Source organism: Cervus canadensis, chromosome 19, assembly GCF_019320065.1.
Source record: "Cervus canadensis isolate Bull #8, Minnesota chromosome 19, ASM1932006v1, whole genome shotgun sequence".
Taxonomy (NCBI): domain Eukaryota; kingdom Metazoa; phylum Chordata; class Mammalia; order Artiodactyla; family Cervidae; genus Cervus; species Cervus canadensis.
In genome coordinates, this window is record NC_057404.1 from 56,342,283 (window position 1) to 56,630,640 (window position 288,358).

Here is a 288,358-nt window from a genome sequence, read left to right on the forward strand (position 1 = left end):
CACCTTACTTATAGTTTCCTTTGTAGTGCAAAAGCTTTTTAAGTTTCATTAGATCCCATTTGTTTAGTTTTGCTTTTATTTCCAATATTCTGGGAGGTGGGTCATAGAGGATCTGCTGTGATTTATGTCGGAGAGTGTTTTGCCTATGTTCTCCTCTAGGAGTTTTATAGTTTCTGGTCTTACATTTAGATCTTTAATCCATTTTGAGTTTATTTTTGTGTATGGTGTTAGAAAGTGTTCTAGTTTCATTCTTTTACAAGTGGTTGACCAGTTTTCCCAGCACCACTTGTTTAAAGAGGTTGTCTTTTTTCATTGTATATCCTTGCCTCCTTTGTTCAAAGGTAAGTGGTTCCATAGGTTCGTGGATTTATCTTCTGGCTTTCTATTCTGTTCCAGTTGGTCTATATTTCTGCTTTTGTTGCCAGTACCACACTGTCTTGCATGACTGTGGGATTGTAGTAGAGTCTTGAAGTCAGGCAGGTTGATTCCTCCAGTTCCATCTTCTTTCTCAAGATTACTTTGGCTATTTCGAGGTTTTTTGTATTTCCATAACAAAATTGTTGAAATTCTTTTGGTTCTAGTTCTGTGAAAGAATACGTTGGTAGCTTGATAGGGTTTGCATTGAATCTATAGATTGCTTTGGGTAGAATAGCCATTTTTGACAATATTGATTCTTCCAATCCATGAACACAGTATTTTTCTCCATCTGTTTGTGTCCTCTTTGATTTCTTTCATCAGTGTTTTATAGTTTTCTATGTATAGGTCTTTTGTTTCTTTAGGTAGATATACTCCTAAGTATTTTATTTTTTTTGTTGCAATGGTGAATGGTATTGTTTCCTTAATTTCTCTTTCTGTTTTTTCATTGTTAGTATATAGGAATGCAAGGGATTTCTGTGTGTTAATTTTATATCCTGCAACTTTACTATATTCGTTGATTAGTTCTAGTAATTTTCTGGTAGAGTCTTTAGGGTTTTCTATATAGAGGATCATGTCATCTGCAAACAGTGAGAGTTTCACTTCTTCTTTTCCTATCTGGATTCCTTTTACTTCTTTTTCTGCTCTGATTGCTGTGGCCAAAACTTCCAACACTATGTTGAATAGTAGTGGTGAGAGTGGCACCCTTGTCTTGTTCCTGATTTCAGGGGAAATGCTTTCAATTTTTCACCATTGAGGGTGATGCTTGCTGTGGGTTTGTCATATATGGCTTTTATTATGTTGAGGTATGTTCCTTCTATTCCTGCTTTTTTGGAGAGTTTTAATCATAAATGAGTGTTGAATTTTGTCAAAGGCTTTCTCTGCATCTATTGAGATGATCATATGGTTTTTATCTTCAATTTGTTAATGTGGTGTATTACATTGATTGATTTGCGGATATTAAAGAATCCTTGCATTCCTGGGATAAAGCCCACTTGGTCATGGTGTATGATTTTTTTAATATGTTGTTGGATTCTGTTTGCTAGAATTTTGTTAAGGATTTTGCATCTATGTTCATCAGTGATATTGGCCTGTAGTTTTCTTTTTTTGTGGCATCTTTGTCTGGTTTTGGAATTAGGGTGATGGTGGCCTCATAGAATGAGTTTGGAAGTTTACCTTCTTCTGCAATTTCTGGAAGAGTTTGAGTAAGATAGGTGTTAGCTCTTCTCTAAATTTTTGGTAGAATTCAGCTGTGAAGCCATCTGGTCCTGAGCTTTTATTTGCTGGAAGATTTCTGATTAACAGTTTTCGATTTCCTTGCTGTGATGGTCTGTTAAGACTTCTATTTCTTCCTGGTTCAGTTTTGGAAAAGTTAACTTTTCTAAGAATTTGTCCATTTCATTCCAAGTTTGTCCAATATTTATTGGCATAGAGCTGCTGGTAGTAGTCTTTAGATCCTTTGTATTTCAGTGATTGTCTGTTGTTATCTCTCCATTTTCATTTCTAATTTTGTTAATTTGGTTCTTCTCTCTTTGTTTCTTAATGAGTCTTGCTAATGGTTTGTCAATTTTGTTTATTTTTTTCAAAAAACCAGCTTTTAGCTTTGTTGATTTTTGCTATGGTCTCTTTAGTTTCTTTTGCATTTATTTCTGCCCTAATTTTTAAGATTTATTTCCTTCTGCTAACCCTGGGGTTCTTCATTTCTTCCTTCTCTAATTGCTTTAGGTGTAGAGTTAGGTTATTTATTTGGTTTTTTTCTTGTTTCTTGATGTAAGCCTGTAATGCTATGAACCTTCCCCTTAGCACTGCTTTTACAGTGTCCCATAGGTTTTGGGTTGTTGTGTTTTCATTTTCATTCATTTCTATACATATTTTGATTTCTTTTTTGATTTCTTCTATGATTTGTTGGTTATTCAGAAGCGTGTTATTTAGCCTCCATATGTTTGAATTGTTAACAATTTTTTTCCTGTAATTGAGATCTAATCTTACTGAACTGTGGTCAGAAAAGATGACTGGAATGATTTCAGTTGTTTTGAATTTTCCAAGACCAGATTTATGGCCCAGGATGTGATCTATTCTGGAGAAGGTTCCGTGTGCACTTGAGAAAAAAGGTGAAGTTGATTGTTTTGGGGTGAAATGTCCTATAGATATCAATTAGGTCTAGCTGGTCCATTGTGTCATTTAAGGTTTGTGTTTCCTTGTTAATTTTCTGTTTAGTTGATCTATCCATAGTTGTGAGTGGGGTATTAAAGTCTCCCACTATTATTGTGTTACTATTAATTTCCTCTTTCATACTCCTTAGTGTGTTCCACAATTTAGTCCTAATCTACTTTCCTGATCCTTCTTCTGTTATTTCTACATCCTATATTGGCATCAATCTAAGTCACAGTAGGCCATTCACAGCTCTCAAAGACATAACATGGAGTCTCACTCTTGTGCCTCGACACAGGCAGTTCTGTCTAAAATATCCTTCTCTAGTCTTCCTCATCAGGCAAATATTTGATTCATCCTTCAAAGACAATCTTTTTCTTTTTTTTTAAAGCTCTTCTGTGAAGTCTTCAACTCTACCTCCATTTTTATAGCCAAACAACGTGCTCTCTCAGCTGTTTACAGAGAAGTAGTTCCCAGAACAAAAAGTACAAAACTGCTTTCTCTGACTTCTACTCACACACTCATGGAGGTTCAGATTTGCTAAGTCTGGAGTGGAGACAGGAATCCATTGTTTCAAAAACACACTACATCCCAAACCAAACAATGTGATTTCAGGGACAAACTAAACTCTGGGTTGCTAAGTGCTAAATATTATTCTTAAAGCATGACTCAGAATCATGCTAGAAACAGAAGCAGAGCATGTTGGGATCTATGCTTTCATGTATAAGCAAAATCAATCACTGATTTTAATAGGTTTTAGCAGGGTATGAGTCCATGGGAAATGAAATCCAGACTCTTATTTCAAACTGTTCAGAATACCAGAGAAAAGAGGGATTGAAAACAAAGTGAAGCAAAGCCATAAAACTATTAAATATTAAAAAAAAGAAAAAGGAAAGGACATGAAGCCACACAAAAGTGAGGAGATGAAGAAGCACAATGAAACTAGTTATAAGAAAATATGGTCCAAGGAGCCATCAAAGGCCTTGGCTCATTCAAATCCTATAATGGCATTACTGGCTCTAACAGGTCACTGAGCACAAAATTCTTGAGACTTTCCTCATTCACAAAAACATGCAACTCCTTTTGGAGATTGCAATTCAAAACAACTCGACAAAAAACCTACCTGCCTTCTCTCTTGGATACCATATACGTATTCACTAAGCAAGTACCCAGAGATGAAAAGTAGTTTTAGAGATAGAAGGGCTGTTAGGAGAGCATCCAGATCACACTTGTTAACCTCTTCCACAGCACACTGCACATGGAGAATTATGATTGGCACACTGAGGTACAAAGAAGGACTATCTACTAGGAGCTCAGTGTTTGGCAAGGAATTCACGTTGCTGCAGGCAACACTTGGGGGTCACAGAGATCAAGACCTCCCACATAACCTATTTTTCTGTAACTCACTTGAGAGTATACACTGGATAAACCAATGGATCATAGAAATGAGGAAAATAATCAAGTCTCAAAGGTGGCTTAACACCAGAGAAGTTCACAAAGTCACTTAGTGGGAGAGTGAGGACTGGGTTTTCACAGGCCTCATATGAACAGTAATTCTAATTATATGCCATTCAGAATTCACCAATTCTGAGCACTGATGGTGTCATTTTAAATGATATACCAATTCATTGAGGCCTCTGGCACTGGCAAGAGAATAGAAAATGACAAGACAACCATGTCTCTCACAAATATCTGTACCATTTTTATATCACATTCAAATGCTACTTGAAAAAATAAAAGAGAAATTCATTCATAATTCTCTAAATTAACTGAAAAGTTGCTAGATAAAATACTAATGACCCTTTCTAAACAGATGGCAGAGGCTGTCAGGAGAGCAGGAGTGTGAGTGTAGGGAAGGAGGAGAGAGTGGGCAGCTGGGTGCCCTGGGAGAGCCTATATACACAGGCCGTCTAGAGCTGTGCATCTGCCCAGAGCAGGGAGCTCCACTGGTAACCGTCCAGTCTAAGAGTCATGCTCAGGAAAAGCCATTCGCAAGGAAGGGTTCACAAGAAACAAGTGAATGGATAGCCATTCACAGAGTTAGGCAGGAAAGAAAACCGTCTAAGAAGAGCCAGGGGTTGAGGGGGTGGTGGGGTGAAGACTCTTGAGAATCTGTAGCTACTGGAAGGTTCAGAGATGGGTTTAGGATCAAAATTTACACGGTTTACCTGGTAAAGAATATCATAAGCTAAAAAACTTCATTTCTGGACCAGTTTAAACTGGACCCAGGTCTGAAATGTCTTCATACCTATGGCGGAAAGCAACACAAATCTTTCTTGGACGAATGAATTTTAACAGTTCAAAAGGTGTGGTTTATTGTAAATAGAAGTTCATGTTAAAAGAAACATAACAAGACACATGAGAAACTAAGTCACCATAAGCAAGTGTCACATAAATTATAAAAAACAGGAACTTGGATATTAAAAATGTACAAATACAAGGAATATATTAGAAAATAAATTAAGTATACTAATACATTTAAAGATGGGCTTCCCTGGTGGCTCAAGAAGTTTTAAGATGGGGGAGGGAGGTTAAAAATATGACTAATCAGCAAGAGATTTAGGCAGAATTAGAGGAGGTGATCTCCCAGAAATAAAAAATATGATAATTAAAAGTAAATATTCAATGTTAAACAGCAGATAGTTACAATGGAGGAGCCAATAAAATGGAAGATTTTTATGTAAGATGAGAAATTACATAGAATAAAGTAATCAAGATAAAAAGGTAAAAAAAATTTTTTTAGTTAATTGAAGATAGAAGGAAAATAAAGTCCAAAACATATAGTCAGAATTTCAGAACAAGGAAAATTTCAGAACCAAAAGAAAGTATTATAGCTATAATAAATATCAGACAAAGTATTCTTTAAGGAAAAAATATCACCACTAAAGAAGGCAACTCTATAAAAATAACAGGACATAATCAAAAGGAAACCACATTTGTAAACTTGCACTGTTTACTATCACAGCCTCAAAATAACTATAAAGAGAAAGTGACATGCCCATCAACATTGTGGGAAATTTCTAACTCATATCTCTTGGTCACTAATACTTAAAGTAGATAAGAAAGCCAATAAGATTGCAACCAGTAGATAAATAAGTCCTATAGATCTAATGCATACTATACTGAATTTAGACAACAATATTGTTTTATAAATACCAAACTTGCTAAGACACTAGATCTTAAATATTCCTATCACAAAAAAGAAGTAATAATATGTGACATGATAAAGGTGCTAATATCACTACAATGACCATCAAATTATATAAATGAATCAAATTAACATATTGTACACCTTTAACCTACACAATGTTATAAGTCAAATATATTTCAATAAAAAAAAAAGTGGAAAAAATTTTAAAAAAAGACCAATAAGTATGTAAATAATTTGAACAATAAAGTTAACAAATTTGATTTCATTAATGTATACAGAAGCCTGTGTTCACTAATTGGAAAATATACATTATTTTAAAATATACATAGAACATTTACAAAAACTAACTGTATGTCAAATTTTCTAAAGATATCATACAGAACACTTTTTTTTATCATAATATAACTACATTAAAAAATTATGGCAGGGGTTCTGATTTTTCTATCTATCTCAGCCATAAGAATTAGATGTCATTTCCAGCCTCTGGTAAATTTAGAAGGCTTGGCTCTGTCTTACAGAATGTGAGCAAAAGTGCTGCATGAGGACCTCCCTGCTGGTCCAGAGGCTAAGACCGCTTGCTCCCAATGCAGGGCGCCTGGATTCGATCCCTGGTCAAGGAGCTAGATACCACCTGTTGCAACTAAGAGTTTTCCCACATGCCACAACTAAGACCCAGCACAGCCAAATAAATAAGTGTGTGTGTGTGTGTGTGTATATATATACACACACATATATATATATATTTAAAAGCATTGCCTGTACTGTCAGGCCTGAACACACGAATATCCTGTGCAATTCCACAGCCCTGCTTCCTCTTCTTCAAAAACACATGGAGCTGCACGTTGAGACAGCTGGCAATGTAAAAGGGAAGAAGGTTACTCTCTGTGTCTTATAAGGAAACATTTTGGTTGCGCTTCAAATGAACAAGAAACAAACTTGTATTGTGTTAAGCCCTGCGAGATCTGGAATTATTTGCTGCTGCTGATAGCTTATTATGAGGACACAGAAATTAAAAATAAAGTAAGAGCTAAAAATAATTATCTCTGTTTGCAAACTTTTAAACACAATTCTGGTAATTCAAGAGTTGAAGAGGAGAGTATAATTTAAAAAATTAGATACTGGAATTAAAAATAAATAAATCCCCAAAAGTTGGAAGAGCAAAATAATATAGAAAGTAAGAAAATAGAAACAAACATATAACAGAGGAAAAACAAAATGAAATGCTGACCTTTGAAAAGACTAATCAAACTAACCAACCTCTAGAAAGGTTAATCCATGGCAAAAGAGGTAAGGTAAAAACTAACAATGTTATGAATGAAAAGGGGGAAAACTGTAGATAGATATGAGACACTGACTGTTTTATTTCCAGACTAACTTTTCAGGGGGTGTTTGTATAATAAACAGCAATGGAAAGTATAATATCTCCTTCTGGAGCAAAGAGCATTCGTATTTACTGAGCAGTGTAACAGATTCAGGCCCTCTAAGCTTAGGAATCCTCTTCCATAATGCATCCAGTGCATACTCAGGCATTCATCTGAGTGTCTGAGCCCATCCATATTGCCCCCAGAGGCTTGGAGACAGGAGAACAGATGTGAATATGAAGCTCATGCTGCTTGCTGTGCCCTAAGTAAAGTCTTTTAACTGATTCAGGAGTTCATGTCTTCTGCTAGCATTTATGAAACAGTGGTAAGCTAACTTATTAGCTTGAAAGTATGTTGCTATCCCAGAACTCACACAGTTCTTGACATTGACAAAAAGCTTTCAATATGTATGCGGAAGATCCAAGATGAGTTAAGATTTTCTTAAAGAAAAAAAAAAAAAAAACAAAAAACAAAGAAGATACTTCTTTCCCTGCCAGATATAGATTCATTATATTAGGTAGTTAGAATAGGAAAAAGAAGTCCAAAATGGAGGTGGCTGAAAGAAAGGAAATAGCCTGCAAAAATGGAACAAAAGAAAATCCAAGGACCAGAGTAAGAATCTCAGGTGAAACAAATAGCCCTCCTGGGCAGCCCAATTACACAGGGCAGGCTCAGGGGGAGGAACCAAAGCATATAAAAAGAGGAGCAAGACTGACCCCCTTCTGTTTTTGGGTCAGCCCACCCTCATGCCTTGCCAAATAAAACTGAGCTGTAACACTGGTCCGCGGTTTCAAATCTTTGCTGTGGTGAGACAGAACCGAGGAAATGACACACCCCCTTGACATGTCTGGTGCCATTACTCAGGTTTAACCTGGCTGAAACAACTTCAGCTCAGCCCCAGTGAGGCAGAGACCAAGGACAACAGAAGCGCAGCTTGGTGAAAGCTCACGCTGTGGAAGCTGAAGGCAAAGGAAACCCAGTGCAATGAAAGTGATGAGAAGCCCAGCGTGCTGGAAACCAGGACAGCAAAAACAAACTCGGCAGAAAGCTCTCACAGCTGTCTCAGATTCCAGAAGTCCTCCAGTTTACGTAGGAGGTCCCCACTCCTATGGCTGGAAGGACAAATGGCTAAAAATTTTAATTCCTTTACAATCTCTTGTTTCTTGTTTCCTCGAACCCCCTATGAATAGGCGAGCAGCAGTAGGTGCAACTGAGGGACTCTGGCAGGGACTAATCCCCAGTGTATGCTGAAGGCTCGACTATCTTCGGTGCCTTAGTAGCTTTTGCCCAAGTGGCTGAGGGTTCTTCCGTCCTTAATCTTCTTTCTGCCAAGGATCAGGCCACTGAAAACTGTGGGCACAGGTTATGCATTTAACAGTTTTTCTGATAGGTTATGAGGGGAGTTCCTTGGCATGTTCTTCCCACTGCTTTCTCCTCCCATCCTTCAGCTCCTCTCTCCATCTATGCCACTGTTTACAAAGTATTGGGCAGGTCATCATCTTTCCATTTCTGGAAGGTGTGCTTGAAACTGTTTACCTAAGACTGGGACTCAAACCCACGTGGCAGGGACTCTGTGCTGTGCTTAGTCATTCAGTCATGTCTGACCAGGACTTGAGCCTGGCCAAAACACACAGTGCCTGGTTTTAGGACCTAATGAAGTTCAGGTTTTTGATGTCTCATTGCATAAAAAGAATTCAGTGAGAGACACAGCAATAAGTAAGAGGTAGATTTGTTTGGATTCAGAGAGAAGCACACTCCACAGGGTGTGGCATGAAGTGTGGCCATAGTGAGTTTTCTATGGGCTGGGTAAAAGGAAAGATTTTCCCATTTGAATGCAGAGTTCCAAAGAAGAGCAAGGAGAGATAAGAAAGCCTTCCTCACTGATCAATGCAAAGAAACAGAGGAAAACAATAGAACTGGGAAAGATGAGAGATCTCCTCAAGAAAATCAGAGATATCAAGGGAATTTTTCATGCAAAATGGGCACAATAAAGGACAGAAATGCTATGAACCTAACAGAAGCAGAAGATATTAAGAAGACGTGGCAAGAATACACAGAAGAACTACACAAAAAAGATCTTCATGACTCAGATAATCACAATGGTGTGATCACTCATCTAGAGCCAGATATCCAGGAATGTGAAGTCAAGTGAGCCGTTGGAAGCATCACAACAAACAAAGCTAGTGAAGGTGATGGAATTCCAACTGAGCTGTTTCAAATTTTAAAAGATGATGCTGTGAAAGTGCTGCACTCAATATGCCAGCAAATTTGGAAAACTCAGCAGTGGCCACAGGACTGGAAAAGGTCAATCTTCACTCCAATCCCAAACAAGGCAATGCCAAAGAATGCTCAAACTACTGCAAAATTGCACTCATCTCACATGCTAGCAAAGTAATACTCAAAATTCTCCAAGCCAGGCTTCAACTGTAAGTGAACCATGAACTTCCAGATGTTCAAGTTGGATTTAGAAAAGGCAGAGGAACCAGAGATCAAATTGCCAACATCTGCTGGATCATCGAAAAAGCAAGAGTTCCAGAAAAACATCTACTTCTATTTTATTTACTATGTCAAAGCCTTTGACTTTGTGGATCACAACAAACCGTGGAAAATGCTGAAAGAGATGGGAATACTAGACCACCTGACCTGCTTCCTGAGAAATCTGTATGCGGGCCAAGAAGAAACAGTTATAACTGGACATGGAAAAACAGACTGGTTCCAAACTGGGAAAGGAGTACATCAAGGCTGTATATGGTCATCCTGCTTATTTAACTCATATGCAGAGTTCATCATGCAAAATGCCAGGCTGGATGAAGCACAAGCTGGAATCAAGATTGCTGGGAGAAATAGCAATAACCTCAGATATGCAGATGACACCACCCTTATGGCAGAAAGTGAAGAAGAACTGAAGAGTTTCTTGGTGAAAGTGAAAAGGTTGGCTTGAAACTCAACATTCAGAAAACTAACATCATGGCATCTGGTCCCATCACTTCACGGCAAATAGATTGGGAAGCAGTGGAAATAGTGACAGACTTTATTTTCTTGGGCTACAAAATCGCTGCAGATGGTGACTGCAGCCATGAAATTTAAAGACACTTGCTCCTTGGAAGAAAAGCTATGACCAACCCAGACAGCATATTTAAAAGCAGAGACATGACTTTGCCAACAAAGGTCCATCTAGTTAAAGCTTTGTTTTTTCAGTAGTCATGTGTGGATGGGAGAGTTGGACCATAAAGAAGGCTGAGTGCCAAAGAATTGATGCTTTTGAACTGTGGTGTTGGAGAAGACTCTTGAGAGTCCCTTGGACAACAAGGAGACCCAACCAGTTCATCCTAAAGGAGATCAGTCCTGAATATTCATTGGAAGGGTTGATGCTGAAGTTGAAACTCCAATACTTGGGCCACCTGATCTAAAGAACTGACTCATTTGAAAAGACCCTGATGCTGGGAAAGATTGAAGGTGGGAGGAGAGGGGACGACAGAGGATGAGATGGTTGGATGGCATCACCAACTCAATGGACATGAGTTTGAGTAAGTTCCAGGAGTTGGTGATGTAGAGGGACGCCTGGCGTGCTGAAGCCCATGGGGTCACAAAGTGTTGGACAGCACTGAGCAACTGAACTGAACTGAATTTCATATGCAAATGAGTAGGAGGATTATTCCAACAATTGGGGAACCACCCACTCTTTTGTCTTTTGATAGTGTCTTGGAACTGCCATTGCACTTTTGGATGTGTCATTTAGCTTGCAGATTGAGGATCAAGGTTTAGTTGAATTTGACTTGTTTGCCATCTTGGACCCATCTGATTTTAGTCTGTTTATGTTATGCCCTTGGGCTATTTCATTCTTTCAAATTTGTGCCTTGTCCCCTTCCCTCCTGTTTCATGCTCTTTCCCTGAGTCCCTTCCTGGACCACAGTGTTGCCTCTACAATCTTCTGGAGGGACAACCAGAAAATAGTTGGCTTTTGGATGGAAGATACTCTATAATATTCAATCCCTCTAGAGATTCAGACCTTCATCTTCCATGTTTCCTACAATATGTGCAAGAACAGCATCTCTCAGCAAGCCCGCTAGGGCAGATGACAGGTGGACAATCCCTGCTAGAAGTCCATCTGTTGATGGCATCCCTTCAAGAGCAGTTCGGCTTCCAGGGACAGTATTTGCCACTTTGGGAGTTATCCCTGCAGCCTTGTTGGGCCCAGACCCTTACCACCCTTCTTTAAAGTTATAAACATACCCTAGGATCAAATCTCCACTCCACTTTTATGGAACATCTGGTCTGTTGCCTCTTATCAATTTGTTCTTAAGCCACTTACTAACTCCTACAACCAGCACCCTGCCCCCTTGTAGGTAACATCATTCCATCCCACTTATTATTAAAATACTCCTAATGCCCCTAACAAGACCAGATAACCCACTACTTTGTCATTACTTCTGCTATTACCTAAAGTGGGACTATGACAATGAAATGTTTACCACTGGAAACACACTGAACTGCTCTTATGGAGGACTAGGGCAGGAAACCAGTGACTTACATTCCCTCAGAGCAGTAAGAGGATAAGGGTTACGGCTGCTTCGCCAGGTTCCCAGTCTCAGGGCACAGGCTTAGAATGCTTTACATCATGGTATCTATTCCCATCCATGGTGGACAAACCAGCAATGAGTTCACATTACAACCCCTTAATCCTACCCAGCACTAGCCACACTGGAGATCTTGGGGATGCACAACGCCAGCATGGGGTCCCAGGAGGTCAACCTGCCTTGACCTGCCTACGGATCTGGTCCTTGGGAGGTTGTCATGCCTCAGCCTGCTCAGAGATCCACCAGCTTGGGGCCCCAGGAGATTGACATGCCTCGACTTGCCCAGGGACCCAATTTTGGGGAGGTCAACGTGCCTTGACCTGCCTGGGGATTCGATCTCCAGGAAGCTATCACGGCTCAACCTGTCTGGGGATCTGCACCCTGACCTGGGGATGCCCGGCTCTCAGGTTGCAACAGTACTGGGTAGGATAAGCTTCAGAAAGACTCACCCCTAAGGCAGTCCACCCATGGAAATAGAAGGAAGCCTATTAGTTGTGGGACTATGGTCAGTCAGCAATAACTCAGGAGTCCAACAAGAATCCCATTGCCTTTCTGGAAAGTCTAAAAGAGGCCCTCCAAAAGTTTAAGAATCTGAACTTACGATGGACAGTTGATTTTAAAGGACAAATTCCTATCCCAGTGTGCATCAGACATCAGGATAAATTTACAACAGCTACAGCAGCAGGACCCTGCTGCCTGTTTAGATGAGATGGTCCAGACAGGCACCAATACCTTTAAAACAGAACAGGAGAGGGAGGCCAAAGCCCAGGAAAGGGAGAAAAGGAAACAGACAAGGCATGCCTAGATGCTGGCTGCCCTCCGGGGAAGCCCTATGGCAAACCCCGAGTCCTTGAAGGACTAGGCATGAGGCAAATGCCTAATCTGTAGAGAGGTGAGACCTTGGGCCAGTTCATTTCAGTTGCTCAGTCGTGTCCGACTCTTTGTGAACCCATGGACTGCAGCATTCCAGGCTTCCCTCTCCATCACCAACTCCCGGAGTTGACCCAAACTCATGTCCATTAAGTCAGTGATGCCATCCAACCATCTCATCCTCTGTCGTCCCCTTCTCCTCCTGCCTACAATCTTTCCTAGCATCAGGGTCTTTTCCAATGAGTCAGTTCTTCACATCAGGTGGCCAAAGTATTGGAGTTTCAGCTTCAGCATCAGTCCTTCCAATGAGTACTCAGGACTGATTTCCTTTAGGGTGGACTGGTTGGATCTCTTTGCAGTTCAAGGCACTCTCAAGAGTTTCCTCCAACGTCACAGTTCAAAAGCACCAATTCTTCAGCACTCAGCTTTCTTTATAGTCCAACTCTTTTAATTTCATGGCTGCAGTCACCATCTGCAGTGATTTTGGGGCCCGAGAAAATAGAGTCTGCCACTGTTTCCATTGTTTCTCCATCTATTTGCCATGAAGTGATGGGACCAGATGCCATGATCTTCATCTTTTGAATGTTGAGTTTTAAGACAGCTTTTTCACTCTCTTCTTTCACTTTCATCAAGAGGCTCTTTAGTTCCTCTTCACTTTCTGCCATAAGGGTGGTGTCATCTGCCTATCTGAGGTTATTGATATTTCTTCTGGCAATCTTGATTCCAGCTTGGGCTTCATCCAGTCTGGCATTTTGCGACTCAATTGGCCTACAAATTGGACTACAAATGCCTCAAAACCTGGAACCATATATTAACGATTTTTATAAATGCCTGTCACAGATACAACTAACGAAACACTCAATATGACCTGAGCGCACAGCATATACTTTCTACTATACCTTCAATGGGTGTTCAAGCATTTCATTTAGGAGCCTAGAGAGGATGTTGACAGAAGAGGGTCTGGGAGACTACTTTGAAACAAATGTTCACAGAGACTGCATTTTGCTTATGTATGTTTCTTTCATCTATTTATTAAAGTATATTTCTAAAGTGTCAACAATGTGTCAGATACTATTCTTGGTGCTGGGGATACAGCAGGGGACACAACAGAGAATACTTCATGCCTCATGGTGTTTATGTAAATATGGAAGACATTGATTAGTATTATGGAGAAAAATAAATCTGGGAAGATAGCGAATTCTAGGGGAAGGAGGTGGTGCATTTTTAAATAGGGTAGACAAGGGATACTCCCCTGGGAAAGTGGCATTGAATGAAGGCTCAGTGTTGATTCGCAGAAAGCCACTCAGATATCTGGAGCAAAGTGTTCCTCTCAGAGGGAACTACCTTGGATGTCTGAGAAAAGTAAAGAAGACTGGGAGTTTAGGGCAGCAAAAGTAAGAGAGAGCATAGGAGGTGTGATCAGTGAGTTAACAGATGACATGGTTATGAAAGACATTTTTATGTCATTTTTAGGACTGATTTTTACTCTAATATAGGAACCATTGGAGCATTTTGATCAGAGAAGTAAAATTTCATTTTAATTTTGGCTTAGATGGTAAAGAATCTGCCTGCAATATGAGAGACCCAAGTTCAAACCCTGGGTTCGAAAGATCCCCTGGAGAAGGGAATGGCTACCCACTCCAGTACTCTTGCCTAGAAAATTACATGGACAGAGAAGCCTGGTGGGCTACAGTCTGTGGGGTCGTAGAGTCAGACACGACTGAGCAATAAGTTCTAGCTTTCAAAAAGTTCTAGCTCCTTTTCAGGAACAGACATAAGTGAGATACATGTAGAAATGTTACTGAATAAGGTCCATCTCCCCAGTGGGCAACAAGCTAAACACTGAGACGCGGAGGTCTGCAACAGAGAAAGCATAGATTCACAAGGCAGCCAAGTGAGGAGACAGATTAGGAGGATGAGTTTCAGATCTGCCTATTTGAAGGCAAGGGTAGTAGAGTATTTATGAGAGAAGTAGGGTGGTCTTAGGTGTGGGGAAAGAAGATAACAGGTTGGGAAAAGGTGAGGTAATCAGTTTTGTGCAGATGTATATCAGTTAAAATGCTTCTGTATATTCAAACATGGAGGTGCTTAGTATGATCTGAGGTGGAGTTTCCTGGCCCTCTGACATCAAAACTCCATTCATTGGACACTTGAGTGGTCTCAGCTTTAAGGCTGGTGATCTAATTATTCTTAGTCAGCTCTCATCAGACATGTGCCAACTCCAAGTTTCTGGAATAAAACTGGGCTACATAAAGCTAGGAAGATATGCAGTTAAGAAGAAGAAAAAAAGAAAGACAGGAATAATTAAAGTGAGCTTAATCAGTGAAGGCAGTTTATAAGTAGGGGGTTTTTAATGAGCTGGTCCCCTATTTGTTGCTTTGCAAGATAACCTCAAGAACTCATGTCAGTCATCAGCTTCTGTAGGGGCACAGTTTCAGAAACAGAATATTGGCTTTGAGGTTACTGAAAAATCTGGGCAAGAGAAATGGATCAGAGTGGTAACAGTGGAGGTGTGAGAAGGGGTCAGTGTCTGATATTTTGAAGCCTTCAACATTCAGAATTTGCTGACCGGATTTGATAGGGAGCTTGGGAGGAAGAGGTCGTGGTTGTTGTTGTTCAGGCACTCAGTCGTGTCTGACTCTGCCCCCCCACGGACGGCAGCATGCAAGCCTTCCCTGTCCATCTCCATCTTTCAGAACTTGCTCACACTCATGTCCATTGACTCAGTGATGCCATCCAAACATCTCATCCTCTGTCATCCCCTTCTCCTCCCGCCTTCAGCCTTTCCCAGCATCAAAGTCTTTTCCAATGAGTCAGCTCTTTGCATCAGGTGGCAAAATTATTGGAGCTTCAGCTTCAGTATCAGTCCTTCTAATGAATATTCAGGATTGATTTCCTTTAGGATGGACTGGTTTGATCTCCTTCCAGTCCAAGGGACTCTCAAGAGTCTTCTCCAACACCACAGTTCAGAAACATCAATTCTTTGGCACTCAGCTTTCTTTATAGTCCAACTCTCAGATCCATACATGACTACTGGAAAAGCCAAAGCTTTAACTAGATGGACCTTTGTTGGCAAAGTCATGTCTCTGCTTTTAAATATGCTGTCCGGGTCGGTCATAGCTTTTCTTCCAAGGAGCAAGTGTCTTTAAATTTCATGGCTGCAGTCACCATCTGCAGCGATTTTGTAGCCCAAGAAAATAAAGTCTGTCTCTGTTTCCATTGTCTCCCCATCTATTTGCCATGAAGTGATGGGACCACATCTTTGTTTTTTGAAGGTTGAGTTTTAAGCCAGTGTTTTTATGCTCCTCTTTCACTTTCATCAAGAGGCTCTTTAGTTCCTTTTCACTTTCTGCCATAAGGGTGGTATCATCTGCATATCTTTTTCCCAGCAATCTTGGTTCCAGCTTGTGCTTCATCCAGCCCAGCATTTCACATGATGTACTCTGCATATAAGTTAAATAAGCAGGGTGACAATATACAGCCTTGGCGTACTCCTTTCCCTATTTGGAACCATTCTGTTGTTCCATGTCTGGTTCTCACTGCTTCTTCTTGACCTTCATACAGGTCTTGCAGGTGCAGAAAAGGTGGTCTGGTATTCCCATCTCTTGAAGTATTTTTCACAGTTTGTTGTGTCAAAGGCTTTAGCCTCGTAGATGAAGCAGAAATAGATGTGTTTCTGGAACTCTCTTGGTTTTTCTATGATCCAGCAAATGTTGGCAATTTGATCTCTGGTTCCTCTGCCTTTTCTAAATCCAGCTTGAACATGTGGAAGTTCTCGGTTCACGTACTGTTGAAGCCTGGCTTGGAGAATTTTGAGCATTACTTTGCTAGCATGTGAAATGACTGCAATTGTGTGGTAGTTTGAACATTCTTTGGCATTGGAGTGAAGACTGACCTTTCCCAGTCCTGTGGCCACTGCTGTGTTTTTCAAATTAGCTGGCATATTGAGTGTGGCACTTTAACAGCATCATCTTTTGATTTGAAACAGCTCAGTTGGAATTCCATCACCTCCACTAGCTTTGTTGGTAGTGATATTTCCGAAGACCCACTTGACTTGGCACTCCAGGATATCTGGCTCTAAGAGAGTGAGTATGCCATCATGGTTACTGGGTCATTAAGATCCTTTTTGTATAGTTCTTATGTGTATTCTTGCCACCTCTTCTTAATAATTCTGCTCCTGTTAAGTCCATAGCATTTCTGTCCTTTACTGTGCCCATCTTTGCATGAAATATTCCCTTGGTATCTCTAATTTTCTTGAAGAGATCTCTAGTTTTTCCTATTCTATTGTTTTCTTCTGTTTCTTTCCATTGATCACTGAGGAAGGCTTTCTTATCTCTCCTTGTTATTCTTTGGATCTCTGCATTCAGATAGATATCATTTTTTTCTCCTTTGCCTTTCACTTTTTTTTTTTTCTCAGCTATTTGTAAAGCCTCCTCAGACAACCATTTAAAATTTTTGCATTTCTTTTTCTTGTGAATGGTTTGGATCACTGCCTCCTATACAACCTTAGGAACCTCTGTCCATGGTTCTTCAGGCACTCCGTCTATCAGATCTAATCCCTTGAATCTATTTCTCACTTCCACTGTATAGTCGTAAGGGATTTGATTTAGGTCATACCTTAATGGTCTAGTGGTTTTCCCTACTTTCTTCAGTTTACGTCTGAATTTGGCAACAAGGAGTTCATGATCTGAGCCACAGTCAGCTCGTGGTCCTGTTTTTGCTGACTGTGTAGAGCTTCTCCATTTTTGGCTGTAAAGAATATAATCAATATGATTTCTGCATTGACCATCTGGTGATGTCCATGTGTAGACTTGTCTCTTGTACTGTTGTAAGAGGGTGTTCACTATGACACTGTGTTCTTTTGGCAAAATTTTGTTAACCTTTGCCTTGCTTCATTTTGAACAAGAAATGAGTGAGTATAAGCAAAAAAGAGAAGAGGTTCGAAGATGGGGCCCTGTATCATTTTAACATTAAAAACTTGGGTTATTGAATAGGAACCAGCAAAGAGGATCTAATGTAGTCATAAGGCTTTAAATATATAAGCACTGATATATTATATGTCATATTTATATGACAATAACTATCATATAAGCACTGACAGTTCTCAAATTCATATTTCTACCCCAGATTTTCCCCTGGGATGTCTAACAGACATCTCAAAGCTAACACTTTCAAATTTGAGCTTTTGATATTCTCCTCCAAATCCAATCCTCTCAGTCTTTCAAATCTCAGGGGATGGAAACTCTATTCTTCCCATTGCTTAGGTCCCCAAAGTTGGGAGTCATTTCTACCTCTCATATCTTATACCCAATTCACCTGCAAATTCAGTTGGTTCTACTTTCAAAATATATCCAGAAACAGATCATTTCTCACAACCTCTACTGCTCACCACCCTGGACCAAGTCACCACCATCTCTTGCCTAGATTATTGCAACAGCTTTCCTGAGAGGTCTTCCCTTGCTCCTCTATACACTATTCTCCATACAGCAATCAGAGTGGTCATATTAGAACTGCAGTCATAAGTTTGGATAAGACCCTCTAATAGCTTCCCATGCTAGAGGAAAACTAAAGTCCTTATGATGGCTGTTGAGGTTTACATTATCCCTGACCAATCTCCTAACTTCTCCCTCCCTTACTTTGTCCTAGTCACACTAGCCTCGGTACTTTTCTCAAATATACTAGACATGTTACCACCTCAGGGCCTATGTACTTGTTCCTTCTTGCTGGGATGTTCTTCTCCTAATATATTCTTCTGGCTTCCTCCTCCATCTCCTTCAGAGCTTTAGCCGAATGTTATCTTTTCAATGAGGTCTTCCTCAGTCATTCTACCTAGAATCACAATCCCTATTCCCAACAATGCTGTCTGCTTTCTCGACTTTATCATTTCCCTTATCTAACATATACAGTGCATTTCACTTGTTTATCTTGCTCCATGCCTATTTCTCCCTCTAGAAAGTAAGCTCCATGATGGTGAGGATTAAAAAATTTTTATTTCCTACTCAGTACCTAGTAACTAATATATGATAGTTGGTCAGTAAATAAACTGGTTTATTATGATAAACCATATAATTATGATAAACCATATAATTATGATAGCTGGTTGAGTGAATAAACTAGGAAGGAAGAGAGGAGGAAAACCAGGATTATAAGGTTTGCTGGAACGAGAAAAGAAAACTTTTCAAGAAGAAAAGGTAACACTGGTGCATTTTTTACTTGAGTCGCATGTGTTTATTTGAGATGTACTGAAGTCACGTTAGTATGACCTGCACACCATTTTGGCATCGAGAGTTCTGAATCAAAGTAAGGGAGCGAAGGTCCCCTGAGCAATGCCACTTCTTGACCCACCACCGCATATCACGGAATCAGGGGGTAAGAATGGAGAACAGATGGTTCAGCTGACGATGGTGAAAGGAACTAATACACACTACCTTCCTACTGTGTGCCAATCATTATGCTATGTTATACAACAAATATTTACCACATGCTTACCATATGCTAGCACTATTTTAAGTACTAGAGTTCCAAAGTGACTCAATTCTCTGATATGCCAGGAAATAAAACATTAGAACTTTGTTAGATCAAAGAGAATGAATATAATAATAGATGTATTGTACATATCAACACAACACAACATAAGCCCAGAAGAGCAAGTAACCCGAGAGCAAACATAAACTCTGCTTAGGAAGGTTAGAGGAGGTTTCAAGGAGGTAGCGATGTTTGTAGGAGACCATAGAAAAATCAGTAGAGACTCACCAAGTAAGGGAACTCACTGGGTAGAGGGAAAAACTATTGTTTGTAAAACTTTAAAGTTTCAAACAATGAACATCAGTAGAGGCCTAAGAGCCTACCGACCCCAAGCCCAGACAAGAGCCTACAAACCCCAAGCTTTAATACAGTCTTGTCGGTCATATAAAATTGGAAACAGGAGAGAACAAGAAGCCTGGGACTGGAGTTGATTACAACTTCTGTTGCTTGCTTGGAATAGACAGCAAAGAATGAAACAATACTTAAGTTGTATATCCTCTCAAAACATTTTGACTACAGCACCCCTCAACCTAATCAGATTTGTGCCTTGGGAGTCAAAAATCAGGTTATTATCTCCTCTATTTCATTGGGTAAGAGGGATGGGGTGGAGGTAGACTTCCATTCCCCTAACCTAAACATGACTTAAGAGCTTAATTAGATTATAAGAGGGAAAAGGAAGAAAAGAGGATTCTGGGTGATTTCTGGTTTGGTCTACTGTGTAGAGAGTGATGAGTATCTTGTCTGAGTTTGAGATTTAGGACAAGGAGATTATATAAGAGGAAGATAAGCCCAGTTTGGGGCATGTTAATTTTGAGATGTTTGTGTAGCACTAAAATGAGGTTTCTAGTTGCAACTTGGAATACAGTTAAGAAGGCCAGGAGATAGGTTAGGATCTGCCATCTAGGAGATCACTCATCTCAAAAGTAATTTCAATGAAGTGATGGGGCACAGCCTAAGACAAATGAAATTGGGAAGTTGGCAAGTCTGGACCTGTTCAGCACCTGGTCCCTGGAAAACTTACCCCAATGATGGCATGTTAGAAGGCCTTCTGATGGTACCACTTGGCCCAGATGCCAAACCTCCATGCACATACTTCTTTCCTCCTACCAGGATTTCTCCCCAATGGTCAACCATCCTAGACTTAACATTTATCATTAAGTGAACCACCCCAAATATCAAATTATCAGAGTTTTTATTGTTTACACATCACTAATTGTTTCACTCATCTCCAAACATGTTCAAGTTTTCTCTTTCAAAACACACAAGCACACACACAAACTGCTTTTCTATTAGCTACTGAACTCTCTCTCCTCTTTAGTTCACAGCCAGATCTTTTAAATAGCTTCCATTTGCAATTTACACTTCCCATCCACTCATTTTTGCCTTAAATCCTTTCTATTTGGGTTCTGTTATGACCACATTAAAAAGTGTCTCTAAATTCTGCCAATGACCTACTTCTTGCTAAATCCAGTGACCTTTTCTCATATGCCATCCTTTATAATCTCTGTGTAGAATTTGACAGTGCCTTAAATTTCTCTTTTCTCTTGAACTTTGCTCTCCTGGTTTTTTTTTTTCTCCCCAATTTCTTTAACTTTTTTTGATTCATCTTTTCATTTACTCACTCATTCAACAAATACTAGACACTGAGTTTTTTAACTCTTAAAATGTGTCATAATATGTGAGATAAAGTAGATGGGTTTGGATTCAAGCAAACTCATGGGAAACTAATAGATTAATTGAGGTTTGCATGGGAGCATAGAATAAGAATAAGAAGAGTTATTCATACAATTCAGATTTTGTTCAATGACATTAGGTTCTGATGTGCTGGTAAATCACTCCCACATAGGACATATATACATACTCATACTTATCAAGTTCACCAGACCCTTCACTGTTCTTTTCTATTCCCTCTTCTGATCTACACATGCTTTATTTATGTATATTAATCCCACAGCTCATTCATCTTCATATCTTTCTCAGTTAAGGAACTTTCCTTTCTACTTTTTCTATCTATGTGACCTTCAAAATGTGATTTAACCTCCCTGTGTCTAGTCTGCAAATAAGTACTAAGCTGCTATTTTTTAAGGTGACTTAACGTATTTTGATTGTCATCCTTCTACATGTTTATGCTAAAGTCAAACTTTTTGATGATGATAATAATAATAATGGCTAACATTTATCACACACTTAATATGAGCCAGGCATTGCGACAAGTACTATGTCATGCAACAGCCTTATGATGTTGATACTGTGATTATTCTTATTTTATAATCATGCTACTGAGACTCTAGCATGTGATACATGGCTGTGAAGTCTAGATTCTATCACTAAATTCCTTGATTATACATTCTTTTAAAAAACTTCATGTTTTCTTTAATTAACTCTTATTTAATTAGGTCACGTTAAATTTGTGTATAAAAGCAGAGATAAATTCTTGCAGGTGAGAAAACTGTCAAAGAAAATGCTTCTGTAGATGATAGGAAAAATATAGGTTGGCTACAACTGTGAAAGGAAAGACGACAAAGCTCTAGATAAATGCTGGGATTATACAAGCAAAGGAAAAAAAAGATTTGCCGGTTTTGTTTGGCAACTTCTTTCTTAATACTGCTGTATATGAAACTCTCTTTCTTTCCACGTTCCCAACCCAGCTACGTCAGCATCTGTCCTCGCCCAGCTTGGCCACTGAGCTCTGTTTGCCGTCCGGTTCTCCCCAGTGTACCTTACGGCTTCAGTTAAGAGCCTAGAAGGAAACAACAACAAAACTGCAGAGCAAGACAGGTAGAACACTTGAGCTTGCCTGTAAATGGAGTGTTTTGATAGAGTTGGATTTGATCCTTATTTTGGCAGTGACGTGTGTGGTACACTGGCCAGGAAAGGAAGGAGAGGTCTGCGTAGCAAATGGCACGTTTCCACTGTTTATGTTCAGCATTTTAATAACATTAGTATTTGCACAGCTGAAGGAAAGGAAAGCACCCTGAGGATAGACACCATGAGGAACTCTAGAAGTCTGCTAACCAGAAAAACATGAGTTGGGAAAGAGCCATAAATGTTAATAAGCAAAAAGTACCTCAGCCAAGATAAACCTAGTACTGGGATACTAAATTTCAAAAGGAATCAATAAAGAGCACATTGAAATGATTATTTTGACAATTCTTAACTCTACTTTTTTATTTTTATCATGAAGGTATCAATAAAGAGATATTCAGAGACAGGAAGTGGGAGATTTCTCCACAATATAGTGAAAACACAAAAGGCTTTAAGTGAGAAACAGCTTTTAATTTCATCTCTGTAATTTATAAGTATGATACATGTGGGACTTCACTTAATCTCTCAGAACCTCAGTTTCCTCATCTGGAAAACAAAAGAAATACCTAGTAAATATTAACTAAAAAAGAAGTTATAACAGTTCCTTTTACTATTAGTTGGTGCCCTTAGGCCTCTATTTGTCTTGCAATATCTCATTTTAGCTAGTAGGATAATCACCACAGCTTTGGTTATAACTATTCTGCCCTTGCTGTGGGCCAGTAGGGAGATCAATTATAAACTGGATCTTATTCATTATAGGGAAATAGAAACCATGGAAGGCATGGCAAGCCAATTAGCTATTAAGGAGAATGCACAGGGCTTTTGGGCTTCCCTGGTGGCTCAGCTGGTAAAGAATCCGCCTGCAATATGGGAGACTTGGGTTCAGCCCTTGGGTTGAGAAGATCCCCTGGAGAAGGGAAAGGCTATCCACTCCAGAATTCTGGCCTGGAGAATTCCCTGGACTGTATCGTCTATGGGGTCGCAAAGAGTCAGACATGACTGAGCAACTTGGGCTTCCCTGGTAGCTCAACTGGTACAAAATCCACCCGCAGTGCAGGAGACTCCAGTTCGATTCCTGGATGTGGAAGATCCGCTGGAGAAGGGACAGGCTACCCACTCCAGTATTCTTGGGCTTCCCTGGTGGCTCAGCTGGTGAAGAATCCGCCTGCAATGTGGGAGACCTGGGTTCAATCCCTGGGTTGTGAAGATCCCCTGGAGAAGGGAAAGGGAGAATTCCATGGACTGTATAGACCACTCCTATGCGGCATTCCACAATCAGTCTAACTCTGGGCCTGTGGAGTGCTCCCCTCTCCATCAGTGGAATGCTTCCCATGGTTGGCATCTGTACTTCAAGGAAAGGACTTTCTCCAAGTCTGTGAATACCTTTGACAACAACAATCATATGTGATGCCTCTTCTTAATCTGATAATATCTAACAGTCCTTAAATGGACTTGTGCAACACTTTGTACTTCTACTGTGGACATAATGTGACTGTTAACTTTGCTAATTGTTCTGTTTTTGCTGTTTGCCTCCTACATCTGTAACAATGTGACTGGATTTGTTTCCAGCTGCATGAAGGCTTTTAAGTTACAAATGGGTGCTCAAACTCCTGCCACTGTGGCAGCTTCCTCCAACTACTACTTGGGGCCCCTGGATCAGAGACCCTCAATATGAGGGTTAGGAGAATATGTTGCCTCACCAATTTAGGGATGACGTCCCTTTCCCTAGGCAACAAAATTCTCCTAAAAGAAAAGGAGGGAATGAGAGGGTAACAGATAGGAAGGCTAGGGGTCTCCAAATGGAGGAAATAGGCTACAAGTGTCAGACATTTTTCTCTCTCTCTCAAGCGGCAGGAGGAAACAAACTATAAGTGTCAGATTTTGGCTTCCCTGATAGCTCAGTTGGTAAAGAATCCGCCTGCAATGCAGGAGACCCCAGTTCGATTCCTGGGTCGGGAAGACCCCCTGGAGAAGGGAAAGGCTACCCACTCCAGTATTCTGGCCTGAGAACTCCATGGACTGTATAGACCATGGGGTTACGAACAGTCGGACATGACTGAGAGACTTTCACTTCACTTCACAGGGATTTTTGCAGAAACCAAAGACAGCCTCATCAGCTGTGAGTTTTTACACATTTTTTTATCCTTTCAAATAGATTCTTTCCTCCCACCCTGTCCGAGACCCTGAGGGCTGGTAAAGAACTGGTCACCCCGTTAGACAGGCCTTTCAGCACTAGCCTGGGGGCTACCCTGTTTGGGTTCTGTGTGCTTTAATCCAGAAATGAGCCTCAGTGATGGTAACGTGCTGCCTGCCCACCTAGCGGACAGTCAGGCCCCACATCCTGGGCCCCCTCCCCCTCCCCTGGATCCTGCCCTACTCTCCAACTGCCCACAGCCACCGACATAGACCGAGAACGGGACAAGGAGAAACACAGAATTAAAAAAAAAAAGAAAAAGTGCTCAGTCAGAGGAAGATCAATGTAGGCCTTGTTTACCACTCTAAAAGGGCTCATGTTTACCACTGGCTGAATAAGGTTGTCTTTCATGGGTCCTCATGGTGTAGATTTTTGCTGGGTGATATATAGGCAGTAAAATTCACTTTATTTTTAAAGATTAACTAAATCTTTTTTTATCTTTTGGCAAGTGCTAAAACAGTTGGAAATGCAACTGTGGCAGGCCCAGAAATGGAAAGAATTTGGTTACAGGGGTGTTGAAAAGCTCTGTCAAGAACTTCCTTAACTAGCCTCCTAAGGCACCAAATTTTACCATTAGAATCCCATTATTTTGCCTACAATAAAAGATTTTATCATTATCTTTAGCACCAATTAGATCAAAATACTTAGGCCTTGAGGGGACAATAAAGTACTATCCTGTTTAAGTTGGGATGCTGAGCATGGCCGGTGCAGTGCTGGGGTCCCAGGTTAGGAGAGACTCCTTCCCAGTGTACAGTATGCGCAGGTGCAGTGGGGGGGACCCAGGGAGGGAGACAGTCCTGGGTCCAGAGGCGAGGCCGTCGGGCCTGCAGACAAAGAAAGATGGCAATAAGACAAACTTGAGGGAAGTTTAATCTAGAGCCAGACCTCTGTGTAGATGAAACAGGATTATATTAACTGACTTGATTTAAAATTCAAATGCACTGGCTTTCAGAAAGGACCATCTAAAAATGTAGAATAATAACCATTAAAGGTCTTTTTAAAATTTAGCTGTTGTGTCATAAAGCAATCGGATAGTAGAACTATCTTAAAGCTACAATACTAGTGACTAATTCTTTCTTCTTTTCAGAACAAATAATAACTCAAAAACCAGAAGGCTATCAGAGATATGTATAAATGAGTTTAAAATAAAAGGTAAAACAATTTTAGGTGTCACTGAGAAATAAACAAAAACAAGTAAGTTATATTCTTCAAAGCTTTTAAAATCTTTTAAAATAAACTCTTTTCATTTTGGAACCCAAAATCAACATAGTAATTATTGTCTTTTAAGGACACCATTTCAACCTTTAAACTGTATATAACACAAAATTGGGAACATATAAAGGTGACCAAGTAGGAAAACCATCTTTCTAAATATATTTTATTTTTTTACTGAATAATGCAGTTGACTGTTCTAAGGTTTTAAATCCTTTCATATTGCAGGAATAAAATAGTAAAAGGAAAAATTAACTCTCAACTTTAATTAAGTATCAGGAATTTCTAAAATTGTTACATGCAAAATGCCCATGGTTCTATGTGGTAGATACTGTAACCTTCATTTTACAGATGAAAAAACTAACACCTTGAGAGACTTGACTAATGTCACACCACTGTAAATGCTAAAGCCAGGAATATACAAGCAGTTGTGAGATCTTGAGAGGAAATTTAAATTCAATGACTTGATTTACTGTTTCTCAGTGGTATTTAATTAATAACTTCAATGCAAACATTTACTTAGAAGCAATTACAATAGGTTAACTTAAACCTGCCATTTACTACCTTGAACTGTCGAGCCTATGATCAGCCACCTATTTCAGCCTCATACAAAATAAACCTCTCCCTTGAGTAGCCACCATCATCTTATAATCAAGTGACTGTTTGTTTATTACAATTCTATTTCCCCAAGTGTTTGACATAACAGGAAAAGAATTCCAAACTCATGCCAAACCTTAAATGCATTCTACAATTAATCTCCAAACCACTCATTTATTTATTCATTTAACGAATATTGAATGTCCACCAATATATTAGACACAATTCTTGCTGCTGAAGATTTAAAACCTAAGTCCTTATGAAGTTCATATTTTAATAGGGAAAAAAGATACCAGATAGAGACAGATTGATGGAAGGATGATAGGTAGATGGACTGATAGAGATAAAATAATGTGGATATGTCCTTGTGGCAAAAATGGAGAGTTGTCACCCAATAATCATTATCATCTTTGTCAGTAAGTTAAACTCTGAATTTAACTGGGTCCATGGCCACCCAGAATAAAATTCACATTTCCCAATCTCTCTTGAGCTGTGTATGGTTATGTGACTAAGTCCTGCCAAAGGGAGGTAAACAAAAGAGATCTGAGTCATATCAGGCTATGTTTGAAGGATATCATTCCTTTTTATTTTTCCCATTGACTGAAATAAGAGCATGCTGACCAGAGCTGAAGCAGTAATTTAGGCCCAAGGGTCTTCATTTTAGGGACAAGGGAGCAAGAAGTTAGAGGTGACTGAGCCCCTGATAATCATGTCAGTCACATTAACCTTAGATTTTTTTACCTCTGGGAAAAGTTCATGTGTGAGAAAAACAAATTTCCATCTTTTTGAAATTTCTGTTTTTAGGGTTTTCTGTCACATGCATTAGAATTTAATCTAAACTAATACAAAAATATTTTAAAGATAGAGCAGAGTAAGGGACTAGAGTGTGGCACTGTGTAGTATTTCAGACTGAGGGTGATTAAAAGGTGACTGAGGAAGGACCTTGAGGAATGAACAGTTGGGAAGAGTTCTGAATGCATGAGTAAGCCAAGTGTTAGCAGGATGAGAGTATTCCAGGGAGTGGGACATAGTAAAAGAAAAAGGATACAGCAGGAACATGCTTTTGTGTTCAAAGATCAGCAAGGTGGCCAAGATGGCCTACCTTCTCAACCTCTTATCCTGATTCCCAAACAGGAATACTTGACTCCAGACCTTGAAGAGATCAGGAAACTTTGCAGGCATTGTTCTCTACAGGGTCTCTTCAGGAAGACTCATGACTCAGCTATGAGTCTAAACTTTTACTCAGATAGATTCAAGGCTTAACCTTTAATGCCCATTACAAAAAGCTTCTCCACTTCACCCAAATATCACCCATTTTTCTGAAGTTAGCATAGGTTCTCACTCTTGCTTAAGGGATGGCATTATTTAAGGGGTAGCTCTGCCCCATATTGCTTTCTTTCTTCTTGAAACTCCTTAGACATTATTGTCAGTGCTTTCACTTTAATTGTTAATAATCCATCATTCTGTTCTAATTCAAGTATGTATTTTTTGCCACCTTGATTAAGATGAAATGTAATAGTTATATCTTCAAAAGTTTAAAAAATCTCTTTTGGCTACTAGCTCTTCAAACAGAAGGTGCTCCATAGAAACTTTCTGTATGTTCATTCAACCATCTCACAAGATAGAAACACAATGGAGAGAACCTAATCTTTCTTGGTTCCTCCCTTTCGCCAGGAAGATATGAGTAGCTGAAGTATTTGGTGCTATATATAGTCAGTTGATGTCAGCTGGATGCCAGTCTCTTCAGAAAGGCTCAGTCTCCAGTTTGAGTCAGAACTAGGGACCATGCCGTCCCAGGCTCAAGGATAAAAACCATCGGGCCCAAGTGCCATCCATAGTCCATCTCCAGTCTTTCCTCCACAAATTGGGATTCATCCTTCCTGAAAAGCAAGGTGAGTATATTGTTTCCTAAAATGTTGTATTAGTCAATTGTCCAAGGAAGTTCAGAGCTGTGACTCATTAATGGGCTTTTTTTGCTTTAAAGGACAGCTGTTGATGCCAATATTAAAATGCTGCCACCAAAGAGTTCTGATTTAATCTGGTGTCCTGTCTTCATTCTTACAGTTTGCTGGAACTGAAGGCCAGTAAGGAAGCAATGACAGGTTAAAATAAACTGTGAAAGTGAGAGAGGAAGGGGAAAGGAAGCCAGCTCTTTCATTGTTTCTCATTGCCCAATAATGATTGCACTAGTATATAGATAAGATGGCCTGAAACTCTGAGAATCAGCCTCTGTTCACTGTGACATTGCCTGTCAATGAACAGCATACTCTGTCACCAAACAAGGAATGGTATTAGAGCCTTCCAGTAGAAAGCAATAATAAAGAACAAAGATGCTCTCCTTCAAAAGGATGATTATAAAATATTCCAAATGAGTTCTTCACATTGCCTCAATAATGTTCCTTTATTTTTAACAGGGAACAAAAAAAAATCATGCTATCACATAATACCATGGTGAAGCAGAGGAAACAGCAAGCATCAGCCATCATGAAGGAAATCCATGGAAATGGTATCAATGACAATCCTTCATAGCATTAACACAGCTCAGCACTAATGTAGACCCTTCCTGATATTATTTAATATCCTATAGTTTACTTTCTTTAAATTCTTGCTATTCTGTCATAACAAACCTGGCGCTCTAGGGGGTGTGGAAAAGCCTATGGTAACTAATCCTTTTGTAGTCATCCTTTCTCATTTGAAAGCTATTTTCAGATGAACAACTGTTCTTAAGGAATGAAGCAATCTGACAGCTGATGTACATTCTGCTTGGCTTGCCTGTCACACATCACATTATAAGTTAATATCACCACTCTCAGATCATTTATTTTTTTCTTTTTCTGTTTTTTTTTTCAGACAGGTCTCATGAAATCTTGTGTTTGTTGTCCATCCCACCAGATATATATTGATTTCTTTTACCATAAATTACATAAATTATTCAAAATCTGTTCTACTATCCCTTTAGGGAAAAAAATGTTAAATTAGAATTCATATTAATTGTGAACTTCTTTAACACTGAAATAAGTCTTCATATTTAGTAACTGATTTACCAAAACATTTTGTGTGGAAATCTATTTATAATTTCTAGGAAAATATAGATTTCCTATAGTCTCAAAACATACAACTCAAAAAAATTTTTAATGTAAGATGCAAGATGAAATGTCACTCTCTTCTTTAAGTTCTAGCAAAAGTTCTAGAAACTAGTACTTTATATATTGCATTTTGATTGTTGTAAAGGAAATTCAAATTTGACTGTTATAAAAGAAATTGAGCAAAGGATAGTGTCAATTTTAAAAGCAAATAAGTAGAATATTTAGATTCCTTTAAGGGCTGATTTGAGCCATTCCAGAATGTATTTGTGGAGTTTTCAGGGCATCTTCTTACTTCCCTTCTATTGACAAGGAATGTGACCTTTTACCTGAACAATACTGAAACCTAGGGAAATGAGATCTGGTGAAGGCAGCTGGGACCAGGCATAAGGGTAGCATTTTCTTCTCTCTCTCTTTTTTTTAAACTTGTATTGGAGTATAGTTGATTTACAATGCTGTTGTTAGTTTCAGGTGTACAAAGCATAGCATTTTCATACTTCACCTTCCATAATGCGAGCTGAATAGAACCAATCAAAGATTCTGTTAGATGCTTCCCCCATAATGTAGTCTTATTTAAGGATTCTGTTATTAAGTTTTGTTTTCATTTTTTATTACAAAATCACCATACTGTATTCAACTTAGTCCTGTGCTTTGCTATCATTTTGAGTTAGCTTGAAATAAAGAGAAGATAATTCTGAATCAGACCACAGAACTAAATTTGTACCAATGTAAGGTTCCAAAATTCATGCCTTTCATTTTTTATGCTTATTTGTATCTCCTGCTTCATGTAGTTTACTTGAAATTGTTTTAACAGATTCTCTGATCAGTAAGGCAAAAATCAGATAATCATTTGAGTTTGTGACTAAACTTACTTACCTTCAAACTAGGCTTGAGATAAATCATCATTTTCTAATTATGTCATAATCATAAATCAATCCATCATTTTAATTTATTCCCAGTTTAAATCATGTGTTGAATTATACTCTATTACTGATATAGACCTATAAAGAGTATCTTTTTCTTTTTTTGTAACATAACTTTTAAAATGAAATATAAAGAAAAAATACAATTATATCTCAAGGGATAAAAAAATTCTCAAAACTACTATCTCACCACCAACAGGTCCTGGCCATGTAAAGTCTGCTAAAGCCTCCCTCCCAAATCACGGGTAGATTTCCAGTCCCTTAAGTAGAGTCACATGCTCTGCCTTAGTTTGGAGGTCAAGTACTACAGATAACACGGATAATTGCAGACTCTTTCTTAACTCATCTCAACTAAAATAGCTGTAGTACTTTAGGAAGTAACTTAAATAATCTCCCTCTTTTATTTCCTCTGTCATATTATATGGAACTTTACTATTTGTATATGTTATATTGTTTAGAGATGTGGAATTAGAGGGCTATCATTTTTCCTAAGGAGGTAGAAATGAGACATGGACTTCATAGAAAACTTTTTTGGGAACAATTCTCCAAATTTGCAAACATTTCATACCAGTAAAAACCTGGACAATGTATGATGAAGCACACAACAGTCTTGATCTTAATTCTAAGACTAAATAAGTAAAATTTAGACTGACTTGTCTTTTATAAAAATGATCAGAGAAATTCTTCTCCCAGTCCATGTTCTTCTTCCATTCCCTTCTCCCCTTGTGCATCAAGATTCTCGTGTGTGTTTTTTTTTTTCAGTATTATAATTCATTTATTTTTTATATTACTTTTCAAAAACATATAGCCAGGAGGAGAATGAAATGTGACAATGAGGTGGCTAAATGAGTTGCTTTCTAAACCTGAACTAGAAGTTCAGTCCAGTTCTTGTTGTGGGGAGAGAGACTATAGTTGGTGAGCCTTGAGATCCGTCAATAGAAAAATACAAGAATCAAAAGAAGAGTTTTTCATCACAGCACTCACTTAATCTGAAGGAGAAATAACCTCAAAGAATTACTGAAAAATCCTATCCATACAGACTAGGATACATTGAACTGGATTGCCTGAGTAAAAATGTAGATGGCTCCCTGCCTCTAACAAACCCCAAACTGTTCATTCATTATGGAGCTATAATGCTGCTAAGTCGCTTCAGTCGTGTCCGACTCTGTGTGACCCCATAGATGGCAGCCCACCAGGCTCCCCTGTCCCTGGGATTCTCCAGGCAAGAACACTGGAGTGGGGTTGCCATTTCCTTCTCCAATGCATGAAAGTGAAAGGTGAAAGTGAAGTCACTCAGTCGTGTCTGACTCTTAGCGACCCCATGGACTGCAGCCCACCAGGCTCCTCCGTCCATGGGATTTTCCAGGCAAGAGTACTGGAGTGGGGTGCCATTGCCTTCTCCAGGAGCCATAATGATTTGGTGCCAAATTATATACCAGAAGCAAATATACTACACTCTCAATAGTAACTAATAGAAAGTACCCCCTAGTACTAAGGCAGACCGTCCTCATCATCACATCATGACGATCATCATCATGGTCATCAGCGTCAGCATCAGAAGTGTTAGAGCTGATGGTAGTAACTGTTTAGTGTTAAGGCTGTGATACAAAACCTATAAGCATTAAACAGAAATATCAGAGCCATGCTGTTACCATCTAACAAGTGCTATTCTAAAAGACAAAAACACAGAAATATTTTGCCATTATTGGTGCATGAATTAGTTATGGAGGCAAGAAAAGATGGCTTATAACGGTGGGTAATGCCCACTAGTCCTGTGCTATTTACTCCTGAAGCTGTACCCATTCTCCAGTGGTGATCACGTTTCTCTCTCAGGAACTCATTTGAGACCCAGGAAGGGTAGGGGGTGGGATAAATGAATAGGAAGTAGTAAGTCGATAGAGAAAGAGAAGGGGGAATAAGAATGGAAGGGGGGGAGGCAACTCGAACAACTGGCATCTGTCAGAAATGGGGTGGAGGAAGGAATTTGAATTAAAATCACGTGAGAACTGGGACCATGCTGGCCCCTGATTTCAAGCACAAATACACTTAAGAAGAGCTTTCAGAAATAGAAAGACTACTGTTTCAGCCACCCTACAGTTTTCTCACCTGGGTTTTGTGAGGGCTTTTTTGGTATGTTTTTTGTTTTTTTCCCTCATGACTGGTGAACAGTAACAGTACACGGAAGAAGACTGAGCAGATTTTTTTTTTGTGATTTCAGGAAAAGAGGTTAGTCTGTGGTCTGAAAACAGGAAGCCAGGTTCTAAATGAAGTGCTGTTGTTCATATGGTACCAGGAGCCCTGGTTCCAGACCAGACATCTAATTCCTCACCTGAAATTGAAGAGGTTGGGTTTGTTGAGACATCTACTTCTAAAATTTCATGACTCTAATGTATTGAGCTGTGTGTATTTGAGTTTCCCCATCAATAGCAAAGGCAATGATAATATTGACACAAATTGCAGGGATGCTTTGAAAAGCATAATCATGATGTCTTAACTTTCAGATAAAAGATTATGTGAGGACCCCTTTTACTTTTCCTATACAAGCATATCTTAAACTGTAATTGATCAAGTTATCTGTATAAAAATGAGGACACAAGGAAGGCCTTAAATATCATAGATCAAATGTAAAAAGTCTGGGGGAGAAAAAGAACTTAACCTAATGCTTCAATGTACAAGTTTGAGAGTTTCCTTTGGTTTAAAATTTCACATTAGCATTCTTATAACCCTGAGAAAAATCATGCTTTACTTTGAAAATCAGTGTGCAGTAATATGTTGTAAAATTGTGGATATTTCTAAACCTGCCATAGATTTCTAAACCTCTAATAAGGCCCTCCAGAAAAGTAGCAGCAGAGAACCAGGCTAACTTCCAGTTTATACCAAAGTTGAAATGATAATGTTTAATTCTTGCCATAATTTCATCATCCTAATTTATTGTTTTTTTCACTCTAACATACTCCAGATGTACATCCTACAAACAGTTCTGGTTGAATTACTGGTTTGTGTAATTCAATTTGCATAGTTCAATACATTGGTAATCTCATTTTTTAAATGTTTATAGATTTACACAGTTTATAAGTGGCAATACTTTTAACAGTAAAGTTTTTTTTTTCACCATATTAGTATTCATTTTATTGTGTGTTTTAAAATGTATTCATTTCAAACTTTAAAATATGGTAAATACAGGGACATTTTAACTATTAGATAGAAGATGATAAAAAGAGACATTGAAGAAGATGATGGCTGCTATAAACTAGTTTCTTACTTAGTTTTAATCCTTGGAAAAACAAAAATCTCTGACATTTAGGTCATTCAGTATGAGTTTTAAAGTTGCAGAAAATAATCCTTGAGTTTTTCAGCTATGGAAATGGTTATTATGTTACTCTATGTATCTGTGCTTTCAGAACAGTAAAGTTTTGAAAACTTTATAGTTTAGAACTCAAATCAAGGCAAAGAAATATGAAGTAGGAAAATACAGAATCCCAGATGAGTTTCAAAATCAACTTTTTTCATGTAAAGAAAACTATTAGAAATTATAGTAAACTTTTAATCAAATGTAGACTTTTAAAGCACTATTCAAAATTAAAATAAATCTGGACTATTAACTTTTTTATATAACATGTGTATATGCATATTTCATTATGCAACGATGTATGTTTATGGATTATTATTCAATGCACATAGGTTAACTATAAGCAGGCCAAAGAGTCCTGTGCAAATGCAGAGATCTCTTGGCTTCAATCAGGCTTTTAAGTAAATTGATAGGACCACTCTCAAGTAAATCAGTTTCAATTATCTCCCCTTCTGTGGCTTTGCCCATTCTACCAGAATTGCAGCTGCTAGTGAATCATAGGGAAACAGTTTTAAAAGATTTTTGTCTTACTACAGTTATTTGAGTATCTTTATAAGCTGTGAATTGGACTCACTGATCTAACTAAATATATAACATTGGCAGGATCAAATTTTCAAAATAAAAACACAGAACTACCTGTGTATCCATAAATCCTTGCTGACTAAGTTTCAAACCTATGAAGTAAATGTGAAAAAAAAGAATGTTTCCTTTTGGAAGAATTTAGATCCAGGGTCTGCTCATAAGACTACATATTGAAGAAAGGTCTGAAAAAAGAAACTGATCACATTTTCAAAGACCACTGATACTCTCCCACCAAAATGCATTTTTTTCACTTGGTTTCCAGTACTTATAGTAATGTGGCTAAAGTGGAAGGAAAGCACACTCAAAAATCAAAATTTTGAACTTTTTAATGTAAGATTTTGAATCTTAATCTAACTAGAAAAATGCATCTGATAAAGAATATTAGTTACAATTATTTGATATCTCTAGTAGATTGAAAAATGTGGAGTTTTTTGTGGAAATTAATTTTCTTTTGGTCAAGACCCTAAAGGTGTATTTTAATATCTTTTATAATTGGATATTTATTTCAAAGTAACCACTGATTTCCTTAAAATAGTAGCAAGCTATAATGGTTTAAGTCCTATAAGATCTTTAAAGAATAAATGGAAAATTCTGGATCACTATGAATGACATCAACAGGAAAGTATGTCTAGCAATATTATTTTCAATAGATGATCTAATGCCACAAAGACAACCTTCTAATCCATCAGGCCAAGGATATGAACCCTGAATAAGTTATATCATTTATCAGGCATCCAGATAAAACACACTGTTAAGACTCTGCACAGAGGTTTGCAATAAAGAGCAGGGAACAGCTGAACTTGGATTCTATCTGCTCAGTTGAGAGAATTCTTCACTCTGAAAGTTTAAATAAATGAGTGTTCATACGTTAGATGTCCCAGCTCACAGATGGTCTGGAACGCAAGCTCTAGTTACATCATAAACTCAACTACTGGAAAGGAAGGGGAAAAAACCCTTGGAAAATTTGGTTTATGTCTTTTATTGTTTGTTTATGCAAAACATGTTGACTTAAAATGTTCCTATGTCTATTAGTATGCTAGTGAATATTTAACTGGTTTTTTAGGTGGGGAATGCCTCGGTTTGTAGAGTTTGCAAAATTCTCTTGCTTTGAACAAGTTTGAGCTACCATCAAGGAGAAACTGAATGTAGAGTTGGGAACAGATGTGTAGTAATACCATACTAAAATATTTCTACCATACAGATATAATAGATATACGAAAACATCAAGAGCATTGATAATAGCAAAAAGAAGTATTTAGAAAGTGATATTTCTGAGTATTTATTGCTTTTTTAAAATACAACTTATCTAATTATTAAGTTTATATAATTTAATTTTAATAGTGGCTATATTCACTGACGTTAACTACTAGCTCACAGAATTTCTGGAAATTTATTGACTGACTCTTGTGAGCCAGGACAAGCCTGCTTCAGACACCAGTAGACTTCTCATGAAGTTATCTCATCCCAGAGATCCACAGTACCTTCAGGTGGTCACTCAAAGTCAATGAACTCCTTGAGTGTTACTTATAGAGTAAGAGAGAAAATTTAGGTTTAAAGAAAGTAAAAGTAAGTATGAAGAATAAGAAAAGAGAGTTGAGAGTTGGGCAATTATGTGTGCCTTCTTCTCCTCTTTCCTTTTTGTCCCTTATTTCTCTCTTGTGGTATAAATTTACTGTAAAAATGGATTGTACCAGCTGATTATTGAGGGTAGGTAAGTTCCTCATGGCTCTTGCTATACATCTATTCCTGCAGCAGCTTGAGTGATGATTGTGTTTTGCTAAAAAGGAGTGAATGTTTCTTATGAGTCCAAACAAGTCTGGCCAGAGGTATAGTTTATACCTCTGCTCTTTTTTCCCTTTCTTCTTCGAGACTCCTACTGATGGGCTTCTTGGCTAAGCGTCTTTACTCTTTCTTGTGATTCCAATCTTAATAAACTTTTTGGACTTTTATCAGTGAGATAAAGATCTGAAGAGAATGACCATATCAGTTAGCATGCTTTTTTAGTTGAAAATAGCAGAAAATCAGAAACCAACTAGATTGAAAAATAAAGGGAATTTACTACCTAATATAACTGAAAAGTTCAGAGGTGATTCAATAAATCTTCATCTGGCAGCTCAAGTATGCTATTAAGGACCAGTTTCTTTCTCTGCCTCAGCTCTGATTTCCTTGGGGTAAGTTTCACCTCATGTCTGAATCTATCATTTTATCAAGTACATATCAACAGTTTGCGGGACAGTATGCATCCATGCTTATATGCAGCAGGAAAAGAAAGTATCTTTGGCACAGTGTACACAAAGAAATGTCCTGGTATTTTCTCTCATTGGCCTAGGTCGTCACACACCTGTTCCTGTATCAATCACAAAAGTAGTAATTCCTCTCAAACATACCTCAGAGGACTATTGTAACTCTAAGGGGCCAGAGGGATAGGATTCACTTCGGTCATGTGGTTATTTCAGAAACACTGGTGGAATCAGCTAATATTGGCGGTCATTACGAAGAGGAAAATGAGAGAAAAGTTTTCTCAAATCCTTGTCTTGGAGTCCCCAAATTACACTTATGCCATAGCTTGAAATTTAGAACTTTTAGAAAATAGTAATACGCTATTTCCTTTTTCTAGACTCTTTATTTTCATTTAACTGTTTATAATGGCTCAAACTGGTAACAGAAAAGAGGAGAAAGAGAAAAGCTGCATCCTTGTTTTGGTTTCCTTATGGAAAAACTTCATAGCATTAATTGTAAGGAGAAAGATTCCATTATAGTTAAGTCCCCTGCATATGAACTGTCAGGCTGCAAGCTCTCAAAGATGCCTGTATGCCGGCTCTTGTACTGTACTACGGTACTTTTCAAGGTACTGTATTGTTTTTTGGTAATTATAAATGTTTTTTGGTGAGAGTGTCCTTTATGTATTATTTGTGTGAAATTATTACAGTCTGGTGCTATATGGCTGATTGTGTTAGTTGGGTACCTATGCTAACTTTTTGGACTTTATGAATGCACTCTTTGAACAGAACTCTTTCACATATACAGGACATACTGTACTATATAAAGGCTGTCATCTTTGCATTTTCTAGTGGTTGCCCGGTTTGGGGCATTTTTTAGTTCCTGAAAATGTCCCAGTTGAAAGGTTTTTCAGGAAAAATCTAAATTTGTTTAAAAACATTACTTGTAATATATAATTGTTAAACAGAATGTGTATTCCTATAAGGTTAATTGACAAAAATCTATGGATTTCAATTTTCTGTAATTTTTTTTAATCTTTTCTGTCATGCATTGCTAACTGAATTCTTTCAAGAAGCATTTAAAGGCGATTTCCCCTCCACCCCCTAGTATTGTGAAGTAAAGTGAAAGTAGCTCTGTTCTGTCCAAACTCTTTGCCCCCATGGACTATACAGCCCATGGAATTCACTAGGCCAGAATACTGGAGTGGGTAGCCTTTCCCTTCTCCAGGAGTTCTTCTCAAACCAGGATCAAACCCATGTCTCCCGCATTGCAGGCAGATTCTTTACCAGCTGAGCCACAAGGGAAGCCCAAGAATAAGCCTATCCCTTCTCCAGGGGATCTTCCGGACCCAGGAATTGAACCAGGGTCTCCTGCATTGCAGGCAGAGAATCAACTGAGCTATTCAGTTCATTTCAGTTCAGTCTCTCAGTCGTGTCCGACTCTGCGACCCCATGAATCACAGCACACCAGGCCTCCCTGTCCATCACCAACTCCCGGAGTTTACTCAGACTCATGTCCATCGAGTCGGTGATGCCATCCAGCCATCTCATCCTCTGTCGTCCCCTTCTCCTCCTGCCCCCAATCCCTCCCAGCATCAGGGTCTTTTCAAATGAGTCAACTCTTCACATGAGGTGGCCAAAGTACTGGAATTTCAGCTTCAGCATCAGTCCTTCCAATGAACACCCAGGACTGATCTCCTTTAGGATGGACTGGTTGGATCTCCTTGCAGTCCAAGGGACTCTCAAGAGTCTTCTCCAACACCACAGTTCAAAAGCATCAATTTTTCAGCGCTCAGCTTTCTTCTTCATAGTCCAACTCTCACATCCATACATGACCACTGGAAAAACCATAGCCTTGACTACACAGACCTTTGTTGGTAAAGTAATGTCTCTGCTTTTTAATATGCTATATAGGTTGGTCATAAATTTCATGGCCGCAATCACCATCTGCAATGATTTTGGAGCTCAAAAAAATAAAGTCTGACACTGTTTCCCCATCTATTTCCCATGAAGTGATGGGACCAGATGCCATTAGGGAAGCCCTAATATTGTACCAAATTACTATAAGCAATACTGTGGCTTTTCTATCATTTGTGATCTAAAGGGAATTTATTTTGATTCTGGAATCAAAAAGCTGAAACAGTTCACTCCTGTCACACTTTCTAGAATACTGACGGATATAGACACACCGAAAAATAACCCAGTTCCTCCTTCCCTGTTGCAAGCACACAGTAACAGAAACTCCAAACACTTGCAAATAAAAAGAAGTGAATATTTCTTGTATAACTCAGCAGAGCTGGCAAACAAGCCCCAGGAAACTATAAAATAGTCTCATTCACTCTGCTGTTGGCCTTCATTCCTCTTCTATAAGCTACTTCTGCCATCCCCAGGGACTGTAAAGCACAGAATTTTTTTTTCCATCTTAGCAGACAATGCCATTCTGCATTCATTAGGAAGTGCTATGAGAAAATTTTAAATTGAACATGTTAATTAGAATAGACTTAATTTTTTGGAGCAGTTTACAGAAAAATTGAACAGAAATTATAGTACAGTGTTCCTATATATCCTTCTTCTTCCAATATATAGTCTCTTCTATTATTAACATCTTAGTGTATTATGCTAGCTATGATTGATCAATCGATATTTATATAGTATTATTAATTGAAGTCCATAGTGTATGTCAGGGTTCACACTGGGTTATATTGTTCAGTGGGTTTTCGTGAATGCACACTGTCATGTACCTGCCATTATAATATCACACAGAATAGTCTCACTGCCCTAGAAGTCCTTTGTGCTCAACATCTTCATCTGCACTCCTCCCCACAGGCAGTTGACAACCACTGACTGATTCTTTTCCTTTCTTACAAAGTTGTGTCTTTTTCCAGAATGTCATATAGTTGAAGTCACACAGTAAGCCATTACATACTGGCTTCTTTCACTTAGCAATATACATTTAAGGATCCTTCATGTCTTTTCATGGCTTGATAGCTCTTAATTAAACTTTTGATTTTGAGATAGAAGTTTACCTCCAGCTGTAAGAATGAATAGGCTTCCCAGGTGGCTCAGTGGTAAAGAATCTGCCTGCCAATGCAGGGGACAAGAGTTTGATTCCTGCATCAGGAAGATTCACTGGAGAAGGGAATGGCTACCCAATCCAGTATTCTTGCCTGGAGAATTCCATGGACACAGGAGCCTGACAGGCTATAGTCCATGAGGTGACAAAGAGTTGGATACAACTGAGCTGAGTGACTGAGTACAGAGGTGTGTAAGAATACAGAGCAAACCCAGTATGTTTTCCCAGTTTCCCCCAATATCAAAATCTTCAAAACTATGGTACAATATCACAATGAGAATATTGACATTCATGCAGTCCAGAGACTCCTATCAATCAGTAATCTACCTCCTATATATATATATATATTTTCATTTTAAGATGCTGTAAAATGCAATCATACAGTATGCAACCTTTGAGGATTAGCTTTTTTTCACTCAGTGTAGTTCCCTGGAGGTAGATCCAGCTGTATGTTTCAATTGTTTGTTTGCTTTTGTTGCTGAGTACCATGCTATGGATGGATCATAGTGTTTTTAACCATTTGTTGTTGTTTAGTAGCTAAGTTGTGTCCAATTCTCTTGAGACCCTATGGACTGTAGTCCACCAGGTTCCTCTGTCCATGGGATTTCCCAGCAAGAATACTGGAATGGGTTGCCATTTGCTTTTCCAGGGACTCTTTCCAACCCAGAGATTGAATCCACATCTCTTGCATTGTAGGAGGATTCTTTACTTGGGAAGCCCCTTTTAACCATCACTCATTAAAGTACATCTGATTCTTTTCTTATATTAAGAATAAAGCTGTGAACATTTGTGTATAGGTTTTTGTGTGAATATAAAACTTTCATTTCACTAGGATAAATGCTCAGTATTGCTGATATGCTCTATTTTCAATTTCACTTAGTTCAATGAATTTTTTATTTCCTTTGAGACTTCTTTGACCCACAGATTGTTTAGAAGTATTTTGTTGTTGTTTCCAAATATTTGGAGATTTTCTTGTAATCTTTCTGTTACTGATTTGTAGTGTGATTCCATTTTGATCAAAGATCATACTGGGTATAATTTTCACTCTTTTGAATTTGTCGAAGCTTATTTTATGGTGCAGGAAATGGTCTATCTTGGAGTATACTCTATGTGCACCTGGAAAGAATGTGTTTTGCTGTTCAGTAGAGTATTTTACAAACATTTACATCCTACTGGTTGATGGTGTCGTTGACTTCTTTTATGTCCTTGCTCATTTTCTGTTTGTTGAGAAAGGGATGTTGATGTCTCCAACTATAACTGTGGATTTATCTATTTCTCCTTTTAGTTTTATTAATTTTTGCTCCATTTCCAGCTCTGTTTTCTGATGAATACACATTTAGGAGTTTTAGGTCTTCTTGGTGGACCGACACTTTAATCATTATATAACATTCTCCCTCTCTGGTTATTTCCTTTGTTCTGAAGTCCACTTTATCTGATATTAATACAGCCACTTCTACTTCCCACTGATTAAGGTTTGTTTGATATCTTTTTCTATCCTGTTACTTTCAACTTGCCTATATTGCTCAAGGTACTTATTTTTGAAGTGGGTTTCTTCTAGACAATTAATATTTGGGTCATGTTTTTAAATCCAATCACTAGTCTCTATCCTCTAATTAGTATACTTTTAGCATTTATATTTAATGTAATTATTGATGTAGTAGACCTTAAGTCTATCATTTTAGTTTTTGCTTTCTGTTTGTTGTCTGTTTTTCATTTCTGTTTCCTTTTTCTTAGTTTCCTATGGGGTTTCTTGCCTATTTTTCAGAATTCAATTTTTATTTATCTCTAGTTTTTCAAGTATATATGTATAGTTTTTAGTAGTTGTTCTATTACATTATATATGTTTAATTTATCAAAGTCTACTGATGTTGTCATTTTATCAGTTTAAGTACAGAAAACCTACCTACCTTTATGTCTATTTACCTCTCCCTGTTTATAACTGCTACTATTTATAATATAACTGTTACCTATTTTCTACATACATTTATAATTATATCTGAGAGGTTTATAATTTTTGCTTCTATAAGCAAACATAACTTAGAAAACTCAAGAGGGAAAGGAAAACTTATTGTATTTATCCACATTTTTGCTTACTGTAATATTTTCCTGTTCTTGATGTTTAAAGGTTCCTTATTTTGTTTCCATCTTGTTTAAAGAACTTCATTTAGTTATTTGCTATGGTCCGAATATTTGTGTCCCCCCCAGAATTCATATATTGAAATCCTAATGCCCCTGATGGTATTGGGAGATGAGGCCTTTGGGAGGTGATTAGGCCATGAGAGTGGGGTCTTCATGAATGATATTAACATCTTTACAAAAGAAGCCCAAGAGAGCTACCATGTCTCTTCCACTGCATGAAAACAAAGTGAGAAGTAGGCAGTCTGCAACTCAGAAGAATGACTTCAACTGAACCAACTATGCCAGAACCCATATCTCACACTTACAGCCTCCAGATCTATAAGAAATATATTTCTGCTGTTTATAAGTCACCAGTCTTGGATGTTTTGTTATAATTAGCATGACTCATTCTTTTAGGGTAGGTCTTCAGGAAGAATAATCTCCTACTTTTCCTTCATCTGAAGATGTCTCAAATGCCCCTTTATTTCTAAAGAATGTCTTCGCTGGGCATCAGATTCTGGGTTGACGTTTCTTTTCTTTCAGCATTTTTGTGCCACTTCCTTCTGGTCTTCATGGTTTCTGATGAGAAATCTACTGTCATTCTCATTTTTTTCTCCCTATAGGTAAGTTGTCATTTTTCTCTGGCTGCTTTCAAGATTTTCCCTTTGTCTTTATTTTTTAGAAGTTTATCATATGTCTTGTTGTAGAGTTCTATAGGTTTATCTTTCATAGACAACTTTTTGCTTCCTGAATCTGTAGGTTTATGTCTCTTGCCAAATTTGGGAAGTTTTCAGCCATTATTTCTTTGTGTACTTTTCCAGCCCCACACACCTCCTCCCCTTCTGGGACTTCAGTGATACAAATGCTGTATCTTTTGTTGTAGTCACACTGATCCCTAAGGCTTTCTTTACCTTTTTTCTTATTTTTTTTCTCTTTTGTTCTTGTTGGGTAATTTCCATTACTCTGTCTCCCAGTTCACTGATTCTTGGCCTTTATCCCCTCCATTCTGCAACTGAATCCATCCACCAAACTTTTTATTTGGGGTATTTTTTTCAGTTCTGAAGTTTCCATTTGGGTCTTTATAACTTTTATTTCAGTCATGATTTTTTTCCCCTTTGCTAAAGTTTTCTAAAATTTTCCATTTGCTTCCAGAAACTTTGTAATTGCTCTTTGAAGTGTTTTTTATCATGGCCACTTTAAAATCTTTGTTATATAATTTTAATATCTCAGTCTTCTCATGCTGGCATTGGTCTTTTTTCCCATTTAGTTTGAGATCTTCTTGTTTCTATGACAAATGAGTTTTTTATTTGAGTCTGCACATTTTCATATTATATTTTAAGAATCTTGCTCTTATTTAAGCCTTCAATTTTATCTATATTTGTCTGACATTGCTTCAGGACAGGAAGGAGAGTGCCACCTCATTCATCACTGCCAGGCAGAAATAAGAAGTCACAGTTTCAGTTGGCTCATATTGAAACTTGACATCACTTAGTTACTACTAGGAGGTGGTGGGAGTTCAGAATCCCCACCTAGTCTCTACTGACTCTGCAGGGACTGAAGGTTGTTACTGGCTAACAGGGACGAAAGTCCCAGCTTCCTCCTTGGCCTCTCAGATACCACCCTTATATAAGGGTGCACTGGGGCACCTCGTTATAGCTTTGCCAGGGTAAAATCCTGGGCTCTACACTTGAAATTTGTTGGTATGGGTGAGGCTAGTTTTTTTCTGTGGCATTTGGCTAAAGTAGAGTAGCTATTGTCTAAAAGTTTCTTGTCTTTATAGGTTGCTCCTTTCTGGTCTTGACTAGTGAGAACAATCTTTTACTGTAGGTTTTTGGCTGCACCTGTTGCACGTTTCTCAGTTAAAAGCATTTTCAGCTCCAAGTCTGGGATATGTGGGGTCAAAAGAAACCCAAAGAATTAGTACCGTGTTGTTCCTTGGTCCTGAGGTCCCTAGCTGGTCTGCCTTCTTCCCTCCAACTTTTAGTCTTCTTATGTTTATTTTATACTAATGTCCAGGATTTTTAGTTTTACTTAGTAAACGTACAGGGAAAAGTATATCTAGTCTGTCTTCACAGAAACAGAAGTCTTGATGTCACAATTTTTATAATTAGCAGAGCTCCTCTTCAGTTAACATCAAAATATATAAGCAAAGTGATTTCTTCAAAGCAAAATGGGGAGAAAATTTATAAGCAATTTTATTATTTTATCCCTAAAGACCTCAAAAAGCCTAATTATTAGGGTTAATTTGTAACATCAGAAAATGTTGTCCCAATCTTCCAGAATATTTATTTTACGAATGGTCCAATTTTTTTTCCTCTGCATTTAACAGCAGTTCATAGTGGCAAAAGAACTCTGTGTGTTACCAAAAAAAGCATTTCTGATTAAAGGAGCAAATGGAGGAGTTTTCTTTCTTTGGAATTTCAGAAAAGTCCTTCAGTACTAGAAATAGAAAATAATAGTTGTTTACTGAACATCTCCTCTATTTAAGGCATGGAGGACACAAAGACAAAAACATAAAGAAAATGCAAATCACAGAATAAGTAAAATGGAATCAAGTAATATTGATTCCATGCTATGGGAATACAGAAAAGGCATAAATAATTATGCATAGAAATTTTAGAGAAGGAATTGACAGAAATGGCACATAAACTGGATTGAGAAGGATTATTCAATACTTACCACCTACCTACTTTATGTTAGGCTCCTTGATGCAAGATACAGAATTAATAGTATTCTGACAGAGAAATGGGTGGCATGAGTCAAGGCATAAGCATTCTTGTAATGGACACAGTTCAAACTGATACATAAAAATGCTGGGAGTCAAACAGAGCTTATGAACAGAACAATGAGTGGTATTGTTTGATATGTCACTAAATAAGGAAAGAATAAATTAATAGTGTCATTAAACTTCACTCACTCTTTTATGTGCCAGGTATGATACGAAACATTTTATTTAATCCTTACATAAAACCTATGCAGTGGGTATTATTATTATTAGTCCCACTTTAGTGATAAGAAAACTGAGGTTTACAAAAAAATAAGCAACATACCTACGATCATACAGTTAGAAAGTAGTAGAGCCAGAATTTAACCCAAGGTAGTCTGAGTAAAGAGCCTGTATTTTAGTTACTATACTAGCATATTGTTGTTGTTTAGTTACCAAGTTGTGTTGGTTCTTTTGTGACCCCATGGACTGTAGCCTGTCAGGCTCTTCTGTCCATGGGATTTCCCAGGCAGAAATACTGGAGTGGGTTGCCATTTCCTTCTCCAGGGGGTCTTTCCTACACAGGGATGGAACCAGTGTCTCCTGCATTGGCAGGCAGATTCTTTACTATTGATCCACCAGGGATGCCTATTCTAACATATAGCAGATAGTAAATTATGAAATTTAGCAGAGCATTTAAAAATGCTTATCTTAGGGTTTTTCACGCACATGAATATTGTTTTACAGATGTAGATGTCATGCACCTGGGCAAAAAAGTCAGCATCCCCAGAGACATCATGTTGGAAGAATTATCCCATCTCAGTAACCGTGGTGCCAGACTATTTAAGATGCGACAAAGAAGATCTGACAAATATACATTTGAAAATTTCCAGTATGAATCTAAAGCACAAATAAATGTAGGTATAACTTGATAATACAGTTATCTAAATAAATGGGAAGCATTTCTAAACTTATATGTATTATTAAATTCCCAAACAAGTATTTTACAAATTTTCTTTTCATTGATTCTGTTATACTGTTTTTCATAATAATGAATAATTTAGGTGGATAAATGATTATGCCTGATATGAGTATCTTTTTAGTTCAGTAGAGACAGTGCATGTTTGTAGATTTGGCACTGAAGAACTGGTCTGTTCTGCTAAGAGGAGGGAGAGGGAGTGGAGACTGGTGGAACTAAAAGTTTCCATATCTTATCACCACTGGTTAAATGTTTGGGATGGAAACAATTCCAAAGCACACAGTGCTCCATAAAGTAAGTATAAGCATTTTATTGGCTGAAAACATCCTGGCATTGAAACATGCCTGGGAACTAGACACAGTTGATCTCCTTTCAAAGTATTCATTCCATGTTGTATAGAGAAGTCTGGTACTCACTGACAACAAAATCAATGTGGATAAAACTCTTTGGACAAAAGTTTCCATCACCCAAAAGTTAAAACAAACAAACTTATTAAATTATATTTCACATGTTGCATGAACACCATATTCTTTTAAATTGTCATTCAGAAAGATTTTAGAGGAAAAAGTTCAGAATTGAAAAACGATTAGCTTTGGGAAAATATTTTAAAAATAAAATACTAGTATGAAGAATCAAAAAGGAATAGTGCACTATAGGAGATGGTGGAGACTACAACAATATAAGTTTTTTTTTTCTTTTTAAACTAAGGGTTTCTTTCTATAGCTATGAAAAGTTCACAAGTTTACTCATGAATTTAAACCTGAAACCTTTCCCACTGCCATCACTAGTAAGCTGTTTCGAATGGACAGCTAAATTCTTTATAGCAAACAGACTGGTCTTTTATCATAAAACACGCTACAGAACTAACATTTGCACTCACAAACACTAAAATTTTACTCACTCTTGAAATTTCTATTTCCCTTGTTATGATTCTGCTTAACAATAAATGGTTAGAGAACATCTTAAATAGTTTGTTTTTCACATTAATGTGCATCTTTAAACATCCATGAATTGAATCTAGCTATAATTATGAATTCAGTTAGACATCAAATTTTACTCAACCATAGTATTTACACTTAATGAAGGATGATTTTCACTTGAAGTCATGGATAAATTTCATGGTATCCTATGGTATCCTATAATTACGCTCAGTATCCTCTTATCAGAATATGTCTGCAGCTAACACAGTATGAACCTAAAATAACCTCTAGCTCATCTGATGGATAATGACAATAGAGAGGTAGCTCTGAAGAAGAATATGAAATATAGTGTCTTAATGGAAATTCTTTGAAAAGTCATCTACAAGTCTAGACATCTAAATAAATCCAGTTTTCATAACTAGTATTTATATCTCTAAGTATAATGCTTTAATTACAATTCTGAAGGAAGGTGTAAGATTTAAAATGTCCATTAGAATACAACATATTTTCTCAACACTAGTATTCCAAATTATTGACAATAATCTTATATACCTGTGGTCAAACATTCTGGTCATAGGTAAAATATATAAGAATATGCCTTAATACTTTTCCAGCACTCCTAGAAGATTGAGAACTAAATAGTCCCAAACAGCTGTACTGAAATATTTGAACATATACTGAATATACAGAAACAATTAAATGCTAATAAGTAGCATAAAATAATAACAATATATGGAATGAAGTCACATGTCACTGAGTTACACAATATACTCTGAGTCTGATGAAATTTGCTCTCTTCTTTAGAAATTAGGAAAGTAGTATTTAAGGAAGAACACATATTGATTTGGCTTAAGCAACACCATAATAAAGGAGATTGAAATCCAGCTCTCTGAATTCTAGAGTTCTTGACACTGACACTTGTCAAGGTATAATTAAAAGAAACTCTGGCCTGGGAACTGGAAGACCAACGTTCAGTCCTGGCAATCCCACAAACTGTGTAATCGGGAGTCAATTTAAAACTTTCTTTGCCTTTCTGGTCCTGTTTTCTCATTTATAAAATACAGGGTTGACACAAATGGTTTTGTAAGGTGCCTCTGGCTTTAAAGATCTGTGTTCACTGATCTTAAGTTTATAAATGACCTGCATAATAAATCACTGAGCTACATTATATGATGACACATTTGCTTTTATCAATTCTTTAGACTGCAACTTTAAGCAAGCATTGACAATATGACAGAAATTTAGAGGATATTAGGTTTGGGTCTATTTCCATTCATTTATTTATACTTTCGGCAGAAATTTATTGATTGCCTACTGTGTTCTAGAAACTATGCTTGGATTTCAAAGATAAATTAATACAGCCCTTGTCTAGTGATGGAGGGACAAAATAACACTGAAAAATAGAAAGCAATGATTTACTTAAAATCTAGTTCTTGAATCATCTTTACATGATTTATATCACATTACTGTTATTGACTACATTTTCTGAAATAATCTTTTACTGGTTCCCTTGAGCTTTATATAGTCAAAATAATGATTTAACTTACATTTATGCATTTCTTATAATTTCAGGGTATCATTAAATAAATATATAAACCAACTCTTTGGTAATCAATGCCATCTATTAAAATATTAAGTATAATTACAAAAAATAAGCACAGCTTTTGGCTTATTTTCTTGCTGAGAAACTAGTAAATTCAAGCCACACAAACCTTATGATACAAATAACAACAGAGAGTATGCATTTTTAAAATAAAATGAAGATACACTGCTTGCTACACATGCCAATTTTAAAGTCCTAGTTCATGAACTGATCAACTTCTTACACATACACATACAAAAAGGGATGAAGAAAATAAGCATACCAGAGAAATAAAAGAATGATTCATCATAATTAAAATTCCTTTCTATAAGTTACTACAAAAGGATATTATCCAAAACAATCCACGGACTTCGCTGGTGGCACAGTGGATAAGAACCTGCCTGCCAAGGCAGGAGACATAGGTCCAATCCCTGGTCTGGGGAGATTCCACATCCTGTGGAGCAGCTAAGCCTGCGAGCAGCAACCACTAAGCCTGTGTGCTGAGCTACTGGAGCCCCCAGCCCAGAGCCCGTGCTCTGCTGCAAGAGATGCCACCAACACGAGAAGCCACACACAGCAACAAACAGCAGCTGCCCCCCCCCAGCTCTGCCCCACCACTTGCCACCACTAGAGAAAGCCCACGCAGAAGCAATGAAGAGCAGTCAAAAAGAAAAAGAAAAGAATCTGCCTTCCAATGCAGGAGACTTGGGTTCAATCCCTGGTCAAGGAACTAAGAAAAAAAAAAAAATCCACAGTTTATAGTTAAAACTACATGTTTGCAGTAACTAAGCACTTTTAAAATTCCTTAGAGGCACTCCCTGATGGCCCAGTGGTTAAGACTTCACCTTCCAGTGCAAGGGGCATGGGTTCCATATCGGGGAGCTAAGACCCCACATGCTTCATGGTCAAAAAACCAGAACATAAACAACAGAAGCAATATTGTAACAAATTCAATAAAGACTTAAAAAAATCTTTAGAAGTCTCATATAATATTGGAAAAAGGGGAATTATACCATAAAAAGTAATTCTGAAATAAGACGTAACTAAATACACTGAGGTTCAAAAAACATATATATTTTGTTCAAAAATAACATTATAAACATTATTTAAGGCTATCATAACTAAAATAAGTCACTACCCAACTATTATAAGACTTTGCTTGTATACTTAACAACGACAAACAGAGGTACTGGGTGTCTCCTGATAATTAATGACTAGCTACAAAGAGTTTATTTTCCTGTCTATAAAGGAGGTTAGTATTAGAATTTTTAAATTAATGTAGGTAGAATGATTTATAAGTTTAGGTGAAACTCATTTCATGGACAGTAACTTAGAAAAAGTAATTTTAATGCATGATACAAGTAAACTTTCTATATTTATCTCAACTGGCTTTTATTTATAATTAAAGTTAGCAAGGATTTTTTTTTCTAAGAAGTGGTGAAGGTTCAGAAGTGAAAAAAGTTATTAATCAAGTCAATTAAATTGAACACTTAAGATAATGGCTAAATTCAAAACACTAAAAACTGATGTATTTGAGTATAGCACTATCTACCTTTAGAAATTGTTTCTTTTTGCCTATTGAATACAATGCAAACTCACATGGCCAGTAATCAAGACCCATACTCATCTAGCTGCCTCTCATGCCCTCCTTCCTGTCTCCACAAGTCAGCTTGCAACTACTAACATCGCCCTGCTCATGTCCACAGAAACTTTACCAGGATGCTGCCTAGAATAAGGTGAATGTAAAAGGCACCTGGAGAGTGTCTGTGGGTGGGTGAAGGCTGAAAATGGGATAAACTTTATTTTCTTCATAATTTTGTCAGGTGAGGCCTTAATTTATGATCTTTAGTTATTGTAAGCATTTGGATTTTAGTATGAAATAATCACATTTCTATAAAGCTAAATAATTATTAAATTGCAAAAGTGTACTTTACCTTTTCATCTTATAAATAAATACAGAAATAAAAAAATATTTTAAAATATGTTTGGCTTATGTCACACAGAAAAAGACTCAAAAATTGGTGTTTATTTGCTATGGCCTTCAGTAAATTTTTCTTTACAAAGTTAAAAGATGATTTGACCTTATGCAATTAAATAGATTGACTTCTTTTAAAAAATATGTATCTCTCATGTATAATTAAAATAATATTTTATTATAGAGGTAAATCTTAGCTATACTTCTGAGGATATAACCTATTACAATGTCTGTTCTTCTCTGTTAAAAACCAATTGACTGTTTTGAAAGGGCTATATTGCCATAAAATAAATCCTAATTTATAACAGTAAAGCAAATTCACCTAAAACTTTAGACAAATGCTCTTTTAAATATTCTATTTTCTAGAAACACCAAATTCTTCCTTCTATATAAGTTTATGCAGCTTAAAGTGAAAATATTTTTCTGTTATACATGACTAATGTCCAAATTTCAGACTAATCTTTAAAATAAGTCATATTAAAGAATATAATTAAATCCCAAGTATAAGCAAACTAATAATGTAACAATGACTAAGTTGTATGTTTGGCAAGTATGCTATATGATATTAAATCAGTAAAGACTTACAAATTAAATAGATTTATCTTATGGATATATTGTGAATAGTAAATTAGATAACTGATATGAAGCCCTGGACACAGTGCCTGGCACATAGTAAGGCTTAATTAATTATTATTAAGTAGATCACCACCATAAAACAGAATTTAGATTGATATCAGTAAAATTGCTCATTCAATTGCTCAACTGGATACCATATAAATTATTGAGACAGTATGTAATGATGAATTGGCATTATATTTAAATTGCAAGTATACAAATGGAGTTTTGCACATGTGATATGTCCTATTAGTGTATATTTTTGAGTTTTCAGTTGAGTTTACTTTTGGTCAAATACAGCACAATATTGCCATGCAGAATGAGAAACTGGACGGAAGCAACTTGGAAAGTGGTTCACAGCAAGCACCATTTACTCCTCCTAACACTCCGGATCCACGAAGTCCCCCAAATCCAGAAAACATTGCACCAGGTAACTAATCCCCTTACAAACAGAATAATAAAACTGCTGTGCACATAAATATATGACTCAAGTCACTTGGATTCTTTAGTAAATGGTGTCTGAATGATACAGCTTTTCACATTATGTACCTATTTTGTAGATAAGTTCAGGACAAATGTAAAGATTATACCTAGAGGAGTTTAGTAACACATTTACAGGAGTCTTATGTTCTTTCAGATGGCCCATAGCTTTTGTTGGCAATCGTCTATTATACTAAAAATTAAGTTTGTTTGTAATTATATTGAAATCCTATTTGTATAGAACTGTGTAGTTTATGAAATACTATTATATGTATTTATCTTCTTTAATTTAATAATAATTATGACACTTATTATAATCCTCACTTTACAAATTAAGAACTTGAGGTTGTGAATAGCTAGAAGCCAACACTGACTGATTAAGAATTAAATCCAGCTCTGATACCAAATTCACAGATGTATCATGTGAGTGACCCTGTGGAGACTGCTTTTGTTATTTTCTGCTCTTTTATAAGGCTTTAAATGCAATCCTCTAATACTGTATATCTGTTTATTATCTTTAAAAATAAGTAAAGTGAAAGTGAAGTTGCTCAGTCATGTCTGACTCTTTGCGACCCCATGGAATATACATACAATCCATGGAATTCTCCAGGCCAGAATCCTGGAGTGGGTAGCCTTTTCCTTCTCCAGGGGATCTTCCCAATTCAGGGATCGAACTGGGGTCTCCTGCATTGCAGGTGGATTCTTTACCAACTGAGCTATGAGGGAAGTCCAAAAAATAAGTAAATGTTTATTCAAACCAGTACATGCTATTTGAAGTATTGTTAGATTTTGAAATGTTAAATCAGAAAAATTATCTGCTCTACTTAGACAATATCTTTCCAAAATAATTTAAAGCAAGTACCTTTAAGTTTTTCCTCAAGAAAATTATAATAAAATTGCAATAAAATTCTCAAATAGCTTTCAAATAGCTTTTTTTTCTTTTTTTAATGACAGAAGAGCAGGCAACAGGTTCTGCACATACAACATTAAGCTCATGTGGCAAAAACAAAAAGAATCTGATGGATCTGGGTTCAACCTGTGATCTCCTCTTTTTTTTTTTGGTTAATATGACTTTTAATATGACTGTATACATGGACAACTGAAAATAGGAAAAAAAACTCCAAATTAATGGTTCAACATACTACAGCTGTTACTAAAGACAGTATGCTGGGATTTTAAGAAAATACTCCAGTAAATGAACCATCCTTAAATGAATTTAAATTCATCAAGCCCTCTTTTAATAAAAACACACTGTAATGGCAGAACTTTATCCTTTTTTTCAACACTCCATAATAAAAACAGGAGTTCCCTCAGTTTTCTCCCTCCTTTAGTATTTAGTTGCTAGTAGTCTCTCAAATGGTAAAATTAAGTGAATTTATATTATCAAATGAAAGTGAAAGTTTGTACAGCCAAGCTCAGAAGCAAAAGTGAAGAAGGACGAAGGGTAAAAGCTGATGGATGTCATGCAGAACAGGGACCTTCATGGCAGTGTCCTGGGTACCAAACACAGTCAACATTCCATCATTTTTTCATTGCTCTTAAATGAGCAAAATAAAATTATTCTTTTTATTTAAAGAAATAATAAATCTTTATCCTGTCCCCCCATAATTTGTGATCAGGTAAGGCAAAATAAGTCCCATCACCACTGCGGACAGCAGCAATAAAGCTGCTGGATCTTTCATCCATGCCCACTTTACTACTGTGCTGAGAATGAAAATAAATCTCTGAGTCTGTTTCTTCAATCTGTAAAATAAAGAAAATAAATCTCACTGCACATGGTTGTTGTGAAAATTAAATGTGAGAATGTGAGTATAGTCCTTAATATACAATAAAATAGTGAGTTAAAATTCATCCTTTCCTTACCCATCTTTATATACTTAATACATAATAGAGTATATGTATTTCCTTTAAGCTCCAACCACTATACTGCAACCTTCTGCTACCTAATGTGTGGAATGATAAGGTTTTTTAATAGGAAAGGGAAGACATATAGAAAAGTTTATGTTGATTCAATCTGGTACTTCCATTACTAAGTTAAAATTTTTATTACGAATCAATAACCATTGATTACTATGAATCAATGGTGTGATCACTTACCTAGAGCCAGGCATCCTGGAGTGTGAAGTCAAGTGGGCATTAGGAAGCATCACTATGATCAAAGCTACTAGAGGTGATGGAATTTCAGCTGACCTATTTCAAATTCTAAAAGATGAAGCAGTTAGGTGCTGCACTCAATATGCCAGCAAATTTGGAAAACTCAGCAGTGGCTACAGGGTTGGAAAAGGTCAGTTTTCGTTCCATTCCCAAAAAAAGGTAATGCCAAAGAATGTTCAAACTCCCGCACAATTGCACATTTTACATGCTAGCCAAGTAATGCTCAAATTATTCAAGCTCAGCTTCAACAGTACATAAACCAAGAACTTCCAGATGGTCAAGTTGGATTTAGAAAAGGCAGAGGAACCAGAGATCAAATTGCCAACATTTGCTGGATCATAGAAAAAACAAGAGAATTCTAGAAAAACATCTACTTCTGCTCCATTGACTACTCTAAAGCCTTTGACTGTGTGGATCACAACAAACTGTGTAAGATTCTCAAAGAGATGGTAATACCAGATCCCCTTACCTGCCTCCTGAGAAATCTGTATGATGGTCAAGAAGCAACAGTTAGAAATGGACACGGAACAACAGACTGGTTCCAAATTGGGAAGGGAGTACATCAAGGCTGTATACTGTCACTCTGCCTATTTAACTTCTAGGCAGAGTACATCATGCAAAATGCCAGGCTGGATGAAGCACAAGCCGGAATTAAGATTGCCGGGATAAATATCAATAACCTCTGATATGCAGATAACATAACCCTCATGGCAGAAAGCGAAGAGGAACTAAACAGCCTCCTGGTGAAGGTGAAAGAGAAGAGTGAAAAAGCTGGCTTAAAACTCAACATTAAAAATCTAAGATCATGGCATCCGGTCCCATCACTTCATGTCAAATAAAAGGGGAAACAGTGGAAACAGTTGGCTGAGTTTATTTTCTTGGGCTCCAAAATCATTGCAGATGGTGAAAATGACTGCAGCCATGGAATTAAAAGATGCTTACTCCTTGAAAGAAAAGTTATGACCAACCTAGACAGCATATTAAAAAACAGAGACATTACTTTGCTGACAAAGGTCCATCTAGTCAAGGCTATCGCTTTTTCAATAGTCATGTATGGATGTGAGAGTTGGACCATAAAGAAGGCTGGGCGCTGAAGAATTGATGCTTTTGAACTGTTTTGTTGAAGACTCTTGAGAGTCCCTTGGACTGCAAGGAGATCCAGCCGGTCCATCCTCAAGGAAATCAGTCCTGAATATTCCCTGGAAGGACTGATGCTGAAGCTGAATCTCCAATACCTTGGCCACCTGATGCAAAGGACTGACTCACTGCAAAAGACCCTGATGCTGGGAAAGACTGAAGGCAGGAGGAGAAGGGGATGACAGAGGATGAGATGGTTGGATGGCATCACCAACTTGATGGACATGATGAGCAAGCTCCAGGAGCTGGTGATGGACAGGGAAGCCTGGCGTGCTGCAGTCCGTGGGGTCACAAAGAGTCGGACATGACTAAGCAACTAAACTGATTATAAACTATGAAATTTCAAAAAGAATAAAAAAATTCTACCCTCAAGGAATTCATAGACAGGGACACAGGACAAATGTCCATGCTATATTTGTAGTCTCATTTTCTCTCTGCCATACAAACTTCAATATCATATGTATATTTCATTTACTATCAGGAACAATCTATGTGTATTTATGCATAAACACATACATATATACAAATATATATATATACACATATGTATATATATATATAGAGAGAGAGAGAGAGAGAAAGAGAGGAATTTTGGAAGTATAAATTCATATAGCTACTTAAAGTTTAAATATTCAATTATTAAATATTAGGGCATGCCTGTAATATAGACTAAGAAAAGGGAGAGTTTCAAGGTTATCAGATGGCTTGTAATGAAGCAAGAGTAAGGGTCCTTCCTTCTTGGTTGATGAGTTTAAAAGTACAACAAATTCAGAGTACAAACTATAGATTATTTGAATTTAGCAAAGGTTACTGTGAAAGCCCAGGCAAGAAATGCACAGGGCCTGAACCAGGTATGGAAATGAGAAGGAAAAAGAGAATTTGCTAGAACAGTTACTTACCAGTGTTCTGTTTGTAAATCACTTGTATTAAATGTGTAAGCCGTATCTGAGACGTCTTGTCTCTGGAGGGAAGAATTCATTATCAACATTTTAAGTAGGTGCCCATGGTGATTCAGAAACTGCAAAGTTGAGAAGCTTATTTAAGAAATCCTTAAGTATAGCTGGTAATACTTAGTGATTTGTTGTGGGAATGAAAGATTGTTTAGGACAGTGCTTCTGTCTTAGACATCTAAGAATAGTGATAACATTTGCTAAGATGATCAACATACAGAAAGAAGCAGAATATATCAGAAAACGGCTGCATGTAGGTCTAAACGGATTATAAAGGGTGTCAGGGGAGTAGTAATTTGGATGAATGTAATAGGTGGCTGAATAGAAGGGCATCAAGATAAAAAACAAACCTTGGAATCATCAATATGTTCAGCTCAGTTCAGTCGCTCAGTCATGTCTGACTCTGCAATCCCATGAATCGCAGCACGCCAGGCCTCCCTGTCCATCACCAACTCCCGGAGTTTACTCAAACCCATGTCCATTAAGTCAGTGATGTCATCCAACCATCTCATCCTCTGTCGTCCCCTTCTCCTCCTGCCCACAATCCCTCCCAGCATCAGGGTCTTTTCCAATGAGTCAGCTCTTTGCATGAGGTGGCCAAAGTATTGGAGTTTCAGCTTCAGCATCAGTCCTTCCAGTGAACACCCAGGACTGATCTCCCTTAGGATGGATTGGTTGGATCTCTTTGTATCACAATTAAAGCCAAATATATAAGTTAAACTTCCTAAGCAGAGTAAAGCAGCCTACTGAAGAGACTGCCAGTTGATACTGGAGACAGTCAGAAGAAAATTAAATTACTACAAACAAATAGCTGCCTATTGGTGGAATTATCAAGAGTTTTTGGAAAAGAGAAACTAATTTTTAGTGTATAGAAAGGACAGGCATGGTTTAACACAATAAAATAGAAAACATTTTAAAGAAGGAAAAGAGCACCACAGAAACCTAAAAGTAGGAGTGACTGCATAGTAGAGGTTTTGATATGGTAGAAGAGAGAATTATTTAAAAGATATAACTAGGCAGTAAGGTAGCATAGCTGTAAAGTAAACAGTTCTGCCTTTGAAGACCTGAAGAATGTCACTTAATGTATGTGAAAATGGTTTCACATTCATGCCAGGAATTGTGTGATTTTTAAATGATACTTAGAGAAGAATAAATTGCAGAGCTAAGACTGGAAGCAGAAAAGTCAGGCTAGAAATCCTCAGGAACGAAGTAAACAAAGGATAGACACATCAGGGAATAAGAAGGGCCTGACGAAGACAGTGCAGAGAAGCTACTTCACCATTTTGAAGCTTGAACATTCTATAGGCCACTCAGCAATTTCAGGCTTCCCTGATGGCTCAGAAGATAACGAATCCATCTGCAATGTGAGAGATCTGGGTTTGATCCCTGGGTTGGGAAGATTCCCCTGGAGAAGGGAATGGCTACCCACTCCAGTATTCTTGAGACTTCCCTGACAGTCTAGTGGTTAAGACTCTGCACTTCCAAAGCAGCAGGTGCTGGTTTGATCCCTGGTCAGGGACTATGATCCCACATGCAAGGACAAAAAAAAAATTTGGGCTTCCCAGGTGGCACTAGCGGTAAAAAAAAAAACAACTGCCTGCCAATGCAGAGACATAAGAGATGTGGGTTTGATCCCTGGTCATGAGATGCCCTGGAGAAAGCCATGGCAACCCACTCTAGTATTCTTGCCAAAAGAATTCCATGGACAGAGGAGTCTGGTGGGCTGAGGTACAAAGAGTCGGACACAACTTGAAGCAACTTAGCCTCATGTAAGCATGCAGCAATTTTAGATAGTTAACACCTGAACATTACCTATAAAGAATCAGCTCCCAGAGGAGGGAAATTCTGTCTTTATTGATATAAAGAACCTAGTTTCTAAATTAATGTAGTAACTGTGGTAATATAAGGCCTAGTATAAATTAATGTAAGGTGCACAAGTAAGTTAATAGTTTCACTGAACAAATATATACTGTGATAGTCAAGGAAGAAACTAACTGTATAACTTGGTAAAAGGAAATGCTAAATGCTTTCTTTTGAAAATTCCATAAATTTAAAAGGATTTAAAAATGTCTAACACTGTCAGACTACTCTTTTCTGAGAGATCATAAAAAGAATGCATTCTTCATAAATTTACCCCTGCATGAAAAATTAAACATGGTAAAATGCTAGGTGGAATTTAGTAACTCTCAGGTACTCTGTGTTTACTTATTCTTGCAATATTTTTCCAAAGGATATTCTGGACCACTGAAGGAAATTCCTCCTGAAAGATTCAACACCACAGCTGTCCCTAAGTATTACCAGTCGCCCTGGGAACAGGCCATTAGCAATGATCCGGAGCTTTTAGAGGCTTTATACCCTAAATTTTTCAAGCCTGAAGGAAAGGCAGAATTGCCTGACTACAGGAGCTTTAACAGGTAATTCAATTACCCTCAATGGCACTTCAGCATGCAATACAAAGGCTGTTATATCACGGTATGGAGAACTGAATCCTCTGGTAGGAAAAACAAAAAACAAAAAAACCTAAAAGCAATTTATAATATCTCTGCTTAGCCAAAAACTCATTTTTGCAGTATTACTAATATGGTACATTTTTAGTATAAAAATGAAGGCTATGATTCACAAACTATCACTGTTATAAGATCATCTCCAACATTTTAAAAAGCAATTTTAATATTGATTTCTAATGTGAAGGTTGATATTAGTTTATGTGTTGCTCCAAACAATCTTGTTAGTCACTACATAGATGACAAAGTATAAAAAATCATTTTAAGTCAGACCTGTGTTCAAAGAAGTTATATTATGGGAATTACAGAGATGTACAGTTATTTTTTAGTAGAATATTCCAAATCTTTCAGTGGAATCTTTTGCTTTTCTAACTGAATAAAACTTGAAACTATTTTCAGAGATCTTAAAAATCTTACAAATAGTCTCTCACTTTGAATGCTTAACATTTCTGTTAAAAAGTTTACTTTGTGTTCGAAGGCAATAAAAAGTTAAACAGACAGGATGCAGTCTCAAATGGTGCCAAAGAAAAGAAAATTCTGCTTTTCAAACAACAATCTTTCACTGGATAAGTGGTGGAGATGGGTGATGAAATGGACGGGAATGTTTTCATTTACAGAAGAAAATGACCCACAAATTGGGAGGGAAAAACAAAACATACTGAATGAAAAGGGGAAAGCGAATGCATTAAATATCAAACTCAAATATTGGATTTCAGTGGCAGAGGAACATTTCTTTCTCATTTAATTCAGAAAAAATAAATAAAAGAATAAAAGTGACTTTTGGAATTAATAAATATAAGATTAATTGACCAAATTCAGCCTAAATCTGACAATGTTCAACTCCAGCCTCTTGTATTCAATGGATAACAATATACTGTTATACTCCCTTGGATGTGTGGCTTGTGCAACTGCAGAGGGCCCCACAATTAAAAAGGCCATAGCTGATTTAAAGTTTCGCTTTAATGCTTGAAATTCCTAACAAGCTTTAAACAAAGAGTCCTGAGTTTTCATTTTGCACTGTGCCCTACAAAAGTGTTTAGGTCAGATCCCAGGCTCTAAGTTTTACCTTAAGTTCCTCTGTATTCGGGAAAATGTTCCCTTAAAGTAACTATCTTAGTCCATGATGTGTTCCCCCACACCCTGCTTATATTTCACTCTTTTCTTATTTGTGAGTTCACTGAAATTAAGACCTACTACAATCTTTCCATCTTTGAATTAATAGCATATAGCAGAGTGTCTAGATATAATCGGGCTTACCAGGTAGCACTAGTGGTGAAGAACCTGCCTGTCAATGCAGGAGACACAGGATATGCAGGTTTGATCCCTGGGTCAGGAAGATCCCCTGGAGGAGGAAATGACAACCCACTCTAGTATTCATGCCTGGAGAATCCCATGGACAGAGGAACCTGGTGGGCTATAGTCCACGGTGTCACAAAGAGTTGGACATGACTGAAGCAACTTAGCATACACACACGCAATTTTTTATATGAGTAAATGAATGAACCAACAAATGAACTAACTATATAGGTTTATAATGGTAAACTTCCAAAATGACAAAACATTGTTTTGGACATCTTGAACATCCAAGAATATGAAGTTTACTTATGCAGTGAGTCAAATTTGACTTTTAATGACTCTTCAATCCACTAAATCAAAGGACAAAATGTGGGACATTAAATCACTCACTTACATAACAGATGTGATTCCTCAATGTACTGCTCTACTTAGAAACGATCTCAGAAGGCCCAATGCTCCTTAAGAATTATGTCTAAGGGGTACAACATATGGTAGTATAGAAGAGCAGGCTTCAGTGAGTCTGAATATCTGGGTTTAAATTCTGATTCTATACTTTATTAGGTGGGTGACATCGGGTAAGTCATTTAACTATTTGTGTTTCAGTTTCATCTATTAAAAGGGGATAGAAAAATAATCAACTCAAATATTTGTTTTGAGAATTTAATGAGACAACCATGTAAAGCCTTGGTACTCCAAATGTGGTGAGACCAGCTGTGCTGGCATCACCTGGGAACCGGTTAGAAATGAAGAGTCTCAGGACACACACTAGACTGACTGAATCAGCATCCGTAGCTTAAAAAGACCACAAGGTGATTTCCACACTAACAGAGCAGGTACACAGCACTCTGATAAATACTAGCTGTCATTATTACTGTGCCTTCTGAAGTTTAGTGACCATGAAGCATCTGACTGATAACTTAAATTCTTAAAGTTCTTTTCCTGGCCAATCCCTCTCACCGCTAGAGTAATGGTTTTAGGCCCTGGACATGAAAGACTACACTGATATGATTGCTGAAATGCTGCATTAGACTGAGGTTACTGCATTACTCAGGAACCTGTTGTTATCCATATTTTCCACAGCGATTTGGGGAAATATTGTAAGAGGCCAGCCATCTTGAGAAAAGATGCAACAGAAAGTAAAACATACTGTTCTTCTTCAGAAAAACAAAAACAAAAAAACCTAGAAGACCAGAAAATTATGGGCTAGTAAGACATGAGAGCTTCCCTGGTGGCTCAAAGAATCTTCCTGCAATACAGGAGGTCCTTGTTCAGTCCCCAGCTCAGGAAGATCCCCTGCAGAACGGAATAGCTACACACTCCAGTATCCTTGCCTGAAGAATTCCATGGACAGAGGAGCCTGGCAGGCTACAGTTCATGGGATAGAAAACAGCAGACATGACTGAGTGACTGACACTTTCATTTATGGTAAAGAATTTGCCTGGAATGTGGAAGACCTGGGTTTGATCCCTAGGTTGGGAAGATCCCCCGGAGGAGGGCATGGCAACCCACTCCAGTATTCTTGCCTGGAGAATCCCCATGGACAGAGGAGCCTGGCATGCTGAAGTCCAAGGGGTTGCAACGAGTCGGATACGAGTGAGCGACTAAACACACACAGCAAGACATGAGATTCTATACCACTACTGCATTGGCCAAAACCTGCATTCTTTTCAGGTTTTTTTTGTAACATCTTATGGAAACCCTAAAGGAGCGAAATTTTTGGCCAATCCAATATATGACATAGTTACATGTGCTACAGCCATCATTGAGGTCGCCTATCTACCCTGCGGACACTGAAGATTTTATCTGGCTCTCAATCTTTTTCCCCAGGACTATCCCTGTCATCACCTTTTGGTGGCTTAAATGGTTCACTGAACTTTCAGCCCTCTTAAGCCTTTGTATTGCTTCAAAGGACCTCTCTCTCAATCCCATCTTCGTCACTATTGACTTTCCTTCAAGTATGCCATTACCAACATCTATGCTACTGCTGCGCTTAGTCACTTCGAGTCATGTCTGACTCTGTGACCTCATGCACTGCAGCCCACCAGGCTCCTCTGTCCATGGGATTCTCCAGGCAAGATCTTCCCAATCCAGGGAGCAAACCCGGGTCTCCCGCATTGCAGGCAGATTCTTTACCACTGAGCTACCAGGGAAGCCCACCAATATCTGCATCATCTTCAAAATCTAAATTTCAAGCATCTCACTACCACATTTTATCTTTAATTTTTTCATTTATTATTTCAATAATGCTTCAGCTCCACACATCAAAGCCATCTCATTTTTCAAAGTCCATCATTCATTTCCTCCTTACTTTACTAGACTCCTTCAGTTCAGTTCAGTTCAGTCGCTCAGTTGTGTCCGACTCTCTGTGACCCCATGAATCGCAGCACACCAGGCTTCCCTGTCCAACACCAACTCCCGGAGTTTACTCAAACTCACGCCCATCGAGTCGGTGATGCCATCTAGTCATCTCATCCTCTGTCGCCCCTTCTCCTCCTGCCCCCAATCCTTCCCAGTATCAGGGTCTTTTCCAGTGAGTCAACTCTTCGCATGAGGTGGCCAAAGTACTGGAGTTTCAGCTTCAACATCAATCCTTCCAATGAACACCCAGGACTGATCTCCTTTAGGATGGACTGGTTGGATCTCCTTGCAGTCCAAGGGACTCTCAAGAGTCTTCTCCAACACCACAGTTCAAAAGCATAAATTTTTTGGTGCTCAGCTTTCTTCACAGTCCAACTCTCACATCCATACATGAGCACTGGAAAAACCATAGCCTTGACCAGACGGACCTTTGTTGGCAAAGTAATGTCTCTGCTTTTTAATATGCTATCTAGCTTGAGTCTTTAGTCCCTTACTATTATCATCCAGAAATTAAGATATTCAAGAAAGATCACAGGTGATTGAGCTTCAAAGAAAATCAGATCTCTTCTAGGCTTTAAAATGATCTCCACAATACTGGAGAATTTATAGTCCTGCCAATTCCATTATCCAAATGTTCATGAGGATCGTCTAGGCAAAATACATTAAACAATTACGTATATTGAGCAAGATACAAAGATATATCAGAGAGAATTCCAGTCCTCTTGGAGTGCAGTCTCATAAATTAGGCAGACAGACTACTGAATATAATGAAAGATGGAAAGTGAGGTTACAGGGAGGTAAAAATAGAGTTCATGGAAACTTAGGGGAGAAACAGTTTATTTCTGGCTGTAGGAGATCAGGGAAAGCTTCAAGAATAAAATTAAATATCAAATACTTAAGTATAAATTACTTAAAGAACATACTTAAAACTTAAAGGGGATTTAGAAATGTTAGTAATGACAGTCAGAGCACTCCAGGCAGAGAAAAATGAGTGAGTAAATGCAATGACGTTGGAGAGCACAAGGAGAAGCTGCTGCTGCTAAGTCGCTTCAGTCGTGTGCGACTCTGTGTGACCCCATAGACGGCAGCCCACCAGGCTCCCCCGTCCCTGGGATCCTCCAGGCAAGAACACTGGAGTGTGTTGCCACTGCCTTCTCCAATGCATGACAGTGAAAAGTGAAAGTGAATTCGCTCAGTCATGTCCGACTCATAGTGACCCCATGGACTGCAGCCCACCAGGCTCCGCCATTCATGGGATTCTCCAGGCAAGAGTACTGGAGTGGGGTGCCACTGCCTTCTCCAACAAGGAAAGAGCAAGCAGTACATCAGTTTGACTGGAACAAAGACTACATGAAAGTGTAAAGGGTAAAGCTAGCAGGATTGACCTTTCCACTACGATGTCAAAGTAATTTTTTTACACACACACACACCCCCCCCAAACCTGTTCCTCCTTGCCTTCTACCAGCGAGCTACTGAAACTCTAAACCGAGGAATAATCCTTGATTTTTACATTTCCCTCACAATTTTCATCCAATTTGTCAGCATATCCTGTTGACCCTACCTGTAGAACACATCCTGAAACCACCAACTTCTTCAAGGAAAACACCTAAAATCCAAGTTGCCATCACTTCTCACCTGAATCAGTACCATATCTCCTTTTCTTTCATTCTTGTCCACCTATACATGTTTACACAGTTAACAGGTGCCAGAGTGATCTTTATTCAAATTTTCTCAGGTTATACCACTCCTGTTTTTATTGTTCAGTCCTGTTCAGTTGCTCTGTCGTGTCCAACTCTTTGTGACCCCATAGACTGCAGCACGCCAGGATTCCGTCTTTCACCATCTCTTGGAGCTTGCTCAAACTCATGTCCATTGAGTCGGTGATGCCATCCAACCATCTCATCCTCTGTCGTCCCCTTCTCTTCCCACCTTCAATCTTTCCCAGCATCACTGTCTTCTTCTAATGAGTTGGTTCTTCACATCAGGTGGCCAAAGTACTGGAGCTCGAGCTTCAGCATCAGTCCTTCCAACGAATATTCAGAACTGATTTCCTTGAGGATTGACTGATTTGATCTTCTTGCAGTCCAAGGGACTTTCAAGAGTCTTCTCCAACACCACAGTTCAAAAGCATCAATTCTTTAGCGCTCAGCCTTCTTTATGGTCCAACTCTGACATCCATACATGACTACTGGAAAAAACAAAGCTTCAATTAGATGGACCTTTGTTGGCAAAATAATGTCTCTGCTTTTAAATATGCTGTCTGGGTCGGTCATAGCTTTTCTTCCAAGGAGCAAGCATCTTTTAATTTCATGGCTGCAGTCACCATCCGTAGTGATTTTGTAGCCCAAGAAAATAAAGTCTGTCACTGTTTCCATTGTTTCTCCATCTATTTGCCATGAAGTGATGGGACCAGATGCCATTATCTTTGTTTTTTGAATGTTGAGTTTTAAGCCAGCATTTTTACTCTCCTCTTTCAGCAAGAAGCTCTTTAATTCCTCTTCACTTTCTGCCATAAGGGTGGTGTCATCTGCATATCTGAGGTTATTGATATTTCTCCCAGCAATCTTGATTTGGGGTGTGCTTCATCCAGTCCGGCATTTTACATGATGTACTCTGCACAGAAGTTACATAAGCAAGATGACAGTATACAGCCTTGACGTACTCCTTTCCCAATTTGGAACCAATCTGTTGTTCCATGTCTGGTTCTAACTTGTTTCTTGATCTGCATACAGGTTTTGCAGGAGCCAGGTAAGGTGGTCTGGTATTCCCATCTCTTGAAGAATCTTCCACAGTTTATTGTGTTCCATACAGTCAATGAAGCAGAATTAGAAGTTTTTTTCTGGAATTCTCTTAATTTTTCTATGATCCAGCAAGTGTTGGCAATTTGATCTCTGGTTCCTCTGTCTTTTCTAAATCCACCTTGAACATCTGGAAGTTCACGGTTCATGTACTGTTGAAGTCTGGCTTGGAGAATTTTGAGCATTACTTTACTAGCGTGTGAGATGAGTGCAATTGTGTGGTAGTTTGAACATTCTTTGGCATTGCCTTTGGGAATGGAATGAAAACTGACCTTTTTCAGTTTTCAATGGCTTCCCTTCACACTTAGAATGAAATTCATGTTCCTTATCGGACAAAATTCCACACAATCTACCCCTCTGTCCCCTCTCCCTTCTACCATCCCCCTCACTTACCTATCTAGCAACATAGGCTTTCTTTCATTTCTGAAAAGGTCAACATTATTTCTGCCTTAGATTCTTTGCATTAGCTACTCTATCTGAAATGCTGAAGGGCTTCTGTTATATTGTCCATGGCAAACTTCTGACCTTCAGATGGCAGTTTAAATGTCACCTTTCCAGAGAAGTCTTTTCTCCCTATCTAGTCATTCAGTTATGCTCTATTGTATCACCCTATTTTAAATTTCTCATAGTTCTTATTACTGAATGTTTGTCTGTATGTTTAGTGTTTTATTAAAAATTTTATTAAAAACTAAAAATTATTATTTTTATTGAATTATAGTCAACGTACATGTTTATTTTTTTATCTATCTCCTTTACTAGAAATATAAAACCTTACACTCTGTCTACGTTGCTCACTGCCATATTTCCAGCATTTAGAAATGTGTCTGGCCCTGGATTAATAATTAATAGCTAAGTCAAAGAAAGCTAAACTGTTATATGACATCTTGAATGCCAAGATAAAGAAGGTGGACCTTCTTCAGATGAGTAGAAGGATTTTGATGTTTTTGAGGCATAGCTAGAAAAATGCAAAGATATATTTCTTACCCTCAAAGAATTTATAATTCACAAATGACCCAAACCAAATCATATTCTGAAAAATAGAAGCTGACAATACCAAATGCCATATTATTAATAGATGCACTATAAGACTAACATAAAACAATCAGTTCTATAAGAATTTGGTTAAGAAAGGGAGTGAGGGCTTAGGGTAGTTAGGGGGAAGTTAAAATTTAAAGGTCACAGAATATATACAGGTGGAGAGGAGGCACAGAGGAAATACCTTTTTTTTTTTTCTCCCCCAGAGGAAATAAGCAAGTGTAACATTGTTAGCAAAGGCAGGAAGGCAAGAAATGTTTGTGATGACTCAGGGTCCAGGTAACAGACTAGTTCAGTCCAAAACTAAGAGTACATACAAAATGTCTTTACACAAATTCATTATCAAATATGTTTTATCATAAAGGCATCGTCCTTGAATGGAAACGCTTATTTCAAAGGTCAAAAACTGAATTCCTACTAAGAATATAACACAATAACATGCCCATAAGATCATGCATTATATTGTTTTCTATTTTCCGGCAAATAAATTTGAATATTAATTTATTCTTTTTCTTTTCACTCCTCACAGAGTTGCCACCCCATTTGGAGGTTTTGAAAAAGCATCAAAAATGGTTAAATTCAAGGTTCCAGATTTTGACCTGCTACTTCTAACAGATCCCAGGTTCATGGCCTTTGCCAATCCTCTTTCTGGCAGACGGTCCTTTAATAGGACTCCGAAGGGATGGATATCTGAGAATATTCCTATAGTTATAACAACTGAACCTACAGAGGATACCACCATACCAGAATCAGAAGACCTATAAAAGAAAGTTGTATGTGTGACAAAAACCTCTGAACATAAATGTTGCTGTATAACTATTTTACTTATTGGCAAAGCCACTAACACTCTTCATTAGTAGCAATAATTTAATAACAATTTAGCAATTTTCCTTTTATGGCATTTAACTTCAATCTCAGATCAAAATCTAATAAACAATTCAAAATCTTATTTAAAAAAAAACAAAAATTTTTAACTCACTTGTCTTTACTCATAATCTTGTTATCACTTGGTTAAACAATCCAGTCTCCACACTGGGAAAGTCCAGAAAAGTTACTGATAACAAAGGGTTTCATCTTTGTTGCCTTTAATATAAGCTATTCCTGAATAAAGTTTTTAGATGGATCTAGAATCAAAATATAGTGAAAAATATTTAGATTAATTCAGAGTTTTATTTAAGGGATGAAAGCTATAGAAGTTGATATACAAGCATTATTATGGAGAAAAGGGTTGGGTTCTTCTTTTCTGACAAGCTTCCATGATAAAATAACTTGTCTAGATGAAGTCTTTTCTATAGTCTTTCTTAAAATTTCAAATTTCTTAGAACTTTGAAACTGCTTTGTATTTTTCAACGTGCTTTGAATCATCAGATGACAGATGACAGTCTCCAGAGTTCAATTGGGTTATTATTGTTTTTTAGTATTAAGTCAAGGATGTGGGGAGAAAATGACTCAAAGAACGTCATACTATTGTAGTTTTCATGACCAAGGTATATTTGGAATTCAAGTTCTACAAACCCTAATGTTGTGTGTTGTTTAGGTTCAACTTTATGAATACATCTTTAGAAGAGTAATAACAAGATACCTGCTAATAGACATGTAAATAAGTGTATGTATATGAGGGAGAGAGAAAGTGTATAATTTGAATTGGCAGCTTTCTCTGCTGAATCTTTAAATTCTGCTCAAATCCTTAAGCTCTAGGGAGTATGTGCTATAAAACAAAAATAAGAAATGGAAGAAGACAAGAGCATTTGAAAGTAATACAGCACATTTCTTTCATAAATATATGAAAATATTGGTATAAAAGACTCAAATTAATATAAAGTTATAGGTATATTTTAAAATATGATTGAATATACAACACGGAGTTGGAAAGAAATAAATACCAATTCTTCCCATTTCAATTCAGTTAAAAGTTCTGCGGTAGATGCTTATACAAGAGAAGAAATGTCTCATACACAGAAAACTACCTACCAGATTTAAGTTCAGGAGACTGGAAGAAGGAAAGTGCACAAGAGAGTAATAAAAATGCCATGTAGCAACATCACATATTTATAAAAGAATCTGTATGTAATGCTGAAATTGGTGGTTGTTTTGATGATCATCAATCTTGAAAGCAGAGGAATTTTTAAAAAAAATATGCTTATGAAAAATGCAATCTCTAGAAAGGAACAATATCACTATATCTTATTTATATATATTATCATTGTAGGGAATTTGTTTTATTTAAAATATATCTTTAAGATATTTTAATTTATTTATGTTTTGGTGTTTACTCATTTATTTTTACTTAATTAATTTAATTTTTTTTTTTTTTTTTTTTTGCCATACCAAGTGGGCTTGTGGGATCTTAGCTCTCTGACCAGAGATTGAAACTGGGCCCTTGGCAGAGAAAGCACAGATTCCTAACCATTGGACTGCCAGGCAATTCCCCTGTTTACCTGTTTTAAAATAACAATGTTGGCATCTGTAATAAACTCTAGATATCAGAGAAAACTTCATGCTTTTTTTTGTTCAATCCTTTAAAAAAGAAAAAGTCATATTGTATTATGTATTTTGAAGAAATGGTTTAGTTCTTTATTAGCAATTCAAAATGCTACTATTTTTCATTACACTGAATTTTTATTATGTTATTGTAATTATCTCAAAATAGTTAAGCTCCCTGCTCAGTGTCACCACTCTGTCAACCATCAAAAGGGGATCAGCAATTAAATATGTTAGCTATAGAAGAGTATTCTCCATTTCATAAAGGAAAATTTTAAAAATTTTAAGTATTTTTTTTAATTGGTTAGAAAATAATGGAATAACCCTCTGCTCACTATTGTATTTCTTCCTTTCCTGGAAGTGTCTATTGATTCTAATTCAGCTGTCTGACACCTTTAGAAATGCCAAATTTCACACTCTGGTTGCTACACAATTAGAATTTGAAAGGAATTTTGAATGGGTTTTTCACTGACCTGAAATGCAGCTAAATCTTTCTAAGTCTGAAGAAATATGACAGCCTTTTCAGAACAGCCAAAGACTGTGGCATTTTTCTCCACCCACATTTGTACATATGGAAAATGAAACAGAAGATTAAAAAAAGTTAAAAGAAAAAGTAAATGAATAAAAATAACATTTGCTGATGAACTACTAAGTGCCAGGCACTATACTCCCTACTTAACATTGTAGTGAATATTTTGAAAAAAAGCCTAATAAAGGCTACTTAATGTGTATTTTTAAATACTATATTTATTTATTTTGGCTGTACTATACCACACAGCTTTGCAGGATCTTAGTTCCCCAAGTAGGGACTGAAGCCAACCCACTGCAGTGAAAGCACCATGTACTAACCACTGGACTGCTAGGGAATTTCCTGTATTTTTAACATCATTTTATTTTCGTGATTATCCTGTGAGAACTGTATTATAAATAATCTCCATTTTGTGTTAGAAAAGTGAGCCTCGGGGAACTAGAGTGACTAGCTTAATACTAGCTCCAAAGTGGAAGAACTTGGTGAGTCTGAATCTAAAACATATGCTCTAAGAACTCATAGTTCATAACTTCTCCTTCAGAAATAACTTCAACCTCAAAATTATTTTATTACTAGACAAAATAATAAAAAATCTCCATCATATTAATATTAACTTTGGGGAAATATACCTATAAATTGAGTAATTTTAGAGTCATCCATTAAAGTCATTCAGGCACTCATAATCATAAAAAGCTAAACTTTTTGGATTTTCAAACAAGCAATATGCATGGTTAATTATGAAATTTTTTTTTTTAGTTGTGCCCAACTCTTTTTGTAATTCCATGGACTGTACCATGTAATCTTTTTTTTCCCCTCTCCCCCATAAGGGAGAAAGAAGAGGACATAAACAGGATAGAAATACAAAACACTAATACCCATAAGGCTGAATGAAACCTAGTGTAATAACACACCAAACACATTCATTTAAATGAAAATATTTTCTACTTTTCAAACTTTAGAAGAATTTGTATTATACTGTTCAATAGACTTCTGGGTCATAAAATTATATCTATTTTATTTAGCCAATTTCTTGTTGATCAGCTGGTCAGCTGCTTTCTGGATAATACTAGAGCTACATTAACAACTAGACCAGTGGTTCATTCTTGGCTTTTAACTCGTCACTCCCTTCATTTCTCAAGGTGAATACTTTCCATTTCTTAACTCAATATTTGAAAGGACTTGATAATTTAAAGTAACTAATTATTGGTTATTACAAAATCAAGGCAAATATGGAAAATAATTTTTAGTCAAAATGATCATTACTGCATCCACTTAAAGTTTCACATTTTCTAAATAGGCTCCTTTATAAATGTTTTAGCAGCTTGGAAATGGAGAGAGCCAATTACTTTCACAAAGGCTGATGTGGAGCAAAATGTCCAGTCAGTGAGAATGAAAAGTACATCCTGAACTTTCCAAATCAGGGCACAGCTGGGCACACCAGCAGACTTATTAATTCTGGAATTTCCTCACTCTGCTGCTTATGCAAGATAAAACTTACATGACATCATTGCAGTTTCTCAGCCACAACTGCTTTTTATTAAGCTTAGCTAAGTATTGCTCTGAATGCCCCTTTTCTTATGAAAAATACTTTCGACCTCCACATGCTCTATTTTGTAGGAAGAAGGGCAGTTTACTTTCTATGAAAGGTGGAAGAATGCCAGGCTTTTGCCAAAAGAACAAGCAAGGGGAATCTATTTCAAACTAACTGATCAAAGCACTTCACAAACACACAAAAGGATTTTTAGAAAATTATAATGCTTTAAAAAGTTTAACTTTTCAGAGGTAAGAAAAAAGCAAAATTGTAAAATTGTATAAGAATTTCAATAGCTGAAGATGATGTATTATTAGATAAGTAAAAACGTGTGTCCCTATTTAAATTCCTTAAATGAAAGAACTAGAATTCAACTCAGGATACAAACCTCCCCTGACTTCTCAATATAATGTGATTTCAACAGGAAGATTTGGTGCATATGGGCAAAGAGCAGCTGGCGGGGGAGCTATTTCTAAGAGGTTATAGTTCGGATTCAAAATGAATGTGCTTATTATTCTGGATTGTGTAATATTTTGAAACACATTTCCACAACAACTTAGGCAGTATAGGAGATGGAGACAGTTCAGGAAACAGAACCGGAAAAAGTCAGAAAGAAAAAAGGTAAATTCTGCTGATTTGGTACAGAAGAATTGGTATAGAAGCTGCAGCACTAGTAAAATAAATCTAAAAGAACAGGGGGAAGAAAGGAATGCCAGAATGAAGTAGGCTGAAAAGAATTAATTGCATTATTCTGTGGTTTCTAGAGCTTTCTCCTCACTCCTTCTGAAGTATTTCGTTCTATGTATATCAATTGTCTAATATGAACTGTCACCTAAATAGATACTCTCATACATTTTCTTTATCATCACTTACTTATAAACTGCATATAAAAAAGCAGTTGCATTTAAATGTGCCAGCTATTTGCTGATTTATCACTAATTAATAATATAATCTCAAGCAATTTACTTTACTCTGGAATTTTCTCCAACTATTTCTGTTTCACAGGCCACTTCCGCCCAAGACCTTCCCTGACCGCCGAGAGCACACATACAACCCCTTACTGTGCTTTTGGTTTTCTGTATAACCCTTGTTACTTCCTAACATAATGTATCAGTCTGGGTCCTCTGAGAAGCAGAAGCCAAGATGCAGTTAAATCTGTAACAATTGTATTAGGAAAATGGGGAGACAGGTCAAAGAAAGGCTGGGAGAGATCCAAGGGACCTCAGGTGGAACTGTACGGATATGTTCTAGACTGCCTGACAGTCCAGGGAAAATTCAGCAAGGTTGTTGGAAAATCTGCGAGCCAACATCATCTGCAGGAGAGGTCGAGCGTTTCTCAGCAGCATGTCTGCCTTAGGGTCACTGTCATGGTTACTCACGGGCTGGGAGCAGACTGTGAAAGGCAGACTCAGCACTAATGCAGTGATGGAAGTCAGAGTAAGGAGAGCTGGGGCCCTCAGTCAGCTACGTTGTTTAAGACCCGCAAGTTGTAGCCGCCACACACAATATATTTACTCCTTTATTATTTATCTCACCCACTGGAATGAATGCTCTCTGAGGATAGAGACTGCCTTTTTTATTAGCTGCTGTATCCTCTATGCCTGATATATAGTGAAGAACAATAAAATTTTTTAAATAAATAAATTCATCTTAATTATGGGGATAATTAGCTATTATTAGTAACAAAAAATTATCAAGACCACACAGTAAGAAAGCAAAGACATTTAGAATGAAATTAGATTAGGTTACACTGGAACTGCTTTGGGATAAATATATTTGACCCTGATTTAGAAGTAAAATATGTTGGAGCAGTGAGTATATTAAACACACGTATAATCAGAAACACTAACATGGCCTGACTATTTTTTAGGATAAGCATTAATGCCAACTCTGCCCTCAGACTCAAAATTTCAGTTAGCGTAGACTTTTTAGGATCTTGCTAAAACAGTGCAATTTCTTGTGAGCATTCACATACTTTGTAGGTCACTTGAGAATTTAAAAAAATCAATATGATGGATATTTCTCTCGATCAGTATACCCTACCTCTTTTAGAAAATACATTATACAACCAGAAAGGAGTTCCCAAGGACAGATGGCTACATAATCCTTCATTTTTAAAAAAAAAACTAAAATGACTTTTCATTCATGCACCTGCTGGGAATATTTCAAATTATCAGGTATGTAGCCCCTGGATTCTAATGTTTTGGTGCAGTCATCTCTGTAGTACAATGAAAAAAAACATTCACCCCAAAGTCCTTTCTCTGGGGAGTTTCCACGTTGTTTAAAGAATTGAGGCATCTGAGAGTCATAAACAGGGAAAGGAGCTGATTCCTCCACGTGCTGATGCTAACATAATGGAAAACTTACCTAAATATAACCAACCTGAAATAACTGTTTCTTCTTTTCCAACTTATCTTGAAAAAGCAGGACTACTTTCCAAGCTTAACTTTAAACTCAGTACCTAATATTTATTTTACCTTTCTTCTACCTGGATGGAAAACTAGAGCTAATCTTGATTAGCCTACTTGCCTCAGGTTGCATGTCTCCTGGGCAAGGCTGTCTTCTGGGTCAGCTGAGCACTCTAGGCTCAGCTGCTATTTCTGAACATAAAGTCAAATGCAAACACGGACCACATTTATTCAAGAAACATTCTATACTTCTGATACATAGAAAGGATGTGGATATAATTTATGATTATTACAATAAGTTTCCCCCAAAACTCATCAAAATATATTAAAGAGACATTAAACTTAAAATACTATAGACAAGGTGCATGGCACCCCTAAAATCATTATGTTGAAATCCTACTCCCATATGATTAGTATTAGGAGGTGGAGACTTTAGGAGGTAATTAAATGATAAGCGTGTAGTGCTCATGAATGGGATTAGTATCTTATAAAAGAGATCCACAAAGCTCTCTTGCCCATTTTCCCCTGTGAGTACAGAGAGAAGATGGCCAAATACAAATCAGGAAGTAGATTCATACCAGACACCAATCTGTCAGCACCTTGCCCTTGGATGTCCCAGCTTCTAGAACTATGGGAAATAAATTTCTGTTGTCTATAACGCACTCAATCTATGTTATCGTAGCCTGAACAGACTAAGATGCATAGCAACACAGAAAAATTATCATGTTTTCAGATGCATTTACATATAATATTAATTATGGCTAATGATCATAATTATCAGAATGCATTAGACTATGCTGCTTATACAAATCCATACACTGATGTTTATTTAAGTGTCCTCTTATGAATCCAAAAGGATATTAATATTTTAGATATTAATATATAGATAATTAGAATAATCAAAACAGTTATTCTTTTACCAAATACAAGGCACTAGTACTGTTACTATCATAATACTAACTCTCTTTGGTTTATTTTTATTTATTTATTTTTTTTCTGAATTTGACCTTCTTCTCTCTTTGGTTTAAATAAACAATCATTTGCTTAGAACCACAGAACTTTAGAATTAGCCTCTATCTTGAAATATTTTATATCAATTCCCTCATTTAAGGAACAGAAACTTAGATCAGAGAAGAAACTGACATTGTCTCACATTGCATGCCTAAAATTAGAACCCAAGGGTTCTGCTTCTGATCTTTTAATAACACTACTCCCACTATCTTATTCCCTCTCCTATCTCAGTGGAGAACACAACCATCCAGACCATGGGCACAATCAACACACTTTCTGGTGACATAACATCCTGTACATGATTTCATATTTATCTGTATCTATATAAATATAGCCTTATATGATTTGTATACCTTATTTATTAGCCACAAATAAATAAAACTGTGAGTCAGGATTATGTCAGTAAAATGTAGAAACAGAGAGTAAAGTTTTTTTTGAAAAACAATGTTAAAAAATTTTACTTTAAACAGTAAAAAAAAAAGTTAATATGACAATATTGAAACAAAATGAATATTCTTCCTAACTGGAAGGGAATAAAATTCCATACTCTTTAGTATTAAAGGAAAGAGTAAATGTTGCTCCTTCCACTAAAAACCTCTTGGTCCATGTCTTTCAAGTTATAGTTGTGTCCTGTTAGGGGATTTAAAAATTAACTTAGATTAGAAGCTTTTCAAATGAAATAGAATAGAATAAAAGAGAATATCAGAGCATACCACTCTTAGAAACAGTATTATTTCAGGAAACTACTTTTTTTTTTTAAATATATATGTGTTCTTGTAAACTGGATCACAACGTAAAATACACTGCTTATTCTAGGTTGTGGTCTAAGATGTTTGAAAATTACTGCTCTACCTACTACTAAATACTGTTTAAAACTGAAATGTCAGCATTGTTATTGGTAACTGGAAATGTTTTTCTCCACCACATCAAAACTATTATAACTAATTTAATAGAGTTCTTCAGAATTAAAAGAATCTGAAACAGTAGCAGAGCAAAACTTGTAGAAAACAATTTAATCAGAAACTTTGATTTAAAAATTTACAAAAAGGCATTCCAGGGATATTACTTGCCAAAAGTTTGTTTTTTTCCTCCAGCACAATTTCAGTTTGAGGGCTTGTTTTACAGACAAGAGACTGAAAACTCAAGACCACTAACAGTTAAGGAAAAAAGAAATTAAATACTCTAAATTTAATTCATGCCTTTACCTATAATTCTTTGAATTATTTCTATCACTGAATATTTTCCAATAATTTTACTACTGTATTAAACAACAAACTTATTTTCTTTTGTGACATGATTTCAACGAGGAAGTTCAACTTGAAAACACTGGTGCCCTGAATATCTTTGCCATCTTTACAAAGCAAAGTGCTCTCCAGGGCAACTTCCTTTGGGTTCGTGGCTTCAGCCAATATGCAATGAGTGAAAGACATAGTGTTATTTCACTATTGTATTTCTTAAAGAACTACATCAAAAACAAGTCAGTCTCAAGATATAAAACAGTATGTGTGTGTGTGCATACGTGTGTGTGTGTGTGTACACATATACATCAGAGAGGCTTAGATTTGTTAGATTCCAAAGAGGTAGGAAATTAAGTTTGATAAATTCTGAACACCTTACTGTTTTTCATAAAGTCAGAACACTACTACAGATATCACAATTCAGAAAAAGATAAGCTTTACCTATGAAATGCTCTTGACTTCTTCCTTTTGTTTCCCTTCTGTTGTCTTTCAGAAAGGGACAAAGGTGTCAATTTTGTTTATCACCAGTGTTTGAATATGGAAGAAATTTGGTTGTACTTTAAGAAACAAAAGAGTGCTATCTCCTGTGAAATTTCAGAATATATCATATAAAATATTTTATACCAGGCAAATTCCAAGTGACTAGAAACTGAATTTTAGTCCTGCTTCTATCAGTGTCTAGCATGTCCCTCAGTTTAAGTGCTCTCATCTGTAAAATAAGGGATTTCAGCAAACTAACCTCTCAGATCCTTTCCATCTCTAAGATTCTAAGGAACTATACAAATATAACATGTTATAAAACTTGGTTTCAAAAAATTAAAGAGAAATTAAATTCATGCACAAAAATCCTAGCAATAGCTTTCGATCAAAACCTAGATGGTTTTGGCCTTTACTTCTGGATTTATTAGTATGGCACACATTGCCTTCCTCATTTTGACTTACTATATTTCCGGGCTGTAACCAGATGTCATACTTAACTGATAGTTCTTTTATTAAATCATTCAGTTTGTTTACTGAGTGCCTACTATATGGCAGACACTGTGCTAAGTACCTCACTTTCACTGTTTCTAAAATCAGGATATTAATCATATCTAAATATTAATACTTTACAATTGTTAGGAAAGTTATATAAAATACTTTGAATAAAGCACTTAGTTCCTGACATGCTTTGTAATTAGGTAACAACTGGGAAAAGACTTCATTTCACATCTTTAGAATGTCGAATCATGTGGTCCAATTTCTTCTTTTAAGGATCAAGAAAAGTTAAAAGAGGTAAACTAACCTCCCCACAGCACACATTTACTTGAGAGCAAGAGAGTTCCATAATTCTCTATCCATTCTTTCTATCATATATGTTGCTTTTGGACACAAGTAATTTCACTGTCTGTTTTTTTTTCATTCTTTCCCTCAGATTACAAAACACTGCTTAAAAAAAAATCAAGCAAATATATGCCCATAGCAGTGGCCTGCCTGTCAACAGCAATCCAGTAAGGGATTAGCTAGTACACACTGCTATGTACAGATGAGGAAACTAGGTTTTCGAGTAGTTACTAACTGCTCAAGGTCACACAATAAATAGTAAAGTCAGGATTTGAACCTAAGTCTGTCCAAATCTAAACGTCATGCTTTTTATGACATCATGTTGCCCTTAAACATGGTCTCTACTTAGCTTTCTAAATAATTTTAATGCTGCCACTAGTGGTTAATGTGGGCTATAGCTGGAACTGAATGTCAGGGATCCAACCTTCACCAACATTTTCCTCAACGATTTAGCTGAAGTTAAAGAATATGTCATTAATTTTGGTAGTATAAAAATGGAGGAAGAATACTAAATCTTAAGAAATATGGACTAAAACTTCAAAAACCAATAGGATGTTTTAAAGAAATGAAGGAAACAGATGATGAAGATGCCTATGTGCTGAAGTAATACAAGCATTTGTGTCCAAAAAAACTAGGGGCGTTAAAATTTGTGAAACGTGCCTTAATACCAATTCATAACAACAAAATAATGAAACAAAAAAGTTAGTATTTTGAACACAAACTTACATTGGCTAATGAAATGACATCATTACAAAATACCTTAAAACAATCTTACTTAAACTGCTGAACCAAGAGAGGAAATAATTTGCTCAAACCATTATCATGCTGAATTACATTCACCCATTCCAGTCCATTTTAGTTCACTGATGACTAATGTCAATGTTCATTCTTCCCATCTCCTGTTTGACCACTTCTAATTTACCTTGAATGGACGAATATAACTCAGATGACCGTTATATCTACTACTGTGGGCAAGAATCCCTTAGAAGAAATGGAGTAGCCATCACATTCAACATAAGAGTCTGAAATGCAGTACTTAGGTGCAATCTCAAAAATGACAGAATGATCTCTGTTGTATCCAAGGCAAACTATTCAGTATCATAGTAATCCAAGTCTATGCCAATCCAGTAATGCTGAAGAAGCTAAAGTTGAATGGTTCTATGAAGACTTACAAGACCGTCCAGAAATAACACCAAAAAAAGATGTCCTTTTCATTACAAGGGACTGAAATGCAAAACTAGGAAGTCAAGAGACATACCTGGAGTAACATGCAAGTTTGGCCTCAGAGAACAAAATGAAGCAGGGCAAAGGCTAACAGAGTTATCCCAAGAGAACACACTAGTCATAGCAAACACCCTCTTCCATCAACACAAGAGACAAATTTACACATGGACATCACCAGGTGGTCAATACCGAAAGCAGATTGATTATATTCTTTTTTTTTTTTTTTTTGGGCGCCCGCCGCCGCCGCCATGCTGCCCGGCCAGCGCGCGCACAGCGGGCGGGGGCGGGGCCAGATTGATTATATTCTTTGCAGCCAAAGCTGGAGAAGCTCTATATAGTAAGCAAAAACAAGACTGGGAGCTGACTGTGACTCAGAACATGAACTCCTTATTGCCAAATTCATACTTAAATTGAAGAAAGTAGGGAAAAGCACTAGACCATTCAGTTATGACCTAAATCAAATCCCTAACGATGATACAGTGGAAGGGACAAATAGATTCAAGGGATTAGATCGGATAGACAGAGTGCTTGATGAACTATGGACGGAGGTTTGTGACATTGTACAGGAGGCAGGGAGCAAGACCATCCACAAGAAAAAGAAATGCAAAATGGCAAAATGGTTGTCTGAGGAGGACTTACAAATAGCTGTGAAAAGAAGAGAAGCTAAAGGCAAAGGAGAAAAGGAAATATAGAACCATTTGAATGCAGAGTTCGAAGGAATAGCAAGGAGAGATAAGAAAGCCTTCCTCAGTGATCAGTGCAAAGAAATAGAGGAACAACAGAATGGGAAAGACTAGAGATCTCTTCAAGAAAATCAGAGATACCAAGGGAACATTTCATGCAAAGATGGGCTCAATAAAGGACAGAAATGGTATGGACCTAACAGAAGCAAAAGAGATTAAAATGAGGTGGCAAGAATACACAGAAGAACTATATAGAAAAGATCTTCATGACCCAGCTAACCATGATGATGTTATCACTCACCTAGAGCCAGACATCCTGGAATGCAGTCAAGTGGGCCTTAGGAAGCACCACTACGAACAAAGCTAGTGGAGGTGATGGAATTCCAGTTGAGCTATTTCAAATCCTAAAAGACGATGCTGTGAAAGTGCTGCACTCAATATGTCAGCAAATATGGAAAACTCAGCAGTGGCCACAGGACTGGAAAAGGTCAGTTTTCATTCCAATCCCAAAGGGCAATGCCAAAGAATGTTCAAACTACTGCACAATTGCACTCATCTCACACGCTAGTGAAGCAATGCTCAAAATTCTCCAAGCCAGACTTCAACCGTGTGTGAACCATTAACTTCCAGATGTTCAAGGTGGATTTAGAAAAGGCAGAGGAACCAGAGATCAAATTGACAACATCTGCTGGATTATAGAAAAAGCAAGAGAATCCCAGAAAAATATCTACTTCTGCTTTATTGAAAACATCGAAGCCTTTGAATGTGTAGATTACAACAAACTGTGGAAAATGCTTCAAGAGATGGGAATACCAGACTACCTTACCTGCCTCCTGAGAAATCTGTATGCAGGTCAAGAAGCAACAGTTAGAACTGGACATGGAAAAACAGACTGATTCCAAATTGGGAAAGGAGTACATGAAGGCTGTATATTGTCACCCTGCTTATTTAACGTCTATGGAGAGTACATCATGCAGAATTCCTGGGCTGGATGAAGCACAAGCTGGAATCAAGATTGCCGGGAGAAATATCAACAACTTCAGATGTGCAGATGATACCACCCTTACGGCAGAAAGTAAAGAGTAACTAAAAAGCCTCTTGATGAAAGTGAAAGAGGAAAGTAAAAAAGCTGGTTTAAATCTCAACATTCAAGAAACTAAGATCATGGCATCCGGTCCCATCACTTCATGGCAAACGGATGGAGAAGCAACGGAAACAGTGACAGACTTTATTTTCTAGGGCTCCAAAATCACTGCAGATGGTGAAAATGACTGCAGCCATGGAATTAAAAGACGCTTGCTCCTTGGAAGAAAAGCTATGACCAACCTAGACAGCATACTAAAAAGCAGAGACGTCATTTTTCCAGCAAAGCTCCATTTAGTCAAAGCTATGTATTTTCCAGTAATCATGTATGGATGTGAGAGTTGGACTATAAAGAAAGCTGAGTGCCAAAGAATTGATGCTTTTGAACTGTGGTGCTGGAGAAGACTCTTAAGAGTCCCCTGGACTGCGAGGAGATCAGACCATCAATCCTCAAGGAAATCAGTCCTGAATATTCATTGGAAGGACTGATGTTGAAGCCGAAACTCCAATACTTTGGCCACATGATGCAAAGAACTGACTCACTGGAAAAGACCCTGATGCTGGGAAAGATTGAAGGCAGGAGGAGAAGGAGATGACAGAGGATGAGATGGTTGGATGGCATCACCGACTCGATGGACATGAGATTGAGCAAGCTCCAGGAATTGGTGGTGGACAGGGAAGCCTGGTGTGCTGCAGTCCATGGGGTCGCAAAGAGTCGGACAAGACTGAGCAACTGAACTGAACTGAAAATCATGCTAATTGCAGAAATTTGTTTGGTGTTTTTTTTTTTTTTGGTCGCCATATTTTTTTCAAAAGTTGACAATGCAATTGCATCCTGAAGTCAGTTTCATGGATTATGATGCCTGTTAGTGCATTTTCCAGGGACATGTCGATAAGTCTATTGTCAGTGAACACAGATAACAGCCTTCTTAGATGAGGCCCAACGTAGAGGAAAAAGCATTTTAGATGATGACAGAAAAATGTTTTCCTGTTACTTATAACTTAAATATCACATTCACTTATAATTTCAGATCAAACAAACTTAAGCCATAAGCTCATGCTTATTTCTATTCTTTCACTCTCACTCTTTACATTCTACTCATATTCTACTTTCCCATAGTTCTGATTCTTTTTCTTATTTATGTTTGACCATTGTTTTATATTATATGTTAGAATTTATTTTATTTTTTAGAATTTACTTTAAATCTTTGTGGGATAAGGTGAAGTAGAATGAATTAATGAGCAGATTAGTTTAATATTTTACTAGGCCTTCAAAAATTTTTTGAGAAAACTTTTAGTTTGAAAACACAAAACATGTTTTCAAAGTTCAGTAGTGTCTTATGAAAAAGAGAACATAGATCTCTGTTGCTATAAAGGACAGAAATAAGATCTGTGTATAGAAATTACTAGAAGGTGAATTTCAACTCACTGTGATGGAAATTTCTCAGTCGTTAAAGAAGTCTTAAAAAGAGGAGGATGTCTCACAAAACATCAAGTTTTCTACCACTGTTACCATATTTGAACAGAAGTTGGACAACTACTGGCAGGGATAATCCTTTAGTGAGTAGGAGGCTGGACCAGAAGGAATCTAAAGCCTTGTGTATCTTTGAGACTGTAATAAAATACATATTATAGCAAGAAAAACAATATACAGGTTCTTATAGCAACACATTATTATTGATGACAGCAGTATTGGTAACTGTAATAATAACACTAACGGCCATAATAACATAGTATACGACTTTACAGTTGCTTTTATCTGGGGCATCATCAAAAGACATCGTATATAAGTATTATTTCTCATCCCGATTTTACAGATAAGAAAATTAGGATGTTTCAAAGTGAAATAACAAAGGTAATGAAATTGCTTAAGCTGACAATCAGTCAGCAAAATTAAGGAGGTTACTGGTTAAACAACTCAATGTGGTTAACTAGCTAATGTTGACTCTATTATAGCAGAGGCTTAGAAAGATTGGAATATAAGGCCAGTAATGTTTTGCCTAAGGAAGAGCTGGCTAAGATGCTACGGATACTGAATTTGATCTTCTGATGTTTAACAAAAGGTCATGCTGCAGAGCTTTAAGTTTAGTGAACATTCAGTTCCTGAATTACCTATTTTATAAGAGACTAGAGAACCCGTCTGTGGGGTTGCACAGAGTCGGACACGACTGAAGTGACTTTAGCAGCAGCAGCAGCAGAGAACCCTTAGGAACTTTTCTCTTTCCCCTCTCCTCCAAAGCTGCGTTATTCTTTCAGACCAGATACTGTAAATGACAAGGCACACTGCCACAAGCACTTCTGAGCTTACAGTTTTATAGCTTTGTACACAGAGGAAAAAAAGGATCTTTCCTGTAAGCTCTATTAATAATTTGAAAACTCCTGAGAAAGAATACTGATTAGCTCAAATCACCCATACACTAATCACCACAGCCAGAAAATGATGAAATGCTCAACATGGAGTTATGCCCATCCTGGGGTTAAGTGGTATGGATCGATTATTACTGATAAAAGTGGGAAAGGACAAAGCAATATATGTCCACAATACATATTTTCTTAATTGAAAAAAATTAAAATGCATATTAACCAGGTACTTCTAAATACAGTTTTGAAACAGCTTTTTAAAGACATGCACATATTAAAAAATTAGGTCTTCTAAACTTCTTAGTTTGATCAAGCAATTTTATATCATTTTTGGTACTATTCGTCCTTGTTTCTTTTTTCCTTCCTGATTGATTCTCTTTACTTCACAAACATTAGTTAAATTGGCCATATTATGATTCTAATTTTGGTTCTGATTGCGAGAAGCTACTTAGGAAGGAAGGGTATTTGTGGTGTACATCTGAATACTGACCTCAGACCAGCAGACTTCCAGAAGACACTCTGAGTGATGACAACTTCCTTCCAGGTATCTTCACTCTGTTCTCTCAGTAACTGCATATTTTAATTTTACAGAAAAAAAGAAGAAAAAGCCTTATTGTTAAGTTTTCATTCTGTGACATATTGCAGATCCAGATTCAGGTGTCAAATAACTCTTTATTGATGCCCTACTCTGTGCCACTGTATTAGCCTTTACAGAAAGAATAATGATGGAGAGAGGCTTTTCATGGGATCTGCTTTCTAGATAGTGAGAAAGACAATAAACAAATAAACTAAATAATCACAGGTTGTGAAAAGTGGTATGAGATGAATAAACAGAACACTGTGATAGAGATAGACAGGAAGTTCTAAGTCAAAGATGACTTCTAGGAAGACAAAGTTAAAACTAGAGTATAGAGGATGAAAAGGAGTCAGCCACCTGGAGACTCAAGGCAAGGCACTGTAGGTCAGGGTTTCTCAACTTTGGCACTAATGACATTTTGAAACATATAATTCTTTGTTGTGGGTGACTGTTTTGCCTGTTGTGGGGTGTTTAGCAGCAGAATTGGCCTCACCCCAATTGGACACCAGTAGCAGCACTCCCTTCCTACCCTGTGACAATCAGCAATGTATTGGCCTTTGCCAAATGTCCCTTGAGAGACAATATCACCCTCCATTAAGAACCAGGGTTCTAGGCATAGGGAATAAAGAGTGCAAAATCCTTGATAGCATGAGATGCTGTTAGGGAGGGAAGAACAGCTTCTTCAGGTATCTATTTGGATTTTATTTTATGTAGATAGTTAAGTCTTTGAACAATTTTAAGTAGGGGGGGTAACATGTAAACATTTAAAATAGGCTACTTTGGCTGCTGTGTGGGAAATATATATTTAAAACCATGAGGATAAAATCTGGTCTTAGGGCCAGGCATTATGGAACACCATCATCTAGAAAGTCTAAGAGAAAAGCAGGTTGAAAAGGAACAACCAAATAGGTTGGAGGAAAGCCATGTAAGAGGATGGTGTTACAAAAATTGGGATGTGAGTCAAAGAGGAAGTGGTTGATTATGACTAGATTTTTTGGTTGGCCTCATCATCACTGAAGGTTTCTCTGGAATTGCACTGGTTTCGCTCATCTTCTTGCCTTACTACAATTTCCCATACAAATCTGTATATAATTCCAAACTAAACATCCTGTTCAAGAACTTAAAAGGCTTCCTATTATAGCCCTGCATTGGCTTTGTTAATTCCTGTTTCTAAAACTTTGCTCTTGAATAGTCATATCTCCTCCGCAGTGCCTTCAAATATGCCTACCCATGAACCTTCCAAGTTGAAGCTCATATCTGATCTCCCATACAATACAAGCTTTCCCCAACAATTCTGGTCCACACAGATGTCTCTATTCTCTAAAAAATTAACAGAACTAGTTTTTAAGCCCATCCATTGAACACATTTGTTACCTATCTATGCCAGGCACTGTGGTATGCTCTGGAAATACACAGTGGAAAAAATATAGTCCCTGTTCTCTAGAAGTTTACTAAGACGATAACACTTGTCAACATTTCTTTCATGCAATTAGGAAAAAAGTAATTAGTCTCACATCCAATCATGAGACAGCCATTTAGCTACAACTTCTCTATACTGTATAGATAAAGTTTCACTTTATCCTACCTAGCTCATTCATGGTTTGCCATGTCTTTAGCTGTTGTTTACCTCCTGGAACTACCGGATGACTGATTCTCAGGATAGAATACTGCTACTTCCACCACTTATTAGTGAGTAGGGTGAATAGAACCACAAAATGGTACATCTCCCGAAGTCTGCTTTACAATCATTCCAGAATAATAAGGAGGCATGTAAGTGTGGTGGTGCTGATGATGTAAACTTTGGCTTGGCCTCATTCAAACAACATAAGATGGTCTTTGGCATTCCAAATCTTTCCTTTCATGATCTCAAGTCAGTGAGAAGTGCAGAGATTTTTCCTCATTAATTTAGGTCTGCCCAGTAAAATAACTATTGAATTAAACATATACACACTGAGAACAAACAGTAATTCTCAGAGGCAGTACATTTAAAACTTATATTGTGACATTTCTAACCACAAAGTTTTTTGGGAGCAACTCCTGTCCTAAAATACAGCGCACTGTCAATTTTCCTTTTTTTCATCTGTTTGCTTCAGACTTCCCATTTGACTCTAACTTGTGACCTCGCATACCATGTAAAACTCAGTACTTAAATATGCCAAGTAGCAGCAGAAAGTTTGAAGTTACATGATTAAAAAGCTGTACAGTCATGGTTTTGTCAAATTCTTGAGCATGGTAAACTGAAGGGCATTCTTCTATAATCTTGAAAGGAGGCAGGGAGATAGTATGAGTCTTTATTATCCATAGTTCAAATTATTTTTCATGAGTGCTCTGTCAGTTACATTTGCAAAGAAATAACTATAGTACAACATAATTGTTATAAATAAATCCAAAAAAGGTGAAGGAAGGGCAAATCTGTCTCAGGAAGTTATGAAAGTTTCCATGGATGAAATAAGTATTCAACTGAGACCTAAAAGATCTTGAGAGAACCTAGCAGAAACACAGATGAGCAAGGAATTCTATATAGCTAGTGTGGAGTAAATGGGCAAGAGTAATAGATGAGACTAAGTCTGGGGCCAGGTCCTGAAGGAGATGGGGAGCTCCTGAAAAAATCTTGGTAATATTGTAATCATATTTTCATGTTAGAAAAATTATTAACAGACATGGATGTTGGACTGGAGTGGGAAATAACTAGAGCCTACTGCAGTGGTCCAAGGGAGATGAGTTAGGAGAGATGATGATTAGTCGATAGATTAAGACAGTGAGAATGGAAATTAAAAAGGGTGCAGGGGTTGCGAGATCCTGAAGTAGATGAATTAATCAAATTTGATATCAGTACAGAGAAAATGAAGGAAATGTAATATAGGGGTACACATGGATTCTTGATTTGGGCAACTGGGTGCTATTATCTAAAACAGGGAATGAAAGCAGTGTAGGTTCTAGATGGGTGGGAAGAGATATGGCACTAGGAGTAGGGAACAGAAAATATGTCCAATTGGGAGACATTTGGGACATAAGTTTTTATCTGTTTGCTTCAGACTTCCCGTCAAGTCAATTTGGGACGTAAGTACCTATGACTGCCTGCAATGCAGGAGCTGTAAGAGACGAGAGACGAGGGTTCGATTCCTGGGTCAGGAAGATCCCCTGGAGAAGGGAATGACAATCCACTCCAGTATTCCTGCCTGGAGAATCCCATGGACAGAAGGGCAGATAGAGGTGCTACAGTTCATACGGTTGCAAAGAGTCGGACACTACTGAAGTGACTCAGTACATGACAACCAAAAATGCTGTTGCTTAAAAGGGTCTAAGCTGAAGATATCCATTTGGGAGTCCTTGGTGCCCAGGATACCTAGTAGCTAAGTCCATCGTGGGGAAAAGACTGTTCAAGGAGACAGAAGAAGTAACAACACAAGAAAATGGAGAGTTTGGGAACACAGAGGGCACAGTTAAGAATAAAAATATTTAAAGTGCCTCAGAGAGGTAGTCGCAAAACCAGGAGAGAGTAGCACTAGGGAAAGCAAGGGGAGAATTAATGGTGCTATTTTTAAAATGTAGTTGTTTTTCTCATTCTCCAAGTTTTAAATTTCCTGAAGGCAAGAACCGTATCTTAAATTTCACTGTATTTTCTTCAGTGCCCAATTCAGTGAAGGGAACAATAAATGCTCAACAAATTCTCCTTGATTCAGTCACAGGTACTACTTGCCTATACCAATCTAAAATGTTTCCTCCTGTTTCTTCAAACATTTAGAGTTACCTACCTGTTTAAGAGTTTAGTTAAATCAATTTTTAGAATCTGTATGTTGAACCTGCAACAGCTTTGAAATGAGTTCCAAAACCTTACTACTTACTGAGAGGGATCTTTTATAAAGATGACAGTAGTAGTAGTCCTTTTACTACTATTCCTAAGAAACAAGTTATTACAAAACGACGTTTCGCCCATTTCCCAAACTTTAGCTTGCAACTTAAAACCTGTTGAAAGCACAGTAAGGAGGCAGCCACATTTTTTAAATGGTTAATTTTTCTCACAATTAACCATTAACCGGGTCAACATGTTTATTAAGCCTATCATTTTATTAAATAGTCACGAAACAACCAGTTGGGGAATATACATTCAAGCCAATGGGAATCATTTAACTGCAAACAGACTGTAAGGATTCACAGAAAGCTAAAGAGAACTGCGAATTCGTCTAGGGTTTCGAGGCCAACCGATACAGGTCATTTTCTCTGAGGTAACCACAACTAACTTAAAGCCCAGTCTTTGGTGGATTCGTGTTTCTGAGCTTAGAAAACGAATAAATAAATGACCAAGAGTATCAGAATAACCACTTACACCTGAAGAACTATTCCTTTCTTCCCTCGACACCACAAAAACCAACCTGCTGCCTCCTTTCTCGAACAACAGTTAACCCCAGCGCTCCGCTCCCGCCTTAAGAAAAATGGTCAAGTCCCTGCTCTCGCGGGATCTCGCGGCTCAGAGTAAGTCAGCTGGATCGCCAGCCCCATCGAACCCGCGCGGGAACACAGATCCGCAGGTCCGGGAAGCCGGGAAATCGCATGTGGGGGCGGAGCCAGCTCCTGGAGCCTGGAGGCGGGGTCAGCTTAGAGGAGGCGGGGCGGGGGTGAGGCGGGGATTTGGGCGGGGCTCCCAGGACCTGTTGATCGCAGGTGTCACTGGCCTGACTGGCCTTGGGGTGTTGAGGCGTGTGCGCATGCTCCCTGCGCTGGGTCGGGCTCTGGGCGGCGGAGACCAGTCGCCTCTGCTCCAGTTCCCGGTGAGCCTCGGTTTCGGTGGAAGCGGTTGGTGTGTCAGCCGGGTGTCAGCTTGACGCGGAGCTGGGCCAGCGGGAGATTGCCCTGCGGAGGTAGAAGGCCGGTATTTCTCTACCTGGACCGCGCGCTTCTCTCGCTAAAGGGTAAGTCTCCGAAACTAGTCCCTGGCTGGAGAGCCAAAGACCTGCGACCTCCGCGGGCCTGACTGGAAGACCCTCATTCCAGTCCCAGACTCGGTGTCTCCCCTCGCTGCCCCACGACCTCCTCCCCCACCCGCTTCGGGGCAGACTCCGGAGGTCACGCAGCCCTCCCGCCGCCCTCCCGCCGCCTCCGGGATCTGGCGGAGATGCCTTCGGCCAGGCTGGAGGCGAACGCGGAGGGAGGAGGTCCTGTACTTACTGGGCTGTGGTTGTTCGTTGCTGCTGTGTTTGAAGGTTGGCCAGAGGCGGAACCTGGGATCCTGCTGGGTCGCTTAGTGCTTTGGAATTATGAATATTATGCTTACCTGGCGCCTTCCCCTCTCTTTCCAAGCCACTGACTGCCTCTCGAGCAGCAGCTTTTTAAAGGGGTTTTGTTGCTCTGTTTGGAGAAGAGATGATTCATGAGACTCTTCGGACTGTTGATTTCTGAGTGGTAGTAGTAATAATTTAGTAATTTAGTAGTAGTAATTTATGAAGTTAATGTTTAGCTTCTAAATGGCGAGTTAGGGGACATTTCTGGTCTGGTGTGTGCCCAGTCGTGTCGACTCTTTGCGACCCCGTGGACTGTAGTCCACCAGGCTCCTCTGTCCATGAGATTTTCCAGGCAAGAATACTGGAGTGGGTTACCATTTCTTTCACCAACGGGACGTTTACCAACTTTTAAATATCTTTGGAGAACAGGAAGTACTTGCACAGGTGTAGCAGAGAGGGTTTCTAAAGCCTGCAATCTGAGCGTGCTCTGAGGTTTTGTTATTCCCCTCCAAGGTTTTCTCCATCAGTGCGAAGCCTCATTAATGCTTGCAAATGTACTGCAAGGCGTTGTTAGATAAGAGTTTGCCAAATGTTTCCTTATCTGGAAGAAAATATGTATTTTTTTCCAGTGAGTTTTCAAGGCTATTTCTGAGGGATGTTTAAATTTAGGAGGTTCTTTGTGATTAGGGTCTGATTCACTTTTAGTAATGTTCTTTAAAGAAAAGCGTTCGTAATTCTCAGCATTTAAAAGACGGAAAAATTCCTAACAAAATTCAGATTGAAATGAACTTTTGGCTAAGTTAATATTAAATACTTCTCGTTAGTGTAATGTTCTATTCTTTTTGGTTCCATGATGATGATCGAGGCAAAGAGAAATAAAAACAAAAGAAACATTGCAAAATAATGTATGATTTATCTGCCGTTGTCATAATTTCAAATAGACAAGCACACTGTAGGAAGGAGTTAGTTATGCTCTGAAAAAAAAGGTTTTTGTTTTTATTTTAAATTTTATTAGTTTTTAAAATGAACTCACTGTACAGTTTGTTTAGGTTCACAATTACTAGTGATAAAACATGAAAGTGATTTATTCTACTCAACTCACTAGTTATGTGTGTTTTTTCCTACAGTGTGAAAAATAAGCAACCAAGAACAGATCTTTCATTTTCCCTATTAACTAAAACAATGTTTTTATAAATGTAGGTAGATTTGTATAGTTCTTGTAACTTGACATTAATAGTCATTTATTAATATTTTCTTTAGAAGATACAAAAAAGTGGTTTTTTTCAAAGACAGCTATTTTAATGGTGTACAGGCACCATTTTTCACCTAGTTTATTCTTTTTCTTAAAAAATCAAAAAGCTTATGATTTTAGTAAAGGCTGTGATTCAAGATCTTTTCCATTCTTTAGTGTCAAATGTTTATTTTAAACTATACAGTACCAGGATATTTTGGGAATAATGATTTAGAAGTTTTTTTTAGCCAGACAAAGATTTCAAAAATGAAAATTCTGTTTTAAGGTAATGTACACATTCAGTAGTCAAATCACAAGTTATTTTCCTGCTGGAACTGTTATTTTGCATTATAGTATATGCACACAGTAGGAACAAGAAATGTTCTACTAGCGATAAAAACTTTCAAAAGTTATTTAAACTTTAAATAATTATATAATATCCTAATCTTGGCAAGTTATTTTTTTAAATACTAGGAATACTACATGTATAGGATATTTAGGCAAAAGTATTTCTTCTTTGCTTTTCCAAGTTAATCCATATCCTCTATCAGCAGTTCTTTTATTAACTGAGGACTCATGATTAAAACTGTGGTCTATGATTAGAACTGAATTTTAATGTAACTGGTTTTCGTGGGAATCTTACACATTTTTTTCATCCTTTTTTAGTTGTAATCCCATGAATTATATTTTATGTTTTTACAAACATTATCCTAAGGGGTCCATAGGCTGCCATCAAAGGTGTTCCGTGACATACCCCAACGTGCTACAAGCCATTGCATATGGTTGAAGAACTTTTATTTTACTTGAGTTACTTCAGAAAAGTTGCTAGTTATTGTTTATGGCTGCATGGTTGTCATGTTATTTATGAATTAAAATTGTCATTAAGGAAGTTTTGAATTTTTCTGAGTTGTACATAGATTGAATTCTTCTAAATTAAATCTCTGTTACATTATTTCAGAATTGCTTTCACTTTATTTCTGATGCATTGCCTTCCAACATTGTAACTCATTTCTCTTTCTCTAGCTCAGTTAGTAAATGAATGTTTAAAATAATACTGTGGTGAATCCACTTGTGAAGCATTCCCAAACTTTTTTTTGTAATTAGAAGTTTTCATATTTTAAGTTTTCTTAAAGTAGGATAGCTCTATAAAAGTGCTTATTTTCTAAGAATGACTTATTAATAGATTTTTAAATTTGGAAGTTAATAATTCATTGTACAGTTTATCCGGTGCCACTAATCTGGATTAAGTCTTTAGTCAAGATTGATACGTCAGTTTAAAGAAATGGAGGAATAACAAAATGGGGTGTAAACTATCAATACAGCTTTTACTTTTTCTTCAAATGTGTTTTTTATATTGTTACAAATCATTTTATATCAAAGATTGTGTTTTTGCTGGTATTATAATTAGCTTGCATTTTTACTGAGTGCCTGCCATGTTTTGGGCATTTATTAGTTTAGACATGGTTTGTGATTCTTACAATAATTCTATGAACTTTTTAATATAGATTATAATTATAGATAATGGAATTCATTTGCTTTTAATGATTGAGTAGTTGAGTAATATGCTGTGTTCGTGGAAGTTTTTCAGAGGTAGAATAATTGGAAATCATGAGGTCAGTATCAGAACATGAATTCCATCCTTGGCAAGAACCCATCAGGGCATTCTTTGTTAACCAGGTACTTTGTGCTTTATCTTCTTCTAAACTTCTCACCCTGCACAGTAAAATCTTGGCCCTCCCTGTTTTTAGATGCAGTCTGTTTGAACCCTAGAAGATGTTTCCTCTTAAAAGGTACTGCTGTATAGGCCTGAAATAATCTTACCTCCTTGTCTGTATACTACTGACACTAACCTAGCTGCTAAGTGGTGGGAAATTGTCCTATACCTTTAATGCCTAGGTCTCCTTGTTGATTTCATAGGGTTTGTTAATAGAGGTTTCATTTTATTTCCTGAGCTTCATTCAGTAAGTATTTAATGACTGCCTACCATGTACTTTGTATTGTTCTAGTTGCTTGGAATTGAGTTTATATTCTTAGAGGATTGGGAGGAGAAACAATGATAAACAGTGGTAAAAACAATAAGTCAATTGTATGCTATCTCAGTTGGTGAAGAAAGCCAAGGGGAAGAGAGAAAGTAGAGCAGGACAGGGGGAGTTGGGAATATGGAGTGGGTTGCAACTTTGAGTATAAGCCTCATATAGAAGGTGATTTTTGAGCACAGCAATCATGAAGTGAGCCAGGGAGAAGTCACGTGGGTATCAAGAGGAAGTGTATTCCAGGCAGAGGAATAGAGTGTCAAGGCTTTAGAGCAGGAGTTTGCGTGTTTTGTTCAGGAGTAACGAGGAGGCCCATAAAGTTGAAAACGGAGAACGTAAAGGGAAAGTAGTTAGAAAGAAGATGGGCCGGTGTTACATAATAAGAAATGTATATTTGGTCTCTGCCTGTTTCCTGGCACACAGCTCCAAAAATTGGAATCTACAAGGTGATAAATGTGTGTTGAGATGGCTATGGTTGAGATAAACGTGTGTTGGTGACTGGGTGCTAGCCGCACGGTGAGAACTGATTGCCACGAAACCAACCATGTGATTAGAGGACTGACATTTTCAGCCCTCCACCTCCTCTCCTCACCATACACATATACACACACTTCCAGAGAGGGGAGAGGTGGAGGTTGAGCTCCTCACCAGTGGCCAAATATTTAATCAAGCATGCCTACACAATGAAGCCTCCATTAAAAAATCCTAACTGAAGTGGTTTGGAGACCTTTTGGGTTGGTGAACATGTAGAGGTGTTGGGAGGACGGTGCTCTTGAGAGGGTGTGGAAGCTCCCTGCCCCGTCCCACATTCTTTGCCCTGTGCAGCTCTTCCATCAGACTGTTCGTGAGTTGTATCCTTTTATAATGAACTTGAAATCCACTCAAGTAAGCTGTTTTCCAGAGCCATGCCAGCAAATTAATTAAATCCTTGGCAGAGGTTGGAGGGAACCCCTAACTTACTGGTGGTTGATCAGAAATACAAATGATTACTTGGGACTGGTGGTTGGTGTCTGAAATGGGAAGTCAGTCTAGTGGGACTGAGCCGTTGGCTTGTGGAATCTGACACTAACTCCAGTAGTGTCAAATCGAGTTAAATTGTAGTGTCTTTTGAGAATTAGAGAATTGCTTATTGTGTAAAAACCCACACATCTGGGCTCAGAAGTGGTGTGAGTTTAGAAAAAAGTGTTTTTACTTTTAGCAGGTGGTATGAGCTTTGCAGGCCATTGTAAAGACTTTTGGTTTTTAATCTGAATGTAATAAGGAGCCATTAAAAATTTTTGATCAGAGGGATGGCTTTATCATTTAATTTTAGAAGTTTTATGTCTAATCTTGGAAATAGACTGTAACAGCTAATCGTAGAAGCAAGGAGACAATTAGGACGTTATCTGGCAATCCTGGAAAAATCTGATGATGGTGAAGTCCAGAATAGTAGAAGTGGAGGTGGTAAGAATTGGGCACATTCTGTCTGAGATATTCAAGAAAGAGGCGTCAAAGATGATACCAAGATTATTTCTTCTGAGTGACTAAAATGATGAAGTTACCATCAACTAAGATGGGAAAGAAGATAGAGGTAAAGCAGGAGTTCAGTTTGGGACTTTGTCAAGGCAAAGGAATGTTAGGTGATACCTGCCTTGGCATACTTTTCTTGTGAAGATCATGTCTTAAAGCAGATTGCCATAAGCCATTGTCTTTCATGTTCATACTCTGTATTCTGGATACACATGCACTCTTGTTTTTCTCTAATTAGTTACCACTGGAAACGAGTGATTAGTAATAGCCAGAATAAAGAAAGCACAGTTCTTTATTGGACATAAAGAAGTTAAGCAAAAAGATACAAAACATTGAAAGTTATTTAAAATTTGCTTTTTGGGGTAGTGATAGTATAGTTTGTCTTTATTACTTTAATTTTATTTTGTGTTTAATAAATTTTCTAGTATCGTCTTCTCCAGTTCCTCCATTTGTAGAGTGACAGTGGTTTTCTATATCAAAAGACATCTCTTCTTCTATTATCTTTCTTACTATAATCCTTCAACTTTATAAAAAGGAGCCCTATAATGAATGAGTTTTTTTCTTCTTTCTTTGCTTTAACTTGCTATCTACCTACATATGGGAAGATCCCTTGGAGGAGGGGATGGCAACCCACTCCAGTCAGTATTCTTGCCTGGAGAATCTGCATGGATGGAGAAGTCTGGTGGTCTGCAGTCCATAGGGTTGCAGAGTTGGACATGACTGAAGTGACTTAGCATGCACACTTAGCTATGTATAGGTATATGTCTCTATATACTTATAGATAGCTTGCTATCTAACTATCTAAAATAAAGTTTTAAATAGTTTTACTAGTAAGGTGGACGGTTGTAACATATCACTGAAGAGTCTTCAGTGTGTCCCTTAGTTAGCTATATTGCTTATTAGTGAAAAGATGTTAAAATGAAATTTCACTTTAGAGTTTGATGGCTAGGCCAGGGTACTATTAAGAATGTATTTCAGTAGCTTTATTAACAGTGATTCTCTCCTTCTATGAGGTTGTGTGTTTAATTTTCTGTTTGCAATATTTATGTATATTTTAGATATCTATGTATAAAAAGATACTATTTTATAATCAAGAAAAAAAATATACTTAAAAGAACAAAGGAGTCTCTAAGGCTTTATCAGCTATTATGTTAGTTTCCTAGGGCTGCTATCACAAAGAACCACAAACCAGACAGCTTAAAGCAATAGAATTGTTCTCTCACGGTTCTGGAGGCTAGAAGTCCAAAATCAAGGTGTTAGGAGGATTGGTTCCTTTCTAGGGCTCTGTACAGAATCCTTCCTTGCCACTTTCTAGCTTCTGTTGGTAGCTGTCAATTCTTGGTGTTCTTTTCCTTGTAGCTGTATCATTCTAAGGTCTGCTTGTCATCTTCACATGATATTCCATCTGTCTCTTCTTCTAATGACTTCTGCTAGTCTTTTTGATTAGACCCCATCCTAATGATCTTATCATAATCTAATCTCATCTGTAAAACCCCTATTTCCAAATGAGATCATCTTCGCAGGTACTAGAGGCTAGGACTTCAAAATACCTGGGGGGGGGGGGCAGGGGGGCGGGCAGAGCACAGTTCAACCATAACAGCTGTGAAGTGAAATTGCCGAGTCATCTCCAACTATAGCCTGCCAGGCTCCTCTGTCCATGGGATTTTCCAGGCAAGAGTACTAGAGTGGGTTGCCATTGCCTTCTCCAGAGGATCTTCCCAACCCAGGGATCGAACCTGGGTCTCCCGCATTGTAGGAAGATGCTTTACCGTCTGAGCCACAAGGGAAGCCCTGTAACAGCTATAATGAGTCCAATTTCAGTGACGATTTACTGAGACTAATCTTGTAGCCTAATCAAATCATTGGTGGTTAGAATTTACAATTGCATTAAAAAGAATACAAACTTAGAAAAAGATCTAACTGTGGAGCTAAAAGACCTGTTGCTGTTTAGTCACTAAGTCATGTCTGACTCTTTGCGACCCCATGGACTGTAGCATGCCAGGCCTCGCTGTCCATCACTAACTCCCAGAGTTTACTCAAACTCATGTCCACTGAGTCAGTGGTGCCATCCAACCATCTCATCCTCTGTTGTCCCCTTCTTCTCCTGCCTTCAATCTTTCCCAGCATTAGGGTCTTTTCAGATGAGTCGGCTCTTCCCATGAGGTGGCCAAAGTATTGGAGTTTCCACTTCAACAACAGTCCTTCCAATGAATGTTCAGGACTGATCTCCTTTAGGATGGACTGGTTGGATCTCCTTGCAGTCCAGGGGAATCTCAAGAGTCTTCTCCAACACCACATCTCAAAAACATCAATTCTTTGGCGCTCAGCTTTCTTTATAGTCCAACTCTCACATCCATACATGACTACTGGAAAAACCATAGTCTTGACTAGATGGACCTTTGTTGGCAAATTAATGTCTCTGCTTTTTAATATGCTGTCTAGGTTGGTTATAACTTTCCCTCGAAGGAGCATGAATCTTTTACTTTCATGGCTGCAGTCACCATCTACAGTGATTTTGAAGCCCAAAAAAATAAAGTCTGCCACTGTTTCCACAGTTTCTCCATCTATTTGCCATGAAGTGATTGGACCAGATGCCACGATCTTAGTTTTCTGAATGTTGAGCTTTAAGCCAACTTTTTCAATCTCCTCTATCACTTTCATCAAGAGGCTCTTTAGTTCTTCTTCACTTTCTGCCATAAGGGTGGTGTTATCTGCATATCTGAGGTTATTGATATTTCTCCCGGCAATCTTGATTCCAGCTTGTGCTTCATCTACCTTTTCTCATGATGTATTCTCTATATAAGTTAAATAAGCTGTATATTGTAAAACAATATACAGCCTTGACGTACTCCTTTCCTGATTTGGAACCAGTCTGTTGTTCCATGTCCAGTTCTAACTGTTGCTTCCTGACCTGCATACAGATTTCTCAACAGGCAGGTCAGGTGGTCTTGTATTCCCATCTCTTAAAGAATCTTCCACAGTTTGCTGTGATCCACACAGTCAAAGGCTTTGGCATAGTCAATAAAGCAGAAGTAGATGTTTTTCTGGAACTCTCTTGCTTTTTCAATGATCCATCTAATGTTGGCAATTTGATCTCTGGTTTCTCTGCCTTTTCTAAAACCAGCTTGAACATCTGGAAGTTCACGGTTCACGTATTGCTGAAGCCTGGCTTGGAGAATTTTGAGTATTACTTTGCTAGTGTGTGAGATGAGTGCAGTTGTGCAGTAGTTTGAGCATTCTTCGGCATTGCCTTTCTTTGGGATTGGAATGAAAACTGACCTTTTCCAGTCCTGTGATCACTGCTGAGTTTTCCAAATTTGCTGGCATATTGAAGGCAGCACTTTCACATCATCATCTTTCAGGATTTGAAATAGCTCAGCTGGAATTCCATCACCTCTACGAGCTTTGTTCGTAGTGATGCTTCCTAAGGCCCACTTGACTTCACATTCCAGGATGTCTGGCTCTAGGTGAGTGATCACACCATCGTGATTATCTGGGTCATGAAGATCTTTTTTGTACAGTTCTGTGTATTGTTGCCACCTCATTTTAATCTCTTCTGCTTCTGTTAGGTCCATACCATTCCTGTCCTTTATTGTGCCCATCTTTGCATGAAATGTTCCCTTGGTATCTAATTTTCTTGAAGAGATCTCTAGTCTTTCTAATTCTGTTGTTTTCCTCTATTTCTTTGCACTGATCACTGAGGAAGGCTTTCTCATCTCCCCTTGCTGTTCTTTGGAATGCTGCATTCAAATGAGTATATCTTTCCATTTCTCCTTTGCTTTTTGCTTCCCTTCTTTTCACAGCTGTTTCTAAGGCCTCCTCAGACAGCCATTTTGCTCTTTTGCATTTCTTTTTCTTAGGGATGGTCTTGATCCCTGTCTTCTGCACAGTGTCACAAACCTCCGTTTATAGTTCATCAGGCACTCTGTCTATCAGATCTAGTCCTTTAAATCTATTTCTCATTTCCACTATATAATCGTTAGGGATTTGATTTAGGGCATACCTGAAAGGTCTAGTGGTTTTCCCTACTCTTTCAATTTAAGTCTGCATTTGGCAATAAGGAGTTCATGATCTCAGCCACAGTCACTTTCCTGCCTTGTTTTTGCTGGCTGTATAGAACTTTTCCATCTTCGGCTGCAACGAATATAATCAGTGTGATTTTGGTGTTGACCATCTGGTGGTGTCCATGTGTAGATTTGTCTCTTTGTTGTTGGAAGAGGGTGTTTGCTATGACCAATGCATTCTCTTGGCAGAACTCTATTAACCTTTGTCCTGCTTCATTCTGTATTCCAGGCCAAATTTGCCTATTACTCCAGGTGTTTTCTTGACTTCCTGCTTTTGCATTCCAGTTCCCTATCATGAAAAGGACATCTTTTTTGGGTGTTAATTCTAGAAGGTCTTGTAGGTCTTCATAGAACTATTCAACTTCAGCTTCTTCAGCATTACTGGTTGGGGCATAGACTTGGATTACTGTAATATTGAATGGTTTGCGTTAGAAAGGAACAGAGATCATTCTGTCGATTTTGAGATTGCATCCAAGTACTGCATTTCGAACTCCTTTGTTGACTGTGATGGCTACTGCATTTCTTCTTAGGGATTCTTGCCCACAGTAGTAGATATAATGGTCATCTGAGTTAAATTCACCCATTCTAGTCCCTTTTAGTTCGCTGATTCCTAAAATTTAACGTTCACTCTTGCCATCTCCTGTTTGATCACTAGACAATTATAAGACACTGATTAAAGAAACTGAAGACAACACAAACAGATGGAAAGATATACTGTGTTCATGGATTGGAATAATTAATATTATGAAAATGATCCTACTTCCCAAGACAGTCTTCAGATTCAGTGCAAGCTGTATCAAAATACCAGTGGCATTTTTCACAGGACTAAGGCCAAATAATTCTACAATTTGTATGGAAAAAAGACACTGAGTAGCTGAAACAATTTTGAGAAAGAAGAGTAAAGCTCGGCACGTCATGTGCCGTTTACTTCAAACTATATTACACAGCTACAGTCACCAAAAGAATATAATATGGCAGGAAAACAGATATATAGATCAGTGGAACAGAATAGAGAGCTCATAAGTGAACCCACAGTTGATCTATAACAAAGGAAGCAAGAATACAAAGGAAACTGTCAACAGAAGGAAAAGGCTCCCTGCTGAATGGGAGAAGGTATTTGTTAGTAATGTATCTGATAAAGGGTTAATACCCAAAATATACAAGGAACTCATACAACACAATATCAGAAGGAACACAAGCTGATTAAAAGTTGGGCAGAGGATCTGCATAGACATTTTTTCAAAGAAGATAGATTGCCAACAGGCACGTGAAAAGATGCTCAGCATCACTAATCATCAAGGAAATGCAAGTCAGAAACACAATGAAATATCACCTCATACCTGTCAGAATGGCTGTCATTTAAAAAAAACGACAGGGGCTTCCTTGGTAGTCTAGCGACTAAGATTCCGCACTCCCAATTCAGGGGGCCTAGTTTTGATCCTTGTCAAGGAATGAGATCCCATGTGCGTCCAATAAAGATCCTGCATGTCTCAATGAAGAGCCACAACTAAGACCCAGCTCAGCCAAAACAAAGACAACAGGTAACAAGTGTTGGCCAGGATGTGGAGAAAAGGGAACTGTTGTGCACCATTGGTGGAGATATAAATTGGTCAGCCACTGTGGAGAGTAATATGGAAACTTCTCAAGAAATTAAAAGTAGGACTGCCAAAGAAAAAAATAGAAAAGAGCTGTCATATGATCCAGTAATTGCACTCCTGAGTATTTATCAGAAGAAAGCAAAAACACTATTTTGAAAAGATGTGTGCACCCCTGTGTTTATTGCAGCATTATTTACCATAGCCAAGATATGGAAGCAACCCAGGTGCCCATCAGTAGGTGAATGGATAAAGAAGAGGTGCTACATGTATTTATATACATACAGTGGAATATTTTTCACCCATAAAAAATGAAGTTTGCCAATTGTGACAACTTACACTGACCTTAAAGAGTATTGCATTAACTGAAATAAATCACATATAAAAAACCAAATACTGTGTGATTTCATTTATATGTGAAATCTAGAAAACAAAACAATTATACATAGCAAAATAGAGACAGGATTGTGAATATAGAGAGTAAACAAGTGGTTGCCCAAGGACGGAGGTTGCTGAGAAGGAAGTGTGTGAGGGAGCTTAAGAGGTATAATCTTCCATTTGCAAAATAAACCAGTCATGGGTATGAAATGTACAGTGTGGGAAATATAGTCAATAACTATGTAATATTTTTATAAGGTGACATATTGTAACTTTTTTTTTTCTTGAAATGTGTAGAAGTGCCAAATTACTATATTGTATAACAGGAGCTAACATAATGTTATAGGTCAGTTATACTTCAAAAACAAGCAAACATACAAATAAACTCATAGAAAAAGGGCAGATTGTGGTTACCAGAAGTGGGGGCTTGGGGAAGTGGGTAAACTAGATGCAGGTTGTCAAAAGGTACAGGTTATGCCTCCTAGTTATAAGATAAATAAGAACTAGGAATGTAATATACAACGTGATGATTATAATTAACACTGCTATTTGTTATATGAAAGTTCTTAGAGTCAATCCTAAGAATTCTCATCACAAGGAAAATATTTTTTCCTACTTCTTCAATTCTGTATCTATATTTGATGATGGATGTTTCACTGAACTTATTGTGATCATCACTTCATTGTGTATTAAGTCAAATCTTTGTGCTATACACCTTAAACTTATACAGTGCTTATGTCTCAAGAAAACTGGAAGGAGGAAAATCTGAATACCCTTTAGCTATCACTTTCTAGCCCTGTCTTCTCTTGTTCTCCATAGCCCTCACATCTCCAGTGTAAGCAACCACTTATCTACTATATGTCTCTAGAGGTCTCTCTTTTGGACATTTTGGATGAATGAAATCTTACAGTGTGTGGTCTTCTTTGACTTTCACTTATCAACATGTTTTTGGTGTTTATGTTGTAACATGTTTAAGTACTTCATTTCTTTTTATGGCTAAATAATATATTCTGTTGTGTGTGTACACACATATTCATAAACACACATACACCATATTTTATTTATTCTTCAGTCAAATATATGGGTGGTTTTTTCACCTTTCAGCTGCTGTAAATATTGCTGTGTTAGCTCTTTTCTGCACAACTTCCCCAATATTTATTGAAAGAATAAGTAGAGAATTACATTTGAATTCCTAGAATAAATCTTATTAATTTTCCAGTGGCATATTGTTCTTTTGACACACTGGTAGATTGTCGGGGTAGAGGATGGAACATGCAGGGGCCTTGAAGGTGTCTGCACTTGTTGTTGAGTTGCTAGGTGATATCTGCTTCTTTGCGACCTCATGAACTGCAACATGCCAGGCTTCCCTGCCCTTCACTATCTCTTGGAGTTTGCTCAAACTCATGTCTGTTGAGTCAGTGATGCCATCCAACCATCTCATCCTCTGTCAACCCTTCTCCTCTTGTTCTCAATCTTTCCCAGCGTCTGGGTGTTTTCAAGTGAGTTGGTTCTTTGCATCAGGTGACCAAAGTATTGGAGCTTCGGCTTCAGCATCAGTCCTTCCAGTGAACACCCAGGACTGATTTCCTTTCGGATTGACTGTTTGATCTCTTTGCAGTGCAGGGGACTCTGAAGAGTCTTCTCCAGCACCACAGTTCAAAAGCATCAGTTCTTTGGCACTCAGCCCTCTTTATGGTCCAACTCTCACATTCATGCATGACTACTGAAAAAACCGTAGGTTTGACTATATGGACCTTCGTCAGCAAAGTGGTGCTTTTTAATATGCTGTCTAGTTTGTCATAGCTTTCCTTCCAAGGAGTAAGTGTCTTTTAATTTCGTGACTGCAGTCACCATCCGCAGTGATTTTGGAGCCCAAGAAAATAAAGTCTGTCACTGTTTCCATTGTTTCCCCATCTATTTGCTATGAAATGGTGGGACCCGATGCCGTGATCTTAACATTTTTGAATGTTGAATGTCAAGCCAGCTTTTTCACTGTCCTCTTTCACCCTCCTCAAGAGATTGTTTAGTTCCTCTTCACTTTTCTGTCATTACAGTGCTATCATCTGCATATCTGAGGTTGTTAATATCTTTCCTGACAATCTTGATTCCAGCTTGTGAATCATCCAGCCCAGCATTTTGCATGATGTACTCTATAGATAGGTTAAATAAGCAGGGTGACAATATACAGCCTTGACATAATCCTTTTCCAATTTTGAACCAGTCCATTGTTCCATGTCCAATTCTAACTGTTGCTGCTTGTGACTGTGGCTCAGATCATGAGCTCCTTATTGCAAAATTCAGGCTTAAATCGAAGAAAATAGGGAAAACCACTAGCCCTTTCAGGTATGACCTAAATGAAATCCCTTATGATTATACAGTGAAGGTGATGAAGAGATTCCAGGGATTAGATCTGGTAGGCAGAGTGCCTGAAGAACTATGGAGGGTGTTCATAACATTGTACAGGAGGTGGTGACCAAAACCATCCCCAAGAAAAAGAAATACAGGATGGCAAAGTGTTTGTCTGAGGTAGCTTTACAAATAGCTAAGAAAAGGCAAAGGAGAACGATACACCCAGCTGAATGCAGAGTTCCAGGGAATAGCAAGGAGAGATAAGAAAGCCTTCCTCAGTGATCAGTGCAAAGAAATAGAGGAAAACAACAGAATGGGAAAGACTAGAGATCTCTTCAAGAAAAGAGATACCAAGGGAACATTTCATGCAAAGATGGGCTCAATAAAGGAATAGCAAGGATGTAACCGAAATATAAGAGATTAAAATGAGGTGGCAAGAATACACAGAACTGTACAAAAAAGGTCTTAATGACCCAGATAGTCATGATGGTGTGATCACTCACACTCACATAGAGTCAGACATCATGGAGGGTGAAGTCAAGTGGGCCTTAGGAAACATTACTATGAACAAAGCTGGTGGAAGTGATGGAATTCCAGCTGAGCTATTTCAAATCCCAAAAGATGATGCTGTGAAAGTGCTGCAATCAATATGCCAGCAAATTTTGGAAAACTCAGCAGTGGCCACAGGACTGCTGCTGCTGCTGCTGCTAAGTCACTTCAGTTATGTCCGACTCTGTGCGACCCTGTAGACGGCAGCCCACCAGGCTCCCCCGTCCCTGGGATTTTCCAGGTAAGAACACTTCAGTGGGTTGCCATTTCCTCTCCAATGCATGAAAGTGAAAAGTGAAAGTGAAGTTGCTCAGTCGTGTCCGACTCTTCGAGACCCCATGGACTGCTCCTCCGTCCATGGGATTTTCCAGACAAGAGTACTAGAGCGGGGTGCCATCGCCTTCTCCGAGAAAAGATCAATTTTCATTCCAATCCCAAAGAAAGGCAATGCCAAAGAATGTTCAGATTACTGGACAATTGCGCTCATTTCACATGCTAGCAAGGTAGTGCTCAAAATCCTTCAAGCTAGGTTTCAACAGTACATCAATGAAGAACTTCCAGATAGATGTACAAGCTGGATTTAGAAAAGGCACAGGAACCAGAGATCAAATTGCCAACATTTGTTGGATCGTAGAAAAAACAAGGGACTTCCTGGAAAAACATCTACTTCTGCTTCATTGACTGCACTTGTTACCACTGGCTGTACTCTGATGCTTACCTGATGTTTTAATCTCATTTGCCCTCCAAATGGCACTGGGGTGGTAACAGAACTTTCCTGTTTCATTGCATTGTGTGGGGTGGGAATTCTCTGCCTACAGCAGTGTGAAGAATGGAAAAGGTCACAACTAGAAACATCTTTCCAGTCTGTAACATGCTATTTCCCGCCCAGTCTATAAGCCAGTTATTGTACTTAATGTTTTTCCCTGTTTCTACTTAGACTATTTGTTGCTTTTTATAATCTCCACAGAGTTGCATTGGAGGAAGAAAACCAGAAGGACCTATTAGTTTGACATTTTGCCCAAGAACAGCAGCTAAATATTTTTAAAATTATCTGTTCGTGTCTGTGTCCATCACAGAACCGAACTCATTATGGTAGGGATTGTTTCATAAATCTTACAACCGTTCAGGGTAAGTCAGACCTGGTGCCTAGTTATATGGTTGTTGAGAGAATATCATTTCAAAGGTTTCTTCCATTAAAAATACAAATTTACTACTGATACAGTGCTCCCTTCCTATTGTAAAATCATGAGTGCATTTATTAAAAATTTCTACGAAAATTTTCAGGATCATTTAGATCACTTTAGAAGAAATTACAATCCACAGAGTTAAAAAGAAGAAAACAGCTAACATAATGTAGTGTTTTATAACTCTTGAAACTTTTAACCTATCTTAAGCAGGGCAATTATTATTGTTGTTCCCATTTTATAGATGAAGCTATGAATCAGATGACAAGAATTTATCTAAGACCAAACATCTAAGACATGATCAGTAATATGTGGGTCTGGAAACAAGTCTCTTGACCTGAATTCTGTGAAGACTACTGCTTTTCTTCCTTATTCCTCAGTGCTTTGCCATCATATGGGGCATTTGATCAATGGCATTGATCAGACCGGTGATATTCTGTCCTCTCATGTTTTTGTGCTGTGAAGTGAAACTCAGTGACGTTCACCCAGAGTTCAGATTGAAAGAAGTCCTTACACAGGACTTTTGAGGCCCACCATGCTCTCTCTTTCCCAGGGATCCTCTCTTTTTATCTACTCCTCTTTGTTCTGACTTCTTCTGCCACACTGGGCTTCTTACAATCTTCTGGTATGCCAGGCATGCTGTTCAGTCTGCTAGGAAAGTCTTTTCCAAGATAGCATCTTCACCTCCTTCAAATCTTTGTGTAAAGGTAACCTTCTCAATTACACTTTCTGTGACTGTCCTGTTTAAAAGTTCAAACCATCTCCCATTATATACACTTCTCATCCCCTTTGCTTACATTGTTTCTGTGTTAGCACTCGGGACACAGTTCTTCTAGTACACTCTACAATTTATTATTCACTGAATTATGGTCTATCTTTTCTCATCATAGTGTCAGTTCTAGTGCTTGGCACAGAACCTGTCTCAGTCTAATGTTTGTTGAATGAATGAATGCAGAAGTAAATTCAGTTGATTAAACTTTGTTAGTAATACTTGATTGTTTTTAATTAAGAAATTGAACATTTTGAAATCCTTTTAGCCAGGAGCATGTGTTCATGAACAGTGTGGAAATTTAATTCCCTAAGATTTATCAATTTAATGTTTCCCCTGAGTTTTAATGCATGTCAATTTACATAAAATCTATTGACATTCTTAGAGAAATATGATTCTGTGTAGGGTAAGTGACCATATAGAGTCTCTGTAGATTAATTTGTTTTAATAAATAAAATATATAGTAGTATTGACAGTAAAGTTAGTATTATTCAAAAGACTACCTGAAATCTAAGTTAATTCTAATAGTCTTTATGAAACCATCATGCAACCATTGAAATCTTGAAGTAGATAATGATTAATATCACCTTGATATTTTTTGAAAATTTAAATGATGAACTATGTTTTCATTTTCTTAATTTGAAAAGAACTTTTTTCTGATCCTTTTATAATTGTACATTTTTACTTATGTATTCAATATTTGTGATCATAAAGTAAAAAAGGAATTTTCTTGATTAGCCTTTTATTTAAACATTTCTTTTCTTTTCTTGTAGATATGCTTTGAGGTCACATTGGTATGAAATATGGAGTCACCTTTAATAACTTCACCTGGAAAAGAGTCTTCTTTCTTATTAAAAAAACATAAGGAAAACAGATGACCAAAGGAATCATACCAAATGCTAACTCTATAACTTTTTGTATCATCTGTTTTTAAAACCATCAAGGCAAATGACTTGTGCTTTAAAGAATATGATTTCCTCATCGATGTTATTTTTAACAGTTTTTTAAAAATCTTTTAATCTTTTTCATCTTAAATTGTACTCTTACAAAATTTAGCACAAAGATTTTTAAATCTCTAAGGCCTTGTTTAAAGTAGCTTTCATGTTTAGTTTTCAGAGCCTTAGTGCATTTGTGTCCTATTTTTACTCTGCAAAGTCCTCAAAACTACAGCATCAGGAAAGATATGGACTTGGAAACTTACATGATTGTAATAGACTGGAGCAGATTTAAGTGGACCATTCAAGACCCCGTCCATTTTATCATCAGAAGTGTCACATAAGTACACACATCTTAGCTTTAATGCAAGCAAAGTTGCTTGAAAATGGCATGGGTAAAATTCTTACGGAAACCTGGTGGCAATCTCGGAAAAGCTTATCAGCCTGGGAGTATGCTGTCCCTGGCCCCTACCAAAGGCTTGTTGAATGAACCAGGACAAAACAACTGCTTTCTGAACAGTGCTGTGCAGGTGAGACGGTCATTTCCTGTCAAATTTTAAAAAGTGCCTTTCAGGAAATTCTTTACTTAATGCTGCTTTAACTTGTGAATGAAGAATAAAGTTACTATTATTGACTGGAATGACTTTTTAATATCATTTTTAATAGTAGTAGATATTTTGACTGGGCATTTTGGTTTTTATAATAAATGGAAATTTTTTTCAACAAAATGATACATTATTAGGATATAAAAACATCTGTAGCTTAAATGTCCACTTGGTGAAGTCAGAATGCTTCTAAAATACATAAAATTTCTTTTTTTTTTTTTTTTAGATTAGTTACTGTATCCTGCCCCACCCTTATTTTGGTTAAGAAATTCAGTAGAATCCTCTTGGTGGTTTCGTCTGCAAATAGCATTTAAAAAAAAACAAGCTGCTTGGATGAAAATAAGAATGAATGAGTTTTTAATCCTCATTTCTCAAACTCCCTTCACCTCCCACTGTGGCCTTAAATCACCTTTTTAGAATTGTAATTTGGACACCACTGTTTTAGTTAAATTTACAGTTAATTCCTTTTGCTTCAGTCTTTGTTGAGATTCTTTTAATTAGCAAATATGTATTAATCCAGTTTTCTGCCTTAGACAGATATCCTTTCTTATATATGATAGTTTTCAACGTTTTCAGATTTCATAGGGGCCTTTATTCTTCTGACCATTGGAAAGGTAAGGAAGATTCAGAATATTGGAATGTTATTCTACTGACCCTAGAATGTACCTTAAAAGATTTTATTGAAAATAAGTAGCTTTTCACATATTTTTCTTTCTGTTGCTTTATTTCCCCCTCCAGAGGCTTCCCTGGTGGCTCAGTCAGTAAAGACTCCACCTGTGGTGCAGGAGACTGCTTAGAATGCAGGACACTTGGGTTCAGTCCCCAGGTGGGGAAGATCCCCTGGAGAAGGAAATGGCAACCCACTCCAGTATTCTTGCCTGGCAAATCCCATCGACAGAGGAGCCTGGTGGGCTACAATGCATGGGGTCTCAAGAGCTGGACATAACTTAGCAACTAAACCACCATCAACCCCTGAAACTTGAGAGCAGAAAGTGAAGTACTGCTTAAAGAGCTCATTTGATGAATGAGAGCATCGTGCCTGGGTCAGGTGCTCGGACAGCTGACTCAGGCTTGTGTTTGCAGTTGCTCAGTACTTCTTAAAACTGGAAATAAACTGTGAAATATGTTTTGTAAGAAATTACTAAAAGTGGACATTATTAAAATACTTTAGACATGAAGTCAGAAAAATGAATTTATATGCCATTTCCCCTTAGTTTTTATTCTTACATTATTTTGAAGTAAGAAATAGTATAAAAGGTTTATATTTATGTTATTAAATACATATGCATATATGTATTAATCTTTTCAAAATACATTAATTTTAGATACCATGTTAAAGTGCAACATGCAAATAATGCAAAAGAAAAATGCTTATATTATAAAATTATATTGTTAAAAACTAGTTCAACAACTAGCTTAGACTGTAACTTTTTAAAACAGGTGGTACGATATAGTCAACATTTGCAAATGAATTAGAATAAAGGTTAACTATAGTGAAGATAATTTTTGGTATGGATTTGTGAAATCGTTTTTAAACTTTTTATATTAAGTGATATTCAGAGAAGTCACATAAAATATTTTTTCTATAGTTTGGATCCAGTATGACTTAAACATTTTGCTAATCCTATAAAACATTCCAGTTACATTTGAAAGACTTAGTTTGTTAGCCTTCTAAGCAGATTATAGAGATACTCTCTTTTGGCTGAATATTTTAAGCTTTTATTTGATGAGGAAGTGGTACAGTTAAGTAGATCTGACACATTGGTATGGTTTTAAGATCTCGAAGGTAAAAGCAAAGTTGAAATATTTAATTCAATATTTTAATTTTCAAAGTTGAAAAGTTAATATTTATTGTGTTCTTACTGTGTTTTTGTACAATATAATCTAATTCTTACAATGACCCTAAAAGGTAGGTACTACTTTTATCCTCCTTATGGTGATAAGAATGCTGAGCTTCAGAAAATATTTTGCTCAAGGCAGTCTAAGAGCTGTTAAAAGTAAAGCCAGGATTGGAATCCAGGAGCTCTCCCATCAGAGGTTGTATCATTAACCACGGTGCTGTGTTCTTTCCACTGCTGGGCCGTCATGGCCGGTCATCTTGACAAATGAATGAATTTCAGTGTAGTTCATTTTATGGTATGATAGAATATGGTGTGCAAGAAAGTTATTAAACATTTTCAAGTGTTTTGCAAAACACTGTGTTATTTGTGATATATAAATGCATCCTGTTAATTATGCTTTAAAAAACAACTATCAAAGAGAAATTCTGAAATTCTGGCTTTTAGTGAGTAATTAAAAATATTGGAAACGTCTAAAATTACTTGCTTTTAGTTGGAGAGAAAATTTTCTTTTTAGTTGGAAGAAATGCGAGATGGTGAATAGATTTTCTTACTTTTATTATTTGAAGAAATAACTGAAAGGTATAGAGAAACTTGAAGATCTTAATTGTTGTAATATTTACAGGAACAAATAGCAGCTTGAATTCAGTGCATGCCAGTTGTGTACTAGATACTACTTTAGACACTTCACATTCTACAGACACATTTCATTCTTACAAGAAGTCTGTGAGTTATCCTCATTGTATGGATTTCAGATTTTTCTAGAATGATTTTAAGTATTGCACTGATTTATTTAAACAACACAGTCCTTTTAATTGTTTTTGTTTTTTAGTAGTAAATGGTGATTAGATAATTGCAGCAAATATATTTAGGTTATTCTTTAACTACTACTTCATATTCTGCTGTACCCCCATTACTATACATATGTTCCCTTTCTCATTCTTTATACAGTGACCACACAGGCCTCTGCCCCTTTTCCTTGCCACTACACACTGATCCTTATTTGGTAGACCCTGACTTTTAAGTGCAATTATACTTCCTTCCTAAATTTCAGTTCATTCCAAGTTATTATAATCACTTCCTCTTTCAAGTCTCTGCCAAGTCCTCCATTCAGTATCTGCGTGTTTCCTATTCATATAAATTCCCTAACAGAGGAGTTATTTTTTTTCTTGTTCTATGCCTCTCATAGTTTTTACTTGTGAATCAACAGAAATAGCTTCTAAATCTATCTTTTATATATGAACTACATATACATAGCAGTTTTATACTTATTATTTTTAGTGGTTGTATATATCTGATTATGTACAAGGGATTAAAAGATGTTATTAGCCTCCTGCAGTTTAAAAAATATATTTAAATCTGTCTTTAATTCACAGTGAGAAAAATGTAACTATGTTTCATTCTTCACATCTTACTGTTTTTTAGGTTTTATGGCAATTAGATATATTCCGAAGAAGCTTGCGGGTTCTGACTGGACATGTTTGTCAGGGAGATGCCTGCATATTTTGTGCTTTGAAGGTAACTTTTAATAGTTCTAAAAAAGCACTGTTGTTCCTCAAAAACTTTATTTGATAGTTTGGTTTGTTTGACATATTTGGTTAGTTTATTTGTAATTAAATTTATTGTCAGTGACTTAAGAGTTTTGAAGATGAATTCTTAAAGGATGACTTATTCAGGTTTATGTTTCCATTTTCCTGTAAGAACAGTTTAATAGTCTAAACAGTGTAGCACTGTTAGAAACATTATATTTTTCATTATTTTGAAATAATCCTTTATTTATTTTAACAAATGTTTTTTGAGTTACTACTGAATTCTGGGTGCTGCTATGGTTACTAAGAATACAGCAGTGAATTGAACTAATAAAAAACACTGTTCTCATGTAGCTTCTATTCTTATGGGGGAGAAGAAAATAAGTAAACAAAATATAAAGTATGTTAGGTAATAATAATTGCAAAGGAGGAAGTATAAATCAGGGAAGGGAATGGTGAATGTTGAGTAGCAAGGAAAGCCTCACTGAGAAAGTGACATTTAAATCACAACTTGGAAGAGGGATGGAGTGGTCTAGAGCATTCCAGGCAGGCAGGGGACACAGCCAGTGCAAAGACCCTGAGGTGGGTGCTCAAGGACACCGGAGCCCTGGCAGAAGCTTCATGAGCAAGGGGACAGTGATGGGAGATGAGCTCAGAGGTAAGGTGAGTGCCCGTGGCTTCAGACATGTCTGCAGATTCTTTTGCACTCTTTTATCAAAGGGTGGAGTCTAATTTCTTGAAATGCATTGCCCTTAATGATTCATTTCCATCAAATAGAATGTGGCAGAAAAGGGATTAGGTTAGATTAGAAACATCAATAAAGCTTTCACCTGGCTCTTTCTGTCGGGGTACTCGTTCTTGGACTTGAGTCACTATGCTGATTACAGCTACAGCAAAGATCTCGGCCAGCAGGCACCACCAGCCACCAGCATCAGCTTCTAGAGGACTATCAGATGACCAGTGATCCCAGCATTCAGACTATTACAGATGACTGCACGTGCAGCAGAGTTGAACTGTACTCACCCAAATCGCAGATTTGTGACCAAAATAAATGTTTTTAGTAACTAAGATTTGGGGTGGTTTTGTTAATGGAGCAATAAATAACTAGAACAAGAATCTGGATTGTGAAGGGTCCTTCTAGGCCTTTGTGAGGACCCTGATTTTTTCCTCTTGAGTGATTTGGGGAGTTGTGGGTATTGTTTTGAGTAGAGCTGTGATATAACCTGTGTTAACTAAGTATAATATTTGCACTAGATCTCTCTGACCTCTTGGATGAGAGTAAATAGAATGGGGATGAAAGTGGAAACAGGGAGTCCAGTATATATTAGCAACTCATTAATGTCGTTGAAATCTTTGCCCAAGAATTTAAGATTTGGTTATTGTTTTCAGAAGTAAATATATCAGCCCTTACATTCTTGAATATTCTTATTACACACAAATATACATAATAGAGGAAAATGAAAGGTCATTTTCACACTTTGATTTACATTCCTAAAAAGACTGTTTGAGTAAGTCACCAAAGGAGGCAGTTGTATATTCCCTTTTTTAAATGGCAAAATAAGGTTGATTAAGAATTAATTTAAATCAAATTACAGTTTTGCATTTTATTTCCTCAGCAGTAATTTTTTTTATAGTTTATTTATTTTTAATTGAAGGATAATTGCTTTGCAATATTGTTGATTTCTGCCATACATCAATATGAATCAGTCATAGGTCTACATATGTCCCCTCCCTCTTAAACCTCCTTCCGACTTCCCACCCCATCCCACCCCTCTGGGTTGTCAGAGAGGCCTGATTTGAGTTCCCAGTCATATGGGAAACTCCCACTAGCTGTCTGTTTTACATATGATTGTGCATATGTCTCCATGCTGCTCTCCATTCGTCAGACTCTCTCCTCTAACCCCCGCACCCCCCAGGCCCACTGACACCGGTGGAGACGCAGACATGAAGAACAGTCTTCTACAATCAACTTTGAATGTTTTATCCAACTGTAGCCTTACACATCACCTGCCTCTTCCGCCTGCTTGCCTCCCCCACCTCAAAACACGTGCTTGTGTGCACGCCTGCATACACGCGTGTGCATACACACACATACAGTGCTGTCCTCCTCGAAGTTTCTCAGAGCTGCCTTTGATCTCTGGGTGTCTTCATTATTATTCGTTTTGTCTGGAATGATTTCCTTCCAGATGTCCCTGAGGCTGACACCCTTACTCCCTTTACGCCTCTCCGTCACGTGTTTTTTCTGCCAGTGAGACGTTCCCTGACGACCCTAGGTAGTAGGTCACCTCCCTCCCTCCCTTCTCCCCCTGGCGTCCCTGTCCCTGTTGCACTACCCTGTCTTTCTCTCTTGTTTTTTATTTCTCTGTTTTTTCTCTGTTGTACTTACTACCTCTTGACATATAATTACTTACTTGCTCTCTCCTCATTATTACAACTAGAATATGCATTCCGCAAGGCAGGGTTTGTTTTCTGATGTAGAACAACGCCACATATACCAGGAAATCAAAAAACAGATATTGAATGAACATCAGTCTTGTGCAGGATTAATACCTTAAACATTACCTGAAAAAGTTGACTACCCCAGATAAGAAATGATTTGTGAAAATATGTTTCATTTTTCAGCATCTGTACTTGTAGCTAAAATTTTTTTTAATATATTAAACATTACCTGGAAAAGTTGACTACCGGTAAGAAATGACTTGTGAGATTATGTTTCATTTTTTAGCATCTGTAATTGTAGCTAAAAATTTTTTTTAATACCTTAAACATTACCTGGAAAAGTTGACTACCCAAATAAGAAGTGACTTGTGAAAATATGTTTCACTTTTTAGCATCTGTAATTGTAGCTAAAAAGTTTAGTTCTAGATATCTGATACCGTTTAGCATCTTTCTTATTTTAGTAGTTTCTTATTTGTAAATTAAATTTTCTTATGTTGGTGGAATAGATTCTTATTTTCTAGCCTACTATATGTTGATCTTAAAAGCAATTTTTATTTTTTTGAGATGATATACCCCTTGAACTCCCAGGAGAAGGAAATGGCAACCCACTCCAGTATTCTTGCCTGGAAAATCCCATGGACTGAGGATCCTGATAGGCTACAGTCCATGGGGTCGCAAACAGTCAGACACGACTGAGCAACTTCACTTCACCCCTTGAACTAATTGATGCAGAACATAATATGACCCATGCTTATTTGTTGGTTTACCACTGCAAACCTTCTTTTTCTCCTCACTTCCCTTCACCTAAGATGATTGTTGTAAAACTAGAACTTATTAAAAGTTTTGCATGCTTGAATGCAATAAAGAAAATAGAAGACCAGATTAACACCTATGTCACATATTCTTGAATAATAGTCCCACTGCTAGTGAAGTTCCTGCTGTTTTATTTGATTATATGCTTATTTTTGTATAACATAATTTTAATTCCTACAGTATACTTTAACATTTAAGGCAGAATATCTCAAAAACTCTTTGTAAACAACATAGACTACACTCAGCTAGGGGACAGTTTGAAATGGGCCACATCTCAGTCAGAATCTCTGAGAATAGGACTTGAGAACTTTTTATGTTTAATTCTTATGCACTAACCCTTGATTAAGAGGCTGGGGCAACCATTTCTACATAATTCTTTGCGCGGGATTTTAGAGCAAAAGACTGTATTAGCTTCTGAGTGTAGAGTTTCGAATTTATTGTAATGAGATTACCCAAGTGTTTTTTAGTTGTTGGTGTTAAACTTACTGGTTCATATATTTGTTGATTACCAGACAATATTTGCACAATTTCAACACAGTCGAGAAAAAGCACTTCCCTCGGATAACATAAGGCATGCTCTTGCAGAAAGCTTCAAAGATGAGCAGCGATTTCAACTTGGCCTTATGGATGATGCGGCAGAGTGCTTTGTAAGTATATCTGTTAATCCTTAGGTCAGGATAGTAGTTTGCATCCCTTAAATGATGTGCCTTTTGAGACAAATGAAGCATATATTTATAGCAGTGGAAAAGCATCAGAACGTAGATCCTTGTCTTAACCTACCTTTCAAAGTTTTCCAAGCTCCACATGTGTTTTGGGTACTTTTGCTTTTGCTTGCTTGTGCTGCTCTAATTTTTGAGAGCTAGGATACTAAAATACTTTAACATTTATTTATTGGAGCAAAAAGGCTTACTATGTATAAATCATATCACTTAAGTCATTGTTCTGTTCCCGCAGGGATTGCACACACAACACGCTCTCCCAGTAGCATTTGTCACTTCATGCAGTGATTCTCTCTGGAAAAGAAGAGGATCTTGACGTGCAGCTGTCAGGGGCAGCAGTTCTCTTAGCCAGCTTACTCCAGGTTGAGAATCACTGACTGAGGTTGATGTTTTGAGACTCTGTTACCACCATACTGATAAATAGAGCATTCCTTTGCTGAAGGACATAGGTTGTATACTTTTTGAAATGTGCATGTTGATGATTGATTGTTTCAGTAACATAGATGTCACCTTTACTTAAGATGTGTGTGTGCTCAATTGATCAGTCGTGGTCTGATTCTGCGATACTGTGGCCTGTAGCCCGCCAGGCTCCTTTCCCCGTGAGATTCTCCAGGCAAGAATACTGGAGTGGGTTGCCATTTCTTCAGGGAATCCTCCCGACCCAGGGATTGAATCCATGTTTCCTGCATCTCCCTCACTGGCAGACGGATTCTTTACCACTGAGCCACCAGGGGATCCCTGGCTACTAGTGTCCTTTTTACCCCTATCCTTCAAGTTTGTTCTTAACAGCCATCATGTTAATAGAATTTTTTTTCAGATAAATGCTTGCACATCAAATATTTATGTGATTAAAGTCCGACTCTCTTCTGACATTTAAGGCTTTTTACATTTATACTCCAGCTTATCTCTGTTTTCTTTCTGAATTTTCCCTTAGTGAGATAGTTTCATTCTGTTCCTCAAACATGTCTTTTAAGTTCCTGTTTTATAGACTTTGCTCAAGTTCTTGAAATATTCAAAACTTTCCTAATCTGTTATTTGTTACAGTTCAGCCTGTCAGGCCTGCTAGATAATGTATCATCAAAGCACCCCAGTACATTCTCCAAATTTCCAAGGAATTTATTACTCTCTATAGAATTCATTTGTCATTTATGTTTTTAAATGAACAGCTTGAATCTTTTCTCAGACAGGTGGAAAGCTCCTTGACTAGTGCCCTTGCCATGTTGACTAAAGTGGGACAAAAATAGCACACACAGTCATGAAATATGCTTTTCATACTTCTCATGTTTATAATTGTCCTTTGTTTAAAATATAGATAGATTTTGCATAATACTGATTTCACTTAAATGAAATATACTAATCCGTGATATGATAATTCACAGGATATTTAGAAATGTAGACTTAATTAAATGAATTGTTATAACTGTCCTGAGGCAAAGGAAGGGATATTAACTAATTAAAAGAATTCATTGGTTAAGCTTTGGTGAAAAGAATAATTTGTTAAAGAAATTAATAACTCTTATTGATCTGTTTTACAAATCCAACCTTTTATTTGAAGTTTGCTGAAGAGTAGATTCCTTGCCATTAGAGTGTTAGTTCAGGTATTGTAAACCTTTATCATTGATGTTTTAATTTAAGTTGTATAGACTATCCAAATGATGCGAGCAGAGTATTTTGTTTTTTAATTAATTGCTTTTTCTCAATGGGAAAACATTGAGAACATAGGAAGTCTAGTTTTCTGATATTAAATTCTAGATGTCAGCCACCATTAATTGATTTTTTTAAAATCTTTTATTAAAATTATGTTACATTATAATGTTTCTTTTATGAATTTTTTAAAGCTGACACTACAAAAGAATAATTGAGCAGCATTTGAAGGCTTGGATAAAGAGGAAAACTGAAAAACTGACAACATATATGACACTCAATTTAACATTTTTTTTTTTTCTTTTTCAATTTAACATTTTGGAAAATCTTTAGATTTTTAAATTTGTAAAGCTAAAAAGAGTTGTATTTTGAAGTGTCCTATGCAAGACTTGCAATTCATTTGTCTTTTAATTTTTCAATTAGGAAAATATATTGGAGAGGATTCATTTTCACATAGTGCCAAGCAGAGATGCAGACATGTGTACCTCTAAATCTTGTATCACTCACCAGAAGTTTGCTATGACTCTGTATGAACAGGTGAGAGGGCTTCACTGTTTTAGCAGAGGATATGTTTATGTTTTATGACTGATAAATTAGACATGTGTTTTTACCTGCAGTGTGTGTGTCGTAGCTGTGGAGCATCATCAGATCCTCTACCCTTTACAGAATTTGTACGGTACATTTCTACAACAGCCCTGTGGTAAGAGCTTATTAAAGCATATTTACCAGAGATGTTAGTAGTAATGTGTGTGATCACATTGAGCCTCTCCTTTATGAAACTATAGCATATATGAATATCTACTCTGTGAGATGGACAAATGTGCTACCATCACAGGTACTAAGTGATGTCTATCTTAGTTTTGGTTGTTTCTGATTTACCAAATATAGATGTCACTCAGTAATGACAAATGTACAAAATATTAGTCAAAATGTTTATTTATCTATTTATATTTATAGCAAGGTTTTGGAACTATGGAAGAGAGCTAAGTTGAATGGTAAATGGAACTGTACGTGATTTCTTCATTTTTGCTAAGGTGTTAACCTTTGCAGTGACCATGTCCCTGCGTGGTGGTGGAAGCTAGGGTAAGCAGATGAGGAAGAAAAAAATAAAAATAACCCTCTGTTAGATTTATTGGATTAAAGCTTCAACATTCACCTGAAATAACAATTTGCCAGGCTTGTCTGTCCCCTTGCCCCCTTCCTGATCTTGAACTAGCTTAGGGATCCAAAGGTGATGCCTAGGCTTTACATAATAAGAATTGTTTGAACACTGCAACAGGTATTTGAGAGTATAAGTATTTGATGTATGAAAGCATTGAATAAGATAATAAATGTTTGCAGATACTTTAATACTTTAATACAAAAGATAAAACATGGAACAGTCATTATCAATCAGTATACATCAGTATAGCAGTTAGCTGCTAAATGCTACCAGTGTTTTTATCTCTGTACAAAGTGAGTGTTAGGTGCTCATCAATTTCATGCTGTTATTAAACTTCCTTGATATTTTGGATATAGCACATTATTTCTTAAAGATCATCCAATGTAGTAAGTTGGTAATTTGTATATATACAGAGTTGGGAAACATTGGTTTAAAGGAACAGTCTTTAAACTTTAGTTAGTTGTAGTCAATTTCATTCATCTGATATGAAAAGTAGAATGGTGTTTGAATAAGGATAGACCACAAATTAAAAACTGTAAAACTTTAGGTCTGTTTTGAAAGTGGAAAATTACAGTGCTCTGAGACAGTATCTTAGGTAAAAAGGAGTTCCATCCGTTTCTTCCTGGTCCACAACATGAATTGCAAAAGCCCAGACTTTGAATCCTAATTATCTTTCTTCTTATTGGTTATAAGTATTGAATACAATTGTTCAGTTGCAAGAGCCCAGACTTTGAATTCTAATTATCTTTCTTTTTATTTGTAATAAATATTGAATACAGTTGTTCAGTGCTGTTATGTTCTAGGCTTTACATAAATTGTTGCTTTTAATCTTAACAAAAACTTTTGTTGTTCAAGAATAGGCTTACTAAGATTAATCTGGTAAATGGATGAATTAAGATTGAAACCCAGGTCTAGGTTAATTTCAAATTCAAAATATGTCTGGTTAAACACCACCCTGATGCTGTCAATTTTGTAAAAAAAAAAACATTACATGCACCTTGAATGAGCCTGTCAGATTTAGTGATTTCTGGTCTGCTTATGAAGTGCTTTAGAGGAACTGGTACATTAAGTTGTTATTGAATATTGCCTATTATTGTAACTATTGAACTGTAAAATAAATCCAGCTCTGGGAAGGTTAAATTACTATAAAGTAAAACCAGAGCACCAAGAATAGAAACTAGTAGGAGTATTGAGCTTGCATTATGTATCTTTTCGGAAATACTAAGTAGCTGTCTCAGTTCATTTCTGTTCAGTCGCTCAGTCGTGTCCAACTCTTTGCATCCTCATGGACCACAGCTCGCCAGGCCTCCCTGTTCATTGGACAACTCCCGGAGTTTACTCAAACTCATGTCCATTGAGTCGGTGATGCTATGATGCTATCCAGCCATCTCATCCTCTGTCATCCCTTTCTCCTCCTGCCTTCAATCCTTCCCAGCATCAGGGTCTTTTCAAATGAGTCAGTTCGTCGCATCAGGTGGCCAAAGTATTGGAGTTTCTTGGAAGGAGCAGCAGTCCTTCCAATGAACATCCAGGACTGATCTCCTTTAGGATGAACTGGTTGGATCTCCTTGCAGTCCAAGGGACTCTCAAGAGTCTTCTCCAGCTCCACAGTTCAAAGGCTCAGTTCTTTGGTGCTCAGCTTTCTTTAAGTCCAACTCTCACATCCATCCATGACTACTGGAAAAACCATAGCTTTGACTAGATGGACCTTTGTTGGCAAAGTAATGTTTCTGCTTTTTAATATGCTGAAAATTCCAAGAAGCAAGCATCTTTTAAGTTCATGGCTGCAGTCACCATCTACAGTGATTTTTGGAGCCCCCCAAAATAAAGTCTCTCACTGTTTCCACTATTTCCCCATCTATTTCCCATAAAGTGATAGGACCAGATGCCATGATCTTAGTTTTCTGAATGTTGACTTTTAATCCAACTTTTTCACTCTCCTCTTTCACGTTCATCAAGAGGCTCTTTAATTCTTCGCTTTCTGCCATAAGGGTGGTGTCATTTGCATATCTGAGGTTATTGATATTTCTCCCTGCAATCTTGATTCCAGCTTGTGCTTTATCCAGCCCAGCGTTTCTCATGATGCATATAAGTTAAATAAGTAGTTGTCTAATGATACTTAATATCCTGTTATGTGAAAATTAAACTGTAGGAGAGGTTGGATAGAAATTGACACAGATAACCCTCCCTAGATTCTTTAAGAAATGGTTAGCATTCGTAATAGGAACAAAAAGCACAAACCTGGCTTAAGTAGCTTTGGTTGTGATTTCTGCTTTAATCATCAAAGGGCCTTCTCTTAGGTGAAAATAATTTTGTGTCTGGAAACTTTAAGCTAGAGAGGGAGACTTTCCTAAAGTTTGTTGTTCTTGTTAGGCAAAAGATGAAACTCAAGTCTCTCTTTGTTAGGTAATAATGTAAAAGAAACAGTTAACTTAAAATTACCTTGAGATGGAGCATCTTATATCAATTCATACAGTTCCAAACAATGGTGTGTGATTTCATGTTATTTTATCCTGTTTTTGACCTAATTTCTTTCATCATATACTGCCAAATTTCATTATGTTTCATGTCATGGAAATTTACTTTATGGTTAACTTTTCTAACAAAATTATGTTTTAAGGTAGAAAAAATGATCATACCTATATTAATAACTTAATATTTTTGATGCAAAAATATTAGATCTTTTTTAAGTTCATAGGCCAGATTTGGGACCGTTTGTTTCTTTCGTAGCAATGAAGTTGAGAGAATGATGGAAAGGCATGAGCGCTTTAAGCCTGAAATGTTCGCAGAATTGCTGCAAGCAGCAAATACAACTGATGACTACAGGAAATGTCCTGTAAGTATAATTCAGAAAATGTTGGTGTGCGTCTATGTTTGTAAATTTGAGAATAGAAATTGCCATGCAAATATTAATTAAATATGGAATTAATTCTAAGAATTACTTTTTTTAGTGTTCTTGAGGTAATTTATACCGTGGAGCTCTTTACTTCAACATTATTTCTTTAAAAGCATGTTACTTTGTGAAGGATTTAAGGTGGCATACGTTGATTACTTTTAAGCTCTGAAGCCTGTCATTTGACTAAACTGAAAATTTCATTTTTGTTTTTCTTTAAACATTACAAATGGTATTATTCTTTTCTCAGGTGATATTGTTAGTGACTTTAAGGTCATTATTTCTGCTTTTCTTAAGGTTGAATTCTTATTTTAACAGATTTACAATAGTACCAAAGAAAAGTTCTGTGATTTAAAATAAATTTGTTTAATCAATAATTAAGACCAATAGTTTGTTAGAAGTCTTTTAATATGCTGAATAAATTTGATACATACTTTGCATAATACAAGCTAGGTAAGGCATTACCTTTGATATATTTGTTTTGATAATTTCAAGAGTTTGTCTTTTTTGTTTTTCCTTAAGAGTAACTGTGGCCAGAAAATAAAAATTCGGCGTGTTTTAATGAACTGCCCAGAGATTGTTACAATTGGTTTAGTCTGGGACTCTGAGCATTCTGACTTGACTGAAGATATTGTTCGGAATCTGGCAACCCAGCTTTATCTTCCTGGGGTATAATAATTCTTTTCATTCTCTTCCTTTTTGTTTTTAAATTCCTCTGAAACATCTTCATATATTACACTGTATGTTGTTTTTCAGAACTAAATTTTCTTTCTAAAGGAAATAATTTGCAGATGTAACTCTGATAAAGTTACATCAAATCAGGCTAACTGGAATGCCTTTCTTGCTTTCTGTTATAAACTAATCCATCATATACTCTATCCTTTTTATCACTCTAGAATAATGATATGATACTGTATGCATCTGTGTATATGCTTGTTTGGGAGTATATGATAATGATTATAAATTATAAATATCAAGCTTGAGAAAATGTTAAGGTTTAAAATTTATCTGTAGTGCTCGCTTCGGCAGCACATATACTAAGGTTGGAACGATACAGAGAAGATTAGCATGGCCCCTGCGCAAGGATGACACGCAAATTCGTGAAGCGTTCCATATTTTTAAAAAAAAAAATAAAAAAATAAAATTTATCTGTAGATGTACAGAACAGACTTTTGGACTCTGTGGGAGAAGGCGAGGGTGGGATGTTCTGAGACAACAGCATCGAAACATGTATATTATCTATGGTGAAATAGATCACCAGCCCAGGTTGGATGCATGAGACAAGTGCTTGGGCCTGGTGCACTGGGAAGACCCAGAGGGATCCGGTGGAAAGGGAGGTGGGAGGGGGGATCGGGATGGGGAATACATGTAAATCCATGGCTGATTCATGTCAATGTATGACAAAAGCCAATATTGTAAAGCAATTAGCCTCCAACTAATAAAAATAAATGAAAAAAAAATATTTAGAAAACACAGACAGATGAAATGAGGAAAAATTAAACTACTTATAATACCAAAAAAAAAAATTTATCCGTAGCTCTGATTTTTTAATGTGCATATTACTATCTTATTTTAAATTGATTTATATTACAGTTAAACTTTTGGTTATCTTTTAGGTAGTATGGTTAATATATATTAAAATATGCGATTCAACCATTAATTATCAGGAAATGTGTGATTTATCTCATTTTGTTTTATGTATGTAAAGTCTCTGTTCTGTATTCAAGATGCTGTGCTACTGAACTAAGTTGTAATAATTACATTTTGTTAGACATCATGTTTCTTATAGACTAATCAAAAATAATAATTCTGTTAACAGTGCGATGTGGTGTCTTTAGTACTAATAAAATAGCAGTTTGGGACAGTATGCATGAGAAATGTTTGTCATAGAGAATCAAATGCATGATTCATCAGATGATTGTTCCTCGTCTTTGAAAAGATAACTATTAAATATACATTATTTTTAAACAGCTTTTTTATAGAGTTACTGATGAAAATGCCAAAAATAGTGAACTTCACCTTGTTGGCATGATTTGCTACACCAGCCGACATTACTGTGCCTTTGCTTTTCATACCAAGAGTTCCAAATGGGTATTTTTTGATGATGCAAATGTGAAAGAGGTAAGTGACACTTGACTAACTGGAATAATTACTGTGGTTTTTACTTTTGAGGGGTAAATGATATAATAATGATAAAATTATATAAAAATAATAATTATATGCAAATACTTACATAAATTAGTAATAAGTGGACTTAATTATAATAGCATCTTTAAAGACCTTCAGTATTAAAAATTAGAAAGCCAAATCAGTTCAGTTCAGTCACTCAGTCATGTCCGACTCTTTGCGACCCCATGAACCGCAGCACGCCAGGCCCGCCTGTCCATCACCAAATCCCAGAGTCCACCCAAACCCATGTTTATCGAGTCAGTGATGCCATCCAGCCATGTCATCTTCTGTCATCCCCTTCTCCTCCTGCCCTCAATCTTGCCCAGCATCAGGGTCTTTTCCAGTGAGTCAGCTCTTCACATCAGGTGGCCAAAGGATTGGAGTTTCAGCTTCAACATCAGTTTCCAATGAACACCCAGGACTGATCTCCTTTAGGATGGACTGGTTGGATCTCCTTGCAGTCCAAGGGACTCTCAAGAGTCTTCTCCAATACCATGGTTCAAAAGCATCAGTTCTTCAGTGCTCAGCTTTCTTTATAGTCCAGCTCACATCGTACATGACCACTGGAAAAACCATAGCCTTGGTTAGACGGACCTTTGTTGGCAAAATAGTGTCTCAGCTTTTTAATATGATATCTAGGTTGGTCATAACTTTCCTTCCAAGGAGTAAGCGTCTTTTAATTTCATGGCTGCAATCACCATCTGCAGTGATTTTGGAGCCCCCAAAAATAATGTCTGACACTGCTTCCACTGTTTCCCATCTATTTGCCATGAAGTGATGGGAAGATGCCATGATCTTAGTTTTCTGAATGTTGAGCTTTAAGCCAACTTTTTCAATCTCCTCTATCACTTTCATCAAGAGGCTCTTTAGTTCTTCTTCACTTTCTGCCTTAAGGGTGGTGTCATCTGCATATCTGAGGTTATTGATATTTCTCCCGGCAATCTTGATTCCAGCTTGTGTTTCTTCCAGCCCAGTGTTTCTCATGAAGTACTCTGCATATAAGTTAAATAAGCAGGGTGGCAATATACAGCGTTGACGTACTCCTTTTCCTATTTGAAACCAGTTGTTCCATGTCCAGTTCTAACTGTTGCTTCCTGACCTGCATACAGGTCTCACTAGGCATAAAAGAAGTACAAATTCAATTCACAATGAGACTGCATTACTCACCTATTAGAATGCCTAAAGTTAAAAAGACTGTTCACACCAAAAGCTGACCAGGATGTAGAACAGCTGGATCTCTCACGAGGCTGTTGGAAGTGCAAAATTGGATAATCACTTGAGAAAACAGTTATAAATTCAAATGTATACTTAGCATACAACCTAGCACTTCCACTCCTGTAAAAGCATGTATCCATACGTTATTTATAATTCAGTGTTCTTAGTAGTTCTATTTATAGTAACTAAAACTAGAAACAACTCAAATAGATAAAGATAACTCATCGGGTAAATAAAGAAGTTGTGGAATGGAACATGATAATCAGCAATAAAAGGAATGAGCTATTGATACAGACAACTATTGAGTGTGGAAAAATCTCAAAAGCATTTTGCTAAATGAGAGATGTACAAGCTGGATTTAGAAAAGACAGAGGAACCGGAGATGAAATTGCCAACATCTGTTGGATCATAGAAAAAAGCAAGGGAATTCCCCCCAAAAAATCTACTTCTGCTTCACTGACTATGCTAAAGCCTTTGACTGTATGGATCACAACAAAGAGTGGAAAATTCTTAATGAGATGGAAATACCAGACCAGCTTACCTGCCTCCTGAGGAACCTGTGTGCAGGACAAGAAGCAAGAGTTAGAACCAGATATGGAGCAATGGACTGGTTCAAAATTGGGAAAGGAGTACATAAGGCTATCAGTTGTCACCTTGCTTATTTAACGTATATGCAGAGTACATCATATGACATGCCAGGCTGGATGACTCACAAGCTAGAATCACGATTGCCAGGAGAAATACCAACAACCTCAGATATGCAGATGATAACCACTCTTAATGGTAGAAAGCAAAGAGGAACTCAGTAGCCTCTTGCTAAGGGTGATAGAGGAGAGTGAAAAAGCTGGCTTAAAACTCAGCATTCAAAAAACTAACATCATGGCGTCCAGTCTCATCACTTCATGGCAAATAGAAGGGGAAAAAGTGGAAACAGTGACAGACTCTACTTATTTAATACTTTGATATGGCAGTTTATTAAGAAGTTCCGTTTGTCAGTTTGCAGCAGCATTTTGGCACTCCTGTTTTGCATCCTTATAGTTTAAATTGTCAAAATTTGAAGAAAGAACTGGGTATATGGTCACTCTGAGTTTTAGGTTTGTTTTGTTTTCAAATTAGTCTAGTTTTTCAAGTATCTCCGAATCCCAAGTAAAGAGAGTAAACAGCTAAATGTGTGTAATATGAACAGGCGCCTCAGGAATTTTTTAAAGGTCCTTTTCTTCTCTAAGCTAATATTCTAGAAAGCTTTTTTGTTTCATTGGTTTTATTTTTGAATGAATGTTAGAGAGGTGTAATTTACAAACATTAAAATGCACCCGTTGTAAGTTTACAGGGGATAGTAACAGCTGCGTACATGCCTGTGTAACCTCCACGTCCATTGTATGGAGCATTTTCATGACTCCAGAAAATCCTGCCCTGTCCCTTTGCCGTTGTCACCTTTCCACCCTGCTGCTGCTGCTGCTGAGTCGCTTCAGTCGTGTCCAACTCTGTGTGACCCCATAGACGGCAGCTCCCCAGGCTCCCGCTCCTGGGATTCTCCAGGCAAGAACACTGGAGTGGGCTGCCACTTCCTCCTCCAGTGCATCAAAGTGAAGTCGCTCAGTTGTGTCCGACTCTTCACGACCCCATGGACTGCAGCCTACCAGGCTCCTCCGTCCATGGGGTTTTCCAGGCAAGAGGACTGGAGTGGGGTGCCATTGCCTTCTCCGCTTTCCACCCTAGGCCCCAGGAAATCACTGATCTCACCATAGATGAGTTTTGCTCACTTTACAGGTTTTTTATGTGTGGTATCTTATAATATGTATTCTCTGTGTTTGGCCTCCTTTGCTAAGCATATACATATCTTTTAACATACAGTCATATATTATAATGTGTATTGTGTTGTGTGTGTCAGTGCCTTATTTTCATTGTTGTGTTCCATTTTATGACCGTATAACAGTTTATCCATTCACTTGAGTTATGAACAGTCTTAGTGTGAAAGTCCTGTTTTCCCTTAATCTTAGATAACATCCAGAAGTTGGATTTCTGGGTTGTATGGTGTGTGTTAATCTTTACAAGGGACTGGCAACAAATTGATCTCCAAAGTGATTGTACAGTTTACATCCCTGCCAGCCATGTACTGGAGTTCCAGTTGCTCCACATTCCCAGGAGCACTCCGTGTTGGTGGTCATCTTAGCCCTTATAGCGAATGTATGATGTTATCTCAGTGTGGTTTTAATTTGCATTTCTCTTATGATTAATAATGTCTTAAGTATTCTTTCATGTGCTTATTGGCCATTTTTTATGTCTTTTTGGTTAAGTGTTCAGATGTGTTGTACATTTTTCAAATTGGATTATCTTATTAATGAGTTGTAGTCATTAGTCATTCTTTATTCTGGTCACCAGTTCTTTATTGGATATATGTGGCTTTTTTCCCCTTTTTTCATTTTCTTAATGGTGTCTTTCAAAGAGCAGAAGTTACTAATTCATTTTGATGAAGCCAGTTTTATAATTTTTTTCTTCTCTGACTTGTTTGATGTCCTATCTAAGAAATCTTTACCTCCCCCAAGGTTGTTAAGATTTTATCTTTCGTTTTCTTCTATAGGGCTTCCCTGGAGGCTCAGACAGTAAAGAATCTGCCTGCAATGCAGGAGACTGGGTTCAATCCCTGGGTCGGGAACATCCCCTGGAGAAGGAAATGGCAACCCACTCCAGTATTCTTGCTTAAGAAATCCCATGGATAGAGGAGCCTGGCAGGCTATAGCCCATGGGGTTGCAAGGAGTCGGACACCACTGAGCGACTAACACTTTCACAGCACTTTCTTCTTTATAGTTTTTTCATGACTCATTCAGAGTTCATTTTTATGCTTTTAGTGAAATGATGTCAAAGTTCATTTTTTCGTATGGCCATCCACTTGTTCCAGCACCATTTGTTTAATAGACTATTATATTTCTCCATTAAACTGCTTGAAGTCTGTCAAAAGTCAGTCAACCATGTATATGTAAAGCCTTTCAAAATTTGATATTCTAGATCTTGATACAGAAAGTGTATAATCTTGCTCATCAATTTTTTAGATAATCTTTAAAAGATTTTTATGTTGACAAGTTTCTAAATAAAATTAATTGTATAATCTGATGAATAGTTGAACTGCTAGTATCTGGGTGTCTTTAGAATTTTTTTAATGTACAAAATAATTCAGTCTCTGCCTTTTCATGTAACGCATTGATTGCAAAGTTCTGTTTCTATTCATTGTGATTTTTTAAGGTTGGAAGTAGATGGAAAGATGTGGTCTCCAAGTGTATCCGATGCCATTTCCAGCCATTGCTTTTGTTTTATGCGAACCCAGATGGCACAGCAGTTTCCACTGAAGATGCACTCAGGCAGGTCATCAACTGGTCACATCATAAATCTATTGCAGAAAATATAGGTAATTCTTCTTTAAAAGTTCTTTTTAGTGTTTTTCATTGTCAGAATCACACTAGGAATACTAATATACTGAATATGAAATGAATGTTGTGGATAATCTCAAAATTTAGTTTCAGTGGAGTCCAGGAAAATTCTATACTTTGAGTTAGTCTTTATAAAGAAGCTTTCCTCATCTGTGGCCTCAGAAGCACCTTCAGCAGCCACCCACCACCCTGCTCACACAAGCCCAGGAGGGGTTACTTGGCTGGTACCTCTTACTAGTGATGAGTACTGAGATTTCAAGTAAGTTAGTACACCAGAAGAGTCCAGAGGAGCTAGGCCACCTTTGAATGTATTAACAGCGCATGTAGAAATCCTTAGAAGATGTCAGTCCTCTAAGTTTTTTAATAATTTTCTCGTTAGTATTAAAAGTGTCTGAAAAGATAATCCAAATCTCTCTTCTTCTGGTAGAGAGGATGAAGGGAATGAAACATTTTTGTTGGTCTTTTTAAGGATGTGAAAAGCCCTCGATTTCTAAGTCAGAAAATTCAAAAGAAAACGGATTTGGTGATCAGACAAAACAGAGAGAAAATCAGAAATTTCAAGCAGATAGCATTTCATCATTTAATCGGAGCCACATTCAAACAAGTGGCGGTAGAGGACCAGGTATGTGTTTTTTTTTGGGGGGGGGGGGGTTGTTCTGTGCGACATGTGGGATCTTCATTCCCCAACCAGGGATTGAACCATTGGACTGCCAGAGAATTCCCAGGTATATACTTAAATTTTCATTTTTACATTGTCCTTGAGTAGTTAAGCTTCCCTGCTTTTCACTTACTGTATGTAATTCTTTTTAAAGACCAGAAAGAGAATCCTTAACTAGCTTTTCTTGGCCATGAAGAGAAAATAGCAAGTAGAAACAAAATTTTGTCTTCTGACTTAAGCATTTGTCTGAGACCTGTAGTTTTATTTGAACTTTGATTCGACTGGTGGTTGAGTTTTTCCGTGTGCTTAAGGCTGTACCTGATAGGCTGGAGGCAATCTGGACTGTCACCAAAGAAAGCTATGATATGGATATGGCCTTTCCTTCAAGGAGTTAGTTATTAACTTGGAGAGGAAAAACATTTAGTTAATAGTTTGGCTCATATGCCAAAATTAAATTTAGCATTAGTGAATGCAACAGGAGTTTGAAGTTACTATTGTTGTAGTTTATTTTTAACCTCTTGTTTATTCAACTCTCTCTTGTCATTATCAACCTACAACTTTAATTTTCACAAATGAAGATCTGTGGTTAGTATCCAACATGAGATATCAAAGTATGGTGTATAATTATGGTTTAGAAATATATATAACTAATTGAGTGACTTTTGAGGATGATTTTATAAAGGGCTTTAGAATATATTAATGAAATAATGTCTAACCATAAAGTAACCCATTTAAGCAAGAGTGATAAGATTCAGAATTAACAATTATCATTAACAAAAAACTAAATGCTTTTTAAAGTTCTTAATGGAACTATACCTTTTTCCATGGAACTATACCTTTTCCCATTTTATATATTCATCTGTATTTTGTTAATATATCGCATCGCATCTTAAATTTTAAATATAGTGCAGTTTGTACTTTTATTGAATAGCATGAAAAATGATCGTGTTGTTATAAGAATTTTTTTTTTTTTTTAGTTAAGTCAAGTCACAGTGATCAAAGGGAAAAAATAAAAGACATTTCCAGAGAATGTGCTCTAAAAGCCATTGAACAGAAAAACTTACTTTCCTCAGAAAGGAAAGATTTGGAAAGGGGACAGAGAAAAGATTTGGGTAGACATAGAGGTAAGTTAAGAACTTGTAGCATTCATTGGAAAAAGGCAGCCACAATCTTACTTTAAAGCTAACTTTTATAAATTAATACAATTTAATATAATTTTTTTAGATATGTTATATATCTTAGTATGATTTCTATAATATGCCTGTTACATCTATAGATGTAAAATTTTCCTAGTTCTTATTCAATTATAGCCTGGAAAATTTGTATTTTTTTATAGTTTCACCTTTTAACTATAAATTCAATTCACCTTTATGGTACATTCAAATACAAGGAAGGTTATACAATTAAATAAAAAGAAATTTTTTTCCTGCAACCCTTGACCTTTGCTCTGTTCCACTGTTAACAGTTTCCATGATCATATCTTACTTTTATGGTTTTATACCCTTTTCTTTATGGATGTATCATGATTTAACTGATACTTCTAGGCTTTAAAACGTGATTTAATATTCTTGCTGCAGTGAAATCCTTTCACAGTTACCTTTGTGTACTTTTTGCATGTAGCCATAGCATAAAATTTTTTCAGAATGATTACTGGGTTAGAGTATGTTTATTTTCAGTTTTGATCGGTGTGGCTCTGTTGCCCTCCTAAAATACTTGACAGTCTGCACTCCCACCAATGGTGATTAAATATCTGTTTCCAACAATAATTGGTTTAGTAAACTTTTAATTTTACCAATATAATAGGTGGGGAAATATGTTTAGTTTTATGCTTTTTATTATGAATGAGACAGAATACTTTTTTAAAAACTTCTCTAATTACCTTGTGATCTGCTTTGCAGATGATTTTTTAAAATCATTATATAACCATTTATGTTATAAATGTATCACATCAAGCATAAATAGAGATTTCAAAAGCAATTTTTAATCTCAAAGCACTATGTGATTTAAATAACTATGATTATTACTGTTTAACTTTTCTTCCCAAAGAAGGTGTTTGGCTTGTGATTAAAAAGTGACTCTGAAGAGCTTTTGTATCATTGTTTACTTATTTATTTTTAAAGATTTGGTTGATGAAGACCCTCCACATTTCAAGACTGGATCACCTCCTACCCTAAATGGCTTTAGACAGTATGGGAATCCACATGTATATCATAGTCAAGGAAAAGGACCATGTAAGCATGACCGAACTGCCCATCAGAGTCGAACTTCTGCACAAACCTTAAGTTCAAGTAAACCCCAGATTCTTGCTTCGGGAGAGAAGATAACTGGCAAAGTTAAGAGTGACGGTGGTACTGGGTATGATACAGACAGTAGCCAGGATTCTCGTGATAAAGGAAGCAGCTCTAACGGCAGCAACAAAAGCCGAAACCGAGGCTGGAAACCTATGAGAGAAACATTAAATGTTGATAGTATTTTTAGTGAAAGTGAAAAAAGGCAGCAGAGTCCAAGGCATAAATCAAATATCAGTAGCAAGTCTAAATGTAGCAAAGATCAGAGTTTTAACAATTGGCCAAAAGAGAATCCAAAGCAAAAGTGTTTAATGACTATATATGAAGATGAAATGAAGCAGGAAGCGGGAAGCAGGAGTTCCCTCGAATTTAATGGAAAAGTAGCAGAGAAAAATAAAGCCCTCAGAGAAACTAAAGTTCATGGTGACAACTGGCAGATGCAAAGGACAGAGTCTGGATATGAAAGCAGTGATCATATCAGTAATGGCTCTGCTAATTTGGACTCGCCTATTATTGATGGAAATGGTACAGTGGTGGATATCAGTGGTGATAAAGAAACCACATCTATCAGGTAATACACAAATTATATAAATGATTTTCCCCCATCCATTCTCTCTTTTTAGTTACTTGAAGGAACTTTCAAAGATTGGGGTCAGTTAAATGAAAAGCAAAGGGCTTGAGCTCAGAGTAACCTGAGATATTGCAGGTTATTTGATATTTTGAGTTTCTCTTTTTAATAGTTATTTTCTAAATCCCAAGATAACAACTGTTTATTTTGAAGACATTTAGAAAGTAAAATGCATTATCATTTTGCCACTAAAAGCTATTGATATATACTACAAGTTTTAAACCATAGATTTAAATTGGTATAATCTGTCATTAAGCTCACTGCTTAATTCTTCAATCTATTTAATGCTCATTATCCCATCTCTAACATCTGTAACTCAAGAGCTGGAGTTATTTTCTTCTGTCATAACCCAGTTCCATGAAGGAGATATTTTTCCTTTAGCAAATATTAAAGAATACAGCCAAGTAACTAAGTTTGTGTTCCATTAATTCTTAATTCTGAAAATATTTATTATATTACTGTTAGCAGTCTACTTCCTCATCTCTGTGTAACCTCTAAAATATGTCCACAGCTTAGGTCAGTTAACCCACTGTGTTTTCCCTTAATTAGTCTAAAACATCTTAATTTGATATTAGCTGGTGTTTTATCACATTGATTATTGAAAAGCCAGATTTGCAAAAAATGACCACCCGTATTTTACTAAAATAATCATTATGATGAAGACTTAGGGAAGTTTTTTTATTTGGCAGGGTAATTTCATAATACTTCTTAAGGTATTAGAAAGATCAGGACTTTGTAACCAGATAGGCTTAGATTTAAGTTATTGAGCAAATTAATTTGACTTTCACAGCCTTAATCTGTGACATGAGGATAGTAACTGTTGTAAAATGAGGATATTAACTAGTTTTAAGTATTGTTGTGAGATGTAATTAATCCCCTAGAGCAGCAAATGGTGTATAATAATTGTTTAACAGATGTTGTTTTCCTTTATTTTTCTTAGGGTAAAGTAAATAATAATCCATGATAGCTGATATGTTTGCTGTGTTTTATTTTATTTTCTAGTGATCAGATTAAGACAAGCAACCTAAACACAGAACGTGTGAACTATACCTCCCAACAGAGCAAAAATCACTTAGAAGGTAAAATTTTTATTTAAATATATTGTAATAGTAGCAGTAAAAATTAAATCATGATATTAAGAGTAAAGTAGCTGAAGACAGTCCTTCTACTGATGAATTGATGAGTAATGAGGATGGAAGTTGGGAGAGTTTATGCTTGAAGTCTTAAAGGATGCAGATAGCTGCTTCAGGAAGTAGGAAAAAGGGCAAGTGTGTCAGCCAGGCTAGGCTAGATTCTGGGCTGTGCAGTGGTAACAACCTGAAAATCTCAGTGTCTTAACACAAGATCGTTTCTTGCTCACAACACATGTCCAGTTGAGGTCAGCATGATGTCTCTTCCTAGTGATCACTCCGGGCCTGAGACGCATGGTACCCGCAGCTCCACCAGTGTTTCTCTAATTGTTACAGTACTGTGGGAAAGGACAGTGAAGGGGACACAACGTGGAGAATCAGTCACATGTAGGGTCTTAAAACTTTCAACCCAGAAACGATCCAGGTGCTTCCGCCCACATCTCACTGGCTGAGCAACTCTTCACAGTCAGGCTACTATCACAGAGCGTGGGAAAGGGTGGTTTACCAGTGCATTCAGTCTGTATGAACAGTCCTGATGTCTGCCACATGCACTAAGGGTAGACAGAAAACCTGATAAACACCCTGTTGGAAAAGTTCAATTTGGAAGCAGTAAATGTGTAATGGTGTGACATTATTATAGGTAATTTGTTAGCAACATACAGCAGCTCAGAAGCAAAGAAAATTAGACGTTTGAATGTGTGTAGAATTTGAGATTGTTACTGAGAGGTTATATCTGAAGAATTTGGGAAATGGGGTTCAAGGAAAATGGATGAGCAAGGGGATTATAGAGGTTGCAGTCAAAGACATTGTCTTCAAATTTTAGGATTCAGAGGATTAGAAGGGATATAATTTTTAACAATGAAAAACAGCCATGATGAACACATTTTAAAGTTTGTTTTTAGTCTTTATCTTCCTTAAGGCTTTTATGGAGATTATTTTTCAGGTTGCAGATGTTAAATATGATTAAATGTTTTAAGTATTTTGTTTTCTTCAGATGGTATAATATCAGAAGGAAGCACTTATATTAAGGAAATAACCTTCCTTTCCCATATAAAATGTCTCGCCTGTTTTAAAAATCTGATAAAAGTCTGGTAACCAAGTATTACAGGAAACAGTAAGGGGTTGGCCAAAAAATCAACAGCCAAAGTCAGTAAAAACTGAACAATAATTGCAAGTTCAGTGCTCTGTACAAAATGATGCTTGCTTCCTGACATTAATAAAAACACAAGGTCATAGAAATTTTGATGGTTCGGAGTGCTTTGCTATAAGAACTCTGTAGTGGATTTCCCCATTTAATATGAAAGAGTAAATATGTAGCCCACTTAAAAATATTCTTTTTAATTGTAAAATACATAACAAACTTTGTCATTCTAATCATTTTTAAGTAAAGATTGCATGATAATAACTACATTCACATTGTTTTGCCACGGTCACTGGCATCTATCTCCATAGTTCTTTCACCTTCTCAAATTGAACTCTATCCCATTAAACAACTCCCCATTTCCTCCTCCCTCCAGCCCCTGGCAACTGCTGTTCTACTTTCTGGCTCTTCGAATTTGACTACTGTAGATACCTCATATAAGTGGAATTATACAATATTTGTCTTTTTACAACTGGCTTATTTAGTTCGTTAATGGGCTTCCCTCATAGCTCAGTTGGTGAAGAATCTGCCTACAATGCAGGAGACCCCGGTTCAATTCCCTGGTTGGGAAGATCCCCTGGAGAAGGGATAGGCCACCCACTCCAGTATTCTTGGGCTTACCTTGTAGCTCAGCTGGTAAAGAATCCGCTTGCAATGCAGGAGACCTGGGTTCGATCCCTGGGTTGGGAAGATCCCCTTGGAGAAGGGAACAGCTACCCACTCCAGCATTCTGCCCTGGAGAATTCCAGGGACTACACAGTCCATAGGGTTGCAAAGAGTCAGACACGACCGAGCGACTTTCACTTTCACTATTTCGTTTAGCACAGTGTCTTCAGAGTTCCTCCGTGTATCAGAATTCCACTTCTTTTTTAGGCTGAATAACATTACATTATATGATGTAACACATTTTGTTTGTCCACATTTGGGTTAGTTCTGCCTTTTGGCTATTGTATGAAATGCTCCTATTTATATAGATACCTGAAATCCCTGCTTTCAGTTCTTTTAAATATATACCCAGAAGTGCAATTTGTGGATCCTTTGGCAATTTTATGTTTAGTTTTTTGAGGAACCACTACACTATTTTTCATAGCAGCTGCAGCATTTTACATTTCCACCAGCAGTGCACAAAGGTTCCAGCTTCTCCACCTCCTCACCAGTACTTGTTATTTTCTACTTTTTTTTTTAATAATTGCCATCTTAGTGGGTATGAGGTGGTATCTTTATGTGGTTTTATGTAACCCACCTTTTATTTAACTACATTAATTGCATTACATTACAAATATTATTTAATAAACTTCAAAACCTGTAAGAGTTCTTTAAGCTAGTTTTTGCTTGTGTGCATGCATGCTAAGCCACTTCAGTCATGTCTGACTCTTTGTGACCCCATGGACTGTAGCCCACCAGGCTCCTCTGTCCATGGGATTCTCCAGGCAAGAATACGTGAGTGGGTTGCCATGCCCTCCTCCAGGGGATCTTCCAGACCCAGGGATTAAACCCTCATTTCTTAAGTCTCCTGCATTGGTAGGCATTTTTTTTTTTTAAACCACTAGCACCATCTGGGAAGCCCAGTCTTTGCTTCAGTTCAGTTCAGTTCAGTCGCTCAGTCGTGTCCGACTCTTTGCAACCCCATGAATCGCAGCACACCAGGCCTCCCTGTCCATCACCAACTCCCGGAGTTTACTCAAACCCATGTCCATCGAGTCGGTGATGCCATCCATCATCTCATCCTCTATCGTCCGCTTCTCCTCCTGCCCCCAATCCCTCCCAGCATCAGGGTCTTTTCCAATGAGTCAGCTCTTCGCATGAGGTGGCCAGAGTGTCTTTGCTTGGGGAACCTTTATTACAGTGCATACCTTACGGCACCCATATGTGTGTTCCCCTCCCCTAGTCTCTGATTGAGAGCATGTTAAAGTGGGTATAGCAGTTTATCTCCTAAGCTAAAAGGTTGCCCTGTGTGGATTTTTTTTCCCAGTAAAGCACAATTTAATTTTTTTGTGGCATGGTATCATTTTCTTGGATTTCTCCTATTTCTTATTTATAAAATTGGGCTCACGTACATTATTGACCTGAAGAATCACTTTCTATCCATGGATAAAAGACTTTCACAAAGTTAAAGGACCTTAGAAAAAAAATTTTTATTTCTATATTCTGTTTGACATTTAAGTCAGCTAGCTTTTAATATAAGTCTGTATAAGTTTATGTACTGGTAGAGAACTTAAAATCTAAAGTAATGCCATTGTAGTTATTTCACTGATAATTTTTCACTGATAGAGATACTATATAGCCTATTATATTTATGGGTTCTGTTGCAAATAGAAAAAATACTTACATTGCCTAAAGCTATTATTAGGAAACATTGTTGAAATTCCACAATGCCATTTAGATTATTTTAGCTCCTCTATTAAAAATGGGTCACTAATGGGGATAATTTCAAATGACTTAAATTACATTTAAAACAGAAGAAATGACATGTTCAAAAGAACATGGTCAGGAGAAGATATCACATATTGGACGAATACAGGTAATTTGTTATATACAAGGCTGGATCGCATCCATGGAAATTCTGAGATGATGGATAGAGGCTAGAGAGAAGCCAAATTGTGATGAAACTTTTATGCTATTTTTAAATCGTAAGAAGTGGAAAGGCACCAAAGGACAAGGAGAGTAGTGTACTCCAATTTGCATTTTAGAAAATACTTTTTAGTGGCTGTGTAGAGGGTGAATTTAGTGCAGTGGGAGAAAAATTAGATACAGAGTTTAATAGCTTAGGGGAGAAAAGATGAGGGCATAAACTAAGGCTGTATCTATGTCAAGAAAGAAGATTTCAGAGATTATAAGAATATGTGGACAGTGGAGTCAGGTTCTAGGACAGATGTACACAGTGCAGGAAAAGTAGGAAGTTAGGAGTAGCCGTATTTGGGTCTTACGTAAGTGGATTCACCGTTTACCATTTGGAGGAACACAGGAAGAAGAGACAAATTTGGGGGGTGAGAGTGCTCAGTCGCTCAGTTGTGTCTGACTCTTTGTGACTGCATGGACTGATGCTCACCAGGCTTCTTAATCCGTGGGATTTTTCCGGCAAGAATACTGGAGTGGGTTGCCATTTCCTCCTCCAGGGATCTTCATATCTCCTTCATTGGCAGGCAGATTCTTTACCAGTGGGCCACCTGGGAAGCCCTAATATTTTGGCATCGAGTGGGGATGTCAGATTTAGTTTTGGATTTGTTTGGTTTGTCATTTTAGGTAAATAGATTTATTAGATAGTTACAGATGTCTGGAATGCAGGAAACATTATGTATCGGTAACCATCAACATATATGAGAATTGAACGCCAGAGACGTGAACAACATCACCCAGGAAAACATGAGATTTCAGGGCAGAAGGTAGATGAAGGAACATGGGGTCTGTTGACTAGAGGAGATGAGCTAAGGTAGAGCAAAGGGGCCACTTTGGAAAAGAATGAGTAGCAACTGGAAGATATGAGAAAGTGCAGCAGAGGAAATTATCACATGGGAACTCGGAAAATGGGGAGCTTCAAGAAGAAAAACGGTCACAGGCAGAGCAGAATGAGGATTTAAAACTGCTGGTTTGATTTAGCAGCTAATAAGGCATTAGTGACCTAGTGAAAGCAGTGTTAGAGGCACGTTAGAATAGAACCAAGAATGTGGTAGAACTGAAGTGTTTAGAAGTAAGGGGCCATGATGTTTGTAACTTATTCTCAAATGGTTCAGAAAAAGAAAGGTAAAATGATAATAATAGGTGAATCTGGGTAAAGGATATACAGGTAGGTTCTTTGTAGTAGTTTTAGTCTTTCAGCTTTTCTGAACTGTTTGAAGTTATCTTCCAACTAAAAGTTTTTCAGAAAAGATTACAGTAAAATAAAAAGCAAATAAAAAAAGCAGTAAATGAATGCATGTGTCTGTCAAAGTCCTTGCTGTGAATAGTAAAGAAATGAAGTGAACTGAAAGTCTCTCAGTCGTGTCCAACTGTTTGCAACCCCATGGACTATACAGTCCGTGGAATTCTCCAGGACACAATACTGGAGTGGATTTGTTCCCTGCTCCAGGAGATCTTCCCAACCCAGGGATCGAACCCAGGTCTCCCGCATTGCAGGTGGATTCTTTACCAGCTGAGCCACCAGGGAAACGAAAGGAGAAAAATGAAACCAAGAGTTTGGTTGTGCATTTATGTTACAGAAGGTAAGGGACTGATGTTGTACAGAGGAGGAGAAAGGTGTGAAAATTAAGAGTAGGACAGAACAGTAATTAATGGAATAAGATCTCTGGAAGTAGAGTGAAAGTGAAACAAAGAAGGCTTTGAATTAAAGGAGTGGTAGTTTTTCTGTAATGGGAGAGATAAAGATGTGTATGGGTACCATTCAGTATGTATTATGTTAGATGAATCCGTTGAAGTTCATACCTAATGGACTCTTTTCTCTGTGGAGTAAGATTGTCTACTGAAATAAATGTATGTTAAGATATTTACAGATTGTAAGTAACTAATCACAAAGGAATTATGCCTTTCAAAAACTTTTGCCATTTACTTTGGAATATGTAATACTTAACCTCAGTTAATCATAGAAGTCAGGGTTGGTGCAAGCTGAGAGTCTTGATCTTGCAAAGGACAAGTAAGAGTGAAAGGAGTTAATCAGTGGTCAAAAAAAATCTGTTAATCTCCTTCATTCTTATTATAAAAAAATCTGTACCTCCATTATGCTAAGTGAAATACACTATCCTTAATGTTATTAAATCCTAAAATTAGTAAATGAAAAATATTTTAATCAAAAAATATATTTGTATACATGTTTGATTTTTTTCTCTAAGATTTTTTTGCAAACTTCAAGAGTATATTCATTTAAAATAAATACATTAGAAAGTACATCTAAAGAATATACTTTAGAGGTACTTTTAACAGTTGATTTTTGTCTTTGTGCATACTAAGTTTATTTTCTCTAGGAGCTTCACCGACCATTGAGAGGTAGTTTCTGTGGCCCAGCATCATCAAATATTTACATATTTTTAAAAACCATAAACTTTCAGTGTTGAAATTTAATTTGTAGCAAAATAGCATTATTTGCTCTTTCTTGAAAGTAAAATACCAGTGAGAAAAGAAGACTCGTTGCTTTTTATTTCATATCGTCCTCAAATTTGGTATCTGATAGAGTAGATTATTACATACTAAAGTATCTGTTCCTTTTGGCATGTAGTAAATTTAGCCAGAAATATTTATACAGTTAAAGTTTTGTGATTTTTTTTTCCCTAGAGTATTCAAATTTTAACTATCTTTTTATTGTAAATCAGGTCATTGATTAGGTTATTGCTCTTGGATTTCTAGGCCTTGTAGTTGCAGTATTATTTTTTTAGTCTGAAATCTTCATATCCAACAAGAGTGAGGATTATAGTGTCTAGAATAGCAGTTTGGTTTTCTTGTTATGTAAGTCTGTTTTAAACCTAGGTTACCTTTTCAAATAAAGTACATATATTTTGATTTCTTGACTGTTTGGCTTTAGGTTTGTTTGTATACAGTACCAAAATTAGCATTATTAATTAAAGCTCCTTGTGTTGATGTTGAAGTAGCTTCTTTGCCAAGTGTTAAAACCCAACTCTTAGATTTGCAAAGAACCTGGAGCCAAAATTCTCAGTAAAGACACATGGATGTCTGTGTCAGCAGAAGAGAAAAATAACACATCTATTTTTAAGTTAGTTGGAATTCTGAAGTCAGACCACTTGGTTGAATGCCTGCCAGTGATATTAAGATTTCAAGCATATTTATAAAACCTCTGCTGCCTCCTGCTGCCCATTGTGTGGATACTTTGAGAATCAAGTATTTAATTCTTCTTGTATTTGTGAATATTAAACTTTAAGTTACAGATAAGTTAAGAAGTAAATAAACATTCTGTAGTTAAAATCACAGTGGATGGAAAATTATAGCTTCAACTTAGAAATTTCTGACTTTAAAAAATGAAAAATAGTTAAGATTCTTTCTGATACTACTATTTTTTTTTTCTTAGTCAAAGTAGCTGTCAGAGAGATGCTTAGATTGCTAAGTTATGCAAGTCTTCCAAATGTTGTTACATTTCTGTATATACCTTTTTAAAGAACACATTTTTAAATATTACCACAGATATTAGCAGAAAGTCTTAATTATTGGAAAACTACAAAACTCATGGTGGTAAATACAGGTTTTCCAAAACTCTTGCTTTCATCCAAAAGCTTGAATTTTATCATTGGCAGTAAATACTGCCACTTGTTTTCCTGAAATGACAGGTTCATTTCTTTCATTTTCAAGAAAATGTATGTCAGATACTCAATTCTGAATAACTGAAGTTGGTCCATTGTCTTTTCAAGTAAAAATGTTTTTCAACTGTAAAGATTAAGTGAAATAACCACCATCAACTTCTTAAAACTTGAGTAAGCAGTCAATAAATGGTAGCTAGTTCATGGTGGAATGACATTTTACCTGTTACCGTAATACCCTCTCACCCATTTTAATTCAGTGGATGCTCCTAATACTCCTGTGAAGCAGGTAAAGTAGACAGCAGTATCTCATTATGTAAAGGCAGACACCTAGAATGTAAGGTGACATGCGTTTTAAAGTTGGTTTTAGTATAAAGTAACCATCCAATAAACAAACTTCAACTTAAGTTGTGTGCCTGCGCTAAGTCGCTTCAGTCGTGTCTGACTCTTTGTGACCCCATGGCCTGGAGCCCTCCAGGCTCCTCTGTCCATGGGGTTCCCCAGGCAAGAACACTGGGGTGGGTTGCCTTGCCCTCCTCCAGGGGGTCTTCCCCACTCAGGGATCGAATCCTAGTTCTCTTACATCTCCTGCATTGGCAGGCAACTCAAGGCATCTATTTTCAAAGGTAGGATCTTCCCACCCTTTCATCAGTAAAGAGTAAACGGGAAATACAGTTCCACATGACCCATCAAGAATAACACATTTTGAGTATTGCTGACATTCTCATGTGTAATAAATTGAGGAAAGAACCATTAATTTCATATAAAGGCTTCAGAAAAGGTATTATTTGAGCAAAGGCTTGAAGAACTAGTTTTTGTCTGTTAATTTGGAAGAGAATTACCTGTTTATAGAAAACCTTACGTAAATTATGGAAAAGTATTGATTCCTGGGTCAAGAAGATCCGCTGGAGAAGGGATAGGCTACCCACTCCAGTATTCATGGCCTTCCCTGGTGGCTCAGCTGGTAAAGAATCCACCTGCAATGTGGGAGAGCTGGGTTCGATCCCTGGGTGGGGAAGATCCCCTAGAGAAGGGAAGGGCTACCCACTCCAGTATTCTGCCCTGGAGAATCCCATGGACTCTATACTCCATGGGGTTGCAAAGAGTTGGACACGACTGAGCGGCTTTCACTTCACTTATAGATGGAGTAAATTCTGAAAGATCACTTACATGATTTTGTTTTTCTCATTTTCCTCCTCAGGCTTTAAAAGAGAACTCAAGAACTTAGATGTAGCCTATAAAGCTCATGAGTTCCACCCAGAATCACATCTACAAATAAAAAATCCTTTGATAAAAAGGTAATCATACCTGTTTGGAAATACTAGAATCTTCTAAATGCATGTATAATAGGAATTCTTTATCAGAAAGGCATTCTTAGCTACCTGATAGGCATACATACTTACCCGAAAGCTGTGGGTCTAGAGTGTTATGATGCATATTTTATTGGGGATCATTAAAAGGATGTAGACCTTATGATAGGGGAGCATACAAAGTTCCTTGTACAATATATGATTGTTTGTTTTAATCCTCACAGCATTCTTTTGAGGTAGATGGTATTTTACAAAAGAGAAAATTTGGGATTTAGATTAAGTAATTTGCCCCAAGCCAATGGAGCCAAGATTTGAGTAGAGTTCTGATCTACTTGGCAGAGCCTCAACTCTTTTCATCTTTGTACAGTAACTGAATTTCATGCAATTCACAGGAGAAAATAATCACATGAATATAAATAATTTGTAATGTGATACTATTTCTGTTCATCTTGGATATTATTAAGTAAAAGTAGTCTGATTAAGTTATTTTTAATTAGTATCCTAGCCATATATCATAAATAAAAGTACTTTTATTGCTATAAACATTGTAATGTTGGTTGGGAAGTGTTTTAGAGTATTGAATTATTTGCTAATAACAGTTTCCTTAAGTCTATGCTATTATTTATAACAATAAATGTAATTTCAGTGTTTGTAAGTTGAAACTTTTTTTGGGGGGTCATACTACACAGTTTCTGGGATCTTAGTTCCCCGACCAGGGATTGAACCCCGGGCCCAGGCATGAAAGCACCAAGTCCTAATCACTGGACCACCAGGGATTTCCTGGAAATTTGCTTTTTTAAAAGAATTATACTTCTAATTATTACAAATCTGATATTGGTAATGATGTTTCTGGTAAACATTTACATATTCTAGCATAGTTTTGGATTCAGAGTGTGTAAATTGCTAATGGTTGCAGGTATCTTTCCACTTCTGTTATACCAATAACATAAACACTATACTGGGAAGTTAAACAGTGGGACCAGTGTTTTTCTTTTCCCTCCAGTTTTGCATATTTGCGTACAGTGTTTTAGCTTTGTTTTTCTTTTTCAGGTCACATATACATGAAACCAATGGAAAGACATTCCCTTCATCCAATCCAGAAATACTCAAGGACCATACAGTTAGAGAGCATACCCAGCAGTTAGATGAACAGAAGCTTGAAAAATCAAGTGAACCCAAGTTTTCTGAGTGGCTTAATATAGAAAAGTCTGAGAGAACAGGTTTGCTTTCTCACACTGATGATAACTCTGGTTCTGGAAAGAGAGTGAACAGTAATGAAACAGTCTCACCATCTTCATCGTGGTCTTCACACATGAGAACTGTGGGGTCAAAGCCAGAAACTGCTCCCCTCATCCAGCAGCAAAATATGATGGAACGATGTTACTCTGAGAACTCTCTACCCAGGGAACATCTGGTTCAGTCAACCTGTAGGTCTGATGGCTGTCAGATGCCCAAACTTACTTGCCAGAATGCACCACCCCCTCTGCCACCCAAGAAATATGCTATGACCAGTGTGCCACAGTCAGAGAAAAATAGTTCTTCTCCTGATGTCAAACTAACAGAGACATTTAAAACTAACTCTTCTAGTCTTCTGAAGCACAGTCTAACTACAGCTTCAGAGCCAGGCATAGACATGAGTCCGTATGTGAACGATGAAAGATTTAAGGAAACATTTCAAGCAAAAGAGTATGTTGGCAACGCATCAAAGACCCCATCCAACTCTTCAACTAAAGATTTTCAGGCAGACTCAGGTGCAGCTGTTGGTGCTTTCTGCCAGCCAGAAACAGACTCTAGTTCTTCATGTCCAAATGAGACAGTTTCATTAACTACCTATTTTTCGGTTGATAACTGCATGACTGATACATATAGATTGAAATACCATCAGAGGCCCAAGCTTTGCTTTCCAGAGAGCAGTGGCTTTTGTAATGATAACTGACTGTCTCAGAATGAAAGAGAGCTAGGACCTGTGTTACATAGTAGTTTTGGTTCAAACTGCCCTTCTGAGCAAAAATATAAAGCTGGTATTTGCTGTAATAGATCAATGGTGACTCCAGTGGGCTTTCAATTCTCAGAGACCATTTAAGAATCAACTGACCAAACCTAGTGCTATATGAAATTAAAACCATGGCATCATTAGTCATTCATCACTTTAACTTTCTATGCATATCTTTTATCTTGTGAAAATCAGTTTATTGGGTATTTTGGAAATTCCCTTTGAATAGCCTTGGCATGCCTCAAAAAATAGAAAATCACGGTGTATCCAGAAAGTCATTTTTCACATGCTGCGGTTGAGTAAAAATGTAATTTGACCCTTTATTTTTTGACTGGTAGACCCATAAGTATTAAACTAAGGAGTACTCATATGTAGATTGGTAACCTGTGCTAACTGAAAGATAGCAGATGGTAGGTAGTTTGCCAAGTCCAAGTAGTAGTTGCTTTGTGAGGAAGCACTTTCTAATGGGTAGCCAAAAGGCGGCTTCACCCATTTGCTTTTGACTTCTGTGATAGTCTACTATATATGATTCCTTAAGTGTCTTAAAAAAACAAAATCAACCCATGAAATTGATAGCATTTCAGGAAAAAAGCCTTAATGATAAAGCAGTTTTTAATTAAATTCTCAAGGTCAGAAGAGACTTAATTTTGCTCCTAGAATTTTTACCTTCAGAATATCCTTTGTTGTATTTATAAACATTACTTCAGTCATGTAAGCTAAAAATTAAAATACTTCACTGTAGTATATTTATTTGTTACATTTTTTTCTAGTTTTATATGAAAGGTTTTTATTTTGGTTTGGTTTACTTTGGGCTGCTAATAACCAGTGTTAGGAATTAACCTAAAGCCTTTTTTTAAGAATATCACTGTGACTGCCTAAATTTTCCCTGCTATAATAGTGTCTATTTGTAGGTTGTCAGCCCATTTTAATGATATTCATAGTCTTGAATTTGAAAACCTTTCTGGGTTTCCAGATTAAATATTTGCCTTTCATATAGGTTTAATTTTAATGAAATGCATTAAATTGAGCATCCTTCCATTTTTTCTTCTCTAAACAAATAATTTTACCCCACCTACTTTCACAGAGGCTTTCTTTAAAAAAAAAAAAGTTTTCCATTTTTATCATTACAAGTGGAAATAAGTACTTTAATTGCCTTATTTCATAGTTGTCATTTAATTTTATACTAAGCTGGTAAACTAATTGTGGTTTAGAATAGTTTTATATTGTCCATGCTAGAGAACTGAGAATATGGGTAAATTTTATATGTAAAACATAATTCTGTAAATTAATAAATTCAATATTTTGACCAGTTCCATAAATTGTTAAAGTATTCCAAAATGTTAATGATTAAAACTGAATAATTCTAGGTAAGTAGAAAATAATTGCTTGTACAAGTCTAAGCTCACCCAGTTATCAGATCTTGATCAAATTCTGTCTTCCATCTAGAGAAGTTTCTAACTGTAACAGGTGGTTATTATTTTATATTCTCTTGATGTAGAAATACTTGAATATCAACTAAGTAAAATTTTATCTTTTAAGAAAGCTTTTTTTAACATAGCTTTTAGTATGGAAGGTTTGTAAATATTGTGAAGTTTTGTAAAATTGTACTTGTAATGTCAGTGTATTTAATTACTGCTTTTGTAATATTGTAAAATACTAGAAAAATGAGCTTCAAGTATTTTTAATAATTTTAAAAAACTTCATGTAGTTTGTTTTTATGTCCAGTTGAAAATGTATTATTTGAAACATTTAAACTGATTTCTGATACTTAACAACAATCTCATAGGTTTGTATGAAGTTTAACTCGCAATCCAGTTGCAGACATCACACAGAAATGTCTGATTTTGGGGCTTTTTAAAGTACTGCTGTCCAGTTAAAACCTCCTGAATTATGTTGTAGTACTACAAACTAGAAACCAACCATTTGTTTTTGTTGACACAACATTCCAAATATAGACACAGTATGTATTTACTAATCATTCATATGTGAAATTTTTATTTCTAGGGTGACTATTTTTATACATGTTTTCTTCTGGTTAGAACTTTCAAAATAATACAACCAACAGCTGTAATGTTCAGAATACTTTGGAGTATTTTCATGTGAAGTCAGTTTCTTCTGGTTCATAATTTTGGAGGGGGTGAACTGATTTTTAATATGGTTGGACTTTTCTTGTATTCATGACCTGTTGATTCCTCTCTCATCCCTGTGAATTATGTATTTTATGGGAAACGTAGGTCAATTTAAAGTTCAGGGGTGAACTTGGAATATCACTGATCAAAAAAATTTATCCCAGGAGACTTAAGAGTTCAACTCCAGCGAGGTCTAAAGGAGAGAGTTCCCACAGGAGCTGATAGAGAGTAAATATAATAATAGCCTAGGCCTTGTGTACTACCCTAAGATCTAACAGCCACTCAGTTCTGCCTGGGTAGTGTGAAAACAGCCAGAACATAACACTTATGTAACAATATGCTAATGAATAGCATTGTCTCTGCTCCAGTAAAACTTCAGCAGCATTGAAACATGGATTTCACATCATTTTCATGTCATGAAATAGTCTGTTTTTTTCTCAATCATTTTAAGATGTAAAAATCATTCTTAGCTCACAGGTGGAGGCAAATGGGCCAGATTTGGGTAGTTTGGTGACCCTTTCCCTAGAGCATAACATCTACATTAAATGCCCTCACTAAATAATTGTGTAGCCTCTGAGTGTATTCCCATGCCATTTAGGGGCTAGGTATATGGAGCACTTTACATCCTAAGAATTTCAGGTTAGTAGACTTTACTTCACCACCGTTGCTCATTAGCCAATTGATTTCAGATGGTTAAAACAATCATTTCACTTAATGAAACTGTGAAATTTACAAAGGAATTGATCAGACTAAAATCACTTTGATGTTATTCTTTTGATGTCTTTATTGTAGCAAGTTTGCCAAATTGTTCCTGGTGTCCCATTTACCCAGTTTATTTTTTTATTATTATTATTTTTTTTCCCATTTACCCAGTTTAAAAGCCTACAAGTACACTATATTATCTGAGATGGCAGAGTGGTAGGCGTGATTTCATCTGTAGGACACTGAAATATTCAAGAGTTGTGGTAGTAGGCTGATTTTAGGCTCAGAAAGGTGGTATGGATTATAAATCTTTGTGTGTAACCTAACACACAAGTAATTAGTTAAAATGAAAGCAAATCACACCTAATTTATCTGTGTAATAAACATTTACTGGACAATATTATTAGCAAGCAGCACAGAAACTATTCATACAGTCTGTCTGGTAACCTCAATGAAATCCCAGTTCTGTGTTTGTCTAGATGCTTCAAGCGTAAAATGTTCTCTTCAGGCAGATTTATTAGGTTCTTTGAAGGCATAACTGTTAATCTAATAGTCGGCATTAGGCTAGAGTCCTCCAAAATCAATCCCAGATTTCACACTAACCTAAACGCCATTCTAAAAAGTAGAGGATGGAGAGTTTACCAGACCCACACCCTGTTTCTAAGGGAACTGAAAAATATTTAGGCAATTCCAATATATAAAATATCACCAATTTCAAGGACGAGAGCCCATTTCTAATATGTTATACATACAATAGGAATAGCTTCTGAAGGGCTGCTTTGGGAATGTGACCTTTTTGATGAAATACTAGTTGATCACTCTTAGAAATAAAATTAACATATTTAGATAAATAATGTAAGTTCCATGAAGGTAAGGATTTTTGTTTTGTTCAGTGCTGTACCTGGCCCACAGTAAGTGCTCAAATATTTGCTCACTGAGTAAATACTGGTGACTTTGCTGAAGTATTCAAAGTTACAGACATTATAATAAGTATGTTTCGGCCACAAGCATTCTTAATACAAACCTAATGAAAATTAGGTTTGAAACACATAGTTGTGTTTCACTGAGTTCAAGAGCTTAAAAAAGTGAGGGAAAGCATCCAGGTAAAGATGACAGGCCCTCTAGCCTTCCACCACTGGATACTATATACTTTCTCTCAAATTGTACCAACCTAGCAACCATAACAGAGGGCCACTTAAAAACTAAACTGGCATTTGCAGCAAATACATTGTGGGCTTGGACTTTCTCATATAGCTTTTACTCCGGTTGTTCCCCACGTTCTTCCCTTACTTTTGAATAATTTGTTTTTAAATATTTCACATTATTTTACTGTATTATTTGCATCATACTAAACTCTGGCCAACTCTTAAAGAGAAAAATATTAAGGTATTTATTAATGAGTATAATAAATCCCATGTAAAATACTTTTTTTAGATTCAGCCCCCTGTAAAGCCATCAGACAATCTGAAAAAAACTTTTAAAACATGAATAAAGTCAAGTTTTACGAACTTAGCTCTGAATGGGTGAGATCATTACCCGTTTAATACAGTTTCTCCCACCCCATCCCCCCACAAATAACAAGAGAATGTGTAAAATGAAAGGAGGGTCCCTTCGAGTTTGAAATCCTTCTGGTGCCCAGCCCCATCGTCTTTGTTGAAGAAGTCTGTAGTCATCTTCAGGAATCCACTCCAGTAGACAGAATTCTTTAGGTATCAGGCAAACCATTCTGGAAAAACAAACATGTCAACAATGTTTCCTTTTTCTCCCCCCTTTAAATACCTTATGTAAACTTGTGAAAATCTTTTTTTTGCATATAAAATAATGCTTTATTTTTATTGGAGTATAGTTAACATAAATTATATTAGTTCCATGTTACAACACAGTAATTTCACGTTAATATACACTACAAATTGATCACCACAATAAGTCTAGCAACCATCTGTCATCAAACAGCATCTGAAATATTATTGACAGTATTCCTAAAATTGTACATTATAACCTATGACTTATTTATTTTAAACTGGAATTTTGTACCTGAATCTTTTTGCCTTTGTCATTTTCCCTGAACCCTATCATACAATGATCACTGCTGTCTCTTGTGGCCACCACCATTTTGCTCTCCGCATCTATGAGTCTATTCCTGTTCAATTTGTTCATTTGTTTTGTTAAGACGTCACATGTAAGTGCTGTTGTTGTTTAGTCGCTAATTTGTGTCCCAATCTTTTGTGACTCCATGGACTACGTAGCCTGCCAGGCTCCTCTGTCCAAGGGATTTCCCAGCCAAGAATACTGGAGTGGGTTGCCATTTCCTTCTCCAGGGAACTTCTGAAAATCTTGATCATCTTAGTCATTTGCCTGTTCCTAAATGATTTACATATTGATAAGAGCAAAAATTACCCTCAAACTACCGCACAATTGCACTCATCTCACACACTAGCAAAGTAATGCTCAAAATTCTCCAAGCCAGGCTTCAGCAATACGTGAACCGTGAACTTCAGATGTTCAAGCTAGTTTCAGAAAAGGCAGAGGAACCAGAGGTCAAATTGCCAACATCCTCTGGATCACTGAAAAGGCAAGAGAGTTCCAGAAACACATCTATTTCTGCTTTATTGACTATGCCAAAACCTTTGACTGTGTGGATCCCGATAGACTGTGGAAAATTCTGAAGGAGATGGGAATACCAGACCACCTGACCTGCCTCTTGAGAAATCTGTATGCAGGTCAGGAAGCAACAGTTAGAATTGGACATGGAACAACAGACTGGTTCCAAATAGGAAAAGGAGTATGTCAAGGCTGTATATTGTCACCCTGCTTATTTAACTTATATGCAAAGTACATCATGAGACATGCTGGGCTGGATGAAGCACAAGCTGGAATCAAGACTGCCGGAGAAATATCAATAAACTCAGATATGCAGATGATACCACCCTTATGGCAGAAAGGGAAGAAGACCTAAAGAGCCTCTTGATGAAAGTGAAAGAGGAGAGTGAAAAAACTGGCTTAAAACTCAACATTCAGAAAACTAAGATCATGGCACCCAGCCCATCACTTCATGGCAAATAGATGGAAATTGACAGACTTTTATTTCTGGGGGCTCCAAAATCAAGGCAGATGGTGTTTGCAGCCATGAAATTAAAACACACTTGCTCCTTGGAAGGGAAGTTATAACCAACCTAGACAGCATATTAAAAAGCAGAGACATTACTTTGCCAACAAAGGTGCATCTAGTCAAAGCTATGGTTTTTCCAGTAGTCATGTATGGATGTGAGAGTTGGCCTATAAAGAAGGCTGAGTGCCGAAGAATTGATGCTTTTGAACTGTGGTGTTGCAGAAGACTCTTGAGAGTCCCTTGGACTGCAGGGAGATCCAACCAGTCCATCCTAAAGGAGATCAGTCCTGAATATTCATTGGAAGGACTGATGCTGAAGCTGAAACTCCAATACTTTGGCCACCTGATGCAAAGAACTGACTCACTGGAAAAGACTGATGCTGGGAAAGATTGAAGGTGGGAGGAGAAGGGGGTGACAGAGGATGAGATAGTTGGATGGCATCACTGACTCAATGGACATGAGTTTGATTAAACTCTGGTAGTTGGTGATGGACAGCAAGGCCTGGCAGGCTGCAGTCCATGGGGTTGCAAAGAGCTAGACACCACTGAACTGAACTGATTTCTTTCATTTTCTACCCAGAGCTGAAAATTTAGATTTAAAAAAAATCACTATATTTGAAGTAACACCAAAAATCAGGAGGAAAGATTTTCCTTTACAAGGGACTCAACGGAGGGTTTTATAGAAATACTCATCTCCCATTTGTCCCATTGAACCCTCTGCCACACCATTCAAGAAATACAAGAATCACAATGAGGCTTCAGGTACAGTGAGTTTATGCCCAGATCTTGGCCAACACTGGGGACTAGGGGTGAGAAAAGAAGACAATTACCTTTGACAAATTCAGTAACAAGATTGAGAAGAGTAACTTAAAGTGAGTCAACAATTAGCTCCAAAGTCCAGGAGAGCTGTTTAATAACTAAATGAGCTGCACTGCTTTCCTCCTTCAGCCCAGGGCTTGTCTTCTGAATTTGTCCCGTATCATCTCAGTCCTGTGTCCCTCTTGTTCTGCTCCACCATCTCCCTTCTCTAAGTTCCCTTCCTTTACCGTCTGCCAAAACTGTCTTTTCAGAGTGAGTGGCAATGAAAATGGAGAGCATGGATTTTCTAAGGAATTTTGTGACTTACCAATTGTTGTTTTGGAGTGCGTGGATGTGTATTAAGTCAAAAACAGTCCCAAGCTTCTGGGAGGAGGATTGGATAAAGTTAATGTTTTTTGAAATGGCAACACTTAATGGATAAGAAGTTAGGAACTGAGTTTTGGACCTATTTTAGATACCCTGTTCATGGTCAAATTGTTGTGTAGTGACAACAGCTTTGGGCCTCCTAGGTGGCTCAGGGTAAAGAATTCGCCTGCCAAGGAGAAGATGCGGGTTCCATCCCTAGGTGGGGAAGATCCTCTGGAGAAGGAAATGGCAACCCACTCCAGTATTCTTGTCTGGAGAATCCCACTGACAGGGGAGCCTGACGGGCTACAGTCCATGGGGTTGCAAAAGAGTCGGACACGACTTAGCGACTAAATAACAATAAACTTTAGCTGAGTGCCTACCGCTGCAAGGCAATATGCAAAAATATCGCTTTGAGATAAGTTAGCGATTTATCTAAAACACCACGCCCCTATAACCAGGTTTACTATTGGTTCCTATAAATGAAACTAGCTACAAAGCTCCAAAAAGTCAAATAACTTAAACAGTTTCTTCATGGTAGTGCAGGAAGTCAAACCCAGCCGGTTCCATTTCAAAACATCACAAAAAAGTTATGAAGCCAAGTTGCCTCCACACCTCTGAACACCGTCAACTGAGGTGCCAAGGAAGCCATTTTCACTCTAGCTTCATTCCAACTCCCCCATTTACCGGACCCTGCCACTAAACAGACCGTGGATAGACCATATTCTTCGGAACACAATTTCCTTTCCTCTTCCCACCCACCTTCCCAAACTGGTGAGAAAGTTCCTAAGTCCCTTACCCCTTTACATTCAGATCACTCACCATGGCAAAAAATACACGAAGAAAAACAATATCACGTCGAAGAGGATGAAGAGCCAGAGATCCAACCAGTAGGAGTGTTTGGGAGACAGGGCGGCCCCGGACTGAGACCGCACTTCGTGGTTTTGCTGCTGCCTCTCGGCTTCACCGAAGCCTCGCCGCTGCCGGGGGCCGTCCCGACCACCTTCTGAGGCCGCGTCCACCTCCATTTCGCACCAGTAGCCGCGCCAGAATCCGAGCAGCTGAAATCCCTCAGCTCCCGCACTTCCGCGTTCAGCTTGCGAAAAAGTGGACAAAGCCCAACCCCACGCACATGCGCATTTCCCCGCCAGGGTAAAGGACCTCGGCCCGTCCCTCCCAGTGCGCAGGCGCCGTCCGCTGCTTTCGTGACAGCGGGCAGGGATCGCAGCTTCCGTCCGGAAGCGGAAGCAGAGAAGGCCCCCGCCCTGCAGCGCCCAGGAGGGAAGCCGGTTTTTCAGGTTTCGCTAGGAGAAATAACTCGGTGGCTGGACCTGAAATTACTCACGTCCCGTTCCCGACAGGTGATGGATTCCACCTTGGAACAGCCATGGTCACCTCTCCTTATCCCTGTATTGCTTTTGCGTCCTTATGCCAAGGGTTTAAAAGGGCCTCCTCTAATGGGGTTTAGTACTGTTCCTAGCATGTTACAGGGCTTCCCTTGTGGCTCAGACGGTGAAGCGTCTGTTTACACTGCGGGAGACCCGGGTTCGATTCCTGGGTCGTGAAGATCCTCTGGCGAAGGAAATGGCACCCCACTGCAGTACTCTTGCCTGGAAAATCCCATGGACTTCACTTCCTAGCATGTTGCTGCTGCTGCTGCTAAGTCGTTTCAGTCGTGTCCGACTCTGTGCGACCCCATAGACGGCAGCCCACCAGGCTCTGCAGTCCCCGGATTCTCCAGGCAAGAACACGGAGTGGGTTGCCATTTCCGTCTCCAATGCGTGAAAGTGAAGTCGCTCAGTCGTGTCCGACTCTTAGCGACGCCATGGACTGCAGCCCACCAGGCTCCTCCGTCCATGGGATTTTCTAGGCAAGAGTACTGGAGTGGGGTGCCATTGCCTTCTCCGTCCTAGCATGTTACGCTTACTTAATTCTTGAAACAACTATAATGAGGTTGACATTATAAGTATGAACGTGAGTTTCTAAGGGGGCCAGTGAGCAAAATGAGAATTCTGTATGTATTTCAAAGGAGTGAATTTAAAAATAATCCAAGGGTTTGGGAGTGTAGTTTCCCCATGACATTACAATGTTACCAGAAAGAAAACGGTTTAGCATTATAGACAAGGAAAAATTCTCTTCTACGCTCTTTGGGTCTCCAGCTGGACTTGAGAATTAAACTGACATAAGACAGGTTAACAAGAGAAAAGCATAGAAGTTTTTGTTTTCTCTTTCTTCTTTCAACGTGAACATGGAAACTTTCAGAAAAGAATGACAACCTGAGGAAGTGACCAGGGCAGAAAGCTTATGAAAGAAAAAGACTTTTATAAAAGTCTTTTAGAAAAAAGACTTCTGCTAGGAGAAATGTGGAGAAATGACTAGGAAGATAAGGGTTAGTTTAACAAGGTTTGTTTTTATGGGGATTTCTTGGTCCAATTTTCCATCTCTGGTGATAAAAAATGTTCTTCCTGGTATAGGGAGGGCATCTTTTACATGGGAATTTTATCTCTTTCTGGAAGAAAAAGGAAGGTCAGAGTGCCCTTCTTTTGTCAGCTTTTTCTCCGTTGCCTTTAACTCAAAATACTCAGTATGCCAGAGTGACATATTTTGGGGTGACATACTCTGAACTCCTTCATTCCCCTGTCTGAAATGTCCCTAGAAGTAAAATCTGAGTTGGAAACTGTGGAGAGAAGAATTGGGTTAGCAACTGAGTGGCAAGAGACCTGCAGAGGGTGAGAAGAACATAGATGAGAATGAGAATGAATAAACAGAAAATAACAAATCTAAGCCCATTTCCCCATATTCCATGAAATCAGTCTCCCTTCCCTAGGAGTAGTTCAGTCCAATAGAATGGCTGAGCCTCATTTTTATCTGATGGAGTGTGTTTATCTTGTCTTCAAAAAGTGTAGGAAGTAAGTGTTACTTGCTCCGTCCTGTCCGACTCTTTGCGGTTTCCTGCCAGTCTCTGTCCATAGGGATTCTCCAGGCAAGAATACTGGAGTGAGTTGCCATTCCCTTCTCCACGGGCAAAAGGTATAGATTAGATACTCTTTGCCCCAAGTGATTTACATAGAAGCAGCATTCCTGATGGCATGAGCTTCTCCTCCTTGGGCTGTCAGTATGTCCAGGGCAAGGCAGTTTTCGAGTCCAACAGAGGCTGTTAACTTTTGATTGAAAGTCTTCCAACATTTGCATAGTAATATTGAACTCCTGTTACTATGGAAAATTGAGAACTGCCTTTTTCAACTCATAAGTTCCAAAGGCTAGGAAAAGGGATCTTAGTACTGAAAAGAACTTAGAATTGTGATAAACAAGCCAGTTTTCTATGAGATCTGGTCTGAAGTGTTTATGTGACACTACTTTTATGAAAGTAGTGCTTTCATAAAAAGTAGTAGTGCTTTTATGAAAGTAGGGCTTCCCTTGTGGCTCAGCTGGTAAAGAATATGCCTGCAATGGGGGAGACCTGGGTTCGATCCCTGGGTTGGGAAGATCCCCTGAAGAAGGGAAAGGCTACCCACTCTAGTATTCTAGCCTGGAGAATTCTATGGACTGTATAGTCCATGGAGTCACAAAGAGTCAGACCTGACTAAGCGACTTTCACTTTTACTTTTATGAACAAAGAAACCAGAGTTTATAATTGGGCTGGAATTTTAAGGTGACAGAGGGTATCAGGAATTCAAGTCCACATTTTTTTGCCCATCCATATAGGAACTGTTTATACACCTTATCTCAGAAGGGCAGCATTGTTCCTGGATGAGGTCGGAATGGAACTTGTGACATATTAGGTTGGGGTTTAGTGTATCTTGTCACCTGTCATGTTGACACCTGTACATCTCCATCTTGGATATCCCTGTCAGTCTGTAGGAGCAGGCCAGGTTTTGAAATATCTGATATAGAAGGCCTACAGTTAGGCCATCGTAGCTGTAAAGCTTGGTTTTGTTACTTGGCCAGCTTAGTCTGCACTTTTGGTCTGCCTGTATGTAATCGTTGATGGCTAATGATGTAAGCAACTGGGCTACCCTGGGTTCCATAAGGGTGGCTTAGCAGTAAGCCAGAACAGCTGGTGACTTGGCCAGTGCCCCTGCAGGAGTCCGTGCTGACCATTTATGACCTTCACGAGAGGCTGGAAGATGCATCTTGGAGTCAAACCACACGGTTTGGTTGCAGTATTGCCTTAGACCTGGGGAAGTGAAGCCCTATGCCTGTTTTCAGTGCATAAGGAAAAATTCCCTTCTAACGTCTTTACCTGAGCAAAGGACAGGCCTTGATCTTCTATAGAGGTAAAGAGTGACGTTGTTTTCTTGGTCATGGATGCTTACCTGTTATGCATCCATTTTCCTGAGTTGTCCCCAGCTGTTTGGATTGGCAAGAACAAAAATTAGTTCAGGTTCTTTTGCGTAATCTAGATGGAGACATAACCAGCGAACAGATTGATGACCTAATGTCACCAGGCTTTGGAAAACTGATATAAAGAGTTACCTGGTTTGTGCTTGACCTGTTGAGAAAGTGGGGTTATTGAGAGTGAAGACAAAGTTTGAAGGAGAGTCCATGGTGGAAGGGAAAAATAGATTGAAATCAGCGATCTCCAGTCAGCTTTATAATCAATGGCTAAAGAACGGGAAGTCTTTGTTAAAAAGAAGATTTCCCCACCCCCCACCCCGGGAGCAGGGAGACCAAATAGGGGGAGAGAGTAGATAGAAGGAAGTTTCTTCATCTTCTGTGATCTTGAGAAAAGCTATTTCATGATTTTGTCTGCTTCTGGGACCTGGGAATTGGCCCTGAAAATGCTTAGTTTAAGGTCACCTTAGGGATGGTCTTCCAGTCGTCCTGGGAGTGCTGCCAGTTTGGGTCAGAGCTGGCAGAGCTCGTCTGAATCCAGGAGGATGGCAGTGCAAATGGTCAGCAGTTTGTAAGGACTGACCGAGCTTGATAACAATGCGTACTTTCTTCTAAAAAGCTTACTCTACGTTCAGTCTTCTGGTCAAAGGGGATAGCAAGGCTTGCCACTCAGTGGATTCCACACCCTTTTTTACCTGTTGATAATCTCCAAGTATGCTGGTTAGTTCCTGTAGAGCAAGTCATGGTATCAGATTTCTTACCTAAGTTCCTAGAGTGTTTACTGAATCAGAAATGGAAGATTTAGAGATGCCATTAGGCAGAGGGCAACCAAGTGCTGTTTCAAAAAGGTTAATTCACAACCTCGGTTTGGAGCATGCTGTATTTTTATAAGGGCCAGAGGTAGTGCCTCTGGCCATTAAGTCCAGTTTCTTGATAAACTTTTCCTGAAGTCCTTCTGATGTCTACATTTTTGTATTCTGTTTGCCCCGAGGATTGGGGATGGTGCAGGGATTAGAGTTTTAATGAGTACCCCAAAGTTTTTACAAGCTTTGATTTGTAATTTGTTTGTGATGTGTTTCTACTGTAATATGAGTTCCTTGGTCTGACTCAGTCCATAAAGGAATACCGAAACGAGAAATAATCCAGGTGCTAATTTCTTCACCACTGTGTCGGTGTTGGCTTGTCTATTTGGGTAGCATTTAGTTCGTCTGTTACCATGTACATGCTAAACCACTGGGAATAGCCTAAAGCTGGAAGGAAAACCATGGAGGCCATCCGGTGTCCTGCAGGGGGCAGGGTGGTACAGGAGAGCATTTCTTTCCCTGTAGTTTGGCGTCAAGGCTGCATGTCACTAACTGGACACTGGTCCCTCCAGGGCTGCCGCTGTTGCTGAGAAGTCCTGGGACCTCTAACATATGCCAGCAGAAGGTCTGCCAGTCTCCCAGGTTTCTGCCTGTGGTATCCAGTCAAATGAGAATGGTAAGAGTATCTCCTTGTCTTTTTCCCTTTTTGAATTTTGATTAGCAAGAGAAAACATTTCTGTGAACCATTTTGGGGATTATAGTGACTCTGGAGTCTTCTATTAAGAGTACTCTTGTTTTCTATTTCTAACGTCTGTAGAAAAAGAAAAGCTTAAAACACAATCTCTCTACACCCCAGCACCCTCAGAGGGTACATTTTCCCCTTTCTGAGGGACAGTACACCATCAAATGACAGGATCAACTGATTCTCAGTGGGACCCCAGATCTAACAATTAAACTTACAGTAGAGAATCAGAAACTGGATTTCTTAATTGACACTGGTGCAACTTTACTATCCATTCAGAGGGTTTGTCTCTGCCTGTCACCCCTGATTCTATCCAAGCTGTCGAATTCTCTGGGTAATCTGTTTCATTGCCCACATCTCAGGCAATGAGATGACTTCATGCCCACCTCAGCATCTTTAAGACTTTCATTTCTTTTATTTCTTTTCCATCATTACTACTTTACAAAGCTGTCATTGTTTTCTTTGAGAGTTGTACAGTCATCAAAACTAATTGCTGTTTGTTGCAACTTCTTTATCTTCATCTTGGCCTTTTAGCTGCTCCCACTATTAATGTGGCTCCACCCCACTCAGCAAGCCTGGTATCCAGCAAACACCCTTTGCTTCGGCCAGATTGCTTTCATCTTATTCCTCATGGAGACCTTTTTCCTCTTGGCCTTTGGCCTTTGATGCATGTTGCTTTCATTAAACTGAAATGTTTCCCCACCTACCCTAATCCTCCACCTCCTTTTTCACTTCAGATATCAACTTTAAAAAGCTTTTCTCATTACAGTTCATGTCGTCTCTCCATTCTCAGTATTTTTAACACACCAGTGACAAAAAGTTAACATTTAACTCATCTCCAACTGCTTTATACGCCATGCTTTCTTCAGTGAAGTAATTGTCCCATGGTGTTTTGACTTTCTTCTGTGTCAGTTACCCTCTACATTCTGTAACAGCCACCTGTTGATGAGGCTATCTGTTGATCATTTCTCAAAATTTCTCTACCTCAGCTCAAAAAACATGAAAATTTTCTTTACATATTGTTTGGTGCCTTGGCTAGCTTTGTAGCACAATTTTATGTAAATTATCTCCCCCACCAGAGTATTAAGTATTCTTTAGGAGGGAGGCTGTACTTTTACCATCTTTGCAGCCTCCGTAGTCCTTCAGACAGTACCTTGAATGTGGAAGAAATTAAATGTTTATATTTTGTCTTCTGCAACCACTGATAGAATCTTGGTCAAAAAATGTAATTGAATTCTCTCTTTTGTAACATAATAGTATAATGATACCACTGAGAGCTACCACTCCTGGTTTACTGCTCTCAGTGGGGGTACTTTCTTAGGTTTTTCTCAAGTACCAGTAATGGATCCGTACTAACCCATTCCCTCATTTTGAAGTTCATGTCTTTTGTTTCAGTGAATACTTTGTAAATGCCTACTTTGTGTCAGGTACTGTCTGAGAAGCCAGAGGAGATACAGATGCAATAGTCATCCAGTTCATTAAAAGTACTGATTTGAGGACATCTCAGAGGTATGGGATATTCAGACATTCTTGTCCCAGAGCCTTGGGGTTCTGCATCATGTTGGGGTGTTAGGAAGGATAAGCAGGACTGACTGAATAAGCTGCTTACCCACTTCCCTCAACCTACTCGCACATACACAGACTTCAACACTCAGTTTTATTTTATTTTTTGTGTTTATTTATATTTTGGGATTTCATAAAAGATTTGATTTCAAAATAAAGATGGCATTTTGCTGCATTTTGAAGTTTAAAAGCAACTTCAATATGGCCAAGCTTCATTGGTAGGCATAGATGACAAAGATGTTGAAACCCACAGACTTGAAGTCTCATTATGCTAGCCTATAGAGCAATCAACCTGTTTTTGTTTTATTGAAAGATACTGAAGGGACGGTTAGGAAGGTGCAGGTTGAAAGGTTAGTCAATACATGACATGTCTTCTCTCATAAAAGTTATATAATCTTCCAAGAGTAGATGTGACAGTATTGACATAGGTGTGAACTAGAATAACAGTGTTAAACACATAGAGGTCAAGATGATAACTGCTATATATTAACCTGAATTACACTTATTTTATAAGTGTGAGAAATGTCAACATGTTAACAGCAGTTAACTCTGGGAGAGGGAATGACAGATCATTTTATTTATTGTGGCTTTTCCGCAAAGTTGGGGAGTTGGGAAGAACATTTTTTGAAATAAGTTAGGAAACAAAACAAGAAATCGTCTAGGTCAGAATGATTACTTAACTATTTCTAACATCTGATCGCAAGCACTTGGCGCACAAGTGTCAGGCGATGATAATGGTTTATAACAGTGTTTTGCGAACTGTTTCATGGAGCTCCATGTCTACTCAGGGAAGACGGAGGAGCCAACATGAAATGGAGGGGACAGATGTAAGGAACGAGGCTTCAGGCCTCTACTAGGGAAACTCGTCTTTTATGTTCATATCTATAAACATGTTCTGTTAGAAAACAGATTTATTGTTCTCCTGTCTGGTGAGAGGTCTGACAAAACATCACTTTGGGAGAGCCGTGTTCAAAATGGTGGAGTAGGCAGCTCCATGCCCCTGTCCCTTCACAGAAACAATGAAAAATAAGCAGAAACTATTTGAAGCAAGTTTGTCAGAACTCTTAGAAATAGTCAAAGATTTCCAGAAACTAAGCAAATTAAGTCAAAATGTGTGAGAAGACTTGAGCATAACTGAAGAGATAGATCTAACATAACTTGAAAATTTCAGTACTCTTCTTTCAGTAATGAGCAAAACTGATCTAGAGAGAAGATCAGTAAGAAAACAGAGGCCTTGGCGATAAAATCAAATACCATATGATGTCACTTACATGTGAAATCTGAAAGAAAAAACAACACAAAGAATGTAACAAAGAAACAGGCTCTCAGATGTGGAGAACACATTAGTGGTTACCAACCGGGAGAGGAAAGTGGGGAGGGGCGAGTTAGGGGTAGGAGAATAAGAGGTACAATCTGCTATGTATAAAATAAGTAAGCTGCAAGGATACATTGCACAACACAGGGAATACAGACAACATTTTATAAATGGAGTATAACCTTTAAAAGTGTGAGTCACTGTGTTGTACATCTGAAGCTTATATAGTACATCACCTATGCCTCAATTAAAAAAAAAGAAAATAGAGGACTTGAAGGACACTATAAACCGATGAGACATAATAGAAATGTGTACAGTACTCCACACAAGAGCTGCAGGGTATATTACATCAGTTGTTAACCCAGGCAGATTAAAATAAAGAGTATCGACTTTAGAAACTGGGAAGAATGAAGTTCACAGTGTTCAGCATTGCTACCTCATGAAATAACCCTCCATGGATTCTTGATCAGAATGAATGAAGAAGCTGTTGCTCATTTCATAACACTCATTCAGTTGCATTACTCTGCATTTCCTAAACTGGCAGCATCAAGCCCTCATAGAATGCACTGGTTCTGTGCACACCCCAGAGACTCTAAATGTAACTCCGGGGCTGTTTTAGACTGTAATGAGTCTAAAGGGTCCAGGGATCCAAGCCCAGGGCTCTTACTCTGCCTGTTATCTTATAAAGCTTAACTGAAACAACTCATGTCCTCACTTCATTCGGGTCATTGTTCAAATGTCACCTACTCAGGTTACTTTCCTGGTCAGCCTATTTAAAATTGTATCCATATCCCCACACCTTTTTAAAATCATACTGACCCCTCATCCTTCTTTCTGGCCTTGTTTCCTCCTTAGCATTTACACCATCTAATGTACTTTATATTTTACCTTTTTCTCTTATATGTTATTTGTATCTTCCTCCATGGGAACAGGGATTCTTTTGTCTGTTTTGTTCACTGTTCTAACACCTAGATCAACACTTGCATCTAATAAACATTCAATAAGTATTTGTTGAATAGTGTTTTGAAAGAGAACTTACCGATAAACCATATTAAATAAAACTGAGTCTAGACTCTAGAATGTATTGACTCTCGAACCAGAGTGCTCGGGTTCAAATTCTGGTTCAGCCACTTACTAGTTTCTGACCTTTGGCTAAGATATAATTTTTCTTTGCCTCATCTACCTAATGCGTAAAATGAAAATAATTTTACTAGTTCTTATAGTATAGAGGAGTTGTTGTGAGGATTAACATGAGTCGATTTTTAAAAAAAACTTTCTGTTTTGTATTGGGGTATACAGCCGATTACCAAACCACACTGGGACGGTTTCAGGTGAAGAGTGAAGGGACTCCGCCATACATACACACGTGTCCATTTCGCCCACACCGCCCTCCCGTCCAGGCTGCCGCGTAACAGTGAGCAGAGTTCCCCGCGTCTATAGCAGGACCTTGTTGGTTACCCATAATATAGCAGCGTGGACATGTCAGTCCCAGCCAAAGCCCCTAACGATCCCTTCCCTCCATCCTTCCCCTTCCCTGTCGCCCGGCAACCATGGGTTCATTCTCTTAAGTCTGTGAGTCTCTTTCTCTTTTGTAAGTGAGTTCATTTGTATCATTTCTCTTTCGATTCCACATATAAACGATGGCATAGGATATTTCTCCTTCTCTGTCTGACTTTACTCAGTATGACACAGCATGAGTTGATTTTTGTGAAGCGTTTTGAAAAATGTCTGGCACATTGTAAACCCTGTGTTACCTAGTAGTGATAGTTGCATTGAAGTACATTTGAGTGAGTGCTATGTTTTACTGATAAAACATTCACTTACTTAAATTTGCAATTTTCTCTTTGAGTTTAGAGCCAATTTGTATTTTGAAAATTTTGTAGACCTTGGGGAAGTAGCCTTTACATGTACAGTTACAGTTGAAAATAAGGATGAAAAGAATGTCAACTGTAAATCAGGCCTCGTTAGAGTGCAGGAAAGGACGTATAAACAGAGAACTTAGCAAAAATAAACCAGTGGAAAATATAATTCAAGGTATTACATGTTTCTGTGAGAGCCTACACTACTTCTTTGTATTGCTTATCACTGTCATTTTTATTTGTTTAATGTCAGTCTTCAACCTGTAGATGGTACATTTCTGAGCTGGATTCACACCTCCTTGGGAACCAAATAGATCTGTCTTGTTTATATCTAAAACTCATATGTGCCACATGGTAGGTGCTTAATTCATATTTAAGAAATATGTTCTCTTGGCCAACCACGATCTGAGGAGGCTATAGTAAACAAGTTGTAGTTTTACTCACCATAAGCAAGAATTCATTATTTCCATCTCTAAGAACCTGTTACTTCACCTTCTTTTCTTCTATGTTTTTTGCTAGAACTCACTGTGATTCCTTTTACCTCATGTCCTCTGCTTTCTGTCTTTCCTCTATGCCTTTCTACTTCGGCGCATTGTCTGAGAGGAGGAAATTTTCCTCTACCCATTTTGGTTCTGGCTGGACTGAGAATTAAATTGACATGGGATAGGTTAGTAAGAGAAAGTCAAGCAAATTAAATAACTTGCGTACATAGAAGAGGGCTTCCCTGGTGGCTCAGATGGTAAAGAATCTGCCTGCGATGCAGGAGGCCCAGGTTCGATCCCTGGGTCTGAAAGATCCCCTGGAGAAGGGAATGGCTACCCAGTCCAGTATTCTTGCCTGGAGAATTCCATGGACTGAGGAGCTTAGTGGGCTACAGTCCATGGGGTCGCAAAGAGTCGGACATAACTGAGTGATTGACACTTTCACTTTTTCATACCTAGGAAAATGGAGTAACTTGCCAAAAATGGCCAGAACCTTCAGCTTAAATACCATCTTCAGCAAGAGATAAAAGAGGATGTTGGAACTTAAAAGGGGGAGTAAGGCAGTTCTCAAGATGAAAAAGCAAATGTTTGATAAACAAATGTTTGCTGGCCACGCAGAGAAAATGAGACATTGAGTGGCCCCTGATCTCTAGGCCCCACGGAATTTCCCCCTTCATACCTAGCCCATATTCTTTGCAGATATTCCTGGTGATACCTCTATTTTGGGAATAAGCCCTTTATTTAAATATTTTAGGCAGCCAAGAGGAAAGTAGAAAGAAAGACTTTCTACATCTTCTGTTTCTTAAAAATTATCGACCTAAATTAATCATTATGCCAAAGAGATATATTTTGGGGGTGGCAAACTTCGTTCCCCTCCACCATCCATTGTTACTAGCTGGTGACTTTCGTGTGTAAGTCAGATGTTGCGTGTATTTAAGTCAGTTTAACTAGTTAGAATTACTGGTCTTAGACAAAGTTCTCATAGACTGTTCTCAGGTGTATAGATTGACTGCTCTTGGAGCAAGTGGCCTAACCTCGTACGACCTAGGTAGGGTTGATCTAGTTCAGAATAAGGTTATCTGTGTACAGAAACAGCTCAGGCTGTTTCCTTCAATAGAGAGTCTGTGTGTAAGGACTCGGGATACTGGGTGGGAAAGGCTGGCTTGCTAAGGCTGAGACTGTTCGGCATGTTCCATTTAGTCACTCCTTTGCAGTTCCTAATGTTTACTGAGTGTTAAAGGGATATAGTGGGGGTAGGGGTGTAGATATAAGACTCTATCTTCACCCCCATGGAGGTCACAGACTAAAGGAGACAGACAAGCAAACTGAATACAGAAAAACGGTATATTAGTGAGCATGTCATGCTGAGGGAGCGCAGAATGAACACTCAATGGCGACTGGAAGTGTGGAACGAGACCCATCCTCACTCAGGTTTTTCTGTCCCCAGGATGTGTTAAAGAGAAGAAGTTCAGTGCCACATTTATATCCTTTGATGTCCTTGTTATCTTGAGGTCTTGTTTAAAAAAATTACCCAAAACAAAACAAGAAATGGCATTAAGTAAAGACTTCTCTCCCTAAAGGACTCTTGTCTCTGAGTGAAAAGAGAGTATTGTTTGGCGCTCAGATATCTTCTCCAGTCAGTGCAGTGAGTATGTCTGAATTGTTTGAAAAGAACCAGTTCCCCCTCCTGTCGTCTGAGGGGTGTGGCCCTAATGCTGGGCGGAGACCCTGGGAGAACTCCCTCACCCCCCTTTAGACGTCTGCCTCTCCTCCCCCTGCACGGGGTCCTAAGCACTAATCCCTGGATAATATTTGAGTTCCCTCTTTTCTTCCTGGTAATCTGGAAGGGAGGACTTCGGGAACCCTTTCATCTGGTGGGATTCTCAGTGGGGATGCTTATGGATGAGAGACGCCCCCTGGAACACTGTGACTATTGATTTGTTCCAGGGCTCCTCACTTTCTTCATCTTCTATCACTGCGTTGCTTACTCTTTTTTTCCAGTTAATTGTTCAGTAATGCCTGTTCCAGCCAGTAGCCTGAACGTGGGTCATTGGGTCTGAATATCACCCTGTGTATTAGCACAGACTGAATGAAAGCATAACCCTACCCCTAAGTGACCATCCAGTTTTGAAGATGATAATATTCTGGGTATTCTGATTCAGACCCAGAAGTAACCTGAGAATTTGAATCAGTTTGATGGCATTGTTAATGATCAGTGCTGTTCATCATTGAATACTTGCTACTAGTACTTTTTAAAAATTTTAAAAATCATTTCTAGTTGAGCAGATGAAAGCAGCCTTAGGGAATTGTTCAGGAAGACAGAAAAGGGGTCTTCATATTACTTGTGATTATTTTGGAAGTTGAAACTGAGGAAAGCACTTAATAATTATTACAAACTACACAGTATAGTATGTCAGATTTTTCTGGAACACCCTGTAGGTGCTGAAATGTGAAGACTTTATATTGGAAATCTTTGAAAGAATTCATGTCATTGGCCACCAGAGGGCAGTCTTGTGCTGTAGTTTAGAGGAAGCAAGGAGCAGAAGGTAAAGAAACAGTTCAGAGTACAGTTTACCCTTGAACAACACAGGTTTGACCTACGTGGATTTACTTACACATGGAATTCTTTTTCAATAAATACATACTATGTATGATCGGTTGGTTGAGTTCGTGGAGCAGTGCATATGCAGGGCCGACTGTAAAGTAATACTTGGATTTTCAGCTAGGAGGTGGGTGGCGCCTCTGACCCCTGCTGTTGTTCAGGGGGTCAGCTGTACTTGGAAGAGTTCATCCATCATCACCCTTCCCTGTTGATCCCCTCAAAACCCCCTCCCACTTCTGTTCTGCCCCAGACAACTATCTCACCCACCAGGGGTGTCTTGCTGCCAGTCTCTAATTAATGACAGAAAAATATCTCACTTATTCATACTCCACTCCTAGCGACAGGACTGACCACATAATTTGCAGGTCTCACTATAAAATGAAAATGGAGATCTCGTCGTTCAAACTTCATTGAGGATCTTGAGACTCTCGCAGCAGAGCATTCAGTGAAGCACCCAGCCTTCCTGGGCCTGCACAGGTCACATAGCCATGAAGCCAGCCAGGCCTAAGATGTCTTCCTCTCACCACCTCACCCTCTGTCCTTGCAACACGTCCCTGTGATGCATGCCAGGGGGGCTATTTAGGGTAGAGTCCCTGACTGTTTTTCAGAAACAGCATCTCAGGACTGTGTCTTAGCACTGGAGGTCTAGTTAGCTCATTGTAAAGATGATTGAACTAAATTCCGACGAGATGAAACGACTGGCCCCAAGTCCCCATCTAGTAGTTGCAGCTTGAACCAGAACTGAGAGCTCTCATCTGCCAGCCGGGGGCCATCTACAACACAAGTCTCGTGATGGCCATGTTAAGAAAAGAATTCTCTTGTCTCCCCCAGCCAGACTTTGCTCTGTTTTCGCTGCAAGAGAAGGGCACAGGGGCATATTATTTGGTAAACATTTATTGTGTACCAGTTATGTGCTGAGTACTCTGCTAGATGTTTTCTGTATAATACCGCAGTTGATTCCACATCAGAAAATCATTGCTACTTTCCCTGTTTTTCAAGTGAGAAAAATTAAGGCTCAGTCAGTAAAAATTAGTCAGTAATGGGAAAGATAAGAGTGTGGGTAAGTATATGTGATTCTAAAACCCATTCCCTTTCTGCCACATCATTCCTGAGTTCTAGGAAGGCTGAGTCAGCCTCTATTTCCTGAACATTGGTCTCATTTTTTATAATCTCTAGATGACCTTGGGGACTTTTTTTTTTTTGTAAAAGGTCTTAGTTTATTCTTTCATGAAAAATCTGCACAAGCGTCACAGATACAGTCACTGCAGAATCTTTACTCCTTTTTGCCAGCACCACCATTGGCCTTTGCAGTCCCCCTGACTTTCTTCATTCTGTTCTTGCGTTCCTTTCGCTGTTTTCTTGAGGTCTTTTTCTTCTCATACAGGCCATGTCTTGCAAGCCTGTGTTTGGGCTCATTCTTCTTCGTGTAATCCAAGGAATCGTAAATCATGCCGAAGCCAGTTGTCTTGCTGCCACCAAAATGGGTTCTGAATCCAAATACAAAGATGACATCTGGTGTGGTCTTGTACATTTTGGCCAGTTTTTCCTGGATTTCTGTTTTAGGTACTGTTGCCTTTCGAGGGTGAAGAACATCAATGACCATTTGTTTCCGCTGAAGCAGTCGGTTGGTCATGAACGTCCTAGTCCAGACAGTTACTGTGTGGTTCATGATGGTGGCTGATCTTCAGGCAGCCGGGGAGGAAAACGACCTTGGGGACTCTTACAAGGTAATCTGTGTTCTTCAGATTTACAGGCCTGCTCCTGCCTTAAGGCCTTTGTTCTAGAGTATTTCCTCCACTTGAAACATTCTTCCCCCAGATAGTCCATGAAAAGGAACACATGGCAGATAGGTAATAAGGGGATCTGATCACCGAGGGTTTATAGGTCATTTTAGGACATTGGCTTTTTCTGTAAAAGAAATGGGAGACATTGCAGTATTTTGTGCAGAGGAGTGACCTCATCTGATTTTGATTTTTAAAGGATCATTCTGACTGCTGTGTTGAAAAAGGCTTTTTAGGGATTATTATAGTAATCAGGGGAAAGATTAGTGGTGACCAGGGTGATAGCAATGGAAGTGATGGGAAGTGATCGGCTTCTGGATTTATATATGTATGTGTTAAACATTTTAACCTTTTGTTATGGAAAGTGTCAAATACATTCAGAAGTAGGGAGATAAGTTTAATGAATTGCCCTGTTCCTGCTAGGTACCCAGTGGACCTGTCAGATGTCAGCATGCCAGGTAGGTAATAGGAGATTGTTTTAAACAGCTGCAACAATTGTCAGCTGTGACCAACCTCATTTCTTCTATACTACTCCCCACTACCTCCCCAATCGATTGAGGAGGAAGCGGTTTGAAGGGAACCCTGAGTGCCATATTCCATGTGTAAATTTTCAGCTTTTACCACCCAGCTGCTCCTGTAATAACTGCTCCCGTATTCTGCAGTTTACCCTGCGGCTCTTGCTTGCTCATAGCTTCTCGTACTCATGGGTTTTACTTAACGTCTGCCCTCTTTGTCCTCTTGAAACCTTTTTCCTTCTACCAGTCATTGTGTATTTCTGAAATTCATTCTAGGTTCACTTTGTTGTTCGTTCTGCACAGAGTTCGTCAACTGGCCAGACTGGGTTAGAGAGGCCGCTGTTGGGTCAGACACCCGCTCTCGGTCCTTTCAGTTGGCATGATATCAAGGTCAGTTTCCCAGAGAGAGGTTATGACAATGGCAGTCACTTAGCAAACGACACGCTCCTCTCCAGTACTAATAAATAGTGGAGATTTAGTGCTAAGAAAGGATATAAATTATTAAAAAAAAAAAGTGAGCCTGCAATAAGGCTAGAAATAGATAGGTGCCTAACCACTTAATTGCCATTATTTTACAGTCTGACCTGACTCCTTTGGAGTGCTATTCTTGGGTGCCATGAAGGAATTAAGGGTTTTTTTTTTCTTTAAGATATATTTCTTTGTAATAGGCTGAGTAATAGCATAGATGATAATGTACTGAGTCAAGACCTACATTTAATTCCTGTGTTACTTATGGACTCTCTGCAACATTAGACAAATGAATAAACTTCTCCATAGCACAGATTTTCCACTGTCAGATGAGATTAATACCTGCCCTTTTCCTCCTTCACATATGTAGACAAGATCCGAGAGGTGGAAGCACTTTGAACCTTTATTTCTAGAAAGTGTGTGAAAAATCTAAGTAATTACTGTTTTCAATGTGAAGATTTTAATAAAGTTATAAAATGAACAGTGGATTTAAGTTCTTGTTTTTGTGAAAGATTATATTTAATCTGTTCATCTTCAACATGTACACAAACATTTTTCTTTCTACATTGTAATGTATCTGCCACGTTTATATACAACTTAGAACAGTACCTGGAACTTGGTAAGAACTATATACATGTTAGCTATTACCTTCATCAGTGTGAAAAATGGTCAAAACAAAAGTCCATTGAGCCAAATGCTAAAAAAATTTACCACCTCTGCGCCCTGTATACACACCAACCTAAAATGCAATTGGTTGAAATACATAAAATAGTATATTATGTGAGTATATGAGTAAAAGAAAACTTTGGGGGGCCCAGAAGAACTGTCACTGTATGTGTTTATGAATAAAAGAGGAGGGATGACACTTGAATATGACACTTTTGGTGCCTGATAGTCCACTTGTTCTCAGACTGGTTAGTGTACCTGCTGCATCAGAATCACTTGGAAGTTCTCTAAAATCCCTGGTTCTGTTTTCTGATTCTGATCTAATAGGATAATGGTAGAGATTAAGCATGCAAACAGTTAAGTTTCTCAGATGATCCTGAGACTTACACAGGTCTGGGAATCACTGCAATGTAGAAAAATAAAATGCACTTCTTTACCTTAGCACGTCATTTATTTCCTGTCGTTTTATTCAGAGTGGTATGTATGTATGGAGAAATAAACAAATCCACGGCCAGAGAAGAAGATGGAGGATCTCTATTAAAATCAGAATCGTGATTATCTCTGGCTTAAATATTTATTTTACATTTGTTTTTCTTAGTTCTAAAGTTTCTGGTTAAGTACGTATTATTTTTATAATAAATGTTACTAAGGGAAATACTTACAACCAGTACAAGATTATAAAGACCCCCATGCAATATATGTCTTTAATTTACCAAATGTGGGGAAAAACCCAAAGTAGTCTATATATGTCACATAGCCTTTTTTCTTTTTAAAAGAGAGACTACTTTTGAAGCAATGTGGAACAATATTTATTCATATGTTTTTAAAAATGTCACATTCTTTTAGAACACCAGTAAATGTACATCTTAGAAAGTGGAAAACAAGTTAAATCCTAATTAGCTTTTACGTGTTTTTCTTTGGTGAGACTGGAAATATAAGCCATTGACCAATGCTTATAAATGATCTAATCAATCAGCAACTTTATACCAGATGAGGAGAGGAAAGCATTTCTGGTTCAATATAGATTTTCCATCTAATCTGTGTTCTGGGCAGTGCTCCAGGAACAGTGCTCATTCCTTTTTGAAAATCCTCTTGGCTTCCACACCTTCATATGTGTAAGTCTGAAAGGTGTTCACAAACATAGAAGAATTTGCCGTTAAGATTAAAGGCTCAATTAAGAAAAATATTAGTAGTATTTAGCTTCAAAATGTATTTTTTTTCTTGTACTTGATAGCCACATTTTATACAGAAAAAGGAGACATTCATTTAAAAATGTGTTGGTTTGTAGTCACATTTTCAGTTAAAATAGGCTCAATGTGTTGATGTATGTAAGTTCTCTTCAAATAGGCATCAGAAAATACCTATACTTTAAAGCTCAGTAAGATTTATGAGAAAAGTAATAGTCTGTTTATTGATGATTTGACTCAGCAACCCCCCAGATAAAAATCATTGCTATGTAATTATTTTTGTCTTTGGAAAATAACTCACCTGGACCATTTCGCCACCTATAATTTCTCGGACAGTATTTAGTTCATTTCCGTTGTCCAACCGTTTAAATTTTCCGACAAGTTTATCTCCCTCCAGGGTCCAAGCCCCCTGTGTAAGATTTCAAAATAATAATAATAAAAAAAATTTTTTAAGGGTCTTACATGTGTCAGGGTCTGCTCTGAGGCCTATAGATCTACTTCTTCAAACTTCACTGTAACCCTATGAAGTAAATATGTTTATCTCCATTGCACAGATGAGAAAACTGAAATGCAGTAATTAAAGTCACAAAGCCAAGCTTGCACCTGGGTTACCGGGGTGCTAGAGTACACGCGGTAACCATCTCGCTCCGTAGTTTCCAAATGCTGAATTGTAAGGCAGATAATCGGGACTTCTCTACTAAGTCTTTCACATTAAAAAGAGTGTTCTAAGTTTAGTCATGGTTCATATTAGTTTCACAGAGACGTTAACAAGCTTGTGATTATTTTAATTTATGTAATTGTAGTAACAGTTGAAACACAACCATAATTGATAAAATATTTGACAGATTAATTGTCATTGCAAACATGTTTAATTTAACCAGAAAAAGTTCTAAGTGGAAACAAGTTTTTTTAAAAATCAGTTGAAAAATGTGACCCCGTTTTATATCTTAAATAGTAAAAAGTGAATTCCCAGTGACCTACATTGTAACATTGGACCTTTCTGTTTGGTCATACATTCATTCACTAATTTATTCATTTATTTTATCATTTCAATTACATGTCTATCGTCTTTAAGTTAGATAGCCCTAGAAGCTTTTATTGCTGTCAGATATGTTGAAAACACTGAAATTTTCTTTATGAATAGGTGTATACTCAGTCATTCAAAGGATATTTTTCTAATATCTTATTATCTAGATATTATCTAATATCTATATCTTGTTGTTTAATCCAGGTTCTTTATAGATACCTATGAAAATCAAAACATTATTTTTAAATACTCTGCTAACTTGTATGATGTTTAATATGGATAAACTCCATTGACTGCTTCAGTAAATGAAGGAGACCTACATTCATTAAGCCATCCAGTGGAAGAAAACTAAGATTATTTTTGTAGTATGCAGAAAAATCAGGAATGCTTTGCTTATAAAAAATTTCTTACACTGAGTTCAGTTCCATCTGCGAGGCTGTAATTAAAAGTGACACCAAGCTCAAAAATAATTTCGATGCTTCGAAAAGTGCTTGATTCTTTGACTGTGAATTTATTTCCTTCTTGTGTGATTATCAGTTTCAAATTATCATGAGCTGCAAGCTTCCTTTTCACCACATTAATACCTGCAAAGGGAAGGAGGTTGGAGGAGATAAAGTCAGAATGCCATGGAAAGTGCTACTTTTCCAATTTCTGTTGTAACTAGTTAATTAACCAGTTAATATTTTGTGGGTGAAGAGAAATACTTGATCATATTGCCTTTGCACAGGAGCATTCAGATTGCTTCTGTAGAAAAAGTTCAAGCTCCATCATATCAAACTATTTTTCTAAAACTTAAAAAAATTAAATGAAGCATAGAATTGTAGAATCTTAGAACTGACTAATTATTTAAAAAATTATAAATATTTTTGTTTCAATGTTAAGTAAGTCAAATTCCGGGATATCAAATGAAGGATTAAGAAAGTACATTTATATATTTATAAGGATATACTACTTTAATTCCACATGTCTGGTACACTTTCTTTTTTAATGTCCCTTTACTTTCCATGGCTTTAAAATTTTGAATTTCATAATTCTCTTTGCTTATTGTGGTATTTCTATCATAGAAGTGAGAAAATTCCCAAATATTACAGTCAAATTCATTGCTATAAGAATCTACAAATTCCATAAATTTGAACTTGGAATCCCTAAACTACAGGATATAATTGATGCAGATTCTTATTTTTAGGGAATGACAAATCTTTTTGCTCATAGTGTTCAGTGTATGGGCTGCCAGAGTATTGATGTAGATATTAAAATCTTAAATTAAAACTTCTGGAGAAACTACATGCCGTCATGAGATTATTCCAAAACTGCTGTAAGTCAGAGGAAGAGAATTAAGTCTCATTTGTTTTCATTGCTCTATTATATGGCCTTTGCTTTTCCATCCCCTAGAATTTAATATTTTAAAGTATAAAAGTTTGGAGAAGGAAATGGCAACCCACTCCAGTATTCTTGCCTGGAGAATCCCATGGACAGAGGAACCTGGCAAGATACATTCCATGGGGTTACAACAGTCAGACATGACTTAGCAACGAAACAACCACCACAATAAACTAGTAACATAAAAGAAAAAAAAAGTATAAAAGTTATCATTATGCTCTGCCATATTTTACTTTCTAAACAAACAAAAAACTATCAATTTTCAGTCACCACTTAACATAAATGAAACATATCTGAATGTTTTTTGTGTTTTAGAGAATAGTGCCCAAGAATTTTTTCTTCCACTGGTGAGAGTGTATTCTTTCTAATGTAAGAAGTGAGAATGTGGTTTTCCCTACTCTGAACCAGCACCCATTCTTGATCCTCACCAGCACGACAGGTGCCATTGCCTAAGCCTTGAGGTTTAGAAGGAGTTAAAGATGTCTGTGAAAAACAAAAGAACAAGCCGTGAAAGTATTAAGCACTTACCCATTTTTTCCATGAACTTTTCATAGTTCTCATTTCGGTCTACCTTCCAAGTACCATCAAACGCCATGGTCTCCAATTAATTCAGCCTCTGAGCAATCAGAGATTCAGGTCTGTCCTTAGGAGAGAATTTATTCTATTTCTTATCTTAGAGCCAGCTTCATATTGTGATGTGGAAGTTTAAAGTTCAAGAGGTCACTTGACTTCATTAGTGCCAAACCTTCTAGTTTCTATAAATTTCTTAGCTCCCCTTCTGAAATTCAACTGCAATAAACATGATAAGCATACATATTCTATCTTAAACTATGACTTATGGGTACAGTTATTTCAAGAGTTAGAATGCATACTATATGAAGATAGTTTTTCTGCTTACAAGTTCAAAGTGCACACTTTGTCAGATGTAGCATAATTTAATAGGTTCTGGAAAATGAGTCTATTAATGACCTATCCCTTTTTTATAATAGCAATTACCTTGTAACTAATGTAAGACTTCATGATCAAATACAGCTGAAAAGTTGATGTTAATAGGATATTGAGACTGGAATTTTATTTATTTTTCTAATACGTCCTTTTGCATTGTGTTTTTGGGTTTCCAGGACTTTGGGTAAATATCCTGGCGCCTGGTACAGTGCATGACACAACAATAGGGACCCATTATATTTTTGTTTTGGTCTTAAATGATGGTAGGCCACTGAGAAAAATTTCAAGAGGTAGAAACGTGGATGGATGTCATGAAAATTTCCATAAATCAAAGAATTTTTAGACATCTGCCACGTGCAGAAAAAACAAAAGCCAGATGTCAGCTGTGCCATTAACTAAAACCATTCCTGTATTTACTCTCCCAATACTCAAACCACTTTGATAGTTGGTTAAGAAAATCCTTGTTTTTCTACTCTCTATTAGTAAGTCACCTAAAGTGTGTTTATTTAGGTAGTTTTTGACACATACTAGTGATTAACCTGGGACCAGATAGGACTTGGATTTGCCTATTAAGATCAGCGTAATGCTTTAGCTCCCTTTGGAAATACAACTTGCCTCTCTGTGATCTCACAGCAACTGAAATAAAACTGCCTGACTCCGGAAAGTGGGGAGGGAAAAACTAGGATGGCTTCTTACCATTGTTCATCTAACAGTGCCCTTTATCTCATGGCTACCTTGAGCTTCCCAGGAAGAGCAGAGTAAGATTAGATGAGGGCAAATAGCACTTGGACTCATGCAGACCTGCTAACAAATGGCCATGTTAAACTTTCATCTTCCATTTATCAATAGCAGTAATCTAATTTAAAATCAGTTAGGAATCCCTGTTATCTCTATAGCGTGGAGTCATTGCCATTTTAAAAAATGATTAGATGGAATTTTTAACATTACCCGTTTCCCTGCAGCTTCCAAACTCTGTATCCCCCGTTTCTTACCGCTTACCTGGACCCCATCTGGAAAAGGTTGTGCAGAACCAGTGACCAGTTTCCCTTATGCACCTCTCATACTGATGATGCCGTTGGGCCAGTCAGCTGAGGGCCGACTCAGTCCTTTATTTTCTTCTTTGATAATACTAGAAGATTTAGGGTCCTGCTTCTGCAGCTTGGGAAAGTGGGTGGGTTAGGTGTGCTTGGGGTGGGGGGTGGCGGGCGGTACTGATGCTATAGAGGTTGATGCTATCTGGACTCCACAGTCCACATCAGCCACTGAGTTGTGCGAAAGTAGTGGACATCAGCAGAAGCTCCTGTTCATCCCTGTCCCATTCCTCCAGGAGAAGGTACAAACCACACTCCTTAACGTGGTTTCTGAAGCCCCTTCTTATGTCTTGGGTCTCCTGTCATTCCTTACTGTGGACTCTGAGGTTTAATGCATCGAGCTTCTTGCACTCCTCAGTCTTGTGAACGTGCCCGCTTTCTGTTGCTTCAGGTCGTACCTTGGTTGCTGGGTGCTCCAGGAAACATTTCCTGAACCACAAAGATTGGGTCAGGTGGGTCCACTTCTTTCAAGTGCAGTGACCTTCTAAGAGTCTCAGCATAGCTCGTAAGAGACAAAAGCAGTTGATGCCTGACCATCATTTGTATCATCATGAAGTACAGAGAGCGATATCATGATGAGGGACAATATGATGCTTCAAGCTCATTTACAAGGAATGGCTTTCTAGAGATCACAGAAACCCTTTTACCCTGTTGTAAAGCCGAAGGGAAAGTTCTTCTGTTTTTTAAAATATATATCACTTATGGGAAACAGCATTTTCAGAATTTCTGAACCCTGCTTTTCAGTGCCAAGTTATTTAACTTTTTCATGTCAGAGAAAGGTAGTGGTCTCTCTGAGGGCCCTGTAAGAGAAGGATTTGGGGGACAGATGTAAGGAGCAACAGAAAAGTCTTAAGGCTGCTGTCCAGTTCCTAGCAGTGAATGGGAAATGAGGGAGAATTCTGAAGTTTGCCTACAGAGTTTACTTCATTCTGTTTTAACCATAAGCCTCTAAATTTTAGAAATACTAAGACCTTTTAAATTATGTTTTAGGATTTTGTGCATGAGATTGCTGGCTGATTTTATTCCAAAAAAGGCTATAGAGTTACAGCAGCGTACAGGGAAATATCTACCAAATAATGGTGAGTGCAGCCTGCTAGTTGTCATTAATAACAAGGCAGCCAGTTTTTAAATTTTAATTGGAGGCTAATTACTTTAAATATTGTGGTGGTTTTTTGCCATACATTGACACGAATCAGCCATGGGTATACATGTGTCCCCATCCTGAACCCCGTCCCACCTCCCTCCCCATCCCATGGCTGATTCATGTCAATATATGGCAGGGTCCTCCCACTGCACCCGCCCTGAGCACCCTGCCTCATGCATCGAACCTGGACTGGCAGTCTGTTTCACATATGGTAATATACATGTTTCAGTGCTATTTGCTCAAATCATCCGACCTTCGCCTTCTGCCAGAGAGTCCAAAAGTCTGTTCTTTACATCTGTGTCTCTTTTGCTATCTCACATACAGGATTATCATTACCATCTTTCTAAATTCCATATATATATGCATTAGTATACTGCATTGGTCTTTATCTTTCTGGTTTACTTCACTCTGTATAATGGGCTCCAGTTTCATCCATCTCATTAGGACTGATTCAAATGAATTCTTTTTAATGGCTGAGTAATATTCCATTGTGTATATGTACCACAGCTTTCTTATCCATTCATCTGCTGATGGGCATCAAGGTTGCTTCCATGTCCTGGCTATTATAAACAGTTCTGCGATGAACATTGGGGTGCACGTGTCTCTTTCAATCCTGGTTTCCTTGGTGTGTATGCCCAGGAGTGGGATTGCTGGGTCATATGGCAGTTCTATTTCCAGTTTTTTTAAGAAATCTCCACACTGTTCTCCATAGCGGCTGTACTAGTTTGCATTCCCACCAACAGCGTAAGAGGGTTCCCTTTTCTCCACACCCTCTCAGCATTTATTGTTTGTAGACTTTTGGATAGCAGCCATTCCAACTGGCGTGAGACGGTACCTCATTGTGGTTTTGATTTGCATTTCTCTGGTAATGAGTGATGTTGAGCATCTTTTCATGTGTTTGTTAGTAAGGCAGCCATTTTATAGGATCCACATGTGTTGGTTGAATGATGTTGCGAGAAGGATTTATGACTGCGTCTTCTGCCTTATATGATTATTTTTGATATTTATGTATCTGGCTGTGCCGGGTCTCGGTTGTGGCATGCTGGATCATTGGTTGTGGCACTCGGGGTCTTTAGATGTGGCGTGTGGGGTCTAGTTCGCTGACCAGGGATCAAACCCAGGCCCCCTGCATTGGGAGCATGAAGTCTTAACCCCTGGACCACCAGGGAAGTCTCTGCCTTATCTTCTTTAATCTGGGTCTGTTCACCCAAATAATGAGTCTCCCTCCAGAAGTTTGAATGAGAAGTTGTCATTTCCTGTGCCCCTTATACCACAGTCAGAGGAAGATGGGTTTGCATTATCTCAGCTCCCCATTCCCACATCCATTATGTGTCTGCCATTTTTTTTTCTTTTTTAGTTCTACCAGTTTATTGCTACCAACCCATCTCCCTCTACTCTCGTGCATGTGTACTCAATCATGTAACCCCATGGACTACAGCCTGTCAGGCTCCTCTGTCCATGGACTTTTCCAGGCAAGAATGCTGGGGTGGGTTGCCATTTCCTTCTCCTTTAAGGAAATCTTTTCCTTTGAGACCATTTCCATTTGGCTGTCAGCTTCTAACCGACTTGATCATCATTATCTACCATCTAACCCATCTTATCATCATCTACCGTCTGTCCCCATTTATCACTGTTATCTACCATCTATCACAGAGAATCATGGCACCGGGCTCACCATCATCTCATTGTCCTGCTGTGTCTTGCCATCGTCCTGGGTGAGCTCAGAGTCCATGTGGATAAGATGCTTGTCGCTCTGGCCTCATGGTGCACTAATCTCCTAATCTCTAGTAACCTTTAGCTTTCCTACACTTTATCCTACATCCAGGGCTGCAGCCTGTGATTTGTCACGACTGGAGATTTTCCCTCTGTGAAATTAGCATGCCGCTCTGTGTTCACAGATTTTCATCTGCTTGGCTCCTTCATTTTCTTCACACATCAGTTCTTAGCTTGACGAGAACTTCAGTTATTTCCTCTATTTTCCCCAGTTTGGAGCCGCCTCCTGGTTTCTTTACATCCTCTATCCAGTCGATACATGTTGCCAATAAAATACTTCCTTTGCTGTCCCAAGTGCTATTTCACATGCATGGTTTCTAGTTTCAGCTGAATCATACCCTGCCTGGCAAGACTTTTGTATACCCCAAAATAAAGAATAAAATGGCAAGCAATAATTCACTCAATTTATGTGTTCTCATTTTCAGTATTACCTGTTACTACTTTATTTACTTCTATAAATTCTTCACCCACCTATTCACTCAACATATATTGGAATTCTCATTATGACCTAGGCACTGGGCTAAATAAGAATCATGAACACATAGAGTTTCAGTCAAGAGAAAGCAAGGCTTGAATAGTTTGGTACCTGCAAAGATTTATTTTCCTATATGTATGTCTTCATTTTATATTTATTTGGCTGAGGTGGTATCTTTTCTCCTTCACATTATGATAATCCAGTTTCTCTCATCTTAAGAAATGAAAAGAACTCTCTGTGGATTCTGTTGGCATTTCTATAACCTGCTCAGTCTTGTTCCTTCCCCCTTATAGGCAGTCTTCTTGGAAAAGTGATCTGTACTGTCTCCACATCCTTACCTTCTATTAGAGCCTCAGTCTGCTACAGTGGAGCTTTCATATCCACCCCTCCACTGAAACTACTCATTAAGTTGGCTTATGAATTATTTTGCTGCCAAATCCAATACACTTGCCTTGGCCCTTATTTTATGTCATTACAGCATTCTAGACCATGGCCTCCTCCGTTTTTGAGGTTTCTCCTTTTCTTCTCTTGACTTTATTCTCTCTTCATGTTCCTCTTCTCTAAGTGTCCTTTTCAGGCTCTTTCATGGGCAACTCTACCTCAACCAACATTTTACGTTTCGAAGTTGCATCTTAGGATCTCTTTGTTTTTGCCATTCCCATGTCTTCAGTTTCCATCTGTGTGACTGAAATTTTAAGATACAGCCCAGATCTCTCTCCTACCAGGTATGTATTCCTTACCAAGTTGCTGTATTTGCAAGTTCATTTGGCACCTCAAACCCCACATGCTGGAAAGGACTTTACCATTCCACTCAGCCTTGTTCTCTCTTGCAGATCCTGTATCAGTGAACGGTGCCATCATCCTTGGAATCATTCTAAAGTCTTTCCTCTCCTCTCTCCTTGGCTTTCCATTTTATCAACAGATCAGTACAGTTTTAGCTCCTTAACATCACTTAAATATGTTTTCCCTTCCTTTTTATTCCCAGATAATTACCATTTTCCACCTAGATAACTGCAATACTCTCCTAAATGATTTTCCCCTCTCTGGTCTTCCAGAATCTAATTTGTACAGAGAATATCTTTATAAAATGCAAATTTGACTGCATCTTGTCCTTCCCTGTTAACATTGAGTGATACCCTATTGCTGTCAGCATAAAGTTCCAAATCCCTTACCTCTCCTGCACCCCCTTTTACTCTTCCTTCTCATGGTGCTGTCATCCATCACATCTCTATTTGCATATCTTCTTTCCTCTGCTTGGAAATCCCACCCCTTACACCATGCTTTTCGTGCCTAACATCCACTCAGCCTTTGGGAATTGGCTTAGTGGTGTCACCTCTCCAATAGGCCTGGCTTTTCTACATCCTTCCTCTTTGCATGGGCTAACTTTTCTTCATATCAGTATTATCATAACTCTTTTACTTTACACTTATTGTATTGATTGTAATAGTCTGTTAACCTGTTTGTTTCTTCTACTCTTCTACTTTCCCATTTGACATCACCAGTATCTTCATTACCTCCACCATAGTTTGGCTCCAGGTAAATAACCGGGAGGGAAAACAGCCCAACCCATCAACAGAAAATTGGATTGAAGATTTACTGAGCTTGGTCCCGCCCATCAGAACAAGACCCAGTTTCCCCCTCAGTCAGTCTCTCTCATCAGGAAGCTTCCATAAGCTTCTTATTCTTCTCCATCAGAGAGCAGACAGACTGAAAACCACAGTCACAGAAAACTAACCAATCTAATCACATGGACCACTGCCTTGTCTAACTCAATAAAACTAGGAGCCATGCCCTGTAGGGCCACCCAAGACGGACGGGTCATGGTGGAGAGTTCTGACAAAACGTGGTTCACTGGAGAAGGGAATGACAAACCACTTCAGTATTCTTGCCTTGAGAACCCCATGAACAGTATGAGAAGGCAAAATGATAGGACAATGAAAGAGGAACTCCTCAGGTCGGTAGGTGCCCAATATGCTACTGGAGATCAGTAGAGAAATAGCTCCAGAAAGAGTGAAGAAATGGAGCTAAAGCAACAGCAATACCCAGTTGTGGACTTGACTGGTGATGGGAGTAAAGTCTGATGCTGTAAAGAGCAATATTGCATAGGAACCTGGAATGTTAGGTCCATGAATCAAGGCAAATTGGAAGTGGTCAAACAGGAGATGGCAAGAGTGAACGTTGACATTTTAGGAATTTGTGAACTAAAATAGATTGGAATGGGTGAATTTAACTCAGATGACCTTTATATCCACTACGGTGTGCAAGAATCCTTTAGAAGAAACAGAGAAGCCATCATAGTCAACCAAAGAGTCCGAAATGCAGTACTTGGATGCAATCTCAAACACGACAGAATGGTCTCTGTTTGTTTCCAAGGCAAACCATTCAATATCACAGTAATCCAAGTCTGTGCCCCAACCAGTAATGCTGAAAAGCTGAAGTTGAACAGTTCTGTGAAGACCTACCAGACCTTCTAGAACTAATACCCAAAAAAGATGTCCTTTTCATTATAGGGGACTGGAATGCAAAAGTAGGAAGTCAAGAAACACCTGGAGTAGCAGGAAAATTTGGCCTTGGAGTATGGAATGAAGCAGGACAAAGGCTAGTAGAGTTCTGCCAAGAGAATGCACTGGTCATAGCAAACAGCCTCTTCCAACAACACAAGAGAAGACTCTACCCATGGACACCACCAGATGGTAGACACCGAAATCAGATTGATTATATTTTTTGCAGCCAAAGATGGAGAAGCTCTATACAGTCAGCAAAAACAACACTGGGAGCTGATTGTGGCTCAGATAAGTTCAGTTAGTTCAATTGCTCAGTTGTTTGCAACTCTTTGCGACCCCATGAATCGCACGCAGCACGCTAGGCCTCCCTGTCCATCACCAACTCCCAGAGTTTAAACAAACTCATGTCCATTGAGTCAGTGATGCCATCTAACCATCTCATCCCCTGTCGTCCCCTTCTCATCCTGCCTTCAATCTTTCCCAGTATCAGGGTATTTTCAAATATGTCAGCTCTTTGCATCAGATGGCCAAAGTATTGGAGTTTTTTCTTCAACATCAGACCTTCCAGTGAATACTCAGGATTTATCTCCTTTAGGATGGACTGGTTGGATTTCCTTGCAGTCCAAGGGACTCTCAAGAGTCTTCTCCAACACCACAGTTCAAAAGCATCAGTTCTTCTGTATTCAGCTTTCTGTATTAGTCCAACTCTCACATCCATACATGACCATTGGAAAAACCGTAGCCTTGATTAGGTGGACCTTTGTTGGCAAAGTAATGTCTCTGCTTTTTAATATGCTGTCTAGGTTGGTCAAAACTTTCCTTCCCAGGAGTAAGCGTATTTTCATTTCATGGCTGCAGTCACCATCTGCAGTGATTTTGGAGCCCCCAAAATAAAGTCAGCCACTGTTTTCACCGTTTCCCCATCTATTTCCCATGAAGTGATGGGACCAAATGCCGTGATCTCAGTTTTCTGAATGTTGAGCTTTAAGCCAACTTTTTCACTCTCCTCTTTCACTTTCATCAAGAGGCTCTTTAGTTCTTCTTCACTTTCTGCCATAAGGGTGGTATCATCTGCATATCTGAGGTTATTGATATTTCTCCTGGCAATCTTGATTCCAGCTTGTGCTTCTTCCAGCCCAGAATTTCTCATGATGTACTCTGCATAGAAGTTAAATAAGCAGGGTGACAATATACAGCCTTGACATACTCCTTTCCCAATTTGGAACCAGTCTGTTGTTCCATGTCCAGTTCTAACTGTTGCTTCTTGATCTGCATACAGATTTCTTAGGAGGCAGGTCAGGTGGTCTGGTATTCCCATCTCTTTCAGAATTTTCCATAGTTTATTGTGATCCACACAGTCAAAGGCTTTGGCATAGTCAATAAAGTAGAAATAGATGTTTTTCTGGAACATTCCTGCTTGTTTGATGATCCAGCAATTGTTGGCCATTTGATCTCTGGTTCCTCTGCCTTTTCTAAAACCAGCTTGAACATCTGGAATTTCACAGTTCACATATTGCTGAAGCTTGGCTTGGAGAATTTTGAGCATTACTTTACTAGCATGTGAGATGAGTGCAATTTTGCAGTAGTTTGAGCATTCTTTGGCATTGCCTTTCTTTGGGATTGGAATGAAAACTGACCTTTTCCGTTCCTGTGATCACTGCTGAGTTTTCCAAATTTGCTGGCATATTGAAGGCAGCACTTTGACAGCATCATCTTTCAGGATTTGAAATAGCTCAACTGGAATTCCATCACCTCCACTAGCTTTGTTCATAGTGATGCTTTCTAAGGCCCACTTTACTTCACATTCCAGGATGTCTGGCTCTAGGTGAGTGATAACACCATTGTGATTATCTTTTTCATGAAGATCTTTTTTGTACAGTTCTTCTGTGTATTCTTGCCACCTCTTCTTAATATCTTCTGCTTCTGTTGGGTCCCTACCATTTCTGTCCTTTATTGTGCCCATCTTTGCATAAAATGTTCCCTTGGTATTTCTGATTTACTTGAAGAGATCTCTAGTCTTTCCCTTTCTGTTGTTTTCCTCTATTTCTTTGCATTGATCACTGAGGAAGGCTTTCTCTCCTTGCTGTTGTTTGGAACTCTGCATTCAAATGGGTATATCTTTCCTTTTCTCCTTTGATTTTTGCTTCCCTTCTTTTCACAACTATTAGTAAGGCCTCCTCAGACAGCCATTTTGCTTTTTTGCATTTCTTTTTCTTGGGGGTGGTCTTGATTCCTGTCTCCTGTACAATGTCACGAACCTCTGTCCATAGTTCATCAGGAACCCTGTCTATCAGATCTAGTCCCTTAAATCTATTTCTCACTTCCACTGTATAGTCATAAGGGATTTGATTTAGATCATACCTGAATGGTCTAGTGGTTTTCTCCACTTTCTTCAATTTCAGTCTGAATTTGGCAATAATGAGTTCATGATCTGAACCATAGTCAGCTCCTCGTCTTGTTTTTTCTGACCGTATAGAGCTTCTCCATCTTTGGCTGCAAAGAATATAATCAATCTGATTTCGGTGTCTACCATCTGGTGGTGTCCATGGGTAGAGTCTTCTCTTGTGTTGTTGGAAGAGGCTGTTTGCTATGACCAGTGCATTCTCTTGGCAGAACTCTACTAGCCTTTGCCCTGCTTCATTCCATACTCCAAGGCTAAATTTTCCTGCTACTCCAGGTATTTCTTGACTTCCTACCTTTGCATTCCAGTCCCCTATAATGAAAAGGACATCTTTTTTGGGTATTAGTTCTAGAAGGTCTTGTAGGTCTTCATAAAACTGTTCAGCTTCTTCAGCATTACTGGTCGGGGCATAGGCTTGGATCACTGTGATATTGAATGGTTTGCCTTGGAAACTAACAGAGATCATTCTGTCATGTTTGAGATTGCATCCAAGTACTGCATTTCGGACTCTTGTTGACTATGATGGCTACTCCATTTCTTCTAAGGGATTCCCACAGTAGTATATATAATGGTCATCTGAGTTAAATTCACCCATTCCAGTCCATCTTAGTTGACTGATTCGTAGAATGTCAATGTTCACTCTTGTCATCTCCTGTTTGACCACTTCCAATTTGCCTTGATTCATGGACCTAACATTCCAGGTTCCTATGCAGTATTGCTCTTTACAGCATTGAGCCTTGCTTCTATCACCAGTCCCATCCACAACTGGGTGTTGTTTTTGCTTTGGCTCCATCACTTCACTCTTTCTGGAGCTATTTCTCCACTGATCTCCAGTAGCATATTGGGCACCTACCAACCTGGGGAACTTATATGCAGAGTACATCATGAGAAATGCTGGGCTGGAAGAAGCACAAGCTGGAATCAAGATTGCCAGGAGAAATATCAATAACCTCAGATACGCAGATGACACCACCCTTATGGAAGAAAGTGAAGAGGAACTAAAGAGCCTCTTGATGAAAGTGAAAAAGGAGAGTGAAAAAGTTGGCTTAAAGCTCAACATTCAGAAAACTAAGATCATGGCATCTCGTCCCATCACTTCATGGCATATAGATGGGGAAACAGTGGCTGACTTTATTTTTTTGGACTGCAAAATCACTGCAGATGGTGATTGCAGACATGAAATTAAAAGACACTTACTCCTTGGGAGGAAAGTTACGTCCAACCTAGACAGCTTATTAAAAAGCAGAGACATTACTTTGCCAACAAATGTCCATCTCGTCAAGGCTAGGGTTTTTACAGTGGTCATGTATGGTTGTGAGAGTTGGACTGTAAAGAAAGCTGAGCGCAGAAGAATTGATGCTTTTGAACTGCGGTGTTGGAGAAGACTCTTGAGAGTCCCTTGGACTGCAAGGAAATCCAACCATTCCATCCTAAAGGAGATCAGTCCTGGGTGTTCATTGGAAGGTGTGATGTTGAAGCTGAAACTCCAATACTTTGGCCATCTGAGGCGAAGAGCTGACTCACTTGAAAAGACCCTGATGCTGGAAAAGTTTGAGGACAGGAGGAGAAGGGGACGACAGAGGATGAGATGGTTGGATGGCATCACTGACTCAATGGCCATGAGTTTGGGTAAACTCCGGGAGTTGGTGATGGACAGGGAGGCCTGGCGTGCTGTGGTCCATGGGGTCGCAGAGAGTCAGTCACAACATTGACTGTACTGAACTGAACTGAACAGGTTGTTTGATCATGAGAAGTGCGCGGGTGCTTTTTTTTCTTATACCTTTTGTTGATGACTAGTTGATTTACAGTATTGTGTTAGTGTCAGGTATTCAGGTGTATAGCATAGTGATGTCAGTTTTTTTCCTATTATAGCCATTATAGGTTATTATAAGGTTTTTTTTCATTTATTTTTATTAGTTGGAGGCTAATTACTTTACAATATTGTAGTGGCTTTTGTCATACATTGACATGAATCAGCCATGGATTTACATGTGTTCCCCATCCCGATCCCCCCTCCCACCTCCCTCTCTACCCAATCCCTCTGGGTCTTCCCAGTGCACCAGGCCGGAGCACTTGTCTCATGCATCCAACCTGGGCTGGTTCTGAATAGAATTCCCTACGATAGATAGTAAATCCTTGTTTTTTATGTATGTATAGTGTTAATTGCTCAGTTGTGTTTAACTGTTTGTGATTCCATGGACTGTAGCACACACGCCAGGCTCCTCTGCTCATGGAATTCTCCAGGGAAGGATATTGGAGTGGATAGCCGTTCCGTTCTCCAGCGGATCTTCTTGACCCAGGGCGGGAACCCAGGTCTCCTGCATTTCAGGCAGACTCTTTACCATCCGAGCCAGCATGGAAGCTGTGTATACACCATACATGTATACTTTATGTGTAGTAGTTTATTAATTCCATCCTCCTGATTTGTCCCTCCTACACTCCGCTGTCCGCTTTGGTGACCATACATTTGTGTTCTGTGTCTGAGTCTCTTTCTGTTTTGTATATAGACTCATTTGTATTATTTGTTAGATTCCACCTGTATCTGATACCATACAATATTTATCTTTCTCTCTCTGACTTACTTCATTAAGTATAATTTTTCTGCCCAATTTTTGAATGGATTGTTTGTTTTCTCCATATTGAGTTGCATGAGCTGTTTGTGTATGTTAGATATTAACCCCTTGTCAGTCACATAATTTACATATATTCTTCCATTGCCCAGATTATTTTTTGTTTTGTTTATAGTTTCCTTTGCTGTGCAAAAGCTTTAAATTTGAGGAAGGCCTCTATCTGTGAACTTCCCATTTAGAACTGCTTTTGTTTACATCCTATAAATTTTGTAAGGTTGTGTTTTCATTTGTCTCAAGATATTTTCTGATCTGTTTTATCTTTGACTCTTAGCTTTTTTAGTAGCATGTTATTTAGTCTGCATGTGTTCATTCTTTTCCTTTTTTTTTGTCCCTGTGGTTGATTTCTCATTTCATGCTGTCGTGATCAAAAAAGATGCTTGAAATAATTTCTGTTCCTTTACATTTGTTGAGGCTTGTTTTGTGACCGACTGTGTGCTCTGTCCTAGAGAACAATCCATATGCACTTGAAAGAATCTATTATTTTTGTTCTTGGTGCTTTTTTTTTTTTGGATGTAGAATCCTCTAGGTATCAGTTAAGTCTTAACTGATCTATCGTGTCATTTAGGACCTCTGTTATATTGATTTTTCGTCTGGATGATCTGTCCATTGATGTCAGTGAGGTGTTAAAGTCTCCTACTATTATTGTCCATTTCTCACTTTTTGTCTGTTAGTATTTGTTTTACATATTTAGGTTCTCTTACATAGGGAACATATATGTTAATAAGCACAATATTCTTTTCTTGTGTTGATTCCTTTGTCATTCTGTAATAGCTTCTTTGTCTTTCTTTACGGTCTTTGTCGTAAAGGCTGTTTTGTCTTTATGAGTGTTGCTATGCTTTCTTGTCCAGTCCTTCTCACTGTCCGTTTATGTGCGTGCCTTTCACCCTGAAGTGAGTCTCTTGTAGGCAGTATGTTGTAGGTTCTTGTTTTTTTAATCCAGTCTGCCTCACTGTGTCTTTTGATCAGAACATTTTGTTCATTGATAGTTCAAGTAATTATTGACAGGCATGTACTTATTGCCATTTTAATCATAGTTTTTCTTTCTCCTTTTTATTTTTCCTTTTGTGCTTTGATGATTTTCTTTTGTAAAATGCTTAAATTTCTTTCTTTTTGTTTTTTGTGAATCTGTTTATGTTTTCGATTTGTGGTTACCATGAAGTTCCAGTATGTTGACCTGTAATCATATCTACTTTCTTTAAGACATGTAAGTTTAAACGTGTTCTAAAAGATCAACATTTTTATACTCCCTTCACCACATTTTGTGACTTTAAGGTCCTGGTTTACATCTTCATGCTTATCCTGTTACTGTTAATTGCAGTTATCATCATTTTTATATATTTTTGATTTTTTTCTATATAATGGCTTGTTTAAGTGATCTTCATTTCTTTTATGTATTTGTCTTTACTATTGTGATTTTCCCTCTCCTATAGATTTCTTGCTTTTCTTACATTTAGAGAACAGTCTTCAGTGTTTCTTTTAAAATAGATTTAGCATTGGTGAACTCTTTTAGTTTTTGCTTGTCTGAGAAATTCTTTATCTCTCATTCTATTCTAAATGATAATCTTGCCCAGTAGAATGTTCTAGATTGCAGATTTTGCCCTTTCAGGACTTTGTATATCTTGCCACTCCTTTGTGTCTGCACAGTTTCTGCATATAAATCAACTGATAGTTTTATGGGGATGCCCTTGTAACTGACTCTTTGTTTGGCTCTTGCTGCCGTTAGTGTTTTAGCTATGATATATCTTGGCCTGAGTCTGTTTGGGTTCATCTTTTTAGGGACCCTCTGCTTCCTGGACTTGGCTATCTGTTTCCTTCTTTAGGTTTGGGAATTTCTTAATTTCTTCAAATACATTTTCAATCCTCTTTTCTCTTCTTCTGTAACATCTATTATATGTAGATTGACACAGTTTATATTGTCCTATAGATCTTATATGTTGATTTCATTTGTCTTCCTGTCTGATGTTCTGATTGAGTGATTTCCATTATTTTGCCTTCCAGATTACTTATTCATTCTTCTATGTAATTTAGTCTGATGTTCACTGTCTCTGGATTGGTTTTTATCTTAGCAATTAAGCTGTCAATTTTGATTGGTTTATTTTTATAGTTTTTAGTTCCTTTTTACAGTAATCTGTGTACCTATCAACAATCTTTTTAAATTCAGTTAGTGTTTTTATTACCTCCTTTTTTATCTTGTTGCCTAGTACACTGATAAACTCTTCCATTTGTTCTCTCAGGGGATTTCTCTGGGTTTTTCAGTTGGAGTAGTTCCTCTGTGTTTTCATTTTACTTGAGTTTCTCTGTCTCTATGAACTTAGGAAAAACAGTTCTCTGCTGTGGTTTTGAAACATTGTTTTTATGTGGGAGAGTCTCTGTGTAGATAGATGTCTGATATTTTTGGTATGAGGGCTGATTTTGGTATGGATGCCAGCCACGCCTTTCCTCAGGATATACCGGCTGTTAACCTGTTGATAGGGAGTGTGGATATTGTAGTGTCTAGAGCCTGTGTTAGATGTGAAGCGAGGCTTCCTCTCTGCCCTGTCAGGGCCAGGGTCTGCTCCCCAGGTGTCGGAGTAAAAGCGGCGAAGTTTGGGGCTGATCATTTCTGTTGCCCTTGAGTGATCAGGCTCCGTGTCCTGCCTCAGAGGAGGTGATTGCTGAAGCGGTGAGGCCTGGGCAGTCACAGAGGACCTGCGCACCGCCTCTGGAGGTGTCTGCAGTCTGCTCAGAAGTGGCCCGAGGTCACGTCTCTTTCTCTCTGTGTTTGTCCCAGATCTGGTTAGTGCATGGTATTGAGGAGAGTAGGGCTGGGACTGGGGTGGTTCGTAGCTGCAGGAGCTGATGTAACCATTCTGTCTAAGATCTGGGCTGCTCCTGTGGCAGTTTTCTCCCAGGACGTCTCTACCCCAGCTCTAGTGCTAAACTGTGTGGAGTGGCGGAGCCAGGGAGCTCCCCGTGAGAGCGGAACTTCTGCCTACTTCTGAGCATGCTCACAGGGGCCGTCATCACCCCATTCAGACAATACCTCAGACCCTCCAGCTGTCTCTCTGCAGCTAGATGAGTTTCCCGGGGCTCTCTGCCTGAGATTCAGCACTTCGCTGCCAAGTGCTTTTGTGGCGGTGTTCCTGCGGATACTGACGATGGCCACTGAGGCCCACCTGCCGCCAGGTGTGTGCACTGACATGGCTTCCTTGGCTCCACCTGGACCATTCCCCAGGCGCCCCCGTCTGTCTCTGCATGGCTAGACCAAGTCTTTGCCCAGGTCTCAGGGGATCTCATGCCAGGCTGTAGTGTGGAGGGAGCAGGGCTAGGATGTTTGCCCCTTTGGATTGGGAAGTGTATCAGGGTGGCAGCTGCCAGAGCAAGGCTCTCTGTGCCCTGATTGTTAGCAAGCCAGCACATGAGCACCTCCTACAAGTAGAATCCAGGCTTCTCCAGCCCTGTCTGTCTCGGGGCATTTCTTAGTAGGTACGGGAGCTCGTCTCCTCTGTGTAGGACTTTAGGACTGGGGTGCTCAGATTGTGGCTCCACCTGCTCTCTCCCTAGTTGGGGGGTCCACCCATGTGGACCATGTGGATCTCTACCTAACAGATCCCCCCAAGAGACACAGGTCTCAACCCAATGCCTTTTATCCCCTGTCCTACCTGATTATGTGATCTTTATTCAAACTCTGGTGGTACAAGAGTACCTTTGTCAGCTTCCAGTTAGTTTTCCATGAAAATTTTTTCACATGTAGAAATGATGCTTTTGTTGGGGGAAGTGAGCTCCACGTCCTCCTACTCTGCCATCTTGATTTCCACCATACCCCACTCCTTTCTATTCTGACACTATAATAAGGTCATGGGCTTACCCTGTGTCGTTGGCTTCTGCCTACTTTGCAGTCTGAGTAAAGAGTGCCCATTTGCACATTTCCAAAAGAAAGTTAGTTGCAGATAATTGACTCCAAAGCTATCTAGTTGGTAAAATGCTGCAAGGAACTTTGACTCCTTGATGAAATGAAGCAAATTTTCATTTCAGAAGGAAAGAATAATGTTGTCAAAGAACTACTTTTTGGGCTTGGCAGAAGTAGTATTGCAGAAATAAAGGACATCTTACCAGTTTTAGGAAAAACATCAGTTGGCTTTGCTATATCTTTTATATATAGTTTTACCTCCTGCCACAGAGAATCACACACGGAGACTACCATGACTGTATGTACTCATTGTAGATAGTTTTGAATATGTAGCTAAGCAAAAAGAAAAGTAAAAATTGCTCAAAAGGATCATCTCCCAAGGTAATCAGTGCTAGCATTTCTGTGTGTGTGTTCCTATATAAATATAAATGCACACACACCATTCATTTATATAAAGTACACATTTTACACAGAGAGATGAGATCATACTATATATACTATTTTGTAAGTACTTCAAAAATTGACAACTATTTAAAATTTTCTCATTTCATGAGATGTTCTATATCATTAAGAAATTTTTAAAAATTATATTGAGCAGTCATTACAGATAACTTAGAAAATATAAAAAAGCATGAAGAAAAATTTAATTAAATACTCATAATCCCACCAACTGAACATAATTGCTGTGATGTTTACATATGGTTCTTCCAGTTTAAGTTTATGTGTATGTGTATATTTTCATATATTCCTGTGTATATTTATGTGTGTATTTGTATATACATCTTGTATGTATACAAATACATGTGTGTATATGCGTATATTCATATAGGTTTGCGTGTGTACTGTAGATACCCACATGCATATCTTCATATTTGATCATATTTATATTTTAGAAAGCTTCATTTGGCACCAAATATAGGAAAGATTTGAGGGACACATCTGGAAGAGAAGGCTAATTAAATATTCTTGTGATCTTGCTGAGAAATGAGGACTGAAAGTAAGATGATGAAAATGAGGTTGGAGGAAAGATAACCACAGATATGTGGGAAAGCCCTGGTGGTGTCAGAGTAGAATAGCAGACAAGACAGCAATTGGCAGCTGTGCCAGACGGGTCTGTATCTCCCAAGGGCATCAGGGCACAGTATTCTCCTTTCAGTTAGCTCATCTGTGTGGGAGACCAACCTTTGAAATACAGATAAAGTCCCTCAACAGTATCAGTCAATCAGACATTGAAATTTGCCCCCAATGAATGTCTCTATGCTTTTCAACAGGAATTTTCTTCTTGAATCATCTCCCTGTTAAGATAACAGGTTAACTGAAATAGAATCACTCTGTTTAAGAACTTAAATTGCTTTTTATTTTCTTTTTTTAAATTCATTCATTCTTCTATAACCATAAGTTGTATAAGTCAATTTATGAAGTTTAATTAAAATGCAAATTCGTTTTTGTCTTGATCTTTCACTGGGAGTTTTTTATTTTCCTGTGCCTGCATAAAAATCTAGGCAGTCTCATGATTTTTCTGACCCTTCAAGTAATAAAATGTTCTGTCAGGGCCTCCAAGTTGCACAACTGTAGGGGACACCATTTGCATTGTCATCTTTGTAAATGAGTCTCCCCAGCTCGAATAGATAATACTGGGAATGGTGCCACTGGAGTTTTGCAACATGGCCTTGAGTCCTAAGGTCACTTTAATATCAAAATCATAGTTTTAATTTAGTATATAGATATGTTTCATCTAATATGTTGAAGAATACGTTACTCTTCATTCAGTTAGGACTTTTCCTCCCCACCCCGCCTTCATCCCAGGGCCTGGCAGGAGACACACGAGCGCTCTTCAGGAGAGAGTATACTGTGAACCTCACTGCTCAGTCCTTGGGGCTGTACAGTTGGGGAGGGGGCTGGAGGCGGCCCTCTGATCGGCATGGCCCGCAGCCTAAGTCCCCACTCGTGGCAGGGCCTGCTCTTCAGCCGGTTCCTCCCAGGGCCCCTTGGCCTCTGCCCTGCGGCAGTTACCACAAAACCGCTTACTCCTAGGTTGGCTTCCACCCTCTCAGACTCTCCTGTTGGAGACCTTTTTAAATGACCCCAGGCGGATATTTATACCACTGGTTTTCATCTAGTCCCGAGGATTCCCATACTTCTGACCCACTGCCAGAGGAGAGTGCGGTACCTTCTGAGTCACCCCCGCATGTCTGCTCTCCTAGCTTGCTTTAGCAGGGGCAGGTGAGGGCCAGACGTTTTACCTTGTGCTCGGCAGTCAGGACTGGGGCTGCAGCGAAGCTGCTGAGGCAGTCGCCTTGAGTGCAAGATTAGAGTGGGTGCCAAAAAACTCAGCAATTAAGATAAATGGTATTTTAATGAAATATTTTAAAAATAAATATTAATGCAAAAAAACATGATGAGCAAGGTATCAAAACTATGAATAAAGACAGCATTAGAGCACAAGATGCTCATTGAGCGCTGTGACTGTTGAGGTGCATCGCAAACAGCCCTCATCATTGTTCTCCCAAAATGCATCTTCTTTCCAGTGAAGTAATCCTCAAAAAATTCTCTCAATTGGCACTCTCTATTATATTTATGTTGAAATTTAGGCTCTGTGTTCTAACAGCTCACTTTGAAATGTTTGTTTTTTCGTATTGTTGCATCAGTCAAAATTTCCAGTTTAAATTATATCCATCTAGCTATTCATTTAATGGGGTTGTGTATGAAAGAGGATAAAGACACTCTTCAAATGCTAATGCTTAATTCCTTTTAAGAGATGATTAAAGGGCTTCACTGGTGGCTCAGATGGTAAAGCATCTGCCTACAATTTGGGAGACCTGGGTTCGATCCTGGGTCAGGAAGATCCTCTGGAGAAGGAAATGGCAACCCACTCCAATACTCTTGCCTGGAAAATTCTGTGGATGGAGGAACCTGGTTGGCTACAGTCCATGGGGTCCCAAAGAGTCTGACACGACTGAGCAGTTTCACTTTCACTTTTCAAACTATGACTGTTAGATGGAAATGTTTACAGTTACAGAGGAGATACTAATCGGTCTGCCTCACAAGTAGGCCTTGAGATTGATGTGTAAAATTAAAAGCAGCCACAGTCCATTCCACTTTCCTGTCCCTTGAAACATTGTCATGTTACCAGGTCCTCTGTTCTGCTCACCTGTGTAGTCAGCCCACTAAGCTGTTCTGAAACAGCTCGTTCCACAGTGTCTGATCAGCTTGTCAGTGTAAAAAGAGGTCTTCAGAAGTGGAATGATAAGTCTGTTCCTGTTTGGAGTAAAATTCATTTCAGTTCAGTCGCTCACTCCTGTCCGACTCTGCGACCCCATGGACTGCAGCACACCAGGCCTCCCTGTCCATGACCAGCTCCCGGAGCTTGTTCAAACTCCGGTCCGAGTCAGTGACGTCATCCAACCATTACGTCTTCTGTCATCCCCTCCTCCTCCTGCCTTCAGTCTTGCCCAGCATCAGGGTCTTTTCCAATGAGTCAGCTCTCCATATCAGGTGGCCAAAGTATTGGAGTTTCAGCTTCAACATCAGTCCTTCCAATGAGCACCCAGGACTGATCTCCTTTAGGATGGACTGGTTGGATCTCCTTGCAGTTCAAGGGGCTCTCAAGAATCTTCTCCAACACTGTAGTTCAAAAGCATCAATTCTTTGGCACTCAACTTTCTTCATAGTCCAACTCTCACATCCATACATGACTACTGGAAAAACAATAGCTTTGACTAGACGGACCTTTGTCAGCAAAGTAATGTCTTTTTAATATGCTGTCTAGGTTGGTCATAACTTTTCTTTAAAGGAGCAAGGGTCTTTTAATTTCATGGCTGCAGTCACCATCTGCAGTGATTTTGGAGCCCAGGAAAATAAGTCTGTCACTGTTTCTATTGTTTCCCCATCTATGTCCCATGAGGTGATGAGACCAGATGCCATGATCTTAGTTTTCTGAATGTTGAGCTTTAAGCCAACTTTTTCACTCTCCTCTTTCACTTTCATCAAGAGGCTTTTTCGTTCCTCTTCACTTTCTGCCGTAAGGGTGGTGTCATCTGCATATCTGAGGTTATTGATATTTCTCCCGGAAATCTTGTTTCCAGCTTGTGCTTCATCCAGCCCAGCATTTCTCATGATGTATTCTGCATATAAGTTAAATAAGCAGGGTGACAATATACAGCCTTGACGTACTCCTTTCCCAATTTGGAACCAGTCTGTTGTTCCATGTCCAGTTCTAACTGTTGCTTCCTGACCTGCATACAGATTTCTCAGGAGGCAGAGAAGGTGGTCTGGTATTCCCATCTCTTTGTCAGAGAAAAATTAAGGGCCCTCAAGGTAGCTGGTTGTCAGTTTCTTTGTAAAGAGTGTTTTTATTACCCTTCAGCTGCCTTAGAGGTAGTTGTTAGCTAAGGATGAAGTCAGACTTTGTCTGAAGGAGCACAGATAATGTATATCAGTATAAGCATTAAGTTTTTTTAAGTTTATTTCCAAGCTGATGTATTTATTAAAGGGGTAATTTAATCTGTAAACATTTGCTATGTAAAGCTAACTTCCTCCAGAGCAGTTGGCGCCAGTAATTTTGAGTGGTCAAAGATAATTCTCTGAAATCAATTCAGGCACCTTCTGCCTGTTTATGTAACCAGGTACAAATTAGTGAGTTTCTTTCTTAAGTCCAGATGCAGTGTGTTGTTCTGTAAAGTATTGGGTTGTCAGCTCTGGTTGAATGACCCAGCTTCATCAGCACAGCCTGTAGTGCATTTGGCTTAATAAACTAAATAAACTGGAACATGCTGGCCGCAGCAAGGAGGATTTTATAGAACCATCCCTGCTTGGGAGAGCATAATTGGGATTTGAATTAATTATAATCCAGAAAGTTGTCTTAGCCCAAGGCATATGACCTCTGAGACCCCAGATGCCAAAATCATAACTGTGTAAAAATTATCCACATAATAACAGAACAAACACATAAGTTGAATTGAATTTCATGCCATGATGTTTTCCTAAAATACGCTGTCAAAAGAGTTCTTGCATACCAGTTCCTGCTGATATATAAATGACCATATTTAAATCTAATTACAGTAACCCTCCTGCAGTGAAAGGCTAAGTTATTCAGAAACTGATTTAGGGCTCAGTGACACCAGGGTGTCTGTAACCATGTTGCTGCAAGTGAGCAGAAGGTCTGTGAACATGAACACACATTACAAAGTCCACATTTCCAACAAAACATTTTGCAGAGAATAGAATAGAAATTCAAGAAACACATACACATTTACTGAATATTTTTATTAATATTAGCATTGATATGAAAGAATACATTTCACACATATAATACAAAGCATTACCAAATAAATTCCATTTTAGCCCTTCTAGTTAAGTAAAACTCATGCTTAGTCCCTGCAGGTGGGGTATGCTGGAAGTGCCAGAGGATCAAGGCCACCAGGAACTTTTAAATCAGTGACTTTAAGAAACTTTATGTGTATACACATATGTAGATATTTGTATGAAGCTCTTACTACAGAAGTGATACATACTTACTGTTGCAAATCACAAATATAGATTAAAAGGAGACAATAACCTTCGATAATCCCCCCATTTAGGGATTATCACCAACTATTTCAGGTTGGTACCCTGCAAACCAGACCTGAAGACAGAAGGAAGTGCCTGGAGGTTCTGTGGGAGTGCTCGTGGGAGAAACCTGTCCGTGAGTGAGGCTGCAGGACCAGGCTGGGGAAGTGAAACAGCCCTGTAGGGTTGTTCCTCAGCTAGATGGAGGGGTTGGGTCTTGGTTCCGCTCGTGGACAAGTAATAGGATGCAGCCTGCCCCTGGAGAGAGGATGCAGCCTCAGGCCCAGGCCAGGCTCAGGGGGCCCCTCACCGTACCCTGATGCTGTCAACACTGGACGGTCTGCCGGCCTGGAGACCCGTGCTTCTGTGCTGTGGTTCTGTGTGTGGGTAGTATCGGGGCAGAGAAATACTAAACAGTTTTCCAGTGGGTCATCTGGGTACCAAACATATTCCTTCCTGCTCCTGTTGTGTAAGAGCAAGCCTTCCTTCTGATACTCTGTGTCGGTTACTTCTGCAGGATGGTAACTTCTTACCTTGTCTGTTGGTCTCTTGGGAAATAGAATTTCTAATGTGAAATATTAGAGTATTAGTTTAATGCTTCACTGTTCTGTAATAGTTAAATAAATCCCCAGTATACCCCAAGAAAGAAGTCTGTTTTTACAAGAAGTTAATTTGGCCAGTGTGAAAATGGGAAAATAAACTTCATAGAAAATGGTTCTTATGATTTAGGCAATCATAAATCACAAATGAATGATTAACTGGCTTAAATATCACTGATGATTATGACTCTGTTGTATATCAAGCTTGTTCAGGGCAAGTAAGAGCGCACTTGAAGGATTATGCTGAAATAAGCAGATTGCAGCAAATGCCCTTTGGTTACCTTTGCAATCAAAAGCTCATTCACCTCGGCCTTTTTTTCCCCTTCACATAAGAGATTAAAACAAAAAGTTGAGTATGGATTTCTGTTTAACTGGGGTGTGCAGCTTTCCAGGTGGTGCAGTGGTAGAGAAGCTGCCCGCCAGTGCAGGAGACACGGGTTCTGTCCCTGGGTTGAGAAAATCCCCTGGAGGAGGAAATTGCAACCCACTCTAGTATTCTTGCCTGGAAAGTTCCATGGACAGAGGAGCCTGGCGGGCTACAGTCCATAGGGTTGCAAAGAGTCAGACATGACAAGTACGCATGCAGAGAGGTAATATGGAGGAAGAGGAAAGAGGTTTGGATGGAGAAAGAGGAATAGACAGCCTACATTGAGATCATCCGTGAGAAAAACTCCCAGCTCAGCTGCTTTTGATCTCTAGCCACCTCTGCGATTGTAGAAGCTCATGACTCCTCTCTCCGGACAGAGTAACTAGGATGCGTGTTTGTAGGCCAGAAATGACACCGGTGAGATGTACGCTGCAGTCGCCATTGGTCTGTGGACCACCGCTCATGCAGAAAGGCCAGAGGTGGCCTCTCAGGTACCGGAGCTTAGCCAATGGGGTCCCTTCCCCTGGGACAGCACAGCAGGGACTTTGAAGTCAGACCTGAGTTCATTTTCTAGCCATGCCACTTACAAGGTATGTGACTTTGAGTAGATAACCCTTCTCTGGTTTTCATGTCTGAAAACGGGGGAGACAAATATCTACTAAATGAGACTGTTGTGAAGATAAAATGATTTAATTATGGAAAGGGCCTGCCACATTGTTTCTGCTCAATAAACATTCACCTCCTTCCCTCCACCTTTCTGTGACTCCGCGGATTGCCCTCTGGTAGCTCTTTTCTATAGACACGGCCTCTTTTGTGTGAAATCCCAGGACTCAGGCTTCACAGCTCTTCTTTTTTTTTTTTTCCATTATTCTGAATTCTCTTTTTTTTCCCCATTTATTTTTATTAGTTGGAGGCTAATTACTTTACAATATTGTAGTGGTTTTTGCCATACATTGACATGATTCAGCCATGGATTTACATGTATTCCCCATCCCAATCCCTCCTCCTGCCTCCCTCCCCATTCCATCCCTCTGGGTCTTCCCAGTGCACCAGCCCCAAGCACTTGTCTCATGCATCCAACCTGGGCTGGTGATCTGTTTCACCCTTGATAATATACATGTTTCGATGCTGTTCTCTCAGATCATTCCACCCTTGCCTTCTCCAATAGAGTCCAAAAGTCTGTTCTATACATCTGTGTCTCTTTTTCTGTCTTGCATACAGGGTTATCGTTACCATCTTTCTAAATTCCGTATATATGCGTTAGTATACTGTATTGGTCTTTATCTTTCTGGCTTACTTCACTCTGCATAATGGGCTCCAGTTTCATCCATCTCATTAGAACTGATTCAAATGAATTCCTTTTAATGGCTGAGTAATATTCCATGGTGTATATGTACCACAGCTTTCTTACCCATTCGTCTGCTGATGGGCATCTAGGTTGCTTCCATGTCCTGGCTATTATAAACAGTGCTGCGATGATCATTGGGGTGCAGCTCTTCTAAGGAGCCAGAAAGATACTTCACTTGCTCAGTGCACCAGGCTGGTCCGGGGGGCCTTGAGCCTTGCCAGGGTAGAGCCCTGTATCCCCGTGAAGCTGGGATCGCCCCGTCCTCACCCGGAGCTTGCCCTGGGTTTTTAAGAGGCTCCAAACTAGCACAGTAGAAGAGGCCTAAGGCTGAGCTGGGGACCAGCCATCCCTTGGATTTCTGCTTCGGATGAAAGCACCGCTAGCTTCACCTCCTCTTCTCAATCTCCTTTGAAATGCTTTCTCTCTGATGAACTTGGAACAGACTGCGTGCTCAGGGATGGTTTTTGCCTGAGTCTTCTGCCAGGGCCTTTTTCAAAGCTGGGCTGATCCTTGGTTCTGATAATGCAAAGTGATTGTCAGACCTCTGGGGCAGCAGCTGGCAGGAAACTTTGCCCTTCCAAATTACTCCTGGTTGTTGATCCACGTCATCAGGACATACGTAGATGATGAATCAGGAAGAGCACCTTTGCCCTCTTCTCCCAGATCTAGAAACAGTATGGAGAATTACCAGGAAGCGGTATCTGTGCCATATGAAATGTCAGCCCTCCCTTTCCCCTCTCAGCCACATCCAATTTTTCTTTGTTCCAACTTTGAGAGGACTAAATCTCATCATCCTGACCCTTTGCAGTCAAGTGTTCTCCAAGGATATGATCCATGGGGAGGAGGGGGAGGGCTGATAATGGAGCCAATCTTTCAAAGTCCTATTTAAGCAATTGTAGATCATCAGGATGGAGAAGGCAATGGCAGCGCAGTCCAGTACTCTCGCCTGGAAAATCCCACGGACAGAGGAGCCTGGTAGGCTGCAGTCCATGGGGTCGCTAAGAGTCAGACACAACTGAGCGACTTCATGTTCACTTTTCACTTTCATGCATTGGAGAAGGAAATGGCAACTCACTCCAGTGTTCTTGCCTGGAGAATCCCAGGGATGGGGGAGCCTGGTGGGCTGCCGTCTATGGGGTCGCACAGAGTCGGACACGACTGATGCAACTTAGCAGCAGCAGCAGATCATCAGGAGGAGAGGAAATTCTGGAGACCATCGTGACCATCCTGCTTCTGCCCTGCTGAAACTCAATCCAAACTGTCAGTGTTGTGACCTCTCTTCTGTACATAGATGGAATGTGCTTTTGTTGAGATGAAAGATCCACATAATTAGAGGGCAAAAAGAGTTTTCAGTGAGTTTGCTGTTTCAAATTTCTCTTGAATGAAAATGTAACTTTAATCATTGCTTAAGTGGTTCTTTGTGGAAGTATTATATTTCTCTTTAATCTTAGGATCGTTAGCAGAAGAAAAGAGCAGTGTCTTAGCTTGGTGGTCTTCAGACTTCATCAGAATAAAACGGAAGGCTCATGAAAACTCAGAGTGCTCAGCCCGACCCTTAGTACATCAGGCACTGGGCTCAGAATTTGCAGTTTCAGCAAGTGATGCCAGTCTGCTGGCCAGGAGCACACTTTGCAGGTGACTGGTGTATAGAGCAGCCTGACCATCTGGAACCTTAGAGAGTGGCGCTATTTTGTAATGCAAACTATGCCAGGTTTGATATAGACTCAGATGGCAGCTTTGCAAGTTGTAAGAGTTGAAACAACTGAGTCTCGGAAACTCAGTTTCGTCTTCTGAAAATCAGGAATGAAAACAATGCCTGCATCTCAGAACTGCTCTAAAAATGAGATGAGGTCATGCATGTGGAAGACCTTGGTATATGGCAAAACACAGTCTAAGTCTCCTTCATCCTAGGTTTACTTTCGTTTTTCTTTAATTTATTTGTGGCTGTACTGGGCCTTCATGGTGTGTTTTGCCTAGGCGTTCTCTCTGCGGGGCACGGCCTTCTTGTGCTAGCTTCTCTTGTTGCAGAGCGCTGGCTCTAGAGCACTGGCTCAGTATTGTGGTGCAGGGGCTTAGTTGCCCCATGGCATGTGAGATCTTCCCACATCAGGGATCGAATGTGTGTGCCCTGCATCGGCAGTTGGGTTCTTAACCACTGGATCACCAGGGAAGTCCCCTAGATGTATAGTCAACTTTTATATTAAGAATAGAATCTTTTAACATCTGGGATAGAAGTCTGTCATCGTTATCTTCATCATAATGAAAATAACAATAATAGAAGCTTCAGTTCAGTTCAGTTCAGTCGCTCAGTCGTGTCCAACTCTTTGCGACCCCATGAATCGCAGCACGCCAGGCCTCCCTGTCCATCACCAAGTCCCGGAGTTTACTCAAACTCATGTCCACTGAGTCGGTGATGCCATCCAGCCATTTCATTCTCTGTCGTCTCCTTCTCCTCTTGCCCCTAATCCCTCCCAGCATCAGGGTCTTTTCCAGTGAGTCAACTCTTCACATGAGGTGGCCAAAGTATTGGAGTTTCAGCTTCAGCATCAGTCCTTCCAATGAACACCCAGAACTGATCTCCTTGAGGATGGACTGGTTGGATCTCCTTGCAGTCCAAGGGACTCTCAAGAGTCTTCTGCAACACCACAGTTCAAAAGCATCAATTCTTCTGCGCTCAGCTTTCTTTATAGTCCAACTCTCACATCCATACATGACCACTGGAAAAACCATAGCCTTGACTAAATGGACCTTTGTTGGTAATGTCTCTGCTTTTTAATACGCTGTCTAGATTGGTCATAACTTTCCTTCCAAGGAGTAAGCGTCTTAATTTCATGTCTGCAATCACCATCTGCAGTGATTTTGGAGCCCCCAAAAATAAAGTCTGATACTGTTTCCACCGTTTCCCCATCTATTTCCCATGAGGTGATGGGACCAGATGCCATGATCTTAGTTTTCTGAATGTTGAGCTTTAAGCCAACTTTTTCACTCTCCTCTTTCACTTTCATCAAGAGGCTCTTTAGTTCTTCTTCACTTTCTGCCATAAGGTTGGTGTCATCTGCATATCTGAGGTTATTGATATTTCTCCCGGCAATCTTGATTCCAGTTTCTGCTTCCTCCAGCTCAGCGTTTCTCATGATGTACTCTGCATATAAGTTAAATAAGCAGGGTGACAATATACAGCCTTGACATACTCCTTTTCCTATTTGGAACCAGTCTGTTGTTCCATGTCCAGTTCTAACTGTTGCTTCCTGACCTGCATACAGGCTTCTCAAGAGGCAGGTCAGGTGGTATGGTATGCCCATCTCTTTAAGAATTTTCCATAGTTTATTGTGATCCACACAGTCAAAGGCTTTGGCATAGTCAATAAAGCAGAAATAGATGTTTTTCTGGAACTCTCTTGCTTTTTCAGTGATCCAACGGATGTTGGCAATTTGATCTCTAGTTCCTCTGCCTTCTCTAAAACCAGTTTGAACATCTGGAAGTTCATGGTTCACGTATTGCTGAAGCCTGGCTTAGAGAATTTTGAGCATTACTTTACTAGCATCTGAGATGAATGCAATTGTGCGGTAGTTTGAGCATTCTTTGGCATTGCCTTTCTTTGGGATTGGAATGAAAACTGACCTTTTCCAGTCCTGTGGCCACTGCTTAGTTTTCCAGATTTGCTGGCATATTGAGTGCAGCACTTTGACAGCATCATCTTTCAGGATTTGAAATAGCTCAGCTGGAATCCCATCCCCTCCACAACAGAAGTTTGCTGATCTCCTATTCACTGTGTTTTCTGTGCAGGGGACTTAACGCATTCTCCAGAAACTCCATGAAGCCTGCTTGACCATGTACACGCCTCACCTAGTGAAGATGTTCCTGAGGCCTCGGGCCGCAGCAGCCTCCTTGGGTTTGCGAGGCCCGTGTGTATGCCACTTTGAATTAAAAATGTGGTACGCTCATACTGTGGAATGTTATTTAGAGCTGAAAATAAATGGACTAGAAAGTTAAGAGACATAGAAAAAGCTTAGATGCATGTTGCTAAGTGGAAGAAGCCAGTTTGAAAAGGCTACATAATGTATGGTTCCAACCATGTGATATTCTGGAAAAGGCAAAACTGTGGAGACTGTAAAAAAGTCAGCGGTTGCCAGGGCTGAGGGAGAGGAGAGGAATGAATAGGTAGCGCACACAGGGTTTTTAGGGCAGTGGAGCACATGTGATATTATAGTGATACAATCAGGGAGTGCATGTGAGGTCTCCGTACTTTGCTGTCAGTTTTGCTGTGAACCTCAAAGACTATTCTTTTAAGAATAGTCTGTGAATGGGAAAAACAAAAAGTGATTGTCAGGTGTTGGGGGTGATGACAAGGTAAAAGAGGATTTTTAGGGTGGTGAAGTTACTGTTTGATACTGTAGTTACAGATCCCTGTTATACATTTGTCTAAACCCATAGAGCGTACCACACCAGGAGTGAACCCTGCGGCTTCCCTGGCGGCTCAGACGGTAAAAATCTGCCTGCAATGAAGGAGACCCAGGTTCAACCCCGGGTCAGGAAGATCCGCTGGAGAAGGGAATGGCAGCCCACTCCAATATTCTTGCCTGGAGAATTCCATGGACAGAGGAGCCTGAAAGGCTACAGTCCGTGGGGCTACAAAGAGTCGGACACGACTGAGTGACTGACGCTTTCACTTTCAAGGGTGAACCCGAATGTGAACTTTGGACTTCAGGTGGCCATGACGTGTCAGTGTTGACCCATCAACTGTAAAAAAAATATCACTAAGCAATGTTGATGGTGGGGGACTGTGCCTGTGGAGGCGTGTGGTACCTGGGAGCTCTGAACTCTGTTTTCAGTTTTGTTGTGAACCCAAAGCTCTATTTCCTTTGTGTGTGTGTGTCTGTGTGTGTATGTATGTTTTCTTGATGTATAGTTGCTGTATAATATTATATAAATTACAGATGTATAATATAGGTGTATGTATAGACGATTCACAGTTTTCAAAGGTTTTGTTCCATTTGTAGTTATTATAAAGTAATATATTCCCTGTGTTGCACAAAAATTATTACTGCGGTTTACGTCAGAGTGTTCTGCTCGTGTTTCCCTCTGCTAGCCTCACAGCGTCCAGCCTTACGTTTAGTTCTCTGGCTTCTTTCATCCCTTAGAGCTCATGCCCCGTACTCCGCCGCCCTCCAGCTGCCTCTGTCCCCCTTCCTGCTGATGACCACTGGTTTCTTCTTATTATCTGTAGGTGTCTTTTTTGTTAGATTCACTAGTTTGTTCTATTTTTTAGATTGTACATAAAAGTGATAGCAGATAGTATGTTTTTCTCTGTCTGACTTATTTCACTCAGCGTAATGCCCTTCAAGTCCATCCATGTGGCTGCAAATGGCAAAACTTCATTGTTTTTTTTTATAGCTGAGTAATACTCCATTGTGTGTGTGTGTGTGTGTGTGTGTGTGTGTGCGCGCACGCACATGCTCAGTTGTGTCCATCGCTTTGTGACCCCATGGCCTGTAGCCTGCCAGGTTCCTCTGTCCATGGAATTTTCTAGGCAGGAATACTGGAGTGGGTTGCCATTTCCTTCTTCAGGGGATCTTCCTGATCCTGGGATTGAACCCACGTCTCTTGTGTCTCCTCCACTGGCAGGCAGGTTCTTTACCAAATGAACCACCAGGGCCCCATATTCCATTATATCTATCTATGTGAGTGTGTGTGTGTGTGTGTGTATAAAATATATAATATATATACCACCTTTATCGATTGGTCTGTTTGTAGACATTTAGGTTGCTTCCATATCTTGGTAATTATAAATAATGCTACTGTGAACTGTGAATGCTACCATTGCAGTGTGTGTATCTTTTTTAATTACTTTTTTTCTTGGATAAATACCCAGGAGTGGAATTGCTGGGTCATATGGTGGTTCTCTTTTTAGCTTTTTGAGAAACCACCATACTGTTTTCCACACTGACTGCACCAGTTGACAGTCTTACCAACAGTTCACAAGGGTTCTCTTTTCTCTGTATCCTTGCAGGCATGTTATTTCTGTTCTTTTTGAAGTTAAGCCATTCTGACGGGTTCGTGAAGTGATATCTCCTTGAGGGTTTGATTTACATTTCCCTCATAATTAGTGATGTTGAGCATCTTTTCATATGCCTTTTGGCCATCTGCATTTCATCTTTCATAAAAATGTCTGTTTAGGTCTTCTGCCCATTTTTTAATTGGATTGTTTGCCTTTTTTTTTTTTTTGATGTTGAGTTGTATGAGCTGTTTATATATGTTAGATATTGATCCCTTATTGATCATATCATTTGCAAATGCTTTTTCCCATTCAGTAGGTTGTCTTTATTTTCTCAATGCTTTCCTTTGTTGTGCCAAAACTTTGAAATTTAATTAAATCCCATTTGTTCATTTTTGCTTTGATTTCCTTTACTCTGGGAGACAGATCTGAAAAAATCACTGCTGCGATTTATGTCCAAGACTATTCTGCTTATGTTTTCCTCTGGTAGTTTTATAGTATCCAGTCTTACATTTAGTTGTTTAATTCATTTTGAGTTTACTTTTGTATAGGGTATTAGAGAATGTTCTGACTTGATTATTCTACATGTAGCTGTCTAGTGTTCCCGGCACCACTTACTAAAGAGACAGTCTTTTCTCCATTGTATATTCTTGCCTCATTTGTTGTAGATTAATTGGCCATAGGTGTGTGGGTTTATTTCTGGGCTCTCTATTCTGTTCCATTGATCTATGTGTCTTTTTTGTGCCTGAGCCAATCTGGGTGTTTTGTTTTTTCCCCCAACTTTTAAAAATTGGAATATAGCTGATTTACAATGCTGTGTTAGTTTCAGGTGTCAGCAAAGTGATTCAGCCCCACACACATACGTCTATTTATTTCAGATTCTTTTCTCTTACAGGTTATTACAAGCGTTGAGTATAGTTCCCTGTGCTAAACAGCAGGTCTTTGCTGGTTACTTATTTTAAATACAGTAGGCTGTATGTGTTAATCCCATATAGGTGTTAACTCTTCTCTAAGTGTACAGTAGAATTCACCTGTGAAGCCATCTAGTCCTGGACTTCTGTTTACAGAGAGTTTCTAGAGTTTCTAAATTACAGATTCAATTTCAGTGTCGATAATTGGTCTCTCAGGGAGGCCTGGCATGCTGCAGTCCATGGGGTCGCAAAGAGTTGGACACACCTGAGCGACTGAACTGAACTGAATTGGTATCTTCATATTTTTTTTTCTTCCTGGTTCCTTAGGAGAGTGTAGCTAAGAATTTTTTTTTTTTTAGAAAAGAATACTCCCTTTTTTCTAGGTTGTCAATTTTATTGGTATATATTTGCTCGTCTACCTTGTGATCCTTTGTATTTTTGTGGTGTCAGTTTAACTTCTCCTGTTTCCTTTCTGATTTCATTGATCTGGGCCCTCTCTCTTTTTTTCCTGAGGAGTCATTTTCTTTTTTGATATCTTTTTAAAGAACCAGGATTTGGTGTCAGTCATCTTTTCTGTTGTTTTTTCTTTAGTTCTTGTTTCACTTATTTCTGTTTTAATCTTTATGATTTCTTTCCTTCTACCAACTTTGGGGTTTGCTTGTTCTTTTTTCTCTATTTTACGTTGTTCATTTGATATTTTTTGTGTTTCCTGACTTAAGCGTTTATCACTAAACGTCCCTCTTGGAACTACTTTGCTGCATCCACAGGTTTTGGATTGCTGAGTTTTCATTCTCACTTGTCTGCAGGTGTTTTTTAACTTGCTTTCTTCAGCGATCCATCAGCTTAGTGACATTGCTTAGCCTCCATGTGTTTGTGTGGGTTTTTTTTTTTTCTTTTTTTTTCCTTATAGTTGATTTCTAGTCTCATAGTGTTGCGAACAGAAAAAAAAAAATGCTTGATATGATTTCAGTTTTCCTTGGTGTTACTGAGGCTTATTTTATAGCCCAGCTTGTGATCTGTCCTGGGGAATTTCCATGTGCACTTGAAGAGTGTATATTCAGTTGCTTTCAGGTGGCATGCTCTCTATAAATCAGTTCATTGGGTTAAGTTCACTGGGTGTCTTTTAAGTTCATAATGTGTGTTTTCAGGTCTGTGTTTCCATATTGCTTTCCTGTCTGGATGATCTGTCCATTGATATAAATAGAGTATTGATGTCCCCTATTATTACCGTGTTACTGTCCATTTCTCCTTTATGTCCATTAATATTTTCTTTATTTATTTAGGTGCTCCTCTCTTGAGTGCACCTGAATTTACAATTGTATCTTCTTGGACTGATTCCTTGATCATTATGTAGAGTGCTTCTTTGTTATCTTGTAACAGTCTTTATTTTGAAGTATATTTTGTTTTATGTAAGTATTGCTACTCTGGTTTTCTGTTGGTTTCTGTTTGCATGTAAATACCTTTTTCTGTTCCCTCACTTCCAGACTGTGTATATCTCTAGATCTGAAGGGAGTCTTTTATAGGCAACATGTATATGGGTCTTGTTTTTGTGTCTGTTTAGGCAGTATGTGGCTTTTAGTTAGAGCATTTGGTTCATTTACATTTAAAGTGATTATCAGGGGGCACTCTTTCTGTCCCCTTCTGATGTCTGTGTCAGAAGCTTTCTCTATCCCTTTTATACTTTAATAAACTGTATTGCACAAAAGCTCTGAGCGATCAAGCCTCGTCTCTGGCCCCGGATTGAATTCTTCTCCAATGGCCAAGAATCCCGACATCTTTTCGTGGATTCAGCAACAACCTTTCATCTTGGGGGCTCGTCCGGGATCCTTCAGGACAAGATAAGGATGCTTGGAGCTCTAGTTCTTTGTTCTCCTAGCGAACACGTTTTCTGCTGTACTTTACTAACTCTACGGTGTGCTTGCGTGAATGAATGAGACGCCTGCGTGAAGCAAGTGAGGAGCCCTGCTCTGCGGTTCCACGGTAACCTCATACGGCTTATGGCAGAAACCTTTTGGGGGTTTATACCGACCTGCCAATGCCAAGAGGCACCCAACGTCTCCTTCGGGAACCGACCAGAGATAGGCAAAGCATGTGGACCGAACTCTTCTTTCTCGGACAAACTTTTCGGTCTCTTTGACCATTTCATAACTCCTTGGAAATTAGAAGTTGATACTAATTAACTTATTAATTAGTTAATCTGTTGCATCATAGACTTGCAAGGGACTTCTGATCTATGCTGTTACTGTGTGCCGTTACTTAGATCCCAAACTTGGATTGGTAGTCAGGAAGCACCTAGCCTTGCTAGGAATCGAAAGTTCAGAAGCTAGATGGAGCTCTAGCTCCAAGAGCATCTCTGAGGTTAAAGGTTACTCAGATTGGAACTGCAATGGTTTTTTTCCTTTGGTAACACTGGCTCTTAGTGGACCAGAGGAGGCTCTTATACTGGTGTGGTGACGCTTGGAAGGAACATCTCAGTTTAAAGTTCGTGCAGGTCTTACTGTGGTCAGGAATATACTCCGGGTCATGCACAGGCACTCAGGTGATGAATGTTTCCCCATTTAGCCTGGGAGGCATTCTGGAAGGTTACTCTGGTTGCACCCCGGGTGGCATCAGAGGCAAGCAAGGTTTTAAAGGTGAAGAGCTGGACGTCAGTCAGGGATGCCATCAGGTCCACCCTGGTGCATCCCCACCCTGTCTCGGTGGTAGAACCAGGAGGCGCCTGCATCGGTAAGGGACAGGCTAAGTCTGACCAGGGAAGAAAAGCTTCATGGAAAAGTCTGTCTATAGCCCCATCTAGAGCAGGCGGGGACGCCTCTGGTAGAAAGTTGGCGCTGGGCGCTTTTTTTCTCTCTTACAGATGGGTGCTAACAATTCTAGCCTCACTCCTTTGAACTGTATCCTAAAAAACTGGGATAGATTTGATCCCCAGGGCTTAAAGAAGACACATCTGGTCTTCCTATGTGATACTGCATGGCCACGGTATCTACTGGAGGATGGCAAACGGTGGCCGGTTGGAGGGTCTCTTAAGTATAATACTGTTTTACAATTAGACCGGTTTTATAGGAAACAAGGGAAATGGGTAGAAGTAGCATATGTGTTGCCCTTTTTCTCTCTGTGAAATATGCCAGACTTGTGTCCTAAGGGTATAGATTTGGGTGTGAAACCTTCAGCTCCCTCCTGTCCTCCTACTTTGCTAGATGAGATGGAGGACAGGAGACAAAGAGAAAAAGGAAAGCAGGTCTGTCCAATCTCTCCCTGGGATCACACACGCCAAGCAGCCAGAGGCTGAGGAACAGCTACACAAGCTGTTGTCTCTTCATGAAGCACCCATGGGGAGAAATAATCAGTCTATGAGAGTTAATAAGCCTTTTTCTTACCAAGAAATACAAAGAATCAAGGAGGATCTGGGAGACTAGTTAGAGGACCCGGAAAAATACATTAGAGCCTTTAAGGGTGTTACTCTGCTTTATGACCTTGCTTGGAAGGACATGATGTATGTCCTGGGACGAATGCTAACCCCTGACTCAAAAACTCGAGTGTTGGGGAAAGCGGTTGTCTATGGAGATGAATGGCTTGGTAATGAATCAGTAGAGAAGAGGGAGGACGAGATAGCCGTCCTCCCCACTGGGAATCAGGCGGTCCCGACTATAGAACCAGCCTGGGACTATAACACGGTAAAGGAAGATGGGATCAGAGTCATTTTGTCAGATGTATTCTTATAGGACTCAGGCAGGCACGTTCTAAGCCTTTAAACTATGGCAAATTGGCAAACATAGAACAGGAGGAGAAGGAAGCTCCTGGTAAATTCCTAGATAGACTGAGAGAAGCCCTTCACAGATTCACTGAGATTGATCCCGAAAGTGAAGAGGGAAAAGTGATCTTAAAGGATAGATTTCTCACTCAGTCAGCTCCAGATGTCTGCCATAAAGTGATATCAATATGTATGTTATTATTGCCGTTTTGTTAATTGTTTTAGAGTTGTTTTCATAGGTATTTTTTTCCCCTTTTATTCCCTTTTGTGATTTGATGAGTATCATTTGTTATTTTGGATTACTTCTTCTTTTTGTGTGTATATATACTATAGATGTTTGATATGTGTTTACCATGAAGCTTTTGTATAGCAGCTTTTGTATAGTAGTCTATATATATACAAACACTTCGTGGTAAACACAAAGTAAACATTTATATATACATATATATATATGTATGTATACACACACACACACACACACACATACACAAAAAGAAGGAATCTAAAATAACACTGAAGATAGTCATCTATAGTAGTCTATATATATATAGCCTTTCTTCACTGATTCCTTTTCGTGTATTTTTCATTTGTTATTGTATTCTTCACCTCTCTTTGGTTGTTCTTTATATTCTGTAGCTCTGTTAAAAACTTATAACTTCTTGCCCTGCCTCCATCCTTCTCCTGAGTTCTTTGATCCCCTTTACACCTAAACTCTTTCTTGGGTAGATTGTCTATCTGTACTTCACTTAGATCTTCTGGGATTTTATTCTTGTTAGTTCACCTGGAGCATGGTCCTCTTCTGCCTCATTTTTTCTAAGTGCTGTTTGTATTTTTACGCATGTGCTGGGTTAGTTATGTCTATTGACTGTGGAGAAGTGTCCTTCTGTAGATACTGTGCCTCACCACCACACACTCCCCTCTCATCACCCAAGCTGTATGCTCTAGGGGTTCTCCGTGAAAGAGCTGTGAGTCCTACTGTGACGGGCTGACTAGTGGGTGGTATCGTAGGTTTCTCAGGCCCCTAAGCTGGTTGGTTGTCAGGCCCTGCCTCGCTGACTGTTGGTTAGCGTGGCCTGGTCTCGAGGCAGCAGGCTGCAGGGCCTAGGAGACCCTCGGGCTGGTGGTGGCTCACTGGTAGGAGGATCTGGGTCCAGAATGCTCCAGGGTTGGTGCCAAGTTGCTGGCAGAACTGGGTTCTGAAGTCTGGGCTGTCGGGCCCAGGGATCCCAGGGCAGGTGTCAGATCACTGGCGGTGCGGGGGGACTGCTGCTGACACAGTGGGTATGAGGCTGTGGAGAAGCTTGTGCTGGCCTGCTGCCCCAGGGAGCCTCTGGCCCGTTGTGGGTGGGCTGTGTGAGCGTGGTTTTCTTGTGTCTGGCGTCTGCCCGCTGATGTTTGAGGCTGGTCTCGAGGCCAGTACAGGGTTTTGGAGGGCAGGATTGAGGCTTGCCCCCTGGTGGATGGAGCTGGGTCCTGGCAGCAGCCTCTGGGGAACAGGGCCATGTCTAGGGGAGTGTCAGGAGATGGCTATGGTCTCAGGAAGTCTTTAGGAAGCCTGTCTGCTTGGTGGATGGGACTGAGCCTCCACCCTGTTTTGTTGTTTGACCTGAGGCATCCAAGTGCTGGTGCGTAAAGGCTGTTGGGTAAGGCCAAGTTTGGGCAGTAATGAGCCAGAGGGAGGGTCCCCAAATGGTGGCCACCAGTGGGCATGTCCTCGTGACAGAGAGAGCCTCCCCGGTATGGCTGCCGCCGGGGTCTGTGTCCCCATGCTGAGCCGCAGCCGCCCCTGCCTGGCCAGAGACTTTCCAAGATGAGCAAGGAGGTCTGGCCCTGGATCCCGTCAAATTCCTGCTTTTACCTTGGGTCCTGGTATAAAATTTTATGTGCACCCTGTAAGAATGATGTCTCTATTTCTCCCACCTCCCCCTCCCCCGGCCCCCGGCCTGTAGGGCTCTTGAAATTAATTCCCACTGGCCTTCAGTGCCAAATTCTCCAGAATCTCATCTTTCCAGTGCAGGATCCTAGGGTTGGTGAGCCCAAAGTGGGGCTAAGAACTCACTCCTCTGGGACAGCCCTATATTTATTCTTGTTTGTGGGTTCCGCAGCTGGGGGTATGGGACTTGGTAATATATTGTGAGTCCACTTCTCCTACCCGTCTTGCTGTGGTTCCTTCTTTATGTCTTTAGTTGTAGAGGAGCTCTTCTGGTAGGAGCGGTCTTTTTCATAGATGATGGCTCTCTGGCTGTGATTTTGGTGTGCTCGTGACAGGTGATCTCAGAGTCTTTCTTCTCCACTATACCACTCTCTTGGCCAATCCTTTTCCAACCCAAAACTTTTCTAAAAAACAGTCTTATTAAAAGAACACACCAAAAACGTATTCAAGAGCCCGTGTGACAGTGGCTGTGTTAGATAGAATCATGGCCCCCAAAGATGTCCAGATCCTAACCCCTGGAATCTGTGAACATGTCACTTTATGTGGCTGAAGAAGCTTTGCAGAGGTGGTTGTTAAGCATTTGAAATAGGAAGTTCATCCTGGATTATTTGGATGGGCCACATGTGATCATATGGATCCTTAAGAGGGTGGCAGGCGTGTTAGAGGAGAAAACGTGAGCATGGAGGCAGGGGTAGGTAGGGGGAGGTATGTGGTGTATGACTGGGGCGGGGGGCGTGCTTTGCAGATGTTATGCTCTTGGCTCTGAAGATGGAAGAGGCCATGAACTCATCAGTGCAGGCAGCCTCTGAGATCTCAGAAAGGCCAGGAAGTGGCCTCTGGATGGAATGTAGCCTTGCTGACACATTCTAGACTTTTGATCACCTGAACAGTAAGATAATAAATTTGTGTTGTCAGTCCATTTGTGGTAATTTGCTGCACCAGGAATAGGAAGCTAACAGATTTTTTTTTCCAGTGAAAATTTAGGAAATTGAGTAGAGAAGAGATATTTGCCTAGTTTATTACCATGTAAAAATCAATCCATGGTGGTAGTGTTCAAGTTCAGGAACCGCTTGTTTGGGTGAAGGGTGGACCAGGCGGCCTCGGGTGTCACTTGAGGGGTGTCCCTGCATTTGGAAGCACAAGAGTGAGGAGCCAGTGATTCCTCCTCACAGCCCCTGTCTAGGGCTTCTGTTGCTTGAATTGCTTGAGGATCTGGTCCTACAGTCTTATGGCCTCTGACTTTGTACACTGTGAATTACTGTTTCGTGTATATTGCAATTACGAGTTTGTCTTTAGTGGTATAGATTGTGTGGAAATTTCATGGGCCTGTTTGAAGATGTGTTCTTCCAAAGACATTTTGCCTTTGCTTTCAAGAGTTGTTCACAGATATTACCTGCCTGAGACTTCTTGTTTGCTATTTAACTTGGATAGTCCTGCATCAGCTTCAAACCCCAAATCTGGGTTAATGTGAAGATGGACTCTCTGTTGTTATTATTTTTTAACTAGAGCTCAGATTAAGACAGGCAGGCTTCCTTTAGTTGTCCTGTGTCTCTGAGTGAATTTCCCCCCACTTTCTCTATGTGGAGAGCACAGTTCTTCAAAGTGTTCAGTCTTTCTTGGAGGGCCATTTCCCAGGTGCTTCCCTGACTCTCAAGACCATGTTTCCAGGTCTGATTTAAAACCCCTTCATGATACAGATCTGCAGGTATTCCCTGCCCTGACATAGTATCAGCTCACGTGCGGACACTGGATTTTTAATTAGCCTTACTTTGGCCTCTAGAGATTTCTCTTATATTTTCTTAAAAACTCAGATATACATTTAAAGATTTTGCTGGAATATATAACCTATAAAAATATTGAATCATACTGTACGCCTGAAACTGACATAACATTGTCAGTCAGCTCTGTGTGTGTGTTAGGTGCCCTGTCGTGTCTGACTCTGTGACCCCAGAGACTGTAGCCCCCGCCGGCTCCTCTGTCCATGAGACTCTCCAGGCAAGAACACTGGAGTGGGTTGCCATTCCCTTCTCCAGGGGATCTTTTCAACCCAGGGACCAAACCCTGGTCTCCTGCATTTCAGGCAGATTCCTTACCGTCTGAGCCACCAGGGAAGCCCCAAATCAGCTATACTTCAATTTAAAAATAAAGGACAGTTGCTTTATTTTATACATTTATGAGTACTCATAATATTTATACTTTATAAATATGTTTGTAACCCTCATCATTTAAAAGTATAAATTTTATAAAAATTAAGTGAAATTGTGGGAAGCCTTCCGGGTTCTCATGTTTGCTGCTTCTAGACCTTCACATGTTCCTTCAGCCTGGGATGCTCCCCCTCCTGGGATGCTCCCCCTCCTGGGATGCTCCCCTTCCTGGGATGCTCTCCCTCCTGGGATGCTCTTCCTCCTTTGCACTTAGTTGAGCCAGTTGTCACACACTTCAGGAAGCCGTCCGTGAGCCCTCCACTCCCACACTTGATGCAGAGACGTGACTGTTTGCCCTCCTGTGTAGCTTCTGCTGGACTAGATGCTTTGTGAGACCATGTGTATTAGTTTACCTGAGCCTGATACTTAGGAAAGAATCAAGTATTTAGAAATGAATCAACATCTTCTGTTGACTTTTGTTGGGTATTGTTATTTTTAAATGTAAGTCTTATCTTCTCCAGAAGATCACTGACCTCTCATTAGCCTTCTATGAATTTTCCTTGGCTCCTAGCAAAATGGTGAAACTCCCAAAGAGAGTAAAACTCCACCAATGGTTATCAGTTTATTAATGAAAGCCTGGTGACTTATTGTTCACAATAGAAAACAAATATTCTTTCCCCAAATTATTTTATTCAGTTTATTTTTCCATCTTAAAATTTAGCTCTTGTCTGAGAATTTCTAAAAATGCTGTACTGATCTTTCTGTTGCCCTTCACTAGAATTACTTTATCCTTTCTTTATAAGATCTGATTTTATGTCAAAGGGAATTGGATGAAAATTTGTTCTTTCACTGTTGAGTACCTTCAAAGTATTAACAAAAACAGAATGCAAGAGATGTTGGTGGGAGGGCTCTGTGATCCAGGTAGCTGTTCTTTAGGGCCAGGAGAATCAAGTATGTTTGAAGGCCTTATGAATGGAGCCAGAATAGAAAAAGAGAAACAGAGGTTTAAGAAGGAGAGGAGATGATGATGGGACACAGCCCTGCCTTCATACACTCCCCCGAGAAGTACATTACTTATTCTGATAGACTTGGCAGAGCACCCTTAGTATATACTTCTGTTGGTTTTTCTGGAGCATGAGCAGCTGTAGCAGAGGTAACTGGTGAGCATGTTTTGTGCTTTTCCTCCCTGGTCAAAGCACATCAGCATGACCAGAGAATTCCTACCTTCAGAGAGCTGGTTGGTAAAGGGGGAAGCTTGTGGCTTACAGCAATATGCTGGATTGGTGTTGTATAAAGCCTAGAAAACACTCCTGTTGGGTAAGGGAAACAGTGATATGAAGTGAAATGTGGCTCTAAAAGTATTTAATATAGGGGATATTAAAGTTTAAAGCTGTTGTCTTAGTTCATGTGCTAGTTCATTCCTTCCACTTCCCGCCCTTAGCCATGTGCTCTTGTACCTTAAATTCAGACAGAAAGATGAAACCTAAAACATACCATTGGGGTTGCTGTTAGATGATTGAAAAGAGTCAACTTAGTTCCTGAATAATTTACACACACACACACACACACACACACACACGCATGCATGCATGCTCATAGATACACTTAAAAATGAGACGGCATGCCTTTTAGATTTCCTTTGATTCAGGCAATTATTATTTTGATTCCATTCATAATTCCTGTGGATTTTTATTTTGAAAAAAAAAATGGGTTTAGAAACATAGAGTTTTTCTCCTGCCAAGACTGAATCTAGCTTAAAATCAGAGCATTTTCTCTGCAAATTCGAGGTGTTTGTTTTTATATGCCTTAAAAACAGAAAATTACACACTGATATTTGCATATATCAAATATATATATATATATATATATAAACTATATCCCTGTTTGCTGAGAAGGCAGCACAGCTAATAGCAAAAATGTGGATTTTATACAAGAAGGGATGATGTCTCTGTGGATAGGCTATTGAGTATCAATCAGAGAGACTTCAGATGATCAGCTATTGTTTGCGGAAAATCTTAAATCAGATGATCACTGGCCAGAAGTAAGTAAGCAGATCTTAATTCTCTATTGATTTTTTTCCATTTGTTTTTCTTTGAAAGGGAAAGTTGCCCCAGTCATGTCTAACTCTTTGTGACCCCATGTACAGTCCATGGAATTCTCTAGGCCAGAATATTGGAGTGGGTAGCCTTTCCCTTCTCCAGGGAATGTTCCCAACCCAGGGATCAAACCCAGGTCTCCCACATTGCAGGTGGATTCTTTACCAGCTCAGCCACAGGGAAGCCCAAGAATGCTGGAGTGGGTAGCCAATCACTCCAGCAGATCTTCCTGACCCAGGAATCAAACCGGGCTCTACAGTTTTGCAGGCGGATTCCTTATCAACTGAGCTATCAGGGAAGCCCTGTTTTTCTTTAGCCGGTAAAAATATTTTTAAAAGCAGTTTATTCATTGTACCCAGTTAAGATTACTTCTATAAATACAACTGAAATTATGGTGCTATCTAGTGGTTAGACGATCTAAAATGCTGTTTTACATGAGCTTTCATTTCATTTTTGTCTTTAGCTTTGTGAATTAGGCATAGACTAGATGCTCTGTGCTCAACATGAGAGGGCTCGTCTAGTGGCAAAACCGAAGAACGAACCAGAAGCACTGCCTTTAACTACACCTCCACACCTCTAGACTAGTAGCACTGAAGCACAGTGGTACCTGGGCTTCTGTGACGGCATAGCATTAGCTATTACCAGATGAATGTTAACTCTAAAGTCCCAGTGAAACCACATCTGCAGGAAATCTTGTATCTCATGCTTCTAGATAACCCATTTGATCCACTAAGAGTGGATTTGGGACCTTCTACAATTAAAATTCGAGAAGAGAACTAAGTGGAATAAATACCTGCTTTCAAACTAGACAGATCTGGGCTCACATCCAACTCATGCCATTTGGCAAGTCTTTAATTCCTAAGCCTTAGCTCCTCACGCAACCTGAAGATGCTAACAGTTACTGTCTCTGTTGTTAGAGGCTTGAAGTGCTGAGGTGTATGGAAAATGTTGGCCTCCACTTGGTAGCAAAGGATATTAACAAAAAGATTATTTTACTCGGGTGTCTCGGCTGAACAAAGGAGTTTATTAGACCACATTTCCCCCCCCCCCCGCCCAGCTAACAGGACCACAGGTTAGCTGTGGATTAAAGTCATTCAAACTCTTGGGCCCATTCTCCTCACCTAAAATTCAAAGTCCTGTAAGAATCACACAGTACTCATACTTACTTGTTAATTCTTCTTTTTATTTTTACACAGCATGGCAAAATGAGGAAACAGCTGACAAGTGATGAGTCTGCACAATGGAAAAACCACCCTGATCATCAGCATCACAGGTGGGTAAGTGTTCCTTTAAAGTGATTTTGTCAAAGTCATATGAAATGGTTTTCATGGTGGGGGAGAGGAAAGACAAGAAACCAACATTCACAATTATTTAAAATGACTTAAATGCTAAACATAATATACATAGTAATAACTCTTTATCCTAGTACAAAAATAGTGCTAGAAACTATATATTTGTTCAAATGTATTGAAAAGGTATAAGAAATAGATATTAAGTGGCTAGTGATGATTCATAAGCTTTTTCTTCCCTTAAACTGTATTAGAAATTTATATTTTTAACTATTTACATGGCTTTCAACAACATTCATTAAGACATGTTTACATAGGCTTTTGAGAAGCATATGGGAAGGGCAAAGTGAGCTTTAATACTTTCTTCCTCGCTCCCTGCAGTGGAGCAGAAGGGGTCCAAAACCGTGTGCAACTTAACGGTCTGAGAGAACTCTTGAGTAATCTCTACCTGGCTAGCACATGGAAAAATAATCTATATAGTGGAATATGTGACTCCATACTTACATAAGGTGTTCTTTAAGCTATCAACAGGCTAAGTGATGCATACTTATAGGAAGACAGGATGTTCACTGAGGGATTCTTAATAAGTTCCAGGTAAAGAAGGTCATTGAAAAACTGTATAACACACATGTTATAAGTGAAAGTGATAAGTGTACCCTGTATTTTCACATTAAATCGGCAGAATCAGAAGCTGGTAAGTCTCTTATCCAGCACTCCCTTAGGGCTGGATAAGTCTCCAGCAGAGACTTATGAACTCCGTGAGGTCGCTGCTTGGCCTCCACTGTGAGTGCGTACCAGACGTGGCAGGAACTCAGTCAAAGGTGGACTGAGGCATGCCAGATGCTGAGCATTACGTTACACTACCTTGTTTTAACTATAGTTATTCCTAGGAGAGGAGAGCAACTATACTCTTCCCCCCAGTCCCATCTTGAATCAAGCTTGTAAAACAAAACAAACAGCATTTCTTCTGATGGCCTGTAAAGTTTTAGGAGTACAGTCTGGTGGAAAACACAGGGAAACAGAACATCAAATTGGAGTCGGTCTGACATTTGTGCTCTGTGCTGAAAATAAAGGCACTTCACAGCTAGGTGCGAATGTATCTGTGACCGGTTTCCTCCCGCAACCCAATATCTCCAGGACACTGTCAGACACGTTCTCATCTCCAGCCCTCCCGGGGGCGGAGACTGTTATTTGTAGTAGGGAGATCAGTGGCATTTGTACCTTGAGGCGAGGTGCTCAGAGAGCTCTAAACCTCACACAGCTAATGATCTGCACTAGGAGCCAAGGAAACATACTTTTTTTTTTTCTCCCCAGTCATGGAAACTCAACCTAGGAAATAACATATGGGATTAGATACCTTCCTTTGGGGCCCGCTATCTCATTTCTGAGAGTGGTCTCCAGGGCCCATCAGGTCTGACACAGAGCTGTCCTCTGTGACATCCTCCTTGCAGGGAAGGCTTAGCCCACACACAGCTCCTTCAACAGCACAACTTGTTCATGCTCACAGCAGTTAAGACACTTAAACTGGAGTTCACACAGGTTAGTGACTGGCAAAGGTCAGTCCTGTGAAAGTATAAGGCTGGGCAGGCAGTCTTATAGACATCATTCACAACTTAGCAAAGTAGTGGGGACTTCTGGGGCTGAAAATTGAAATGAAATGGTATCATGTTACTCAGGTATAACAAAAGCAAACTAATCTAGAACAATTTCTTGCTAGTTACAGGAAATATAAATATAGGGTAGGGTGAGAGAATATGTATATATATATGTGTGTATATATATATATATATGTATTTTTTTCCCCCAACTTGAGAAGATACTGGAAAGGAAATATTCACATAAGAACAAAATTTGTGCCCATGTACCAGGTATTAATCCATGTATGGAATGATTTTCCTAAGAGTTAAGAATTGTTTGAACCAACTAACCAGGCTTCAAGAAGCACTCTTCTTCTGTATGAACTAAAATATCTAAAGATAAAATAGGCATAGCATTGCCCAACTTTTTTCAGTTTCTAAACTAGTAAGGTAAAATAAGCCATTATCTAAAAGTAAACCAAGAATTTCTAAATATGTCCTCTTACTTGTTAAAATGACGTACATACAAAGTCTCTATACATAGTCTACTATGTCTGTAAAAATCTTAATGACATACATGAGAGGCCCTGAACAAACTGCTGAAATATTTGACTACAGATTTTAGCATAACCGCTAAATCACAATGTGTATGGTAAACTGATAGGTTACTAAAAAGACTGTTATTCTTCAAATGATTTTTCTGTACTAAGGAACTGAGTATGCATGCATGGGCATATATTGGTATGAAGATATGTTAGTGACAGTCTGTGTAACTTACACACCAATGCCACCAAGAGGCAAACTCTCAGATCTCATGTGTATGACTTAAAAAAAAAAAAACAGAATAACATGCTGAAGCTACAAGTGTTACAACAGTAATACATACAGCATTAAACAACTGATAACCTTCTAGACTCTCCCTTACCACTACAAAATGATGGCAATACAGTTTGTTTTGTTTAAACTGAAGGGTAAGAATAAAATTACTTTATGTCAAGATACATATACACACTTAGAATTTTAAAAACTTAATGTTGGATTTTAGGATGCTTAGGAAAAAACATCCTATTTTATTTTCCATATAAATGGAAAATATGTTTTAGTGAAAATTCTTCTAGAATGCTGCATTATCATATCCCCAAGAGCTTTTCTATCCAAACCAGTGATAGAAACTCAAACTTTTCTCAAGGATGTGGAAGGACGTGAACAGATGAAATGCCTGTTTTCCTATTCTTCCCCAAGTCTAAACATTACCGCACGTTTAGAGAAGATTTTCTTTTCCCGAACCAGGTTCTCAGTTCGTTATCTACTTCTCTCATATGGAATACAAGTGTCTTTAGGGGCACATATGTACAGTGGGAATACAATTAAATGAGCTCAAGTTCTAAGAAAACATTAGCATTTTCTAAATGTACTAACAGTTATGAGAAGTAAATCCTACCAAGTATGAGTTCAGGGGCCAGTTTAGGGCACATACCCCCTTATCCTGAGTGGTCACAGCTCACTTCAGGCCTGTGCGCCCATGATCACTTTCTTTCTCTTCCTGGTTGGGTTTTAAAGTGTTGACTTACAACCATGACTCGTGAGGTGAGCGAAAAGGAAGCTCAGGGTGTGACCCCGACTGTCAGGAGTGTCTTCCGTGGAGCCTCCTGGTCGCTCCATTTCTGCAGCAGGCTCACCCCTGAGCCCCAGGGGCTGGGTCTTCTTCCCAGGCTCCTCCTGCTCTCTACCAGGTCTGTCAGGTCGAAGCGAGCATTTACGGGTAGTCTTTGGGTAGATGTATTGCACTGAAATAAGAAATTTCTCTCTTGCCTGTTCTCTAACAACAAAAAAAACCAAATTAATTCAGTAATGCCTTTTCTTTACAATACTGCCTTATAGTACTTTCCATTTGTTTAGAGTTTTAATTTTCTTTTGTTAAGGTAATACACTGTTGAAAAATATAGCCCATTCCTTTTAAAATCCAACAAGCTTTAAAAGCCAACATTTTTCTCTATTCTATGAAGGTTGTAAATGTCACAGAATATATTCAGTTTGCTCCCAGACTACTTTTAAGAAAGAAAAGATTCCAAACATTCTTGAAAGATTGATAATTCAGATAACACAAAACCAATTATTTAAAATCCCCAGAAAAAAAAAAAATAGCCTCTGTGCAAGAATGCAACTTGTACCTCGCAGTACACACAATATTACAAACAGTGCTCTTATCCATGTGCTAAGAGTGGGTGTCATTGATAATCTCAGTTCAGTGGCATAAAACAGATACACAGAAAATATGAAATAGTCCTCTAAAAACATTTCATGCTACGCTGTCAAAAGTTGTGCAAAAATAAAAATACAGCAGTGGCAAAGTATACACCAAATCTGTACAGGGTGTAGCAAAACTAGGCATACTGCAGAAACACCATCTGTGACTTCAGCTCTGCGTGAACAGGCCTCTCAGTTCCGCTTGGTCTGGCTGCTTTCACCATTGATCAGTGTCTTCTCCTGCTGTTCTGCAAGGGCCTGCCATTTCTGCCTGTTCTTTCTGCAGCCGTCCAGCAAAGGGAAACAGTCCTCCGACACATGGGTCAAGGCCTAAAGAAAGAGAAAGAAAGCTGGCGACGAGATGGAGACTGGGAAATAAGCCCTCTCCCCAGGCTTGTCCCAGAGGGTCACATCACACACTCACTTCACAAGCAGACCCACTGCTGGGGTTCTCACAGACTGTTCTCACAGAGCTGTGATCACAGATCATTTATGAATGACTCCTCTTAAGCTATACAGATGGGCAACACATGCTGAGACAAAGAGCAAATGCACATATTTCAACGTAACATTATTAAGCCGTGGAGACAGATCTGTGTGAAATCGGCTCTGTGGAATCAGAGAAATAATCCATTTGCTTTTATGTAGTACAGATGGTTCTCCCTAAGTGTTGACTTCCTGGGGAGGCACTTAGTTTCTGAGATTTTCTATAAAATAATTTTATCCAATATACTTTAGATTTTTATCCAAAATTATAATAAAGATTAAACTCTATATGGCATTATTATTTACCAACTATAGTTCCATATATATTCAGCTTACAAGAATGTTCAGTGTAGATTTCTGTGTCATAGACAAACATTGACTTAAATACCCAACAGCGGGGTTAGAAATATTGTCTTACTATTCTGCAGCCATTAAAACTGTCAGAGAAAACACATTTGAAACAGAAAGATGTACATTCTATTACAGATTGCAAAGAGCAATTTTTGTTAAATGAAAAATATATGAAAATGTCATAAAGAATAACAGTGGTTATCACAGAGTACTAGAATTATAAGTGGTTTTATCTTTTTGCTTCTCTGTTATTCTGATTTTTCTGTAAGAACCTATTACTTCTGTAATAATAGTAAAAACGCCTGTCTGTATCACATAGAATTTAACTGTAGATTCAAATAAAATGAATAGGAAATGTAGAAGGATAAAATTTATAATGAGTGATTTGACTATATTTATGGGCATGGGAAAAAAAATGAAGAGAGACATTAGTATCTGCAGCTGAGGAACTCTTAATCCAATCCATAAGGAAGACATGTGTTACAGAAAGGATGAGTGTTTGGAGGTGATGGAGACGCTGCTGGGAGCGCTTCTGCAGAGCAGTAAACAGCCAGCTTGCCAAGCAGGGAGGGCAGAGGTGCCAGGGCCTCACACGCGCTCTTTCGTCCTGTTTTCCTTTGCTCTCTCTCCTGGCCCTCCCTCCTCTTTTCTTCCTCATCAGCCACAGCTTCTTTATTCAGTTCATTGGATGGTTAGAACCCTGGGCCCAGGCTGAGAACTGAACTCTAAACACAGTTCTCCCACTTACCCACCTATTTGGGACAAGCATCCCATCTCCCTGGAAGATGGACTTTCTACAGATTCAATGACTGAATCTGTGAAACGCCTGGATTAAAAAATTTCTAGCCTTTCTCCCGGTCTTGGCAGTCTATGATTCCTCCTATGATAAATATTTTTTTCCCCAAATACTTAAACTTAAGACAGTTTCCTATTTAAATGTATAAAGATGAAGACAGCATCTACTTTCTGTATTTGGGGCATAACATCTAAACTAGTCAGTTGGATATGTTAGGGAGAATAATTTAAAAAACCCAAACTAACAAGTATATGAAAATGGGAACCTGCAATATTTTCCTGTCTTCTTGTAACCCTCATAAAAATTTTCTTAATAGTAATAAAGTCACAGTATGAGAAGAAATTAGGTAACTGTTTTTCCTTATTTAGGCCAAAATTTAGCCTTAAAAAGAATATGCTAACATAGAGCATGCAGAATATACCTCCTTTGAGGGTAGCACTGGCACATACTTTTTCTCAGCACTCGCCACATGAATTTGCTGGAGCCTAGGATGCAGGAGGCACTCACTAGGTAGTTACACATCAATGAATTAACATTTTTGAGAAACAGTAAATATAAAATGTGTTCCTTGTTCAGTACAAACAGCATGTTCGTTAGTAAAAGAAACGTCCTGATTATTTTACTTCTAGTTTCTTGATTAAGAAGGAAAAAATAAATAAGTGCCTGATGTGTTGCTTCAATTTACTTCATAACACAGTCAAAACTCTAGAAGTTTTCAGAGTAAATACCTCATACAGTTGCAAGCAGATGGCATCTATGAATCCAACTTGCATACTTGGGATTTTGTTTTTTTTCTCCCGGTTCATTAGATCCTGAGAACACAGAAACACACACACAGATCTGCATTTACTTAACGCAACACAAGTTGGCTCTGAAACGATGAATCCCTCGGTTAGCTGAGGAAGGCCAGATACCTGCCTACCTGCCCCGTCACCTTCTGGAGGCTCCGACCCCCCTGCACCAAGCCATGCTCCTCTCTCTCTCGTTCACCGGGGCTGTGACTGTCCCTGCGTGACCCCCAGCACTGATCACTGGCCTCAGACCAGCTGGTGACCTAGAGTTAGGCCCTGACCAGAGTCCACTGCTGACAGGTGTCTGGAGAACACACGTGCTTTCTGACTGTCTACTGATGTGGAATCACACACTCTCAGCTTCGTGAAAGACGCCACTGAGGCCACGGCCGATCACAATTCAGTTCACAGAGAGAGCTCTCTGAGTGAAAAGTATGCAGACCCCATTGCTGCTTGTTCTCAGGAGCTCCGGACTGGGCATCAGACAAAGCCAGCACCTCTGAGGGGAGCAGAGTCTTCTCAGGGCTTGTTTAGAATGAAGCAGGCTCTCCGCTAGCTGTGACCATCACTCTACTACCACCATTTTCTGAGAGGATTCTGCGCTTCTCACAAGCCTATTACTGTGTGTGTCTGGTTAGTCACTTTTCTGACTCTGTGACCCCATGGACTGTAGCCTGCCAGGCTCCTCTGTCCATGAGATTCTCCAGGCAAGAACACTGGAGCGGGTTCTTGTTTCCCTTTCCAGGGGATCTTCTCGACGCAGGGATCAAACCCGTGTCTCCTGCACTGCAGGAGAATTCTTTATCACTGAGCCACCAGGGAAGCCCTGATTAGTATGTCTAGGAGACTAAACAATTGCAAAAGACTAGTGAGACATAGGGTGTGCCCAGATGAGGCTACGGAGTAAAGCAGAGGGAATGGTATGCGGAGGAGGGGCATCTTGTAACCTCGGCCCATTTAATGTGGGCTCAATAAATGTTCATCTGAGTAAAAGAATGACTCTATGCACCATTTCCAGGAAAAACTAATACTCATCCATTTCAGGAAAAACTCCTTCAGTGGTTTGAGAAGAATCTTCTTGTATTCGAGATTCCCTACCTACCCTAAGCAAAAAATGCAGTATATAAATATTTAACAAGAGATGTTTATCAAAGTGCTATTTGTAATAGTAAACTCTGCAGACATTATACCGAACAGTAAATAATGGTTGCATCTGGTTCATGTGGGCCTTACCACTTCTTCTCAGTGGTAAAGGATCTGCCTGCCAATGCAGGAGACCCAGGAGACGAGGGTTTGATCCCTGGGTAGGGAAGATCCCCTGGAGGAGGAAATGGCAACCCACTCCAGTATTCTTGCTGGGCTAATCCCACGGACAGGGGAGCCTGGCAGTCTACAATCCATGGGGTCACAAGGAGTTGGACATGCCTGAGCATGCATGCACTATTTCATGTAACCATTGTAAATGGTATATAGGACAGAGCATCTGTTAGAATGAAAAGTGGCTTATGATATATAAATGGAAAAAATTACAAAAAGTAGGTATGATTTGATAACTCAGAGTCTTTTCTGTCCTCTGTTATTTGCATGTTTTCTATAATGAACATGTTTAATTCTTCAGGTAAGAAAAAGGACTTTATAAAAAGATGAGAAATCGTCTTCCTAAAATCTCACAGAAGCACAAAAAGGAATCTACAACAAAAACATGTATATGAATAATTCCTACCAACAAGGTCTCATACTTACAGTGGGTTCTATGTTGAGTTCTTTTCTCTCTCTGTCTCCTTGGTCAAAAAATTCAGTGGCAACAAGTTCTGCTATCTGAAATCAATAACAGACTAAGTATGGGTAATTGAAGGCATATCACTCAGTAAAAGACTTTAAATGAAGATAATAAAACCCATCAAATCTGTGGCTTTTAACCACATCAGTAAAATTAGAATAAAGCAGTAACAGCAAATATTTATTTTAATGTGTACCTAGTAAATATTTATTTTAATGTGTACCTAATCACAAAGGCTAGAGTCTGTAATCTATAATTCAGAGAAAAGAGCGACATGTTATTTCACCGTCAGCAGCAGTGGGAAGAGAGCACTGCGTGCCCATCTGTGGGCATCCTCAGTGAGGTGTTAGGCACCAGTCCTACCAGGCCCCGCGGGAAACACAGCATCAGGTAGGTCCTTATCCTGAGACTGATTGACATGCCTCTTAGGTTTCTTTCAGTCTACCAATTCCTCCTCTTCTCTCTTTTTAAAAAATGTCCTTATAATTTTGACTGTTGTTGAATAAACTGGGTTGTTTATCCTATAGCTTCCTGTTGTCTGGATTTTGCTGATTGTGTTTCCATAATGAAATTGAATGTTTCTCTGTTCCCTGTATTTCCATACACCAGTAATGAGATCTAGACACTTGATTAGATTGAGTTTGCTTTCTTTTTTTTTTTTTGCTACGACTGTTTCTCAGGCTGTGCCTGTACTTCTGACAGTGGAATGCCTGGTCGCCTCTCTCTGTGATATAAACAGTCCTTCATGAGCTTTGCCTGGATCCATTAATTTAGAGGCTGCAAAAAGGTAATATACAAAGCAATCATTCCTTTTTTCTTTATAGCTGAAATAGAATAAGTCCCCCACATCAAGTTTTAGTTACCCTGAAGTATAATTTGTATAAATAAAGGAGAAATAACTTGATTTTCTCTATTATAATTACCATTAGAAAAAAATAATAACTCAGTTCTCAAGCATCCAACAAACATGACTAAGGAAGGTTTTATTATTATTATTATTTTGAACTTTGGATTTAAACAAATTTAACATATTTCAATCCTTACTGATGCCCACATTGTCCCACTTTGGCCAACTGAGTTGGCTTCTTTGCTCTTCTGACACGGTGTTATCAGTCTTTGATAGTTCTTGGTTTCTGCTATAACAAGATGTTCTTAGCTCATCTTGTACATTTCCTGTTTTGGAACGGGCAATCAGCCATTTCTTCATGGAGTCCTCAATCTTTTAGACTGAGGTTATTTAGAAACTTCAATCAGGGCACTAGGTTCGTTCATTTCTACCAGGGTGATCGTTATTTTTAAGCCCTTTTAATGAATGGAGCTTACACAATGTAAGTTCATACAGTATTTCCTATTCAAATCAGGACTACAGGATTTCTGCAAAACCTTATCCATCTTGGATCTCTATCTTTCTACTCACACTGAAAATCCTACCTCTCAACAATATCAATATAATTTCTCATTTGCTTTTATCCCACATCATCCACTATGGTGACTGAATATATATACAAAATTATCCCTAATATGATTACTGAAAAACAGCTCTAATGGGTTTGTTGTTGTTCTTAGTGTACATCCCACTGGAGTTATATGGTCAAGTAATGGTTTTAAATCTCTTGGAATAAAACTGTCCCCTTCAGTGTGGTTTTGCAACCAAAATCACATTGTTTCATTTTACTTCCCAGGTTATGTGATTTTTTTTAAAGTTCAACTTTATAAGCACAGTTTACATGGTTCCTAAATTAAATCTACAAAACAAGTACCTGCAAGGAACTCTACCTTATATCTCTGTTCCTCAATCTTATTCCCTCCTTCCCCTGTGGGAAATCATTAACTTTTTTAACAGTTAATCCTGCTTTTTAAAAATATGTGCAAATATAAGTACATACATCCATATTCCATTGCCTTCTCAGATAACTGGTAGCATACCATGCCCGTTTTCTCTTCCTTGCTTTTTCTGTTTCACTTGTATCTGTGTAGTCACCCCGTAGTAGTATACAGAAAGTGCTTCTTTCTTTTCACTGTTGCAGAGACTTCATCATATAAGTAAGTACTACAGCTTACTTAGTACCATATTAACAAACACTTGGGCTATTTCTTGTTTTTGCTATTAACGACAGCACTAAAATAAACAGCCTATGTAAATGCATTTTTATATTCTTGCCAGTATATCTTTGAGATAAGATTCCTAGAAGTAATAGTAAATGACTATAATCATATACTTCCAAACAGTTACAGTATTTTGCATTTCTTGTTTTCCCACAGCTTCCCCAACAGAGTATGCTGTAAAATCTTTAAATGTTTGCCAATCAGACAGCTGAGAAATGGTCTTATTAGTGTGTTTTTTTTCAATGAATTGCATAGATCATAGGTCTATAGTCACAAATGCATGTGAGTTGGTTAACACACCCTCCAACCAAGAAACAGTGTTTATATCACCCAGAAGTTGCCCTCAGGCCCTTCTATGTGAGTCACGGAACCTACTTTGCTTCCTCCCCGCTCAGCCACTAGCCTCACTTCCTTCACCACTGACTGGTTTTGCCTTTCCTAGAACGTGACGTAAATGACATCACAGTGTGTGTTCCTTTACGTCCGGCTACTTTCACTCAGCATATACTGCTGGTGAGACTTGTCCGTGGCGTTGCCTGTATCAGCGTCAGCTTGTTTCTACTGTTGGGCAGAGCGGCACTGTGTGAGGTAGTGTGCTGTGATACACTGATCCACTCTCCTGTTGAGGAACATCTGGATGGTTTCTAGTCTCTGACTATTAGGAATAATGCTGTCATGAGATTCTGTACAAGTCCTTTTGTGTCAGTACAGTTTTAATTTGTATCTTTCCTTGTGATTGAGGTTCTGAGACCTTTTCAAATGAGTAAGAGCCATTTGCATTTCTTTCTCTATCAACTTTTTTACCTGTTCCTCATTGTCTGTTCGGAGAAGGCAATGGCACCCCACTCCAGTACTCTTGCCTGGAAAATCCCATGGCCGGAGGAGCCTGGTAGGCTACAGTCCATGGGGTCGCTAATAAGGCAGACATGACTGAGCGACTTCACGTTCACTTTTCACTTTCATGCACTGGAGAAGGAAATGGCAACCCACTCCAGTGTTCTTGCCTGGAGAATCCCAGGGACAGGGGAGCCTGGTGGGCTGCCGTCTATGGGGTCGCACAGAGTCGGACACGACTGAAGCGACTTAGCAGCAGCAGCTTTGTCTGTTTTTGCTTATTGTGTCTTTGTCATGCAAAAAAGTTTTCTTAATTTTTTATTTTCATGTAATCAAATTTGTCAGTATTTATTGTTTCTGCATGTGGAGCCGTAATTAGGAAAGTTTTCTCACTCCTCAGTTATAAAAGAATCCACAAATGTTTTTACTCAGTACTTGGATGGTTTAATTCTCTACACTGAGCTCTATGCCCCATTTGGAATTTAAGTATGCAGAATAGATCCGGTTTCATCTTTTGCCATCTGGCTATGGAAGATGGGAAAACCAGGCTAACATTATTGAATAAAGTCTGTCTTTCCCCCAGTTATTTGAAATGCTATCTTAATTATGTAAATGTTCTATGCAATTCTCAGTGTTCTATTGTGTTCCATGGTCTGATACCAATTCCAAACTGTTTTAATTATAGAGGCTTTATAGCGCTGCTTTTTATCTGGACCCCAGCTTCACTGCTGTATGTTTTCAGAGTTTGATTCAAAAGAAAGAGAAAGAAAGAAATTCTTTCCTCTTCCATTCTCTTTCCTGTTTTGAAATGGGCATATAGTCTTTTTTACTATGGAGCAGGAAGGTCTGTAGAGACATTTCTTGCGTGCTTATGGCGTGTCAGCTTTGGCACCTGGAGAGTGCATTCCTGATACTGTTTTGTCAGCACGTGGTTCAGATGAGCCTGTCATTCCTGGGCTCCACGACTATGTATCCCATAGTCGTGACCAACAGCGACTGTCAATAATCTCAGTACATTTAGGACTGAAAATGCAGTCTCAAAAAACAAACACAATATACACGTCATTGCATGTATACCCACCCCCCTTGTATTTAGCCTAGGGCCTTTATGCCTCAGCACAGTGTTACGGCAGTTACTTATTTAGAGAGACGATATATTTCTAGCCACCTGATCACGGGCTGTAATCAGAACCTTCTGGATATCTTGTATCAACATGTACTATATTTATGAGCACCAGAAATGTTTAAGTTCTACTTGTTAATGCCTATTTAGAGTTGAAGTACAGCCTAATAGGCTAACCACAAGAAAATGGAGTTTGCATCTTCTAATTATTAAGACTAATAAAGGGATGTGCTTAAAAAAAAAAAAAAAACTGAGGTAGAAACAGTACTGGAATTAAACTTTACCAACAGCTAGGTTTTTGCTGTGTTAATATAGATGCTCTCTTTCTTAATAGGTCTTACAAATATTATTAAGTCATAACAAGTCTTATAAAAAAGAAAAGTGAAAAAGAAAAGAGAAAAAAAGTGTTTATGTCCAATTATCTGCTTTTAATACTACTTAAAATTTAGATTAAAAGTTTCCCAAATACTTTAAAAACTATATTTAAGAGTAAAGGTTTTTCATACTTTGACATTTAAAAAAAAAATTTATTTTAATTGGAGGCTATATTACTTTACAATATTGTAGTGGTTTTTGCCATACATTGACATGAATCAGCCATGGGTGTACATGTGCTCCCCATCCTGAACCCCCCTCCCACCTCCCTCCCCATCCCATCCCTCAGGGTCATCCCATTGCACCAGCCCCGAGCACCCTGTCTCATGCATCGAACCTGGACTGGCGATCTGTTTCATATATGATAATATACATGTTTCAATGCTATTCTCCCAAATCATCACATACTTTGACTTTTTAATTACTACTTTTTCATCACTAAACAACATACCCGTTGTTGAATAGGCCAGGGTTTTGTAATTGCAGAAAGATCACAAGCTGTCATCAGCATCGCTCTGTTAAGGAAAAAGAGGTCCAATAGTCCTTTATGTGACTATATACCTTTATGTGACTATAAACCCTAGTAAACAGTTAGTAACTGATAAAAAGTTAAAACCCCATAAATTACAGAAATGGCAGTTTACAAAGACTAAAGAAACAGAAATAGAATTTATATAGAAGCAGAACTGATACAATGGTATCACAGGGTCAGTTGTTTTGGTTACCCAGTGAACTACTGGAATTTGCCCTCAAACTGCCTTGTTGTATCTCCAGATTAGCAGAAGGAGAGAAATTACCAACCTCTGTGCAAAAACTTGCCTGCTATTATTATTTTTTTTATTTTGGCCTTCCATTCTCAGTGACAGTATGGTGAAAACACATTGATTACTAATAATAACTGTTAAACATCATCAGCTATCCTATTGATAAGACCCCCCGTGACAGCAAGAACTGTGATGGGTCATCCTAATTTACTCAGCACAGGTCGTGGCTCCTATGTGAAAAGTCTTTAAATTATTGAACAGTACCTGCTGGAGAGAAGAAGGAAATGAAAGGATATGGTGCTCGCTACTCCTTCTCTTGTTAGAGAAGTTGGAAACCATGCTGGACTCTGGAGTCTGTGGCAAGGTGCTCTAGAACTCAATACTGTAACTACTGTGTGAAGATGGTTTCTCTTTGGTGTAGTGTTTTTCCACGTCAGGTCTAAATACCTGCCATCTAATTCTTTCAATCTGTTTGAAGACATAGGCAAAAAGGTCATCACTGTCATATATAGGAATACTCAAGGTAAAGGACTGTGTTACTTGTACCTCTAGGGACAATCTAAATGAAAGTGCATCCTCCCTAACCATATTAGGCCTCAAAGAAAATGGTTTCTGGCCTCAGACTCGCTTACACCAACTCTTATCACAGGTAATGAGTACACCAGAGAAATGTTTAATCATGAAGGATTTCAGTAATGCTTGCCAATGCAAACTGTCTCCCCCAGAGAAGACCCTGCAGTGTCTGGATAAGCTTAACTACAATCTGGACAGTGAAGAGGGGAAGAGGCAACCTGAGCGCTAGGTGTACTAGCTGATGCTGTGCTCGAGGTCGGAAGTTAGGAGCATAGCAGTGAAAACGGTGGCGCAGACTTGGAATCGAGTTGGGATTCCATTTCTGTTATTGGGAAAAACTGGTCGCAGATTGCAGTGGTGTGTGCATACTTTTCTAAGGCACTGCTCTAAAAAACAGGCTGAGGCTCTCACACGAAGCATGACTGTTCAGAACAGACAGCTGGGCATTTGTGTGTTTCCTTATTTGTGTATTTGTTTGCATGCGAAGTAATACCTACCTGTCTAAAAAGATTTAGTTATAAAATTGTAATAGAGCACTATCCTCAGTCTTATTACTACTTCTGTCTTTATTATTCACACTAAGTTCTATTTTATTGGTCTAGTTCTTGTCATGGAAAAGGCAGTGATAGTATAGCAAAGGATGGGAGGGAGGGACAGGGAAAGCAGGTGAGGAAAAACAGAACCCTGAAGCTCTGACTCTACAACTAACACCAAAAAAAGATGTCCTTTCATCATAGGGGACTGGAATGCAGAAGGAGGAGGTCGGGGGATATCTGGAGTAACAGGCAAGTTGGGCCTTGGAACAAAATGAAGCAGGGTAAAGGTTAACAGGGTTTTCCCAAGAGAACATACTGGTCACAGCAAACACTCTCTTCCAGCAACACGGGATGACTCTACACATGGACATCACCAGATGGTCAACGATGAAATCACACTGCTTATATTCTTTGCAGTCCAAGACTAAGAAGCTCTATAACAGTCAGCAAGAACAAGACCAGGAGCTGACTGTGGCTCAGATCACGAACTCACTGCAAAATTCAGATTTAAATTGAAGAAAATAGGGAAGACCATTAGACTATTCAGGTATGACCTAAATCAAATCCCTCACCATTCACTGTACAGCAGAGGAAACAAATAGACTCAAGGGATTAGATCTGATAGAGTGCCTGAAGAACTATGGATGGAAGTTCATAACATTGTACAGGAGGCAGTGATCCAAACCATCCCCAAGAAAAAGAAATGCAAAAAGGCAAAACGGTTGTCTGAGGAGGTCTTACAAATAGCTGAGAGAAGAAAAGAAGTGAAAGGCAAAAGAGAAAAGGAAAGATAAATCCATCTGAATGCAGAGTTCCAAAGAATAGCAAGGAGAGATAAAAAAAGCCTCCCTCAGTGATCAATGCAAAGAAATACAGGAAAGCAATCGAATGGAAAAAACTAGAGATCTCTTCAAGAAAATCAGAGATACCAGGGGAACATTTCATGCAAAGATGGGCTCAATAAAGGACAGAAATTGTATGGACCTAACAGAAGCAGAAGATATGAAGAAGAAGAGGTGGCAAGAATACACAGAAGAACTATATAAAAAGGATCTTAATGACCCAGATAACCACAACGGTGTGATCATTCACCTGGAGACAGACATCCTGGAGTGTGAAGTCAAGTGGGCCTTAGGAAGCATCACTACGAACAAAACTAGTGGAAGTGACGGAATTCCAGTTGAGCTATTTCAAATCCCAAAAGATGATGCTGTGGAAGTACTGCACTCAGTATGCCAACAAATTTGGAAAACTGAGCAGTGGCCACAGGACTGGAAAAGGTCAGTTTTCATTCCAATCACATAGAAAGGCAATGCCAAAGAATGTTCAAACTACCGCACAATTGCCCTCATCTCACACACTAGCAAAGTAATGCATAAAATTCTCCAAGCCAGGCTTCAACAGTATGTGAACTGAGAACTTCCAGATGTTCAAGGTATATTTAAAAAAGGCAGAAAAACCAGAGATCAAATTGCCAACATCTGTTGGATCATAGAAAAAGCAAGAGAATTCCAGAAAAACAACTACTTCTGCTTCATTGACTACTAAGGCATTCTGCTAAAGCCTTTGACTGTGTGATCATAACAAACTGTGGAAGATTCTTCAAGAGATGGGAATACCAGACCACCTTATCTGCCTCCTGAGAAACCTGTATGTGGGTCAGGAAGCAACAGTTAGAACTGGACATGGAACAACAGACTGGTTCCAAATGGGAAAAGGAGTACGTCAAGGCTGTATATTGTCACCCTGCTTATTTAACTTACATGCAGAGTACATCATGAGAAACGCTGGGCTGGATAAAGCACAAGCTGGAACCAAGATTGCCAGGAGAAAGACCAATAACTCAGATATGCAGATGACACCATCCTTATGGCAGAAAGCAAAGAGGAACTGAAGTGCCTCTTGATGAAAGTGAAAGAGGAGAGTGAAAAAGCTGGCTTAAAACTCAACATTCAAAAAAGGAAGATCATGGCATCCAGTCCTGTCACTTAATGGCAAATAGATGAGGAAACAATGGAAACAGTGACAGACTTTATTTTTTTGGGCTCCAAAATCACTGCAGATGGTGACTGCAGCCATGAAATTAAAAGATGTTTGCTCCTTGGAAGAAAAGCTATGACAAACCTATATAGCATATTAAAAAGCAGAGACATTACTTTGCTGACAAAAGTCCATTTAGTCAAAGCTATGTTTTTTTCCCAGTAGTCATGTATGGATGTGAGAGTTGGACTATAAAGAAATCTGAGCACTGAAGAATTGATGCTTTTGAACTGTTGTGTTGGAGAAGACTCTTGAGAGTCCCTTGGACTGCAAGGAGATCCAACCAGTCCATCCTGAAGGAGATAAGTCCTGGGTGTTCATTGGAAGGACAGATGTTGAAGCTAAAGCTACAATACTTTGGCCACCTGATATGGAGAGCTGACTCATTGGAAAAGACCCTGATGCTGGGAAGGACTGAAGGCGGGAGGAGGGGACGACAGAGCATGAGATGGTTGGATGGCATCACTGACTCTCTAGACATGAGTCTGAGCAAGCTCTGGGGGTTGGTGATGGACAGGGAAGCCTGGAGTGCTGCAGTCCATGGGGTCACAGAGTTGGACTCGACTGAGCAGCCAGCCGAGCTGAAGTCTGACTGCTGCTCTGCCATCGCGTGAGGGAAGTAGACACTTCACAGTCATGTTCTTGCTCCAGCAATCTTCAGGATGCTGTTTTCAGCTCTTTCATGCAAAAGAACTGTGAGTGTGAACAAGGGACCCCTACAGCCTTGTATGATACTCTACCACATTTAAAGGTCCTTCTAGGACAAAAAGAGTAATTTGTTCTTTTGAATTTGCAAATGCATTTCTTTTTAAGTAAATAGTCATATTTAGCCCTTTGTATAACACTCGTAAAAATTCTGACAGCCTCTGTGATCATCACATTGTAACAAATAATTGCAGTAAAATTAATTGGGTAGCAAAACCAGCTTTAAGGATAGTAATCCTACTTACAAAAACAACTCCTTTTGATGAGGATCTTCCAAGTTGAATTGATTTTTTCTTATAAGTTCAAAAAATTCTCCTCGTCTCCTTTAAAATAAAGAAAAATATTTGGTAGTTACGATGAGTCCCCTAAGCTCTGGTGAGTCCCCTAAGCTCTTATCCCTTTGGTCAACAAAGGCTCATCAAGTAAAATTTCAGGGAAAAGAATCTCTAATGGTTTTTCTCATATAAGATGAGATTCTTATATTCTTATATAAGAATATATAATCCAATATAAGAATCATATAAAAATCTTGAATACTTTACTTTCCTCTCTTCTACCATATTCTTTGGTCGAAATACTAAATCTTATCTCACTTTTAACTAAGGTCACAAGTAATGGAAATTTTGATTCCCAAATATGATTTAGTTGAATATGAAACAATGTGAGTTAAAAATCTGATGCCGAGAATGAGTTAAGAAATTTTGCATATGGTGCAAGATCTCTATGGTTTCAATTTAATTTCATATGTCTCATTCACATAATTTTTTACTCTATACCAAAATATGTTGCGAAGTTCTTCTGAAGCAAAGAAAGACCAAGTATAAACTAATATCTGTTCATTGCATAGTGAATACCTCCATGTGCTCAGCATGGTTAAGCATCTTGGGAAATGGCGAGACGTGAGTTCTTTTCATAACATTTAAACTAGTCAAAGTCACAAGACACACATAAGAGAAACCTGCATAACAAAACTGTCTGTCTGTGACTGTGTACCAAAATGAAAAGAGGTTTCGGAAGGATCCAGGGGGGAGACCATGTGGCCTGGAAAGGTCAGGAAGTCGTTGTGGTTTCAGGCACTTTTCAAATTATTGGTAGCTTGACAGTTACCAATCATCCTGCAGTCATTTTGAGCTGAAATTTACAATCTGTATTTTTTACCCTAATTAACTTTAGAGTGCTCCAAAGTCCAAGGAAACAGACTCTTTTAGACGTAAGGTGCTTTTGGATGTACAGCGGTGGCTCTCTGGCACGCGGGTTTGTGTGTCTGTTCTGTTTGTTTTTACTTCTCAAGAGTGGCTAAAACCACAGTGTGCATCTGTGTAGAGCTGGGGAGAGGCCCTCGCTCCCAGGAAATCCCGTGAGCGTGACTGTCCATCTGCCTCCACCCCCACACATGCAGCAGAGAGCTCGGACTCTGTGTGGGAAACAGACGGCTGCCCAAACCCAGCAACATCGTTCCTTTCTTTTAGAAAGTAAGTTTAGTTATGCAAACACACACCTACATCACTGATACACTCTCAAGCATACTTTAATTCTTAAGTCGTTAACTTCATTAACTATAAAGTTCTACATTAATACTCTTCTTCTGCCAAAATCCAATAAGAACAAATAAGATCTACTTGTTTGGGACTCAGCTCCTTTTCCTGCCCACATGGGCATGGATGACAGTTTAAGGGACTGTGAAATGGTCAGAAGTTGGGGGAATGAAGGACAGAAGCAGCAGCAGATGCCCTTTATAGAGGGCATTATTATATCCTTTAGATTGGCCAGCAAGCTTAGAATGACCCTGAGATGGTTATCTGCTTTGTGCAGAGCTTCAAAGACAAACATCAGAAATAATTCTGCACTCTGTCATTTCTAGCGTTAAGTGGACTTCTCTGGCTTCCTTTAACAAACTGCTCCATGGTGTGATAAACAGCTTTTCCAGGACATTGGTTCTTATAATCTAAAAATATCCTAATGGGGATTTTTAAAGTTGGAAACTGTGCAAACACATCCAAAATCTATTTATCAAGATATTTCTTAAAACTTACTTTATGTACAGTGCTAGGTCTGTAGCTAAAATAGCTTGCTTGATTATCTTCAGCGTGGTCTTATATTCTTCAATGGAGAGGCCACTGAGAATCTGATTGCCCTTTATAAAAAAGAAAACCATCGTAAGCACTCCACTTGGAGACACTGCTGCTGAGAACAAAATCTGAAAATAGTCACATCTCTTACACACATTCTGAACTCAGGAAGACAGAGGACACCTACTTACACAAGTAAACAGCATTAAGTAATGTTTCCCCTTGAGGCACCCACCCCACCACCTTGTCATTTGAGGAAAAAAACACCTTCATGATGGTTCATGGACCAAAGTAAGCATGTTTTTCCAACTCTTGTACTTCTTGGCTTTAGTCCAGGTCCAAAAGTTAATGACTATATACCTTTTTCCTTTGGGAAAGTTAACTGCTAAACTGACAGTAAGTAAAACTTTGAAAAATCAAAATCATATAGATTTAATATATAATAGATGTGAAGAACAGAGGGATGAAACTGTAAATGATTATTTTAAAAATCATTTCTCTGGCTTCTGTAACAAATCCAATAACCTTTCTGGGGCAGATTTATATATTTTAAACTTCTTTCTGAGAATAGTGTTTATTCCTAGGAACATGTGCGGTATACATGGGTAGCAGGCATGAGTGATGTGTGCTTCCTCAAGAAAGGAAGAGTTTGAAACAACTATAAGGATTTCAAAGATGGCTAATCCATGTGCAGATTATCTAAAGTTTTTGCTACGTCACCATTTTTTAAATTTCTCGCCTGTAATTTAAAGCACAGTGACTCACTGATCTTGAACTAAGTGAAACATCCTTTGGGTACTAGACTATACTCAAAACAGCATCTGTAAATTGAGTCAGATGTGCTTCCTAAACCTTAGCGCTGAGGGAAAAAAAAACCCAGAAGCTTAGAAATAGGGTGTGGAGGCAAAGGATTTGCTCTGAGGAAAGAAAACTACTGAGCTGGGGTCAGACATTGGTTAGAGGATAATTAGATGCTGAAACTGTAATACATGTCTAATTAATAATCTGTGATTATACAAGAAATACTATTTTTAAATATTAAATCACTTTAGATTCTGGACAAAACAGTACTGTTCAGAAGATAGCTTCTGATACTTTTATTTAAGATAAGACTATGTTAAATGGAAAAGTGGAAATGTCTTTTGGTATTATATTTTAATTTTCCCTTCCATGAGCAAAAGTTATAAATTCCTATGTATTGGTGCTTACAAAGACAGAATGTAGAGATGGGTCTTATGAGGCCAGCCATATATACAGCAAGATTCCTTTTATGTTATAATATATTACATAGTAAGTTATGTCATCTGATAACAGAGAGCAGTGTGATAGGAATATTGTACAATATGCTTTTTAAGAAAAAGGTTAAGCACATTTTCTTCAAAACTAAATAGGATATTAAAAATGAAGTTTGAGCTGAAGGGCAAAGACAGCAAATTCCAATGAAGGTACAGCTGTTTCTGCTATAATTCAACATAGACATTCCTGACAAGTCTCAGTTCAGAAAAGCCACACACTAAAAATAACATGGTGTATGGGAAAAACAGTACTGGGGAGACCACGCAAAGCCCGTGCAGCTTTTTAACCAGAGCACGAGACAAACCAAGGATTAGGATGTTTGAAGGAAACTTGGACAGGCCAGGCTCACACGTCTGGCAGCCGCCTCTGAGGACATTAAAGCAGCGGAATGGAAATGCTGGTTTACGGAGGCCCGCGGCAGTGCAGATAGAACTGGACCGCGCAGACAGTGGGGCTGTGTCACGGGGGCCCTGGAGGATGAGCGGCCTCCGTCCCGCGGCCCAGCGCAGTCCAGGGCGAGGGGGTGCCTCTCGGGGCAAGTGCCCACTTCCAGTACCCCTGTAGCAATGGAAAGGGCTGCTCGGGCAGGAGCCAAGCAGAGCGCTTCTTCCTTTCTTGCTGAAGGCTGAAATTCAGCTCCCATAATTCTGACACCTAACCCAAGAGAACTTGTGCACGAAACAGTACAATTTGTACATTTTACCCACATCATCCCCCTACCTCCCAGTCACACACTAATTCTTGTTAAAAGTCACATCTGTAGCAGACAGTCTGTACTAGAGCATGTGCAGAATTTACAAGGAGGTGCCAGAACTGGCCACAGAACTCTGAGCCCTTCACCCACACTGAGAGTTAGGCCTGCATTCCTCTTCCCTCAAGCAGGAGGGAGCGGCCTGCAGCCGCTGTGTGTCTCCTGGAGTTGGGGGGGTGGGTGGGCTACAGTGCACTCGTGTCTCATTGCCGTCTGGACAATTGAAAAGACAAGACCCAGGCTGGCTAGATCCCGTGACTGAGCAGGAAGGAGAGCTGCTTCCATTCAGGATGGCCTGCCTCTTCTGAGTTCTGGAGGCATTAGGTCCCTTTAAGCCCTGTCCTTTTCAAGAGGACCACAAAGAGAGCCAAGGAACCGTAGCAGAAAGGAGATGAAAGTCACGACTCAGAGTTCCAGGAGCCGAGGAGGAAGTCATAAGGCGATACACTGCGAGAGGCGGCCACGCGTATTACAGGGACGTCAGGGGAAAAGCCCACGGTTAGGGCGTGTGGCCATGATCATGGTCTTACTCATGAGAAAAGATCCTGTGTTAGACCCCTACGAGGCACAGAGAGCAGGCCTAAGAGCACCAGTCTGCTGAGCGTTCTGGGCCCCCTTCTTTACTGTTCTCCAGGACGTGGGGACTTGAGCGTGAGAAAGGAGACAGAGAAGCATAGGGACGGATGAGGGAGGCCAACCAGGGCAGGAAAAGGACCTGCAGCTTTAAGTCAGGTCCAAGATCTGTGCTGTTCCACAGGACTGAACATTCTGGTTTCTAACTTGAAAACCGTATGCTGTATTTTGTGATGTAAAGCAGTAACTAGAAAGCGCTTACTTAAAAAGAGTCACCACAAAAGTCATAAGCCTCTAAGTTTTCTAGGGCTCAGGGAAGAACAAACCCAGTGACAAATGTAGAAATGGAGATAAAATTGCTTTAAAATCACATGCCACGCATTGTGCCTTTTCAACATAAGCGTCTACAACTTTCATTTTTTTTCTTATTATAAAGGTAATATATGCATTCAATGGATAATGCAAATAATGAACAAATCCGAATCAGAAAATTAAAAAGCTAATAATTTAAGTAGACCGAGACAGCCATTGTGAATGTTTTGGTGTATATCATTTTAATATTTTCCTTAACATAAATATGACTAGCATAGCATATCACATGCTTTCTTACATTGATATTCATTTAGCCAGTGTTGAATAACTTTATTCCTTAACAGAAATGTTTATTAGTGGTCAGAAGTTTCAATAAAAATAGGAAAAGGTATTGCCTGTGAAAGACATTTGAGAGCAGTATAAACCACATCATTTGACAAAAACAACTAACAGAGAACCATAAAATACCAGATTTGTTTGTTTCTAATTTGGAATAACCAAACTGAGGTAAGTAACCGGTTTTCCCTTATCAGGCAACATTAAGACAGTTTTGGTTTCTAGAGACGTAAGGCTGTGAAGATCTCAAATGTTTTGGCTTTGCCTTTCTTACCCAAAAAGGAATAAAGCGTGCTCAAGAATTTATGATGCTGGGAATAAATCCAAAACTTAAAAATAAAACTGAATTTATAAACTCTCTTTTGGAAGTCCACAGCCATAAATTAGGTACTTACAGGACTATTAAGGATCATCAGGCACTGATCAAAGTGATGGTGCTCCATGATTGAATGGCAGTACAGCTGAGCAAGTGGGTGCTCACTTCTGAAACGTGGTTAGTTGAAGAAAGAAAAAAAAGTTTAAAATATGACCAATTTCCCCAACATATATCAGTTATCAATGTCTTACTGGTTAACTGAAAAAGAGGCTACTTCATAAAAATTAATCCAGCAATTTTCTCTCCTTCTGCTGGAAAGACTGAGGTCATTTCTGGGAAATACATGTCAAGAGTCAAATTGTTTTCAAATATCAATGTAATTGCTCCCTGTTCCCAGTACAAGCAATTTCACTGGTTTTTATCTTTATTAAGATAATGATAGTAGAAGGAATAAGAACAAAGGATTACTTTCTCTACACATGAAAAAAAAAAAAAAAAACCTGAAACAGCTATACCAACAATACAACTTCAAAAGTGCAATTACTTTAAAATCTGAAATAAATTTCCATATAAGCCTTTGTTCTGAAATAAGGCTGAAGGGCAGTGTCTCTGCACGTGCATGTAAGAGTTATGAGCGGTAAGAAGCAAGGGAAAGGGGGACAGTGGGTGCACGTCTCGCCCACTGGAGGGAGGAAGGAGACAGCCAAGTCAGAAAAAGCCCCCTGTGGGATGCAGCTTATTTCAGTGCAGGACTCCATGCTGAACTTGGGGAAAACGGTAGAGACCATTTGGCCAACTAAAGTGGTGTGTGTGTGTGCTAAGTCACTTCAGTCGTGTTCAACTCTGTGTGACCCTGTGGACTGTAGCCCACCAGGGTCCTCTGTCCATGGCAAGAACGTTGGAGTGGGTTGCCATTTCCTTCGGGATCTTCCTGACCCAGGGATCAAACCCACATGTCGTACATCTCCTGCATTGGCAGGTGGGTTCTTTACCACTAGCGCCACCTGAGAAGCCCATATTAAGTAAAGGGGTGAGGTGGGGATATTACAGTCAGTTCGTTATGTGTAACAGTCACAAATCAAGTTCTGAAGCATGATAAGCAGAGTCCTCTGTCTCCTATTTCTCATGACCCTTCACGTGGGAATATAAAGCACCATTTCCACTATTTGTTCTTTCAAAACAACAGAAAAAATTATAGTTCCTGAAAGTCTGTTTCTTAAATTTAGAGGACAGGGGTTTATGAATTGTAAAGCATCATACAAGTGTTAGATAATACAACTGATTAGTTATTCCTTTATACTACTATATGAATCATTATTTTACTTTGCATTTCATTTGTTGAAGATAGAGACACTACCCAAAAAGGGGACACAGGAAAAAATAAGCTAAGAGTGAGAGCAGCTTAAGGGAAAACAAAAACAGTAAAATGAAAATAAAGGTAAGAGAGTGGATAATTTATCTCCTCCCGATAGCACCACCAACGCTGCTGACTCCCAAGCTGCCACGTCTCATCGTCGTCACAACCTTTCTCCCAAAGTAGCTCCTGCCTTGTCTTCTTTGCTCCTTTCTTATCTAGTAAGTTGTACCATAGGTCAGATCCTGTGCTGATCACTGGACAACGGGAAGACCATGGGATGAACTAAAACAAGCAGATCTATAAGAAAAATTTGCTGGAACCATTCTGGAGATGCATGGAGTCTACTGGGATTTAGTTAGGAACCTAGTGGGAAACTGTTTTAGTACCCAGGTAAGAGACAGCCTGGATTAGAGTGGATTTGGTAGAATTTGGCATTCCACTGGACTTGGTAGAATCCCAAATAGAGTTGTTTAAGGAGGTAGATGAGTCAGGAGCTGGCAGTGAGTCCTGGTGTTGGGAACTAGTGGAGATGAGAGAGATGAAGGGGGAAAGCAGAGAGGGTGAGTTTCTGCATTGTCATTTATTGACCCAGGGGAAAAATGGAGAAGACAATTTAGAATGGGGGTGAAGAAGGGAAGCTGACTGGATGAGTGCTCGATCTATTGATTTTAAGGTGGCTGCAGTCCAACCACGTGGGTATAAATGTCTGGACTGGAAAGACTTGGGTCACATTGGCATGCTTGGAAATCTAAGCCGTTTGAGCAGATGAGGTCTCCAGGGAGGTGGCCTGGGCTTACAGAGGGCCCAGCATAAACAGACCCCACATCCTGCCTGGAGTCTACAGTCCCTGCTGTGGCAACGGTGTTTTCTCTTCACTCGGACCAGATCCACTAGTGTCGCTCATGTTTACACTTCAGTAAAACTACTGCAGCCTTCCTCATTCCCTTCACCTAGGAAAGGCAAAGCTCCTAGAGTATCTGTTATTTTCATTTATATGAGAAACCTAAGCACATCCAGTATCACCATCTGTCTTACTCTGCTGGTGGTTTATAAGTTAGACTGTATTCCTTTTCAGTTTGGTAGATTCCTTTTCTCTAATGATAACAAATACTCTCCACTAAGAGCCTGTGACATGTCCAGCCCTGTGCTAAGCAGTTGGTTTGATTTTGACGATGCTCTTGTATAGGACGCTTTCGCTCACCACGTCACATCCTCAGTCCCACCTCCTACTGCAGCCGCTGTCCTAGCGTCCAGCATCAGGCCTGCTGCGACACACGGTGTGAGGAGCCCGTGAGGAGGTGCCCACGGGTCCAGCGAGAACGCCTCTCAGCTCTGCCCACAGGCACACCCTGCCCTCAGGCCGCTCAGCCCGGAGTGTGAGGAGGGAAGGCCTGTGGAGGTCACCTGTGACCCGGGGCTATGGCATGGGTGGCGGGCTGCCGCCTCGCCGTTCATCTCTGTCCCTTTGCAGACAGCTCTGCGTCTCCCGTCCTGAGACCGCTCACAAGCTCCTGGCAGGCGCCGGGCGCCTGTGCGGGTGGAATCTGGCCCCCTTGTCCTCCTCCTGCCTCCCCTCCTGTCCGTTTCCCACCCTCAGGCCTGCATTTCTGCCCCCTGGGATCACACGCACCCCTAAGCTGTATGCATGCCGGCTTCTGTCCCAGGCTGTGCTCCAGGGAGAGCCAGCCTGAGGCGTCGCTACAGCATTTAGCATTTGTTTTTTTAGACAACCTAGAGTTCAGAGAGATCATCTAACTTGTTCAAGGTCAACACAAATGGCAGAGCTGGGGTTCACACACATCCTCTTTACCACGTGACGCTGGCTCGTGACACCAGCACTGCACACACAGCACCTACTCACCGACCGAGTAGCCAGACTAGAAACACAGGCAGGTACAGTGGAAACATGTTTAAAATTTTGAATGCATATTGCGTTTTTACACCATGCAGAAAGGACTGTTTCACATTAGAGAAGATTCTTGGCTTGTGAGATAAACAAATGCAGATTTACTTACATTTTTACATGTTTACACACATGGTTTGCCTTTACTTAGGTTCTAAAACTATGGATTTATGAATCAATGACAGGGTGACAAATGCCCCAAATTCTGTCTTTACAAAGATATTCATGGAAATCAGTGTATCCTCTGTCCTGTCACTTTCTCACTCTTTGAAACACGAGGCTACATCGCCTCCTTCTTCAAGGTCATGTCACAAGGACACTTGAAGCCACTCCTGCTGCAGGACTGTTCCCCGACTGCTGTTAGTGAGCAGTCATGGGTGAGCACACCCTCCCTGCCCCTCCTCCTGTCCTGCAGCTGCTGCTCCATCTCTGACCGGCGGTAAGACGCTGGTGCGGAAATCAGGCCAGTGCCTTAGAAATCAGGAGAAAATAAAGTGCTGGGAGAAAACACAGCCGGCCCGGCACAGTACTCCTTTTCACTGGCTCTGACAGCCATCCTTTAATCTGGCTTCTCATCCATATATATTGCTCTGGGCTCAAATCTCTCAGCTACTCTTTGTAACCCATGCCAACCCATTTAGTTCTCAACTTCATAATTTCTCTCCAAATCACCACGATCGCCTGTCAGTCAGGGCTTATTTTATGTTCCTGTTCTCTGTGATCACGGATACTCAAGCTGAGGAATCATTTCACCCCGTGACTCCAGCTCTCTGACCTACTGGGCTCTGCCAATTGTCTTTCTTTCACAGCAGGAGACATTCCCTTCTTTGTTCCACAGCATCGAGCTGCTACCAGGCACGGTCTTTCTGCTAGTGCCTGTCCCTCTCTGGGACAGAGCAAGGTCTTGAGCTTCTTGTCTGTCCTGTGAAAATAGCTGAAATTTGCTGAGCGGGTAATCTGTGCCAGGTACTGTTCCAAGCACTTTGCATCAGTTTATACTTCTTAATCCTCGTAGGAAACCCTGTGAGACAGGTATTATTCTGTCATTATTCTACTATACAGAGAAGGAAACACAGGAACTTTAAATGACTTGGCTCAAAGACATATGGTGAGAGGAATCAGGATCTGAATGTGCACTCAGGCTGGTCTAAGGACTAACTGAACTCACGTATATAAAGTGCTAGAAAGAGTTCCAAATGCCACAAGGCTAAAAGCTATGACTATGTTGAGGTTAACTTCTATTATTGTTATTACTATTATTATTAGCTACTGACATTAAGACTAACTGAACTTGCACATTCTTCATATCCAGACCTCCAGTCTCCCAAGCTCTCCAGCGTTACCAAGGATGACCTCATTCCTGGCTCAAGTACACGACTCAGTTTGAACTTCACGGACTGTGTGGTTCCTGTGCTGTCGTTGCTGCCCTTTGAAGCCTCTGAGATCCTGCTGACCCTCTGTGGCCACCGGCCCATTCATGACCCAGCTCACTGTTGCTCCTCCCTTAGAGAGCGGAGGGGACCACGGTGCAGGGGGGGTTCTTCCAGGACACTCACACACACGTGATCGGGCTGTGCTTACCAGGAAGTTCTTTCGTTCTGGTTTGGCTGAATCTCTAACCTTGAAAGAAAAAGCCTCACTTGGCCATCCTACGTCTCCTAACCACCATCCTGTGTTCGGGCTCCTCTCCCCTCGGTGCTCCCCCAAGGACACGGCGTGCAGACACACCTCCCAGCTCGCTCTCTCATCAGTGGCATCGCCGTCACTCATTTCCCGGACCCAGCATTAGGATTTCCCCCTTCCTTCTTGCACATAACTAACTGTTCAGTGTTAGATTTAAACCGTTTCCTTCCTTCCTCGAGCTGGTATGTGATGGTTGTATACACCGGGCTTCCCCTGACAGCTTTCTGGCTGAACTCTGTGGTTCTAATTATTACCTGTTTATCTGGCACCATACTTTCAGATTTTTTCTTCTTAAGCAATGCCATTAACCACTCAGTGGTCACTACACCAAATAAAATGCACAGCCTGGTTTTCTAGCCCTCCCTCAAAAAGGTCTTCTAACTTCTGCTTGTTTATCCTCTTACTTTTCATTCTGACTAGTCAGGCTAGCCATCACTGTTGTTCCAATGAAAATGCCCACTTCCTGGTATTTCTGGAATATCTTCATGTTCTCTCCTCTCCAAGTCTTCCTCACTTCAAAGATCTGGTTTAACTCTGACTTCTTCCATTCACAGTAAAGATGGGCTACGCTGATCATGACCCATCTCCTTCTCTATTGAACACTTCCAGCCCATGGTATTAAAGAACAGAGGACTTACCAGATACTTTGACATTAATCACCACTGTTTGAGGAGACAATAAACGTTCCTGGAGAACAGGGATTGAATTTTACACGTTTATAGCTCTCTGCCTAACAAAGTACAGGCCCCAGTAACCGCACATTATCCATCTGCCTAAAATGTAGGATAATTTCACTATATTTATGTTTATAAAACACAAATCCTGAATCTAACCAAGTAAATGTATCTACCACAGTCCTCCTATATGGACTACAGGCCTGATGGGGGAAAATTTCTCTGCACACGCAGATGTCTGTTCTTCAGCCACTTGTTCCTGGGACTGTCTGTTTTTAAAAGAATAATCCAGTATCTGTCTGAAACCACTCTTCCCATCATCCAGCCATGTGGGGGAGGAAGGCGCAGGCAGTGACCTCTCCCCCCGAGTATTTCACTGGCATACTCAGTGCTCCTCATAAAGGCCCTCTTCCTGGGCCAGGGAGGAACCAGAGAATCCCATCAAGAATCTAAACAGTTTCCTAAGCAAGGGATAGCTTACTTCAGATTTTCTGAGGATGTCTTCAGGAAGAACAAATGACACTAGTTCTCTTTCTAACGTTGCTACTTCATAAGGGCTTTTTCTCTTTTTGATGTATTAACTTTTATTTCTGTGCCGCCTTTTATTGTTTTGGTTTGAATATTTGATAAAGGTCTGGACACAGTACACCTTTGTAGAAGCCAGCTCTTTATATGGAAATGTTTCTGACACTCTTAGTCTCCCAAGAGTCCCTTGGTTAAGAAAATTCTCCTGGAGATACCACTTGTTTATCACCAAGGAAAGAAAAAGAGAAACATCCCTGGAACATTCTTGGCTTCCTCTACTCAAACCACAGGGATGTTGGAAAAAATAAGTATCCCTGAAACTCCTTTAATTTATTTTTAAAAGTTGTTATTACTTGGTGCAAGTCTACTTTGCGGTATATGTGGAAGTAAGATCCTGCAGTTTTTTTCCCAGGACTTTTTTTTTTTTGAAAAGAAGATGACGTTTCTCCAGATGTTCTTTCTGGGTGATTATTTTTAAATAAACAAAGGGAAAAAATAGCTGAGTACTTTCTTTCGCTCTGAAGCAGGGCAGTATGGCCATCCATACACTAACAGTCCACATCCTAATGACACGATGCTCAGGGCTGAGCAAAGAGAAGGCCGCCCGGCTGGCTGACCCTCAGCCGCTCTCGACTCTCCGCTACACGTCTGCACATCACCGTTCCCTCTCGTAACTGCTCCTGTGCTGAGGGGAGGCTCAGGATCAGTCACGTGATACAGCACTGAGGACAAAGGGTATATCACACAGCCAGTTCTCCCAAACCTTAGATTTTTAGAGAGCAAACAGCTAGCCTCTGGCAGCCAGGCCAGAGCTTGCTATCTTTTCCCATCAATGGTTAGCAGAGGACATGGTTGCTACATTGCTACAATTCTTTCTACATCAAGTTTTCCACTTACTGTATTTAGATAAAGGGGATGTGATTAGAGAGCTTTCTGAAGTTCTCTCAAGATATCAGATATCTGGAATTTCCTAGCGAGATATATGCATTAGCTGAATCACTTGCATACTTTAAAAAATGTTCAATAATAAGAAATTTCGCCAAGAAATGTATGCTTTCAACTAATTTGCTCCAAGAAAATAAAAATGTCATGATAGCATTTATGATGTCATAAATCTGATGATTACCTTTAGTATCACATTTGCCATTGCAAATGTTATGTAAGCACAGTCCACAAGAGAGCCTGAAAAACTTGTCTGCAGAATTATTATCTTACTCTCAAAATCAGTCCCAAAGCAGGCTTCTGATGATGACAGGACTATCACTAGCAACTGAAGCTAAGGTTGATTTTAACACTGAAAAATGTACCAGGCATTCTACCTGGTAATGATGTGCGTTATGTCTTAAAAAACTTACGTCCACCCCATGAGTAGGAATGCTGCAATCTTGACTTCACAGAGGTGAGCGCCCCTGCTCGGTCACACAGGGACTCTGTGGCGAGGGGGAGGACGCGAATCCAGGTCTGACCTCAGAGCCCAGACTGGCCAGTACCGTGGTCTACTGCCTTCACTAAGACCAAAAGCCTCTTCACGGATGGCACTTACTAAGGACTCCGGATCCAGCTAAGCACTTTTCAAGTACTATCTTTTATTCCAGGGTGAAATTCTACCTTTTCTGTACTAGTCTTAATAGTTTTCCAATGAAGCTCTTAAGCCTAGTGTTCATAAACTAAAGAAAAACTCCTGGTAATTCTCCAATGAAATAAGATTCTCAACGTAAATACTTTTCGAACTTCAGGCCAGAGATGTTCCCGATGTAACGTTGGACTTGCACTATTTTTTCCATTTCCCTTAAACAAAACCAGAGTATGTTACAGGACCTTGACCAACTGAAATTTCGTATCATTAAAATTTGCTGTGGCTTCTACTTTTAACAAGACAGCCCTAGAATTTAAAAGAAACACCCTCTTCTGCCACCGGGGCAAATGTCTTACCGCTGTATGTAAGAGTTATTGACACCGCGGTGATCCAGATCATGGCTTAAGGCAGCAATCAGCAGTGCGAGTGTCTCCAGGTCCGTCAGCCTGTTCTACATGACCGAAGACCGTGGGGGAGAGAAAGAAAGAACCGTTTGGTAAAGTGCATTATACTACCTCTTTTCACCCAGCACGTGGTTTTGTCCTCAGCACTTGACATATATGCTTCTTTCTAGTCACAGAGGACTCACGCTAGAATCCTTTCCTACAGGGATTGAATCAGTCATATTTTGTCTTCAGAATGGGATCGTTATTATCAACAGAAAAAATTAAGATGCCTCACATAATCAACAATCTGCCCATGTGCAGTCAATGTTTTTAATTCTTAATTATCTATATACATGTAGAATAATCCAAACTTCCAACAACTGTCTTCTCTCTGAACTTTTGCAGGGAACTTTCTGCAGTTCCCTCTAGATTCTGTGGCCTTTTCTGTCTGCCACTTGCTATATACTTCACTCTTTCATTAGAAGCACAGATGTGATTACTAGCCAACAATAGGAAAAAAAGATGAGGAATGAAAATTTGGCTTTGAAAAGTTGCACAATATATTCCAAAGCCAAATACAGGTTATTTTTAATACCTGCCATTTGTATTATCTACTCAACTATTCTCCTTCATTAGTAAGAAAACACAGGTGAAATTATTTTCAGCTCTGTTCTGTTGGACCTCTTAACATCCTACATAGTAATATCTACAACAGGTACAGAAATCACCATTCTGTTATTGTTCACAAAAAGCAGGGACAGGCTTCAGTGATACAGTCCTCACGACTGTCTCAAACCCCAAAATAAATGCACCCTATTTCTTATAAATGTTAGAGTAGGAAAATACAATCATGGTATTTGATATGGCTTCTTAAGATAACAATCACTTTTTTTTTTTTTTTTAGCTCTAGCCAGTTAAAATGTGCACTCAATGAAAGTCAAGACAGAGGATAACATTTTTATAGAGTTTGTTAAATAAAAAAGAGCATGGAAGCTCTGAATTAAAAACAGTCATATGATGGATGCCTGGAATCACTTACCTAGAATAACTAGTCAATTCCCACTGAAGTTAGAATCTAAGGCCAGAGATATGAAAAATCTGACCTGGAAAGGAACGAATTACTTGAATGTTTTCTGCACTGATCTTCCTTGTAAAAGTCTCTGGTCACATGTATGAAACCAAAACCTTTTCCATGGAATGATATAAAATTAGTGCTCCAGAGAAAATGTGGTCAAGAACCCTGGGCCCATCTATGGAGCAGAGTTCGGGACCTGGGTGGTTTTTGAGAAGTTCTGCTGTGGAGCAGTTTAACTGTGACTGTGAGAAACGGGATACTTTTCCTTCTACTGTAGAGTCTCCTCTGAAGGAGGCATTTATTTGGCCAAAGACTATTAAGTTTAACATGAAGCTATTTAAAAAAAAAATTTTTTTTAATATGCAATGTATATTATATATGAAAGAAAATTAGAAATTATTTTGCCATATTAGTCTTCTTGAATTAAGAGACGCAGGAGACAGGGTTCACTCCCTGGGTTGGGAAGATCCCCTGGAGGAGGGAATGGCTACCCACTCCAGTATTCTTGCCGGGAAAATCCCACACACAGAGGAGCCTGGTGGGTCACAGTCACATGGGGTTGCCAGAGTTGGCCATGACTGAGCACAAGCACACACAACACAGTTTACTTCTAAGTGGCAGTAAGTATTATTCTCAATCATCACCAGTGCACATTAAAAAAAACTGGAAGAATGTGCGGTAAAGCAACAAAATGTCTTAAATATATAAACGACTCTGAGAAGTACCTGAATTTTGCCTGCTTTTAGTGCGGCAAACATGCACTGAGCCGTATTGAAGGCATGTCTCCAATTATGATAGGCGACGTTCTTCCGATAGTTCTTCTTCACACTTAAAATCCACCTGCAGAGGACCTTTAGGAAACAAAGGGTAAGGAGTCAAAATAACTGCTAACGCTTATCCTACACTGACTTCGTGCACTGCACAAAGTACTGGCATCTGACCCCAGGACTCCGTGGGACGCACTGCAACTGAGGTAGCTTTACAGGTGACCAAACTGACATTCCGAGAGGCAGCTTGCCCAGGGTCACGGTGCATGTAAAGGATGGGGCCGAAATTCAGATCTTGACAACAGTTTGATTCCAGAGTCCACCACGCAAACCACGGGGCCAACTAAACTAGATGTAAAAGGCAAGGCAGCGCTAAGAAACGCAGGGCACAGACTGGCTTCATAACGGGCACTGTGTCCCCATGCAATCAGTCAGGACAGCCCGGCAGTCACAGGCGCACGGACTCGGCTCGGGGCCCTGCAGGCAGTCACCCTCCACTCGCATGCCCTCATTCTCTGTCTGCGGAGGTGTTCCTGAGGCTTCTCTGGGACGGGCTGGGGGCAAGGCACGCAGCACGTATCCAAGGACAAACTGAAACTCCAAGTGGCAGTCTCTGTTCCTTTTAAATGGTTCTTAAATATTCAGGCAGAGTTACTGCTTGGTTACCAAGAAGTAATTAAAACACACACACACACACATAAAGCCCTGGTGTGTGTGTGTGTGTTTAATCTATATATTTTTAAAGATGGAGGGAAAAAGGACAGACTGTTCAGAAAATCTCACAAGCTGGGTTTAATTCAACTCCTAAGTGGTGGATTTAACAAAATTCCCGGGGGACTCATGGGCCCTCAGCATGATAATTTTGTGTTTTTGTTAGCGTCAGAGTCTGCCTCTCTTCAATTCTGAATGATTTACTATGCTTTGGAGGCACTCTAAAAATAAATATGTACTTCTCCCTATGTATATTTATGGGGATATTTCATACACAAAAGCCATTGCTCTGGGGAATGGAAAAAGTACCAGGGAAAAGAATCCTGCTTTAATAATATTCAACACAGTTTGATTGGCTGCAAAAGTAGGCCAAAAAACAAGGTTTCTTCTTTGTTGGTACAAAATTGCTTATAGAGGATTTGGCAGAAAAATCAATGCTTTCATACCCTCCCTTTTCTTCTCAGGTCTCTCTCTTCCTGTTCTATGACGCAGTTCACAGAGAATTCTGACAAAAGGAACCCAAGTGTCCTCAAGCTCTTTTACCCACCCCTGAGTAACCATATTTCCCAGAGGATTTTTGAAGGCTAAGACTGACATGTGCTGACCTGAAATACACTATAGCATGACCATTTCTGAATAAAGTTGACCCTGAAGATAATAGATTCATCTTATTAGGAGAATTTTAAGAAAGAATTATTAACTTTCTTTTGATATGTTTAGAAAGTATACAGTGAAGTCTTGTAGAAAACTATCTAGTTGCTAAGTTGTGTCTGATTCTTTTGCGATCCCCTGGACTGTAGCCCTCCAAGCTCCTCTGTCCATAGGATTTCCCAGGCAGAATACTGGAATGAATGGGTTGCTATTTCCTTCTCCAGGGGATCTTCCCGACCCAGGGATCAAACCCATGTCTCCTGACTTGCAGACAGATTTTTTATCACTGAGCCACCTGGGAACTCCCGTTGTAGAAAATTACTGGCAATTAATCACAGAATCAAGGAAAATAAGCAGGAAAGCCCAGATATTTAACCTATGGGACTATCTCTCTGCTGTTGCTGCTGCTAAGTTGCATCAGTCGTGTCCGACTCTGTGTGACCCCATAGACAACAGCCCACCAGACTCCTGTTCCTGGGATTCTCCAGGCAAGAACACTGGAGTAGGTTGCCATTTCCTTCTCCAATGCATGAAAGTGAAAAGTGACAGTGAAGTCGCTCAGTTGTGTCCGACTCTTCGCGACCCCATGGACTGCAGCCCACCAGGCTCCTCCGTCCATGGGATTTTCCAGGCAAGAGTACTGGAGTGGGGTGCCATTGCATATCTCTCTACTAATCATAAAATCTGTAGGCATAATTATATAGGCATGTATAGCATATAATGGGAAATAATGGACAAAATAATTATGACACCTAATTCCTAATGGACTACTCTATTCTTCTTCTTTTTGAGGGCCATGCTGCACAGCTTGTGAGATCTTAGTTTCCTGACCACGGGTTGAACCTGGTCATCCTAAGTGGACCTAACCATTGGGCCACCAGGGAACTCCTGATTCTGCTTCTACTGAGATGGGCCTATTGAACTGAGTAACCCAATGACCACCCCATTGTATCTAATTTTAGTAACTAGATTCAAGTACAGTTTTGTATTCTGTTATCAGAATGTTCTTAACAGCATTTAGGAAAATTATGGTCAGATCTGTTAAATGGTTGGTGGATATGCCTGGAATGTTCAAACTTGTAATACAGCCTTTCGTAGAGGACTTATGAACAGCTGTGAGCAGTTTGAAGACCCTAGGGAGCATACTCAATACAGTGAATCAGTCTCCAACAATGACAAAGGCTTCCTAAGTCCTGAGCAACATACTTAAGATTCTGTGGGAGAAAGCAAAGAAAGAAAACACAGTTCGGCTCCTGCCTTCAAGAGTTTCAACCAGTAGCAAAACTAACAAAAGCACACATATAAAGGAAATAAATTCACATAAAAATGAGAACACGAATTTATAAACTGTCAACAGGATTCCAAGTGGCATGAAGTCAGTCCTAGAGTTTTCCCAGGAATAGAGACTTCTGTGTCATGCTTCAAGGAAAAAGTATGCTGTGGCACAAAGTGGAGTGGACTTGGGGAGTGGACCATCCTGTCCATTCGTGGGAGGAATAACTTGTCAAAGACAGAAGGCAAAGGAAAACAGGCATAGCACAGCAGATTGGTAGAGGAAAGCAACAGAATCTGTTTCAGAGATCCATGAGAGTTACAGGAGAGAAAAGGTCTGGAAGCCAACAGGGACAAGATTTGCCATATCTTTCAGTAGGAAGGATTCTTTGTCAGGGCACTTTATGATGCTCACATCTTTTCTAGCAGCAACATTTTAATTACCATCCTAAAATTATATCTGAAATGTATAGTGGCAATAATATCTGAAATAAAACGGATGAGTCACCAAGGCAGGAAGGTCCATCAGAGTAATAGAGACGTTCAAGCTGACACTGGCCAGAATCAGAACAGTGGTTACTCAAATGGAAAAGCAGAGGAGATGAATGAGACACCGAGAAACACCTGCCTAATGGACAAACACTCAGCAAAAGGTAAAAATAAAACAATGTGAGAGAAATTCCAAGGACTACCTTCTTATCTAACACTCAAATGCTATCTAAAAGCTTATTTTTTAAAGTTTACTTTTAATTGAAGGATAATTGCTTTAAAGAATTTTGTTTAGAGCTTATGTTTTTAAGAAATAAATCAATTTATGTAATAATTTCATAAGTAGGTACAAGGATCATACTCCTGTTCTGGCCAGGCCCTTTCAACAGAGCCATTACCAGTGCAAAGTATGGGAGATCGCAGGAATGGAAAGGGACCTGAGTTGCTATCTAGACTTATGTAAGTCCCATAACTAGCAAGCAGCAGAACTGAGACTCACATTTAGATCTTCTGGCTCTAAATGAGATCTTCATTCCATTAATAAAGGCTTTAATACATGAGCCCTGTCACTTAAAACAGAGAAATCTGACCATGGGTAATATAACCATGGTCAAATTTGACTTGAAGGGATTAACTTTCTACTTAATACTTTTGTATTAAGCAAAATATACAAGTGTGCACACATACAAACAGACAATCACAGAGATGCATGTATAATTCTCATAAGACCCCCCATAGGGAAAGTCATACCATTATTTCCAATTAACAGATTACAAAACTTGAAAATGTGAGCAATTAACTGCCCAAAGAAATGAGAGCTAATCACCAGTAGAGCGATGACTCAAATCCAAGAATCTTCTACTCCATCATGCTATGTCTGGAGCTTCCCTGGGGGCTCAGACGGTAAAGCGTCTATCTGCCTGCAAGGCGGGAGACCCAGGTTTGATCCCTGGGTCGGGAAGATCTCTTGGCGAAGGAAATGGCAACCCACTCCAATACTCTTGTGTGGAAAATTCCACAGATGGAGGGCCTGGTAGGCTGTACAGTCCATGGGGTCGCAAAGAGTCGGGACACGACTGAGCTACTTCACTTTCACACTATGTCAGTTTCTTCATTTGTAAAACAGGGACAATAATAACCAAAGAATCTTTCTTGAGAGGTTCTTGAAATAATTAAATGATATGATATCCCTTAATCAACACACTCTAGTAGAAGTGAAGGATTACTAGAGTGTACAGATTCTATTTTCACCCAAGAACAATACAAACTTTGGTTAAATTGAAGGAAGAACCAGATTTGGGCCTCCAGTAATACCAGAAATGACACTGTATTAACCTTAACTATGTTAGAGCTCAGTTCTCAGACCTCAGTAAGGCTCTGAGATCAGGGACAACTCATCACTAAAGTGTGTCCCTAGCACAGTGCTGGGCACACGGTTTATTGTTAATAAATTTTCATTTTATGAATTAATGGAGTGCTGGATAGTGGAGGCCTTCAAGGTATTTACATATCCATATAGGAAATCCGTACGAGGAGACTAGACATTCAACTGACTGGGAAAAAAAAAAAGACGGCTTTAAAGGCAAATTACTGAATTTCTTTTTCATATAGGCCTTTCTGTTCTCCCTTATTATTTGATACAATAACACAGGCATTATGAAACAAACTAGAATTCCCTGATATCCCCTCAACTGGTATGAGAAGGGACTGATCTCAGTCTTGCTGTTTTTGAGAGGCAAGTAAGGTAATTGGCTGGAGTTAAAACCAGTCTTCTTCACTCCACATGTGTGACCCTGTTTGAACCAAGAGCTTGGCTTCACACCAGCCCCTCGGCTCCCTCCTTTCCAAAGGCGTTCACTCTGTTTGGGTCCTTCTTTCTACTGTGTTGTCATAACCTCTGCAACTAGATCATATTACTTCCCTGCTCAAGATTCCTCAGTGACTCACCATTGTTTTCAGCATAAAATCCAAACTCCTCTAAGCAGCGAACGAGGACCCAGGCGGCCGGCTTCTCTCCCTCCCCTCCAGCTGCTCTCCCGGCACCGTCACCCCGCGCAGCGCTCCCGCCCGCCCCGCCGTCACCGTGCTCTCGGCCGGGGACGCCCTGCCCTGTTCTGCAACCTGCTGCTCGAGGCGGTGGGGGACGCAGCACATGTACATGTCCTCCCAGGGGTGGATGGTTTCCCTTCAAGCATCCTGGGTCTGTGCTGGTGATAGTACATGAATCTTCATTCATACTTCGTTCATCTTCATTTCATACTGAAACTTCATTCCATGCTAGCGCCCGAAATTAACCCTCTCACACACACACACCCCACTTCCAGAGCGCGCCGCTGCGGCCCCACCTCATGTTTCATCTGGAAGCTCTGCACGAGGTTGAGGTCCGTGAACATCCGGATTGTGCACAGCGCTGTGTCCAGGTCGGACAGCTCGAAGTCGCTGAAGCCGAAGTCGGTGATTTTAAGGGTCTGGGCAGACGGCACCACAGCAGCCTTGGGAAAAGCAAGGGGAAGCGACGAGGTGAGGCTGTTAGTCAGAGCAGCACAAACGACCGCGTTTTCTTGCTTTGCTTTCGGAAATGGCACGTTGGACTTAATTTTTTCTTTTAACGTCATACACTAGAAATATTTTACTATACAAGTTATTCCTTTTTTTTTTTTTTTTAAACTGAGCCCTGTGTGGGTAAGTGATATGTTTCCAAGTAAGGCCAGGTGGAGAGCGGGTAACTGTACCTGGAACACCAGGCAGAGCTAAGGAGTCCAGTGACCCGACCGCTTTATATTCCTCAGTGTCGATTCACGCAACAGAAATGTACTGAGTACTTATTCTGGACCCGTCCCAGTACTACGGACTGAGAGTAAGTAGTGAGCAGGGTAATGATGACATTCTAGGCATTTTATGTTTAATTCTCAAGACAGCCTTATGAACTGGATACTCTAGCTCCATCCTTGGTTTGATTTTTAATCATCTGGTGGTAGTAAACACTTGCAATTTCTTCAAATACACACCTTGCTCTTTTTAAAAAATCAATGTTCCTTTTACCTCCTGCTTCTCCTACTTTCTTTAACTTCTTTAAGACACGGTCCCCATCCAAATTACAGTTATTAATAAATGCCCTTCAGAGCCAAGCCCACTGTGGGAATACCTGTTTAATCACACAAAATTCACTTCAATGTACTTTCCTGTTTATCTGCTCCAAACCACACTGGACTGACAGGTGGGGCTGAATCTTACACATCTTTGTATCCATTGTGTCCACTGATGGATATAGTTCTGATATTTGTTAATATGAATACTTATTAAATGAATGGGAGGGGGGGGAAAATCTCATTCTCTTCACTTAATTTGAGTTACAAGTTATAAGGTCTGGTTTTAAGGTCCCAAATCCTCCTAGAAAGGTGAAGTCCATCAGTTTTGAGTTGGAAAACTAGCAGATGCATTCATTCCAATCTGTTTTGTCTGGTACTGGATATTTTTAAAAATCACCATTGTTTGTTATACTATTTAAAAATTGGGAGATTTTAACAACAAAGCAGTATTTCTGGTCTTTCCTGAAAAATCAGGCCACGCTGAACTTCAATTCCCATGAAGCCACAGCGAGCTCTCCTCCCCCACACCCCCACCCCACACCCTTTGGCCCCCTCAGACTAAGCAGGTTTCACTCCCAGATTCTCTGCCAGGCCCCCACCAGCATGAAAACTTACAAGAACCTCACTCCTCAACCCTCTTGACTATTTACTCTGCCAGCACTTTAGCGGCCTTAGCCACATCTGGCTGAAATTCATCTGATAAAAAGAGGCTTTAACTTGGTGTGGGGCAGAGGGGAGAAAATACAGAAATCTCAGCCAGGTTCCTGCTGATGTTTTTTCCTTGCTCTTCTCTAACCCCATGAAGTTTCCTCTGAGTATCTGCCATATGACTTCTTTGCTCTCACTCCATCTTCTTGTGAAGTGAAAAGGTCACACACAGAGTTATAAAACCTTATGGAGCAACCTAGAGCTTTCCACTGCCAAGCTGCGGGCACGTGCACATTTGCTGTGCCATCTTGACTGGCACCTTCTACTTACGCATACCAGACGTGTTTCAACTTTAAAAGAATGTCGCCCTCTTCATACTCCAAACTAAGTCTCTTTCCCCGAGCCCAAATTTCACGAGAAAATACGCCCTCTGTCCAGCCAACTGCACGGGCTAAGGCATGGGCTCAGGAGGGGAAGGGAGGAAGACAAACGTCTGGGTAAATGGCTGCGTTGTCTACAGCAGCCTTCAGCATCACAGACGGAGCAGGCACTGGAGTGGGGCTCGGAAGTGTGGAGGTGGGAGCAAACCTACCTTTAACTCAAAGCAGATAACAGCTGCTTCTCTTAAACACTGCATAAGAGAACAGATGTTCATTCCTTAGGGCATCATTATTCTTAGAGCAGGAAGTTGTCTCTCTCTCCTTCCACAAAGGATATTCTAAACACCACGGGATGAGGACAGCCTACATGCCTGGTGCCTTGCTCCGTTACACGGCACTAATTCCTGACCACTCTCCTCCCAGAGAAGACTCTTTTCTTCTGCTTGATCAGCCTCGTCACACCATGACTCAGCCTTTCGAGCTGACCTAAGGGGGATGTGCAGACATTTTCCTTCAGGACCTTGTGGTCAGTGATACAGAGGTTCCGGATTCTTGGGAACGATTGCTAATAAGTCATGAGAAAGTCATACCTCATTAAAGCTCTCATAAATTGCTTCTCTGACCATCACAAGAGAATTCAATTTTGTTTGCCCTGAAAGGGCTTGGGATACAGGGAATTTGAAATAAAACATACTACTTTATTTGAAATAAAACATACTGCTTGTCATTCTAACTTACCATTTATAAAATTTAATGTTCTACATCTTACTAATAAGCAGGGGAAAAGATGTGGTGTGTCTGGGAGAGGTTATATATATACAATTCTGGGTTTTCATAGCTTCTTCCTTTCAGGGATGGTTTGATTTGTCAGAATTTGCAAAGTGAAATCTTTGGGGGATAATACAACTTATGATATTGAAGATTTAACAGAAATAACATTTTATAGATTCTGTAAAGCAATACAGTGCTATAAGTATGTGTATGTATTATAACTGAATAACCCAGTTCAAAACTTCTGGAACTATGATACCACCTAACACTGTTCAAAGGTCTTCCCTGGTAGCTCAGTGATTAAGAATCTGCCTGCAATGCAGGAGACACGGGTTCGATCCCTGCATTGGGAAAGTCCCCTGGAGAAGGACATGGCAACCCACTCCAGTATTCTTGTCTGGAAAATCCCATGGACAAGAGGAGCCCGGTGGGCTACAGTCCACGGGGTTGCAAAAGAGTAGGACAAGACTTAGTGACTGAACAACAACACTTCCATACTGCTTATTCTCCCATGTGAGAGCACAGTGCTTGTGAATTCTTAAGCAAAAGCAATTAGGTATTTGCCTGCTTTATTTGGATAGAGTTAAGCCTTTCTGAGTTGGGCATTCTAATCCGTGTCAAATTAACCAAATACTGAATGTAAAACAAATATACAAAGCTCCTTGGATTAAATATTTAACCTGGCAAACAGTTTAGTAATATAATGTCACTTTTCTTCTGAGTCCTTTAATTACATCTGCCACTCAAACTAATAAAGAAACTAGTAATAAACTATTAATAAAGAAACTATTCCTTGTATGACTCTTTAGAGGAAATTCATTTTAAGTCCCTTTTTTATTATGACTCCTTTTTCTAAGGCCTTGATCACTTTTCACCATTTTTGCAAAAATTAAAAACAAAGACAAATAACTCTGGAAGTGGAATTCACTAAGGGTGAAACTGGACACATTGCTCAAAACCAGTTGTTCTGGACGACCCTGGTGGTCCAGCGGTTAAGAATTGTCTGCCAATGCAGAAGATACAGGTTTGGTGCTGGTGGGAGAGGATTCCACAAGCCACAGCCGCCTAAGCCAGCACTCCGCAACAAGAGGACCACCGCCGGGAGCAGCCCCGTGCACTGCAGTGGAGAGAGCGGGCACGCGGAAGGCCCAGCCCAGCCAAGAACAAACACTTTATTTAAAGGGACTTCCCTGGTGGTCCAGTGGCTAAAAATTCACCTTCCACTGCAGGGGACTCAGGTTCAATCCCTGTTCAGAAGACTAAGCTAAAGCCTGCGCACCACAACTACGGAGCCTATATACGAAAGGTTCACATGCCACAACTAAGACCCAATACAGCCAAAAATAAATAAATATTAAAAAAAAAGAACAGTTGTTGTGAATACCATCTGACTCATAAAGAACTACATAATAAACTGATCCTGAGCCAGCAACATCCCAGATCAGCCACCACATTTGCATTTTGGCATAATGATGCGAAGAGTTGACTCATTTGAAAAGACCCTGATGCTGGGAAGGATTGAAGGTGGGAGGAGAAGGGGACAACAGAGGATGAGATGGTTGGGTGGCGTCACCAACTCAATGGACATGGGTTAGGGTACATTCCGGGAGTTGGTGATGGACAGGGAGGCCTGGCATGCTGTGGTTTGTGGGTCGCGAAGAGTCAGACACGACTGAGTGGCTGAACTGGTGATGATCATAAAAAGAGAAATCTAAAAGCAAGGTGAAGCACACAGTGAAGCAATGTTTGCTGTCAGGGGCTCTGGTCATGATGTCCCAATGACTGTCACCCTGAACAGGCCATTCAAGCTTTGCCTGTTTTCTCACCTGTAAGATGAGGGGGCAGGATCAGATCGTCGCCAAGGTTTAATTTACCTCTGTGACCACACAACTAGGATTTCTTTTTTTTTTTTACATATTTATTTATTTTATTTATTTATTTGGCTGTTCCCAGCCTTAGCTACAGCATGTGGGATCAAGTTCCCTGACCAGGGATTGAACCCTGGCCCCCTGCATTGGGAGCACAGAGTCTTAGCCTCTAGACCACCAGGGAAGTCCCACAACTAGGATTTCTTACTGCCTTTTCACTCTGGAACCCAAGGCCCCCCTGTGAGTGACACTACATCTTGCCAGTGACATTCTTGTACAGGTCCAGGCTCTGTCTCCAGCTCCCCAACCATTTAGACAGAGGCTGCACCGTAGCTGCTATGGTTATACTATGCTTTTCAGGCTTGATTCCTCACACAGGAGGGAGGAGCCGCTCCTCCTCCAAGAAGGCTCACACACAGGATCCTAGCCTCCGCCATGAGAGCAGAGGAGGGAGAGGCCTCTGTACTTACTGCAGTAACACCCTAAATGAAAATTGAGCTTTCAGAAATTGCCATCTATTTTTTTAAATTTTAATGTAGGGGTAGGGAGGTGTCTGTATCGTGGCCATCTGTTTTCAAGGTTAATTAACACCCCCTCACTTCTGGGTCTCCTTGTTTCTCCTCCTCTGCCTGGAACACAGCCCTCGCGTCATCATATAGCTAGTTCTTTCCCATTTTTGTATGTCTCAGCTGCACCCGAGAAACAGTCTGTGGTAGACACTAGCAAGGCTCTATTAACACAATATCTACATCCACCTTTTCCGAGCAAGCCCTCGTTTTCCGAAGAGTCAAGAAAGCTCAAACATTTATTTCCCAGACTCCCTCTCATCTAGGGTTCCAGATGGAATTTGGTGTCTCCCATGAGGTGTACTTGAGGGAGACCTGGATTTCAAACTAACACAGGAGGAACTCATGTTCCTGAAATGTGGTCCAGAGGTTGTCAGCAGCTGTGGAGGCTGCAGTTCCAGCAGACGCTTTCTGACTCCCAAACCATGCCGCCCTGGCTGACTCTGGAAGGAGATGCTGTAATGGGTTTCTGGTTCTGGCTTCCATGGGAGTTCCCACACTGAGCCAAAGCTACAGTTCTGTTGTAGGACTAATTCCTGAGGTCATCCATCCACCCGCTCCAATTATGTGTAAGCACTTAATTATTTTCTGCTTTAAACAGCTAAAGGAGCTTCTGTTATCTGCAACCGAGTCCTGATGGTGCTCTTCAGGCAAAGTGCCGGTGGGCAACAGGTTCTCAGGGTGAGGCCTTTGGGTCAGAGAGCTCTCTTGGACTTGAAGGCAGAAGAGAATCAAGTTTCCATTAGAGCAGCACCTCTCACAGTCTGGTTCCAGTGTCTGCAGTGGCGTCTGGGAACTTGCTGAAAATGCAAATTCCTGGACTGTAACACAGAACACAGACAGTGAAGGACAGGGAAGCCTGCAGGCTACAGTCCACGGGGTCGCCAAGAGTCGGACCCGACTTACTGACTGAACAGCCACCAACCACACAGAACTACTCAATCAGAAACTCTGGGAGTGGAGCTCAGCCACCTGTATTATAATGAAACTTCCAGATGATTCTGATGAGTGTGGAGCTGTGAGAACTGCTGCATTAGAGAGTGGTTATTAATAACCAATGGCATGTAACAGTCCCTGAAGTCATCACTTGCAGTTATAAAGAAGGAAATCCTTCTTGAGGACCCGTGATGGCTGCCGTTCATACGGTGGTGGAAGGCTGCTTCCAGCTGCTGTGGAAGCATTAAAGAAAGGAAGAAGCAGCTCTGGGCTATAAACTGTGAGGCCAAGTCATGATCAGAAAAGTAAAGAGTTTTTATGGCCTTCCTAAAACATTCTATCTGTTGAAGCACTAATGCAGCCGAAACCCACACTCAATCTTATCCTGCAGGTTGCTGAATTACGGTGGGATGAAATCAGACTTGCCACACCTCATACATGAACATCAGAGCACTGACCAGGAGTGGGTGAGGCGCCAGGAATGACACTGAGACATTTGAGAAGGCGTGGATAACTACACACACCAAACCACTCAGGCCGGGGTATGTCTAAGGTGTGGATAACTACACACACCAAACCGCTCAGGCCGGGATATGTCTAAGGTGTGGATAACTACACACACCAAACTGCTCATGCGGGGATATGTCTAAGGTGTGGACAAGTACACATACCAAACTGCTCACGCTGGAATATGTCTCTATAGTATAAATTTACAGTGCCTGTATTTTACAGTCATAGCACCTTTTTTCCTGATTATAATTACATAATATTATATACTTATGCTATACATATAGTCCCTCACTATTCTTTAAGTTCCAAGAGGGCACAGATTGATTATTCATTGTTATATTTGGAACACCTAACATAATACTCACATAAAACAGGAGATAAATATGAATGTTAAATAAAAAATTTGTGATCAAGCACCTAATCAATTAATAATATTTAAACAATATTTAATATTTTAACACAATATTTAATAATATATAATAATATTTAACAATAATTTAATTTGGTAAGAGCTATAATACAAACATTAAAATTGGTAATGAACCATGCTATGTCAGACACGACAGATAAACAGTAGACTGTGCCTTCTCTTATAGTTCAAGTATTCACTTTATTTACTTTTGAAAATTTTTATTTATAGCTGACTTCCTTCTTTCATTTGCACAATGAATACTTCACATTATAATTTTAAAAACTCAGTGTAAGTGGCAATAAAGTTTGATTCATTCACTGGCGAGAACACTGGAAACTCAGGATGGGAAAACAATTACCAAAACTTTTCTGCTTTTTTTTTAGCAGCTCTCGTAGGAAGTGACTTAAAATGGTCAACTCAAGGTGACTTCCCTCCAGTAGAGAATTGGTTATATATAACTCATACACAAAAGGTTTACGTTTATCTTAGAACACATGGTGCTTTTCTCTTCCAGTAAGTTTTCCACCTACCTGTTGTTGTTCTTTGGCTAATTAGAAAATGAGCGTATACTTTTATATACCTGTTAGCACAGCTGACACCATCATGGGCTCATGTTGACCTTCCACTGGCCCTCCCCAGGACTGTACTGTGTAGTAAATAATTTCTCTGTCATCAAGGGCTTTGTAGTTAATCGATATCATTTAGGTCCAGGTGACCTCTATGCTCTGCTAGCTCCAAACAATGGTGAAGACCTTCCCTAACATATTCCCAGTACCTGTAAGCCTAGTTACCCATGCATAAATCTTGACTTAGGAATGCACTCCCTGCTTCTACGCACCTCCCCCCAAACCCCAGGGAGGCTATAAAACTGTCCCAAAGGGCCCCCGTGGTGTGGAGTGCAGCACTGGATGCTTCCAGATTGTTGCTCATCTGCTCCCACCCTCTAAGTTACCTTACAATGAAATGATCCATTGCTTATATGGAGCTGCCTGCCTCATTTAAAGACACCATCTCAGGTCAGTGGGCACTTTTAGTTCCTGCCATATTCCAACAGCTTTCCTGGGTGTGCATAATTAGAACAGCTTAAGCAAAAAGACTTGGAACATGACAGGGAAGATGAAGGCCTCAGTGTTGCTTCTCCTGTATTAGAACTGATTTTCTTCCCAGTATCACCACTACTAACAGTAACTGGTACATAATGTGTATGTGGAGGGGGCAGATGCACCAGGAACTCTGGGCACTACAACTCTCTGAAGGAAGTTCCTTTATTATCCTCTTTTTAGAGGAAGAAACTGAGGCATAAAGAACAGAGGCACAGATTTGCCTGGCATCACAGAGGTGGAATCTCAACCCAGACATCTCTCTGGACTCACATTTTTAACCATCATGCTATATTCATGAAACTGAAAGCTGACAATGAAAATGTATCTCAGCACCCCTCAACACGACCAGCTCTATGACCAGTTAGCAGGCGGTTTTATTAAACTATTAAATTATTTCTAGCTTCATAATCATTTTAAGAAAAAAGAAAGTATAATCTTATTGAATGCTTTGAAGGATTATGAACTGTGTTATTTCATGCTAGATTACAGACTTTCTAAAAGTCTGAATTTTCCAGAATCAGTCATTCAACAAAGCATGTAAACCAGGTTCCTGCTAAGCAATCACTAAATAGTAGCTATTTCTATTATTATTATTATTAAAATATGACTCAAGGACTAGCAGTCTGATGGAGAAGACAGACACATTAATAATTGAAATATACAGATTTTTAAGTAATGACAACACAAGTATGCTGATAGTTTGCATGAGTGATTGCTAACACAGTGATGGAGAACTGAAGTACACATTTACTGTTTTAAAGTCATTTCGAATAGTTAATTCTGACTGGCCACAGGGTGCCCAAATTAAGCACTTCTGGGTGTGTCTGTGACAGTGTTCCTAAGGAGACGAGCATTTGAATCAGTGCCCTCAGCAGGGCAGACTACTCTCCAGGGTGGGTGGGTACCAGCCAGGCCACGGAGGGCCTGCACAGAGCCTAAGCTGGGAAAAGGAGGAATTCGCCCCTTTTTGCTGCCTCCCACCCTGCAGGAGTGGGGACATCCCGTACCTTCTCAGGCTCTTGGACCGGGATTTCAGCCATCAGCCTGCCCTGTTCTCAGGCCCTCAGACCCCACCAGACCACACCACTGGCTTCCTGGGTCTCTGGCTTGCAGACAGCAGACTGCCAGACTTTTCCGCTCCTGTAATCACGCGAGTCAGTTCCTAAGAATCTCTCTCATGTATATACAAAATCTCTACTGGCTCTGTGTCTCTGGAGAACCCTGACTAATAAAGTCATCTATCTTTATAAAGTCAGGGACAGTCAGTCCTAAGCTTTATCAGTGCCTTACTCAAGGCACATGCCGGCCCTTCTCTTACTCAACTATCGCTTATTATGAAGCAAGTCTTCACACAACGGACGGGGACAGCCTGGAGTCCCTGCTACACAACCATGGAAAGAAACTTGACAGGCGAGAATGCATTTAAAAACGCACAGTCTCCTTGAAGTCCATAAAGCACATGCTCATGGGAAATAATGATACACTTGGGTAAGGTAAATGTAACGGTCACTTAAAAATTATTGAGTTTCATATTTTTGGTGGATGCTCATGAAAAAAGGTTAATATTTAGCCTGTGGCAAAGTCTCTGGTAACCTCAGAAGAAAATAGAGACATGTGGCTACACAATATGCTCAACTGTATGATCTTTAGACAAAAAAGGTCACACTGTAGTCAAAGGCATTCCGCCTGCCTTAGGTCTGACATATCAAGTATCAGGAGGTAAAACAAAAATCAGAGAAACAACTCCTAATAGCCAACTGTTAACAACAGGCTCCTTATTCAGAAAGTTATTTATCATAATAACTCTGAAAAGAAGGACGGCTACTGAACTTGGTCTTCCATAAAATGTCAAATTCTTGCAATTAGCTTCAGTGTTTTATGAAGGCATTTTGTTACATTCCTCTTTGATGTTTATTCAATATAAATGTAAAGAGGAAAAGAGATTTTCCCCAATGATACGTTATTTAAGGAAGTTATCTACAGGAATAAAATTAAGATACTTGGCCTGTTTATTGGCAGCTGCAAGGAGAGACGCCCAGCCAGGTATTTTAAGCTCTCCGCATCAGTCTCCAGTCATTCTCTCAGCCCAGGGCATTCTGTACACAGCAGTCTGGGGCCAGGTCTTTGAACAAAGCCACACTGTAGCCATCACATTACACCTTACAGACATTTAATGTCTTCCTCGTGTTTAACGTGCACAGAAAACGTGTTCTTAAAGAAAAAGCCCCACACAATTAGTGTATAAGGCTGTTGGACTATATCTTTCTCTAAGAAGATTCAAATACAAATGAGAAAGAAACATTACTAATACAAAAAGAAGTGAATACTCCAACTCAGCACGTGGAACCAAATCTTAGAGAGAATGAAGAAGGGAGTAAGGCACAGCAGGACTAGATTAGTGTATTTTCTTCAGTAACTATACCAATGCATTTTATGATTTCTCCTTCCTTTTAACATTATATAGATGGATTCCTTTAAATCGCAATATGGAAGAGGCAGAGACTGTAAAAAACCCTGAAAAATTCGCATCAAGTTTTTTAAAACCATGTAAAGAAGGCACATGACCGTGTCAAGATTCCAATAAAGTCCATACCTGCTTATAAGTAAAACTTCAGAGAAAATGTATGACTGCAATTGGGACTAATACACAGACCTGGCTAACATCCAGTTAGTACATAAGAAGCTCAAGAACAGTGCCACCATACTTTGGAGTTAAGGCTGCCACTGGAATTAATCCACTTATCAAATGAAAGTAAGAAGAACCAAACAGAATCTATTAAATCTGGCAATGTGGAAGACATACAGCCCGATTCATGTTACAGACATCTATAAAAATGATGCATCGACTGACCGTGCAGAGGAAGTGGAAAGACCCAAACTTCAAAAATGTCCCGCTCTTGGTGAGGAGGCAGGCGCCTTAGTGGATGCCTTGTCACTACACGCAGTTCAGTGACACTGGTTGTCAGGCTCACAGGGTCAGCTCTCCTCCATCATTATCTGCTCAAAATTTTCCACTTACAAAATTTGATTGTCCATAGAGATTTTTCCCAAAGAAGTCCCAAAGAAGGAATGTGATGAGCATCTTGACATAAGGAACTGGCTCTGTCCTCTAACACTGCCTGCGGCATTAAGAGATTTGAATCAGGCATCTGGTCTTGCCCCTTACTGCTGGTACCTGCGGCATTCACAGACATGCCTGATCAAGACGGTTCCTGTGAAGTTACTGAAAGGGGAAGGTCAGGATGAGGTATAAATTCTGTCCTAGGACATCCTGCCTGAGTGGGCAGTTTCTTCCTCTCTCACTATTTTGGTACAGAACTTTCAGCATCACAGCAGGGTCTTAGTTTGCTTTTAGATACAACATCTGTGATTAAAGAAATTGCTATAAAATAGAATAAGCTATAGGGGCTGGAACTGAATCAGCACTGACTCCATGACAAAACTGGGAAGCTCATCTAAAAAAACTAAGCTCTACTAGATATTTATTTACTGTTATTCTAGCAAGACAAGGCAGAAAAGGCAACCGATCAATCAGATATGCAACTACTTGTAATAAACACTCATTTCATTCCAACATCTTAACTATGACTTTCTAATAATCATAGCCAGGTCAGCTGGGGTCCTTTTATTTTTAACTCAAAACTTGTGATGAAAGATCATTAAAGGGCATATGACAAAATGCTTGTATAAGGCTTAAGCCAACAAAAAATAAGATTAAAAATAGGACAAAAATGTCAAGTAATGCAAGGGCAAAAAAGGGATCCTGAATTTCCTATCAATTTTGTTATACTTTCTGCTGTAACTGAGACTTTTCTGAACACAGAAATATTTAGTGTACTTAAGCATAGTATTTCAAGAATGCATTTCTAAAAATAAAAATTAAGCAGTTGACAGCTTTTCAATTATTTTAGGTTTTAAATTGAGATGAACCATCAGACACATGACTAAGATAGCAATTCTGGTAATTACTGGATGAGGCAGGCACCTGTGTAGTTGGGGCTGCAAAGGAATTTTTATTAGGTTGATAGAAAACAGAGTTGAAATCATTTTCTGAATTTCAACCAATTTAAATGAATTATCTGACCTACGTTATCCTATGTTATCCTAAATTTCTCAATGCAGCTGCCAGAAATCTCTTTTCCAAATGGAACAACAGATGGTTTTGAACAATACTGCAATACAGCAATGCTCAGTTTTTCCAAAGTGTTTTTCTCTTGCTAAAATTATAAACATGATTGAGAAAATAATTTTCAGATTTTTCTGAAAGACTTATGCTATTTTCAAAGTAAAAAGCAAAATTTAATATCCTAATGAATTTTTTAGTATTATCTTTGCTGGTTTTTATCTAAAACAACACATGGAAGAGTGTAACCTAGCCTCGTTTTGCAGTAATGTTAATCCCACAGAGCTTGCAAGCACTTCAAAATGCTTCTCTCCATGTGATCATTTCCTGCTCACAGTATGCAGTAGGTGCAAAACTCTAGCACTCTAGGAGGATTAGACAAATGGGCAATTAAGCCTGATGTGAGAGATACTTTAAACTTTTAAACCTTTGTAAATAATTGAAAAACAACTCATTCCTTCAAACATCATCGTGAACAAAATAAATAACAGCCAATTCCAATGAGGCTAACCCCCAGAGAAGCTTAACCTTTCAGATGAAATCATCTCGAGTTCCTTCGACTGTTCTTGGCAGATGACTCAGCTTCATACTCAGTGATTTAATCAAGAATCTACAAGTCTGGTCCCTCCTTCCTTTCCTAGCTCATTCTCTCCAGGGCTGTGCAATGATGTGTATGCTTTGGGTCTGGACAGTCTGTCCTGGTACCTACTCACAACCTGGGAGGATCCTGAGTAGGGCAATCTAAACTCAACCTCAGATTCCATTTTCAAAATGCTAATACTGACCTTACAGGGTGGCTGTGGACTTAATACACTTAACACACACAAAGAACTTCAAACACACCATGTATGCGGTAAGTGCTCAGCGAGTGTGGGGCTTCCCTGGTGGCTCAGATGGTAAAGAACCTTCCTGCAAGGCAGGAGACCCAGGTTCCATCCCTGGGTTGGGAAGATCCCCTGGAGAAGGGAGTGGTGACTCACTCCAGTACTCCTGCCTGGAGAATCCCATGGACAGAGGAGCCTGGTGGGCTACAGTCCATGGGGTCGCAAAGAGTCAGGCACGACTGAGTGACTAACAGAGTCAGCGTAGCTATTATTACCACCCCTTTTCTCTGGTCTTGGCCAAAGAGATGTCTCTGTGATGCTTAGACCACTTCAAGGCCCAGATATCTGTCACCATCCTACATTCTTAGTCTCACCCTGGACCTTCCCCCTTTGTCCACAAACGTGTTGCCTCTCCTGCTTGTGAGCAAACTGCTCACAAACACAAAACAAAACAATAAAAAACTTCACACGATGCAGCCAACACCCTTCTTAGCTATTTCATTCTTTCATACAAAACATACTTTTTAAACTACTATTCATTTCCTCCACTTTCTCACCATCTAGTCTGACCTTTTGCATTTTCACTCCTGAAGCTGCCTTCTCAACCATCACCTAATCACTGAATCCAGCAGCCTTTCCTCAGTCCTGTTTCTCAACCTTCCTTCAACAACTGATGGGATCTCCTTCCTCATAAAAACTGTTCTGCTTGCTGCCCTAGATCTGCCTCCCTGTCTAACTGCCATGTGTCTGCCATAGCTGGTTTCTTTCCTACACCTTCCATCTACACATACACCCCAACAGTTCTACCCTCAGCCTTGCGCCTTTCCACATTCTCCCGCACTCGCTCCATTCCTAGTATTTCACTGTCATGGGACTCCCCCCAGGCCCTATCCCTTAACTTCCAAATTGCCGCCTCTCTTCTGGCCACCAGCCCCTCCCCACTCTGCACCTGCCTTTCCCAGCGCGCAAGATGTCTATTTGGTTGTTCCACCCACATCTCAAACTTACTGTGTTCTGTATCAAATCTATCTTTTCCTTCTTAATATTTCCACCTTGGTTAATGAAGGGGATGATCATTCTTTGAACTACCAAGGCCAGAACGTCTGAAGCATCTTTAACCTCCTCCCTCCCTAAAGCTCATCACAGCGCTGACGGGCAGTGCTCTGGAGATCGACGGTGTGAGTGTCTCTCCTGACTCTTCACTTCTGCCGGCGACCCTGGGCCAGTCCGCGAGCTTCGGCGTCCACCGCACGGCTTGTGCAGTTTACGTGGGAAAGCGTATGTAAGGGCAAGGGGGGCGACCATTGGCAAGCCACAATGACGATGACAGAGGAGGAAGCTCAGTGGCCTCGGCAGCGCTCTCACCCCCCTCACTCCCAGGACGTCCCACACACACTTCACGCTGTCTCACGTGAGCGGAAACGCAGAAGGCAGGCTTGCTTGTCAGTGTGGAAGTGCTTCGAGTTTTCATTAACCTCAACCAAGGCAATCTCAACCAACCCCCAAACTCAAGACCTTCTTACATATCAATGTGCTTTTCTCTCCTAGCATCCTAAATAAGAACTTTGTGAGCATTCAGGAATTGACCTTATTTGAACCCAATTTCAAATAACATTCTGCAAGCCGTATGGTTAGAAATTAAAACCATTCTCCATTTTTAATAACGCAGAGTACGTTATCAGTAACGAGCTATAAAATCTTTGTTGTTAGTACTCAAACCAAACAACCACCTTGCAATCCCCTGTCCACACTTCCCCAGGAACCAAAAACTAAATTTAATTTTGGCTTAAGAAAGATGTAAAGATTATAACAATTACTGGGAAAATATCAGAATCATTTAATGTGTTACAAAATCAATACAATGTTATCATTTGCTCTGTGTTATCACTGAACTTCTATCTAGCCTTGCAAAAAAATAGGTTTGATTAGACCTTTTTTATAAATGTCCATATAAATATTTACCACATTTAATTAAAGGTCTAGGGGACCACTACCCACCGCAGCAGCTGCCCTGAGAGAAGCATATCTACGTCTTAATTAGCTGCCTCTGTTTAGTCATTTCTACAGAGGAGGAGGAGGAGGATTACCGCTAAGGATTGGAGCTCTCTGGTCTCTTCCTCTGCAGCTGAAGCATGATAAGACAGAACCTACGGGGCGAGAACAGAAGGAATGCATGTTATACAAAAGAGGAATACCCAACACAGACCACAGCTTCAAGCCTGGGATTCTCCCAAGCCTTCCTGCAGAGGTATCTAGACTCCTGAGAACATCGTATCTTCTTTGCTGCTTTCTTCAACAGAGAGAAAATCTCGGATTTTTATTCAAATGCTTCTTATGGAAACGGAAAGTTACACTCCCTGTGTTCAAAGAAAACTGTCACTTTTCCTCTGACACTGTTGATACAACAAACACATTATTGATAAGTCACACTATTCGCTCAAACTTGGCAGAAAATTCTGTGTTGCTTTTCTTAAACAAAAATACTGACTTTAGCTATTTTACTGATGTACTGAACCAAGATAAAAGACTTCTGCATAAGCTGACATTGTAATGTTGATATTTAGGAAGAAAGCAGTCTGGAAGTGGCTCTTGGAAGAGGCCTGTAACCACTGTAGAATTCATAAGGGAAAACTGCATAGCAGAGAGATAAATGTCACCCAGATTCAGGGATACTTTTCTACCCACAGGATTCAAGAACGGAGAAGAGCAGAAGTGGCCTATAAATCCATCTGTTAACAGCAGAGGACACCTAGGCCCAGGGAGTCTCATCACTGGCTGTGAGCTCACAGCCAGTGAGAAGAGGGCCTGGGACCCAGCTTTCATCTCGTAATCTCGTACACTCTTCACCATCCTGGTGGAGTTACAAGAAGATAGTAAGGCAGATTTACTATCTTCCCATAACTTGTGAATCATTAATTCCCATTTTCAAACCCGATAACTTCCAAATGATGGGACAGTATTTTAGATGTTCTTCTAAACCAGGGTAGTTAAATTGTCATGTTAAATAGACATGTTAAATTGTCTATCATATTAAATATTTTTAAAAGTTCATTTTTGACAGAGTTAACACAGATTTACTAAAATCTCTTAAAGTTTTAGGGTCAGCGATAAAAAGGTACCTCATTTTCAGACTTTAAACGGTGAGTCAAATAATTCAGTGGCCCAAACCAGTTTTCCTTGAACTAGTTTTTAAAACTGTAAGCAATTAAAAATCTAAAGCCAAATGGTAAATATGTCTAAATACTGTGATTCAGAACATTATAGTACGGTAATACATGTGACTTGTCTTACGGTTTCCCTAGGAAACCTAGGGAACCTCGGAGCTGCTGTTTCCCGCTGCCATGAGACTGACAGGTCACAGCTGCTGACACCAGGGCGGCGGTTTGTTGAGAAAGGCTAAGATGGTGGCCCTGAACTAGTCTAATATAAATCAACGCAATGCAACATGGGCAAAGGAATAAAGGAATAACATGACACGCTAAGTTTAAAAAATTAATCTTATCACACGCTGAAGATAGAAATAGCACCATACTCATAGGGTTGTAAGGATTAACTTTCGTTAGTACATGTGAGAACACAGAGTAAGCATTTGATAAAGGTTAGCTATTTATTGTTGTTTTACTGTCATTATAATGATGTCTTCTAGGTCAAAATAATTCCCGAAGAAAACATAAGGGATTTATGTCCCTAGGTTTTATCCAATGCCTTGGGAGAAAAGACTTTCAAGGTTAAATCTGTGATCATAGATATGATTTCCTACAATGAATTGAAATTGGAAAATGGATATACTAAGTGAAAGTACAAGTACTCATTTTTAACTGAAATAAAACTACAGTGTAAAAACAGAAACAAAACTCAGTGAGGAAGATACTCAGAAACTGTGAACAAAATTATACCTGGGATTTGTCTCAAAATAATCAATGGATTAATAGGGAAGAAGAGAGCAGAGAAGTGGGCAAGAGTATGGATGGAATGATAGTAGCCACAGGTCAATAATTATTGAAGACAGCTAATGAAGACATGGGGGTTCCCTAGTTAGCCTCTCTACTTCAGCATTATGTTTGAAATTTTCCAAATAAGAAGTATGTTTAAAAAGAGATTAATTTCTAATTGATAGCTGGCTTAGAGTCAATTCTTCAGTACAGTTATGGAAACGGTAAAAAAATATGTTAAAAATTGTATATACACATGCACACACATGTAAATACATATGTATGCGTACATTTAATGTAAAACATATGTATACGTGTGTGTGTGTGTGTGTGTATTTGAAACAGATTTCTACTGATTTCTAATCCAAAGTCTCTTATATAGTACTTTACTAAAATTATTTGGAGTTTTATATTCACATTAGAAAGTACACCATCTTGGGTACTGGTAAACAGCTGGAGGAAAAGTTACAATCTATAACTCAAACATTGATTTCTACTGATCTCTACTGGCTAAGAGCAGGCAAACACTAAAATATATTTCACACCAGTGTGTGAATGACTAGGGAATGCCCTTTCTGAAGTCTAACTCCCTAGACTGGTCTACGATGTAAGAAATTTCCATCTTGCACAAAGTGAATGCTCTCAGGCCGTCAGTGAGACGTCTGGAGATGGCTGGCCCGCGTGGGTAGGCGCATCCTGCTTGGGAGGGAGTCTTGTCTGAGGCCAGGCCCCAAGCCCGTAGTTCACACTCAGAATCACCTGGGGGAGGCTGGTAGGAACACACAGATTCCCAGCCTCCACCCAGGACGTACTGAATCAGAATTTTCTCAAGATCCACAATTCTGTAATTTGGAAGAGTTTTCCCTTTTCCTCATTTCTGATTCTGAGTGCTTGGGATATCTGGTTTTGTTGTTTTGATGTGTGAACACAGCTGTTCATGAGGAGAGATGGGAGGCTCAGGCAGTGGAGAAAGGACAGACAGGGCGGGGACTATCATCAGTGTGAGCGGCTCGTCACTAGGGTCCAAGGACCGCTTTCGGCGGAGAAAGCGGAGGACGGAGGGGCCCGGGGCCTGAGCTTTGATGTGGTCGTATGACCTTTGACAAGTTTCTCAAGTATGCTGGGTCTCAGTTTCCTTAGCTGTTTAAGTGAGGAGAGAGGAAGCACGTGGTTCTCGCCGGTCACAGTGATGTAACAGACCCCGAGCGCTCCGCAGGGAGGGGCGGCGGCCGGGAGTGCGCCCAGGGAGGCCGAGGCGTCCCGCAGGAGCACCCACCTCTAACGTGACCATCTGCTTGGCCATGGCTCTCTCCACCGCTTCGTACATCTGTGTGTTCTGGATCCCCAAGCCACAAAAGATGACAAAAGCTTCCAGAAACTGTTCATCGTTTCGGTTGAAAGGCTTAACTTTGCCAGTGGTTTCCTCCATCTTATTAACAAGTTGGCAAACCCCTATAATAATCCAAGAAATTGAACAGATGTTACTATTCATAATCACAGTATGCACTGACTTTAACACGGGCCCCCAAAGGTCTAGGGCTTTTCTTTTAGGAGTGCTTGGCATCTCCAAATAGTTAAACGGATCCTCACACAAAGAAGCTAGAACAATGAACTGAGTTAATTTACATGCAAACTCATTTCACACAGTCCTAAATGTATGTTGTCTATGTTCAAAAAGATCCTAGACTACTATTTTCTTCCAGATTCTGTCACAAGTTTTATATCAGTTGTATCCCCAAAGACAATTTGTCCTTTGGAGACTAATTGGATTTTTGTACTCTTGCCAAGAGAACAATTTTGATGCACATCAGAATTTTGGGTCACCCAGGCTGCCTTTCCTTACTGAGAAATCAGAAGTTAAAAAACACAATTATCCACAAAACAGAATGTAGTTTGAGACAGTCTCAAATTTCCAATATGTACCTCTGTGTCCAGGAGAATATTTCCAATCATTTTTGATACTGCAAATAAATGCATGTAGAGATGACTATTTACTTAGATATAAGAGCAGAATTCATCTTTGAAGAAAATCATAACCAGACCTCCCAAGTCCTGGTCTTTCTTAGAAAGTCAAACACATAGTATATATAAATGGAAGACTATGTCAAATCGTAATTGAACTCGTTGTTCTATGGGGCTCCGATCGTAAGGGGTCTCTGCGAGGAGTCTGATGACCTTGTACCTCTGGGTAACAGTGCTGCTAACGTCCCGTCTCTTCTGTCTCTACATATGTAACACAGACTTCCATCACGGCCTACTGTGGAGGAGGCGCGGTGCTCAATGCTTCAGGACACACGTGGACTCCGGTCTGCATGATTCACACCATGAGAAAGGGGCGCTCACATCCGCTTTAAAGATGAAGACACTGAGTCTCGGGAAGGTCAAGTCATGTGCTCCAGGGTGCTTATGTTTAAAGCTGAAACCCCAGCTCAGCCTAGCCCCAAAGACCAGATTATTACCGTACATCTGCCCTGTGCCTTTTACCCCCGTCTGATGACTGTTGGCAGTTTCCTGACTGCCTCTTGCTCACCCACACCTTTGCCTGTAGTTTTCCGCTGGTCCCAGTCTCTTTCCTGTTGCCCAGGAGATCCCTACATCTAGATCCCTACATGCCCTTCACAGGGAGCTCCCAGAGGCCTCCCACTTCCCCAGGGGAGGCAGACACCTCTCCTATCTCCTTAACGTTTACCAGCTGGAGGATCATCGGGAGTTTTATTTCTGTCTCTCTTTCTAGACTGTACATATCCTGGGCTTAAGAGATTTTATTTTTCAGTTCCACTTCCTTAGTTAGCCAGGCCTGGCACACAGCAAGACTCAAAAAATGTTTACCGAATTAACGAAAGGATGCAAGACTACAGTTCTGACCCAATTGCTTTCCCATGAAGATTGTGGTTGGCTATCTCTTTATTTTTCCTGGAGCATAAAAGGATTTCAGAGAGTCTGAAATGATGCATGGTTGCACATGTAGTCCCTTTATCACCAGTGGTGTGCACTTTATTTTTAACACTACAAATTATCTGTATCCTCCTTCTGCTCTTTGTTTGTGGGAGTTTTTCTATTTTAGATAGTAAAGCCATCCGTATCTACCAGTGTTACCACTGCAGAGGTTACTTCTCTAACACTTATTCCATTATCAAGAAAAACTTAAAATTTGGACACTGCAAGTAAAAACCATTGAGTAAATGGCAATCAGCATTCATCATTTTAAAAGACCACATACCATGTACAGTGCAAACACAAGGGTTATGTCCTCCAACCTTTGTGAATCCCCAAATTATAAACATGGGACTGTTTATGTAGGCATCTGGCTATCTCCCACATCACATGTTCTTGAGAGTCATGCATTCCTTATCTTCATAGCACAATGTAACTGCTTTTCAGTTGTTACTAAGTTTTCTCCTGCTTGATGGGCACTTTGCATAAACAGGATTTTTCCTTTTGTCACTTCATAAGATTGACTGTGCATATGGAAAGAAGACAGGCCGTGGTCATCAGGCAGTCTGCTAGGCTTGGGGCCGAGGTAAGGAGCTCTCTCCTGGACAGCAGTTCAAATCTAAGCCTCAGTCAGTCATTGAATGAATACATTGTTGTTTAGCCGCTCAGTCGTGTCCAACTCTTTGCAACCTCATGGATCACAAGGCTCAATCTGGCTCGCCAGGCTCCTCTGTCCATGGGATTCTCCCGGCAAGAATACTGGAATAGGTTGCCATTTCCTTCTCCAGGGGATCTTCCCAACCCAGGGATCGAACCTGTGTCTTCTCCTGTGCCTCCTGCATTGCAGGCAGATTCTTTACTGATGAGCAACCAAGGAAGCCCAGTAAGTGGTATTAATTAATACCCCAGGAATTGAAAGGTACTAAAACGGCATATTCAGCATACAAACAGCAGGAGTTGTCTGTACCAACCACAGCTCAGGGCAGAACAGCGAGCACGTGTCAGAATCCGCCTCGGCAGACAGGCAGACACAGAGTAACACTCAGAAAGCTTGGACCCATTTACAGACAGTTTTCACAATGTATTTCTTAAAGATGTGGAAGAATGGATGAAGAGTATAGTAATGAAATTTAAAACTGGTCATTTGAAATGCCACATCTACTAGCAAGTGATATAAAATCAGAAGCACTTATATATAAAAACAAAGTAGTCATTGCAGAACCAAAATTAAAACAGAATCACTCAGCCAAAATCAATCACTATGTACAACCATAAAATAAAATATTCAAAAACATATTAGGTGAAACCCGAGAAGTAGCACAGTTAGATAATAAAATATCAGTGTTACGTAATATTATTAGTTCACAAAGTACTTGCACAGACATTATTTCACATGCTCACAACAGCAGCTCTGAGAGCTAGTTGGCACTGAAGGCCTCTGGAAATTATGCTGAAGGGAACTAGGTAGTTTCTCAAATCACACACTGAGGTTTCCTTTTCTATAACTCCAGGAGGCGGACGTTCTTACCAACCAGTTTTCCTGCTGGCTTTGTGGCAGAGCAGGGCGTCACCTCTTACATCCTGCCTGTGGTCTCAGGTCTTCTTTCCCACACAACATGGGGAGATGCCCAAACTGTTAATACTCATGGCTCAGACAGTAAAGAATTGGCCTGCAACGCGGGAGACCTGGGTTGGATCCTTGGTCAGGAAAATCCCCTGGAGAAGGGGATGGGAAGCCACTCCAGTATTCTTGCCTGGAGAATCCCATGGACAGAGGAGCCTGGCGGGCTACAGTCCATGGGGTCACAAAGAGTCAGACACGGCTGAGTGACTAACACACACGCACACACAAGACCTGCCCTTTTATACCCTTATGACCTACCTTGCAAAAAAATTTTTTTCAAGACATTTTCTTCAAGATATTTGCCAATTATTTTAATTTAGGAAGTTTCTCGCTGTAGAAAAGATTTAATTTCTCAAGTAAGTCATCTTTTAAGTTTTCAACTATAGTGTCTTGCTTTTAAAAGAAGCTTCCTGTTTTAAGATTACATATAAACCAATATTTTCCTCTAGCACTTTTACAGATTCATTCTATCATATTCAATCTTCTAATTCTACTTAATTCCCCACCCCCCACTAAATTGCTACTGGATTCTTATGAAACTTAAATAGTTATTCATCCTTTAATAATTTAAATTGTCACCTCAAATAATAAATTCATATTATTTCAACAATGTGCTTTTTTCACATTTAAATTTCATGAAATCAGTTTGCATTCTCATCAATTGCTTGTAATGGTATAACTAAAATTATGTTTTTCTTTCTTTGAGTTACATAAAATGGTGTCTTTCAACCAACGACATCTTAGAAACAGAAATGTAGTCTATTATATACCAACACAAATTATATCGGACTTGGGTCGGCATTTAGACTTTCTATTGTGTCCCATCAATCTTGCCATCTTCTCGAGCACACATTTAATACTTTTAGTTATGCTACTTATACAGCATTATTTTAATTTCTGATAAGGCAATTCTCTATCCATCAACCCTGATTATTTTGCACTATCCGTCCAGAAGAATTTTATAAATACTTCTTTTTATATGTCCTCTAGATGAATTTTTTATGTTTGTTAAGAACTCCCTTCCCCTTTGAAAAACAATCTTATCAGGACATGTATTAAAATTGAAATAAAACCTAATCTGCAAAAACTTAACATCTTAAAAAAATTCTCATCATCAGGGAATGTTTTGTCAGTTCATGTACTGAAGATTTTCAAGTTATCTAGTACAGTTTTATAGTTCTCCTCACATAGATGTTCCTATCTCTGACAAAGTTTATTCCTTGTTACTACTCTATATGAGATTTTTTCCCATTATTATTTTCCAACAAATTTGTCTTGCCATGTAAGAAAGTTATTTTCCTTTAACGATTTGAAAGCCAGGCACTTTTGCAACTCTCTTTTTAGATAGCTACTTTCAGCTGATTCTCCTGGGTTTTTCCATTTAACAATCGTATCATATTGTAAGTTATTTTGCTATTTCCTTTTCCATACCTCGCCTTATTTCATCCTTTCCTGTCCTCTGGTTGCTTTGGTAAGAATTGGGTATTACTTTGGGTAATAGTGTTCTTTTTTTTTTTTTTTATGGACTTAAAAAATATAACTTTTTCAACTAACTTCCATGAGAAATTTTAAATTCTTCTTAGTATTAAGTTAGTAAGTAAGTAAGTGTGAGTTGCTCAGTCGTGCCCGACTCTTTGCGACCACATGGACTGCAGCCGACCAGGCTCCTCTGTCCATGAGATTTTCCAGGCAAGGATACTGGATTGGGTTGCCATTTCCTTCTCCAGGGGATCTTCCCAACCCAGGGATCGAACCCAGGTCTCCTGTACTGCAGGCAGATTCTTTAACAACTGAGCTACAAGGGAAGCTCCTTAGTATTGGTTATTATCAATTTTTATAGAATTTCTGTTTCATCAAAACATATCACTTTTTTGTTACAGTGTATTTTCTAACATCTTTTAATATTTCTTCTGCATCTATAATTATATTTGCTTTCTCATTCCTATTTGTGTTTCTCTTATTTCCCTCATTATCTGTGTTGGATGTTTGTTTACTGTTTGCCCATCATCTCGATTTACTATCCCTTTTCATTTCATAAATTTCTCTTTTCAATTTCTTTCTTCTGCTTTCTCTCTTCCTATTCATTTATTTATTTTGGGGGCAGTGTGAGGAGTGAGATGAACACTTAGTTGAAATAGTTTAATTATTTACTGTTTCAGCCCAGTCGCTCAGTCATGTCCAACTCTTTGTGATCCCATGGACTGCAGCACACCAGGCCTCCCTGTCCATCACCAATTCCCGGAGTCCACCCACACTCATGTCCATCGCATCGGTGATGCCATCCAACCGTCTCATCCTCTGTCATCCCCTTCCCCTCCCGCCTTCAATCTTTCCCAGCATCCGGGTCTTTTCCAATGAGTCAGCTCTTCGCATCAGGTGGCCAAAGTATTGGAGTTTCAGCTTCAGCATCAGTCCTTCCAATGAACACCCAGGGCTGATCTCTTTTGGGATGGACTGGTTGGATCTCCCTGCAGTCCAAGGGACTCTCAAGAGTCTTCTCCAACACCACAGTTCAAAAGCATCAATTCTTCAGTGTTCAGCTTTCTTTATAGTCCAACTCTCACATCCATACATGACCACTGGAAAAACCACAGCCTTGATTAGGTGGACCTTTGTTGAAAAAGTAACGTCTCTGCTTTTTAATATGCTGTCCAGGTTGGTCATAACTTTCCTTCCAAGGAGTAAGTGTCTTTTAATTTCATGGCTGCAGTCACTGTCTGCAGTGATTCTGGAGCCCAGAAGAATAAAGTCAGCCACGGTTTCCACCGTTTCCACATTGCCATGATCTTTGTTTTCTGAATGTTGAGCTTTAAGTCAACTTTTTCACCTCCTCTTTCACTTTTATCAAGCGGCTCTTTCGTTTATTATTTCCTGATTAATAATAGCAAAATATTTAAAGCTCTACATCTCCTCTGAATACAGTTTTGACCTTATAGCTTGCATTTTTATATTAAGTTGAGGTGGCCACTAATTTTCTGAAATGCTATACTTTCATTTTTTTTTTCTTCATAGTGAAAACTTTTATATTTGCAATTAGCCAGCTGGACTCAGTTTAGATGATCCCAATTTTGTTGGCAACATCCAAAGCATCATAGTCAGGAGCCAGTCGAACATACGCCTTCTTCTCTCCATCAAGCCTGATCAGAGTATTGACCTTAGCCACGTCAATGTCATAGAGCTTCTCCACAGCCTGTTTAATCTGGTGCTTGTTGGCCTTGACATCCACAACGAACACCAGTGTGCTGTTGTCTTCTGTTTTCTTCATGGCTGACTCGGTGGTGAGGGGGAATTTGATGCTGGGTAGTGGTCACGTTTGTTTCTCCTCGGGGCGCTCTTCCGAGGATATCTGGGCTGCCTCCTGAGCCTCAGTGTTTTGGGCCGCCGGAAGGTGGGTGACGTCCGGATCCTCTTTTTCTTGTGGCTGTGGACTCCTTTCAACACAGCTTTCTTGGCCTTCAAAGCCTTTGCTTTGGCTTCAGCTTTAGGAGGGGCAGGGGCTTCCTTCTTCGCCTTTGGCGCCATCTTCATGAAAAGGGTTTCTGAAACTTCTTACCACGGGCTTATACAGCCAACGCTCTATACTTTCATTTTGACTTTTGATTTCTTCTTTGACATTTGGGAGAATGTTTTCAGTTTCTAAGGGAGCTTTTCCCTTCTAATTTATCCTTTTATTATGCATTTCTAGTTTTAATGCACTGTGTTCCATGACAGTGGTTTTCAATTCTACTTTCCAGAAATGACTAAGTTTATGTTGTATGTGTGTATTTGTAAATTTCTAATGGGTATTTGAAAGAAATTTGTGTTTTTAAATTATGACATATAAAAGTAAATGCATGCCAATTAAATCATTTCATTTTTTAATCAATTCTAATGTTTCCTCTTTTCCTATTTAGCATTCTAAGAAAAATATATTAAAGACTCTCATTGTGACTACCATTTTGTCCATTTCTCTTTGTATTTTTAATAGCTTTGACCTTTATATGTCAATGATGTTATTTACTTTATTAGAGGCATTTATGACAACTACACTTCCCTCTGTGAATTTAACTTATTCATTGCAAAGTGATTCTGTACATTATGCTTTTATCTTAAAATCTACCCTGATACTAATATTGTTATCTCTATTCAAATTTTGCCCATTTTGTGTACAGCAAGTTCTTACAAATAGTATACACTTCATATTAATATGTTCTAGAAATCCCGCAGTGTTGGTGGTCCAGCAAAGGTTAAGTTCTGTTTTCCAGGGCTACTATGAAGTTTCCCTTATTTTTCTATTTCTTCAATCAGTTCTTGAAACTATAACCCTTATGTTTATTTTCATTCTGTAGATTTTCACTTTTATAAGTTAAAGATATAATATCCTTTTTTTTTTTTTCTCATTTTCTTCCAATTGCTACTGTCCCTACAGTCTTATTTTCTGGTGCTTCTTATCATTAAACACAATTTACAATTCTCTAACTGGGAAAAACTGAATACCTTAAGCAACACAGGCAATATGTACCATGTATGACACTGCACAAAGTAATTATGTTTGCATTAGGAAAATCCTAGCAAATATTTTTACAAACAACTGAATAGATTGCCAAATGATATAATTTAATATGAAAAATAAAATTAAGTAGTCAAATTTAAACTTATATAATTTTACAGCATTTACTTACGCCTTGGAATCATATTGCCACACATAGATGAGCAGAGAATTAATATGAGTTTAGAAAATACATTCTTTAAGGAACACATACTTCTCTCTCTAGCTTCACTGTGTCAATAACATGTGGTGTAACACTATGATTTGTATTACTTTTTCACTAAAAAAAAGAGATATAAATGTAAGTTATCTAAAGTGGAAATGTTCTCAACAACTTTTCTTTTTGGATGGGAATGGGACTGGTTTCTTCAAAACATGCCCTGAAACTGACATGGAAAATAGGCATAAGTATTTCTAGTAAATGTAAGAAAAAGACAAACTTAATCTAATAAATAGGGGAAATAATTGGTTAAAATAAATGAATGCTTCATGAGGAAAGGAGCTTCTTAACAGTGTTGGAAACAAAGTGGTGGAAACATTCTGTATCAGCCAGACCACTGAGAAAACATTTGCTACAAAAAAATACCTTGGAGAATACATTTAATGATACAATAGGCCCTGCACTGGTCTAACGTCTACAATTTCATCTAATTGTCAGTAATGGAAAAAAAGGAAGGAAAGAAAGATTACAAAAACCACATGGGCCGGTCTGTCTTTCCGCATGTAACTCTGTGGGGATTCTGTATTAGAATTACATAATAGCAAAATCTGGTCTGTGACATGTAAGAAAAATTATTACAACCATGCTATTTTCCATGCTACATCTGTGAGTATAAAGTACAGTTGAGAATTCAAATTTTCTGTTTTGTCACACTTACAGAACAGTGGGGAACACTGAAAATTTTCCCTATTGGAATTACCTTGAACCCCCACCAGCAATCTCACTAGGGTATTTTTCTTTCTTTTAATTGGTAGGGAATTTTTCCTTCCCTAAAACAACATTTGCTTACTTTTGACTCTTGTTATCAAATATGAGAGGCACAAAATGTATGCAAACAGAAATCTGATTATTTTAGCTGGTACTGTTCTTTTCCGGTTCACTTGCTGGAACAGTGACAGGACCATAGAATGTGGCTTCCGAAGGAATCTGAAGGCTGTGACTTAGTTGTGTTAGGTGCCCATCACTGTTTAAACGCTTAAACGGAGAGTGGAACCAGGTGGATATCCTGAGTCCTGTTCCCATCCTGTGGGATGTTCCCACAGGAACAGGAGTCCTGTTCCCATCTCTGTGCTTCCCCAAATGACTCTTATCACTTGTGTAAAGTGATGAAAAAGCCTGATTATAACTTCCTCTAGCCACTCCCCATTCCCAATTATTCCAAAGAGATGCTGCTGAGAAAAAGTGAAGACATGACTTACTGTGGCCAGCTGCCACTCTGTCTTCCTTCTCACCAAAACATATTAGTATTCATAAATGATGCATTGCTTCTGGAATTCATTTCACATTTTCAAAGGTCAAAGGCAGCTTGTTGTAAGCTCTACACTTCTATCAAAAAGTGTAACATTTGCAATGCAGTTTGCACCTAACTCCCTAGGATATAAACTTCCATAATCCAGACATTTACTCAGTGTCATACCATAGGGCACCTCCGTCAGTTTTCTTTTGTTTCTGTTAGGGATCTGATCAGTGATATCCTTGAAAAGAGCTAATACATGAATTCACTAGGTTCTCCTTTTTTCTCTGAGAACTGAGAGGTGTGCAAGTGAAGAACAGCCTTCAGGGAGTCACCAGGCTGTCTTCCAAGAGGCTGATGAGGCAATTCACCAGTGAGTCCAGCCCCGGAGGCTCGGAAATTAGATTACCATGCCGGGGACATCTCCTGCTCTCTGGGGTAGAGAACAGTACCTCAGCTCACAGACTGACTTATGAAACCAGAATAGTATCAAGAAATGGGTACCAACAAGAAATGGGTCTGCCTCAGGAATGCGAGCAGTGCACCTGTAACTCAGCCCATGACCTCAAGTCCAGGTGGCTGATCTACGATAAGGAACATCTGGCAAAGCGAGCCACGCATTCATGAGGCCAGGGAGAAGGCATGCTCTTCACCTGAGTTAACGTATCTTGGAAAGTAAACAGTCAGAACAAGGGAAGTCAGACTGGTGGGCTGTTTAAAGGTGTAAGTCGGTGTATCTGTCTCAAAGCGAGGACGCACACCAGGAGGACTGGATCACTGGGAAGCACCAGGGACCACCTGCTGCATGCACAGCCACCCAAGGGTGGTCTCGTTGAGTGGTTAGAAGAGCCTATGCACCGGTCCAGCCTTCCATACCCATCTCCACGGAAGGGGCAAAGGTTGCCAGGCTACTGGACAGAACTGGAGAGGCAATTTTAGGTCTCCCCCGTCCCACTTTCATAAACAACACCTCCCTCCCCCACCTTTCTGACTGACACTCTTCTTTAATAAAATTACAGTCAAATCTTGGAACTAACCAGAATTTTTTTTTTTTCTGGAAACTGATTTTCAACCTGGAAACTAATCAGATTTTTAAGGTAAATTTATACAGCTAAGTCTTGCACCATTAGGGTTTTTATTTAAAAGTTTAAACCTTTATTTCAACTTCTAGGGGGAATATTTAACAGTTCAGGCTATTTTCATCACGCATGTGTTGGTCGCTCAGTCATGTCCAACTCTTTGTAAACTTATAGACTGGAGCCCGCCAGGCTTCCCTGTCCATGGAATTCTCCAGGCAAAAATACTGGAGTGGGGTGCCATTCCCTTCTCCAGGGGATCTTCTCGACCCAAGGATTGAACCTGGGTCTCCTGCTTTGCAGGTGGATTCTTCACCATCTGAACCACCAAGGACGCCGTAACTGGCATATAAATTTCCTTTTCTACTCTTAATATAACCTGCCGTGCCAAGAAACAAACATGTCAGTAACAGGAAACATCATCTCATTTTTCAGAGAATGTCTTCTTCCACCATTCCTGCAGTAGACATGTTTTACTAAACTTTATATAAGAATGTAAACTCCCTGAGGCAGGGATTTTGGCTTATTCACTGATTTATTCCAGGTGCCGAAAACATGGAGTGTTCAATGAATACAACCTACAATCTAAACCACATCATTCAAAAAAGAAAAATTATAAACTACGATGTGAGGCTCTAAAACAATATATATTATCAATTTGATATCTCTCAGTCTACTAACTTTCAACATGTCATTTTTAAACAAAACCTCTGTTGAAACAGGATTATAATTACAAAAGTATATCATATTTAACAAGATATTTAACAAATATTTGTTGACATTTATCAATGTAAAATTAGTTAAAAATTCTTTATCATTCCAATTTTCATCTTTTTTTCATATTTTAGTCTTTAAATTTATACTGGAAAGAAGTTTCTGGGAATATATGTTTTTCTTATATAAGTGCAGAGTGGAGGTCAATGAAAAGGCTTTACCTATCACTTTGTTCTTCTTTCCATTTTTTATAGGTGTACAAAGCAAACTTCTAATGCACTGCTGGTTTACATTTCCCATGTTTTCATTCTAAACAAAAAAACAAAAAGCAAAACAGCTAAATACTATGAAGAGATTGTCTGCCCATTAGATGCTACAAACTATACTGGACATATGAAGTTATTAATATGCTTATCTTTTATTAGCTGGACATAATATCAGAGTGTAAAAAATGCACAAATTATAATGACGTTCATATAAATGCAATATAAAGCAATCAGTCTTTACTAAAAATAATAAGTATCTGTTTTAATTTTTTTCTTATTTTCCATTTTATTTACCTATATTTCTTTTATTTTCCATTTTAAAGTTTCTAAGTAGCTTACAGTAGTACTAAGCAAAATATTCACTGAGTTCCTACTATCCCTGTGTAGTAGATGTCTCAAGTAACTTAATAAGAAGGGTAGAAATCAGAATCTTTACACCACCAAGGATTCTACATGTTACAAATTTCTCCTTCTTTAGTTTTACCACTGTTTCTATTGTCCATATTGCTACAGTCCTAAAAAGGTCTCCTAGATATGCAAATAACAAAGTCAAGGCAGCTGCCTCCAACTGCAATGCTTTTCTGAAGTTAAATGAGAGAACGTACTAGAATCTAAAGTTTTCAGTGTCTGAGAAACTGACCCTTGTAGGCTTGCTTTCAAGAAAAACAAATACTCATTTTTTTTTTCACGAGCTATTCACTGTGGTAGATAACCAGTTACAGACACTCAAGCCATATGGAACTTAATTTTTTAAGATAAAGTCAGGAACTCTAGCAATACTATCTAAGGAGTGTCAATTGGTATTAAGTGGGGAATAGTGAAACTATGTCAAAGTTAATGATGTTTCATTAATACATGTTTTAAAAACTGACAAAAGTACAGAGAAAAATACATAAGTATAGCTGACCACCTCTCAACAGATGTTCTGAGCTGTTTTATTTTTCTTCCTCAGATCAGGGCAAGCACAGATCACTTCCAAAGAGCCAATGCTAGAGCCAATCCTTCAGTTAAGAGTCACTAGTATAGAGCAGGTCTGCAGGAAAACAGCCGGCAAGCTCCAAGTCTAAAACTGGGTTACTTACTGTCCAGGGAAATCTTTTGTCCTTACTGACATCTGGGATATTAAGTGGTTCCATAGTATTTTTGACATACTGAGCATACATGTAATTGATTCTGTTTGCATCACGTTCCCTGCGGAAAAAACAGAGATGAGCTCTTTCCACGCAGTGAAAAAACACAGGCAGAACAGTCACACAGATGGTTATAAGAGAAACATATCCGTCTTAAATTATAAAAGATGCTTGCTCCTTGGAAGAAAAGCTATGACCAACCTAGATAGCAGAGACATTACTTTGCCAACAAAGGTCCATCTGGTCAAAGCTATGTTTTTTCCAGTAGTCATGTATGGATGTGAGAGCTGGACTGTGAAGAAAGCTGAGTGCCGAAGAATTGATGCTTTTGGTCTTTCCTTTCTCTGATGTGGCCAGAATACTGGAGTGGGTAGCCATTCTCTTCTCCTCGGTTCAAGACCCAGATCAAGACCTGGGTTTGATCCCTGGGTTGGGAATATCCCCTGGAGAAGAGAATGGCTACCCACTCCAGTATTCTGGCGTGGAGAATTCCATGGACTCTATAGTCCATGGGGTTGCAACGAGTCGGACATGACTGAGTGACCTTCAGTTCTTTGATGTACACTTTAGGTTAAGTGCAATTTGGCCAAGTCAGGTAATGACCATATGTACAGTATTATATTCAACGGAAAAAGAATAAAAGGAAACGACCATGGTAACAGAGGAATAGAAGAAATTCACACTGAACATTTCTGAGCGTAAATTGATAATCTGGGAAGGCATATCTGTTAGACACATCTGACCTAGGATACTCCTGGCTTCCTAATACTTCATATATAATTACCCGGAGGAGAATCCCAACAAAAAGTTACGAGATAAGTGCAGGATTTCGGTTAACAAAACTATTTTAAAACAATAAATATTTCATGGACAACGGAAGTCTCAGGAAAAGAAAAGAAGCTACAGAAAAGATAAGAAAAATGAAAAGGTATCTATTCTGAGGAAAAGAAAAGAAGCTACAGAAAAGATAAGAAAAATGAAAAAGTATCTACAAAAAGAAAGAAGTACACTGGAAAGGATATCTTTGTTCAAATGTCTTTTATAGTGATGATGATGATGATGATGATAGATGACTTTTGTTATTATCATTATTTCAACAGAGGGAGCCAGATGAACCCAAATAATCAAGCAGTTCGACCATTTTTTAAAGGAGTAAACATCTTTTTACTATTTTAAAAATAATAGGTGTCCCTGCATTTAACTTCAATTATGTTTCCCAATATAATTATAATTAACAAATAGTACATATATTCCAAGAACATGAGCTTAAAGGATTAATTTCATGTATTTGTCATGATGTGATAAAATATGCATTTAAAATTAACATGGGGCTTCCCTGGTGGCTCAGATAGTAAAGAATCCACCTGCAATGCGGGAGACCTGGGTTCAATCCCTGTATCGGGAAGATCCCCTGGAGGAGGGCATGGCAACCCACTCCAGTATTCTTGCCTGGAGAATCCCATGGACAGAGGAGCCTGGCGGGCTACAGTCCATGGGGTCGCAAAGAGTCAGACACGACTGAGTTTAGACTAAGCACAGCACAAAATTAACATGAAGCTAACTAATATGGAATCATAGCACTAAAACATCTATTTTTTAAAATTAAGAGCTTACAAAATCTGTATAACATAACATTCACTTTTCCTATTAATTAGGTGGCTCTCTGAATTGAAGCACAGAAAACTCTGAAACCTCCCACCATCTGGAAATGATCTTCACTTCTGAAATTCTTGGGTGACACAAACCCCAAGAGCTTACTGTGTTTTATCCCATTGATAATATGATTCTAATAATTATATATAATGTTCACCTTCACTATTCTTTATTTTTATACTTAACATTTCACAACAACAATTTTCTTTTTAAAAAGTTAATCAGATGGTTGGTTAAAAGAGTACTAAGTGAACGATGCTTTTCCACTGACACATAATTCCCTAAAAAGAAGAATCTGCTTATAGCTAACATCACCAAACTGCCAAGCCTTTAATCTCATGAAAGAGGTTTGGATTGACAAAGTGTTTAATAATGAAAACTGGAAAGGCCTAAATTCTACCAATTAGAAATTTCAGAAATGTAATAAAGAATCTGCTGGCCAAGGGTCAGTATCAGCTAGTTGTTTGACAATGCTAAAGTTACTAAACACCATTTTAGTTTTCACAAAATGAAGCCTGATATCTAATTTTTATTAAAATAAAAACATGCATCACTATGAGGTCTTGTACTCCGACATTAGATTAAAAGCTAACTATTAGCTAATGATGAACTTTGGACAGAGGTTCGTGACTTTGTACAGGAGACAGGGATCAAGACCATCCCCATGGAAAAGAAATGCAAAAAAGCAAAATGGCTGTCTGAGGAGGCCTTATGAATAGCTATGAAAAGAAGAGAAGTGAAAAGCAAAGGAGAAAAAGAAGGATATTCCCCTTTGAATGCAGAGTTCCAAAGAATAGCAAGGAGAGATAAGAAAGCCTTCCTTAGTGATCAATGCAAAGAAATAGAGGAAAACAACAGAATGGGAAAGACTAGAGATCTCTTCAAGAAAATTAGAGACACCAAGGGAACATTTCACACAAAGATGGGTTCGATAAAGGACAGAAATGGTATGGACCTCACAGAAGCATAAGATATTAAGAAGAGGTGGCAAGAATACACAGAAGAACTGTACAAAAAAGATCTTCACGACCCAGATAATCATGATGGTGTGATCACTCACCTAGAGCCAGATATCCTGGAATGTGAAGTCAGGTGGGCCTTAGAAAGCATCACTATGAACAAAGCTAGTGGAGGTGATGGAATTCCAGTTGAGCTATTTCAAATCCTGAAAGATGATGCTGTGAAAGTGCTGCACTCAATATGCCAGCAAATTTGGAAAACTAAGCAGTGGCCACAGGACAGGAAAAGGTCAGTTTTCATTCCAATCCCAAAGAAAGGCAATACCAAAGAATGCTCAAACTACTGTACAATTGCACTCATCTCACAGGCTAGTAAAGTAATGCTCAAAATTCTCCAAGCCAGGCTTTAGCAATACATGAACCGTGAACTTCCAGATGTTCAAGCTGGTTTTAGAAAAAGCAGAGGAACCAGAGATCAAATTGCCAACATCCACTGGATCATTGAAAAAGCAAGAGAGTTCCAGGAAAACATCTGTTTCTGCTTTATTGACTATGCCAAAGCCTTTGACTGTGTGGATCACAATAAACTGTGGAAAACTCTGAAAGAGACGGGAATACCAGACCACCTGACCTGCCTCTAGAGAAACCTGTATGCAGGTCAGGAAGCAACAGTTAGAACTGGACGAGGAACAACAGACTGGTTCCAAATAGGAAACGGAGTACGTCAGGCTGTATATTGTCACCCTGCTTATTTAACTTCTATGCAGAGTACATCATGAGAAATGCTGGGCTGGAAGAAGCACAAACTGGAATCCAGATTGCCAGGAGAAATATCAATAACCTCAGATATGCAGATGACACCATCCTTATGGCAGAAAGTGAAGAAGAACTAAAGAGCCTCTTGATGAAAGTGAAAGAGGAGAGTGAAAAAGTTGGCTTAAAGCTCAACAATCAGAAAACTAAGACCATGGCATCTGGTCCCATCACTTCATGGGAAATAGATGGGGAAACAGTGGAAACTGTCAGACTTTATTTTGGGGGGCTCCAAAATCACTGCAGATGGTGACTGCAGCCATGAAATTAAAAGACGCTTACTCCTTGGAAGGAAAGTTATGACCATCCTAGATAGCATATTAAAAAGCAGACCTTACTTTGCCAACAAAGGTCCATCTAGTCAAGGCTATGGTTTTTCCACTGGTCATGTATGGATGTGAGAGTTGGACTGTGAAGAAAACTGAGCGCCGAAGAATTGATGCTTTTGAACTGTGGTTGTTGAAGAAGACTCTTGAGAGTCCCTTGGACTGCAAGGAGATCCAACCAGAACATCCTAAAAGAGATCAGTCCTGGGTGTTCATTGGAAGGACTGATGTTGAAGCTGAAACTCCAATACTTTGGCCACCTTATGCGAAGAGTTGATTCATTGGAAAAGACCCTGATGCTGGGAGGGATTGGGGGCAGGAGGAGAAGGGGACGACAGAGGATGAGATGGTTGGATGGCATCACTGACTCGACGGACATGAGTTTGAGTGAACTCTGGGAGTTGGTGATGGACAGGGAGGCCTGGCATGCTGCAGTTCATGGGGTTGCAGAGTCGGACACGACTGAGCGACTGAACTGAAGTGAACTGATTAGCTAATGTAAGGCGTGGTGTTGGATAATTTTAATTACTGTAAACTCAGTTAATGAATCAGTTAAAATGTTCCATGTAAATTAGTCTCTCTCAAGGTAATCATACTGACTTATTTATCCTTTATAAAAAAATGTTTACACTAAGAGTGTCTTGGAATAATTTTTAAAAGTGGAAAGATATATTATATTTTCTTTTACAGAGAGGGAATGTGATATTCATCAGAAACAAATCAAATATACAGTAGCACAAACCAAATATATTGTAAGATTTTAGTTTTTTTAATGCATATTCACCAGTAGAGGTCACTATTACACCAAGTGACTGTTCAGTGATCAGAAGAATTAGAGAACTTGTCTGAATTAATAACAAAAATCCAAATGTGAATACATAAAAGTACACAGAAATATGCTGCGACACAAATACATTTAAAGGTAAATATAAATAATTCCTCATTTTATACATTTTTTTTCCCTTTTTTGGCTGTGCCTCGTAGCTTGCGCAATCTTAGTTCCCCAACCAGAGATTGAACCCAGGCCCCAGTGGTGAAAGCACCGTGTCCTAACCACTAGACGGCCAGGGAATCATTTTATACATTTAATATGCATTATCATACTCATTTTCCCATTCTCCTCTGTATATACATAAATTCGTAAATAAACATGTATATATTTTTTTGTCTACATAGTAATCATCATTTATGCAAGCCAAAAGTAAAATAATAAAATATTTAATGTTTAAAAGCTTTCTAAACTGTTCTTTATAAAGAGCAACAAAAATGTTATGGTGTCATAAAATCAAAATAGTATCTATTAATGTTCCTCCTAAGAATAAGACTTCATAACTGAACTAGGCAGTACAGCCCAATACCAGCACTTAAGAAAGATACATACATACTCACCAGGACATGTGCATACTATCACATATTCAAAAAGGATTCAAAATCCACTAAAGCAATGTTAAATATGCCAGAAAATACACACATAGCAGCTTAGGAGAGAACAGATGTGGAGATGGGAAACAAAGTTCAGTTCATGACCAACAATGCCAAAAGGGAAATAAAGGTCAGCTATTCTGATATAATTTTATGAAACAAAAATTCAAGGGTAGCAGGAACATCTCTGGAGTAGAGATTCCATGGTTTACATACCCAGACTACCCATTCCACACCCAAGTCAGAGTCCTGGCCTAGGTCAGGTGTGCCCTGCAAGTCAAGCATGTTCCCTGTCTGTCCCCAAGTTACATCCGCTCCTGGGCTGCTTCCTGAAGCACTTCCATTAGAAGAAAAGGTCTTTCACTGTATCATATGGTTAAAATAATACTCTTAATATAATGTTTTGATTTAAATACAATCACTTAACAAAGTAACAACTTTAAACCACTAGAGTCAACAGTTTCCCCATCTTGATGGGGAACACAGAAAAAGACAGGCAATGTCATGAAAGGGAAGAGAAGAAAGGAACCGTACAGAGGGCAGCAGACAGCGTCTGCAGACCCCACACTGACCCACGGGGTGAGTCCTAACGAGCAGGGCTGGGACACAGCCAGGCTGCACACGCAAGCATTTTGTTCTTGCAGCTGCAAGCTCAGACAGTTTGGCTTTATATGATCTACAAAGATGATTTTCATTTTATTTCCAGCTTTTTATTACAAACATTTTCTTCTAATTTTTTATGGTGAACTTTTGAAATACATAAGAAAGCTGAAAGCAAAATAAATATCCTACTCTTAGATTCAACAATTTTTAATGTTTTACCACATTTGCTATATCTACATATGTGCAAATATATTCATTTACTTATACTAAATTTAGATATATTTACTTTATTATATTTAGATACATTTACTGCTTTATTTATTTTTGGTTCAACCATATTTTATTTTTTGTTGAAAATACCTTTTTTTAATTGAAGGAAATTTTTTTTAAATTGAAGTACAGTTGATTTACTATGTCATGTTAGTTTCTGGTGTACAACACAATATGCATATATGTATATATGTTATGTATGTGTATACATGTGTGTATAACACATATATGTTATGTATAAACATACTAACTGAATCTTTTCCCTTTTTCAGATTCTTTTCCCTGATACGTTATTATAAAATATTGAGTATAGTTCCCTATTATACAGGAGGTCCTTATTGATTATCTGTTTTATATTCAGTAGTATATACAGGTTTAGTCCCAACCTCCTAATTTATCACCCACCCACCCCACTCACTACACCCCACTCCCTCCCCAGCTGGCCCATCTGAAATATTTTAAACTAAGGTGTAGACATCCTAACACTTTACCCTTACAAAATCCAGCATGAATCTACTAAAAATAAGAACATTCTTCTACTAACTACTTAGTAATGCCAAAGAAAAGGTAACAATAATTCCACACCAATATTCAGTATCCAGTCTATATTCAGATTTTCAATTATCCTCACAAAGGTCTTTGATAGCTATTTGTTTTTAACTAGGATCTAATCAAGGTTCATGTACTGCATTTGGCTGTTATGTCCAAGGACAGCCCCTCTCTCCATTTTTTTCAATGACTGTTGACTTTTTGAAGAGACTAGGCCAGTTATCTCACAGAATGTTCCATAGATTTGCATAGAGGTTGTTTTTAAAGAACTACCGCCAAGGAACTTGGTTCCTGAGGATATTACTGTGACATCATTCACCAACATGAAATAATTCTCTGCTAGGTCAACTGTAGAGTAAAAACTCTGGAACTTTAATGTCAATAGTAAAGTTAAATATTCTATTTCCATGATCATATGCGGCTTTTAATTATAGTGTCACTAATAAGGGGTAGTATAAATTGACATGAATTATTTTAGGGAGTGAAATAATTGAAAGAAATAAATAATGAAAAATACAATAAAATGGCATTATGCTCAAGAATTCCTGACACTTGACCCTGGCAGACTTATATTTCTTGGATCATCCAATTGCTTAAGCAAACACCACCAGTATTTTGCTAAGGGTACAAAAAGAAATATGAGACAGATCATTTGTTAGTTTAATCTAAATCCTTTTTAAAGTTCTTCAGAAATCACATATAAAATTGGGCCAATAATGTCTATAACCATGATACACATAACCTTGACTTTCTGTTGTTTCTGTGTACCAACTAACAAAAAATGAACACAAATTTTAAAATTACAAAGAACATGAAAAAGAAATGAACTACAATAGATTTCCGATTCTCGCCATGCGTACGTGTATTGGTGTGATAGAGACTGCAGGCGCCCTTCTGGGGTCAGTTAAATCCCAAGGCTGTTTCCAAATCAGAACAGACTCAGAAGCCTATCAAATTTTCACCGAGGGTCCAAAGTACAAAGAAAAAATACATCTGAAATATATGTCTGTGGGTCCTGAATGAATCAGCCCACAGAGAACACTGCACCCAGGCCTGTATTATATTGTGACACCACTGACTCTGTGAAAGAATTCTCCAACAGGTCAGCTGCAGTGGGAAAAACCTGGAACTACAACATCAAAGAGTAAAGTATTTTCACAAATGAAGTTACTTGTAGGAGGAAAAAAGCAACTGCAGCTTCTGTGACTTAAACAGGCCATGAAATAGCTATATAACCAGTATTATGTACATGTGAAAACGACAGATAGACCGTTAAGTCCTTACCGTGTTAAAGTATCTGACGATTTTTCTAATTCCTCACACTCCATGTGAAACACGCTAGAGAAAGAATCCTGAAAACAGAGCAACAACACATACTGAGAAGTAAGTTTGAGAACACAATGAAAATTATCTAGACACAGACATACAAGTCTGTAGAACTGAGACACCACTTCTTGTACTTTTTCACTTTCTCAGACAAAACTGACCCAAGTCCTTACTTCATGACACTCTCAAACCTACTTCCCATTACTAAGAATCATACTCCTATTGTTTCTGATACTGACCTACAGAAGTACTTATTTGAGTACTATTTGTTTTTGCTTTTCTACCAGTTCTTAATGAATATGTTAGCTTCAAATTTTCTGTATATTTATTCAAAAGCCTCAAGTTTCAGTTTTTATGCATACGTTTACTGCTATTCTTGGGTCTTTAAAAAAAAAGACACACAATTCAATGATATTTTATGAGATTATTAAATTATGAAGATTTTAGCAATAAAGAGACATACTTTTGAAGTTAAATTGAAAAGCAGCATACATATCTGCACCCATACTATAACTGAATAAAAAATTGGAAGGAAACAAATAAAACAATGGCATCAGTTTAATGTGGGAACAGAAGAACTGAGTACATTTTTTTCTTGTTCACTTTTGGATTTTGGCTCATGTGTTGAAATGTTTTTTATCAAAAAATAATTACAGTATAAATGAACATCAAGTCACTTAATTGCTACCCCCAACAAATTAAGTCATTAAAAAGTGAGCAAAACAGATTAATGGGCATACTGCCGAGCTATACTTTAAAGCAACTCTGATACCAGTCAGTTGCTGCCATGATAGCTGTTAACTGGTAGAAGGATAAGCTGAATGTTAATTAAAGTGATAATTAAATGGTCTATAAAAGAGAGTGCCCTTGTGTATAACTTTCAAAAATTAAATGACAAAGAGCAGTCAACAGAACAAAAGCGGTGAGCAGACATATTCTGCAGCAAACTCAGACCTGAGCTTCAGAAGGAGAGCTGCAGTCCTGTACCTGTCTCTATACCAGGGAGTTTATAACTGACTGAAAATACTTTAAACAACTTCCATGAGAATACTTATAGCATAGTGAATTCTGACTTGATTTCCTATCAATCAGAGTTATATACACACAAACACAATGATTCAAATAATGCTATAGCACACAGTCCTGTCTTCCTATCTAACAAAATAATTAAAAATTTAAAATATAAGTATTAAAAATTTTTTTATTATTTTTCTCCCCCCATGCACGCATGCTAAGTCACTTCAGTCATGTCTCTTTGCAATCCTATGGACTATAGCCCATTCCCCCTCCCCCCCAAAAATCAATTCAAATATTCTATACAGATTGTAATTGACCTTATGCAAGTGAGAATCCCTATTTTCTTTCCTAACCCACCAAGGAAGAGCATGTTCTCAGGGTCTAAAGGAAAAAGAAAACAAATAACTACATCAAAAGGAAATATACCAAAAGCAGTGACTCATCAGTTAAGAAGGAGAAGAAATGGGATAAAAGAAAACGGCCTGAGGCTAACGGTGCTGATGCTAACAGCAAACTCAGCTGGCCTGTCTGTAAGTAACCAGCACTCTATGAGAACACTCCATCTTTCCACACAGATCTTACTTCTTTATATTACAAATCAATGGCTTGAAATCTACCGCTTAGAAGCAACTTTCCCTGGTGGGTGAAGAATTTGGGACTCACAGGTACCTTTAACAGCACTGCCTCCACTGGGCCATGCCTTTATGATTTCCACACAATCTCAGGTAAAAAAATTTAACACCCATTCCATTCAGAATCAACCGGCAGAACAGGTCTACCTGCTGACAGCAAGAGGGCACCACTATTCCTGCCCAAAAAAGGTCTGCAGGCTGTAATGACGATGCACTTCTCCATCAAGGCGGTGCAGCCACTGACGAAAGCGGCACAGTGACATTGCCACGGTAACCACTCAGCGGGGGGTCAGCAAGGTGAGGGTGCACGGGCATCCTCCGACCGCACCTCTACCCTGGTCAGCCAAACGACTCGTTCTTTAAGCAGCTTTGCATAAACAACCATGTTCAGCTGGACTTGAGAGAGAGTTCTGAGGCCAACATGAGGTTTAAAAGCAGTGCTTTAAGGCCTGTAAGTTTCTGTCTTTCTAAAAATAAAAAAGTCATACTCTGTACTCACGGAGCAATCTTCATCCACTATGAAAATGGTGCATTTCTGCACCTGCATGAAAGAGATAATAGTGGCAGCTATTTTCTTTAGAATTACTTCTAATGATTGTTGTTCTTCAAAAATTAAGCTAGCAAGGTCAAGCAGCACCTAGACAA

General features: G+C 39.2%; 6 protein-coding genes, 1 long non-coding RNA gene, 1 other non-coding gene and 1 pseudogene across 9 annotated transcripts in view; 3 read left to right on the forward strand and 6 right to left on the reverse strand.

Annotated features, from left to right (window-relative positions):
• Positions 1-23,920: 23,920 nt before the first annotated feature.
• Positions 23,921-85,628, reverse strand: LOC122422140. The gene is made up of 3 exons (XR_006263739.1): positions 85,511-85,628; positions 81,051-81,130; positions 23,921-24,872 (listed from the first exon to the last, which is right to left on the reverse strand). It is a non-coding gene; the product is annotated as an uncharacterized LOC122422140 (long non-coding RNA).
• MYOZ2 (myozenin 2) lies at positions 27,609-65,652 on the forward strand. The gene is made up of 6 exons (XM_043438406.1): positions 27,609-27,749; positions 28,272-28,363; positions 44,656-44,825; positions 50,280-50,409; positions 56,931-57,114; positions 65,221-65,652. The coding sequence occupies exons 2-6, from the start codon at positions 28,288-28,290 to the stop codon at positions 65,453-65,455; spliced, it is 795 nt and encodes a 264-aa protein (XP_043294341.1). The 5' UTR covers positions 27,609-27,749; positions 28,272-28,287; the 3' UTR covers positions 65,456-65,652.
• Positions 85,629-85,908: 280 nt separating the features above from the next.
• Positions 85,909-140,763, forward strand: USP53 (ubiquitin specific peptidase 53). The gene is made up of 16 exons (XM_043438403.1): positions 85,909-86,047; positions 102,791-103,482; positions 106,821-106,913; positions 110,689-110,823; positions 112,963-113,076; positions 113,157-113,239; positions 116,432-116,537; positions 117,117-117,263; positions 118,566-118,715; positions 123,220-123,382; positions 123,874-124,026; positions 125,040-125,186; positions 126,183-126,921; positions 127,981-128,057; positions 136,687-136,783; positions 137,846-140,763. Exons 2-16 carry the CDS (start codon positions 103,339-103,341, stop codon positions 138,729-138,731), a joined length of 3,234 nt encoding a protein of 1,077 aa, XP_043294338.1. The 5' UTR covers positions 85,909-86,047; positions 102,791-103,338; the 3' UTR covers positions 138,732-140,763.
• LOC122422442 lies at positions 117,608-117,714 on the forward strand. The gene has a single exon (XR_006263839.1). It is a non-coding gene; the product is annotated as a U6 spliceosomal RNA (small nuclear RNA).
• Positions 140,764-141,986: 1,223 nt separating the features above from the next.
• On the reverse strand, positions 141,987-147,035 carry C19H4orf3 (chromosome 19 C4orf3 homolog). The gene is made up of 2 exons (XM_043438411.1): positions 146,715-147,035; positions 141,987-143,345 (listed from the first exon to the last, which is right to left on the reverse strand). Coding segments are annotated over exons 1-2 (207 nt in total). The 5' UTR covers positions 146,921-147,035; the 3' UTR covers positions 141,987-143,344.
• A 10,213-nt stretch (positions 147,036-157,248) lies between these two features.
• LOC122422137 (40S ribosomal protein S24-like) lies at positions 157,249-161,277 on the reverse strand. The gene is made up of 2 exons (XM_043438409.1): positions 160,851-161,277; positions 157,249-157,261 (listed from the first exon to the last, which is right to left on the reverse strand). The coding sequence occupies exon 1, from the start codon at positions 161,260-161,262 to the stop codon at positions 160,867-160,869; it is 396 nt and encodes a 131-aa protein (XP_043294344.1). The 5' UTR covers positions 161,263-161,277; the 3' UTR covers positions 157,249-157,261; positions 160,851-160,866.
• A 2,536-nt stretch (positions 161,278-163,813) lies between these two features.
• On the reverse strand, positions 163,814-167,251 carry FABP2 (fatty acid binding protein 2). The gene is made up of 4 exons (XM_043438408.1): positions 167,146-167,251; positions 165,649-165,821; positions 164,512-164,619; positions 163,814-164,144 (listed from the first exon to the last, which is right to left on the reverse strand). The coding sequence occupies exons 1-4, from the start codon at positions 167,210-167,212 to the stop codon at positions 164,094-164,096; spliced, it is 399 nt and encodes a 132-aa protein (XP_043294343.1). The 5' UTR covers positions 167,213-167,251; the 3' UTR covers positions 163,814-164,093.
• Positions 167,252-209,322: 42,071 nt separating this feature from the next.
• The window catches only part of PDE5A (phosphodiesterase 5A), a 127,314-nt gene continuing 48,278 nt past the window's right edge, over positions 209,323-288,358 (reverse strand). Inside the window, exons 5-20 of one of the 2 annotated variants that reach the window (XM_043438404.1) lie at positions 288,213-288,350; positions 286,023-286,090; positions 278,096-278,204; positions 276,969-277,056; positions 265,694-265,869; positions 262,573-262,632; positions 247,601-247,747; positions 242,091-242,216; positions 240,261-240,355; positions 232,266-232,353; positions 228,567-228,667; positions 226,779-226,856; positions 222,367-222,430; positions 217,441-217,515; positions 215,635-215,718; positions 209,323-213,603 (exon numbers count right to left, since the gene is read on the reverse strand). In XM_043438404.1, the coding sequence (XP_043294339.1) occupies positions 213,466-213,603; positions 215,635-215,718; positions 217,441-217,515; positions 222,367-222,430; positions 226,779-226,856; positions 228,567-228,667; positions 232,266-232,353; positions 240,261-240,355; positions 242,091-242,216; positions 247,601-247,747; positions 262,573-262,632; positions 265,694-265,869; positions 276,969-277,056; positions 278,096-278,204; positions 286,023-286,090; positions 288,213-288,350 (1,635 nt within the window). In that variant the 3' untranslated portion in view covers positions 209,323-213,465. The remainder of the gene's footprint in view (positions 213,604-215,634; positions 215,719-217,440; positions 217,516-222,366; positions 222,431-226,778; positions 226,857-228,566; positions 228,668-232,265; positions 232,354-240,260; positions 240,356-242,090; positions 242,217-247,600; positions 247,748-262,572; positions 262,633-265,693; positions 265,870-276,968; positions 277,057-278,095; positions 278,205-286,022; positions 286,091-288,212; positions 288,351-288,358) is intronic. The other variant, XM_043438405.1, reaches the window with a different exon arrangement.
• LOC122422135 lies at positions 271,808-276,292 on the reverse strand (annotated as a pseudogene).

Coding starts and splice junctions, on each gene's coding strand:
- MYOZ2 (XM_043438406.1), top strand. CDS start 28,288: ATGCTATCACATAATACCATGGTGAAGCAGAGGAAACAGCAAGCATCA. Junction 44,826..50,279: donor AATCTAAAGCACAAATAAAT/GTAGGTATAACT, acceptor GGTCAAATACAG/CACAATATTGCCATGCAGAA. Junction 57,115..65,220: donor GACTACAGGAGCTTTAACAG/GTAATTCAATTA, acceptor CACTCCTCACAG/AGTTGCCACCCCATTTGGAG.
- USP53 (XM_043438403.1), top strand. CDS start 103,339: ATGGCATGGGTAAAATTCTTACGGAAACCTGGTGGCAATCTCGGAAAA. Junction 106,914..110,688: donor GCATATTTTGTGCTTTGAAG/GTAACTTTTAAT, acceptor GTTGATTACCAG/ACAATATTTGCACAATTTCA. Junction 128,058..136,686: donor GAGCAAAAATCACTTAGAAG/GTAAAATTTTTA, acceptor TTTCCTCCTCAG/GCTTTAAAAGAGAACTCAAG.
- C19H4orf3 (XM_043438411.1), bottom strand. CDS start 146,920: ATGGAGGTGGACGCGGCCTCAGAAGGTGGTCGGGACGGCCCCCGGCAG.
- LOC122422137 (XM_043438409.1), bottom strand. CDS start 161,262: ATGAACCACACAGTAACTGTCTGGACTAGGACGTTCATGACCAACCGA.
- FABP2 (XM_043438408.1), bottom strand. CDS start 167,212: ATGGCGTTTGATGGTACTTGGAAGGTAGACCGAAATGAGAACTATGAA. Junction 165,822..167,145: donor AAAGTTCATGGAAAAAATGG/GTAAGTGCTTAA, acceptor TTCCCTTTGCAG/GTATTAATGTGGTGAAAAGG. Junction 164,145..164,511: donor TAGGTGGCGAAATGGTCCAG/GTGAGTTATTTT, acceptor AACACCTTTCAG/ACTTACACATATGAAGGTGT.